At 44.4% G+C, this 288,358-nt stretch overlaps 2 protein-coding genes across 2 annotated transcripts; one reads left to right on the top strand and one right to left on the bottom strand.

Moving 5' to 3' along the window:
- Positions 1 to 22,302: 22,302 nt before the first annotated feature.
- LOC137380905 (protein phosphatase Mn(2+)-dependent 1K-like) lies at positions 22,303 to 35,922 on the top strand. Its single transcript, XM_068053311.1, has 6 exons — positions 22,303 to 22,712; positions 22,794 to 22,894; positions 26,614 to 26,776; positions 35,216 to 35,360; positions 35,446 to 35,580; positions 35,791 to 35,922. Exons 1-6 carry the CDS (start codon positions 22,303 to 22,305, stop codon positions 35,920 to 35,922), a joined length of 1,086 nt encoding a protein of 361 aa, XP_067909412.1.
- A 26,203-nt stretch (positions 35,923 to 62,125) lies between these two features.
- On the bottom strand, positions 62,126 to 190,867 carry LOC137380847 (polycystin-2-like protein 1). Its single transcript, XM_068053259.1, has 13 exons — positions 190,729 to 190,867; positions 182,619 to 182,732; positions 160,679 to 160,806; positions 118,726 to 118,973; positions 112,974 to 113,198; positions 109,890 to 110,118; positions 104,847 to 105,017; positions 100,515 to 100,696; positions 85,303 to 85,423; positions 82,659 to 82,757; positions 73,442 to 73,563; positions 71,678 to 71,795; positions 62,126 to 62,311 (listed from the first exon to the last, which is right to left on the bottom strand). Exons 1-13 carry the CDS (start codon positions 190,865 to 190,867, stop codon positions 62,126 to 62,128), a joined length of 2,082 nt encoding a protein of 693 aa, XP_067909360.1.
- Between the last annotated feature and the right edge of the window lie 97,491 nt (positions 190,868 to 288,358).

Genomic DNA, 288,358 nt, shown 5'->3' with positions numbered 1-288,358 from the left:
AGCTTGTGATTGCATCCACAACAATAGAGGCATACCAGAGGGATCTTTTAGTGAAGACCAAGGGGTATACAGTGGATGCCTTGGTCAAAGATGGTCAAACATTTGAGGCCATCATTGCAGGCCAACAGAGTTTACAAGCCCTATGTGAATACCATTGCTGCATTGAGTAAGGATTCTAAGTACAGGAACCATGTAAAAGGTGCGGACTTTTACATATGCCTAAGGGTTGCCCAGCATTCAACAACATCTGCAAAGCATGTAGTGTCAAGGGTCACTGAAAATGTCAGTATCAGAAAGCCAAGACAGATGCTGCTGGTAAGAGTCCTGACCACAGTCAGACAGACTCTAAGAAGGTTTCAAGCCCTGGCATGCCTCTCAGTCGTACTTCACATCACAACTGATACAACCACGATATTACAGGTGACGTCAACACTAGTGATGATGTTGGTGAGAGTCCAAGTTCAAGTGGGCGAGAGGAACAGTTGTTTCATGCTGTCAATGTCACTGAAGACATTTAGTCGATTACTCCATTGGATCTATTGTATCTATTTCTGTTCTATGTCTGAAAAGGGAGGGCACACATGTGCTCTGGGCGAAGGTGGACATGGGCGCCAGTGCAAATATTTTACCTCTACGCATCTTAAAAGGGACGTATCTGCGTAAATGGCGACCCATGGTGACACCAGTGATGCCCAATTAAACACATACAATGTGTCCCTGATCCTGTGTTTAGGATCCATCAAGAGTAAATGAAAATACAATGATTCAGATTGGAAATCCCAACTCTTTTTTTTTTGCATTGACCAAATGGCTGGACCTGCTATCATTGGGATATAGGGTGCAAGGATTTCAGCCTGGTAACAATGCATGGCATTGGGCAGCGCTAAGCACCACCTCCCTCCAGGCCTCAGACACCAACTCGAAAACGCCCTGAAGCAAGTGAATGCAAGGAAGGCCGTGGTCTCAGAATGATCTTTAAATTTTGACATATTGTGGCCAGAAGATAGAAGCTGCTTTCAACTTTTGCCCACCTTGTGGCTTCAAGATACCCAAATAGACTGAGGAAGATGTACAGCCTGTTACTGCCTAGACTACAGCTCAGACTGTGCCCAGTGCAGAGGCACCCTAAACAAATAAACCCAAATAATCTACCCCGACATTAGGGACACTCTTCTGGAGCAATGGTGAAAGATGAAAGAGATGCACGATAGTCATGCTGGGAGTGAGCTTTCAAAATTAGTGGTAGGACAGCAGGTCACGATACAGAATCCTGTAACAGGTACATGGAGTACTGCACAGGTCTTCAGGGTTCGACCAGAACTGCGTTCATACGAGGTTACTACTTCTACTGGTGCTACATTGCATTGGAATCGAGGTCAGATCAGAACAGTCCATGATCCCAGATCCATGGAATAATCTATCACAAATCAGATGAGATTGAGGATGACACCCTTTGCATTCCACTTCCATTGAGCTGAATCCACACACATCTGCTCTGGATTCCAAGAACTGTTACCCTTCTCCTTAATCAGGCCATTTGATCAAACTACCCTTACATTACCGTGACTGATGTACTCCCATGTTTCTATTATTGTTTTGTACCATGTATGTTTACCTCCTTTTACTGTCATTGAATTGTATATAGTTACTATTACTGTTGTTGGATTGTATATAGTTAGCTTCTACATATTTGAAGGGGATATGGTTCTTTTTGGGAAAGGGGGGGATGTGGTTATTGTTGTATATTGGTTTGGTATGTTGCCACCTTACTTAGTCTAGCTATTAGAGATACTTCAGTTTGGAGTAGTTAGAACATTGATGTTTATTATATTAGAACTATATACATCTTCACAGTAGTCTGTGTGACTCTACCAAAGCCATGCTGCATCTAGCTTCGTCCCTCTCACATATGATCCCTTACATCATCATGGTAGAAGGCATTCTTTACACGCTCTCAAGATTAACCCTTTTAGACCCTTACACTACATCTCCCCCTCGCCAAGTCTTTATCCAAACATATATTTACATACATTCACTTTTTAGTTACATTCTACCGCATCTCCCCCAAGTCTCTGACTTCATAGATTCATTTTGTCAGGAGGCTTCACAAATCTCCCTGATCTTGTTGGGAAGATTGATAGTCTTTCTCTGAACTCTTGTCTCTTGGCTTGGATGGCCTTCATTGAGGTTTGTAGTATTGTGGGTTTTCTGAATTTCTGGTTCACCATCTGATTTGTCCAAATGTATGACCAGTGGATTCTTTGATATAAAGCAATAGGATTCCTTCTATTTCTTCATATAGTACCTTCTAAAGTTCTTAGTAAATAAGATCACTGTTGTTTATCCTCTGTCTGGAGAATATTTCCTTCTCTGTTTTGGTCTCGTACCCATACCTTTTGCCCTTCTGACAACTTTGGTAGATTCTTGGTACAGTATTTCATGTTATAATTATGGGTTTGTTTCTTCCAGTAAGACTTTTCTCTGTCCTGAACTCTCTGATATTCCTGAATTTGTATCCCTGTTAATAATTTCTTAGGTAAAATTGGAAATTACGTCCTACGTTTTCTCCCATTAACATCTCGGATGGTGCTAATCCGCTTAACAACAGAGTTGTTCTGTAATTCAGAAGTGCTGATTGGAATTCTTGATTCCTCTTTAACAGTGCTTTAATAGTTCTGAGGGCTCACTCAGCTTCTCCATTGGATTATGGATACCAGGGAAACTTGTTAATGCACAAATCCATTCTTTTCCGTAAAGTTTTTGAAGTACTCATTTGCAAATTGTGGTCCATTGTCGGACAGTATATGATCAGGTATACCACATGTTGCAAAGATTCCTTGTAACACTTGAATGACTACTTCAGTGTTGTGTACATATGTTTAACCTCAATCCATCTTGAAAAGTAATTGGACAAGATTTTCCATCAAAGATGGATAGATCCATCGCCAAACATCCTCACGTTCTTGTTGGGAATTGGGTCGAGATAAAAGGTTCTCTGATCCTGTTTGTGAATTGCACAGAAGTGACAGTTTGAGACCATTTCTTCAATAATCCTTTGATATTCTTGGCCACCACACGGACACCTGAACCTGTGCTCTACATTTAGTTATGCCTATATGACCCTGGTGTATTTTCTCCAAGAAATCTACACTCTGGAATCACCAGTGTCTCGTCATATACCAGCAAATCATCCACTATGGTAAAGTGTTCAAAGAAGCTTTTCATCCTCTTACCACAAGGACTCTGTTGTGGTCAACTTTGCTTGCAATATTGGTGGACATCGATGCACTCTTCATCTTGACTCTGTGCCTGACAAATTTGTTGGACTGAAGTAGGAAGTAGAAATTCACTAAAGGCTCTCGTCTTTTGTGGGTCTGCCATTATAACACTACTGCTGACAATGTGTCCTAAAAAACGAATGGATATTGTTGAAAACTCACACTTCTCATTGAGTGTTAGGCCTTTGTCATGCAGAAGGTTCAAAACTGCTTTAACTCTTATGTTCTGTTCCCCAATGGACTTTCCATGAACTAAAAGGTCATCCATATGGCATTATTTTTATTCATTCCTGGGATGTGGGCATCGCTGGCTAGGACAGTATTTATTGCCCATCCCTAATTGCCCTTGAGAAGGTGGTGGTGAGCTGTCTTCTTGAACCACTGCAGTCCATGTAGTGTAGGTACACCTGCAGTGCTGTTAGGAAGGGAGTTCCAGGATTTTGACCCAGCGACAGTGAAGGAACAGCGATATATTTCCAAGTCAGGATGGTGTGTGGCATGGACGGGAACTTGCAGGTGATGGTGTTTCCGTGCATGTGCCGCCCTTGTCCTTCTGGATGGTAGAGGTCGCGAGTTTGGAAGGTGCTGTCTAAGGAGCCTTGGTGCGTTGCTGCAGTGCATTTTGTAGATGGTATACACTGCTGCCACTGTGCATCGGTGGTGGAGGGAGTGAATGTTTGTAGATGGTGTGCCAATCAAGCGGGCTGCTTTGTCCTGGATGGAGTCGAGCTTCTTGAGTGTTGTTGGAGCTGCACCCATCCAGGCAAGTGGAGAGTATTCTATCACACTCCTGACTTGTGCCTTGTAGATGGTGGACAGGCTTTGGGGAGTCAGGAATATTACACCTTCAAGGCCCTGTAGAATATTCAACATCGTTCTCTGGAATATTTCCAGTGCTGACATGATACCAACGGTAGACGGTTAAAACAAAATCTTCCAAATGGAGTAATGAAGATTGTCAATAACCTTGACTTCTTATCTAATGGAACCTGCCAAAAGCCACTATTTGCATCAAGTTTCGTGAAGACAGTGCTTCTGGATAGGTTTACCAAGCTTTCGTCCACTGAGGACATTGGATGGACTTCTTGTGCCTCAGCTTTATTAAGTCAAGTTAAGTCTACACAAATGCGAAGATCACTGTTAGGTTTAGCAACTGGAACCATTCCTGAACACCACCCTGTAGGTTCATTAGCAGGAGAAATGACTCCCATCCCGGTCATGTCTTCTAGTTGATGTTGGACTTGCTTCATTAGTGGGTGTGGAATCTACCTAGGCGTGAAAAGACAAACTGGTTTAGCATCTTTCTACAATGTAATACATTATTCGGTCTTCAGTTTGCCTAGACCAGTAAACAATTTTGGACTAGTCACTGGACGAGTAACCCAGAGACCCAGGGTATTTCTCTGGGAACATGGGTTCGAATCCCACCATAGCAGAAGGTAGAATTTGAATTCAATTAATAAATCTGGAATTAAAAGCTAGTCTAATGATGGCCATGAAACCATTGTCGATTGTTATAAAAACCCATCTGGTTCACTAATGCCCTTCAGGGAAGGAAATCTGCTGTCCTAACCTGGTCTTGACTACATGTGACTCCAGACCACAGCAATGTGGTTGACTCTTAAATGCCCTCTGAAATGGCCTAGCAAGCCACTCAGTTGTATTCAACCGCTACGAAGTCAATAAAACAGAATGTAACTGGACGGACCATCCGGCATCGACCTCGGCACCGGAAATGACAATAGCAAACCCAACCCTGGCGACCTTGCAAAGTCCTCCTTACCAACATCTGGAGGCTTGTGCCAAAGTTGGGAGAGCTGTCCCACAGATGAGTCAAGCAACAGCCTGACATAGTCATACTCACAGAATCATATCTTACAGACAATGTCCCAGACACTGCCATCACCATCCCCAGGTATGTCTGTCCCACCAGGGAGGGAGTTACCCTGGGAGTCCCCAACATCAACTCCAGACCCCATGAAGTCTCATGGCATCCGGTCAAACATGGGCAAGGAAACCTCCTGTCGATTACCACCTACCACCCTCCCTCAGCTGATGAATCAGTACTCCTCCATGTTGATCACCACTTGGAGGAAGCACTGAGGGTGGCAAGGGTGTAGAATATACTCTGGGTGGGGGACTTCAATGTCCATCACCAAGAGTGGCTCACTAGCACCACTACTGACCGAGCTGGCCTAGCCTTAAAGGACATAGTTGCTAGACTGGGTATGCGACAGGTGGTGAAGGAACCAACAAGAGGGAAAAACATACTTGACCGCTTCCTCACCAATCTGCCTGCCGCAGATGCATCTGTCCATGACAATATTGGTAGGAGTGAGCACCGCACAGTCCTTATGGAGATGAAGTCCCGCCTTCACATTGAGGATACCCTCCATCGTGTTGTGTGGCACTACCACCATGCTAAATGGGATAGATTTCAAACAGATCTAGCAATGCAAAACTGGGCATCCATGAGGCGCTGTGGGCCATCAGCAGCAGCAGAATTGTACTCAACCACAATCAGTAACCTCATGGCCCAGCATATTCCCCACTCTACTGTTACCATCAAGCTAGGAGACCAACCTTGGTTCAATGAAGACTGCAGGAGGGCATGCCAGGAGCATTACCAGGCATACCTCAAAATGGAGTGTCAACCTGGTGAAGCTGCAACACAGGACTACTTGCGTGCCAAACTGCATAAACAGCATGCAATAGACAGAGCTAAGCAATCCCAGAACCTACTGATCAGATCTAAGCTCTGAAGTCCTGCCACATCCAGCCATGAATGGTGGCAGACAATTGAACAACTAACTGGAGGACGTGGCTCCACAAATATCTCCATCCTCAATGATGGGGGAGCCCAGCACATCAGTGCGAAAGATAAGGCTGAAGCATTTGCAACAATCTTCAGCCAGAAGTTCCAAGTGGATGATCTATCTCGGCCTCCTCCTGAAGTCCCCAGCATCACAGATGCCAGACTTCAGCCAATTCAATTCACTCCGCGTGATATCAAGTCACGACTGAAGGCACTGGATACTGCAAAGGCTATGGGCCCTGACAATATTCTGGCAATAATACTGTAGACCTGTGCTCCAGAATTTGCCACGCCCCTAGCCAAGCCCCTAGTACAGCTACAATACTGCCATTGACCCAGCAATGTGGAAAATTGCCCAGGTATGTCCTGTACACAAAAAGCAGGACAAATCCAGCCCGGCCAATTACCGCCCCATCAGTCTACTCTCAATCATCAGTAAAGTGATGGAAGGGGTCATCGACAGTGCTATCGAGTGGCACTTGCTTAGCAATAACCTGCTCAGTGATGCGCAGTTTGTGTTCTGTCAGGGCCATTCAGCTCCTGACCTCATTACAGCCTTGGTTCAAACATGGGCAAAGGAGCTGAACTCACGAAGTGAGGTGAGAGTGACTGCCCTTGACATCAAGGCAGCATTTGACTAAGTATGGCATCACGAAGCCCTAGCAAAATTGAAGTCAATGGGAATCAGGGGAAAACTCTCTGCTGGTTGGAGTCATACCTAGTGCAAAGGAAGATGGTTGTGGTTGTTGGAGGTCAATCATCTGAGCTCCAGGACATCACTGCAGGAGTTCCTCAGGGTAGTGTCCTAGGCCCAACCATCTTCAGCTGCTTCATCAATGACCTTCCTTCAATCATAAAGTCAGGAGTAGAGATGTTCGCTGATGATTGCACAATGTTCAGCACCATTCGTGACTCCTCAGATACTGAAGTAGTCCGTGTAGAAATGCAACAAGACCCGGACAACATTCAGGCTTGGGCTGATAAGTGGCAAGTAACATTCGCGTCACACAAGTGCCAGGCAATGACTATCTCCAACAAGAGAGAATCTAACCATCTGCCCTTGATGTTCAATGGCATTACCATCACTGAATCCCCCACTATCAACATCCTGGGGTTACCATTAACCGGAAACTGAACTGGACCAGCCACATTAATGCTGTGGCTACAAGAGCAGGTCAGGGGCTGGAAATTCTGTGGTGAGTAACTCACCTCCTGGGCTGGATTTTAAGGATCCCTCAATGTCGGGATCTGTGGCAGGGGTGGGAGCCTGAAGATGGCCCTGGATAAGGCCCGCCACAGACCTCAATGCTGGCAGGGCCCGGCCTAATCTTCCCGGCGGTGGTGGGACACTGTGGCAGCCTTCTCGCTGCTTGGCAATGGGAGCACAATCACCATATGCAAATAAAGTAAATTAATAGATTTGCATATACTTACCATTAATCTTGATGTCCTGTTGCGATTTTTGGCCCGGCGGCCAGCACTCCCACCCCTTTGGATCCCCATCCAGGGAAACAAGGCACCACACCGGTGTGGAGTGGGGAGGAGGTAGGTTTATCAATGCAGGAGGAGCAAGGGACAAGGTCAAATAAACATCACGGGTGTAGGGGATGGTGGGAAGGGTTGTAGTTTAAAGTTTGTGCAGTTGGCGGGGGGAGAAGGTTAGATAGTAAAGTGTTTTGGCAGGAAGGGCAAGTGATTAATTTAATTGTTATGTGGGTGTGAGAGAGGGGCAAAAGAAATGTATTTATTGAATTTCATACAAATTCTCTTTAAATATTTAAATTAGCTGGTATGGCAGACAGCCCTTTAAAAATGGCGTCAGCGCCTGCGCAAAGGCAGCTGACGCCATTGCCGGGAATGCGAGCCCGTCCCTTCCACATGATAGGGGAGAGGGGCGGCCTGCCCCGGCTATTTAAATGAGCCACTGCACTTGAGATTGCGGCCACTCTTTGGTGTATAAAATTCAGCCCCCTGTCTCCCCAAAGCCTGTCCACCATCTACAAGGCGCAAGTCATGAGTGTGATGGAATACTCACCACTTCCCTGGATGAGTGCAGCTCCAACAACACTCATGAAGCTCAACACCATCTAGGACAAAGTAGCCCGCTTGATTGGCACCCCATCCATCACCCACAACATTAGGAACGCTAATGGTATGTTAGCCTTCATCGCAAGAGGATTTGAGTACAGAACTAGTGAAGTCTTGCTTCAATTGTATAGAACCTTAGTTAGACCACACCTGGAGTACTGTGTGCAGTTTTGGTCCCTTTACCTTAGGAGGAATATTATTGCCATAGAGGGAGTGCAACGAAGGTTCACCAGACTTGTTCCCAGGATGGTGGGACTGTCCTATAAAGAGAAATTGGGGAAACTGGGCCTGTATTCTCTAGAGTTTCAAAGAGTGATAGGTGATCTCATTGAAACCTACAAAATACTTAAAGAGATAGATCGGGTAGATGCAGCTAAGATGTTTCCCCTGGTTGGAGAGTCTAGAACCAGGAGCACAATTTCAAAATAAGGAGGAAGCCACTTAGGACAGAGATGAGGAGAAATTTCCTTACTTGGAGGGTTGTGAATCTTTGGAATTCTCTACCGCAGAGGGCTGTGGAAGCTCAGTCATTGAGTATGTTTAAAGCAGAGATTGACAGATTTCTAAATACAAATGACATAAGGGGGTGTGGGAATAGTGCGGGAAAAAGGCATTGAAGTGGATGATCAGCCATGATTGTATTGAATGGCGGAGCAGGCTTTATGGGCTGAATGGCCTACTCCTGTGCCTATGTTCACTCCCTCTACCCCCAATGCACAGTGGCAGCAGTGTGTACCATCTACAAGATGCACTGCAGCAACCACCAAGCTCCTTCGACAGCGCCTTCCAAATCCATGACCTCTACCACTTAGAAGATCAAGGGCAGCAGATGCATGGGAACATCACCACCTGCAGATTCCCCTCCAAGCCACACACCATCCTACTTGGAACTATATCGCAGTTCCTTCACTGTCGCTGGGTCAAAATCCTGGAACTCTCTTCCTAACAACACTTTGAGTGTACCTACACCACAAGGACTGCAGCAGTTCAGGAAGGCAGCTCACCACCACCTTCTCACAGGCAATTAGGGATGGGCAATAAAAGCTGGCCCAGCCAGCGACACCCACATCCCATTAACGAATAAAAAAAAAAATCGCAGGCTGGGTTTAATGGTGTCTTTCGCTTTCCCCTTCCAGTGTCCCTTTTATCCTAGCACTTGGTTAAGGAACTGTACAATTGCTGGAGGTTTCCTGAACCAAGGTCTTTCTTCACCTTTTGGGATTGATCTGTTGATTATCCAGTCCTCGGCTTGTCTCACTAGCTATATAGCTTTGTCCAGGGTGAGGTCTTCTTAGACTGCAATAGATCTGATAGGGACTCATCAACAATGTCTACAGCAATGCAGTCTCTTATCAGTTCTGCTTTAATGTCATATTCTCATCCCTCTGCTGGAGCTAAGAATCAACTGTTTTGCCTAGTTTCTGGACCCTTCTGTTGAACCTTGCTCTTTCTACAATCTTATTGCTCCGCAAATTAAAATAAGAATCAAAAGCTTATAAAACTTCTTCGAATTTGGCAGATGTTTCATTAATACCTTGTCTTGCAATAACATCATCTGCTATAGCACCAATTGAATATAATAAAGTGTTAACATGTTATGCCTCAGACTGGCTGTCCAATTTAGAAGCCATTCTGTATCTGAGGAACCTTTTCATCAGAGTGACCAATTTTGGGTTTGATTTGGTCCTTCTATGTCTCCAAATCTCTCTCGAATTGATAATCTAATCTCCATTGCTTCAATTAGTTTTGCTTTCACTTTTGTGTTCTTCCCTCCAGTATCAGAAGTTTCCCGCACCTTTTTAGCTCTGCGTTGATTCCCACTATGGCTGTTTCAGCCTTCAAATTTCACCGCTAGACAAAGGATTATTTCTTTCCTTATATTAAACTCCATTTTATAGCATTACTACTATCTCTTTTAACTTTCTTCTCGTAGAGAGTCTAATATTTGCAGCCTTGTTGCTTGTTATTTTCTCTCTAGATGCCTTGTGTAATGGTGCCGATCTCGGATCAGCCCTCACTACGACTTTCCTGGTGCTGCCTGCCTAGTACCATTATGGATGGATTTTTAAAATCCTCTTTCAGGGTTGCTCACCAGCTCCTCAAACTTTGCTTGGTTCTACGACTCAAGCCTGTGCTTGCCGGACTAGATTTCTGCAGCCAATTCCCCACCTTATTGTGTCTGGAGCTCCGGAGCTTTTCAACATCCTCCTTTCAAGTCCTGCAGTTTTGGCTCTTCTTCTTTTCTCAGGTCAGCTTCTTTAACTTCTTCCAAATTCTTTTTCAGAGTGTAGCCTGGAAGGAACTCTCGTTGGTCTCGATCCTACTGCTGATCACCATATTGTATGTTCGTTTGGTGCGCTGCCACCTTACATAGCCTAGCTGAGAGTCTGGGGCAGTTGGAACATTGATATTTATTATATTAGAACTTTATACAACTTCACACTCGTCTGTGTGACTCTACCAAAGCCATGTTGCATCTAGCTTCAAGCCTCTCTCACATGTGATCCCTTACATCATCATGGTAGGAGGCATTCTTTACACACTCTCATACCTTATACTACAGCTTTATTATCTTGCCAGCAGTGTAAGAGCTGTGATGTAACACACTATGTAATTTCTGGGTTGGGGGCAGTCTTAAGTAAGTATCTGCACAGTGAAGAACGTGCCTGCATAACCATCCTTAAATAACCTGCTTTACTGATCCTGTCTTGAATGGTCAGTGCTTCGTGTACAATAGCAGCTAACACAGAGATTAGGTCAACACACAAGTGGCACTCAATGGCCTGCAATACACCGCCAAACCATTCGAAGACATCTGTAAGAAAAGGGCTATGAGCCATGTTACATCATTACCGCATTACCTTAGGTCAAATGGCCTAGCAGAAAGAATGGTGCGTAAAGTCAAGTCACTGATTGTGAAGTGTCGAGACACTAAACAAGATCGGCATGTAGCCATATTGCACTTGAGGGCCACACCAATCGGCACAGGATTACCATCACCTGCGGAAATTATATTTGGAAGGCAAGTAAAGACAACTCTTCCAAATCATCATTTCATGAAATCTTTGTCAATCCAGGGCCAACTGTTGGCGAAACAAGAAAAGATGAAAGCTGCACATGTTAAGCATGTAGGCGTGGAACAACCACTGTTACAGATTGAACAAAAGGTCAGAGTGATCCATCCACAAGGAAAAACATTGTTCCCTGCAGAGGTATCCAAAATCTGCAATGCGCCAAGGTCATATGAAATAACCACCCCTAATGAAGCAGTATTGAGAAAAAACAGATATCAGCCGAGGGAACTAGCTAACAACATTGTGCCTGACAACCCTATTGTTTCGAGAACGCATTCACATTTGAATGTACAGAACATAGTGAAGAAAAGTGACGAGTAAAGCTCAAGCACAGGATGACTGTTAGAACACACACACAGCTCAAGAGAAAAAAGTTGACAAATCTAATTTTCAGCCAAGCTACACAGAGACAAGATCAGGTCGAATCAGTAGACCACCTGTACGTTTCAGAGACACTTGATTAAAGGACATAAGAGACAATGTATATGTAAATATTGTTTATATCTGTTCTGTTTCATTATGTACATAGTTTATCTCTTGTGTATTTCCATTTAAAGAAAGGGGGATGTTGCGATATCACTTTAACAGTTTGAGTACTTCACACATCATCAGAGGAAGCGATATCAACCAAAATGTAATAGAGAAGTTTGAGTCGTGTTAGTCACCTATTTACATGTGTATGATAGAGCTCTCCTGTAAATTTGATATTTCACAATAAAGAACCCACTATTTAACTACCATTCAGCTCAACATTGTTTGGTATCTTATTGCTGAAGAAAGCAATAACACAACAGTCTCTGTATCACTCTATGGGGCTGTTTACCGGGGCTTGGTTCTGCATCACTCCGCATGGACTGTTTTACTGGGGCTGGGCTCTGCATCACTCCGCATGGACTGTTTTACTGAGGCTGGGCTCTGCATCACTCCGCATGGACTGTTTTACTGGGGCTGGGCTCTGTAGGACTCCGCATGGACTGTTTTACCGGGGTGGGCTCTGTATCACTCCGCATGGACTGTTTTACCGGGGCTGGGCTCTGTATCACTCCGCATGGACTGTTTTACTGGGGCTGGGCTCTGTATCACTCCTGTTATGACCGGGTGAGGAAGGGGTGATCTCAGGCTCCCCCTTTCACCCCCTTTCTGGTTTGACCACAACAAGATTTATCCTTTTTAACACAGTGATTGAACTTACCACCTCAGTGAGCACTTGCTCCTGTTCCTCTAATGTAATTGCAAAAGAACCAGACAGATTTTCTTGAGTTTAAACAAGAAAGATGTAAGTTTATTACTCTTAACACTCTAAACCGGTTAAAATTACTAAAAATATGCTACACATTCACGCACACATTCACACAAGAGTCACACACACACACACAAATAGATTACAGAGCGAAAAACAGATTTGGTGGTTGGATTAAAGTCTAGAATAAATGGAATTTAAATACAATATCTTAGTCCCATACTCCTCAGTTGAAATTGTGGTCCTGAAATCCTCGCTTGGCTATGTGCACAGTTGTGGGCTTGCTTCTCACAGGGCTCCCAAAGGCAGAAAAGGGGTTTGATTCTTGTCCCCTGGTTGCTGTTTGTGGCAGTATGTAGGCTTGAGGGGCTTTCTCAGTTGCAGCCGGGTCTTTTCTTGATCTTTAATGGGGAGAGAGGGAGAAAGAGAGATACCTGCTTCGTTGATGGCTTTCCTGTCTGCTTTCTGTGTGACAAAGCTTATAGCCTCTCCAGAGCTGCGCAGGCAGTCACATGACACTATCAAGCCCCTTTGTTGTTTTAATGAGTCTTCCCTGGAATCTTGTCTGAGATTCAAGGTGCTACACCTCAAGCTGTCCAGTCACACTTGGAGGGCGGTTGGCTCTTTCAAAGTCAATGGGTGTAGATGACCCTGACAACCATACTGATAAGGCCATTCCAGGTAATTTAATTACTGAGGGCACCACATTGTTCCGGCTATGTTGAATCAGACTTCTTGTCTGCAGTCTGATCTTTTTGTGTTTCAAATGTAAATTGCAGTGGCCATCTTGGCTGCCAGTTTACTTTAAAAAAATGTTACTTGTAAGAATTTCCAGTAAAAGTCTAATGCAAGGTTCCAACCGATGAAATTAGTATTTCCCATTTGGCATATAGGGTCTCCATGACACTCCACAGGAATTGTTTACCAGGGCTGGGCACTATATCACTCTGCGTGGACTGTTTATAGGGGCTGGGCTCTGTATCACTCCGTCAGGACACTTCATCAGGCCTGGACTCTATATCTGTCTCCCTCAATGGGGATTGTTTACTAGGGCTGGGCTCTGTATCACTCCATGGGGACTTTTTACTGGGGCTGGTCTCTGTATCACAATGCAGGGACTGTTTACCAGGACTGGGCTCTCTATCACTCCACTGCAACTGTTTACTGGGACTGGGCACTATATCGCTCCACAGGGACTGTTTGATGGGACTGGGCTCTGTATCACTCCATGCAACGGTTTCCCAGGGCTGGACTCTGTATCACTCCATAGGGACTGGTTACGGGGCTGGGCTCTGTATCACTCCATAGGGACTGGTTACGGAGCTGGGCTCTGTATCACTCTGTGTAGACTGATTACTGGACTGGACTCTCTATCACTCCACGATGACTGTTTACTGGGCCTGGGCTCTGTATCACTCCACAGTGACTGTTTACGGAGGCTGGGCTCTGTATCACTCTACAGTGACTGTTTACCAAGGCTTGGCTCTGTATCACTCCACGGTGACTGTTGCTTGGCTCTGTATCACTCCACGGTGACTTTACCGGGGCTGGACTCTGTATCACTCCATGGTGGCTGTTTACCGGGCCTGGGCTCTGTATCACTCCAAGTTACTGTTTACCAAGGCTTGGCTCTGTATCACTCCACGGTGACTGTTTACCGGGGCTGGACTCTGTATCACTCCACGGTGACTGTTTACCGAGGCTGGACTATGTATTATTCCGCGGGTGAGTATTTACAGAGCGGATTGGGTGCTTGTGCTTTGGCGGAGTTCTGATGGTCCACTTTAGTCTGTAATGTGTTGCTAGTGCTGTACATAAATTGACAATAAATAGTGAAATGCTGCAAAAAAATGTGTCGCCAGTAGGAACGCAAAATAAAATAAATCAACCGCTTCGGGTGAGTTTGGGATTTTTTTGTAGCGATTCCGTGAACAAAATATAAAGTCTTTTCTGGGACGAGCGCTTCATGGTGTCAATTGATCGGGGAGGGGGTGAGTTTCTGTAAATATCTAATACTGAGTGATCATTAATAATACTGATTTGATTCCTGAGCTTTCGGTGTTTGTGCGAAACGGATGGAGATGGACCGCGATCCGGGGTGGGGGAGAATTGTACTCAGGTGGTACCGCCAGTGTGTCCACTGCCCGCTGTCTGTCATCTGCACAGGGAGATCCCACTGGCACCGGTGGACAGGGAGTGGGAAGCAGGCAGTCTACTGGGTGATTCTATGATGGCCCGTTTGTGTTCCTCCACCAATCACCCCACTGAAATAATTTACCAAAGCTGCCCAGACTGATGAAAATTAGAGTGAGATAGATGACTGGTCAAAAATGAATGTGAATCAAAGCAGTTTAATGTTTCCAGTGCAGATCCCTCTGAGTTCTCCTGCTGCTGGAATGTAAATTGTTTCTTGTTTTACAGATTTCTGAAAGAGATAGTGAGAAATCTTTAAACTGTAAAAGCCTACTGTGTGTATATATATATATATATATATATATATGAAGTGTGTTGTTTATCAGACCTTGGAGATCTGTCAATTGAGTTTGAAGATGTTCAGAACAACAACCGGTTGTTTGGCAGCAGACATTGTTTTGGACTGTTTTTCTGAATGTGATGTTCATCTGCTTGACTTTGCTGAACATATCCACCTATTGTGAATAATTCTTTTAACCACACCTGGCTGGGCTCTTTTTTTAAAAAAATACTAATTTTAATAGAGCTTCTGTGCCATAGGTAATCTGGAGTGTGGTTATGTTTAGCTATGAGCCTGGCATGTCTATTTTTAGAAGACTGCTCAGTTACTCCCAGGAAACCTGGGTGCATTTAAATTCTTCAAGTCAACTCAGATGTCAGTAAATTACTTGCATGTTTCAGGGTCCAGGATGAAATGCCTGCATTTAGAGTGATCAGAGTCAGTGACGAGTGTTACATGTAGAATAGAGTGGCTACAGGGTAAACTTTTTTTTTTTCTGTCTGTTGCACTTCATAGTGTCCTGTCGCTGTCATTCTTAAACTGATCTACTCATTTTACACATTTTGAATCCAGCAAGGTCTGGAAGCTCAGTATGGTTGCTACTTCTCAGACTTCCAAGGAACTTGTTTGCAGTGGTGCATAGCATCAGCTGTCCTGGAGCAGCTTAAGACCAAGTCTGTAGTGTGATGTTGCCTGCCTACCTGATCATGCTCTTGCAGCTGTCATGATTGGACCCAAGTGCATTGATTCCTGCTAACACATTGATACTGAGAGTGCTGAAGAACTTCTCTGGTTTCAGTGACAGCCAAAAATGTGGCTGTTGGCATTATGGGGCAGAAGGGGGCTTGGGGACTGCATTTTTAGGTCAAATTCTGATGAAGGGGGAATTTGTTGGAAGAGAAACCTGCATTTATTTTTTTAAAAAGGCTTATTTGTTTGTTTTTAAATAGCAGTTTCCTAGTCTGGACTACACTCTGGACCTTGACACCTGTCCATGAAGCCAGCTTGGGGTTTGGTTGTAAGAGTGGGAGAAATGAGAAGGATCCAGTTGTGGATAGAAGAGTTTCTTCAACTTTGATGTAATGAAACCGGATTTAAATTTATTGCTTTTCTGTATTTGAAATACAAATTTCCCCAAGTCACTGAATCAAATAAATAAGTTTTTTTTTAGATATGGCAGGGTAGGTGTTGTGTTGTAACTGCAGCATGTGGGAGTTTGTGGAGAGCTTTGTGATCTTGAACAACCATATCTGTAGCTTGAGGAGCTTCAGCTCAGAGTTGTTGATCTGGAGTCTGAGCTGACACTTGTGGGGTATCTGGAGGAGGAGAGTTACTTTATTCCAGGAGGCTGTCATACCCCCTTGGGTTAAGTGGAACTTCAGAGTTGATCAGGGACAAGAGGGCATGACTGTGAGTCAGGCAGGTATGGGGATCCAGGATGTAGTGATAGCCAAAGTCAAAGGCCAAGGCTCCTCCAACAGTTACGAGGTGCTTGCTACCTGTGCGGATAAGAACAAGGACTGTGAGGTGGACTGGAGAAGAACTTGGAGAGGGCAGATCCAGTTGTTGTTGTCTATGTGGTAACCAATCCCAAAAGTAGAACTAAAAATGAAGTTCTGTGAGAGTTGACAATTAAAAAGTGGAACCTCTGAGGTGATCATCTCTGGATTGTTACCTGAACCACATGCCAATTGGAATAGGGTCACTCAGAGTAGAGAGTAAATCTGTGTGGCAAAGACTAGTTTAAGAGGCAGGAGTTTCGCTTCATGGGCCACTGGGACCAGTACTGGGGAAAGAGGGAGCTGTTCTGTTGGGATGAACTCCACTTAAACTGGACTGGGATCATTGTCCTGGTGAATCAGATAACTAGGGCAGTAGGCTGGGCTTTAAACTAACAAGGGGGTGAGGGGTGTGGTGGGAGGATTCAGGAAAGGGTAAATTCAAAATCAGCAAGGGAAATGTCAAGGCTTTAGAGCAGCATTTTGGGTAAAAATAAGTAGTGGGTCAGGAAGGGACTGAGAGTAACAAAGGTAATAGTGCATTAGTGACTGTGTCTGAATGCCTGAAACACTCATAACAAATTAAATGTATTAGCACAGATAGAAATTAATACATTTGATCATTATGGAGAAATGGTTGCAAAGTGACCAGGGTTGGGAACTAAGTATTCCAGGATACTTTGAGATAGGCAAAATGGAAAAGGAGGAAGGATAGTGCTGATGAAGGATGGGGTAAAGACAGTGGAGAGAAAGGATCTTGGCTCAGAAAATCAGCAAGTAGGATCATTTTGGGTAGAGCTAAAATAGCAAATTGTTTATCAGCCTCCTAACAGTAGTTGTAGTGCAGGGCAGAGTATAAATCAGGAAATATGAGTGGCATGTAATGAGGATAATACAGTAATGGGGATTTTAATCTTCATTTGGACTGGGCAAACCAAATTTGCTATAATAATGTGGAGGATGAGTTCATGGAATGTACACAATGTAGCTTTCTAGATCAGTATATTGAGGAACCAACTAGGGAACAGGCTATTTTAGATCTAGTATTGTGCAGTGAGGAAAGGATTACTTAATAATTTTGTAGTAAAGGAGCCTCTAGCTAGGGAAGAGTGACCACAATATGATAGAATTTTATATTGATTTGGAGTGATTTTAGTTAAGTCTGGAACTAGGGTTCTTAAATCTAAATAAAGCAAACTGTGTAGTAAAGGAAGATTGGGGAAACTACATTAAAAGATATGACTAGCCTTAGAATAACTAGCAGTTATATTAATGCATGATCTGCAACAAGTATACATTCCTTTTAAGTAGGGGTTTAATTTTAGAGTTTTCAGGGTTCTCTTTCTTGTCCATTTGGCCTCACTACTGTTGTCTTGCTCTACTGTTTTTCACTGCCTGGCACACATTTGCTGTCTGGTTCCAGACTGGTATCTTTTTAACATGACACAGTCTTCCCCCCCCCCCCGCCCCCCCCCCCCCCCCCCCTCATATCCAGTGTAATAAATAGTTTACTTTGTTCAGCCTTTTTCCTACACTATATGGGCCACTAAACCTGGCCCTGGCTTTGAGGTTCACCCTGCAAGGGTAACAGCACCAGAACTTGGTTTCCGGCTTTAAACTTACAGACTGCAGCTTTCTTGTCGGTCTGCCTTTTCATTTTTTTCCCCTGAGGTTTTGAGGTGTTCCTTTGTTACTATACAGGCTGGTAAAGCCTTTCCTGGAAGGTGGACACATAATTTAGTAATGTGGTTTTCTCCTTTTTGATCTAGGAGCTTCTCTTTGATTAATTTTAAGGGGCCTTTCACCTCGCGTCCAAAAATCAATTTGAAGGTAGCAAACAGCAAGAAAATAATTTCCTTGCCCTAGTCACAGGGGTATCCACAACAATATGCTCAGAGTATAGTTTTTAGAGTCTGATTGTACAGTTTCAGGGCTCCTTGTGATTTCAGATGGTCAATACCAAGGCCTTTGTACGACCTCTGGAACATTCGGAGCATGAAATTGGTGTTTCTCTGGGGAGTCCGTATCTGGTGAAAAACTCGGTTAACCTCTCAACTATGGCTTTGGCAGTAATTTTTCTCAAGGGTATGGCTTTTGGGAATTGGGTGACCATATACATGATGGTTAAAAGATATTGGTAACCTGTCCTGGTTTTGGGTAGGGGTCCCAAGCAATTGATTAGAACTCGACTGAAAGGTTCCTCAAAAGCGGGAATAGGGGTTAGTGGAGCAGGTTTGATTGTTTGTTGTGCTTTCCCAACAACCTGGCAGATCTGACACAATTTAACAATATCTTTGTGAATTTGTGGCTAGTAAAAGTGTCGGCTAATCCGGGCCTGGGTCCTTTTTGATATCCACCTGCCCAGCCATAGGGATTTCATGTGCAATTCACACAATCTCCCTGCAGTATTTAGGGGGAACTACAATTTGGTGAACCTGGGTGCCTGTGGGGTTCTCCACTTCAGAAGAAACTTCTTCTGACAACAGAGAAAAAGCTTTGAGCCCTACCCACCAATTTGCCTTGCAGGAGGACAGTCCAGTGTTTGTTTGGCCATTTTAGTCTATTAGCTATTTTCTCAAAGGAGATGAAATAAGACTCAACCTCCTCCTCATTTAAATTTTGGCACTAGTCTTGAGTGTCTCATAATGTCAGTTTTGCTCTGAATTAGGGATAAGGTTTGAGTGGCTGATGGCCTTCTCACCTTGTGCTTGCAGCCTTTCTAACTCAAACTTTCTTGCTGCTTTCTCTCTTTGCATCTCTCTTTAGGCTGCCTCTTGTTTCATTCATAACTCAAACTCTAATTCCAATTTTTGCATAGCCTGGTCCCTTTCCACTTAAATTACACTAGCTAAGATTCATCAGTTTCAGGTTCCATGCCTGTTTCTTCTGACTCAGGGGCAAGATTACAATGGCTAGCTAAATTCTCAAAGATTTCAGGTTTCTTTGTTTTTTGTTAGAATGTGACTCCCACCTGGGCAACTAGGCTTTGTAAACATTTATTGCTTTAACTTATGGGCTATGCCTCCCTGCTCTACAAACTCTTCTGCATTAAATGTGGCCATGTCTTTTTGTTTCTAGCAATGTAGAAAAGAAAATATCAGAAAACCTGTTTGCTTAATTTTCGTGTGTTTTGCACCGAGGGTTATTACACGCCGCAGGGGCTCACAGTATAGGGGGTAACATTAGCATGGACAGAGAATCGGCGGGCTAACAGGAAGCGGAATTAGGGATGAATGGGGCGATTCCAGGTTGGCGAGATGTAACTCGTGGATGCCACAGGGATCAGTGCTGGGGCTTCAACTATTTACAGTTTATATCTGATTTGGATGAAGTGATCAAAGGTATGGTTGCTAAATTTGCTAGTGACATAAAGATAGGGGGCAGGAGAGTAAGTTGTGAAGAGGTCGTAGAGTTTGCAAAGCGATTTATAGATGGGTTGAGTGGGCAGAAATTTGGCAGATGGAGTACAATGTGGGAAGATGTGAACTTGTCCACTCTGCAGGAAGAATAGAAAAGCAGTATATTTAAATGGACAGAGGTTAGCAGAACTTGGTGTACAGAGGAATCTGGGTGTCCTGTTAATGATTCTCAAAAGAAGTTAGTATGCAGGTACAGCAAGTAATTTGGAAGGCAAATGGAATGTTGTTTGTTGCAGGGGGGATGGAATATAAAAGTAGGGAAGTTTTGCTACAGTTGTACAAGCTGTTGGTGAAACCACATCTGGAGTACTGTGTACAGTTATGGTCTCCTTAGTTATGAAAGGATTATAATTGCATTGGAAGCAGTTTAGAGAAAGTTCATTCGAATGATTCCTGGAATGAGGGGGTTATTTTGTGAGTAAATGTTGGGCCTGTATCCATTGTAGTTTAGAAGAATGAGGTGATCTTATTGAAACATGAGATCCTGTGGAGACTTGAGAGGGTGGATGCTAAGAGGATGTTTCTCCCTCATGAGAATTTTTTTTCCCCCCAAGGATTGTTAGTCTGTGGAATTCTCTTCCCCAGTGATCAGTGAAGGCTGGGTCATTGAATATTTTTAAGGCTGAGTTAGAGTCTTGATTGACAAGGGAGTCAAAGGGTCTAGGGATAGACAGGAAAGTAGAGCTGAGGCCATGCAAATAGCAGAGCAGGCTTGAGGGGCCGAATGGCCTACTCCTGCCCTGAATGCATATGTTCATGTGTTCTCCAAAAAGGTTACCTTTTAAAGGTAAATTCATAGTGTTAGTTTAGTCCATCTGACTTTAGGCTTTTGGTTCTTGAGGGATGATACAATGGCTTCTGATCTCAGCCCATTTTGATAAGATGAGGGATGCCCACACCTTATTGTAGTAAGTGTAGCTGGAGATGTTGGGCTGGATTTTGTTGTCCTGCCACAGGGAGCGGTGGTGGGCACAGAAAATGGCAGCCACCCTGCATGGGACTTGCGCCGCCAGAAATATGCCATGGGCGACCACTTAACATACTGATGGCGGCTGCACCCCCTCCCCCAGATTGTGTGGTGGAGGCGGCATTGGTGACCCCATTCATGGTATCACATTTTAAAAAGGTTGCCAGCCCTGCAAGCAATTCCACACAATGCGGAGTTGACCCCCTGTTTCTCCCCCGCACCCCCATGCAAATCATGCAGAGTTGACCCCTTCCCCACCTAAGTGGCGGCAACGTCTCATGGACAGGAAAGTGAATGTGCAGCACTCACGCACCATGAGCTCAGAATTGGGAACTGAAGATCTTGGGCAATTAAATTAAAACTTATGCAAAGAGGTATTTTAAATATTTAAAGTAGGGTTCCATTGCAGAGCGGGGAGGTGCTGCCAAGAAAGTCGAGCTCCATGGCAGCCACTGCTGCTCAATTCTCTGGCTCTCCCCATCCCCACGATGAAATCTGATGTCTGGCTGAGAGCAAAATCCAGCCTGTAGAGTCTGAGTGTGTCTGTTTCAGCTCGTTTTGTGGATCGCTCACATCCATGTACGATGAGCTCTCTCATTTCAATGCAGATGGGGTTAATGAGTTTTAGTTCTTAGACATGGTGTTTAGTGCAGGAGATTGGTATTTGTCATGCTCCATCTTGTTAAAGGTAAAAATGTACCAGTCTTTTTCAAATTGTTCTAATTTTTTTATAACTCCAGTTTATTTTTGTATTTTCATCGCTGCGCTTGAGGGTGACAATATATTAACCCCACCATTGTTAATCGATAACTGGAAATTGTGATTTTTAATTGGTTTCCCTTTTGTGCTACATGCTGTTTCCTGACTGCTCATTTTTGATGGTTTTCATACCCATTTGCTAATTAGAATGATAAGGACCTGATCAGTTGTGATTTTGTTGATCTGTGGCTCAGATATCCTGTTTGCAAACCCAGTATAAGTCTGCAGCCTGCTTTGCTTATTCTGTCATCTGGGGTATGATGGCTGTAAGTGTGTACACACCTTGGTCATAATACAAGATTTATCTGATCAATTTCGTTGAAATAGTTGGTCATTTGGAGGGTTGAATTCTGAATTTCATTCATAAGCCTGCAGTGTATCCTTAAACTATACATTGTTGCTGCTGATGTGTGATATTTGGTCTGTATGTTTACTGTTACACTGCATTTTTGGATTAGTGCACTAGTAATTACAATTTCTAGGTAATTTTTGTTTTAATCTTAATTGTTGAATCTATTATGGTTTGGTATGGACTTTACTTTTTTTAAAGTAACCAGTACTAAGCCATAGTCTAATTACATTCACATTACAGTTTAGATTTTACATTGCTCAGATCAGGATGTCAAACAAATAACATTTTCATTTTGTTTCTCTAGGTTTCTGTGAAGAGTTCTGTAATTGTCTTTCATTATGGCTACGCTTGCAATATCTCTTGTTTGTCGACATGGTAGGTTTGTGGCTGATAAAACAGTTAAGTTTGTATGTCTCCAGCAGAAGACTTGCTGTTGTCCATTTTCCACCATTAGCACTAAAATGAACTGGGCAGCAGTTGAAAAAAGTATGCAGTTGCCAACTTGGGACAGCTTTGGCATTTGGTTAGATGACCCAATTGTTCTACCACCTAGAATATCAGCTCGACAGTGTAAACTGAAGATTGCCAATATTGGCTGTGTAAACCAGATTGGAAAAAGAAAGGAGAATGAAGATCGTTTCAGTATAGCTGAACTTTCTGATGGTTTATTCTGCTTTGCTGTTTTTGATGGGCATGGAGGGACTGATGCTGCTGAGGTTTGTTCCCAATACATTGGACACTATATTCAGTGAGTATTTGTCTATTTCCTAATTAGTTGAATTTTAAACCCAACTTGAGTGCAACAAGTAAAAGTTATTTTTATTTTTAGGCAAAATCTACCAACTGAAGCAGATTTGGAAAATGTCTTGTTTAATTCTTTTCTGCAAATAGATAGTGACTTCATGCAAAATGTTTATGGCTTGAGGGAAGGTGAATTGCATGTTCTAGTACTTTTATTTTGGCAGTTACTAAAACCTGGAATGTGCCATAAGTTGCAATAAATACACAATGGCATGTATTTTGTGAGTGAATATTTAGAATGCTATTACATTTCTAACATGCTGTCACTTGTTTGCTGGGGATTTCCAAAGCCAACTTTTTAAAATAAAAAAAAACCTTGGCGTGTATTGGCACTCCAGTTTGAGCCTCAGATTAGACTTTTTTTTAAAAGTTTCTTTCCAAGTCTGTGCTCCTGTTCACAACATTGGAGAGATACCAAGCAGAGAACCGATGTCTCTCTGAAAAAGGAAGCTCCCCATGCCTGCTTTTGTATTCCTTTATTTTTCCTATTGCCCTTTGACCCCTGTAATTTTCTATTAATAGTGTATATACCGCTTTTCACTCTTCAGTGCTGACTGTTGAAAACCCATTTTTATAAATCTTGTCTTTGCTGTATATTGTTTCAAAGTGATCATTGGAGCAAAAGAAGCATTGGACATTGATTGAACCATGATCCTTATTTTATACCCCCACCTCCACACCCAAGCAGAAACCAGACAAAGGGCTAGTTAAAATGGAGCAGGAGACTTGCTCTCCAATCTCTTTGCAGGTTCTAGTGAGCAAATACAAACCATGTCTCACATCGTTGAATCATACCCACAAACTAAACTATCTGGCCTATGCACTTTGCATGCTGGTGATTGCAATGCCCTAAAGTTGCTAGCATTACATGCCAACTTTCCACATACTTAATAACTCCAGCTATTGATTGTTAACAGTACCATTAGAATTCAGTTCAAACTTTGAGAATGAAAGCACTTTTTATAAGAATTATTTGTTCTGAAGAGAATTGTGGGTCAAGGTACACAGTTTTAGACTGGATTAAGAATTTAGATGTGAATCTCTTGCAATTTGGTTTGGAGGTTCAGTCCCAGTTTATATGGTAGCATGACACCCAGGCCAGCAAGTTGCAACTGTCACTGCATGTCAGTTTGATGGCATGATTGATTTTTAATATGCTTATAAGAATAATATAGTAAATATGAAGGTTGTGAGCAATGAAATCTGGATCTTCCTTTGGTTGCTGCCATTAATCTACAATGAGGCTAAAACTGGGAACAGGGACTGGTGCCACTTAGAACTGTGGTAGAGTTCTGGAACAAGAATTCAATGGGCAGATGAGGAGAATTAGTGAACAAAGGAGCTTTTACGTCGGACAGTAATTCTGGGTAAGTTGCTTGTTGGGACAAAAATGATCTACTGACAGCGATCATGCATTTGAAATGGAGGAAATTGTGAAATCCAGCTAGGGTAACAATAACTGGAGAAATGCAGAGTTATCACCAGTCTCTCAGACCTGGTGTCATATTTGATCCCAAAATGAGCTTCTGACCACATGCACTCTACCATTACAACCATCTGTTTCCACCTCCATAACGTCGCTCGACTCTGACCCTGCCTTAGCTTATCTGCTGCTGAAGCCTTCGTCCATGCCTTTGTCACCTAGACTAGACTATTCCAATACTGCTGGCCAGTCTTCCATCTTGCACCCTCCATAAACTTAAGGTCTTCCAAAAATCTGCTGCCTGTATCCTAACTCTCATCTCTTATTCATCCTTCACCCCTGTGCTCACTGACTGACATTAGTTCTTGATTTGACAATGCCTCTTTTTTAAAAAAAAAAAATCCAAATCTCACAATAGCCTCACCCCTCCCTATCTCCTGTCACCTCCTTAAGCCCTACAAACTGAGATCTCTGCTTCTCGAACTCTGGCCTCTTGCATATCCCTGATTTTCATAGGATAGCCACCAATGCTACACCATTCAGCTGCTTAGGCCCTAAGATCTGGTGAGATGCTATTCTCAAAGTTTTTGTGTAAGAGTTCAGAAAGGATGATTTAGAACATAAAAATTTAAGAGCAGGAGTAGGCCATATGGCCCCTTGAGCCTCATTTTGGCATTCAGTAGATTATGGCTGAACTTCTACATCATTGGCACTTTGGAGGTGAGGAAGCTAATGTGGAGAGTTGAAGGGACATGGGCATACACCTGTTCTTTTAATTCTCAATTTTTCACTTTCCACCATGTTGGAAGGTTTTTGTCCTGTTATGTTTGATGCCTTTCCTTCACCTTTTTTTAATGCATTTTGCAGTTTTCAGGAAAATTGCTTGAAGTCCATTTAACACTGATAGCACCTCTGACAAGCATCAGCATTCCTGACTCTTGTCTCCAACCTGTCCTTTTCACTATCCTTTTGATTTTGGGGTTTTATTAAATGGCACTGTTAATCTTCCAGTTTTGAAAGTCTCTTTTCAGATGTTGATGAACCTGCGATGTTTTTGTTGATGGAACACAGTGACCACTGGTAATATAGGAAAAATTTCAATACAAGAACTCTGTTAAAAGGGAAAGAAAAATCACTGGCTTGGACAGTGCTTCTCGTCTTTCCATCATTCAAGCAGTTGTGATATTAGCATATGTCCTTCTGTGACTAGTTTTGGCCTTGATCTGTTATCCAATTTTCAAAAAAAAAGCTCTTGCAGTAAAAGTTAACTTGCTAATCAGGATTGCTTATGCCTACTGTACTGGTAGATACCTTGGTCTGGTTTGTAATGCGCCAACAACAAAATCATTCATATCCACTTTCATAAGAAATATAATGCTCTAATAAGTTGCATGGAACATCAAGGCAGACAAATCGTTTTTGTTTTAAAGTGAGCTTTGCCTAGCTTTTGGTTTTGTTACTACTTTTATATTTTAATCTAGGTTGAAGGTGTCTAGCCGTTCCTTGTCTGGGCTACTGAAGACTGCGAATGTTTATAAACATTACCATGTAAACTCTTTGTGAGTTTATCCTTCTTTCTTTGAGCATTTCTGTTCAGATTGCCTTGTATTTATTTTTACAAGTGGGGACAATCACATTTTAGTAAGTTGTTTCAAAACTATTACTGTTGGCTTAATCATGCACATGAATGGGATCCACTGTATAACCATATGGATGGGCAATGACATTAACAAAAGTTTTGTTTCAGGTAGTTAGCTTTGAAAAATGAAGAATTGCAAAACAAATCACCACTACAAACAAAATGCATTAATTATTTAAAAACTCCATCAGTTGAGCTGTAGTTGTGGAAGGAAAATTTTGATAAAGAACTAATCTCGGAATGGTGAAACTAATAGCACATGGACTGTTTTGCGGATGTGTCAATTTTGAATGCATGCTCACATAAATCAAAATAAAAATCTGGTTTCTAAGTTGAGCGCTTTTTTTTCTCGTGCCTTTTAGTGGTTGTACTTGAGTATTAAATGTGGCATGACCCTAATGCAGATTGTAAGCTTTCTGTAATATACTTTCTTAAATATAAGGAAGTCTCTTCTGTATTAAAGATGATTTAATAGAGAGGGGTTTAGCACTAACTTAATTTAACTGAAAATTTTCCTTATTACTGTTGTACCACTTAGCTTAATTTAAATACAAGTTGGAATAATTAGCCTAAAAGCTATGTGAAAAGACATTTAATTACCCTGTTACTTCGCCAATGATCGTTTTGAATTTTGAAGGCTTTAATTTATACTTTAATTTAAAGTCTATCCTCTTATGATGAGATATATCTTGTGATATGAGACATTTATTTTTGTCATTTTAAACATCATTGGTCAATAGTAAACTAATTAACTGGTTTTGTTCACATCCTTTTTAATCCTTCCAGGTGCACTGCTATCATCAGGAACAACTGCAACTGTAGTTTTGTTGAATGAAACTCAGCTTGTAGTTGCGAGTGTTGGAGATAGTCCAGCTATCCTTTGTCGTGAAGGAAAAGCTGTTCAGTTAACTGAAGATCATACCCCAAGAAGAAGAGATGAAAAGAAAAGGTGATTATACCCCAAGTACATTTTTCAAAATAAAACTGATCTCACAAGTAGCCCCTTCTTTAAAAAAGGCATTAATGAAATCTACACTGCAGCTTCATCAGGGCAATAGAATCACAAGGCTAGATTTTGTAGTCCCACTGCTAGGAGCAGAGGCGGGCACGGAACATGGTGACTGACCCCACAGGACCCGTGCCACTGCAATTATGTGGCAGGCGGGCACTTTACATATTCATGGTAGCTGCCCCCCTCCCCCACCCCATCCTGTGGTAGGGATGGCCTTGAACAGTGTCATCTGATGCAGGTGCTGGTGCCACCTTTAAAAGGCTGCTAGCCTTGCATTCAGTCTATCCCTACATTGCAGTGAGAATCATTGCAGCAGCATTGTAGAAGTGTTAGAGTCTTCAATGAAGAGTGCAGGAAGGGCAGGCCAGGAGCAGCACCACCCATAACTCAAAATGAGGTGTCAGCCTGGTGAAGCTGCAACCCAGGACTACTTGCATGCCAAACAACGAAAGCAGCATGCGATAGACGGAGCTAAGTGGTCCCACAGCCAGCTGATCAGATCTAAGCTCTGCAGTCCTGCCACAGCCAGTTGTGAATGGAAGTGGGCAAATAAACAACTAACAGGAGGAGAAGGATCCACAAATATCCCCATCCCCAATGATTGGGGAGGCCAGGACGTCTGTGCAAAAGAGAATGCCGAAGCATTTGCAACAATCTTCAGCCAAAAGTGCCAAGTGGATGATACATCTCGGCCTCCTCCTGAAGTCCCCAGCATCACAGTTGCCAGCCTTCAGCCAACTCAGTTCACTCCACGTAATATCAAGAAACGACAGAAGGCACTGGATACTGCAAAGGCTATGGGCCCTGACAACATTCTGACATTAGGGTTGAAAACTTGTGCTCCAGAACTTGCTGCGCCCCGAGCCAAGCTGTTCCAGTAAAGCTACAACACTGGCATCTACCCGGCAATGTAGAAAATTGCCCAGGTATGTCCTGTACACAAAGCAGGACAAATCCAACCTGACCAATTACTGGCCCATCAGTCTACTCTCAATCAGTGAAAATGATAGCACAGTCAACAACACCTTCTATCAAGCAGCACTTGCTTAGCAATAATCTGCTCACTGATGCTCAGTTTGGGTTCCGCCAGGGCCACTCCACTCCTGACCTCATTACAGCCTTTGTTCAAACATGGACAAGAGAGCTGAACTCTAGGTGAGGTGAGAGCAAAGGCCTGCTTGGGTACGCAATTGAAACCTGACCTGGTCCCGACAGAACCACATCCAACCCAAACCCGACCTGGCTCAAGCCCTTTGGTTTTTTTTTTCTTGCGCCCGACCCGACCTGACTACCAGAATTAAGTTGATGATATCAAAAAGGTTATGCTCTACCTTGGATGGAATGGAGACGTTCACTCGCTCACTGCAGACTAGTGCGGAGTCTGGATGCACATTCCCTGCCTTGACGTCCTGGCTGATCAAATTTTGAAGCTTTTCTCTCCCTGAGCAAAAGGCAGCACTGTGTCCGACCTGTGCCCGAATGCTGGACCATGTCATCTGGTCTGGTCGGGTAGCCATGCTCTAGGCGAGTGTGACAGCCCTTGACATCAAGGCAGCATATGACTGAGTATGGCATCAAGGAGCCCTAGCAAAACTGGAGTCAGTGGGAATCAGGGTGAGGGGAAGGGGGTGGAAACTCTCCACTGGTTGGATTCATACCTAGTGCAAAGGAAGATGGTTGTGGTTGTTCACTCATCTCAGTTCCAGGACATCACTGCAGGAGTTCCTCAGGGTAGTGTCCGAGGCCCAACTATCTTCAGCTGCTTAATCAATGACCTTCCTTCAATCATAAGGTCAGAAGTGGGGATGTTCACAGATAACAGCACAATGTTCAGCACCATTTGTGACTCCTCATACTGACGCAGTCCATGTGCAAATGCAGCAAGACCTGGACAATATGCAGGTTTGGGTTAATAAGTGACAAGTTATATTTGTACCACACAAGTGCCAGGCAATGACTATCTCAAACAAGAGATCCATCTTTAACCATCACCCTTGACATTCAATGACATTACAGTTGCTGAATTCCGCCCCCCCCCCCCCCTGCCCCACTATCAACATCCTGGGGATTATCCTTGACCCGAAACTGAACTGGCATGACCATATAAATACCATGGCTACAAGAGCAGGTCATAGACTAGGAATCCTGTGGTGAGTAACTCATCTGATTTCCTCAAAGCCTGTCCACCATCTACAAGACACAAGTCAGGAGTGTGATGGAATACTCTCCACTTGCCTGGATGAGTGCAGCTCCAACAACACTCAAGAAGCTCAACACCATCCAGGACAAAGCAGCCCGCTTGATTGGCACCTCATCTACAAACATTCACTCCCTCCATCACTGACGCACAGTGGCAGCAGTGCGTACCATCTACAAGATGCACTGCAGCACCGCACCAAGGCTCCTTAGACAGCATCTTCCATATGTGTGACCTCTACCACCTAGAAGGACAAGGGCAGCAGATGCACGGAAACAGCATGACCTGCAATTTCCCCTCCAAGTCACACACCATCCTGACTTGGAACTATATCACTGTTTCTTCAATGTCGCTGGGTCAAAATCCTGGAACTCCCTTCCTAACAGCACTGTGGGTGTATCTACCCCACATGGACTGCAGCAGTTCAATAAGACAGCTTGCCACCTCTTCAAGGACAATTGGGGATGGGTAATAAATGCTGTCCTAGCCAACATCACCCACATCCCATGAAAGCATTTATTTAAAAAAAAGATCCCAACCTCTGCAAGCAGCCCCACTGAGCAACCTTTGTGGCTGAGGTGCCAGCAAGGGTGGCCCCATGAATCAGTGATGCCTCCCTGCTTATTCTCCTCCAGACTGCAAGGGAATGGCGGGAGGTTCTTTTCCCCAGTTATGACAAGAAGAGATCCTCCCACCTGACCAAGCAAGCCTGGCTGGAGATTGAAGAGGTGAACAGCTCTGGGGTCACCTGACAAGACTGGGTGCTATGCAGCAAGAGGGTCAAAGATAAATGGCACGTTTCCATATTGCACGGTGTAAATTGGAAGACACTATGTGGGTGCCATTTCCATTTTAGAGACAGGGAGGATCGTTGGTCTGTGACTTGCTCCATATATGAATCAAGTCTCCCTTGTTGGTACCTCAGAGCATGTCAGACCCATGACAGGGTGAGTCTGTATACCAGACCAAGCATCCCCCAGGTGTTGAAGTGCCCATGTTGGTACAACTGTGCTTGACGTTTGCTAATGTTCAATATTTGCATCCTTCCTCTTTCGGAAGAGGCCCACAACAGCAGGGAGTTGGCCAGGACCGGAGGTGAGGTGCCTGACTTGAGGCCACTATCACATACCGAAGAGAAGATGCTGGAACTAGCTGGGAGACCAGGAGCATGTGCAGTTTTGGAGGTGGAGCTCATGGTGCCAGTTGATGAGAGTGATTATTGCCAAACACAGTGATTCAAAATTACATCTTCTATGCTGTCATGACATCCTTTTGAGGATGAGCAACACTTAGAGGATGCACCATCCCATGGCTCTCCTTGCACCTTCCACCAGCGCAGGTACTCTCCCCTTGATGGGTATCCGATCGGCAGTAGAATCCGGGTCGCAAGCTGATGAGAGCACCACACACGTGCCTAAGCAGTTGGCTGAGACATTCCAGGCCTCTGACAGAGCCCCAGGCTGATGATGGGCCTCTGCTGCCGGCAGTGCAAGGCATGTTGGAGTTGGAGAGGTAAGGCAGCATCTTGAGCAGACAGTGGAGGAGCCCATCCATGCCATGAGTGCTGCTGTGTCTCAGGCATTTGAGGGCATGGCCTCCTCCATTGAGAGGTTGGCGACCCTCAGAGCCGCATTCCACAGATGCTCAATCACCTGCAAATCCTCAACTCGGGCATGACTGCAATGCAGCAGTGGCTGGGTGAGAGAAGGACCTGGAGCATGGAGAGTGTTCCCACTCCTGGTCCTTCTCTGGAGAGCAGTGAGGTTCCAATGAGCCTTGAGGAGGAGAGGCTGCATTCCACATCTGGGGTCTCCCCTCAGGGTGATCAAAGTGGACACCAGCAGCTCAGCCCCTCTGCCAGTGAGTGCAGCTCCAGCAGCCATGACACCTGAGGACAGACCTGCACTGGCACAGGAGGCCCTCAGGCAGCCAGGGCCCTCCAGGCTTCAGGTGCACAGAAGACAGCTGCCAACGTCATCCCAGGTCAAAGGGCATCCTGATTAGTCAGCCTCCAGTCCAGCTGCCAGTGCAGGGGTTACACTGAAAGAACACCTGCAAATGTTTTAAAAATGCCTTGATGCGTATGGATATTCACAGGTGAGACGAATATGTCATGTCTAGTTTTATTAATTGCATTGTCCTGACAATCATCAGCCTTTATTATCTGACTAACACATGCTGCCGTGGATTGATTGTCTTTCCATTACATTATAAGCCTGACAGTACTGCCAATGTAAGCAGTAACGTCGTTGCCATGCCAATAATCACGATGTGACACTGCACTGATTAAGTCACATGGGCAATGGCTCAGCTGTTGGCAGTCATGCTGGAGAGACAGATGATGGAGACAGAGCCACACTAGATGCAGGATGTTGCTTTGTTTTCTGAAGAACATGTGTTGAACTTCAGGGATTGTGGAACCAGTCATTGCCTTGCTTCCCTTGCTCGCTGCTTGCCATGTCAGCCCTCCATCACTGCTCTCTGTGCTCCCATGTGTGGTTGTTCTTGGTTGCCCTTTGTGTCCACATCATTGGAGGATGTGTGCTGCTCCCATACCTGTTCATCCTGCCAGGCCTTCCCCCTCTGGTCCATGATGTTGTGCAGAACGCAGCAGGCTAACCTGTCCAACCCTGTCCGGTGTGTACTGTAAGCCTCCACTGAATCTGTTGAGGCAGGGGAAACGCATCTTCAGCATACAGATGGCCTGTTCAATGGTAGCTCAGGCGGAGCAGTGGCAGACATTGTAATGCTGTTCATCATTGCTGGGGTTCCTCACCAACGTCAGAAGCCATGTTATTATCCCCAAGGAGCCACCCCTGAAGTTGAGCGGGGGGCGTGAACAGCAGCTGCAGCTGGGACTAGCGCAGTATGAACAAGTCATGGCAGTTGCTTGGGAAACAGGCACACTTGCAGGTAGTGCTTCCTATGGTCGCACACAAGTTGGAAATTGATGGAGTGAAAGTTCTTTTATGAAGGCTGCTAGTTTTTCCATGGGAATCTTGATGGCTTCATACATGTAGTCGATGATGCCCTGCACCTGTGGGAATCCTTCAGTGGCTCCAATCCAGTGGCCATCTCTGCCTGTCTCTTGGGGTCTGTCCTGAAGTGGACATGGCCACCAGCTGTCCTGTACAAAGCATCACTGACCTCCCTTTTATGCAATGATGTATTGTGGATTGAGACCCCACACATGTCGCCAGTTGATCCTGGAATGATCCACAGGCATAGATGTTGAAGGCCACATTCGCTTGGAGGCCCGCAGGCATAGGCTGACCACCAAAGCTAATTGGTTACAGGTCATTATTCAGCAGTGTGCATAGCTGTGTAATGGTCCCTCTGGTCATCTGCAGTCGTTTCTGACACTCCGACATCTGAAGGTATGTCATGTGAGTTCTGTAGGCTTCCTGGCGTGTGTGGGCTACTTTGAGAGTTTGTGGCTGCTGCTGCTGCTCATGTCTGGGAAATTCCTTGTGGGCTGCACCTGCCTCTTGGGCCTGCCTCCAGCAGAAATACCTCCTGACAGCTAGGGGATCCAGGAACACGGTGGATCATACCCATCTTTATGCTCCTAGTCACCTTTTGAGTTCCTTCAAAAGGTCACTCTCTCCTATCTGGGCACAGATTTGTGTTTAATTCCTTCAGCAGTGTTCCAGCATGAGCTGTATGTTGTGGCATGACGCTTCACAAAAACTTTGGCTCGTACTTATTTAATCATTTCATTTGCTTGCACTGGACCATGAACAGCAACCTATACAGTTTCCCAGTTTTTTTTCCACCCCCTTCCTTGCCAATGCATGAAAAACAGATGCAGAGTTCCAACTCTCCTCACTTTTGGTGATTTAACTTCATTGCAAATGTCAGAGTTCACTGCAGAAACTGAAGAGCAAGGCATTACTTACCAACCTTTTGCAGGCACCAAGGACTCTCTTTCCTCGGTGCCAGCTCATCAAAGATGGGAAAGTGAAGGCACATCGCGCTCCAGATTGGAAAAGGCTGGTAGGATTGCAGCAAATTCTATTTAATTGAATGCAGAAATGTAATTCTATTATGCAAAATTGGGTCCCATTGCAGAGCAGCAAAGGGGCTGCCACAGAGCTTCCCCACCGCTGGGAAGACTTGGCCTGGCAGTCCCAGCTTCTGGTTCAGTGATGGCCACTGCTTCTCCAATTTTCTAGCCCCACCCCCTTTCCACAGAGCCAGACATCAGATTGGGAACAAAATCCCGCCCATGGAAGGTTTCAGCACAGAAGGAGGCTGTTCGGCTCATCCTGTCCATGCCAGCTGTTTGCAAGAGCAGCTCATCTAGTCCCATAGCCCTATAAAAGTTTTCTCTGCAGATAATTATCCAGTGTGTTATTTTTTTGTGAAGGCCTCAATTGAATTTGCCTCCATCACACTCTCGGGTAGTGCATTCCAGATCCTAACCACTGTTTTTCTTTAAAAAAAGGTTTTTCTCGTCACCATTGCTTTTTTTCCCAATTATCTTAAATTGGTGTTCTCTGCCCTTCCGCCAATGGGAACAGTTTCTCCCTATCTACTCTGTCCAGATCCCTCATGATTTCTATCAAATCTCCCCTTTTAAATCTTCACTTAAGAGAACAACACTAGCTTCTCCAATCTATCAACACAACTGAAGTAACTCATTCTGCAACCGTTCTTGTAAATCTTTTCTGTACTCTCTAATGCCTTTTATATCCTTCCTAAAAGCATGGTCCCCAGAACTGCACACAATACTCCAGTTGAGGCAGAGCCAGTGTTTTGGGTTTATCCTTATAATATCCTTGCTTTTGTACTCCATGCATACTAGGGATAGGGAACTAGCTGAAGTAGTTGATTCTAGGAATGTTTCCACCGGAGCAGAGGAGGCTACAGAAATGTACTAAATGTATCATGGAGTCTGCGGGACCGTAGGGAGCATATGTGAGCTGCCCACTGAACAAATGACTTGTCAAGTATTCCGTTGGTATACTGACCCAGATGCAAAGATAGTGTTTTTTTTTGGAACAGACTGTCCTAACAGAAATTGAACCCAAAAACTTAAGGTTTCAGGGGGAACTGAAACTGGTTGGAACCAGATAAAAAGGAGACGGAGCCATCTAAGCTTAGATGGCTCAGGAAGGGTTTTTCTTCAACCTGCTTGTCTTAAAAAAAAAAAAGTGAAAACTGGCTCTAGGATTAGTTAGTTATTTAGAGAAACTGATTAACCAGCCCCGGCCATACAGTGCACAGGATTGTCACTGAAGGGCATTGATAAAGGCAATACTGGTGGATCCACACCATCAAGCCTGTTGTGAGCAGATCTGAGAAGGTTCTGGAGAAGTACACTGTTTTTTGGTGAAGACTGTACCTGTGGAGTTTGGGATTAAAGGGGAACTACTGTCAGTTGGGAATTGGTAGCTGCATCTTGGAAGAAGGGATCTGGAGATCTACTTGAACTTCAGAGTTTTGAAGAACTCTGACCATAATGTAGTGCTGAGTGGACTGACTGGTAAATCGGAGATCCATCTTTGTAGCTGATGGTGAATGTGTAATTTGTAATATCTTGACTGATTGATTTTTGTCTGGTAATTCATGTCTAACTTTTGGTTTGATAAAGTGAAATCTTGTCCATTTTGTTTTTTAGTGGGGTCGTTCGGTAAATTTGATTCTTCGTTTGTTGGTCTCCACGGGGAATCAGAAGTGTTTTTGAAATTAAGTTTTTAATGTAGTACAGCCTCTGGTTGGGAGTCCATGACATGGGTCAATTAAATTCATCAGTGAGGAGAAAGGTTGGAAGGCATTCTAGTGTTGGAGCAGAGTGGTTGAAATGGAAACTATTGTATCCTTTAAAGAGAAAATTGGATGCTTATCTGAAGCAAATGTTACAGGACTATGGGGAAAACGCAGAGTAGTCGAGCTAGTTTTCAATTGCTGTAGAAAAAGCTGGCACAGACACAATAGGATGAATTGTCTGCATTGTAAATTTCTATTCTAAATCTGGCAGTAGTCATAAATGTTACCTGCAGGATGTGAAGGATCAGAAAAAATGCATGACTAGCCCATTTGAAGTCAGTGTGTATGTATGAATATTGTTTTTTTTAATAAAGTGCTGTATATTTAAGTAATTTTTACTATTTTTGAAATTATGTTGCTTGAAAAATTGTATAACTTGAAATTAAGATTGAGTTTTTTATATAAAGGATTAAGGAGTGTGGTGGTTTCATAAATTGGAATAGTGCTGGAGATCCATATGTGAATGGTCGATTGGCCATGACCCGTAGCATTGGGGATGTGGATCTCAAACAGTTTGGAGTAACTGCTCAACCAGAAGTTCACACAGTGAAGGTGAGCTTTATTTGTGGTCTGTTGCATATTTCTTATCCACAGCATTTTGAGTCTTAGCTATTATGTTCTTAACATCTTTAACTAGTTGGAACATGCAAAAGACTGTTTCCTGATCCTGACTACTGATGGAGTTAGTGGAATTATGGAGGCACAAGAGTTGTGTGATATTGTGAAAAAATGCCAGGATCCATCAGAAGCTGCTGCTGTTGTAAATGAACAGGCAAGAAAATATATCTGATAAAAATCTTAATTCTGCATGCACAATCTGACTTCCTGTTCTGTTGCTGCCAACTTTTAACATTATAAATTCCACTACCTATATTTATTGTGACCGGTTTCAGTTTCTGAAGTTTTTGTGCCAGTGCGGATCAATTAATACTCTTCACTTCTGTAGCCTATTTTTAATTATTTTTAAAAATGTAATTTTCAGGCATTGCAGTATGGAACACAAGATAATGTAACCACCATGGTTGTGCCATTTGGTGCATGGGGAAAATACAATATCTCACTTGCTCATACAAGTTTTCAAAGAATGATGGTCGCAAGCTCCAGGTGGAGCTGAGTGCTGCACTGAAGTTGGAAAACACCTGTAAGCTCATCTGGATCTCCATTTGTAAGCTGTGTAGTTGTATTTATTTATAACCACTATTGTGGTTTTAGATTTTATTAAACCTGTTGCTATAAACTACAAGTTGAAGTTCTAGTTACTGAGAATGTAATGTATTGTGTTCATCTATCTGAATTGCTTGTCATCTTGCAAATAACAGTATTACATGATGCACATCAATTATTTCTCTTTATACTGGACATCAGATCATTCTATTTAAGTCCTGATGACTATCCTTTCAATCAACTAGTGAGAATTACCTTTGCCAAAGTTAATTTGTAACTATAGCTCAGCATCCATCTAATAATGAGCTAGTGACCCAGATTTTCCTGTCAAAATAACAATGGTGTTTGCTCTTGTTTATGAGCAGTTGGTACAGCAGCTTCAGGTGAGGGGCAAATGTGCAGTTACATAGGCTATAGAGCACAGAAATGGGCCATTTGGCCCAATCAGTCCTCTTATCTACCTCATTTAACAGTCAACATAACCCTGTATTCCCTTCCTCGTGCTTATCTAGCCTCCTCTCAAGTGCATGTCTAAACTATTCACTTCAACTACTCCCTGTGGTAGCAAGTTCCACATTCGTACCACTCTCTCTGGGTAAAGAAGCTTTCCCCGAATTCCGTATTTGATTTCTTTGGTGACTATCTTATGTCGGTGATGACTTGTGGGTAAGAGCAAAACTGGAGGAAACATTCTTTCCTGTATCCACTCATCAAAACTTTTCGTAATTTTAAAGTCCTCCATTAAGCCACCTCAAGAGAAAAGAGCTCCTGCCTGTTCATTCTTTCCTGGTAGCTATAACTTCACAGTTCTGGTATTTATTCTTGTAATTATTTAAACACCCCTCCCCAATGCTTCTATATCTCTTTATTTTATGATTAGGTGACTGGAATTGTACATAGTACTCCAGGCATGGTCTAACCAAGCTTTGATACAATAAAAGCAAAATACTGCGGATGGTGGAAATCTGAAATTACAAACAAGAAATGCTGGAAATACTCAGCAGGTCTGGCAGCATCTGTCTGGAGAGAGAAGCAGAGTTAACGTTTCAGATCAATGACCTTCTTCAGAATTCCTTTGACTCCAGAAAAGCTTTGATGCAAGTTTAGCATAACTTTACTTTTCAATTCTATCCCTCTAGAAATAAACATTGGTGGGGTTTTTATGGCCTTTTTTTATTCCATGGGCATTAACTTTTCTGACATGCCTGTTATGTGTCACTTTATCTAATGTCTTTTGAAGTCCATGTGCACCACATTACCTTGAGAAAACCTCTCTATTACCTCATCAAAAACTCAAATCAAGTTAGTTAGACATTATTTTTCCTTTTCTAATGTTACATCTTGGTTCCCATTTCCCCACCGCAACACCAAGTTTGTTTAAACCCTCAATAGAACCAGCAAACCACCCTGCAAGGACTTTGGTCCTAGCTCTGAGGTGCAACCCGTTTGTCTTGTATAGGTCCCACCTTCCCCAGAACTTGGCCCAAGAATCTAGCCCTACCATTTGAGTGAGATGCACTCAATGGACTCCTGCAAGACCTTCCTGATTCTCCTTGACTGCCTAATGGTCACTCTCTTTAAAACCTTTTTTTTTAGTTGGGATTTCATTATTTTTCCTACCACTGGTGTTAAGCTGAATAGTCTGTAGTTTTATCTCCCTATACTTTTACTCTATTCTAACAAGTTACTAAAAATGTGTAGAAATGCCTCTGCTATCACTTCTCTAGATTCTTTTAAAATGCACAGATGGAATCCATTTGGACCAGGGCTTTTATCATTCAGATTGATTTATTTGATATCTCACCTTTTTTATTTTAAATGCAATTATCTCTTTTTTTTATCTCCTCTGATGACCTGTCCATCTGTTTCCCTGGTAAATACTGAAGCAAAGTAATCATTTAATATTTCTACCATTTCTCTATCATTGCCTGTGATATTTTCCTGTATCATTTTACGTAGACTAACTCCTATCACTACTTCCCTATTTTTTATTTGTGCCAGTTAATATTTTTAATTTAATTTGTTCAGAATTTAATATCCATTTCTCTCTGCAGTCCATTTTTTTTTTTTAAACTTCTCTTATCTCTACCTAATCTTGCTCTTGCCTGCCTTGTACTCGGTGTGTGTCACATCCCTTACCCTCTCTTTTTCCTTGACATTATTTATCCATGGTGAGTCATTAGTGTTTAGTTTTTTTTTTTGTGGAATATATTTTTCCTGCACTCAGCATAGTTTTATGTTTCTTATTGCTGTTCTACATCATTGTTCACCAATATTATTACCCATTTTATTTCTTCATTCTATTCTCTGTCCCTCAATTGGCTTTTCCCCAATCTATTGCCCTGGTCTTCATAATACTTATGTCCTTCTCAATTATTGTCTTAAAGCATTCTTATATTATGATCACTATTGCCTAGATGTTTCTCTACTATTTTTATCTGCTCCCCATTACTAGATCCACTAGCAACTCTTCCCTTGTTTTTTTTTACGTATTGGGTTAGAAAGGAATCTTGTACACATTATAGGAACTCCATTCCCTTATCCCCATTGTACAAGAACACAAGAAGTAGAAGCAGAGTAGGCCATTCAGCCCTTTGAGCCCACTCCACCATTTAAAGAGACCATAGCTGGTCATCTACCTCAACACCATTTTTCTGCACTATTCCCCCTTGACCCTTGATGTTTTAATATGTAGAAATATATCTATCTCAGTCTTGAACAACTGATTGTCCACAGTCCTCTAGAATAGAGAATTCCAAAGATTACCACCCTCTGAAGAAATTCCTCCTCATCTTAGTCCTAAAATGGCATGCCCCTTTTATTCTGAGACTGTGAACCCTGGTTCTGGGCTCCCCAGTCAGGGGAAACCTTCCTGCATCAACCCTGTCGAGCCCTGTAAGAATCATGTATGTTTAAATGAGATCACCTCTCATTCTTAATACCAGACAATAATGGCCCAATCTATTTAATCTTTCTTCATAGGACAATCCCTCCAACCCAGGAATTAGTTTGGTGAACCTTTGTTGCACTTCCTCTATGGCAAGTATATCTTTCCTTGGGTAAGGAGACCAAAACTGCATACAATACTCCAGATGCAGTCTTACCAAGGCAGTCTATAATTGCAGTAAGACATCTTTGTTCCTGTACTCCAATCCTCTGTAATGAAGGCCTTAGTTGCTTGCTGGCTTTCAGTGACTCCGTTACTACCTCTTCTGGCTAATTTAATACCAGGGTAGTTGAAAACCATGATTTTTCTATTAATTTTATAATTTGCATATTTCTTACACCTCCCTTCCACTATTAGATGGCCTGTCGACTACCCCGATTATGTTTTTTAAAATCTCTATCTTTATCCATGTAGATTTTACTTTTTCTTTTGCTGATGACTGCAGCACTTTGTTGCCATTATGTTTTCCCTAATAAGTATGGCTACTCCATCTCCCCTTTTCTGTCACTTTTAAATGCGTTGTACCTTGCAATGTTTAATTCCTACTCCTGATTTTTCTCTAGTCATGTCTCAATTTCTGATATCTCGGTTCCTTGTAATGTATTACTTCCAGTTCCCCAATTTATTATGTACACTGTATTGCTGTACAGTTTAACTTATTTTAATAGTTCCTCTTCATTTTTAACCATCTCTTTTTACACCTGTTTCATAATTCTTTTTATCACCAGCCATCTAAGTTCTTGCTAAGTTTTTTTTTATATACGATACTCCAATCTTTTTAAATTTGGCTGATTTTTCATTTTCCTGTACATCCCTCCCCAGTCTTACTAGTTTAAAACTAAGTGTGTGCCTCTCCATTCTTAGTGCAGTCGAACCAAGTGACAGAATTACTTTTGAAGGAAATCTATGTGGAAATCCTATTTGTGCATAAATGGACTTTTGACTGAAGTTGCAGCTTTGGAGCAGAAGCCTGAGGAAATTTACCCCACTGTCTGTCTGAGGGTTTGCCCACTTTTTAAGGGATTACCTGGCTTCCTAAAGCCCCAAAATAGCTGGCAGGAAGTAGACCACCCACCCCTATTATGTAAGGACAAATAATAGGGGCCCTTTGTCATTTGTAGCTGGCCTTATCCCTTTCCATATGCAAATAAAGAGATTAATATCTACTTCAGGTCTCCATTGCAATATTGGTTGCTAATCGGCCACCAATCTCCGCCGTCCCTGCTCACTGAAAGCTGATTCTTCTGCATCCTATAATCTCCTGAGATCCATGATTCCCTCCCCATCAGGCCCTGTAATCCCACCTGAAACCTGCAATCCCACCCCTGTCCTGTTGCCTCCCATGCTACCACTAGCTACCAGTCATTTGCCTGTGGATCTATGCAGTTCATGTCACATTGAGTTTTGATGTGTAGAAATTCTACTCATTGCTTGGGGAATTAAATATCTACGTTAATGGCAGAGCAATGAATATTCGTGGATGTAAAGATCAGTGCTCATTGCATTCACATGTTCAAAACATGATTATGCAGCTTTGTTTATCAATGAATCAACAAGTTATTGCTTGTACACATTTATTAAAATTTGTTTTAAATATCAATGCTACTCAGTACACAATAGAATACACATCAAATCTATATCACAAGCATAACAAAGGGCATTAGATTTTCTGCAAATATCCAAGTGCTTTATAGTCAACAGTACTCACAAATGCACAGTTCATTAGGATTGTAACAAGGGCAGCTAATTAAGACAGTGCATTTAAACACGTCAGCTATGGGCTACTGGAAAAAGACAGGACTGTGGGGAAGCGTGTCAACCTAAAGTACCTCACACTTTTGGATTAATATAAATTTTCTCACAGCTGAGCTTCCCTGGTTCTGGTTGGCAGTTGGTCACTCCAGTACTGCTTCACCTGTACTTCAAAAACAACAACATAAAGCACTGGGAATGTTCTTTAGGTATGGCAGTGACTGTAGAGAAAAGAAAAATGTCATTGATCTGGTTATGTGCCTTTCAGACCTGTTCAGGATCTATACCTGAACGTTAACCTGTCTTTTTTCTTCTTTCAGAAGCTGATTGATTTTTTTTCTGTGTTTTTGCAGTATTTTCTATTTTTTGTTTTGTTTCAGCAGTCGTGGTTATTTTTTACTTTTGTTTCTGCTGCCTAGAGTATGAATTATATTGTACCATAGGAATCCACTGTCATAGCAATGAGAAACCAGGACCCTGTGAATTCACAGCTACCACAATTCGTAGTAATAGGAAATCGGGACCATAGGGATACTGGGCCATCTGATTCCAGGATTAGGGAATTCACAGCCAGTAAATTCCAGGGCCACCAACAACATTCCCTCCAAGCTGCGTGGGTGTGCAGCTGCACAAAAGCATTGGTCGCTTTAAGATGCACAGCAATCGTAAAGGGATCATACAGTGCAAGAAACAGGCCATCGAGCGAAGGGAAAGTAGAGGGAACATTGACCACCAAAATTCAGGACAATTAGGAATCCAGGTCTACCAGAATTAGGGAGTCTGGGACAGTGGGAACCTAAGGCCATGCGAATCCAGCACAACCAGGATCTAGGATTATGAGAATTCAGGACCACCTGAATCCAAGAACATGGGAATCCAGGACGATGAGCATCCAGGAGCATGAAGATTGAAGACTAAAAGAAGGAACTTGCATTTTATATAGTATCTTCCATGATCTCCAGGTTTCCCAAAGCACTTTACATTTCATTTTATTGACTGTAAATGTAAACAGGACCATGGAGCAGTTTCAGCCTGCCTCAACATAACAGGCTGCCATATGAGTCAACTGAGTGGGTCTTTTTCACAATATGTATTGAAAGCGGGAAAGAGTACATTCAGGCAAGGGAGTTCCCCATACTATTGTTTTCCTTATGCCCCTATTGCAATAGAAAATGAAATGCCCACATTCCTCAGTCTAAGTGATTTCAGCTTAGTGAACAGACCTAATCACACAATAGAATTAGTGAATTACATGAGCCTACAGCATTATAAGCAATCTCAAGTAATGTATGTACAAAAATGCTACTCTTTATGTCATTCTGTCGATAGCTGTCACAACTTCAATACAAAGATTTCACATACAGTATACCAGCATGTAACTGTACACCTGTTTTAAATAATTAGATTTCATGCAGCTGGTTTTATTCTCTCTATTTTAAACGCAAGTATTTTGCCATCAGTAAGTATCACAATCAACAAAAACATTACCAAGAGGACTTTTAAGAAATAACCATTGATACATGATTTCAAAGGCAACATTCAAAGATTTTTATGAGTTAGAAACAGAAAACATGTATTACTTGTATTTATACAGCACCTTTCACATTCTCAGGCAGTCCCAAAGTGCTTCACAACCAATAATTGTCTCTAGTATCGGTAGGGGAATGTGGGGGATGTGGTAGGAATGTAGGATTAGTATAAATGGGTGGTTGATGGTTGGCACAGACTTGGTGGGCTGAAGGGCCTGTTTCAGTGCTGTATCTCTAAATAAAATAAAGTACTCCCCATGCAAAGTCTTGCATGACAGAAATGTATTCAGAATTTGGATAGAGAGATTAGCACTTACAATTTATGTCTTGCAGGATTTTCCATCTATACTGGGCCCCATAGTTTATACTCTAGTTGTGTAAAACTCCGTACTCAAAGCTCTGACTCAAAATTTACTTCATTGTGTTCAGGAGCTGGAAATAAAGTGCAGATTTGACTTACTGTTTAAAAACTGTGGGTGCATTATTACTTTTCCTGCCAGGTGGTAGCTTATCCATTGTTCATTTTGCATGCCACACGATATTCAGCTTCAAGGGAAGCAAGAGTTGGGCAGCGGGTAAATCAGGCAGCGGATCTGTTAACGTTCGTCCTTCACACAGTGGTAAAAGTATGGCTGAGCAGGTGTGATTTTTTTTAAAACACTTATACTTAAACTCTTAATCCTGCTTTCATTAATATTTCCTTAACTAACTGCCTGGGCGTTGTGGGGGGGATGAATTACAAAATTAATTTGGTGTCAAAATATGAGTTGGGTCACTATAAAGACTTGGTTGGCAGCGAAAGGATCATACACATTCATAGGCAGATTACAATTTGGATTATAAGGTATAAATATATGGCAAAACTCTCAACAACACAACCTATAAGAAATAAAAGCTGAAGATCCCACTCTGTTGGAGTCTCGATCTGTCACTGAGCTACGTTTTTGACCCTGTCGCAGTATCCCAGGGTAGGGAGGGGGTCACCTTATTTAAATAAATTCAGGCTGCCACTGTGAAGCCTGTTGAGATCCAGGAGTGATTTGCATGCAGTGACGAGCTATGTGTGCCATACTGGTACTTCCAAGGCAGTTGGGGAAAGTCGGAAATCGGCTGGCCAACATTCAGTGTGGGGTGGGAAGTAAGCTAGGGAGAAGGGGTGCCATGCCCAGGCTGATAGTTGACTGAAGTATGTTTGTGGGGCCAGGAACAGCATTCCTTTTAAAGACCACTGTATGGCTGCTCGACACCAGTATAAATGAGCGAAGCATGGAGAGCACAAAATTGTAATTGTAACATCTGTATGACCAAAAACCCCAATTTTCATGTTACAAGTCGTTATGTGACTGAAACGGACAAGTGATCTCGCTGCCCTTCTCAAGACCCTAGCCAGAATGGCACCAGCTGGATCACTAAGTAATTGACCCAATATCATTTCCAGACTCTTAGCACACCGCACATGTACATACAATATCACTCTCCATTATTGCACCTTCCCAAACTATATACCTATGTAACACTAACTCACACTGTAGGGCTAATTTCAACTGTAATTTTCAATTTCATCTGTCTATAAATGTATATGATGGGTAACTAACTTAGCAATTTACTGCCATATTTGGCTGGACCACATAAAACAGTATTGGATGCTACTCTCATTTGTCAAAATTGCTCACGATTCCAGTATCATAGTGGACTACAAAAATGACCCCCGGCTTCTTTTCCCTGCTGCAGACTATTTTCTTAAATCCCTGTCCCCTGTCTTCTCCACCCTCACCTCTAACGAGAGGTGTGAGGAGCTCATGTGCTTTTTGGCACTAATGTTGAGACCATCCCAATCAGCTGCCTCTGCCACTTCCCTCCTTTCTGCTAGACCACCAGGCAAAACTTCATCTAAGGTTCCCCTAGCTCTGAACTCATTCTCTAGTTTCTCTACTATCTCAGCTCATGCCTTCGCCAAGCTTATCTTGACCATGATATCTACCTCCTACTCCCTCGGCCTTATTCCCAATAAACTGATAACCATCCAATTTCCCTTCCTGTCTCCCATGTTAGCCAATATTGTTAATGGTTCTCTCTCTTCAGGTGCTGCCGCTTGCTCTTTCTATATGCCCTACAGGACATCACTTCAGGAGTTTCTCAAGGCAGTGTCCTAGGCCCAATCATCTACAGCTATTTCCTCAATGGCTTTCCCTCCATCATAAGGTCAGAAGGTAATTACAGGCCGGTGAGTCTAACATCAGTGGTAGGGAAACTATTGGAAAAAATTCTGAGGGACAGGATTAATCTCCACTTGGAGAGGCAGAGATTAATCAGGGATAGTCAGCATGGCTTTGTCAGGAGGAGATTGTGTCTGACTAACTTGATTGAATTTTTCGAGGAGGTGACTAGATGTGTAGATGAGGGTAAAGCAGAGTATGTAGTCTACATGGATTTCAGTAAGGCTTTTGATAAGGTCCCACATGGGAGATTGGTTAACAAGGTAAGAGCCCATGGGATCCAGGGCAATTTGGCAAATTGAATCCAAAATTGGCATAGTGGCAGGAGGCAGAGAGTGATGGTCGAAGGTTGTTTTTGCGAGTGGAAGCCTGTGACCCTTGGTGTACCACAAGGATCGGTGCTGGGACCCTTGCTGTTTGTAGTGTACATTAATGATTTAGACGTCAATATCGGAGGTATGATAAGTACATTCGCAGAAAACACGAAAATTGGTGGTGTAAATAGTGAGGAGGGAAGTCTTAGATTACAGGACAATATAGATGCGATGGTAAGATAGGCGGAGCAGTGGCAAATGGAATTTAATCCTGAGAAGTGTGAGGTGATGCATTTTGGGAGGACTAATAAGGCAATGGATGGTAGGACCTTAGGAAGTACAGAGGGACCTGGGTGTACTTGTCCATAGATCACTGAAGGCAGCAGCACAGGTAGATAAGGTGGTTAGGAAGGCACATGGGATACTTACCTTTATTAGCCGAGGCATAGAATATAAGAGCAGGGAGGTTATGATGGAGCTATATAAAACGCTAGTTAGGCCACAGCTGGAGTACTGTCTACAGTTCTGGTCACCACACTATAGGAAGGATGTGATTGAATTGAGAGGGCGCAGAGTAGATTCACCAGGATGTTGCCTGGGCTGAAGCATTTCAGCTATGAAGAGAGACTGGATAGGCTAGGGTTGTTTTCCTTAGAGCAGAGAAGGCTGAAGGGGGACCTGATTGAGGTATACAAAATTATGAGGGGCATTGATAGGTTAGATAGGAAGAAACATTTTCCCTTATCGGAGGGGTCAATAACCAGGGGGCATTGATTTAAGATACGGAGCAGAAGGTTTAGAGGGGATTTGAGGAAAAAAAATTTCACTCAGAGGGTGGTTGGAATCTGGAATGCACTGCCTGAAGGGGTGCTAGAGGCAGGAACTCTCACAACATTTAAGAAGTACTTAGATGAGCACTTGAAATGCCATAGCATACAAGGCTATGGGCCAGTACTGAAAAATGGGATTAGAATAGTTAGGTGCTTGATGGCTGGCACAGACACGATGGGCCGAAGGGCCTGTTTCTGTGCTGTATAACTCTTTGACTCTATGAGAAGTGGGGTGTTCCCTGGTGATTGCACACTGTTCAGTACTATTTGCAACTCTTGAGATACTGAAGCAGTCTGTGCCAGCATGTAAGATATGGACAACATACAGGCTTGGGTTGATGAGTAGCAAGTAACAGTCATACGACACAAGTGCCCGGCAATGACCATCCTCAACAAGAGAGAATCTAACCATCTACCCTTGACATTCAACGACATTACCATCGCTGAATCTCCCACTATCAACCCCCACGCCCCACACCCCAGATTGTTACCATTGATTAGAAATTTAACTGGACCAGCCAAATAAACACAGTGGCTACAACAACAGGTCAGATAATGGGAATTCTGTGGCATGTAACTCATCTCCTGACTTCCCAAAGCCTGTCCACCATCTACAAGGCACAAGTCAGGATTGTGATGGAATACTGTCCACTTGCCTGGATGAGTACAGCTCCAACACTCAAGAAGCTCGACACCATCCAGGAAAAAGCAGCCTGCTTGATTGACACCCCATCCACCATCTTAAACATTCACTCCCTCCACCATCTGTGCACAGTGGCAGCAGTGTGTACCATCTACAAGATGTACAGCAGCAACTCACCAAGGCTTCTTTGACAACACCTTCCAAACCTGTGACCTCTACCACCTAGAAGAACAAGGGCAGCAGATGCATGGGAACCACCATGTGAAAGTTCCTCTCCAAGCCACACACCATCCTGACTTGGAACTATATCACCATTCCTTCACCGTCACTGGGTCAAAATCCTGGAACTCCCTAACGAACAGTATTCTGGGTGTACCTACACCACACGGTTCAAGAAGGTGGCTCACCACCACCTTCCTAAGAGCAATTTATCAAGGGCAATAAAAGCTTTGCTGTAGTTGCCCACATCTCATGAACAAATAAAAAACCTTCTGAGATATCTGCGCTCCTCTAATTTTGACCTCTTGAGCATCACCGATTTTAATCACTCCATCATTGGCACCATGCCTTCAGCTGGCAAGCTCCTAAGCTCTGGAATTCCATCCCTAAATCTCTCTATCTCTCCATCTCTGTCTCCTCCTTTAAGCCACTCCTTAAAACCTACCTCTTTGATCAAACGTTTGATCATCTGTCCTAATTGCACCTTTTGTGGTTCGGTGTCAAACTTTGCTCCTGTGAAGCACCTTTGGTTATATTATTACATTAAAGATGCTATACAGATACAAGTTATTGTGGTTGTTGTACTTGTAAATTCCTGGCTGTTCCCCTTGAGAGAGAGAGAGCCGAGGTCACTGTGATCAGAAAAACTAGCAGGAAATGACTCGCTTTCTAACCCTTTCTTTAGATAAATGTGTTACTTGCTCATTGATAAGTTCCCTATTTATTCAGTTGTGATTTGTTGGTATTTTATGAGCAGGATATTTAAGGCAGCTTTAAAAATTCTATTTTCACTTTTATTTAGTAAAATCAATCAATCGATAGTATCTTTGTCTGAATGTGCTATGTTCTTCTTTGGCTTCCTTATCTCGAGAGACAATGGATAAGCGCCTGGAGGTGGTCAGTGGTTTGTGAAGCAGCGCCTGGAGTGGCTATAAAGGCCAATTCTAGAGTGACAGGCTCTTCCACAGGTGCTGCAGAGAAATTTGTTTGTCAGGGCTATTGCACAGTTGGCTCTCCCCTTGCGCCTCTGTCTTTTTTCCTGCCAACTACTAAGTCTCTTCGACTCGCCATACTTTAGCCCTGTCTTTATGGCTGCCCGCCAGCTCTGGCGGACGCTGGCAACTGACTCCCACGACTTGTGATCAATGTCACATGTCGCGTTTGCAGACGTCGTTAAAGCGGAGACATGGATGGCCGGTGGGTCTGATACCAGTGGCGAGCTTGCTGTACAATGTGTCTTTGGGGATTCTGCCATCTTCCATGCGGCTCACATGGCCAAGCCATCTCAAGCGCCGCTGACTCAGTAGTGTGTATAAACTGGGGATGTTGGCCGCCTCAAGGACTTCTGAGTTGGAGATACGGTCCTGCCACCTGATGCCAAGTATTCTCCGGAGGCAGCGAAGATGGAATGAATTGAGACGTCGCTCTTGGCTGACATACGTTGTCCAGGCCTCGCTGCCATAGAGCAAGGTACTGAGGACACAGGCCTGATACACTCGGACTTCTGTGTACAACACAAGATTTAGGTTCCATCTTGTGACATGCCGAAAACAGCTGACTTTACAATGATGGAGTGTCTTGTAACTCAATTGGATCAAACACATATCAAGTAAGTAATGTAAGAGAAGTAGGCAACAGAAACCTGCTTTTGGTTTGTCACTGAGGATGCATTTCCAATATGTTTAACATCAGTGGCTGGGCACAAACGTTAAACTTGTGGAATGGACATGTGAGTTAAGGTTTGGACTGAATTGGAAGAAAGCTGAGTGTTCTTCCCCTTTACTTTGCTATCAAGTTGGACACTGACTCCAGATTTAAATTGCACTTGCACTAGGGAGTAAACTTTACAATTTAGCACTGTGAGTGCAGAACTTCACAGAGCAGCCGCACATTTTGGGAATTCAAGGGTGGAGCTCAGTTCACCCTTTTCATGATCTATATTATTTCCTGTCCATTAAACTCAATTATCTCCCTGCCCAAATTTCCAATTTTTCTCTGGTGCTGAGGGCACTAAATTGTAACAGTTAGCCCCTATAGGCAGGGTCAGGGCTTAGCGAGAATGCTTTGCATGGACACTATAGTCATAGTGTAATTACATTCTAAGATAATTTTATCATCAAGTGATACCTGCCTGAGAACTCAAACAGGCCCTTCGGCCCATTGTGTCTGTGCTGGCCATCAAGCACCTAACTATTCTAATCCCATTTTCCAGCACTTGGCCTTGTATGGCATTTCAAGTGCTCATCTAAATACTTCTTAAATGTTGTGAGGGTTCCTGCCTCTACCACCTCTTCAGGCAGTGCGTTCCAGATTCCAACCACCCTCTGGGTGAAATAAATTTTCCTCAAACTCCTTCTAAACCTCCTGCCCCTCACCTTAAATCTATGCCCCTGGTTATTGACCCCTCTGCTAAGGGAAAAAAGCTTCTTCCTATCTAACCTATCAATGCCCCTCATAATTTTGTATACAAGGTAGATGACGTAAAGGCCCAAATAGAGGTTAATGGGTATGATCTAATGCCATAACGGAAACATGGCTACAGGGTGACCAAGACTGGGAACTGAATATTTAAGGATGTTCGACATTTCGGAAGGACAGGCAAAAAGGAAAAGGAGGTGGTGTTGCACTGATAATAAGGGATGGGATCAGTACATTAGTATGGGAGGATCTCAGATCAGAAGAACAAAATATGGAATCTGGGTGGAGCTAAGAATCCACAAGGGGCAGCAAACATTGGTAGGAGTTGTTTATAGGCCACCAAACAGTAGTGGTAGTGTGGGGCATGGCATTAATCAGGAGATTAGAGAAGCATGTAGCATGGCTAATACAGTAATCATGTATGACGTCAATCTGCATATGGACTGGGTAAACCTAATGAGCAGTAATGCTGTGGACAATGAGTTTCTGGAGTGTGTTAGGGATGGTTTTCTAGAGCAGTATGTTGAGGAACCGACTAGACAACAGGCTATTTTAGATCTAGTATTATGTAATGAGAAAGGGCTAATTAATAATCTTTTTGTAAGAGAACCTTTAGGGTTGAATGACCATATAAAATAGAATTTTACATTATGTTTGAAAGTGAGGTAGTTCAATCTGAAGCCAAGGTGTTAAATTTGAACAAAGGAAATTATGAAGGTATGAGGGGCAAATTGGCTGAGGTGGATTGGGAAAATACTTTAAAAGGTATGACAGTACATAGGCAATGGATAGTCTTTAAATAAATATGACATAATTTACAGCAACTATACATTCTTTCAAGGCACAAAAACCCCAAAAGTAAAGGCAGTCAACAGTGGATAACAAAGGAAGTTAAGGATTGTATAAGGTTAAAAGAAAAGGCCTATAAAGTTGCCAGAAATAGTAGTAAACCTGAGGATTGGGAGGATTTTAGAATACAGCAAAGGAGGACGAATAAACTGATAAAGGGAGAATAAAATATGAATGTAAGCTAGGAAATATAAAAATGGACTATAAAAGCTATAAAAGGTATGTAAAAAGGAAACGTTTGGCTGAGACAAATGTGGGTCCATTACAGGCAGAGTCAGGAGAGTTTATAATGGGGAATAGAGAAATGGCAGAGAAGCTAAATGATTACTTAGTGTCTGTCTTCACTGAGGAATATACAAGAAATCTCTCAGAATTAGAGATCCAAGGGGTGAGGGGGAATGAGGAATTGAAGGAAATTAGTATTAGTAAGAAGGCTGTATTGGAGAAATTAATGGGGCTGAAGGTTGATAAGTCCCCAGGCCCTGATATTCTACATCCCAGAGTGTTGAAAGAGGCAGCTCTGGAGATAGTGGATGCACTGGTGATCGTCTTCTAAAATTCTATAGATTGTGGAGCGGTTCCTGCAGATTGGAAGGTAGCAAATATCACCCCACTATTTAAGAAGGGAGGGAGAGAGAAAACAGGGAATTAGAGACCTGTTAGCCTTACATCAGTCATTGGGAAAATGCTAGAATCTATTCTAAAGGATGTGATAAATGGACACTTGGATAATAATGATCTGATTGGGCATAGTCAACATGGATTTATGAATGGGAAATCATGTTTGATGAACCTGTTGGAGTTTTTTGAGGATGTTACAGAATTGATAAAGGGGAGTCGGTGCACGTGGTATACTTGGATTTTCAAAAGGCCTTTGATAAAGTCCCCCACAGAAGGTTGGTTAGCAAAATTAAAGCACATAGGATAGGAGGTAATATACTGACATGGATTAAGGATTGGTTAACAGGCAGAAAACAAAGAGTAGGAATAAACGGGACATTCTCGTGTTGGCAAGCTGTGACTTGTGGGGTACCACAGGGATCAGTACTTGGGTCCCAGCTGTTCACAATATCTATCAATGATTTGGATGTGGGGACCAAAGGTAGTATTTCCAAATTCGCAGATGACACACAACTAGGTGGGAATGTGTGTTGTGAGGAAGATGCAAAGTGGCTCCAAGGGGATTTGGAAAGACTTAATGAGGGGGCAAGAACGAGGCAGATGGAATATAATGTGGAAAAATGTGAGGTTATCCACTTTGGTAAGAAGAATAGATGTGCAGAGTATTTCTTAAATGATAAGAGATTAGAAAGTGTAGATGTACAAAGGGACCTGGGTGTCCTTGTCAATAAGTCACTGAAAGCTAACATGCAGGTGCAGCAAGCAATTAGGAAGGCTAATGGTATGTTAGTCTTTATCGCAAGAAGATTTAAGTACAGGACTAGTGAAGTCTTGCTTCAATTGTGTAGAACCTTGGTTAGACCGCACCTGGAGTACTGTGTGCAGTTTTGGTCCCCTTACCTCAGGAAGGATATTATTGCCATAGAGGGAGTGCAACGAAAGTTCACCAGATTTGTTCCCAGGATGGCGGGACTGTCCTATGAAGAGAGAGTGGGGAAACTGAGCCTGTATTCTCTAGTGTTTCGAAGAATGAGAGGTGATCTCATTGAAACCTACAAAATACTTAAAGGGATAGACAGGGTAGATGCAGGTAAGATGTTTCCACTAGTTGGGGAGTCCAGAACCAGGGACACAATTTCAAAATAAGTGGGAAGCCACCTAGGACAGAGATGAGGAGAAATGTCTTTACTCAGAGGGTTGTGAATCTTGGGAATTCTCTACCCCAGAGGGCTGAGAAAGCTCAGTCATTAGTATGTTTAAAGCAGAGATTGACAGATTTCTAAGTAGAAATGACGTAAGGGGATATGAGGATAGTGTGGGAAAAGGCATTGAAGTGGAAGATCAGCCATGATCATATTGAATGTCGGGGCAGGCCCGATGGGCTGAATGGCCTGCTCCTATGTTCCTAAGTTTATGAAAGTTTAATAAATGTAATTGCGTGCAATCTGTGGCAACATTGTAGCTTGGAAGTATTACATTACTTGTGACATTTTGTGCTGCTTTGTACTTGTTCACTTGTAATATGAAATATTCTGACATACTGCTCCACCTATGGTGCCTTGCATGCAGCTTATTGGAAGGTTGTGGGTGCAGTGTCTGGCTTTTCATCGACTGAAATCAATGCACAGAAAATTGTGTGTAAGTCACACGTGGTTTTCCAATAAACCATCCGGTACTAGTCTGACCCTGCCAGCATTGCACTTAGTTTCAGGGATGAGAAGTGGTCCATATCAATTTAGGCTTGTCCAAGGAAAAGAAGAGGATAATGATAAAAGAAAAATACTGCAGATGCTGGAAATCTGAAATAAAAACAAAAAGTGCTGGAAATACTCAGCAGGTCTGGCAGCATCTGTGGAGAGAGAAGCAGAGTTAACGTTTCAGGTCAGTGACCTTTCATCAGAACTCTGAGGAGAACGATACCTAGTTGATCTCCTGCTGTGTGCCTTCCCCGATATGCTGTGTTTGCACTTTGCCCATCTAAATATTATTCTAATAAAATGAAAATATGCTAATATTTTACTGAGCACAGAAATAATTTACGCTTGCCTTTGTTTATCTAGATTGTTACACATGTACAAACAAAAGGCTATGGGGAATCAAACAATCAAAGACCAACTCTGGTATTTAGAGGCATCTATAATCTGCACGATAAATTGTTACAAGAATCCAACTGAATCTTTAGGGAAGTTTCTATCTCTAAAAGTGTGTGTTAGAATGGGGCCTTTTGCTTATTCATTCAGATGACGAGTTCACAGAGCCTGGCCTGGGCAAATTCAGCTGGTATCCGGGGGAAGTTTTCTCTGTGCTGAGCCACAGTCCCAGCCTTACTGCTTTTCCTTTCCTGAACATTACAGGTGATCCATCAGACCATGGTTATCCCCCTGAAAAAGCAAGTCAAAGCAAAGTGTTATTCTTAATGAGCAAATATTATAAGGTCAGCCAAATCCGGGATAAATATTTGAAAGTAAATGACTCCGAAATCAGAGCTATAAAGATGTACACATATTCCAATAAATAACTACTGTTCAGACAATGGCTGTGGCCTCACAAGAAATGTGATGCCATGTTCTCTCAGGAATCTTTTCCATCCCCTGACCCCACCATATTCTTCTTTGCTCTCCTGAAGATGCTGACATTTACTGGGTATGACTCACCCTGCTTGTCCAGGCTTCGTGTATGACTGTGAGTACCATGGAGAACATTGTGGCCGAGCTGAATTCTGTTGTTACCTTATATCCACATTTAAGCAGAGATCATTGCATAGCAATTAAGATCAGGAACCCTTGCTGACTTTTTTTCTCCCTGACCAAATGGTAAACTTGAGCTCTTCGGGTCTTTATGATCTGACATTACAGCAGGCCTTTACCCACACGGCTATCAGACAGATCCAGTGGAACTACGTTTGCAGTTGTGGGTCATTCCATGTCAAATATTGCACTGCTGCTATTACGATTAAAATACTGACAGAATCAAAGATATCATCCCTGTACATTCCCAGTGTGAATAACCAAGGGACAAGACTCCCACCATTAGGAGGCATTCATAGAATTGGCCCCTTAAACGACTAAAGTATAATAAACCACACTGCCAACTCTAACTTTACTTGCTGGTATATAAGGACAACTAATTATATAGAATATACAGCACAGAAACAGGCCATTCAGCCCAGCTAGTCTGTGCTGGTGTTTATTTCTCACAAGATTTTTTTTTCCCATTCCATCTGCCTCACTTCAGCCTTTCAGCATATCTTTCTATTCCCCTTTCTCTCATGTACGCGTCTAGTTTCCTTTTGAAAGCATCTAAGTTATTTGCCTCAAACATTTGCTGTATTAACGAGTTTCACATTCTAACTATTCTCTGATTTATTAGTAACTATCCTGTATTTATGGCCCTACTTTTGGATTTTCCCACAAGTGGAAGCATTCTCTCCACATCTACTCTTTATCTTTCAGTGATGGGTCTGACCAGCTGTAGCGCTGCTGGAAGCAAAGCAACAGATGGGAGGCAAGTGGAATTTTTGAGTCAGCTACTTTATTACAAGGGTACATTACTCCCGTATTCTGCAGATAGCGCCGTGGGTATCTCTTGAGTTCCTGCTGATTCCAGCCATTGGCTATTTGCACACTCGGGGCTGGGATTTTATGGACCCCCCCCCCCCCCCCCGAGGAGGGATCAGAGGTGGGGGGGGGGGGGGGCACGGAGAATCACGGCAGGGAAGGTGGCGGGGTGGAAGGTCTGTCACCTCCCCATCGCCCAGTGATCTTCCCGGGGGCAGGATAGGCAGATGATGGCCTTCCTGCCCAGAGGCAAATTGAGGCGCTTAAGTGGCCTATTCAAGGATGGGGGAGAAAAAATGCACAGGCCTGCCTGCAGCTCAAAATCCAGCTTCCAGTGGCCACAAGCTGGCCTACTTTTGCATGCTGTGGGCTGAAACTGTTTTTCCTTTAGCGGTAACAATGTCTTTGAGCTGCTCAAATAACACAATACAGTTATAACCTTTCACTAAACCATGTTGTGAAATCTCAGTGCTGTCTTTTAAGACTATTCTCCCAGTACTTTGGAGCCCTGTTTATAGTTGTTGTTCTGTAAATGCTTACATAGTAACAAATATTTTTGGTCAAAACTAAATCCACAAAAGAAACATTCAAGAATCAGATTGGCTTTTCATAATAGTACCTAGATAAGTTAAGTGAAAGAGAATTTCATCGATAAACTTTGCACAAATTTGCAAACCTTAAGCATTGCTAGTTTGAGTTTAAGGTCAAATCAATAATTTAAAGTGACCGCAGATTGCGGTTCTGTTTCTAAGTTTATACAAGAAGGAAGGTAAAGGTCAGTTTTACCTCTTGTAAACTGTCAAACAGCTTTCCCATCCTGTCTTTGTTATTTCCCATCATCTCAAGTTTAACAGTGATTGCATCAGTTTTGGACACAATGTTGCTAATTGAATGTTCCAGCTGAACAACACGGCGCCCCAACCTGGAATAAGATTACATTGTAATAGCACCAGTCCATTGAACGTTAACAAGAACTTTATTAAGAAAATACTTCACCAACATTATGTAACAATTTTAGTGAAACTATGGGGGGAATTTTATGCTCTCTCCCACAGTGGGTTTGGAGGCGGGGAGAGTGTAAGATTGGGTGGGATGGCAGGGGGACGGGTTCCTGCCACCATCCTGCCTCCAACAAAATTTAGTCTGGGGTGGGAAAGCCTATGAACGGCCTTCCCACTTACTGCTAATTGAGGCCCTGAACTGGGTAATTAACCCACAATTAAGGGCCTCTTCCTGCTGCAGCTGCAATTCGCCGTGGCGCGCATGGCCCTGTCATCACACGGGAAGCACGGCATGAAAAACCGTGTGGGCTGCTTCCCAGCTCTGGGTGGGGCAAGGGGTTCCCTCATTAAAAGGCACTTAGTGCCTGAACGAGGGACCCAGCATCGGGAAGGGGGGGGGGGGGGGGGGTCACTGTGAGCCATCCCCCTGCCATTGCTGCCGAGCCCCTCCCCCCCACGACCCCCACATTGCGAGCCCCCTCCTGCCCTGACCTACCTAAGGCCCGGGTTCAGCAACGCTACTCGGCCTCCAGTATGTGCTCCTCCAGCAGCAGCCACCACCTCTGATTGGCCAGCAGCCCTCCAAGGGTGGGACTTCTGGCAACAGGGTCCTTGATTCTGTGATAGGCCTGCCACTGTCCCCTTAAATGCCTGATTCGCTCTCGATTCGGCGTGCCATCCAAAGAACTGGTGATGCGGGGATCTCAGCATCGCTTTTTCCGCACGTCGAGACCCCCGCTACCAGGATAAAATTCCCCCCATGTTTGTTAGGTCCCTCTGCCTTTTGTTTTTAAATTTTTAATTTGGTTGATGTGGCCTCTATGGACTTCTGAAAAGCATTTGATAAAGTGCCACATAATAAGCTTGTCAGCAAAGTTGAAGCCCATGGAATAAAAGGGACAGTGGCAGCATGGACATAAAGTTGGCTGAGTGACAGGAAACGGAGAGTAGTGGTGAACAGTTGTTCTTCAGACTGGAAGAAGATATACAGTGGGGTACCTCAGAGCTCGATACGAGGACCACTGCTTCCTTCATATTTATTAATGACTTAGACTTGGTGTACAGGGCACAATTTCAAAATTTACAGATGACTCAAAACTTGTAAATATAGTAAACTGTGAGGAGGATAGTGATCGACTTCAAGAGGACATAGAGAGGCTGGTGGAATGGGCAGACAGACACGTGGCAGATGAAATTTAAGACGGAGAAGTGCAAAGTGATATATTTTGATAGGAAGAATGAGGAAAGACAATATAAACTAGTGGTACAGTTCTGAAGTGGGGTACAGGAAGAGAGATTCGGTTATATGTGCACAAATAGTTGAAGATGGTGGGGTAGGTTGAGAAAGTGGTTACAAAGGCAAATGGGATCCTGGGCTTTATAATAGAGATATAGGGCTGAATTGTAAGAGTGCTTTTGAGACCAGAATGAAGGCAAGGGGTCATAAAATAGGGACGGAAGAAACGGACAGGAAGTCCGATGTTGTGACGTCTCTTCTGGATTTTACTGTCGGCGGCCGACACGGATGGCAAGCTTTGCATATTCACGAGGCGGGAATGCAATTAAGGTGCTTAACATCCCAATGCACTGCAATTTTATTCTCTGTTTTGAATTTTTCTGATAGCACATGAGAACCACGGGGCTTCAGGGCCTTGCCTGAAGCAAGGAGGCAATGAGGAGGTGGGAGCTCAGTGTCGGTTTTGCTGAGAAGCCATTGGGTGAGGCAGTGTCACTTGGCAGGAAGGGTAGAGGAGGGGGTCATCAGGAAACACTGTTAGGAGTGGGGACCAAGGTGCCTGCACTGTAGGAGAATAAATACCAGGATGCCATTGGAGCAGTGCCACCTCATCAGAGGTCACAAGTGAGGGGAGAGGGAGGGTCTGATTGGCGGGAAGGCCTTGTGCTTAGGGAGAGGGGACCTCTCTCAGGTCTCATTCATCCTAGTTTCGAGGCCCGAATTGAGGAGGAGGAGCAGCAGAGAGAAAGGGAGGATCATGAAAGGCAGGGGCACCACCGCCATCTGGAGGCACACCACAGGGCCAGCCTCAGGCACGGGAGTTGTAGAAGGATGCAATACAACACGCCAGCTGGCTCCTTTGAGCAGAAGAAGCTATCCTGAGAGGGTCTACTGGCTGAGGCTCAATTACCGACAGATGTCCGAACGGCAGTGTCTCCAAAGACTGCAGCTCTACAGGGAGGCTGTCAATCATTTATGTGCCATGATGCAGGATGAACTGAACCCTATGAGACTTGATGGGCAACTGATGTCAGTGACACTGAAGGTTACCGTGGTACTAAACGTTTATGCCACCGGATCATTCGAAAGATCCACTGGAGACGTGTGGAATCTCCCAGTCTGTGGCACATTACTGTATCAAGGAAGTCACCAGTGCCCTGTTCAGGAGGTGGACGACTATGTGCGCTTCCACACCAATCCAAACAATCAAGCTGAGAGGGCTATAGGATTCAGGCCATCACTGGGTTCCCCCAGGTGCAGGGGTTCATCAATTGCTTGCATGTAGCCATCAAGGCTCCCACTCGCCAGCCTTCTGCCTTCATCAACTGGAAGGGCTTCCACTCCCTCAATGTGCAACTGGTCTGCGACCACCGCAAATGAATCTTACAGGTGTGTGCATGATTTCCAGGAAGCAGCCATGATGCCTATATATGAAGGCAGTCCCAGGTGCCAGAACATTTCCTTGCTCTCGCATGTCTTCAGGGATGGGTCCTTGGAGGCAAGGGCTACACACTGGGAACATGGCTACTGAAGCCTGTGAGGAACCCACACACGGATGCAGAGGAGAGGCACAACACTTGCCACGGGTCAACCTGAGGGACCAGGTCATTGGTCAACTCAAGATGAGCTTTAGGGGCCTAGATCGATCTGGCAGAGCCCTTCAGTATGCCCTGGTGAGGGTCTCATGTATTGTGGCACAGAGGAGTGAAGTATTGACCAGTAAGGATATTGTGAAGCGCGTTGCCTCCTCCAATGACGAGGATGCTACCGAGGCAGTGCCAGATGAAGGACCTCAGGCACAGCAGGAAAGACGCCATGAGATATGCACTAGGGAGGCATGAGACACCCTTATACATTCACCTTTCCTTTGAGCCTTACCACCTTGTGGAACCGCAACAATAAAACCTTACCTTTCAGCAGCCCTGTTGTCCCTTCCTTCTGTACTGCAACACCTAGGTGCACTTTGCACAGTGGCAAGGCTGAAGCATTGAGCGCTCGGGACTTGGTCCCTCACTTCCAGCCCCTTGGGAAGAAGGGTTCAAATGAATTCCCAAAGGGTATCAGCAACAAAAAGGAGACATCGTGAGTGAATATCATTATTTTATTCCACGTTACACCAAACGCATGATTGCTCACTTCTACTGCATCTTCACCCATGATTCCCTAAGTCCATCTAAGTGCTCTTTTTAAATCTTTTCTGGGTGCTCTACCTGCACTGTCAGCTGTGGTGGAAGCAGGTTGCTGACCTTGCTGCCCCCGGCTTGGGATAACCTTGGTGGCAATCCTCTGGCTGCCTGAGACCTGGAGGGCCAACCACCTCTGTTGGCAGGGATGATGGAGGCGCTGGTGTCACTGGCAGTGGGGCTTTGGAGCTACTGTTCACACCAGGAGCACCCTGAGAGGAGCCCACAGTTGCACAAGGCAGCTGCTCCTTCCTCCCTTATAAGGCACACTTATACCTCCCTGCTGACCTGAGAGGGACGTGGCTCTGGTGGAGACATTTTTTTATTCTTTCATGGGATGTGGGTGTCACTGGCAAGGCCAGCATTTGTTGCCCATCCCCAATTGCCCTTGACAACGGAGTGGCTTGCTAGGCCATTTCAGAGGGCAGTTAAGAGTCAACCACATTGCTGTGGGTTTGGAGTCACATGTAGGGCAGACCAGGTAAGATGGTAGATTTCCTTCCCTAAAGGACATTAGTGAACCAGATGGGTTTTTATGACAATTGATGATAGTTTCATGGCACCATTACTGAGACTAGCTTTCAATTCCAGATTTTTTTATATCAATTAATTGAACTTATTAATTAATTGAATTTAAATTCCACCAGCTGTCGTGGTGGGATTTGAACCCATAACCCCAGGCATTGGCCTGGGCCTCTGGATTACTAGTCCAGTGACATTACCACAATGCCACCGTCTCCCCTCCAGGTGCCTCGTCCCCCTCTCGTCACCGCCGCACGGATATCATGGCCAAAGTGATAGAATGCAAGTCTGCACGCATCTCCGGCAGCCACTGATCGGTCTGCTGGCTCCCCATGAGAGTCACCAATCTCTCAATGGAGGAAGACAGATGTGCAATCGGCAGAGACAGCGCAGCACCTAAAACCTGGATGGACTTCTCCATCTTCTGCACTTGTATATGCTTCGCCTCTGGCATCTCTGCCAGATGTTGCCTTACCTCTCGCTGCAGCTGCAGCATTTTCCGGTTGCCGGTGAAACCAGAGGCACGTCATTAGCCTGCGGCTCAGCATGGGCCTGATCTCCCACTGTCCTCCGATTGTCAGCGGCCTGGGCCATCACAGCCTCCGTCAACTGCCCTGGCGTGTCTGTGCTGTGCTCACAAGGTTGTGTGCCCGAATCTAAATGTGTGCAACCACCCACCAATGTAACAGTATCTGTGCTGGTGGAGGGTGTAGGGGAATGATGTGACGATGCACCCTCTGCGGCTCCCTCCTCCTCCTCAGAGGTGGTCAGCTGACCTCCAGCCTCTTCAGCTCCTCTCTCTTGTCATTCATCTTGACCTGCCTGAGAAATTATAGACATTGAAGGATTAGGGTCTGCCCATTGTGACATTCCAACCACCAACTGTGCAGCTTCATTGATGCAGTGGTGATCACATGCACAGCATGGTTCTTTAGTACTAGATACACCCTTGTGCCTCAGGAGATGTTCACTCATTCTCTTGGGTAGGCTCCTCTGCCTCACCACCAGCTATGGTGCCATTGCCCTGCCAGTTCCATGGCCTCCTCCTCCTTCATTGAGCTGAGGATATGTAGATAAGGCACTCCACTGCCAGCCTTGGCACACTCCTTCCTATAGTGGACCATCTTCTCCTGCAGACACAATGATGTCTCCCAGCGGGAAAAAGCCCCAGAGCTCTGATGGTGATAACTCAGTGGGCCATGATGGGGGCACACATATGCCTCCTGCATGTGGGCCCTCTCGAGGAACCGTGTATGATCTAGAAATGACTAATGTGTGCCCCTTACCAAGATGCAGCCCAGCCACAGGCATCATGTCCTAATGCCCTTCCCCAATGAATATGACTGCGCAACCACTGCCTTAAAAACCCTCTTACTGTGCCACATGCAATGTCCAAGGAGTCCAAGGTATTTGGAATTCTCACCTTAGCAGTCTGGATGAGATCTTTGACCCGCTTCCTGCACTCGATTCATATCCTGGGGGTGACACCATGGCTGCTCACCTTCTCCTCAATCTCTGTCCAGGCTTGCTTGGTCAGGCAACAGGTCTCCTCCTCCCATCCCTGCGGAAGAGGACTTGCCCTTACAGTTTGGAGAAGAATGTGCAGGGAGGCATCGCTAAATTGTGGGCCTCCAAGGGCCTTCATTCAGCCAGGGCCAGTGAAGGCTTGTGATCGGCACCTTGCCTAATATGCAGCAAAGGCAGTAGACAAGGTCCAGGGGCTGTGAGGGCAGCAGATATGGTCCAGGGGCTGTACAGGCAGCAGACAAAGTCCATGGGCTGTACAGGCAGCAGACAAGGTCCAGGGGCTGTGCAGGCAGCAGACACAGTCCAGGGGCTGTACAGGCAGCAGACAAAGTCCAGGGGCTGTACAGGCAGCAGACAAAGTCCAGGGGCTGTACAGGCAGCAGACAAAGTCCATGGGCTGTACAGGCAGCAAACAGAGTCCAGGGGCTGTGCAGGCAACAGACAAGGTCCAAGGGCTGTACAGGCAGCAGACAGGGTCCAAGGGCTGTACAGGTAGCAGACAAGGTCCAGAGACTGTACAAGCAGCAGACACGGTCCAGGGGCTGTACAGGCAGCAGACACGGTCCAGGGGCTGTACAGGCAGCAGACGAGATCCAGGGGAAAGAGATTCACTCTCTTTTTCTTTCCTATCCAAGTAGAATTGAATGCAGGACTGGCAGCCTACTAAATTTGGCACCGGCACCTGCCATTGCGTGAGATGACAGCTCCATCGGCCTCCCCTTCCCTGCCTCAGGCCCTTGATTCCACAGGCCCCATATCTCCCCGTCCTTAATTGGCCGGCTGCCACATGATGACGGTTGGCCGACCGCATTTACCTCATGTGGTGATAGCATCAGCCTCTGATGCCGCTGCTGAGAGCCTCACCTTCAATTTAAAATCCAGCCCATAGAGTTTAACAACAAGGAAGTTATTATGAACCTTTATAAACACTGTTTTGGCCTCACCTGGAGTATTGTGTCCAATTGTAAAACGCACTTTAGGAAGGATGTGGAGGCTTTAGAGAGGGTGCAAAAAGATTTATGAGAATGGTTCCTGGGTGAGGGACTTCACATGCATGGATAGATTGGAGAAGCTGGAGTTCTTTTCCTTAGAGAAGAGAAGATTAAGAGGAGGTTTGAAAGAGGTGTTCAAAGTCATGAGGAGTGTGTACAGAGTAGATAGAGAAAAACCATTCCCATTGGCAGAAGGGTTGAGAACCTTAGGACATAGATTTAAGGTGAATGGCAAAAGAACCAAAGGCAACATGAGGAAAAACATTTTAATGCAGTGAGTAGTTACAATTTGGGATGCATTGCTTTAAAGGGTAGTGGAGGGAGATTCAATATGGGGATGAATCCAGGAGTGGGACTAGGTAAATTGCTCTTGCAAAGAGCCAGCACAGGCTCAATGGGCCGAATGGCCTTTTTCTGCACTATAAACATTCTGTGATGCTATGATTCATTCCTGGGTTGTTGGCATCGCTGGCAAGGCCAGTATTTATTGCCTGTCTCTAATTGTTCTTGAGAAGGTAGTGGTGAGCTGCCTAACAATTTGTGTTAGGTGGCTTGTTAGGCCATTTCAGAGGGCAGGTAAGACTCAGCCACACTGTTGTGGGTCTGAACTCACACCAGGGGCCAGACCAGGTAAGGATGGCAGATTTCCTTCCCTAAAGGACATTAATGGAGCAGATGGGTTTTTACAACAATCCAGGAGTTACATTCCAGAGCTTTTGAACTCATGTCTCTGGGTCATTAGTCCAGGCCTCTGGTTACTAGCCCTGTAATATAACCACTGCCATTCACCTTTTATTTAACATCTTAGCAGCTCAAACCATGATACATACATTTGGAATTCCTCATTTGTTACACCGCTGTTTAATTTGTTGTTGCTGTTGTTTTTCACATAATCAAAATCCACTGACTGGTTAAAAGTCTTTGAGCTGTCTGAACAACCAAAGCTCCTTCCCAAGTTCTCTATTTCAGCATTTAGAGCAACCTGTAAAACAATGGTAGATATTAAAATGATCATTTAAAACTATAATAATAGCTTGATCTGATATAAACTGAAAGGATTATCAGAAATCTCACTCTCCAGGCAGCCAGAGGATGGATTCACTCAGCGAACCATTGCAAACTCTGCAGTTCCATCACTGCAGATCTCATCTCTTTCAGATTCAGAAAACATAGAAGACAGCAAGTGACACCCTCCAGTCTCAGAGCAGCTACTCATTTACACAGGAAGGATGCTACTATTACACCAGTGTGAAAGCCATGACTGTACCAGTCAGCTTTCATACTTGTAAGGGGAGTTTGCAGCCCTGTGTGGACTCTGTGATGGCCCTTATCAGATCCACCTCGATATGAATTTGACAGTCTAACTTAAGTAGCAAGTATAGCAAGTCAAATTTTACACTGGAGCTATTGTCCTTGTTTATTTATTTTAATGGGCTTTAAGTGGTTAGTGTGGTTGGAATTTTTAATTCACATGCATCAGCGAGAACACAAAAGAAAGAACAAAGAAAGGGTTAACTTAAAGGAGAGAAATCCTGGAAAGACTCTTATATTGTTCAAGTAAAGGGCACTATGGACTAAAAAGACAAGTTACATAAGCCGATCTCTTTGGTAATACTATGTTGTCGTTTGGCAAAAAAGAAAAGAAAGATCAAAGTTTGTTTTGGGTTTTTGGTGCTCACTATAAAACCAAATTCTCTTTCCTGATTTAACAGTCTGCTTATTTACTACCTGCAGAATTGACTTAATCTAGATCAAGGCACTTATGTGGTGAATAAAAGTTGTTCTTTTTCACTGCAGCTGACTGATTGTTATGTGTAAAATCAGAGAAAGGTACCAGTACATCAAAAAAGTAATAAAACAACTGCAGGAACCCAACACACAATACTTGTGTTGAAACAGTAGTTTTTGTACTGCAATCTCCATGTGACTCAACCAAAGAACAGGTTGGTAACTATAACTGAAACCAGCAAGGTCTGTTAAGATAGTATTCTCGATGTATGGGATGTATCATCAATGAATAAGCCAGGAATATTGTATTCATGCGACTGTGAATTTATTATTGCAGGATGCTGAACATTTTGTGGCAGTTAGGTGACCAGGAACAAAAACTAATGGAAGTCCAGCCCTGCTAGATCTCTGGCCACTGCCCATCTAGATGCATGTTTTCAATGGGTGGGACCAGCAATGGAAGATTCTCTGCCTCAAGCAGGTGGGAACATAATTTAAATATTCATTTCAGAGCACGTTGGTCCTGCATGACATTTCTTGCCTCATACATTAAGCCACACACATGACATACAGGCTGTTAAGCAGCGTTAAGTATTCTGGAGGTCATGGAAAGGATGCATTAATGTGAAGGTAAATGCATTTAAAACTATTCCTTATTGGTTTTTCTTGGCTCTTTCTTGATGGCACTGAGAGTATCAGCATTTGTGCCAAATATTGCATAATTTTTTTTTATCCCCAGGACTGGTTTAATTACTGGTACATTACTGGAATCCTTCTGTTAGATGTTTGAAGAAGAGGGTATACATAGGGATATCAGCCAGGTCAGACGATGTGAATGGTTCTTTGTGCCTACCTGCTGGTACCTGAATAGCTACCTCAGCAGACAGGGATGAATATAACAATGAGGGGGAAAAAATAGTCACCAATTTGCGTACCTTGGTGGTTATTCAGGCACTCCCCAAAACAGCAACCCTAATGGCTCTATTGAAATTTGCAAATGCATGACCACCCATAAGAGTTCCTCAGAAGTACCCCAATCACAGTATGTCAAGCTTTAGGTGTAAAAAAAGGAAGTATTCGAGGGTGATTAACAACCAGTCCAATCTGATGGGCCACAACTACCAAGATGCCACTAACAGCACATTGCCATTTCAGTCTGCCTGGAACCAAATAAAAGCCATTTGGGTTTAAATCATGCCAGGACACAGAAAAGTGAGACTATTCCAATGCTCTCCTGACTGGCCCCCACCTTGCACCCTCTTGAGTTCATCCAGAGCTCTGTCATCCGTATCCTAACACTACATTCCATTCTTTCCTCACTCCCAGTCTGACAATATCTCAATTTTAAAATCCTCATCCTTCTTTTCAAATCATCCCCAACCTCCTCCAGCCCTACAACCCTCCGGGAACTCTGTGCTCCTCCATTCTCGGCCTCTTGTACATACACGATTTTCATTGCCCCACTATTGACGACCATGCCTTCAGATCTCTGAACTCTAAGCTCTAGAATTCCCTCCCTAAGCCTCTCTACCTCTCATAATAATATAAGAAATAGGAGTATGAGTAGACTATTCAGCCCCTTGACCCTGCTCTGCCATTCAAAACGATCATGGCTGATCCTCTACCTCAACTCCGCTCCCAAATTCCCTTGATTCCCTGAAAGATCAACAATCTGTTGATCTCAGTCTTGAATATATTCAATGATGGAGCATCCACAACCCTCTGGTGTAGACAATTCCAAAGATTCACAACCCTCTGTGTGAAGAAATTTCTCCTTGTTGCAGTCTTTGATGATTGATTCCTTATCCTGTGCCCCCGTGTTCTAGATTCCCCAGCCAGGGAAAACAACCTCTCAGTGTCCACCCTGTCAAGCCCCTTCAGAATTTTGCATGTTTTTTCTAAACTCTAGATGGAATGGGCCCACTTTACTCAGCCTCTCATCATATGACAACCCTCTCAACCCAGGAACCAATCTAGTGAATCGTGGCTGAACCACCTCCAAGGTAAGTATATCCTTCCTTAAATATGGAGACCAAAACTGCATACAGTACTTCAGGATCTGGATTTTGTATAGGAGGTGGGGCTCCTGGTGCCAGGCCAAAAAGGCGGTGGGATCCCCGCCTCAGCTTTTTGCTGTGCCCCTGGAGTGATCTTTCTCCCCCCGAAAGGGTCTTTTTACATCAACGTTTCAAGAGCCCACGTCCCCGTCCCTTTAAAGACGAGGATCCCACCTCCATGAGCTGCCGGCCAATCAGAGGGCTGCAGGGCAGCTCAGCAGTATTGGCAGTGTCGACGGGAGTGGTGGCCACTGCCAATACTACAGAAGCCTAGGACCCAGGGCCAGCGTTGGAACCCCAGACCAGAGGTAGGTGAGGCGGGTCAATAGGGCCAGTCCAGAAGGCCCTGGCGATGTGCTGGGGTGGTGGAGGGGGGGGTGGGAGTTGTGCAGTCCAGGTGGAGAGGGGCCCTGGTAGGTGAAGTAGTTCACAGTGGGAGTCCTCCATGGACCACAGATTGCCCACGGAGGAGGGACCCCCCCCCCGAGTCTGCAGGGAGGGCTCCTTGTTTTACAAGGCGCCCTCCCCGCATGGCGGAGGCATACCCACCACTCAGCAATAGCAGGAAGAGGCCCTTAATTGGCCATTAATAGACCACTTAAGAACCTCAATTGGCCTCTGGGCAGAAAGTTTTCTATGCTTACTACCAAAGTCAATAACCTCACACTTTCCCCCCATTATACTCCATCTGCCACTTTGATGCCCACTCCCTTAACATGTCTATATCTCTTTGCAGCCTCATTGTGTCCTCCTCATAGCTTACTTTCCCACCTAACTTTGTATTGTCATCAATCTTAGATAGATTACTCTTGGTCTCTAAATCGTTCATATAGCCTGTAAATAGCTGAGGCTCCAGCATTGATCCTTGCGGCACTCCACTAGTTACTGCCTGCCAACTTGAAAATGCCCATATAGCCTTACTCTCTGCTTCCTGTCCATTAATTAATCCTCAATTCATGCTCATATATTATCCCAAACTCCATGAGCCGTTATCTTGCATTTTAACCTTTTCTGTGGCATCTTATCGAATGCCTTTTGGAAATCCAAGTGTACCACGTCAACTGCCTCCCCTTTACCCTACTAGTTACATCCTCAAAAAACTCTATTAAATTTGTCAAACACTATTGCCCTTTCGCAAAATCATGTTGACTTTGCCTGATCATACTATGATTTTCCAAGTGCATTGTTAAGACTTCCTTAATAATAAATTCCAGCATTTTCCTGATGACTGATGTCAAGCTAACTGATCTGTAGTTCCCTATTTTCTCTCTCCCTCCTTTCTTGAATAGCGGTGTTACATTTGCTAATTTCCAATCTGTCGGGACCATTCTAGAATTAGGGAATTTTGGAAAATGATAATCAGCACATCCACCATCTCTGCAGCTACGTCTTTTGGAACCCTAGGATGTAGGCCATCAATTCCTGGGGATTTGTCAGCTTTTAGTCCCTTAAGTTTCTCCAATACCTTTTCATTGCTGAAATTAATTACCTCGTTGCTCACTCTTATTACCCTCTTGGTTACCCTGTATTTCTGCTATGTAATTTGTGTCTTCTACAGTGAAGACAGACACAAAATATTTCTTCAATGCCTCTGCTGTTTCCTCATTCTCCATGATAATTTCTTCTGTCTCTATCTCTAAGGGACAAATGCTTAACTTTAACTACTTTCTCCTTTTTATATACTTATAAGAACTCTTAAAACCTGTTTTTATATTCTTGGATAGTTTACTCTCATATTCCATCTTTTCCCTTTTTATCAACTTTTTGGTTGCCCTTCGCTGGTTTCTAAAACTCTCCCAATCCTCAGGCTAATCTTTGAACATTATAAGCCTCATCTTTTAATCTAATACTATCCTTAATTTCCACAGATGGATCTTTCTTGCTGAGTTTTTGTTTTTTAATGGAATGTATTTTTGTTGAACATTTTTAATGTTTTCTTTAAAAGTTTCCCACTGTTTATTTACTGCCATACCTTTTAGCCTATTTAGCCAATCAATCCTGGCCACCTCACAAATTGCGTACCTATGCAATTGGCTTTGTTTAAATTCAAGATTCTAGTTTGGGATTGGAGTATATCACTTTCAAACTTAATATGGAATTCAACTGCATTGTGTTCAGTTTTTCCCCAGAGGATCTTTTACTGAGATTACTAATTAAACCTGCCTCATTACACAATATTAGATCTAAAATAGCTTTATCCCTAATTGGTTCCACAACATATTGTTCCAGGAAACTGTCACAAAAGCATTCTACAAACTTATCTTCCAGACTACCTTGCCAAGTTGATTTGTCTAGTCTAAATGAAGATTAAAGTCCCCCACAATTATGATATTGCCTCTGTTACAAGCTCCAATTATTTCTTGCTTAATGCTCTCTCCAATGGTATAACTTACTTTTAAGGGACATATAAACTACTCCCCTTAGCATTTTCTGACCCTTGTTATTCCTAATTATTCCCCATACTGATTCTACTTCCTGATTCTCCTCCTTTAAGGCACTCCTTAAAACCTACCACTTTGATGAAGCTTTTGGTCACTTCTCCAAATATCTCCTTTTGTGGCTCGGTGTCAATTTTTTGGTTTAATCGTTCATAGGGTGTGGGCATTGCTGACAATGCCAGCCTTTATTGCCCATCTTTAACTGCCCTTCAGAAGGTGCTGGTGAGCCATCTTGTTGAACGGCTGCAGTCCTTGTGGTGTAGGTACACCCACACTGCTTTGGTAACACTCCTGTGAAGTGCCTTGGAACCTTTATTGTGATAAAGACACTATACAAATGCAAGTTGTTGTTATGAAGCATCTTTCAATGTTTTTATGAAGGGTAAATCGTGCTTGACTAATTCGCTAGAGTTCTTCGAAGATGTAACAAGCAAAGTGGAAAATGGGGATCCTGTAGATGTAGTATATCTGGACTTCCAGAAGGCATTTGATACGGTGCCGCACAAAATGTTAATACACAAGGTAATATCGCATGGGGTTAGGGGCAATTTATTATCTTGGATAGAGGATTGGATAACCAACAGAAAACAGACAGTCGGGATAAATTGGTCTTTTTCTTGTTGGCAAGATGTAACTAGTGGGGTGCCACAGGGTTCGGTCCTCGGGCCCCAACTATTTACAATCTATATAAATGACTTGGATGCAGGGATAGAAGGTACTATAGCCAAATTTGCAGATGACACTAAAGTAGGTGGGATAGTAAGTTGCAATAAAGAAATAAGAAATCTACAAATGGATATGGATAGATTAGATAAATGGGCCAAAATTTGGCAGATGAATTTTAACGTGGATAAGTGTGAGGTTATCCATTTTGGTCAGAAGAATAGAAAGGCAAATTACTATCTAAATGGAGACAAACTTCAGAGTGCTTCAGTGCAGTGGGATCTGGGTGTCCTCATGTATGAATCGCAGAAAACTAGCTTGCAGGTACAGCAGGTGATAAGGAAGGCAAATGGAATTTTGGCATTTATTGCTAAAAGAATAGAGTATAAAAGTAGGGAAGTGTTACTGCAACTGTACAAGGCATTGGTGAGACCGCACCTGGAGTATTGCATACAGTTTTGGTCCCCTTACTTGAGAAAGGATGTAGTTGCATTGGAGGCAGTTCAGAGGAGGTTCACTAGATTGATTCCAGAGATGAGGGGCTTGTCTTATGAAGAGAGATTGAGCAGTTTAGGCCTTTACTCTCTGGAGTTTAGAAGAATGAGAGGAGATCTAATTGAGGTATATAAAAAGGGGATTGATAAAGTAGACATGGAGAGGATGTTTCCTCTTGTGGGGCAATCTAGAATGAGAGGTCATAGTTTTAGGATAAAGGGTAGCAGATTTAAAACAGAGATGAGGGGAAATCACTTCTCTCAAAGGGTCGTGAATCTGTGGAATTCACTACCCCAGAGTGCGATGGATGCCGGGACATTGGGTAAATTTAATGAGGAGATAGACAGATTTTTAATTAGTAACGGGTTGAAGGGTTATGAAGAACGGGTAGGAAAGTGGAGTTGAGGCCAAGATGAGATCAGCCATGATCGTATTGAATGGCGAAGCAGGCTCGAGGGGCTGAATTGTTTACTCTTACTCTTAGTTCTTATGTTCTTATGTTTCAAATGGGAACATGCAGCATTGAAATGGTGCATCTGTGGTGTAGGGAGGAGCTGCCTTTCAGATGAGACATTTGGGGAATTTGAACTTATGGCAAAACCATAAAAAGGTTGATATGGATCAGCATTCCATTTGAGAAGGAATGGACATGAAAATGGGGCACGTGTATAGTGGGCAGCTAACTCGATATCATCCATTTTACGCTATTGTCAGCAGTTAAAATTACCCCCATTAAATGAAGGCCCTGTCTGCCCTCAATGTAGCTTATTAGTCTGCACTGTCATAAGGTCATTAATATTGAGATTTGACGAATAGTTTGAATGTTCTTTGATGCAGAATCAAGGGATGGGGAAGGGGTAAACAGGAATTGTTAACACAGAAGGGCTTTTTGGCATTTTTCTTGTTGTTGTCGCCTCCAAGTCCTATCCACTTTACATTGCTGGGTAGTGCAGAAGGCAAACTACACTGATGCAACCCACTCTGTCTGGGCCATATTGTTGAGAGCCTCCAGTACAATCAATGCATCTGAACCTTTGCTTCGAACTGCCAATGATGTGCTCTATGATGTTCCTGGTAGTCGTATGCTCTGACTGTATGTGCACTGTTCAATCATGGTGGAATTGCAGAAGTCATCAGCTATGTCTATAGTAGGTATCCATTGCAACTAGCATTCATCCTTGATGTTTCTGGATGGGTAGGAAGGTGGAGTGGATGGATGAATGTCACAGAATGAAGGTGTCAAGGCAGCTGTCAGTAAAATTGGCACAGACTTGCATAATCTATTTATCCACAAATGCCTTATTCTGTCTTATCCCAAACTAACTCTAACAACACAACACAGTTTCTGATAATCCAAATTTTGTTCCCTCTAACAACGTGCGGTGCATATGGGCTTTGCCAGGTGCTTCATTTTTTAAAAATTCATTCATGGGATGTGAGCGTCACTGGCCAGGCCAGCATTTATTGCCCATCCCTAATTGCCCTTGAAAAGGTGGTGGTGAGCTGCCTTCTTGAACCGCTGCAGTCCATTTGGGGTAGGTATACCCACACTGCTGTTAGGAAGGGAGTTCCAGGATTTTGACCCAGCGACAGTGAAGGAACGGCGATATAGTTCTAAGTCAGGATGGTGTGTGACTTGGAGGGGAACTTGCAGGTGGTGGTGTTCCCATGTATTTGCTGCCCTTGTCCTTCTAGTTGGTAGAGGTCGCGGGTTTGGAAGGTGCTGTCTAAGGAGCCTTGGTGCATTGCTGCAGTGCATCTTGTAGATGGTACACACTGCGGCCACTGTGCGTCGGTGGTGGAGGGAGTGAGTGTTTGCAGATGGGGTGCCAATCAAGCGGGTTGCTTTGTCCTGGATGGTGTCGAACTTCTTGAGTGTTGTTGGAGCTGCACCCATCCAGGCAAGTGGAGAGTATTCCATCACACTCCTGACTTGTGCCTTGTAGATGGTGGACAGGCGTTGGGGAGTCAGGAGGTGAGTTACTCGCCTCAGGATTCCTAGCCTCTGACCTGCTCTTGTAGCTACGGTATTTATATGGCTACTCCAGTTCAGTTTCTGGTCAATGGTAGCCCCTAGGATGTTGATAGTGGGGGATTCAGCGATAGTAATGCCGTTGAATGTCAAGGGGAGATGGTTAGATTCTCTCTTGTTGGAGATGGTCATTGCCTGGCACTTGTGTGGTGCGACTGTTACTTGCCACTTATCAGCCCAAGCCTGGATATTGTGCAGGTCTTGCTGCATTTCTACATCTTAATGAAAATTAATGTTATGTATTTTCTACTTCCTAATAATGTGCTCCTTCTATGTGAGATTGATGGCTGCTAGGTGTTAGTATCTTATGCCATAGATAGCAATCAATCAGTATTCAACATCTCGGCTGCTCTGGCACCCATGACTGGAGGGTATCCTCTGCTTCAGAGGATCTGACCTGTGTAGCATTCCCAAAGCAACATCTTGGAATGCTGCCTTTCTGCCTCTCCATTTTTCTTCTGCCTTTTAAAAAATAAAATGCTGCCATTTCCCCTTTAGGGGTGAGCAGCGTTCCTTTAAGTACGGCATATTCTGTGCTATACCCTCGGGCTGCCAACAGATCATTTAAATAGACTGACCTTGTTTTCTAGTGCACGGTCAGCTTTGTGCTGTACAGATGTACACATTGCCCAAGAGCAGCAGTGCAGCACATCTGTACTGGGATCGCAGTATAGGTTCCATAAGGTTACAGTTAAGGTAGACAGTAGTATTACAAGTAAACTACTGACACAGTTCCGGTTACTATCACTTTCTTCCATTTTCCCTGTAAACATGTAAATAGGAAATGTAATTTGTTTACAATTCAGTCAAGGCTCCACATCTGGTTTGAATCAAATATCCAAGCAAATCCTGAATTGGTAATGATGATGATTGGATGGGTTCAAGGTCATTTCTCACTCCGAGTGCATACATGTTCTTGTGGCTCATTTCCTTACCTTCTTTTCTTCTAATTCATTCCTCATCCTCATTTGTTCTTCCTCATCCAGTATCTTATTGTCATCACAGTCAAATCTTAAAAAGGTGTCGTTGATCTCTTGGTCAGAGTGACCCAAACTGAAAAACAATTGATCTTTTTCACAAAACCTTCAAGCATGTTCTAGCTAAAAAAGCATGAAGGGTGACTCCATGATCAGATGTTCTCAATGGAGAATGTATATCACAAAATTGTAGGTTTGCTTTCCTGAGATACACTCTCAGAATCATGCCAAGACATTCAAAGATCCAAAATAGAGTGATCCCAACTTGTATTATTTTCACAGGGAAATTATTTCAATATATTGAGATAAATTTGTGCCATTAGCAGCCCCCGTAACAGAAACTGGAATGCTATCAGGCATTTAAGGTGTGGGCTCACAGTTTCCTGCCCATGAATACTCCGCAGCAGCAGAGCTAAAGATGAAAATTTACCTCAAGGTTTTAAGAGTGATGGTCACTCGAAGCGCCAAATGAAATAACAGTAATGGTTTACATGAATTGTTTACTTTTAGAATTTTGAAAATGATGAAATAATATCTGGAATAATACATATTTCAGAATTTCTGATCATGTGACAGCTTACCAAAATTAGGCAGGAGCACAGCAGAATATGTTGGAAAATTCAGGTGAAGAGGACTATCACTGGCCAGAATTTCCCTCCCCCAACTCTGCTGGTACTACCAGTGAATACTGCTTTCCCATTCACTACATGCAAATAGTGATGGGACACAGGTCCTGGTTAATCTTCCTCCCATCCACTGCTTCCTGGAGCCTCCATGGTGTGCTGTTAGGTGCAGGAATTGGGTGGTTAGGCCTCAAGTTCTCAGTAAAATGGATGTAGCAGCCTCTTCTCCCTCCTGTCGGTCCTAAACACTTAACTCTTGAAGGCCTCTCTCAGCCACGAATCTCTTTGGGAGCCTTCATTCTGATCTTTGGGGCACATCTGCCCCTTAAGGGTCCCTCACCACTCCAGGTGCTGCAGCAGAGTTTCTTCATTTTTACTGAAAGGCAGGAATCTCACTTGGAGCTTTCCATCCTCCATGCATAGGCAATCAGCCCCGAAAGAAGAGATCCTAGGAGAAACAGAGGGTGGACAGAGGTCCGGCCTCTAGAAAACTCCGCCACAGAAAAGAAAATTCTCCCCAAAATCTCTGTCAGATTGGTCTACTCTAGTGTGACCACCAAACACCTAGAACAAATTTTCAGTTCTCTAAATTGTTTCTCTAAATTGTGATTAGAGTTCTGACAAAGGGGTCCTGATTTTAACTCTGGGCAATTCTTGAGTGAGTGGGTGGTGAGGTTAGTTGGAAGCTCACGCATTGCTGCAGGAATCAGGCCCAGGCTACTTTAACTCCTGGGGCCTCATTATCATGCCACTAGCCTACCTCCATCCCCGATTGGGTAGGAAGTGGCTGCCGGTCCATGATAAATCGGGCAATCCATGGCCACCTGTTGAAGTAAGATGGAAGAGGCGTATCATGTTCATTGGTTTGTTTCTATTTATACTTCTAGTATCTGCAATGCTTTTCTTTTTATTTACAATGGCTAATTTTAAGAAACCCTGCTCACAGGCTCTTCCACTGGATATACATATCAGGAATTCATCTATGTACTTCCCACCCATCCAGAAAAATGAACTATTCTGGCTTAAACACTTTCTGTAACCAGTGATGAATTTTTTTAGCCACCACAATTTAAAAGTTATATTGCAATTAAGTTCATACTCCTTAAGATTGCTTCTGAAATCCTCAAAACCCAGTTTCTTGGATCCATTTTGAAGCGTTTTCTGCACATCAGATATTCGCTCCTTTTTCAGCTTCATTTTCATCAAAGCCTTATTATAACCCTGTAAATTCAAACAGCACAAAGTATTAGGCAATGATAATGACTTATAAAGACATACAAATCTAGAACTTAATGTTGTGATTCCAATGCATGCTCATGTGAAATTTTTCTGTCCTTTATTTTAACACGGAATTTAAAGAAATTGTTAAAAAAGCACAGAGGAATGTCATATGTTGGTGTGAATCTTTGAAGGCTCATATCACAAACAGGATTTTCTATGCTCTTGTGACAAGTAACCATAAATACTCAAAAGCTACCTGTAAAAAATATTGTTACAGAATTTTTTTCCATACAATTGCAGCTGATAATTAGCAGCCAGTTTTACAAATGAGATGAGGTGATTTTTGGATTGGAAATCTTTGGAGTGTGCCCTGAACTAGTTGTTTGTACTTTAAAAAGTAGCATCTACCTAAAATTCTGATTTATTTTGAACAGATACTGGACAAAAGACAGACCTAGTCAGAATTGTGCAGTGAATAGTCCACCACTACTGATGGCACCAACTGGTAGCAGGACTTGCAAAAAGTGCAAAGCAGAGATTCAAGGCTGAATGTTGCACCCTTACCTACAACCCCTGCTCCCCTTTTTGCTGGGAGTATGGGATGTAATGACTCATGACCCACACATTGGATTTACGCAATGTGGATGGTCCAGACTAAACTACAAGTAGAGGTGGTTTTTAAAAAAATTTTGTTCATGAGATGCAAGTGTGGCTGGCAAGGCCAGCATTTGTTACCCATCCCTAATGGCCCTTGAGAAGGTGGTGGTGAGCCGCCACCTTGAACCAGTGCAGTTCATGTGGGGTAGGTGCACCCACAGTGCCTTTAGGGAGGGAGATTCAAGATTTTGACTCAGTAACAGTGAAGGAATGGTGATATAGTTCCAAGTCAGGATGGTGTGTAGCTTGGAAGGGAACCTGCAGGTGGTGGTGTTCCCATGTGTCTGCTGCCCTTGTCCTCTAGGTGGTAAAGGTTGTGAGTTTGGAAGGTGCTGTGAAAATAGCCTTAGCAATTGCTGCAGTGCCTCTTGTAGTTGGTAAACACTGCTGCCACTGTGCGCTGGTGGTGGAGGGAGTGAACATTTAATGTGGTGGATAGGGTGCCGATCAAGCATGCTACTTTGTCCTGGTTAGTGTTGAATTTCTTGAATGTTGTTGGAGCTGCACTCAGCCAGGCAAGTGGGGTGTATTCGATCACACCCCTGACTTGTGCCTTGTTGTTGGTGGACAGGCTTTGGGGAGTCAGGAGGTGAGTTACTCGCTACAGAATTCCTAGCCTCTGACCTGCTCTTGTAGCCACAGTATTTACTCAGCTGGTCCATGGTTCAGTTTCTGGTCAATGGTAACCTCCAGGATATTGATGGTAGGAGATTCAGTGATGGTAATTCCATTGAACATCAAGGGGGAATGATTAAATTCTTTCTTGTTGGAGATAGTCATTGCCTGGCACTTGTGTGGCATGATTGTTACTTGCCACTTATCAGTGCCTGAATATTGTCCAGGTCTTGCTGCATACAGGCATGGACTGCTTCAGTATCTGATGGGTTACGGAGGGTACTGAACACGATGCAATCATCAGCAAATATTCCCACTTCTGAACGTATGTTTGAGGGAAAGCCATTGATGAAGCAGCTGAAGATGATTGGACCTAGGACACTACCCTGAGGAACTCCTGCAGCGATATCGTGGGGCTGAGATGATTGGTCTTCAACAACCACAACCATCTTGCTTTGTGCTAGGTATGATTCCAACCAGTGGAGTTTATCCCCAATTCCCATTGTCTTAAGTTTTGCTGTGGCTCGGTTAAAAACTGCCTTGCTATCAAGGTTTGTTATCGTTGGCTCAACTCTTGAATTCAGCTTTTTTACCATGTTTGGACCAAGACTGTAATGAGGTCTGGAGCTGAGTGGCCTGGCAGAACCCTAACTGAGCATCGGTGAGCAGGTTATTACTGAGTAGGTGCTGCTTGATAGCACTGTCGACAACACATTCCATCACTTTGCTGATAATTGAGAGTAGACCGATGGGGCAGTAATTGGCCAGATTGGATTTATCCTGTTTTTTGTGGACAGGACATACCTGGGAAATTTACCACATTGTTGGGGAGATATCAGTGTTGTCGCTGTACAGGAACAGCTTGGCCAGGGGTGTGGCTAGTTCTGGAGCACAAGTCTTTAGCACTACTGCCTGGTACGTTGTCAGGACCCATAGCCTTTGCTATATCCAGTACCTTTGGCCGTTTCTTGATATTACATAGTGTGAATCTAATTGGCTGAAGACTGGCATCTGTGATGCTGGGTTCTCAGGAGGAGGCCAAGATGCATCATCCAGTTGGCACTTCTAGCTGAAGATTGTTATAAATGCTTCAGCCTTGTCTTTTGCACTAATGTGCTGGGCTTCCCTTCTCCTCTGGTTAGCTGTTTAATTGTCCCCCATAATTCTTGACTGGATGTGGCAGGACTGTAGTGCTTTGATCTGATCCATTGGTTGTGAAATCACTTAGCGCTGACTATGGCATGCTGCTTCCTCTGTTTATCATGTATGCAGTCTTGTGTTGTAGCTTCACATGTTTGCACCTCATTTTTAGGTATGCCCGGTGCTGCTCCAACCATGCTCTCCTGCACTCCTCATTGAATCAGGGGTAATCCCCTGGCTTGATGGTAATGGTAGAGGAAGGGATACTGCAGGCCACGAGGTTATAGATAGTGGTTGAATACAATTCTGCTGCTGCTGATGGCTCACAACATCTCAGGGATGCCCAATGTTGAGCTGTTGAAACCATCCTGTATCTATCCCATTTAGTACAGTGTTAGTGCCACGATGAAGGGTATCCTCAGTGTGAAAACAGAACTTCATCTCCACAAGGACTGTGCAGTGGTCACTGCTATCATGGACAGATGTATCTGCGGCAGGCAGGTCGGTGAGGGCGAGGTCAGGTAAGTTTTTCCCTCATGTTCGTTCCCTCACCACCTGCCGCAGGCCAAGTCTGGCAGATATGTTCTTTAGGATTCAGCCAGTTTAGTCAGTTTAGGGGTGCTACCGAGCCACTCCTGGTGATAGACATTGAAGTCCCTCATCCAGAGTACATTGTGTGCCCTCAGTGCTTCTTTCAAGTTGTGGAGGAGTACTGATTCATCAGGTGATGGAGGGCAGTAGTGGTAATCAGCAGGAAGTTTGCTTGCCTGTCTTTGACCTGATGCCATGAAACTTCATGGAGTCCGGAGTCACTGTTGAGGACTCCCATGGCCATTCTCTTCAGACTGTATACCACTGTGCTGCCACCTCTGGTGAGTCTGTCCTGCCAGTGGGACGGGACATACCTAGGAATGGTGATGGAGGAATCTGGGACATTGGCTATCAGGTATGATTCAGTGAGTATGACTATGTCAGGCACTGCTTGACTAGTCTGTTGGACAGCATTCCCAATTTTGGCACAAGTCCCCAGATGTTAGTGAAGAGGACTTTGCAGGACTGATTGGACTGGGTGTGCCTTTGTTGTGTCCGGTTCTTAGCTCGATGCCAAGTGGTCCATCTGGTTTTATTCTCTTTCAACTTTCCTGTAGTGGTTTGATACAGCTGTAGACTAGACTGGGTAAGGACAGCAGATTTCCTTCCCTAAAGAACATTAGTGGGCCAGATGGGTTTTACGACAGTCTGGTAGTTTCATGGTTATTATTACTGAGACTAGCTTCCAAATTTATTAATCAATTGAATTTAAATTACACCAGCTGCTGTGGTGGCATTTGAACTCATGTCTCTATAACATTTATCCAGGCCTCTGGATTACTGGTCCAGTAACTTTACCATTATATTACCACTTCCTGTACTGGCGACTTCTGATTAGTTCAATACTACAGTTCTCAAAAACATCAAGACATCTATTTCAGTTATAAAATTAATTTCTGCATAGCCGGAACCATGGGATAGTCATAGAACTAATCAAAAAACCCCACCACCCCTCAGTGATCTCTCCCTCCCTCTTCGCTGCGCTCCACTCCCAGCTGCAGCCTTGTGGCACAGGTTTTACCACCCTTCACTGACAGGAAACCAGCCTGTCAACCAGGCTGGCTGCCGGGCAGGAAGCTTGCTGAAAAAATTTAAAAGACGTCCTGCTATTAATTTCAGCAGGACATCCAGGAAACCCATCCAGAAATATGCCCCTTACTGTCTTCATGACCTGAGTAAAAATCGGGGCCATAATTTCCTGATGTAAGATTTAGAACCTTACTTATACTTCGTCTGAAATGTGTTACACAAAGGCTTGCCCGTCGAGGCTAAATGCTTAATGAAATTACCCTATTAGGATAAATGTGATTAATTGTGAGGAACAATGCTATGTCGCATTTCATCCTCAAGGTGAGGACTTGTGGAAAATGTGGACTTTCTATATCTTTTTGCAATATAAATTTTATGTACTTTCATATATGCTTTGTATAAGCTTTTGGTAAATGAAGAATTAATTTTAGATGTATACCTTACTGAAAAATAAATGCTACCTGTACAATTTGAATCAACCGGAATCATACTGTTGTGTAGACTAATAACATGAACAGATAAGGGAAAGAAAAAAACGGATATCAAAAATTATGTAACAAGTTGTGATTAAAATGTAACAGAAAAGCAGGATGAGTCTTGCCGGAATTGTATGAACAAAGAACAAAGAACAGTACAGCACAGGAACAGGCCATTCGGCCCTCCAAGCCTGCGCCGATCTTGATGCCTGCCTCAGCTAAAACCTTCTGCACTTCCGGGGACCATATCCCTCTATTCCCATCCTATTCATGTATTTGTCAAGATGCCTCTTAAACGTCGCTATCGTACCTGCTTCCACCACCTCCCCCGGCAGCAAGTTCCAGGCACTCACCACCCTCTGTGTAAAGAACTTGACTCGCACATCCCCTCGAAACTTTTCCCCTCGCACCTTAAACCTATGTACCCTAGTAACTGACTCTTGCACCCTGGGAAAAAGCTTCTGACTATCCACTCTGTCCATGCCGCTCATAACTTTGTAAACCTCTATCATGTCGCCCCTCCACCTCCGTCGTTCCAGTGAAAACAATCCGGATTTATCCAACCTCTCCTCATACTAATGCCCTCCAGACCAGGCAACATCCTGGTAAACCTCTTCTGTACCTTCTCCAAAGCCTCCATGTCCTTCTGGTATTCTGGAGACCAGAATTCCGCGCAATATTCTAATGTGACCTAACTAAGATTCTGTACAGCTGCAGCATGACATGCCAATTTTTATACTCTATGCCCCGACCGATGAAGGCAAGCATGCCATATGCCTTCTTGACTACCTTATCCATCTGCGTTGCCACTTTCAGTGACCTGTGGACCTGTACGCCCAGATCTCTCTGCCTGTCAATACGCCTAAGGGTTCTGCCATTTACTGTATACTTCCCATCTGCATTAGACCTTCCAAAATGCATTACCTCACATTTGTCTGGATTAAACTCCATCTGCCATTTCTCCGCCCAAGTCTCCAACCGATCTATATCCTGCTGTATCCTCTGACAATCCTCATCACTATCCACAACTCCACCAACCTTTGTGTCGTCCGCAAACTTACTAATCAGACCAGCTACATTTTCCTCCAAATCATTTATATATACTACAAACAGCAAAGGTCCCAGCACTGATCCCTGCGGAACACCACTAGTCACATCTCTCCATTCAGAAAAGCACCCTTCCACTGCTACCCTCTGTCTTCTATGACAGAGCCAGTTCTGTATCCATCTTGCCAGCTAACCTCTGATCCCGGGTGACTTCACCTTTTGTACCAGTCTGCCATGAGGGACCTTGTCAAAGGCTTTACTGAAGTCCATATAGATAACATCCACAGCCCTTCCTTCATCAATCATCTTCGTCACTTCCTCAAAAAACTCAATCAAATTAGTGAGACACGACCTCCCCTTCACAAAACCATGCTGCCTCTCGCTAATAAGTTTGTTTGTTTCCAAATAGGAGTAAATCCTGTCCCGAAGAATCCTCTCTAATAATTTCCCTACCACTGACGTAAGGCTCACCGGCCTATAATTTCCTGGATTATCCTTGCCACCCTTCTTAAACAAAGGAACAACATTGGCTATTCTCCAGTCCTCTGGGACCTCACCTGTAGCCAATGAGGATGCAAAGATTTCTGTCAAGGCCCCAGCAATTTCTTCCCTTGCCTCCCTCAGTATTCTGGGGTAGATCCCATCAGGCCCTGGGGACTTATCTACCTTAATGCTTTGCAAGACACCCAACACCTCCTTTTTGATAATGAGATGACTGAGACTATGTACACTCCCTTCCCTAGCCTCATCATCCACCAAGTCCTTCTCTTTGGTGAATACTGATGCAAAGTACTCATTTAGTACCTCGCCCATTTCCTCTGGCTCCACACATGGATTGCCTTCTCTGTCCCTGAGCCAACCCTTTCCCTAGTCACCCTCTTGCTCTTTATATACGTATAAAAAGCCTTGGGATTTTCCTTAATCCTGTTTGCCAATGACTTTTCATGACCCCTTTTAGCCCACCTGACTCCTTGCTTAAGTTCCTTCCTACTGTCTTTATATTCCTCAAGGGATTCGTCTGTTCCTAGCCTTCCAGTCCTTACGAATGCTTCCTTTTTCTTTTTGACTAGGCTCACAATATCCTGCGTTATCCAAGGTTCCCGAAACTTGCCAAACTTATCCTCCTTCCTCACAGGAACATGCCGGTCCTGGATTCTAATCAACTGACGTTTGAAAGACTCCCACATGTCAGATGTTGATTTACCCTCAAACAGCCGCCCCCAAACTAAATTCTTCAGTTCCTGCCTAATATTGTTATAATTAGCCTTCCCCCAATTTAGCACCTTCACCGAGGACTACTCTTATCCTTATCCACAAGTACCTTAAAACTTATGGAATTATGGTCACTGTTCCCGAAATGCTCCCCCACTGAAACTTTGACCATCTGGCCGGGCTCATTCCACAATACCAGGTCCAGTATGGCCCCATCCCTAGTTGGACTATCTACATATTGTTTCAAGAAGCTCTCCTGGATGCTCCTTACAAATTCTGCCCCATCCAAGTCCCTAGCACTAAGTGAGTCCCAGTCAATATAGGGGAAGTTAAAATCACCCACCGCTACAACCCTGTTACCTTTACACCTTTCCAAAATCTGTCTACATATCTGCTCCTCTATCTCCCGTTGGCTGTTGGGAGGCCTGTAGAAAACCCCCAACATCGTGACTGCACCCTTCCTATTCCTGAGCTCCACCCATATTGCCTTGCTGCATGACCCCTCTGAGGTGTCCTCCCGCAGTACAGCTGTGATATTCTCTTTAACCAGTAATACAACTCCCCCACCCCTTTTGCATCCCCCTCTATCCCGCCTGAAGCTTCTAAATCCTGGAACATTTAGCTGCCAATCCTGTCCTTCCCTCAACCAAGTCTCTGTAATAGCAACAACATCATAGTTCCAAGTACTAATCCAAGCTCTAAGTTCATCTGCCTTACCTGTTATACTTCTCGCATTGAAACAAATGCACTTCAGACCATCAGTCCCTCTGTGCTCTGCAACATCTCCCTGCCTGCTCTTCCTCTTAGTCTTACTGGCCTTATTTACTAGTTCCCCCTCATTTATTTCACTTGCTGTCCTACTGCTCTGGTTCCCACCCCCCCTGCCACACTAGTTTAAACCCTCCCGAGTGACGCTAGCAAACCTCGCAGCCAGGATATTTGTGTCCATCCAGTTTAGATGCAACCCGTCCTTCTTGTACAGGTCCCATCTGTCCCTGAAGAGATCCCAATGGTCCAGATATCTGAAACCCTCCCTTCTACACCAGCTGTTCAGCCACGTGTTTAGCTGCACTGTCTTCCTATTTCTAGCCTCACTGGCATGTGGCACAGGGAGTAATCCCGAGATTACAACCCTGGAGCTCCTGTCTTTTCACTTTCTACCTAACTCCCTAAACTCCCCCTGCAGGACCTTGTCACTCTTCCTGCCTGAACTAATGAACCTCAAGGTTATAATGGACTGTTTGTGCACCAATGAAAATTGTTTTGCACATGCGATCATGATCAATGCATAAACGGAAGTACAAACAATTTAAATGGCAGGACAAATCAAAACAGCGATATGTATAAACCAACCAATCAATGCCCAGGAGGAGCCACTGACTACAAAGAATAAAGGAACAGACCTGGAGAGGTTTGGCACACAGATTTGAAGATGACAAAGGGAGAGACAGAAGAAAAGTCACAAGCCGTCTGTGCCACTAGAGCCGGAGGACAGTATAGGCCACCTGGACTAGGATATCGACTGCCTTGGATTTATTAATTATTGTTTTTATCCTTAATAAATAATCGTGATATTACTACTTCAGATGTTTCCTTGTTTGAATTCTTATTGTCTAGTCCAAGAACAAATTATAAGTAAGGTTCTATATCTTTTACAAAGGAGTAGATTTCACTGCATTGTAGTGGACCTTTACAGCTTTAGGGAAGGGAAAACATCAAAATAGGTGAATGAATGTAAGTTGAAATGTACTATAATTTTAATGACCATTAGATGCAGGTCATTTTCCTGCCTCTTACATTACAGAATGTTTATATTTTTTGAGTGCTGAGTACAGTAGCTTAGTGATAATTGTACCACAAGATTATGAAAGGTTGTGAGTTCAAATCCCATGATATAAATTGTGAAATGGATTCAATTTAAACTGGTAAATTATGATTGGTTCCAGAATTGAAAAAGCGAAGAAAGCTGCATGATTGTTGTAAAAACCCAACTGGTCCACTAATGTCCTTCCAGGAAGGGCCTGCTACCTCTAGCCAGTCAGGACTACATGTGACTCTGGTTTCACAGTACATGATTGGATCTTAGTGCCCTCAGAACAACTATAATTGGATCAGAAAAACTGGCATGTCAATATCACCCGCATCCTAAGAATAAGTAACAACTAAGTTAATGTCTCTTTGTTATGAACATGGTGAAACAGATTTGACGTGTGAAATATCCAACATAAACCAACCTGATATCTGCTAATCCTTAACCAATGGAACTCGTAACTACTTTTACCGGTGTATTATTACGTAAAATATCAGTATTGTCACACACAAACATACCTGTTTAATGATGTCTGTAATCTGGAGTTCATTTTTCTGAATTGAGAGATCTGCTTTCACCTCTGAGTACGTATCATTTATAATAGCCAGGAACATATTCTGAAAGAGAGATTTGTTAAAAATAATATTAACTTAATTTTTATAAATGAATGACCATTAAACTAGGTCTCAAATTTCTGGTTGCACATTGATTAATTTATAGAAATATATAGAATTTACATCACAGAAAGAGGCTATTAGGCCCAACTCGTTTGCTTTCCAGTTTATATGAGCATATAGTTCTAGTCACATTTGCCTGCAATGTTCTAACATCCTTTCAACCCATTTCCAACACTCTGATATCGTTGGTATTATTTCTCCTGCAACCACCCAGGAGTAAATTCCATGACCTCATAACTCCTGCACTCTGCCCCTCATTCCAGATCCATTAATTACTAGAAGCAGTCTACTTCTATCTACTCTGTCCCATCTTTGCATAATCCCAAACACTTCTGTCATGTAACTCCATAATCTGTGCTGTTCTAATGAAAAAAGCCCAATTTTCCAAGTCTTTCTTTGCATTTGTATTTCCTTGTACCAGGCAACTATCCTAGTGGATTAGTACAGTAACTTTTCTAACCCTCAATATCCTTCCTAAAGAACACACATTGCTCTAACTGAAGTCTTCTTAAGCTTTTATAAAGGCTCTTCATTATCTCTGCTTTTACATTCTATACCTCTTGTGATAAAATTTATAATTTCATTAGGTTTTTTTAAGGTCTTTAATATCTTGTGGACCTGTAATCCAATATGCTTATGCTCTTCCACAGCACTGGGCATACTTCCATTCACAGTATAATTACTGCTGTTAGTTTTTTTCAACTTTAAAAGCAACACTTCACACCTACCAACATTGCCACTTTTTAGCCCATTCCCCCTTCTAATCCATATCAATTTGCGGCTTCCTTTGGAATTCATAATTCCTTCTAAATCACTAAGAAATCAAATAAGGAATTCAAAAGAAGCATCTTTAACAAGAGAGTGGTGAGAATATGGAACTCGCTGCCAAAGGGTATAGTTGAGACAATTAGTATAAACAAATTTAAGAGGAAGCTAGATAAACATATGAAGGAGATGGAAATAGAGGGTTAAACTGATAGAGCCAGACCTGGAAGGATGGATGGAGGCTCAGGTACAGCATAAACACCCCATAAACTGGTTAGGCTGAATGGCCCATTCTGTGCTGTATATTCTATGTAATTCTAAGAAAAGATTTAACTATACGTCATGTTTTGTTATCAACTGCAATTTCTGATGTATCTCCCAGTTGGACCATATCCAGATCATTGATATACACAGTGAACAAGTTTGGCTCTAGAACTGAACCTTGTGGGACCACACTTCCCACTTCTAATCACTCTGAAAAGCCTCCCTTAAGTTCTACTCTCTGCTTTCTGCCACCCGCACCCCAACCCCACCCCGCCGCAATTCCTTACCTCTCAATCTTGTCTCGTAATCTTATGTGTGGTCCCTTGTCAAAGACTTTTCTAAAGTCCATATTCACTATATCCACTGCATGTTCCCCATCTACCATGTCTGTTATCTCCTCAAAGAATTCTGAGGTTTGCCAAGAATAATTTTGAAATCCATGCTGGTCAATTATAACTATGTTTTCTTTATCTAAACATTTGTCAATTTCATCCTTAGCTAAAAAACTCTAAAATTTTCCCTACCACCAAATCTTAAGCTAACTCATCTGAAATTACATCGTTTTTAACAGTAGTCCAGGAAAACTGCATGTGAGCCTGTAAGTGAGAGTGATGTTGAGACCCAGCAGTTAAAAGTTGCCTCATTCGTATGCAGCTTGTTGACTTCCTGATCAAAACAGTGAGAAGCTATTAAAATTGTCAGTTGGAGGCAGCCATCGGGGACTAGAAGCAACAGTCCCCTGCGGTCAGGTGGGTCCAGAGACGATCACAATTGAAAGGGAGGTGGGGGGTGGGGGTGGTGGCCTGAGGCAAATGAGGCCCAAGGATTCCTTGTGGACCTCAGAAGAGCACTTCTGTTCTTCTTGACCCACAAGGAAACTTTAACAATTTAAAAACTTATCTTCCTGGCATCATAAGGCCCTTGATCCAGTCACTGGCAGAATTTGCTTGGTGGAGAAGCTACCACTGAATCTCCACTGAAGCCTCAGATAGGGTCCCCCATTGTCATCATTGAAGTCCAACCTGCATACTTAAAGAGGACTTCATCAGCTTTGGGCAGGTACCCTTGCCCCCTACAATTTAATACTGCAGTCAGCCAAAGAGTGGTTAGGTGCCTCACTTCATTTTAATGCACAAATGAATCAACAGCTTGGCAAAGCCATAATTTCTAAAGCCTCTGCATTTTCCTTGCTCATCTACCCAGGACCTAAGAATGTATCTCATGAGGCCCTGGTATTTTGTCTTTCATTAGTTCAACTAGATTATCTAAAAAAAAATTAATTCATCATAATGTCACTCAACTCGCTCTTAGCCACTTTAGGATTCACACATTCTTGGATAGTCCTCTCTTCAATAAAGACTTCTGCCATTTTTTGACTATCATTGGAAATTGACAATTTTATCCTCTCAGGGCTTCCATGTCATTTGTTGTAGGCTCAAAACAAGGTGCAACTTACAAGCAGAACGAAGAAGACAAAGAAAACATAGGTGACAAAATAAATTGGACCCAAGATTCTGTTGGCGTTGTCTATTTCATCAAAGTTGAAGTCACCAAGGATTATTCGAAACTGAGTGAAGCTGGAAAGAAATTAAAGCAGAGTTAGATGTTGAAAACCAAATAAAGATCTACTTGTCCTCGTGGACAGTGCGCTCACAGGGAGTAAACCATGGCAGCATGCAGCACACAAAGTTGTGTTGCCTGTGAATACCACTCTGCTGAACCATTCCTAAAATATTAGCTTTGGTGAGATATAAAAATAAGATTATTTCTTGTTTGCCTAACAGTAATTAGCTGATTTCATCATGCAGATCAATGGCCAGTCATTCCGAAATCAGAGTCTTAATTGAGAACTAAAAATATAATGGTTCTGACAATACAAGATGTAATAATCATAACAATCACTGTTTTGAGTCCAGTGCTTTATTTTAATGGTAGTTTTTAATTTTATGTAGTGTATTAAATTTAAGATTTTTTCTGTTTTACAAAAATCTGTATTATTGTATAAAAGATTTTTACATTAATTGGTTCCACATGTAAATACACCTGCTTAGTAACGGCTGTCTGCAGTGTAGAATGCAGAAAGATTTCAACCAATCACTGAATATCTACCTATAAAGATTTGTGCAAGCCAAGGACTCCATGTCCACATAAACTTCCTCCCTATGCTATGAAATTTCAGTCACGCACATTGTGTAAGCATTTATAATGGATAAATTCTATGTCAAGTTTCATATCATGGAAAGTTCCTATGTCAACAATATCGCCTGTCACAATGTAATTGCAAGCGTCCTGCCAGCATGTGATGCTATTACATCTCCCAGGTCTTGTCCCCACATAACAAGGAAGTAAATTTTCAATGTACTGCCTAGTTGTTAAACTGGGAGTGAAGATCATCTTCCCATCATAGAATCTGCTCGATTTTTAAATCTATGGACAGTTTCTACAATGGACAGCAAATCAGCAACATCAGTTTTATTCTCGAGCATTAAGTTGAAAATCTTATATATATTTATATAATATATCAATATATTTATATATAGTTTATTTAAATTTATATATTTTTTTATTCTTTCATGGGATGTGGGCGTCGCTGGCCAGGCCAGCATTTATTGCCCATCCCTAATTGTCCTTGAACTGAGTGGCTTGCTAAGCCATTTCAAGGGCATGTAAGAGTCAACCACATTGCTGTGGATCTTGAGTCACATGTAGGCCAGACCAGGTAAGGACAGCAGATTTTCCTTCCCTAAAGGACATTAGTGAACCAGATGGGTTTTTACAACAATCGACAATAGTTTCATGACCATCATTAGACTAGCTTTAAATTCCAGATTTATTAATTGAATTCAAATTCCACCTTCTGCTGTGGTGGGATTCGAACCCATGTCCCCAGAACAATACCTGGGACTCTGGGTTACTAGTCCAGTGGCAATACCAGTACGCCACCGCCTCCCCTGTTTAAATTGGTACTATTGATAACTATTTTAAAAAAATGTTCTGTTCATTTTTGCTCCACATGCTGTTTATTCTGCAACGTACTTGTCCATGGACTGCACCACTTCCACTCCCAGGCCTCTGGCTGTTATGGTCTACCTTGGACTTTCTTTTCACATTCTGACTTGAGCTGCCCTTCCTGCCTCCTTGGCTTATCTCCTCAGTTTCTGGTCAGCCACACTCTGGGGTCAACTCTTCCTTGGCTGCACTTCCCCTCCTCTCTGGGGTCTCTGGCTCAGCTACTATCCTCATCACCCTGCTAGTATGGCTTATTTCTTCAGCTGCCCTTTCTGAGTTCCCGCAGTGATCTGGGTAAACAGTGTTTTTACTTTAAATAGTACTTACAACATACCCATTATGGCATCCACGGTGACGATAGTACCATTCAATTAGATCATAGCTGATCTGTACCTCAATCCAATTTACCTGTCTTTGCTGCACATCCCTTAATACCTTTACCTAACAAAAATCAATCTCAATTTTGATTGTTGATATTCTGGCAGAGGCCCAAGAGATAGTGGACGGTGGGAAAAGTAAGTTGAGAAGGAAATTGACATGGTTAGCCCTCAGCAGACCAGCTGAATGGGAAGGTCTGAGAGAGAGAAGCTTGGGACAGTTTGGGTTGCTGCTTATAAGAAGGTAGTGATGGGTGTCACAATAATCATTTCAGAGAATGCAAAGAGGCACAGAGGATAGTGTGGGCTTATCCAAGAGGAATTCAAGCTTGGAATTGCAGCAGGCATGTACGAAGGCAAAGGAATAGCGATGGGTTTGGGTAGAGGTGGGATGGAGCGTGGGCAAGGAGCTTGAAAAAGGCAGCAAAACTGAGATGACAGAAAGGGGAGGAGAAAGGAGAGAATTGTCCAGGCAGGTCCAGGATTTAAAAAAAGGGAGACTGAAGTAATGGATAGAAGTCGAGAAACTAGAATGCCCAAGTGAATGGACACTAGGGCCTGGAAATTTGGTCATGCAGAAAATTGCCTGGTGACAATAGTGGAACGGCCAGGCCCCTAAGTTCTCAGAGATGACTGTGGATACCTTTCTGGATGAGAAGAAGGAGAACCATTCTTTCCCTTGAATGGTTATATCTCAAAGCAAGTTGGAAAAAAGCATTGGTAGCAAGTTTCAGGCATGCCAATGCTAACAGTTTGTGTAATAGGACCTCACCAGGAATTGTCTTTCCCTCCCCCACCAGAAGCCTACATTGTCACATCTAAATGCAGTCAAAGGGGCGTGAGTAACCCCCCCCCCCCCCCCCCCCCCACCCACAACCAACTCAATTTCTCCAACTTCTGCTCCAAATCTATACCAAATAATTACCCCGACTATACAAGTGGCAACAGGAACTCCGGTAAGATATCTCTGAGGTGGATACTGCTTTGAGGAGGCCATTTTGTACACTTTGACTGAAGGTTAAAGCACCACTTTGCAGGCAGGAAGGAAATTCTTCAACTCCAATTGTAACTCAGCAAGTAAGTCCTGTAGCGACAGGAAAGGGGCGAAAACAGTAGGTGCAAGATGGCACTGGCAGCTGCAGTTCCAATCCTGCATGAAGGCGGCTCAGGATATTGTTTGTTTTGAAGATGGCCTAGAGATGACATCATCATCAGGTAGCACCCTGAGAAATCCAGCAGCCTTTGTGAAGGACAGCACTGCTTGCTCTGAAATTGGAGAGGGGCCTAGATAAGGTGGCCTAAACAAATGGTCATCTCCCTACCACCCAGTTGGCTTGCTGTGGTCAGCGGGCATCTCTTAATGCAGTCAAACTATGACAGAGAAGGAAAGGCGAACTCCTAACCTCACTTCAAAAGGTAGGAAAAGAAGAAAAATTCTGAAACTCACCTGCTGGAACGTGAGAACAATGCTCAACTCTGGTAACAATAGCCCCCCCACAATGACCCTCAGCCCTGGTGGCCATGAGCTAGCCAGACTAGACATTGATATAGTGGTCCTGAGTGAGGTCCACTTCTCAGAGCAAGGCAGCCTAACAGAACACAATTCTGGCTACACCCTCTATTGGTCAGGTAGACCTCAAGGTGAACAAACGCCTCGTTGGTGTCAGCTTCATGGTGAAGAAGACTATTGTCACTAAACTTTTAAGCCTGCCAACTGGGCACTCCGAACGCATCATGTCCCTGCGCCTGCCCCTCCAAGACCAGCAGCATGCAACCCCCATCAGTGTTTATGCTCCAACCCTGAAGACTAACCCAGCTGACAAAGAGAAGTTCTAAACAGATCTCCGTGAACTCATCCAGAATGCCCCTCCCAAGGACAAAATTGTCGTCCTTGGCGATTTCAACGCCAGAGTGGGCCGTGACAGCCTGGCATGGAAGGGAGTGCTCAGAAACCATGGAGTTGGAAACTGTAATGCAAAGGGACGTTTACTCTTGGAACTCTTGCAGAAAAGCAGCTGTCCATAACCAACACCTTCTTTCAACAAAAAGATAACTTCAAGACCACATGAATGCATCCCCACTCTAAACACTGGCACCAGATAGATTACATCTTGGTGCGCCAGTATGACCTAAAGGACATCGTGCATACTAGAGTCATGCCCAGTGCTGACTGTCATACAGACCACCGGCTCGTTCATTCAAAGCTGAACTTCCACTTCAAGCCTAAGCCCAAGAACAGGCCCAGAGACAACAGAGACAAAGAAATTTTGAGTCAGCAACCTGCAAACCTCATCTTGCAGAGATAGATATCAAGCAACCTTACAGACTAGACTGGAACATCCTGATCTCACTGCTGATTCCACTCCAGAAGAACTCTGGGAACACATCAAAGCTGCAGTACTGGATACTTCCAACGAAGTCATCGGACCCAGCACCAAGAAGAATAGGGACTGGTTTGATAAAAATGACAAGGAAACTCAAGTTCTGCTAAAAATAAAAAGGTCAGCTCATCAGGCTCACCTGGCTCAGCCAGCCAGTAAAGAGAAAAAGACAGCCTATCATCAAGCATGCAGCACCCTTCAATGTAAACTGAGGAACATCCAAAATGACTGGTGAATTGTACTGGTGGAAAAGAACTCAAGTGTGTGCTGATAGTGGTGACATAAGAAGTTTCTATGAAGCACTAAAATATGGATCAGCATATCAAACCCAAAACCCCCCGAGCAGCGTCAATGGTAAGACCCTACACACCGACAAGGAGTCAGTTCTGGATCACTGGTCGGAGCACTTTGAAACTCTCTTCAATGCCAAGTGCATGATACAGAGCAAACAGAGGCACTTTCTTCTTCTTTGGCCTCCTTGTCTCAGGAGACAATGGGTAAGCGCCTGGAGGTGGTCAGTGGTTTGTCGAGCAGCGCCTGGAGTGGCTATAAAGGCCAATTCTAGAGTGACAGACTCTTCCACAGGTGCTGCAGATAAAATTGGTTGTCGGGGCTGTTACACAGTTGGCTCTCCCCTTGCGCTTCTGTCTTTTTTCCTGCCAACTGCTAAGTCTCTTCGACTCGCCACACTTTAGCCCCGCCTTTATGGCTGCCCGCCAGCTCTGGCAATCGCTGGCAACTGACTCCCACGACTTGTGATCAATGTTACAGGACTTCATGTCACGTTTGCAGTCGTCTTTAAAGCGGAGACATGGACGGCCGGTGGGTCTGATACCAGTGGCGTGCTCGCTGTACAATGTGTCCTTGGGAATCCTGCCATCTTCCATGCGGCTCACATGGCCAAGCCATCTCAAGCGCCGCTGGCTCAGTAGAGTGTATAAGCTGGGGATGTTGGCCGCCTCGAGGACCTCTGTGTTGGAGATACGGTCCTGCCACCTGATGCCAAGGATTCTCCGGAAGCAGCGAAGATGGAATGAATTGAGACGTCGCTCTTGGCTGACATATGTTGTCAAGGCCTCGCTGCTGTAGAGCAAGGTACTGAGGACACAGGCTTGATACACACGGGCTTTTGTGTTCCGTGTCAGTGCGCCATTTTCCCACACTCTCTTGGCCAGTCTGGACATAGCAGTGGAAGCCTTTCCCATGCGCTTGTTGACTTCTGCATTGAGAGACAGGTTACTGGTGATAGTTGAGCCTAGGTAGGTGAGCTCTTGAACCACTTCCAGAGCATGGTCGCCGATATTGATGGATGGAGCATTTCTGACGTCCTGTCCCATGATGTCGTTTTCCTGAGGCTGATGGTTAGGCCAAATTCGTTGCAGGCAGCCGCAAACCTGTCGATGAGATTCTGCAGACACTCTTCAGTGTGAGATGTTAATGCAGCTTCGTCAGCAAAGAGGAGTTCCCTGATGAGGACTTTCCGTACTTTGGTCTTCGCTCTTAGACAGGCAAGATTGAACAACCTGCCACCTGATCTTGCGTGGAGGAAAATTTCTTCTTCTGAAGACTTGAACGCATGTGAGAGCAGCAGGGAGAAGAAGATCCCAAACAGTGTAGGTGCGAGAACACAGCCCTGTTTCATGCCACTCAGGATAGGAAAGGGGTCTGATGAGGTGCCGCTATGCTGAATTGTGCCTTTCATATTGTCATGGAATGAGGTGATGATACTTAGTAGCTTTGGTGGACATCCAATCTTTTCTAGTAGTCTGAAGAGACCACGTCTGCTGACGAGGTCAAAGGCTTTGGTGAGATCAATGAAAGCAACGTAGAGGGGCATCTGTTGTTCGCGGCATTTCTCCTGTAGCTGACGAAGGGGGAACAGCATGTCAATGATGGATCTCTTTGCTCAAAAGCCACACTGTGCCTCAGGTTAGACATGCTCGGCCAGCTTCTGAAGCCTGTTTAAAGCGACTCGAGCGAAGACTTTCCCCACTATGCTGAGCAGGGAGATTCCACAGTAGTTGTTGCAGTCACCGCGGTCATCTTTGTTTTTATAGAGGGTGTTGATATTGGCATTGCGCATGTCCTGTGGTACTGCTCCCTCGTCCCAGCACAGGCAAAGCAGTTCATAGAGCGCTGAGAGTATAGCAGGCTTAGCACTCTTGATGATTTCAGGGATAATGCTTCTGTGAGAAGCCTTAAGTTGCCCATGGCTATCATCCTATTTGCTGAAGAGATTCAAGAAGCTATTTCCCAGTGCATCTGTCCCTCGAGCTGGCAGTTGTTGATTAACAGAAAGTCTGTCCATTCATAATATGTCAAGACTTTCAGTATTTAATCCCTGCCCATTCACCCCCAAATCCCTGCTGGAGTAGCACTGACAGAAATAAAAGGAATAAATTTCGTGAAGTAGAAATGTTAACTGGATGGCATTTTTTACAAAACAAATTGACAGAACAAGCATTTTGGTATTGCTTAATGTTTTTACTTTATAAAATATTCTAAATGCTTACCCTAGCTACATTTCTGTCAGACCATAAAAAATAAAAAAGAATAATGCATGACTGACATAAACAGCAGAATTTCTAGAAGGACTGCACCATGATTCAAGTTTGGAGAAAGGTACTGAATACAAGTCCTAATTTTATTTTAAAATCTGTAATAATAATAATAATATAGTTTGTATCTGCATGTTTGGCCTGAATGGTGGTTTGCCTTGGTGGGTGAAGCCTGGTGTCACTGGTCACCGGCCCTTGCCGCTCCCCGGCCTGGATTACTGGCCCCACCTCCCTGCCCCCTCCACTCCCTGGTCTCTGTTACTGGCCCCAGCCCCCTCCACTCCCTTCCTTGGTTACTGGCCTGGCCCCCTCTGCTCCCCAGCCCCGCTTACTGGCCTCCAGCCCTCGCGGCTCCCTGGGCTTTGTTACTGGCTTCTGGCCCTCACCGCATCCTGGGTTTGGTTACTGGCCACCGGACCTTGTAGTTCCCTGGCCCCGGTTACTGGGTCCCAGCCCTCACCACTCCCTGGCCTCGGTTAGTGGCATCTGGCCCTTGTGGTTCCCCAGCCTCACTTACTCGCCCCCAGCCATCACCGCTCCCCGGCCTTAGTTACTTGCCTGCAGCCCTCGCCGCTCCCTGGCCTCGGTTATTAGCCCCCAGCCCCTGCCGTTTCCCGGCACCGGTAACTGGCTCCCGCCACTTGCTGGCCACGATTACTCGCCCCTGCCTCTGTTACTGGCCCCCGGCCCTTGCCGTACCCTGGCCTCGGTTACTGGGGCCCGGCTCTCTCTGGTCCCCTCCTTCGGTTATGGGGTCCCAGCCCTCGCCACTCCCTGGCCTCACTCACTGGCCCCTGGCCCCGGCCACTTGCCGGCCTCACTTACTGGTCCCTGGCCCTCGCCACTCCCTGGCCTGGGTTACTGGCCCCCAGCTCTCACTGCTTCCTGGCCCTGATTATTGGCCCCCGGCTTCTGCTGCTCCCCGGACCCGGTTACTGGCTCCTGACTTCTGCCAGTACCCAGCCCGCGTTACTGTCACCCGGACCTCACCACTCCCTGGCCTCACTTACTGACCCTCAGCTCTTGTCGCTCTCCGGTATTGGTTACTTGCCCGCTACCCTTGCCGCTGCCTGGCCTCGCTTACTTGACTCTTGACAATGGGGAGTGGGTGAAACGACATTGGGTGGGAAGGGGAGATGGCTTGGATGGGGGAAATGGCGTGGAAGGGTGGCATGGGAGGGGGAGGCGGGCTGCATGGGAGGAAGGGGGCACACCATGGGAGGGAGGCGGCACGGCATGGGAGGAAAGGGCATAAGTGGTGGAGGGAGACAACATGGGAAGGTATTGGGGGTATGGCATGGGGGCGTATGGTGGGGGTGCGGGGGACAGAGAGCATGGGAAGGAGGGATGGCATAGGAGGAAGGGAGGGGGTACAGCATGAGAGGTGTGGAATGGGGTGGCATGGCAAGGATGGAATGGGGGATGGGGATGGCATAGGAAGAAGGGGTGGATGAGAGATGGGATGGGGTGATATGAGAGGGATGAAAGCAATGGAATGGGTATGGCATGAGAGGGATGGCAACAAAGGATGGAATGGCATGGGATGGGGATATAAAGAAGTACTGTTGCAATAAAGACACTAATTTCACTGCAAATGTTTTGCGGGTCTCTGCTAGTATAGAAATATTAAATACTTGGAAACATGGAAGATGTAAATCAGTTTGTTGGAACATTTTACTATGGTAAAGAAGCTATATAAATACACATTTTTGTTGTAATCAATTCTTATCTTTTATACATTTTGTGGCTTTTGCTAGAAAAACAGACACTCTAAACAGAGAGACAGCAAAGGTATAGAACAGCTGTCCTATACGGCATACAGAAATGTATCTATGTATGATATGTAATAGGACAAAGTTACTGAACTACCAGAAACGGTAAAGAAAAGACTATTTATTTTCTGGGACTGATGAAAAGGCATTGGCAGGAATTTTACGCCCTGCCCAAAGAGCAGGCTGGTGGCAGGGGGGCAGGGGTTTGTAAGATGGAGTGGGAGGCTTGGGGGACCCTTCCCAACCCGCTCCCGCCTCCATAGCCATTTTACGCAGGGTGGCGGCGGTGCGAAATGGCCCGCCCACACCAGGCCAATCAAGGCCCTTAAGTGGCCAATTAACATCAACTTAAGGGCCTCTACCCGCCACCACATTGATTTTACGATTGGCAGGCGGGTGATCCAGGCCTGAGAAAAGCCACCTGATAGAAGTAGGCAGCCTTCTGATGACCAGGGAAGGGCTCTCCTGATCAGATACCCTGTGGCCAATGGAGGGCCGCCTCCTGACACTCCAACCATCCCTATCTTCCAACACGCCCCCCCTGCCTCCCAGTGGACTCTCCTTGCCTTGCTGGGGCCCAACCGATTACTCCTGTTGAGGCCCCAAAAACTCACCTCTTTTCCGGGGCTGTCCTTCCTCTTCATCTTAAAGCTGGATGTAGTCCCAGCAGTGGCCACTGCTCCCGGTGGTGCTGCTGGGACTAAGAGGCAGCTCCATGAGGTGGGACTTCCTGCCTCAATGAAGTGGAAGTCCCACCCAAGACCAATTAAGAACCTGGGGACTGTAAAATCTGGTCTGGATCCCCAACGGAGGCGGGATTGCCAATGATGTTTTGGTTGGTGGACGGCTCCCGTCCAGCAAAGGTAAAATTCCGTCCATTAAATTTGTTGTCTCTGGGAAAGTTTATAACAAAAAAAGTTCTATTTTTTCCAGTTAACAATTAAACCATCCTCTGCCTTCACACTCTAGTACCATCCCTTTGCAACAGTATAATCCCTAACTCAATCTGAATAATGCCACAGGAGATCTAGTAGTATTATTTAATAATTGGATTGGCCATACACAATTATATCAAATGAAAAATTATTTTTACATTTGATATCATATGTCCATTGCTGTGCATTGCAAACCATCTATTCAGCTGTACAATCCCATTCCCTGCAAGATATAAACCACTTCTAACACATTTCCACCCCGTATAATATCCATCAAGTATTACTATGATTAGAGCTTGAAAAAGTAAAGACCAGGACATTCAATCAAATGCAATACTGGACTCAGTGGTAGCCTTTCTGTCTCTGAGTCAGATTATTCTCCATTTAAGCTACACTTCAGTACTGATGGAATGTAGAGGGTCTTGCCTATCAGTTAATTTCAAACCAAGACTCTGTCCAACCCTTTCAGGAAGACATAAAACATTCTGCAACATTACTTGAAGAAAAGTAGGTGAGTTTTCCTTTTGCTTTTGCCAACATTCATCCCTCAAGCAATATCACTGAACAGTCTCTTTGGTTATTGATTCATTGCTATTTGTGTGACTTTGCTGTGTGTAAATTGGCTACTACATTTACCTAAATCACAACAATGACAACTGCGAAGCGCTTTGTAATGTCCTGAGGTTGTGAAAGGTGCTATCTTAGTGCAGGTTTTATCTTTATTAATCCTGAAATGATGTCAACTATTGTTTTGCAAAAGGAAGTTAATAATTTACCTTGTGCATATACAAAATAATGGATGGGTAGTGGCTGGAGAGGCACAGAGACAAGTCCTTCATTGATTTTGGGTTTATGCTTTAAAATTAACTTGGGCTCTCAAACATTTGTTGTTAATGTAGCTTGTGATATGAGGAATAATGTTTTGAGACTGCTGCTGGCACAGAACTTCATTAGCAATGATGTGGAATGCAATGTTGTAACCTCATCTCTGATCTCGGCTTTATCTAGTGAGGCTTCCTGCCAGCAGTTGAGTCTCATGAAATTACCCCTGTAATATATTTCTAGCTCACCATCCATATGCACTAACCATGTTCCTCTCATTGTTGTCCTACGCTGCCAACCACATTGTTCTAAGAAATCTAAACAATAATTGTGACAATTTCTATTTTCCAGAACAATAGTAAAGATGTAATCACCTACAGTATTAAATATAACTTTTCTAACATCTAACAGAAATCTAGCAATTAGCTATGTGTTTTGAGTTAACAGATTTATTACTTCCTTACCAGTTTGCTCTAATTTACTGATTGTGTTTTGGCTCTCACTATGAAGAACATAAGAAATAGGAGCAGGAGTAGGCCATCCAACCCTTGAGTCTCCTATGCCTTCAAAAAAACTATGGCTGATCTTCGACCTCAACTCTAGTTTCCCGCCCAATCCCCATATCCCTTCATTCCCTTAGATTCCATGAATTTATCAATCTCAGTCTTGAATATACTCAATGATTGAGTATTTACAGCTCTCTGTGGTAGAGAATTCCAAAGATTCACAACAATGAATGAAGAAATGTATCCTCATCTTAGTCCTAGATGGTTGACCCCTTATCCTGAGTCTATATCCACTAGTTCTAAGCTCTCCAGCGAGGGGAAACAACCTTTCAGCATCCAGCCTGTCAATCCCTCAGAATCTCATGTGTTTCAATGAGATCATCTCTCATTTTTCTAAACCCCAGAGAGTATAGGCCATTCTATTCAATCTATCCTCAAAGGACAAGCCTTTTGTCTCAGGAATCAATCTAGTGAATCTTCATTGTGCTCCATCCAATGCATGTATATCCTTCCTTGTACACAGTACTCCAGGTCTGGTCTCGCCAAAGTCCTGTTCAATTGCAGCAAGACTTCCTTATTCCTATACTCCAGCCCCCTTGCAATAAAGCCTAGCATATCATTTACCTTCCTACTAGCTTGCTGTGTCTGCATGTTAACTTTATGTGATTCATGTACAAGACGACACAAATCCCTCGAAATGCCAACACTGACTAGTCTCACATTTTAAAAAATGGTCAGGTGCTCTATTCTCCCTACCAAAGTGAATAATTTCACATTTCCCCATATTATGCTCAGCTGCCACCTTTTTGCCCAATCTCTTCCCTATATCCATTGGCAGACTTCTTGTGTCCCCTCACAACTTACTTTCCCACCTAGCTTTGTATCATCAGTAAACATAGATACATTACACTCGATCCCTTATTCTAAGTCATTAATATAGATTATAGAAAACAGACTCCAGCACTGTTCCTTATGGCACTAGTAACAGCCTGCCAACCTGAAAATGGCTCAGTATTCCTACTCTCTATTTTCTGTACTTTACCCAATCGTCTATCCATGTTAATTGATATTACCCCAGTCCCATGCGCCCTTATGTTGTGCCTCAACCTTTTGTGTGACACCTTATCAAATGCCTTTTGAAAATCCAAACATCCATTGGTTCCACTTTATCCCCAATTTTTCTAACAACACTGAAAGAAGAGCAGAGGGAGCGACTGAGGATGGATCTTTTCCCTCAGCACATGATGCCTGAACACTAGCAACAGGCAGAACAAGAAGGCTAGGGTGCCACGACTGACAACATCCAGGAATGGAATGATCGAAGATGGGCACTGGCATGCCATTGCATCCTCAGGACAAGGACAAATCACCTCCAAATGTCAATGAGGCAATGGCAGAGACATTTAAAGATGCCAGGTGAAATGGTCACAGAAATTTGTATGATCCTGCAACATGACCTGCAACTTCTTGGATTTAGAGGGAAACCCCCATGGCACTTGCCCTCAAGGTGACTGCTGCACTCAATTTTTTGGCTACCAGCATCATCCTGGGATCAACGGGCGACATATGCAACATGTCACAGTCTACGACCCATAGGTGTATCAAAGAGGTGACCAATGCTCTCTTTCGTCATGCCGATGAGTTTATCTACTTACCTATAGATTAGGACAGCCGTGCAGCAAGGTCTGCAGCCTTCGTCGCTATTGCTGGGTTCCCTAGAGTGCAATGGGTGATCGACTGTACCCATGTGGCCATTAGAGCTCCCTAGGAGCAGCCTGCTGCATTTGTGATTCACAAAGTATTCCAATCTTTGAACGTACAACTGGTTTGTGACCACAGGAGAAAAATGATACTGGTTTGCAAAGATTTCCAAGGGAGCTGCCTTGACTCTGTTATGACAGAGGTGGGAGGAGTGCACGGTTTTTCTAGTTCCACTTCTCCACAGGTCACAACATATGTTTAAATTTTTTCCCAGCTACGGTCAATCATAAACTCTTAAAATACACCAACCAGGTTTCTTTAATAAACAACAAAATTATCAGTTTATTATAAAACAGGTCATAACCAGTAATGAAGCAAAGCATTAGCACACAGATTGAAATATGAAAGTTCCCTTTTTACCTTAGCCCCTCACACACACACACACACACACACACGCACATACATCGGTTAACCGGAAAAAATAGATTTTCTCTTTAGAGCTCTTTAGAGAAGATATGGAAAGACATCAGCTGTTCATTTTATGATTTGGCATGCCAAATACGTGTAGATGGCTGTCACTGGGACCTTCCTAGACTAGTTCTTTTTAGGCGATGTTGAAGATCAGTTTGGGTAGGCTTTCCAGGAGAAATGCAGCAACAGGGGTTTCAAGCAGGACTTGCAGGAGGAATGCAGCATCAATTTCTTACTCTCACCTCTAAGAGCTTCTCAAAGAGATGGAAAAACTGGCAGGCTTCAGGCCTGGAACAGGTTGAATTGGGGTTTGTCCTTGGCAGGTTGGTTCGCTAACTCCTTTTCAAAACTCTGTTCATACCCCAACTGCCTGTCCAAAGCGAAACCAAAAACATCTCAGGAGTCAAGCCTCCCGATCCCTATAAATCTTGACCTGTCACTTCTCTGTAAACATTTTCCCCAAGGCAAAAAGCCCCCTGCTGGGTATTTATCTGAAAACAGATGCCTTCCAGTAACTGTTGTTTACAAGACAAGTCCAAAAGACCTTCTGATGTTCTCTTAAAAAAAAAATACAAAATCCAGCATCTATGGAATATCTTTTCAGTTTTAAAACACAAATCTTCACAATTTAGCAAAAAAAAAAGGAAGTACTCATAACAACTCATTCATTTTGAGGAAGTCACAGCTGCCAGGAGTTTTTGAAGAACAAGCTAAAGAGGATAGCTGGATCCTGGGTGGCAAGGGTTACCCCTTTTGAACATGGTTGATGACACCAGTGCGGCATCCCCAAAGTGCAGATGAAGAGAGATACAAAGCTGCTCAAGCATTCACCAAGGCCATCATCTGAAACACTATTGGCATGCTGAAAATGCGCCTATTCTGCCTTGACTGGTCTGGAGGAGCACTTCATGACATACTAGAGAGTGCCTCATAAATCATCATTGTCTGCTCTGCATTACACAACCTGGCATTTAGACATAGCTATTTTGTTCAGGCAGAAGAACAGGAGGAACACCAGTCCTTTGCAGATGAGGATAACTATGATGAGGGTGAGGAGGAGAACAGCAATGCAAACAATGCCATTATAGATATAAGGGCCATGGAAAGACATGCAAGGGACATCAGGGAAAACCTCATATTTGCACATTTTATAAACTTGAGGTCATTCAAGATTCTGCTGCCCAAGTCCTTACTTGCACCAAGTTCCATTCGCCTATCACCCCGTGCTCGCTATGATACATTGGTTCCCAGTCAAGCAATGTCTTGATTTTAAAATCCTTATCCTTATTTTCAAATACCTCCATGGCCTCTCCCCTCACTATCTCTGTAATTTCCTCCAACCCCACAACCCTCTGAGATATCTGTACTCATCTTATTCTGGCCCAATTGAGCACCCTCAATTTTGATCGATCCACTATTTGTGGCTGTGCTTTTAGTTGCCTAGGCCCTCAGCTCTGGAATACCTTTCCTACCTCACTTTGCTCCTTTAAGACACTCATACAACCTACCTCTTTGACCAAGCATTTGGTCATCTGACCTAATATTTCCTTATATGGCTTGGTATCATCCAAAGTGCCTTGGAATGTTTTATTAAAGGTGCTATATAAATATAAGCTGCTGTTATAGCATGTGGCTCGATGTCTAATTTTGTGCCTTGGGACATGTTATTGCATTAGAGGTGCTATCTAAATATAGGTTGTTGTTGCATAGGCTACCTTCCAATGTACTGGGACCATTCCAGAGGCTAGGAAATTTGGAACGTCTGAACCAATGCATCCATTAGCTCTGCAGCCACCTCTTTTAGAACCCTAGGATGTAGGCCATCCTGTCAAGGGGATTTGTCAGCTTTTAGACCCATTAATTGTTGCAGTACTTATCAATATTAATTACTTTAAGTCCCTCACTTTTATTAGACCCTCGGTATGGAGACTATTTCTGGTACGTTTTTTGTGTCTTCCACAGTAGAGTGCAGGACCAGCAGCCGAGAGTAGCGGGGATAAAAGGTGTGGTGGCCCAAGAGCATAGCAAGATCAGAAAGAATAAACTGTCTTAATAGATTTATGATTTCTGCAGTTATAATTGTATAATTTTTCTTTCTTTTATTATACAAATGACCTGAAGTTGAAAAATACTCACATGCATTTGAGGAAAGTGCTGAAGTTTGCCACTTGGGTTCCAAACAGAAGATATCCCAGCTGAGCATAGGCGAAGAAAACAATGAAAAACATAATTGCGAACCCAAGAATATCTTTAGCACATCGTGCCAGGGTTGAGGATAATTGGGTCATCGTCTTATTAAAACTAATATATTTGAAGATCTGAGTAAAAAAAGAGAAATATTAATAGAGTAATCATTATGAAAATTTGCACAAGTGAAGTCATAAGTCAATTGCAAGGACCATCCTTGGACCATACTAACCCCTGTAAATATTTTAAATTAGTGAATGCACACTGTCGGAAGAAGTAAAACTTGGACTAGAGCAGAGAGGAGAATTTCTCAAGAAATATTATTGAACAAAAAGACCAACATGGATGCAAGTCAATCTAACTGCTTAGGGGAGATGGTGGCACAGTGGTAATGTAATTGAACTAGCAATCCAGACATCCAGGTTAATGCCCAATGACATGGAGGGGATGGGCTGACCAACGCCATAAATGGCGCCAGCTGACAAGTCAGCAGGTGCTGGCGCCATATTTAAATGGCAGCCAGCCCTGCATTCATTCCCAATCCATTTGAAAACCTTGGTACTGGAGCTGACCAGCCAGCACAGAAGCTGTTTATCCACATCTGGAAACCAATACCCCTGAAAGGCACGGGAGATGGCAGAGGTGCAAGGAAGGGTGGCCCCGTGGTTCAGTGATGCCTCCCTGCTCACTCTCCTCCAGGCTGCAGGGCAAAGGCAGGAGGTCCTTTTACCCAGCGATGGTAAGAAGAGGCCCTCCCGCCTGAACAAGCAAGCCTGGATGGAGATTGCAGAAGAGGTAAGCTGCTGTGGGGTCACCCACCGAGACTGGGTCCAGTACTGCAAGAGGATGAACGATCTCATGCACACAGCAAAAATAAGTGGCGCTATTGTTTGCGGCTCCATCTGACTTGGGTTTGCCCACACAGAGTGGCACATGGATGCCACAGCTATGTCAAAGACAGGGACGTCAGGCAGGGAGGATTGATGCCACATGGGTGGCTGCATGTGTGAAACAGCTCACCTCGTTTGCACCCTAGTGCATGGCACCTACATGACAGGCCGAGTCCGTATTACACACTGATTCTCCCCCACCTTTTGTTGTAGCGCCCCTGTTGTGAAAAGCATCATGTTGTTGTTTGGCAATGTTATACATCTGCATCCTTGCTCTTCCAGGAAAAGCGGGCCCACAATGCAAGGGAGTCCCCTAGGATTGGTGGAGAGGTGCCAGAGATTAGACCACTATCCCAGGCTGAGGAGGAGGCCCTCAAACGATGTGGCAGCCAGGGAGGACGTGCCATTTCAGATGTAGAGCTTGGGGTCCCCGGGAGAACATACATCTCATTGACAAACGCAATGATTAGTCGAAACATTTCCTTTGTGGACACAATGCTGTCATATCAGTGACATGTACACCAGTGAACCAAAAACTGTGCTTTTCACATGGTATCTTGCAGGGCGACGCTCTTGCGTCATCAGAGGCCCTGGAGAGTGCTGGCACCTCTGAGGAGGAGACAGGCTCAGATGACGCAGCATCCCATGACACTCCCACACCTTCCAACAGCGCAGAGACACTCACCTCGGTGGGAATCTGATCGGCTTTAGAATCTGGGTCACAAGCTGGTGAGAGCACCATACACCCACCCGAGCAGCTGACAGAGGCTGTGACAGCCGAGGTCTCTGACAGTCGGAGGACTGTGGGTGGCCAGGCCCATGCTGAGCCCGAGGTTGATGATGACCCTCTGGTGTCGACAGCAAAGGGCATGCTGGAGTTGCAGGGAGAGGTAAGGTAACATCAGGCGGAGATGCCACAGGCCATGCGCAGCCATGAGCAGATGATGGGGGAGTCCATTCAGGCCAGGACAGCTGCCATGTCCCATGCATATGAGCACATGGCTTCCTCCATAGAGAGGATGGTGGCCTTCATGGACAGCCGCATCCCACAGATGCGCGTTGACCTGCAAACCCTCGCCTTGGCCATGAGCTGGATGCAGTAGTGGCGAGGCAAGAGAGGGATCAGGGACCTGGAGAGTGTCTCTGTTCCTGGTCCTTCTCGGGAGAGCAGCGAGGTTCCCATGAGCCTTGAGAGGGAGGAGGAGAGCCGGCCACCCATACCTGGGGTCTTCCCTCAGGGTGATTCCAATATGGACACCAGCTCCTTGGCTCCTCTGCCGGTGAGTCCAGCTCTAGCAGCCACGATGTCTGAGGAGATCCCTGCAGTGGTGCAGGAGGCTCTCAAGCAGCCAGGGCCCTCCAGGCGTCAGGAGCCCACAGGATGACCACCCAAGTCATCCAAAGCCAAAGGCCGTCCTGATCAGCAGCCTGCCTCCAGTCAAGCTGCTAGCACACAGGTTGCACTGTGAAGGAGCACCCCTACAAGTGTTTAAAATAACACCATGACACATGTGGAATATCACGGGTGACATGTCTATGTATTAATTCCTTCTCACTAAATGTGCTTTTCAAACACATGTCTCCTTTTTACTGTGTGAATGATGCATGCCAGCATGTGCCGATTATGTGTCCCCCAATACATCATTGCTATGCCAGTATGCATGATGATTACACTGCATGGGTGCAGTCACATAGGCAATGGCTCAGTTATCGGCTGCCAGTAATGGTGGAGACACAGATGTCACAGATGCAGAAGACTGCCTACCAGATGAAGCACGGTGATGTGTCACATGGGGAGCATATTGTGCACCTCAGGGATAGTGGAAAAGCTCAGCAGTAAAGCATTGCTGAGCATCCCTTGCTCTTTGCTCAGCCTGTCTGCGCTGCATCCATGATCTTCGTCCTCCCATGTGCATATGCTGCTGCACCTCCTCTGTGTCCTCATCATCTGAGCATGTCTCCTGTTCCTGTCTCTCATCATCCTGCAAGACTTCCGCCCTCTGTATTGCAAAGTTGTGCAGAGCACAGCAAACAGCAACAATGCACGCATCACTTTCTGGTGATTACTGCAGGGCCCCACCTGATCTATCCAGGCAGTGGAAGTGCACCTTCAGCAGGCCGATGGCCTGCTCAATGGTAGATCATGTCGAGCCACGGCAGGCATTGTATCTCTCCTCTACATTGCTGGTGGGGTTTCTTTCACTGGTGCGGGAGCCATGTCTGCAAGGAGTAACCCTTGTCCCCAAGAAGCCACCCCTGGATCTGAGTCAGTGCAGTGAAGAGCATTGGCACCTGGGACTGGTGCAGGATGAATGAGTCATGGCAGCTGTCTGGAAAGCGGCCATTCACTTGCATGAAGCGTTTCTTGCGGTCACAGCTCCCTGAGACCCCAAGGTAGCTGACTGGCCATTGCAAAGGTACGTTGTCTGCTCCTCCACTGATGGTCTCTGTGCTCCCAAGTTATCAACACCTCCTGTTTCTCAAGTATTTAATTGATGCTGATGCTGATTGCTGCCACCATGGTGACCTGATCAAGAAGGACAAGATGTAACTAAATGCGACATGCTGCTGAGGCATCCATAGCATCTCTAGCCACAACCTACAGATACCATATGCTGTCAACTTTTATATAGCGAGAAACACGGAATAAATGTGACCAGCTTCTGAATTTAACTAGATTTCTTCTCAACTCACATCTCGCAAACAGTTAATAAGGAGAACAGGACTTCTGCTTGAACAAGACATTATTTTACACATCCGCAGGAATACCACTTCATCAATTTCAATACCGGCTAATTTCATCAATCTAATTCTCAGATGCAGCACAGCATTACAGCACCAATTTTCCAATCTATTCTCCAATCCATAGTGGGGCTTGAGCCCCTTAACTATCCAAGAGTGCCACCAACTAAAACAAACCAATACCTTCTTTGCTAAACTGTACACTTGGTATTATTAAGTGTCTAAGTCAGAAGGTTGTGGATTCTAGCACCACTCTAAGACTTGAGCAGGTAATCCAGGCTGGCATGACTGATAAGGTGCTGTTTTGTTGAAGGCACGGTCTTTCAGATAAGATGTTAAATTAAGGTCTTATCTGCCTGCTAAAATGCTATCTGTGAAAGCTAGCAATGTACTATTTGAAGAAGAGCAATGAGTTTTCCTATGTTCATTACTTTGCTCTCCACCAAAAAATTAACTATCTGGTCATTCATTTCATGTTTGTGAGAATTTGCTGTGTGCAAATTAGTTGCATAATTTACCTATATAAATGATTAGACCTTAAAAGAAATCCATTAAATGTAAAGTCCTTTATGAATTCCAGAGGAAATGAAAGATGCTATGTAAAGGAGAGTTTTCATTTTCTTACTAATTATGAATAAAACCTATTTACCTTGATCCAAGCAAAAAATAAGTTGACAGCATTCATGTTATTGTATTGGGTCTGCCAAAAAGCCAAAAACTCAAAGTCAGCATAGGATTCAGGATCTGTCAGCAATGCTCCCATCAGTATGTTCACCTTAATAGTGCGGAAAACGTGGAAACCTATAGAAAGCAGGGAGAGCTGCAACAGAAAACCAGAAAATTGGCTTTTTGTTCATGACAATTAAAATGTCTAGAAATCAAACTTTAATAGAAAATAATATTTGGTATTGTTATGGATCTGTAATCTAGTCTAACAAGTGGCTAATAATATAACATTTTGTTCATGTTACAGTGACAAGCAGGACCTTTACTTCAACTGATTAATACACATTTTACATCTGTATATGTATTTGCCTGTTGTATTGTAAATTGCTAAATCTGCTTTATGGATTTGAGTATACATACTGATACAGCTGCTATCTGTAACTTCATGCATTTATAAATCGGTATATCTGTTACATTTATAAATTATATATCAGTTATATTTATCAATTGATATATCAGTTACTTCTGCAAATTGCATGATTCTTCATTATAAGAAAAATACTTGTAACTCAACGATACATTTTCCGACTGTGTGCTCCCAACATTGTGCTTGCTGACTGGGAGCATGTATCAATAAATGGTGCTCAGATACAAATCTTCATGTCAGGAATACACAATCAGAAAATTTGTCCTTTAAAAATCGAAAGATTACCTCAAGCAGTTGACTGCTTGATTCTCAATCAGTAGCTCATAAGCTTGAGTCCGAAGAATATTGGCTCGGATTTTGCTCTCAGCAGTGAAGGAACGGCTTTCGCTGTTCACCTCCCTGACAGCTGCCCACAGGTTTTTTGCAGGTTTGTCAGTGGAGATTTCCACTAATCCAGGGCCTTTTCCAATGTGCCCTTCACAGGGAATCTGTGATGCCTGTGAACAGGGCAAGCAACAGTGAGGATCTCCAACCAATCAAATTGAAGTTTCCTCACTGAGGCATGTCGGGGTTAATTTTATGAGCGCCACAAATAGCGACGCGCTCTCATCTCGGCGGTCTTCAGGCGTGGACACGCCATCGCTGAGCCCCCGCAATATTTTGTGTGGGGGCTCATTTAAATGAATGGGGACGGAGTGGCCATCCCTGATGACGTAGAGAGGGGCGGCAGCTCTGTCCCTGGCAATGGCGTCCGGCACCACCTCGCAGGCGCCAGCACCATTTTTAAAGGGCTTCAAGCCCTTCAGGTACATTCAAATTTTTAAAGGTGCCAGCACCAGAAATTACAAATAAAATTTCAGAAATGCTTTCAATCCCCTTTCCAACCCCCTCCCACTACTGAGTTATCAATTAATAAAATAACCCACACCCCCGGAAAACCAATATGTAAAATGACAAACTTTCATCTTCCCCCCAAACTTCAGCACATTTGATCCTTAACCTCTTCCCACCATCCCCACACCCATTCAGAGTGGTTTTCCCTGCTCCCCACCTCTCGCCCTGAAATTTTCACTCCTCCCCCCTCCCCACTAGTGTCACGCCTTGGAACTCTGAAGGCACAAGCCAACGGCCGGAATATTGGCGCAGGAGGACCTTCGGGACAAGGTAAGTTAATTTACATTTATTTTACTTAATTTTAATATTTAAATGAAGGCCCCGCCGCCGAGCGGTATCATGCAGCGGGGCCTTCTCAGTATCGGAGGTTGTGGCGGGCCTCTGCTGGAAGAATTTTCTGGGGCCCCCGCCACGACCCCTTTGCCAGAGGGCTCATAAAATTCAACCCGTAGATTTCAATCCAGGAAGTATAAAGAGGAAGTATATATTAGATTTAAATCACGTATAGAAGGTAAAATTAAGATTGGAAAATACAGATGGGATTAAGGGAGAGTGCTAAAGGAGATAGAAAATCTAAAAAAAAGTATTTTAATTTCTTTTAAAATCTCCAACATTAATTTTCACCTGATGGAATGAGACACCACACTTGTAAAATTAATTTAACCCGATCAGGAGGTTGTTTAGCAGTAATTATCACTTACTGCACAATTAAAACCTTGTTTCGTTCTGAATGCAACAGCCTAAACTTTTTCAGCTGTCTTTAGTGCGGGACTAGTGGGCAAGTGCCGCAGGTTCACCCATTGCACTGAATTCAGTGCTGGGTCTATCAGCAAAGACTACAACAATGCACCCTGTGAAGGAGCAGGATAGCTCTGACAGCAACTTTAGATTTCCATGTTTAACTGCACATTTGTGGATGCTAGAAGTTTCTATCAGATCCCCCCTGTAATAACAGTAAATGTTGACAGTCGTGCTATTACAGCAAAATCTGGGCTCATGTACCACTCAAACTGGTTTGATTTTTGGGGCAAACTGTGTCTAATCTGAGTCAGAACCCAGCGAGGCATTGCATATAATGTGGATGTTTCATTTTGGAGGGGAGAAGTGACAAGACATGCCTTTACATAGGATTACATAGGATATACAGCACAGAAACAGGCCATTCAGCCCAACCAGTCCACGAGGACATTTTTGCTCCACTCGAGCCTCCTCCCATCTTTCCTCATCTAAATCTAACACCATAACCCTCTATTTGCTTCTCCCTCATATGTTTTTCTAGCTTCTCCTTAAATGCATCTATGCTATTCACTTCAACAACTCCCTGTGGTTGCAAGTTTCACATTCTCACCACTTTTTGGATAAAGAAGTTTCTTCTCAATCCCCTATTGGATTTCTTGGTGACTATCTTATATTGATGGCCTCTATTTATGCTTTTCCCCACAAGAGGAAGCATTGTCTCTGTATCCTCTCTATCATAACCCCTCACAATTTTAAAAACCTCCACCAGGTCACCCCTCAGCCTCCTTTTCTCAAGTGAAAAGAGACTCAACCTGTCAATCCTTTCCTGATATGTATACACACATATTTCTGGTATCATCCTTGTAAATCCTCTCTACACCCTCTCTAGTCTCTCTATATCCTTTTTATAATATGGTGACCAGAACTGCGCGCGGTACTCTAAGTGTGGGCTAACCAAGGTTTGACACAGGTTTAGCAAAACTTCCCTACTTTTCAATTCTGTCCCTCTAGAAATAAAACCTTTTGCTTGGTTTGCTTTTTATGGCCTTGCTAACCTGCGGCGCAACTTTTAATGATTGATGTATTTGTACTCCGAGATCCCTTTGTTTCTCTACGCCAGCTAGACTTGAACCTTCAAAGTAATATTCTTCTTACCAAAATATACTACCTCACATTTATCCATGTTGAACTTCATTTACCAATTATTTGCCCATTCTGCAAGTTTATTAATGTTCTCCTGTAATTTTTTGCAGTCAGTATCGACTGACCCCCCAATTTGGTATCATCCGCAAATTTAGAAATAGTGTTTTTGATTCCAAAGTCCAAATCGTTGATGTAAATTGTGAACAGTAGTGATCCCAGCACTGATCCTTGTGGAACACCACTTCCCACCTTCTCCCACTCTGAATAACTACCCTTTACTCCCACTGTCTGCATTCAATCTTGAAGCCAGTTAGCAATCCATTCTGCTATTTGTCCACTGACTCCACATTCTTTGACCTTATTCATTAGTCTATTATGAGGGACATTATAAAGGCCTTTTGAAAATCCAGATAAATTACAATAACTGTATTACCATTGCCTACTCTACCTGTTATCTCCTCAAAAATTCAATAAGGTTGATCAAGCAAGATTTTCCCTTTTGAAATCCATGCCGAGTATTCATTATTATATTTTTCATTTCTAGATGTTCTTCTCCTTAGTAGGAATTCCATTGCCTTTTCCAATTTCAAACACAGTCCCTGACAAACACCTCATAGGGTGTCAACATAAGAACATAAGAAATTGGAGCAGGAGTAGGCCATTCAGCCCCTCAAGCCTGCCCCGGCTGATCTGTCGCAGTCCTCAACTCCTCTTTCGGGCCTGCTCTGCCTAACCCTCGACTTCCCGAGATTTCAAAAATCTATCTACCTCCTCCTTAAATACATTTAGTGACCTAGCCTCCACAACTCTCTGAGGTAGAGAATTCCAGAGATTTACCACCCTCTGAGAGAAGAGATTCCTTCGCATCTCAGTTTTAAATGTGTGCCCCTTATTCTGTAACTATGTCTCCTAATTTGAGATTCCCCCACTAGTGGAAACATCTTCTCAACATCTACCCTGTCGAGCCCCCTTAAAATCTTATATGTTTCAATAAGATCACCTCTCATTTTTCTAAACTGCAATGAATAAAGGCCTAAGCCATTCTTGATAAGACAACCCCTTCATCCCAGGAATCAGCCTAGTGAACCTTTTCTGAACTGCCTCCAATGCTAGTATATCCTTCTTTAAATACAGGGACCAAAACTATACGCAGTACTCCAGGTGTGGCCTCACCAACACCCTGTACAGTTGTAACAGGACTTCCCTATTTTTAAACTGTAACTCCCTGGCAATAAAAGCCAAAATTCCATTTGCCTTCCTAATTACTTGCTGCACCTGCATGCTAACCTTTTGTGTTTCATGTAGAAGAACACCCAGATCCCTCTGTACTGCAGTTTTTTGTAGTCTTTCTCCATCTTAATAATAATCTGCCTTTTTATTCTTCCTACCAAAGTGGATGATCTCACACTTTCCCACATTGAACTCCATCTGCCAAGTTTTTGCCCACTCACTTAACCTATCTATATCCCTTTGCAGATGCTTTGTGTCCTCATCACATGCCTTCCCATCTATTTTTGTATTGTCAGCAAATTTGGATACACTACACTCTGTCCCTTCCTCCAAGTCATTGGTATAGATAGTAAATAGCTGAGGCCCTAGGACCGATCCTTGTGGCACCCAACTAGTTACGGCTTTCCAACCTGAAAAAGACCCATTTATCCCGACTCTATGCCTTCTGTGTGTTAGCCAATCCTCAATCCATGCCAACACATTTGCCAACATGTCAATGAGGACAATCAACTACAATGTTTGCCTAATGGAAGATGAATGCATGGGGAAGTGTAAAAAATATGGGTGAAAATGCAATGAAAAATAGTAACATACCAGAATTACCACCAGGTCCAAGCAATTCCAGATACATTTGATGTATTGCAGTTTATGAATTCTGAGTTCTAATATTTCTTCCACAATGTAGTAAAGGATGAAGACACAGAAGACTATTTCACAGCCTATGATAAAATAATCCCAGCTGTTGACATAACGGATGAGCTTCACTGTACGGAATTGTGAGGAAGGTATTGCACCACCTGTTGCAGGGAATTCCACTACAAGCCTTTAAAAATAAATAAAATAATAAAACTGAAAGATTATAGAAAAATATTAATCTTTAGTAATCCCACCATGAGGCTTTGAACACTGGGAGGCCATATCAGGAATTTCAGCACAAATGATATGACACTAGGCAGACGAAAGGCGGAAGTTTATGTCTGGACTACAAGGCTGTTAAACATTTAAAAGCCCTGAAATTGTTATATGCTCCCATCATGTAAACATTTATATTTCGCCATACTTTCACAAAGCAAGAATGATTCTGGCACAAAAGCAAAATACTGCAGAGGCTGGAAATCTCAAATAAAAATAGAAAATGCTGGAAATATTCAACAGGTCAGACAGCATTTGTGGAGAGAGCAACAGAGTTAATGTTTCAAGCCAATAACTTTTCACCAGAACTCTGATGCAGTTTGTTTTGTGAATGAAACCAATGACTGGTCGATGAATCCACAAATTAACCAGCTAAAGATTTCATATAAGAACCTAAGAAATAGAAGCAGGAGTAGGCCATATGACTCGTTGAGCCTGCTGCACCATTCAATAAAATCATGACTAATCTTTCCAACAGCTCCATTTTTCCACCCTATCCCTTGTTTCCCTTTGTGTCCAAAAATTCAGTGATCTCAGACCTGAATATACTCAACGATTGAGCATCCACAGCCTTCTGGGGTAAGGAATTACAAAGATTCAAAACCCTCTAAGTGAAGAAATTTCTTCTCATCTCATTCCTAAATGGCTGTCCCCTTATCCTGCAAATATGACCCCTAGTTCTAGACTCTCCACCCAGGGGAAATGATCTCCCAGCATCTACCCTGTTAAGCCCTCTAAGAATTTTATATGTTTCAATGAGATCACTTCTCATTCTTCTAAACTCCAGACCATATAGGTCCATTCTATTTAATTGCTCCCCTTAGGATAACCACCTCATCCCAGCAATTAATCTAGTGAACCTTCATTGCACCCCCTCTATGGCCCATTTTTTTCCTTCTTTAGGTAAGGAGACCAATATGGTACACAATACTCCAGGTATGGTCTCACCAAAGCCCTGTACAATTGCAGCAAGAGGACTTACTATTATACTCCAACCTCATGCAATAAACACTAATATGCCATTTGACTTCCTAATTGCTTGGTGCACCTGCATGTTAATTTTGTGTGATTTGTGTACAAGACCGCACAAATCCCTCTGAATAGCAACACTGACTAGTCTCTCACTTTTTAAAAAAACATTCAGCTGCTCTATTCTCCCTATCAAAGTGAATAATTTCGCATTTCCCCACATTATACTCCATCTGCCACCTTATTGCCCACTCACTTAACTGGTCTAAATCACTTTTCAGCCTCTTTTTGTCTTCTCACAGATTACTTAATCACCTTGCTTTATGTCGTCAGTAAACTGGAATATATTATGCTCAGTCCAGTCATCTAAGTAATTGATATAGATTGTAAATAGCTGAGGCCCCAGCATTGATCCTTGTGGCACTCCACTAGTTACAACCTGCCAGCCCAAAGATTACCTATTTATTCCTAGTCTCTGTTTTCTATCCATTAACCAATCTTCAATCCATGTTAATATATTACCCAATCCCATGAGCCCTAATCTTGTGTAACAACTTTTCTTGTAGTACCTAATTGAATGCCTTCTGAGAATCCAAATATTCTACATCCACTGGTTCCCTCTTATCAACCCTGTCAGTTACACACTCAAAAAGCTCTAATAGATCTACCAAACATAACTTTCCTCTCAAAAAATGGTGTTGGCTCTGCCTAATCATAATATGATTTCCTACATACCCTATCACCACGTCCCTAATAGTAGATCCTAGCATTTCCCTATTGCTGACTACTAACTGGTCTATATTTCCCTGTTTTCTTTCTTCCTCCTTTCTTGAACAGCAGGATTACTTGACATATTTGATGCTTCTTGCCCAAAAATAAAGTTAAAAATATTCACTGAAATAATTTCCCACCATATATTGTTTGACCAAATATGAATGAAGTGCATGAACAGACATGGTTCCTGATAAAATTCAGTCCGAAATCTCTGGATGTTTTTGTTGAGGTGATATCTAATGCAATTTAGCCAAGCTCCACCCCTAACATGGAGCCTCACTAGATGAAAGCACAAGGCACAGAATTGACCCTCCAGTGTTATAGTCCTATCTGAGAAATGTGCTCCAATCTAGCAAGGTTCAACACTGAGATCCTTCCACTGCAAAATTGTCCCTTTATTCTCCAACTATGCATACATTGTAAGTTTTCACTTCAGGATTAATCTTTCATCTCTGTCACTGAAGGTAGGAAGCTTATTTCCAAACCAGACCAGACAGGCATATAATAATGATCCAGTAATAAAACCCACAGCTGATTTTCCATTCTGCAACCTCCCTGTTTAATATTGTCCATTGTTGAATTAAATAGTGTGACTGGTGAGAGAGATTCAAACCAGTGTCCTTCCACTTAATGATGCCAAATGTTACTGTTTCAACATGTAGCTTGACTCCACAGACTGGATTTAACATGCTAACATTTTTTTTTAATGTTGAAAACAGAAGCCTGTGCACAAGAAGCCACATAAAAATAAATTCATGCTACTGTTACAAGCCAAAATGTTATCTATCTATCTATACATATATATATATATATATATCTGTGTGTACATATAATATCCTGACATGAATACTATTTGTATATAGCAGTCATTGGCTTACAAGACAATCATTCCACTTTTGAACTTAAGTAAAAAAGACTGAGTAACTGAAATAAACTTCACACTTTTCAACATATTCAAGTAACTAAATCTAAAATATAACATGATTTCCATTCGCAGGGGAAATTGGTTTCTGTATGACCTACCTTATAACACAGAAGAGATTAATGTTGGCATTGTACACTGAGAAATCAATGAAAACTGCACGAGTGCCCCTATCCAGCCACAGGCTATCCTTCAGGTCTTGTAGAATTACAGCACTTTCATCCATATTTGTCTTGAGATCTTGATAATAACCACCACCACTGTAGACAGTTAGTTTACCCCAGTGGGAGGAACCTCCAAGTTCTGCCTCAGAATAATAAGTCCACCTACACAAAGACCATATTCATGATTAACAACAACAGACTTGCATTTATATAGTGCCTTTAACACAGAAATCTTTTCCAGGAACTTCACAGAGGTAAGAAAAATGGACAGCAAACATAAGTAGGAGAGTTATGTGAAATGATAAAAGGCCTGGCTGAGTAGGTAGGCTTTCAGAAAGTTCTTAAGGTAGGACAGAAGGATGAAATGGGAGGAGGTTAGGGAGGGGGGTCCAAAGAATAGGATCTATACAGAACCACAGATGTTTACAACACAGAAGAAGGCCATTTGTCCCATCATGTCTGTGCAAAATCTTTGCTCAAACAACCCAAACTAATCCTATTGCCTACTCTCCCCACTCCACCCCCCCCCCCCACCCACAGCCCTGCATTTTCTCTGCTTCAAATATTTATCCAATTTTTTTCTCAAAAGATGCAACAATCTCTGCCACAACCACTCCCTCTGACAAAATACTCCATGCTCCAACAATCCTTGTGTAAATAAATTTCTTCTCACCTCTTTCCTCACTCTCTTAGTGCCTATTTTAAATTGATGACCCTTCATCATTGACATGCCAAATAGAGGTAATAGTATTTCCCTACTCACCCTATCAGAACCTTACATCATTTTCAAAATCTTCTCAGCCTACTCTGCTGCAGTGTAAATAGTGCTAGTATCTCAAGTCCCTCATCGTAACAAGTCCCTGACATTATCATGGCAAATCTCCCTTCTAGCATGGGGCCCTTAAAACTGCAAACAGTGATCTAAATATGACCTATTATCTTGTACAACTTTATCATTGCTTCTTTGCTCTTCTAATCTGAATCTCTTTATAAAATCCAGAATATTATTAGCCTGTTTTATGGCTTATCTGCCTGCACTTTCAAGGAATTATGTAGTGAATCTCTAAGTTTCTCTGTTTATCCACTGTCGGTGCCTTTCCATTGAATGTATACTATTCCATGTTTTCCTGAGTGTATACTCTTACCCTTTATTTTTCTTCTGACTGTATACTCCTAGTCCTTCTTTATCTCTTGAGTATATACTCCTATTATTAGTTTTCTTCTGTGTTTTCCTGAAGTGTATACTGAAGTTGTTTTTTTCTCTTTACCTTATACTTGTCCACATTAAATTATATCTGTCATCTGTCATCCACTAACCTATCTCCACCTTCCTGAAATCTTTTGAATTCTTCGTCACTGAATATCAAATTCCCTACTTTTGTCTTATTAATATTATTCAATATTAGGTTCCCTATCCCCAAATCCAAAATGTCTTATACAAAATATTATACAAAGCAAGAGCAAAAGTTTACACAGTGCTGGCCTTTGGGTACACCAATATCAACTCTTCAGTCCGACCAACACCCATCAACCCTAATCCTCTGTTTCCTGTCTGTCAAACAACATTCTAACCATGTTCCTACATTTTCTCTTATACAACTGGAAGCACTGCTACCAATGGTGGAACTGAGGCCGGAGTCAAAGAAACCAAAAGCTAAGGATGGTCCATGAAGTTAGACGAGGTTATAGAGGTTAATTAAAAACTGTGGAGGAATTTGTAGATGAGAGCAAATCAGCCCCTGCTGGGGCCAGGAATGGAGGTAGGTGGACATGGAATTTTGAGCCGCCGGCCTGCATGCTGGTTCCCCAGCTCTGTCCCACCCCAGTGGAATGGGGGTGGTGGGTGGGGGGGGGGGTGCGGCAGGGCTGCCCACCTGCATGCAACGGGTAGCCAATTATGCCAATTAAAGGCCTATTAAGGCCTGTTAGCAAAGGCCAACTTGGATTTTCCAGTCGGCCTCCAGGCTCCCGGAGCTGGCAGGCTGCCTGGAGGTGGCCTTCCAGTGGCAGAGCAGGCGGCCAGCACTCCAGGCAGGTTTTGAGGCCCTCCCTTTCTGCATGGGTGCAGCAGCAGCTAGAGGCCACCCTGTGGAGGGCCCTCCTTAACTCCCCCCAATCCTCCCCCCCACTCCACAATGGCGGCCTGGCTGCAAATGCCATTTTTTATTAAAGCTTTGAAAAAGTTGGAGAAAGGCGCTTCCATTTTGAAGCACCCTCTGTCTCACTTACCTGCCAGGCCATCGTGCTGCTGCCATCAAGCTGGTAGGCCTCTGATTGGCCCTCCAGCTTCGAGAGCCCACCTGCTATTCTTACTTGAGCAACTCCCCCTGCCCCTGCCCCTGACCATTAATTGGTTGCTCTGGGGAAAATCACAATGAGGGCTGAATTTTATTGTGCTATCCCTGCTCCTAGCACTGGGCCGAAAAAGGCGGGGGGAGCCCTGCCTCAGTCTTTCACAGTCCACCCCGCATGTTCTCATGGCCTTCAGGCACTTAAATGCCTGCCACCTGGATCCCCGGCCCTTTAAAAATGGGGATCCCGCCTCCAAGAGCTGCCGGCCAATTACAGGGCCGTCAGCTTAGCAGTATCAGCAGCACCACTTGGAGCAGTGGCCACTGCTGGTACTGTAAGAGGCCTTGTACCCAGGCCCAGCGCTGGAGACAGGGACAATAAATAAGAGAGGCTGGGTTGCCGGGGTCAGACTGCCAAGCCCTGGTGAGGGAGGGTGGCCATTTAATGCAGTGGGAGGGAGATTACCATATGTGGGGTTTTTCCTGGTGGGGGCCCTTCGTGGGCCACAGATTGTCCATGGAGGAGGGTCCCCCTCCACAAGCTTGCAGGGAGGTCATCTCGTTTTACCAGGTGACCTCCCCACATGGCGGAGACAACCCGCCACTGATTAAATCCCAGCAGCGACAGGAAGAGGCCCTTAAGTGGCCAGTAATAATCCCTCCGCCCTCGCCTCGCATCGAAATTCTATGGGCCCCTCTGAACCTGTCTTGCAGGGGCTGCTAAAATTCAGCCTGGGTGACTGTTTCCCACACATTGCGGTCATCTGACCCCTATTTGAGCATGATGGCGGAATTCAGAAGCCTGAGGAAAAATTCCTGCCCCAAGAATTTCGAAATCAATAAATAGATTAAAAAATCAACAAGATAGGAACATAGGAACCTAGGAACAGGAGTAGGCCATTCAGCCCATCGAGCCTGCTCCGCCATTCAATACCATCATGGCTGATCATCCACTTCAATGCCTTTTTCCCACACTATCCTCACATCCCTTTTTATCATTGGTATTTAGAAATCTGTCAATCTCTGCTGTAAACATACTCAATGACTGAGCTTCCACAGCCCTCTGGAGTAGAGAATTCCAAAGATTCACAACCCTCTGAGTAAAGAAATTTCTCCTCATCTCTGTCCGAGGTGGCTTCCCCCTTATTTTGAAATTGTGTCCCCTGGTTCTAGACTCCTCAACCAGGGAAGGAAACATCTTACCTGCATCTACCCTGTCTATCTCTTTAAGTATTTTGTAGGTTTCAATGAGATCATCTCTCATTCTTTGCAACTCTAGAGAATACAGGTCCAGTTTCCCAAATCTCTCTTCATAGGACAGTCCCGCCATCCTGGGAACAAGTCAGGTGAACTTTCGTTGCACTCCCTCTATGGCAATAATATCCTTCCGAAGGTAAGGGGACCAAAACTGCACACAGTACTCCAGGTGTGGTCTGACCAAGGTTCTATACAATTAAAGCAAGACTTCACTACTCCTGTACTCAAATCCTCTTGCAATAAATGCTAACATACCATTAGCCTTCCTAATTGCTTGCTGCACCTGCATGTTAGCTTTCAGTGACTTATTGACAAGGACACCCAGGTCCCTTTGTGCATCTACACTTTCTAATCTCTTACCATTTAAGAAATACTCTGCACATCTGTTCCTCCTGCTAAAGTAGATAACCTCACATTTTTCCACATTATATTCCATCTGCCATATTCTTGCCCACTCACTAAGTCTGCACAAATCCCCTTGAAGCTGCTTTGCATCTTCCTCACAACACACATTCCCACTTAGCTTTGTGTCACCTACAAACTTGGAAATATTATATTTGGTCCCCACATCCAAATCATTGATATATATTGTGAACAGCTGGGGCCCAAGCACTGATCCCTGCGGTTCCCCACTAGTTACAGCCTGCCAACGCGAGAATGACCCGTTTATTCCTACTCTCTGTTTTCTGCCTGTTAACCAATCCGTAATTCATGTCAGTATATTACCTCCTATTCCACATGCTTTAATTCTGCTAACTGACCTCCCGTGGAGGACTTTATCAAACATCTCTCATTTACATAGCTCCTTTAAAGTCGTAAAATGTCCCTAGGCATTTCATAGGAGCTTGATCAGATAAAAATTGACACTGAACCAAAGAAGGAGACATGAGGACAGGTGACCAAAAGCTTGTCAAAGAGATATGCTTTAACAAGCTTCTTAAAGGAGGAGGGAGAGGAAGAGAGGCTTAGGGAGGGCATTCTAGAGCTTCAGGTCTGGACAGCTAAAGGCATGGTCATCATGGTGAGCAAAGGAAATTGACGATGCACAGAAGGCCAGACTTGGAGCAATGCTCACGAAAACAAAATTCTAACTGTGGACAAAATGAAAATCAACTGTAGTCAGGGAGACCTATCTGGCTTCTCCATAATTTACTGATAATTTGCTCATATTAAAGGCCTGGTGCTAACAATTATATGATTTATTTTATTTTATTTTAAATCTAAAATTGAACCTTGACAAACCAAATGCAGTCTGCTTTGTCAACAGTTTTCGATGCTTGCTGACTCAATTCATTTATCAAGATAAATTTGATATAGCATGTCTTCTTTATCAGCAAATTTGTGAGACATTAATAGATTTAGGTATAGGTTATTTTTAGCACCATGGCTGACTTAGACTGTTTCGTGTTTTAACTTCACTGATAACCTGCAGGGATAATTTTGTGAGGTGAGGCTCCTGGTGTGGGGACTTCTTAGATGGGAGTGCAGGTCACGGAATTAGCCCTATCGGTGTTCAAGTGAGGCTCTACACTACAAGTCTCACAATAAACCCATTTCTCCACAGCCAACACCACCACCGCCTCCACCCCCCCACCCCCCGCCCCCCATCCCCCACACCTCCACCACATTAAGGAAGTGATGTAATGTTCATTTATTGGAGCGCATCCTTAAAATGGGAATATGTGCTCTTCTCATGACTTAGCAAGTATATTGAATGTTGACGCGTACAGACTGGGAAGATCGTAGGTTCGAGCCCTGAACTGTACTCACTTAACTGGAGTGATAGTACAAGCATTTCGATTAATCTTAGTGCCCCATGTAAGGGAGGGAATAATCAGCTAGAGTTCCAGCTTTGATCAAAATCCAACAGCCCTTGCTGCATTTTTATGTGCATATACTTTGGGTGGAGAAACATCAGGCTTTCCACTATGATGCAGTCCTGTAGTTAAATATCCTGCCTGCACAGGATAAGGCTAAAACATGAGTAATGACCATTTAACACTAGAGGGTGACAAATGCTTGTGTACCCTAGCAAGGAGTAAATATCGTCATGAGGGGAGGGGAGAAAATATAACAATCTATAGTATAGCTATTAATCAAGATGATGCCTGCAACCCTTAAATTAAAAAGACCACACTCACGCAGTTCCATTGTTGATTGGGGATTTCTTTTCATTGTCTGCTGTATAGATATTGTAACATCCACTGATGTCTTTTCGAAAGTCCTTGTGAACCACACAGGAATTATTCATTACTTTGGTCTGTCGGATGCGGGGAACGCCCAGAAGCATATTTTCATAGTAAATAAATGAATACGGACCATGTGAAAATGAATCACCGTTGTACCACTTGGTCCAATACAGTCCATTCAGCAATGGGCCCTGTGCATACTGAATGTAAAATATAACATTTGTTATATTAACCAAGCTGTTGCAAAGTACAAAAATGAGCATCACAAAATTTTGATATTTCACAACCTTATTTATATTACAAAATTAGAACTGTATAATAGTAACACAGATTAATACTTTAATGTTCTTAGCTGAGTTTTTGTGTTATAACTTAGAGTAATTCATAATGTCATGTAGGAGACAAAATAGAAACCAAGACATATAGGGTGATTTTCTTTCCCATTTTTAGGTGAAAATAGAATGATAGTATGAGAAAATGGGGGTGCAGAACTTCCTGCTGCTGTTCTGCCCCTTGACATCTTGATCAGGGCCTAGACATAGGCAGCCAGACTTCCTGCCTGAAATAGAAGAAGCCTGAATGAAGTATGTAGATCAGGGTCCAATGACATTGATAGGACCCTGATGCCATTTTCATTAACTTTAGCATGCTGAATGCTCAGTGCTGGACCCACCCAGGAGTATAGGGCCATACAGGCCAGAAATGGCCAATTCCAGGGGCACTTACCTACAAGTACTCAGACCATTCGTATTTGTCTGGAGATTTGGAGGAGCTTTGCTGAGAATGTTCTTTTTTTGCTGCAATTCTGTTTCTTTTTGTATTTTCTTACATTTCAACCATTCTATTAGCACAGAGAGGAGCTTGCTTCATTGAAGGATGGGAGTGATATTTGCCACCATTCACTGGCTGCAAGAAGCAGAGGAACAGAAGCTGCAGCAGGAGCTAAGGGACCCTTGGGATGCAGCCTTTGGCCCAACAAGGAGTCCAGGAAGAAGGAGAGCTGTTGCAAGGTGCCCTTACTCTGCTCATAAGGTCTACAGGCCCAGACTGAGCTACCTGAACATCAGTGAGTTGGAGATAATGTTTCTTGTGGAAGGCCATAGCAGAACTCTGCAGATTGTCCCAACAGGAGCTGCAGTCCATTACACTAACTGCAACACATCAGAGTTATTTCAGGCTGCAATGGATGGTAGGATCCTAGGAAGTACAGAGGGTCAGAGGGACCTTGGTGTACTTGTCCATAGATCACTAAAGGCAGGTAGATAAGGTGGTTAGGAAGGCATATGGGATACTTGCCTTTAATAGTCGAGGCATAGAATATAAGAGCAGGGAGGTTATGATGGAGCTGTGTAAAATGCTAGTTCGGCCACAGCTGGAGTACTGTGTACAGTTCTGTGCATCACACTATAGGAGGGATGTGATTGCAATGGAGGAGGTGCAGAGGAAATTCACCAGGATGTTGCCTGGGCTGGAGCATTTCAGCTATGAAGAGAGACTGGATAGGCTAGGGTTGTTTTCCTTAGAGCAGAGAAGGCTGAAGGGGGACCTGATTGAGGTATACAAAAGTGAGGGGCATAGATAGGGTAGATGGGAAGAAACTTTTTCCCTTAGCGGTGGTGTCAATAACCAGGGGGCATAGATTTAAGGTAAGGCGCAGGAGATTTTAGGGGATTTGAGGAAAAAATTTTTCACCCAGAGTGTGGTTGAAATCTGGAATACACTGTCTGAAGGGGTGGTAGAGGCAGGAACCCTCATCATATTTAAGAAGTATTTAGATGAACACTTGAAACGCCATAGCAGACAAGACTATGGGCCAAGTGCTGGAAAATGGGATTAGAATAGATAGGCTTGATGGCCGGTGAGGACATGGTGGGCTGAAGGGCCTGTTTCTGTGCTGGATAACTCTATGACTCTATGAATTGTAGATACATACAATATAAGGGCTAATGAATTCACCTCGTTCTCCATGGATCACTAGAGCCAGCAGGAAAGGACGGTGGGTTTTGAAGCCATTTCAGGATTCCCACAATTACAGGGCAGCATGGACTGCACACATAGGGGCCCATTAGGGCTCCTGCCAATGAGCCTGGCATCTGCATAAATTGTAGAGGGTTTCACTCTCTTGATTTGCAGCTAGTATCACATTACTGGCAGGGGTTTCTGCAGGTGCATGCCTGCGTTTCAGGAAGCTCTCCCAAGCCCTACATCCTGCGGCAGTCCAAAATTCCTCTTCTCTTTAACAAGGAGCAACATGTCAGAAGTTGGTTGCTAGGAGACAAGGAGTATCCCTCTGAACATCAACCAGAGCTGTACACCAGCAACTGAATGAACAACACTTCTTTTAAGCTGCTCCTTCTCCCAACCGTCACCCTCCCATATGTCTATCTCAACCAGTTCATCCACCCTCCAGTAAAGAACTAAAGTGTGTATCTCATCCTTACCAATCTAATATATGTTTGATCAGGGTGTTAAGCATATAATCTGATCCCTGTCAGTCTTCAGTGCTGCATATCGTTCAATGAGTCAGTTAATGTGCACGTTGCTTGCCAATGTAGTGCCAATGTGTTTGGCTGTGCAGTTCGCCCTTTGTGACCTGGTTCCAAAAGGACTGCAGTAGTTCCCCAGGGAAGTGTCCTTGGCCCAACCATCTTCAGTTGCTTCATCAATGACCTTCTATTTGCTGAAAATTCTAATGTTCAGCTCCATTCATAACTGCCCCTATAAAGAAGGAGCCTATGCTGGCCTAAAGCATGACCTGGATAACATCCAGGACTGGGTGGGCATGTGGCAGGTATATGCACACTAAGTGCTAAGTAATGCCCAACACAAACAACACAGTCCAGCCATCTCCACACGACCTCCAACAGCACCACCATTGCTAACTATGCCATCATCAATATCTTGGGGTTCACGATTAAGCACATGTTTAATTTAGGGCAGCCATGCCAACACTGTCCTGACTTGGAACTATATCACTGTTCCTTCACTGTTGTTGGGTCAAAATCCTGGAACTCCTTCCGAACAGCACTGTGGGTGTACCTACACCCCATGGACTTCAGCGGTTCATGAAGGCAGCTCATCACCACCTTCTCAAGAGCAATTAAGGATGGGCAATAAATGCTGTCCTAGCCAGCGATGCCCACATCCCAAGAATGAATAACAAACAACTGTGGCTACAAGATGAAGGCATAGGCTCTGTGATAAGGGCTCACCTACTGACCCTTCACCATCTGCACAGCTCAAGTCAAGAGTGTGATGGAATGAGCTAATGCAACGGTTTGCCTGCTGGGAGAATATATTGGGAATTCGAGCAGATATCAACGGACCTCCCAGCAGGCCAGTTGATCTCTACGCTTAAATCCTTGACATGCACCAATTGCTAAATCCTGGCTGAAACTCTGCACCAGAAGTCAAAATTCAAAAATCTACCCTGAAATATTTTGCTTTGGTCCACTTGTCTGATGTTAAGGCAAATTTCTTTGCTGAACCTTGGCTCTGTAATTGTCTTGATTATACTCACAAAATTAATAATTGCAGTTTTAGAACACCCTTAGTTTCTAGTTCTAGAATCATGGGGTAGAAATTTGTAATTCCCTCTGGCGCAAAATGGGCAGTATCAGATCAGCTGCCCATTATATGCAGTCCCTGATATTCACTTACACTGCAGTCAACTGGGAGTAAATATCTGGCACTGCGCATAGTGGGCAGCTGATCCAATAATGTCCCTTTTGAGCCATAGGGCGAGACAAATTTCCATCTCATAGACTGTTACACTACAGAAGCAGACCAAGTCTATGCTAGTGGTTTTCTCCTCGTGACTAGGCTAATCCCACACTCCTCATAGCCTTTATATTCCTTTTTATCGACTACTATCTCAGGGCCAAATATCTGCGACTGTGTAATCCTGGTGTAAGTAGCAGGAGGTGCCTGCCCGTGATCCTTCCAAAATTCATGGGGTTGGTGTTGGGGTGGGAGGAGAAGGTCAGCCAATTTAAATATCTCTATTTACCCTTTATCCTGAGGACCTTTATCAGGTCATCCCTCTATCTTTTCAGTTCTACTAAAAACGACTCTAACTTCTCAGATCTCCCTACATAATTGTAACTCTTCAATCCTGGTAACATCCCAGTAAATATACACTGCAATTTTTCCACTGCTTTTATATCCTTCCTATAATGGGGTGCCAAAAGATTGCACATTAAGCTGTAAGGAACCACCATGTTTAAGAAACCTGATAGAATTCTTTGAGCAGACAACAGATAAGATGAATGGGGGAAAATGCAGTTAATGTCGAGTGCATGGGCTTTCAGAAAGCCTTTAACAAGGTATTATCCAAGAGACTACTGGTGAACATCGAGGGGAATGGAATTTGGGGAAGTGTAGCAAATCAGATTAAAAACTAAGTAGAAGAGAGGCAGAGTAGGAGTTTTGGGCAGTTTCTCAGTGTTTGGAAATAGGTAGATTCTGTTCTGGAACTATTTCTGTGCACTGTATACATCAATGGTTTAGATCTTGGGAAAGAGGGAGTGGTGTCCAAAGTTTCAGATGATATTAAAATGAAGCATAGCAAATAATTCTGAAGGCCAAAGGAAACTGCAAAGGGATATTGATAAAGAAAGAAAAAGACTAGCATTTATATAGCGCTTTTCACGACCATCGGACATCTCAAAGCGCTTTACGGCCAATGACGTATTTTTGAAGTGTAGTCACTGTTATCATGCAGGAAAGATCTTGAGATGGACAAAAAGTGGCAGATGGAATTCAATGTCAACAAATGTGAAATGGCACATTATCTACAGAATGCAAAAAACTGGATGGTGTGGAACATCAGAGGGATTTGGTAGCTCAACTTCCCAACATTAAAAGTACCAACTCAAGTGGATAAGGCCACAAAAAAGGTTAACATGATGATAGATGTTATTAGAATATAAAAGTGAACATGCAGTGATGAACCTATATAAAACCTTAATAAGACCACAGTTAGAGTTCTGTGTACTCTTGGGCTCCATACTACACAGAACCTGATGATGTCATGATCACTATTTTCCAGGTTTTCCTCTATCTACTAATTCTGCTTCATTACCTCGAACCAGATCAAGTAGCACTTCCTTCCTGATTGTAGTAGCAATGTATCGAAGGAAATAACAATCCTGAATACACTACAAAAAAAATCCTCTTCGTCACCGCGAAGGATGTGGAAGCTTTGGAAAGGGTGTAGAGGAGATTTACTAGGATGTTGCCTGGTATGGAGGGAAGGTCTTACGAGGAAAGGCTGAGGGACTTGAGGTTGTTTTCGTTGGAGAGAAGGAGGTGGAGAGGTGACTTAATAGAGACATATAAGATAATCAGAGGGTTAGATAGGGTGGATAGTGAGAGTCTTTTTCCTCGGATGGTGATGACAAACACGAGGGGACATAGCTTTAAGTTGAGGGGTGATAGATATAGGACGGATGTTAGAGGTAGCTTCTTTACTCAGACAGTAGTAGGGGCGTGGAACGCCCTGCCTGCAACAGTAGTAGACTCGCCAACTTTAAGGGCATTTAAGTGGTCATTGGATAGATATATGGATGAAAATGGAATAGTGTAGGTCAGATGGTTTCACAGGTCGGCGCAACATCGAGGGCCGAAGGGCCTGTACTGCGCTGTAATGTTCTAATTCTAAAAAAAAAAATATTTTCCCCATTCCAGTCTATTTTTAGATTATTGCATTCTCCTAAAATGACAACAATTATTAATACACACCTGTCTAATTCTCTCTCATCCAATTTCCTCCTGCACTTCCTTTCCACTGTTGAGCAGTCTATAATATATTCGCAGTAATATGACTGATCCCTTGCTATTTCTCAGCTCTTTTTACATCCTTAGAATCTTGTGCTTTGATATTCTGTAGTTTTGTCAGGACAGCTTCCTGTTGTGTCTATTCGTTTCTGATAAACAGTTTACCAAATTGCCGTAAATTAAAATTATGGCCGGAATTTTATGCCCCCCCCCCCCACAACGAGTGGGATGGTGGTGGGGGAGTGGCGTAAAATGGAGCGAGAGGCCACTTAAGGGCCTTCGCCTGCCTCTACGTGGATTTTACATGTGGCAAGCGGACGTCCTGGAGCCGGGAAAAGCCGCCTGGGAAAACTAGGCAACTGCTGATCGTCCTGGGGTGGTGGTGGTGGGGGGGGCCCTGCTCATCTGGCACAGGGTGCCCGATGGAGGGCCCCCGCTACCCCAACCGCACCCAACACGCCCCCCTTCCCCCCATCCAACCACCCTTGCCTCGCTGGGGCTCGACTGATTACCCCTGGCAAGGCAACCAAAACTTACCCTATCTCCCGGCTCCATGTCTTCCTCTGCGGTCGGCTGGGCTGCAGTCCCAGCAGTGGCAACTGCTCCCGGTGGTGCTGTTGGGACTAAGAGTTGCTGGCCCGCTGATTGGCCGGCAGCTCAATGAGGAGGGATTTCATCCCTCAAAGGTGTGGAAGTCTCACCTCAGAACAATTATAGCCTGGGGACCCGTAAAATATGGAACGGATTCCCTGGCGAGGCGGAAGCGGGTTCGCCACTGACTTTTCAGTCGGTGACCAGGTCCCGTTCACCCAACGTAAAATCCCGGCCAATGAGTCAATTTAGGTTTCTTAATTAAAGATTTCACCTAAAATACAGTTGAAGCTTACATTTGCTAAGGCAACACTTCTCATTCACAAGTTATAAAATGACTTTGCTTTGCAGAAGATTTTCATTTCATTCCAGACATTAAATGGATCAGAATTTCTATCTGACCACTTGGTAACATCAAGTTCAAGTTCATTTCCGCTCTTGTATTCACCAAACAAATGTCTCACTTATGCTGGCTGATATCCAAATGGTGGAATTTCAATGTGACAATGGGTCATTTTTAATGATTGCAGTTTCCATAGAAATTAAAATAAAAGCTTTAAACTTCTTCATACGAAATATGCGGGACGAGAAACTGGGCTCAGTAGCACCTGCTGTTTGAGCACTATGAGAGCCATTGGGGATCTGCCACCTGATGCAGCCGCAAACGCAACTCAGAGCAGAGCAAGGATGGCATTGCCAGTGGCTGTGAAGGTGATGAACTTTTATGTGTCTGGCTCCTTCCAGGCTGGAACTGGAGATATTTGCAACATTTCGCAGTTTCCCATCCATTGTTGCGTGAAGGGAGGTCACTGAGGCTCTCTATTCATTGAGAGATAACTACATTTCATTCTCTCTTGCCAAGGAGAAGCAGATGGAGCAAACATGTGGCTTCGCTAGGAATACAGGCTTCCCCACATCACTTTGCAGGCATCACATGTCAACTCTGCCTTTTACCAGACCCAAAAGTGATTCCACTCTCTCAACATCCAGCTGGTGTGTGTCCATAGAAAGAGAATCATGCAGGTCAATACCTGGCATCCTGACAGCAGTCATGATGCCTTCACTCTGCAGCAGTCTGCTGTGCCATCTGCATTTGAGCCACCATGGCAAACCAAAGGGTGGCTAATAGGCATTAAGGGCTACTTACTGGCGGCATAGCTCATAACTCCGGTCTGCAACCCACCGTGTATGTGTGTGAACAACATGCATACAATGAGAACCACGCTGCCACACAAAACATGATAGAGCAGAGCATTGGCATGCTAAAACAGTGCTTCCATTACCTGGACATCTCTGGAGGCACCCTGCTGTATTTAGCAGCATGGGTGTCAAGATTCATGGTGGTCTGCTGCATGCTGGACAACCTCAACATCATGTGGGGACAGCTATTGCCACCAACTATACGGCAAGCAGATGAGGAGGAGGAGCATGAGGAGGAAGAGAGGAGTCATCCTGGATATTCCATATCTGACCAGCTCTCCATGAAGAACTCATCCAAATACAATACCATGCAATACCATGAACTGCAACCCCAATTCCCCATTAAGCAATGGTCCCACACTTTCCCTTCCCTCTGCCGCTTGGCCACAATGTAAAAATAAAAGCACCACAAAATAAACATTCCAAACCAAATGTATAAATGAAAACATGTCATATTGCATATAAAAGTCAATTAATCACCTTGTGCATTTTCTTGGTGCATCTGTATACCTTTATTTTCATGTACTTTTACCTGGTCTAATGCTCCTATGCAGTGCGACTCCAGTGGCTGCAGCATGCCATGGGGAGGTCTGCTGACTTTCAGTGGGGGGAGACTGCAGATGGTATTAGAGGATGACCTTGAGCAGCTCTGGGTCTAGAAGGCCCTGCTTCGGACTGCACCACCTCAGCATGAGTGGCAGCAGTCTGGGCACACTGGCTGGCAACAGCAAGGCCACTGGCGGAGTGCCAGTGGTCAAAGTATGAATGCTACCTTCCTGAGAGAGGACAGCAGGTTTGTCCTCAATGGAGTCATTGCCACTCCCTGGGGCAGGACCTCAGCAATCCTAGTAATCTATTGGAGGACAGGTTGCTGGACTTCTGAGACACCCTGGAAGCCCCTTGCACACTGTAGTCCACAACCAGCAGTCTGCGCTTGCATGGCAGCAAGCTGACCTTCCATGCTAGCAATCTGAGTTTCAGCTGCAGCACTCAGAAGTGATTGCTGTTTACACTGCAATGGAAGCTGCAACATTGGCCATCAGATGTTGCATCAGGGTTGGGTCCACAAGTTTGCAAGCAGAGTTGGCCACCACTTCTCTGCTGCAGGTGATGGGCAAAACCCAGTGACAAGTTGGTGTTGGACTTCTCCATGCTCCTCGACATTGACTGCAGACTTTCTAACAGGCTTCCCAATGCACCAAGCATTTCATTGTGCATACTCATCAGCTTTCTTGTGTAGGCTGTCCCATCGAAGAGCTCATCTGAGTCTTCTGCAGGAGAACTCATATGTGACCCCGCAATCCAGCAAGCTGGCACCTGTGCTACCCTTGCCCTGGCTGCAGGCTACTTGTGCCCAGTGCCTCACCATGCACAGATCCCACCTCTAAGCTAGCCTCTAAAGTACTCATTGTGTCATCTGAGCTGGTGGCTGCAAGTATGAAATTGAGTGATGGGGTGTCTTTATTATCACTGTCTTCTTTCTGTTCTTCCACTGTCTGACCAGATTGGACTTATTGGGTGTCCAAAAGGAAAAAAGGAATAAAAGTAAGGTTGTGGTGAGATGAGGGGGGAAAAGTAAGAGGTGCATCCTTACATCATCTGTAACTTGTAAGTCAGAAGAGAGTGTTATCAACTAAGTCAAACTGATACTGAATAATTGAATAAACAATTTAATAGAATAGCTGTTCAAGACCTCCCAGCAAATAATGCATCAGGTGTCCAAGTTTCTTATTTCACATTCATTAACCCTTAGTCAAAGCTCACTTTGAATTTTCACACCATAATCTCCCAAGATTTAATCTTTAAAATAACAGACTATAGTCTGATGTGTCATTTATCCACAATGCCTAGCATTGATGTCCTGCTTTTTCAAATAAATTGGAGAACTCCTCTACAATTATTCTAAATTCCAGTGCCACAGATGGGAGCACCTCGATTGAATTCAGATAGACAGGAAAAAAGAAGCCATATTGAATAGCCCTCTAACCTGGAATCTATAGTGAGACTGGCCTTCTGCAGGTTGCATGACATGTCAGGGAAGACATGTCTTCGAATGATTGTCTCCTAGCCCTAAGTCACCTTTCTTCCTCACTGCCTCAAGAAGATAAGCACATATGGTCCCTCCTGTGGGAGTTGGACAACAAGCCAACTTCCAGTTATTGAGATTTTTCAAAATCCAGAATATCTGCTCAAGACCCTTCGGCAGACCTATTAAATGGAGATTGGTCCTCTCTAATTGACTTTCTATATCATAAAGCTCCTTATCAGATCCCACTGCATTTTTCTTTTGGGCCTCCTTATCTCGAGAGACAATGGATACGCGCCTGGAGGTGGTCAGTGGTTTGTGAAGCAGCGCCTGGAGTGGCTATAAAGGCCAATTCTGGAGTGACAGGCTCTTCCACAGGTGCTGCAGAGAAATTTGTTTGTTGGGGCTGTTGCACAGTTGGCTCTCCCCTTGCACCTCTGTCTTTTTTCCTGCCAACTACTAAGTCTCTTCGACTCGCCACAATTTAGCCCTGTCTTTATGGCTGCCCGCCAGCTCTGGCGAATGCTGGCAACTGACTCCCACGACTTGTGATCAATGTCACACGATTTCATGTCGCGTTTGCAGACGTCTTTATAACGGAGACATGGACGGCCGGTGGGTCTGATACCAGTGGCGAGCTCGCTGTACAATGTGTCTTTGGGGATCCTGCCATCTTCCATGCGGCTCACATGGCCAAGCCATCTCAAGCGCCGCTGACTCAGTAGTGTGTATAAGCTGGGGGTGTTGGCCGCTTCAAGGACTTCTGTGTTGGAGATATAGTCCTGCCACCTGATGCCAAGTATTCTCCGAAGGCAGCGAAGATGGAATGAATTGAGACGTCGCTCTTGGCTGGCATACGTTGTCCAGGCCTCGCTGCCGTAGAGCAAGGTACTGAGGACACAGGCCTGATACACTCGGACTTTTGTGTTCCGTGTCAGTGCGCCATTTTCCCACACTCTCTTGGCCAGTCTGGACATAGCAGTGGAAGCCTTACCCATGCGCTTGTTGATTTCTGCATCTAGAGACAGGTTACTGGTGATAGTTGAGCCTAGGTAGGTGAACTCTTGAACCACTTCCAGAGCGTGGTCGCCAATATTGATGGATGGAGCATTTCTGACATCCTGCCCCATGATGTTCGTTTTCTTGAGGCTGATGGTTAGGCCAAATTCATTGCAGGCAGACGCAAACCTGTCGATGAGACTCTGCAGGCATTCTTCAGTGTGAGATGTTAAAGCAGCATCGTCAGCAAAGAGGAGTTCTCTGATGAGGACTTTCCGTACTTTGGACTTCGCTCTTAGACGGGCAAGGTTGAACAACCTGCCCCCTGATCTTGTGTGGAGGAAAATTCCTTCTTCAGAGGATTTGAACGCATGTGAAAGCAGCAGGGAGAAGAAAATCCCAAAAAGTGTGGGTGCGAGAACACAGCCCTGTTTCACACCACTCAGGATAGGAAAGGGCTCTGATGAGGAGCCACCATGTTGAATTGTGCCTTTCATATTGTCATGGAATGAGGTGATGATACTTAGTAGCTTTGGTGGACATCCGATCTTTTCTAGTAGTCTGAAGAGACCACGTCTGCTGACGAGGTCAAAGGCTTTGGTGAGATCAATGAAAGCAATGTAGAGGGGCATCTGTTGTTCACGGCATTTCTCCTGTATCTGACGAAGGGAGAACAGCATGTCAATAGTCGATCTCTCTGCACGAAAGCCACACTGTGCCTCAGGGTAGACGCGCTCGGCCAGCTTCTGGAGCCTGTTCAGAGCGACTCGAGCAAAGACTTTCCCCACTATGCTGAGCAGGGAGATTCCACGGTAGTTGTTGCAGTCACCGCGGTCACCTTTGTTTTTATAGAGGGTGATGATGTTGGCATCGCGCATGTCCTGGGGTACTGCTCCCTCGTCCCAGCACAGGCATAGCAGTTCATGTAGTGCTGAGAGTATAGCAGGCTTGGCACTCTTGATTATTTCAGGGGTAATGCTGTCCTTCCCAGGGGCTTTTCCGCTGGCTAGGGAATCAATGGCATCACTGAGTTCCGATTTGGTTGGCTGTATGTCCAGCTCATCCATGACTGGTAGAGGCTGGGCTGCATTTAGGGCAGTCTCAGTGACATCATTCTCCCTGGAGTACAGTTCTAGGTAGTGCTCAACCCAGCGGTCCATCTGTTTGCGTTGGTCAGTGATTATGTCCCCCGATTTAGATTTGAGGGGGGTGATCTTCTTGATGGTTGGCCCAAGAGCTCTCTTCATGCCATCATACATTCCTCTGATGTTTCCGGTGTCTGAGGCCAGCTGAATATGACTGCATAGGTGTTGCCAGTAGTCGTTTGCGCAACGCCTAGCTGTTCTTTGTGCAGTACTTCTGGCTGCTTTAAGTGCTGCGGATGTTAAATCGCTGGGGGCTTTCTTGTAGTTCAAAAGTGCAATGCGCTTAGCGGCTATGACAGGTTCCAGCTCTTCATTATGAGATTGAAACCAGTCTGCATTTCTCTTCGTACTTTTGCCGTAGGTGGTCAAAGCTGACTCATAGATGGCGTCTCTGATGTGGGCCCACTTGGTCTCAGCATCCCCTGTGGGAGTGTTTTGAAGGGCTGTTACAAGTGAATTTAGAAATTTTGGTAACAGCTGTGGGTGAGAAATTCTGCTCGTGTTGATGCGCGGGTGGCCCTTCTGCTTGGAATGATGCAACTTCTTTGGTGTTCGGTGTTGGGGATGCTGCTAATGATGTTATGGAGTTGTTCATAGAACTGGTCTTTAGCTTCAGGTGCGGAGCAGAGTGTTGGAGCATAGATGCTGAGTAGGTGTACTGGACCAGAGGTGGTGAGCAGTCGGATGGACAGTATGCGTTCCGAGCCATTTGAGGGAGGCTCTATCATGCTGAGCAAGGAGTTTCTGATGGAGAAGCCCACTCCATGCTGTCTTGGTTCTTCAGGATCCCTGCCCTGCCAGAAGAAGGTGTAGTCTTGCTCTGCTAGAGAGCCGCTCGCGGGGAGGCGAGTCTCCTGAAGTGCTGCAATGTCCACATTGAATCTACTGAGCTCGTTGTTAATGATGGCGGTCTTCCGAGAATCGTTGATTTGTGTAAGGTCTTCCGACAGGCCAGGACACATAGTTCTGACGTTCCAGCTTGCAAAGCGAAGGGCTGGTACCTTCTTTCCTTTTTTCATGTTGTTTGGTGCGGTGTATCAGTCCACCTTTCGGGCAATGACCCTGAGCTCCAAGCACCCATTGAAGCAGGCAGACTGTGGCGGGACAGAACCTTATTGACCGGGGGCTGCCCGGTTTGAGGCGGGCGGTAGCTGTCCAGTGAGGTGCAATGACCTCTCCCACCGACAAAGGCAACCCGTGGCGCCCAGTTTCTACGCCAATTTATCTGGACTTATAACCCGTAACTGCTGCCTTCCGTGTTGTTTTAGTCGCTGTGAGGCAACTATGGAGTGACCTCTCCATGGCGCATGCCTGGGCAAATTTATGGAGGTTGAGAGTTGCCCAGTCGTCAAAACCCCCCTCTCGGCCTTTCTGGTGGGGTCCAAAGGAGTGCAGGACACGACGTTTGGCACCAGTATGGCTGCAGGAACTGCCGGAAACATGCCAAAGGTGACACATGACCGCCTACGGGGTTCCGCTCCGGATTTTCTGTTAGGGTTTACTCCCTTAGCCTTGGTCTCTCCCGAGACGCCCACAAGGCAGTGGGGTTGTTGGGGCCCCTACACAGGTGTAGGATGGTGCCGGTGGGAGGAGGGGATGCAAGGGGGAGGGGTAGAGGGAGGGGGTGGGGGGGGTGCAGGGGAAGGGGGTGCGGGGTGAAGATGGTGCGAGGGGGGCGCGGGCTGGGACGGGGTTGTGAGAGGGTGAGCTGAGAGGGTGGAGCAGGGAAGGGGACGGAGGTGGGGGGGGGGGGGTGGAAGGGGGGTAAAGGGGGGGGGAGGGGGGGTGGAATCTGGTGCAGGTAATAAGCCATTTCCTCAGTGCCCACCATCGACGTCCGGAAAGCTCATCCACGTCCTTCGGGAGGTGAAGCATCATTTGGCAGACTTAGAGGTGATTACATTTGCTAAGGGTTTTTTTTTTTGCAGTGGTTTAAATAAAGGCATGCAGCATTGCCGACAGTGCGCTGCAGATGCTCTCCGAGCGCATCTGCAGCGCACTGTCGGCAATGCTGCATGCCTTTATTTAAACCACTGCAAAAAAAAAACCCTTAGCAAATGTAACCACTGCATTATATTTCAACAGATCAGGCTCATTCAAGGCAGACAATAACAAATTTGAATTGGTCAAACCTCAATTTATTTCTTTTTGTGCTTCCTGGTTACTTTGGCTAATTTTCAGAAAGTGTAGGACGACTTAGCAGGGCGTATTAGAGAATTTGGATAGCTGCAGTAGAGAACCAACAGAAACCTCAATGACCTGTTAACATTTTACCAGCATGATTTTTGTACAACTTGTCTCTTATTTAAAGCAAGAACAGAAAATATTGCAAGTACTCAGCCGGTCAGGCAGTATCTGTGGAGAGAAAAATAGAGATAACGTTTCAGGTCTTAAACGTTAACTCTGTTTCTTAATCCACAGATGCTGCCTAACCTGCTGAGTATTTCCAGCATTTTATGTTTTTGTTTCAGATGTCCAGCATCTGCAGTATTTTGCTTGGCTGCATTTGCTGACAACGCAACCACTAGGTGGTGCAATACTGGCACATGTACAAATGCAGCCTCGTTGACAGAAACATCACTGTCTGCGACATCTCAGGCAGCTGCCAGGATTAAAGATGGAACTGCTCAATCTGACACAAAAAACAAATTAAACCCAAACCTCCTCAATGTCTGCCATCACCGCCTCCATCTCCCCAACAGTACCCTTTTCCCTCCTGCGATCGCCGCCTGAATTGTCGTTTTCTCCTCCACTCCTTCCCACGATCGCCACTTCTCTTTGACGCTCGCCACTCGCTCTCCTCTCACCACTCACCCACCTCACCGCTTCCTCCCCTTGCTGCTCGTTTCTCCCCCTCCCGCTTCCCTGCCTTGCTGCTCACTCCCCCCATCCTCACCACTCCCCCTCTCGACACTTCTCCCTCCCCAGTTGGCTGCTCGCCCGCTCAGTGCCTAGTTGTGTCATAACGTGTGGAAGACATTACGTGTGACTTCATTACGTGGTGACGTCTGCTGCAAGGATTCATGCTGGCATGCGTTTGGACACACTGATGGTGTCAGCGATCACTCTGCACATGCTCTGCATTGTCAGGAGACATTTCAGAATTTGCTTTTGCCTCTTATTAGAGTCATAGAGTAATTTATGTCACAGAAGGAGGCCATTCAGCCCATCGAGTCCATGCTGGCTCTCCATGGAGCTATGCAGTCAGTCCCACTCCCTGACCCAATCCCCGTAGCCTTCAAGTCTATATCTCTCAGGTGGCCATCCAACTTCCTCTTGAAATCATTGATCATCTCCGCTTCCACCATCCTTGTGGGCAGCGAGTTCCAGGGCATCACCACTCGCTGTATAAAAAAGTGCTTCCTCACATTCCCCCTGCATCTTTTACCCAAAACTTCCAATCTGTGTCCCCTCGTCCTTGTACCAGGCACAGATTTTCCTTGTCTAACTTGCTTAAGCCTGTTAAAATCTTGTACATTTCGATTAAATATCCCCTCAATCTCCTTTGTTCTAAGGAGAACAAATCCAACTTTCCCAATTTCTTTCTGCTGGGCTCCTCCCCTCCCTCTTTTTATTTGTCCTTTTTTCAACATTTTTGCTTTCTCCTCCTCCACTTTGCTGTCCTGCAACTCTTTAGTGTTTCTCTGCTATGAGTCTTTTTCTTTCCAACTTCTTTCTGTCTTTCTTTAATACGGTTGTTCTTTTTTCTGCTGCAGTTTTTTTTTCTTGCTTTCTCTCTGCTGGTAATTAACTTCTTTATTCCTTTTACATCAACTGTTTATTTCCTTTCCTGTTTTTAGCTCCTCACAATGATGCTGCTACCTCAGTGAAGGGGAGAAAATAGGGCAAATGAGAACAAGCAGGAGGAAGCAGTTTAACCAGTTTAAGATTCAGGCCACTAGTTAGGTCTGAGAAGACCCCAACAAAAAGGGGGAACTGAGGAATTGCTGATCACTGGACCAAAAGGTCTTTGTTGTTTCTTTTCTCTAAATGACCTAACTCAAGTGAAACCGGCACCAGAGAAGGGAAAGACTTTCATCTGCCCAAGGTAAGCCTTCCTGGCAAAGAAAAAGTGCAGAACCATGATGTTTTCTGATGAAACAGCAGCTGAGCCCAACAGAGATGGCCTTCAGCAGCTCAGACAGATATGCAAAAGACGCATTGAGCTGTTTTTTTTAATGAAAATACCGAAGAATTACCAAAAGACATCCAAAGCTCAGGTTCCATTTGTCCTCTTACTAATGGAGGTGTTAACCTGTTTTCCATTTGGTGCAATTTCTTAAGGTTTATCGTAGTTTCTAGCATGTTCCAGCACGCTGCAATAGCCAACCCAGCATTTAGATTTCTGTACTGCGGAGTGGAGGAGCTGGAGTTGTTCACCTTATAGGAGAGAGGTTTGAGAGGAGATTTGATTGAGGTGTTCAAAATCACGAGGGGTTGAGACAGAGTAGATAGAGAGAAACTGTTCCCATCGGCAGAAGGGTCGAGAACCAGAGGTCACTGATTTAACGTGAATGGCAAAAGAACCAAAGGAAACATGAGGAAAAACTTGTTTACACAGTGAGTGGTTAGGATCTGGAATGGACTGCCTGAGAGTGTGGTGGAGGCAGGTTCAGTGAGTGGTTAGGATCTGGAATGGACTGCCTGAGAGTGTGGTGGAGGCAGGTTCAGTGAGTGGTTAGGATCTGGAATGGACTGCCTGAGAGTGTGGTGGAGGCAGGTTCAGTGAGTGTTTAGGATCTGGAATGGACTGCCTGAGAGTGTGGTGGAGGCAGGTTCAGTCATGGCCTTCAAAAGGGAATTGGATAATTATCAAGATAGAAAAAAAATTGCAAGGCTATGGGGAAAAGGCGGGGGAGTGGGAATAGCTGAGTGGCTCTTGCAGGGAGCCAGTATGGACACATTGGGCTGAACAGTCTCCTTCTGTGCTGTAACTATTCTATGATTCTGTGTATACAAAGAATAGGGTTCCATGGACTAACACTGTCTGGCAGAGGGAGCAATGTGTGAAAATATGCCTCAGGTGCCCCGTGTGAACTTTATGAGATTGATAAAGAACATTGATGTACAGGTGGGGCAGGTTTTGCGTGTTAATGGTTAACCACTGCCTCTTATAGTGCTACTCCAATTTCAGTGTTGTACATTAGAAGCTGTCTGGTCACATCATTTTAATGTTTGCAGTAGGAACCTCTTTGTTATTATATATACAGGTGCAGGAAGTACTTCTAAATAACAAATGGGCATGTAAGAATAGTTATGTGCTTCAAGAAAATTAATCCCAGCACAGAAAGGACAACACCTTCCTCCAGATCTGGATTCAGTCATGGGTTGGAACATGGTTATGCTATGGTGGTGTGTTATAGAGACAGCAAGCCCAGTGAGGAAAGGGAAAACACTTGCGATGCCTTGACTCACCTGGATGCAGTATTCTTAAAAAAAGGGGGGAAACAAAAAGATCTATCTGCTGCTTTCAAACGCCCTGGGAAGCAGGGAAAATGGCTGTAGTTAATTTCATCAAGTTAACCCACTGTCCTTGACAATAATTGGAACATTTTTGTTAGAACCACAATTCACGATCATTATTTTTCAGAAATGCGTTTTATTCAACAACTTCAGAAAAATAAAAATTCAAGAGAGGGGTGGGTACAGGGTGGTTTGGAGAGTGAGACAATGATGGCACGGGTCAGCAAGACATTGGGGGTAGTAACTGCAGGGGGAGGGGGTGGAGTCCAATCTCGGGGAACAGGAAACAGTTGTTTGGCATGCTTAGTATTTCTCGCATTTTTTGTTTTTATTTCAGCGCTTCAGCATCCACGGTGTTGTATATTCAATTCAATTCTTCTTTGCAGGAACTTGCTGTGTACAGTCTGACTGCTCAGTTTGCTGGCATAATGGGTGGAACCGGTTCAGCTTTAAAAGTTCTCAGGTGTCGAGACCCTGAGGTCCCAACCCTGCTCACTCCCCCTGCGACGCAATCTTACAGGAGGCATCCATCCAGCGGGTTCCCGAGGCAGGAGGCTCAATGAGAGGGCCCACAGCTCTGGACAGCCGGCAACTGCACTGGGAAACCCGCCTGAGCTAGGACGGTGTCATGGAGCTGAGCCGACATGCAGCTCTCTGAATTTTCCCCGCCCCTCGCCTCCAAAGCTGCTTCTGCGGGGCTGCTAAGATCCCACTTACACTTCAAGAGTCACTCTTGCACTGAGAAGCAATTTTGGATGTCCCAAATATGTAATGAGATGTTATATATATGCAAGTTCATTCTTTAACATTCGGTTAGTACGTAGACTTCTAACTGTTCAATGTGAAATTGCCACTGGTAAACAGCACAATTCGTCAAAGTACAAGAATAACTTGAAGAATTCAGCAGTTGACACTTGCATGCATCATGATTTTCCATCTGTTTTGGATGGGACATTTTGGGGCCTTGCACAATTTCCTGACATGTACTCCTGTCAGCCAAGGCTGCATTCTGGGAACATGCATTTAGAAAATCTGCCCATCTAATTAAACTTCGGTGGCTTCTATTGTTAGTGTGATAATTCATCATTTTGTTCCTGCAGTTGGCTGACACTTTGCCATATTAGTGGACTATCCTGTGTGTTCAATATGGCAGCTTTTCATTTTCTTTAGCAAAGTATAAATTGCAGAAGCTATTACTGCTAAGTTTAACACAGTGTCATTCTGCCAAGAGAATGATTATCTGTTATTGGGACATGACTGCCACCGAGAGCTGAGTGTTTAGTACAGCATAACTTAACTCTGCTCTCACTTTCTCAATAGGCACCAAGGTGCCATTGAAGCTGCCAACAAACTGTGGGGCGGGGAGGAGAATAACTGGGACTGGTCATGGAATAATTTTTGTGGCAGGACTATCCTTATTCTGACAGCTCACGTATTGTATTCAATCATTCTGCAATTGATTGCATTAGTTTAGTGTTCCCTTTAAATTTCCTTCTGCTGTTTTAGAAACTCAGGCTGCCAGGAATTCAGTATTCAGTAATTTTCATATCATCCAGCACTGCTAATGTGTTATGTCATATATCAGATAACATATTTTTAGTATTACTTAATAACTTAAAGCTCAGAAATTCCAGGTTCCACCGCCCACCCCCACACACCTAATTCAGGATTCTCTAAATGAAATTGCTTGGGCACAGCTGTGGCTGCAGTGATATTGTTTTAAGCACATGCAGTAGTTTTAGTTGAAAGCACCTTACATAGGCTCACGCAATACAGGTAAATGTACTTCAAATGTACATGTTTACTTAACAAATATCGCTCATCATTCAGTGACCATGGAAGTACAGGTCTCACAACAATCAAAAACCACTCACACACTATGCTATTTGTCTCACCGTTTTATTAATAAATGTGCAGAAAGTTTCAAGAACACATTCACACACTGTGCAAATATGTGTATTGGGATGTATGCTCAATGACATGTCAATTACACAATTGTTATGTACTAATCAGTAAAGCAAATAGACACGTTTGAATTTCCAATTAGTTACATGTGCCTAGTAGCAAATGTACTGAACAACATTAAAAAGAAATTACATTTATATAGCACCTTTCATTTCCCTCAGGGCATCCCAAAGCACTTTAAAGCCAATGAAATACATTTAATAACATGTAGTCACTATGGTAATGTAGGGAAATGTGGCAACCAATTTGCACAGAGCAAAGTCTCACAAACAACAATGAAATAAATGACCAGATAATAACCTAGGAATTTGTGCATGCCCATTTTAGGTACTGTCCCAACACAGGGTGCTTACCCTGCACCAGAATGATAGGTCTGAAGAGCTCTACAGATCTTTGGGCTTCCGCCCTCATTCCCATGCTGAGGGAGGAGGCCACATAGGTGATGGATATTTGGGCCACTGCTAGCCACTGCAATAGTCCACAGGTAAGTGATCAGTGACTGGTGGGGGATATCAGGGAATGATCGATGGTTGGGAGTGGCATGGGGAGAGATACTGGGGAGCCTGGAAGTCTGGGCCAGAGAACAGGGATAATAAAAGCAAAATACTGCAGATGCTGGAAATCTGAAATAAAAACAAGAAATGCTCGAAATACTCAGCAGGTCTGGCAGCATCTGTGGAGAGAGAAGCAGAGTTAATGTTTCAGGTCAGTGACCCTTCATCAGAACCCCTGGCTGGACCCAGAGGACAGGGAGTTTGGAGGTCGGGGAACCTGGAGGTAGGGATCACAGGATTGATTTGTGGGGAAGTGGGGGTTGGGAGTGGTTGTGATGCTCTCATGCCTGCTAGTTTTATGTTCGGGTAAATAACGCACCCTTTTTATTGCAGACATTCCCTAAGTGCAAGAAGCTACAACAGTTGTGCAGTGGGGACCTGAAGCAGACTTTACGTGCCTGATTTGCATATGCAAAGGGCCTAAAGTCTTCTTCAGCCATGGGTAAAGGACACCTCTCTTTTCTCCCTACCTAAGATAGCGAACAATGCACTTCCTAGCAGAAGTGTGCTTGCCCACCATGTTGGGGGCTTAGGAGGCTACATAATGCCTGCAAAAAAGGGCACTACAAAACCAAATTCTAGGCCAATCTATTTCAGTGACATTGGCCAAGACTACTGGAGACATTCCCTGTTCTTCTTCATGATAGGCAAACAGGACCCGGGTTTAATGTATCATCTGAAAGATGGTACCTCCGATAGTGCAGTACTCCTTCAGTATCAATGACAGCAGTACACAGGACCTCCCTGGATCAAAGAAGTGATGAGTCAGGGTGCAGAGGAGATTTACCAGAATGGTTCCAGGAATGGAGGATTTTAGTTACAAGGTTAGGTTGAAAAAACTGTGTTTGTTCTCCTTAGAACAAAGGAGATTGAGGGAGATTTAATAGAGATGCACAAGATTATAACAGGCTTAGATAAGTTAGACAAGGAAAAACTCCCCATTAACAAATGGTACAAGGACTAGGGGACACAGATAGAAAGTTTTGGGCAAGAGATGCAGGGGCACTTTTTTACATAGAGGGTGGTAATGACCTGGAACTTGCTGCCTACAAGGAACATAGGAACAGGAGTAGGCCATTCAGCCCGTTGAGCCTGCCCCACCATTCAATTAGATCATGGCTGATCATCTACCTTGATGTCACTTTCCCGCGCTATCTCCATATCCCTTGATGTCATTAGTCTCCAGAAATCTATCAATTTCTGTCTTGAACATGCTCAATGACTGAGCCTCCACAGCCCTCTGGGGTAGAGAATTCCAAAGATTCACCACCCTCTGAGTGAAGAAATGCCTCCTCATCTCAGTCTTAAATGGCCTGCCCCTTACTCTGAGAATATGCCCCCTGGTTCTAGACTCACCAGCCAGGGGAAACATCCTATCTACATCTACCCTGTCCTGTAAGAAATCCTGTAAGAATTTTGTAAGTTTCAATGAGATCACCTCTCATTCTTTGAAACTCTAGAGAATACAGGCCCAGTTTCCTCAATCTCTCCTCATAAGACAATCATGCCATCCCAGGGATTAGTCTGGTGAACCTCCACTGCACTCCCTCTATGGCATCTATATCCTTCCTTAGATGATGAGACCAAAACTGCACACAATACTCCAGGTGAGGTCTCACCAAGGCTCTATACAATTGCAGCAAGACTTCTTTACTCCTGTACTCAAAAACCCTTGTGATAAAGACCAACATACCATTTGTCTTCCTTATTGATTGCTGCACCTGCATACTAGCTTTTAATGACTCATGAACAAGGACACCCAAGTCCCTTTGGACATCAACACTTCCCAACCTCTCACCATTTAAGAAATAGTCTGTCTTTCTGCTTTTCCCACCAAAGTGGACAACTTCACACTTATTCACATTATATTCCATCTGCCACGTTCTTGTCCATTCACTTAGCCTGTCCAAGTCCCCTTGAAGCCTCCTTGCATCATCCTTGCAACTTACATTCCCACCTAGTTTTGTGTCGTCAGCAAATCTGGAAATAATACATTTGGTCCCCACATCCAAATCATCGATATATGAACAGCTGTGGCCCCAGCACTGATCTTTGCGGTTACCCCACTAGTAACAGGCTGCCATCCTGAGAATGACCCATTTATTCCTACTCTCTGTTTTCTGTCTGTTAATCAATTCTCAATCCATTGCAGTATATTCCCCCCAATCCCATGTGCTCTGATTTTGTTTACTAACCTCCTCTGTGGGACCTTATCTAAAGCCTTCTGAAAATCCAAGTCCACCACGTTCACTGGTTCTTCTTTATCTATGCTAACATCCTCAAAAAACGCCAACAGGTTCGTCAAACACGATTTTCCTTTCATAAATCCATGTTGACTCTGCCCAATTTTACCCCATTATTTTCTCAGTGAGTATTTATCGCATCCTTTATAATAGATTCTAACATTTTCTCTGCTACTGATGTCAAACTAACAGGTCTGTAGTTCTCCTTTCTCCCTCTCCCTCCCTTCTTAAATAATGGGGTTACCTTTGCTACATTCCAGGCTACAGGAACCACTCCAGAAACTATAGACGTTTGAAAGATAACCACCAATGCATCCACTATCTTTATAACCACCTCCTTCAATAGTCTAGGATGTTGCTCAACTGGTCCAGGGGATTTAGCAATCTTCAGTTGATCAATCCAGTTAACTTTTCAAGTACTACTTCTTTATTAATACTAATTTCTTTCAGTTCCTGATTTTCACAAGTCCCTTGGTTGCCTGGTATTTCTGGGAGACTTTCTGTATCTTCTTCTGTGAAGACAGACACAAAGGGCTGGAATTTAAGCAGCCCTCAACATTGTGATCCGTGGCATGGGGACCTGAAGATGGCTCTGATGAGGCCCACCATGGACCTCAACGCTGATAGAGCCGCCCCATCCCTCGCTGCTGGGAAACAGGACTACAATTTTAATACCTAAATCAATAAAATTAATTAATTTAAATATACTCAGCGACGATCTTGCGGGCCCGCCGCAATCTTTGGCGTGGCAGCCAACACTCTTCCGTTCCCCATCCGGGGAAACGAGGCGCGACACTGGTGGGGAGGGGGTTGGAGGTAAGTTTATCAGTGCCGGTGGGGTAGGGGGGGACGGGGTCAAATAAACGTTATGGATGTAGGGGATGGTGGGAAGGGGTGTCCTTTCAACTTTGTGCAGTTTGTGGGGGGAAAGGTCAGATGTTAAAAGTAAGTGTTTTTGATAATGCAAATAGTTAATGTAATTGCTATTGGGGGAATGGGAAAGGGATTGGAACTTTATTTATGTAATTCTGGGAGGATATCTCTTTAAAAATTTAAATATCCCGGTTGGGCTGACTGCCCCTTTAAAAATGGCGTCAGCACCTGCGCACAGGCAGCTGATGCCGTTGCCGGGGACGGACAGCCCACCCCCTCCACGTGTCTGGGGGTGGGGGGGAGAGCTGCCACAGCTATTAAAATGAGCCACTTCGCTTAAGATCGCAGGGGCTCTTTGGTGTGCGGCCCGCCATTTTTTATAGGATCCTGCCCAAAGTAATTGTTTAGTTTCTCTGCCATTTCCCTATTCTCTATTATAAATTCTCCTGTCTCCACCTGTAATGGATCCACATTTGCCCTTGCTAATCTTTTCCTTTTCACATACCTAAAGAAGTTTTTACAGTCTGCCTTTACGTTTCTCATTAGCTTGCATTCATATTCTCTTTTCACTTTCTTTCTCAGTTTCTTGGTCATCCTTTGCTGGATTCTAAATTGCTCCCAATCCTCAGGCTTACCACTTTTTCTGAAAAACGTATAAGCCACTTCCTTTGATCTAATGCAATCTTTAACTTCTTTTGTTAGCCCCGGCTGATTCACCTTTCCCATTGGGTGTTTGTGCCTGAGAGGAATGTATAATCATTGTAGACCATGTAATACCTCTTTAAATACTAGCCATTGTCTGTCTACCGTCAAATCTTCGAGTGTATTTTCCCAATCCACCATCGCCAACTTGCCCTTCATAATTTCCTTTATTCAGATTTAAGACCCTAGTTTCAGAATGAATGATATCACTTTCAATCTGAATGTAAAATTCTATCATCTAATGGTCACTACTTCCCAAAGGCTCATTTGCAGCAAGATTATTAATTAGCCCTTTATCATTACATAATACCAAATCTAAAATAGCCTGATCCCGAGTTTGGTTCTTCAAAGTACTGCCCCAGAAACCCATCTTGTACACCTTCCAGGAATTCATCCTCCACAGCATTAGTGCTGATTAGGTTTACCCAGTTTATATGTAAATTGAAGTTGCCCATTATTACTGTAGCACCAATGTTACATGCATCTCTAATTTCCTGATTTATACCATGCCCAACATTACTGTTTGCTGCCCCTGCTGTTTCTTAGCTCCACCCAAACGGATTCTACGGGCTGAATCTTATGAGCGTGCCGCAAATTGTGGCGGTGTGCCCACACACATCGGCCGCCGCTGAGCCCTCGCTATATTACGTGCAGGGGCTCATTAACATAGCCATGACACGCAGCCCCCCCATATTACGTGGCGGGGGGAGGGGTGTCGGGGGTGTAAAGGGCAGCCAGCACATCAGCTATGTTTGCACACGACAGAGGAGATAGAAGCAAGCAGCAGTTGGACTGCAGAGACCAATCCACCAGTGAAAAGAGAAATTTACCTGCATGGAGACAGAGGGGCATGCCAGGTGGCCCCATGGTTCAGTGATGCCTCCCTGCTCACTCTCCTCCAGGCTGTGCGGACAAGGAAATGGCAAGAAGAGGCCCTTTCGCCAGACCGAGGCAGCCTGACTGGACGTGGCAGAGGAGGTCAGTAGCCAAGGGACCAACCGCTGAGACTGGGTCCAGTGTCGTAAACGGATAAATGACATGCAGCAAACCACAAAAGTAAATGCAACTTCACTGAAACTGGGTGTGCCCACACAGAGTGGCACATGTGTGCCATGTAGATGAAAGGGAGGTTGGGCAGGGAGGAACTGTGCGACATGAATGGAGAAATGTATGATAGAACATACCCCTGTCTGCTGCTCAGAGAAGGGCACCTGCATGAGTGGCTCACTCAGTCGTGCATACTGAGCATCCCCCAGCTTTGTGACCAGGAGCCCTCTTGTGACATGTGTCATGCTGATGAAATGCCATCCATAATATCTGCCTCCTTGGTCCTCCAGGTGAAGAGGGCCCACAATGCCAGGGAGGCCGCCCATACCGATGGAGGTGCAGCTGACATAAGATGGCTGACTGATGCTGAGGAGGAGGCCCTGGAGATATCAGGAGCTGCGTTGTCATGCTCATTTGGTGAAGTAGACGTTGGGGTCCATGGTGAACATACTCCTGATAAATCTAAACACTGATCAATGGTGAATTGCATTTCTGTGATGCAATACTGTTATAATTGTGAAATGTGCTACAACAGGACTGAGAGTGTGCTCTTCCCATTGTGTCTTCCAGCCGGACACTCTGAGCTGACCCCAGTCGTGCAGGACCCCCTCCCACACCTCAGAGGAGCAGTCACCCTCCGAGGAAGCAGTGTCCCATGACACTAACGCACCTTCCATCAGCGCAGATACAGCCACCGAGGTGGGTATCCGTTCAGCCTTAGAGTGTGGGTCACAATCTGGTAGAGAACTGCACACGCGCCCCAGCAGCTGACTGAGGCTGAGACAGGCAAGGCCACTGACAGTCAGAGGGCTGTGAGTGGCCAGTCCCAAGCTGAGACCCAGGCTACTAATGACCCTCTGCTGTCGGCAGCACAGGGCATGCTGAAGCTGGCAACAGCAGTCATGGCAACTGCAGGCAGAGATGCCACAGGCCATGGTCATCCGTGAGCGGATGGTGGGGGAGTCCATCCAGGCCATGACAGCTGCCATGTCCCAGGCAAATGAGTGCATGGCATCATCCATTGAGGCGGCAGCGGCCCTCTTGGTGAACCAGAATCAATTAATACGTGCTGACCTGCAATCCCTCGCCACGGCCAAGACATCCATTCAGCAGTGCCAAGGTGAGAGAGGAACCAGGGGCATGGAGATTATCCCTGCCCCTGGTTCTTCCTGGGAGAGCGGAGGGGTTCCAAGGAACCCTGAGATGGAGGAGGTGAGCCAGTACAACATATCTGGGGTCCCCCCTCAAGGTGTTCCCAATGTGGATGCTGGCCCCTCTGCCTGTGAGGCAAGCTCCAGCATCTGCGACAGCTGAGGAGGGTTCTGCGCTGACATAGGATTCCCCAGGCCTTGTGTGCACAGAGGACAACCGCCGAAGTATTTCCACAGCCAAAGGGCAATCAGATCAGCAGCCTTCCTCCAGTCAGGCTGTTAACACTGAGGTTGCAATGAAAAGGGGTGCTCACAAGCTTTTAAAGAAAACACACTGACTCAAAACGGAATGCACGGGTGTCATTGCAATGTAAATATGTTATTCACTAAATGTTCCTCACTAACATGTGTGTCTTTTTCCTGTGTGAATGATGTGTGCCAGCATTTACTGTTAATGTGTTATCCCTTTTCATCATTGGCCTTTCAGGAATGCCAATGTATGCAATAACATCATTGCCATGCTGGCATTACTCATGTGCGTCTCCACGGATGCAGTGACATGGACAGGAGCCGCTGTCACTATGAGGGCCACAGGCATCGGATGTCCATCGACTCCCAAGGGCTGCAGGTTATTGCAGAGCAGGGCACAGAGATATGTCCACCTCCCTCGACATCTGCAGTCTCCTCTGTCACTGGCGCTCTGACATCCACTGGTATGTCATGTGGGACCTGTAGATGCATGGCGTTCTATAGCGGCAAGCTCCCCTCGAGGGCTGCTGCTCACGACCGGGGGCCTCTACGTGGTCTGCACCTGGCTGTTGGTTCAGCCTGTGGCGCATGTGGATGCTCAGGAGAAACAGATCAGACAATCTAGGATGAGCCAAACCCATCTCCACATGCCAGATAATTTGTGTCCTTTGCTTTTTCGGAGGTTCCTAACAGGGCAGGCATTGTTGCTGACAGGTACATCAGGTGCTTTCATGGATCAACTATGTGGCATGGCATGGCATTACCCATCTTAGCTCCCACTAAGAGAGGCACAGAATGACCACAGTAAGATTCCACCAGCTGCATCGATTGCCCCACCAGCCAGATAACCTTTACGTACCTACCGTCTCTGGCACCCTTCCCAAGCATGGGGTGACTGGAGTGCCGTGGCTCCTTCACACACACGCACAAAGAGAAAATGGAGCAGTACCTCCCTTCATGCCTGCAGAATGGAGACCCCAGTAATAACATTCTCCCTCCCACCTCTCTTCCAGTATGCAGAGTGGAGACCCTGATATACAGAGACTTACCTGCACTGTGTCCGATTGCTGCCTCTTCTGCTGTCCCGCCTGCTCCTCTCATTCGTGAATGGGACGACATGTGACAGCTGGCCGTTCAATGAAAAATGAGGAACTGAGGAGCGGCGAGCAGCGGGATGTATAAACAGGCAGGGTAAGTTAGCATATGTAAATTTGGGTTCCGCTGCTGAGCGGCAGGAGGGCCGCACCAAGGTACCACCGCCACCGGTAATATGCTTCGGGGACTTCCATGTGTCGGGGGTTGTGGCGGGCTTCTCCCAGAAGAATTTTCCAGGCCCTCCTGCCATGATACCCGATGTCAGAGGGCTAGTAAAATTCAGCCCTACATCTTGATCCTTTGATCTAAGATCCTCTGTCATTAATGTTCTGATCTGATCCCTTATGAAGAGCACTACCAAACCTCCTTCTCCTTTTTGCCTATCCTTCCTAAATGATGAATATCCTTGGACATTCAGTTCCCAATCGTGGTCACTCTATAGCCAGCAGTGGGGTGAACCCATTGAAGATGATAGAATCCTCATTCCAAATGCTCTTTTTCACATCTCACTTTCCCTTCATCCCACACTCTGTTCTGTTTTACAAGCTGCTGATGGTGTAATGATGCTCCTCTTATTCCCCCACTTCCCTCGCACAAAATTACCCTTGTGCTTTTTCCATCTCAGATATCCAAGAAGTGCCATGTGGCCAGGCAATGGAGGAACACGAAGAAGACAGTAATGATGAAGACACATCACCCATCACTAAATTTGACACACGCAGCCACCAGCTCAGATACTGCGCGTACCTTACCGGATAGGTTAGAGTTAGGATCTGCATGTGGTGAGACACCGGGCACGAGTTGGTCTGCAGTCAGAGCAGTGGGCAAGGATAGCGCAGGTGCCAGCATACTGGGTGTGCGAGCTTATACATGGGTTCTGTTGTAGAGGACTCAATGAAAGCTTCGATGGGGCAGTCGACAGAACAATGCTGATGGACATGCACACTGAAATGCTTGGTGCATTGGGATACTGCCAGAAAGTCTGCAGTCAATGTCAAGGAGCAAGGGGAAGTCCAGCACCAACTTGACACAGGGCTTTGCGCAGAGCTGGGAGCCCATCATCTCCAGCATTGAAGTGATGGCCAACTCCATCAGCACACTTGTGGACTCAACCACCATGCAGCATCTGATGGCCAAAGTCTCAGCTTCCATTGCAACACAAGTAGCAACCACACAACATCTGAGTGCTGCAGTGGAAACTCAGCCTGCTGTTAATTATAATATGCAAAGGGGCTTGCAGGATGTTACAGCAATCCAGCAATCTGCCTCCAACAGATTACCAGGCTTGCTGAGGCGTCACTCTGGGGGAGAGGAATACAAACCTGCTGTCCTTTCTCAGGAAGACAGCAGTCGTCCTCTCACCACTGCCACTCCATCAATGCCCTTGCTGTTGCCTGTCAGGCAGCCGGCCCAGAGTACAGGCACCCATACTGAGAGGCACAGTCTAAAGCCGGGCCCTCAAAGCAGCTGCTCAAGGGCCTCCTGCAAGGTCATCTGCAGTTCCCCCCATTGATAGTTGTGATGTCCTCGGGACTTGAGTGAGGTTTAGCTGAGTTTGGTATAGAACATGAGGCAAAGACAGAGAGACAAAAACTGCAGCAGCTGAACACAAAGGCTTCTCCTTTTATTCTCCCTGTCTTAGTTCCACTTTCTCTTTGCTAGCATGTGTGTTCTACAGCAGCTCTAGAGTACACAATGCACAATGCAATTTCAAAACACTATAACACCACATTCCTCCCCTTCTTAGTAAATGAAAAACGTAGCATGTTTTAATGGTTTGTTTCCAGAACTATAAATGATAAACTTAAACATAAATAGTTCATTTTGTAACATAGTCACTTAAGTGGCTGTTTTTTCTCATGATAGGATATCGTCTGACATCAGATGCAGTTTCATTTGACTCATGTTCTTCATCTGAGGTGTTGATGTCAGAATAGGAGTCAATGCTTGCGAGTGGTGATTTCAGTGCTTTGAAGAATGACATTTCTTGTGATGATTTGTGAACCGTGCTTAGCAGTGATCATTCATCCTTTTGTGTTGGTCACAACAAATGGTTGGATGTCATAAGGAGTTGTTTGCTTTCCAACGTGACCATCACGTTTCACAAGCACTTTATCTCCTGACTTTAGCGGTGTAACTCTAAGTTTCATGTTTCACTCCGCATTTACTTTCATTCGATCCTTCTGTTCTCGATCGCGTTCATGTACATGTTGATCATTAGCTCTGCAGGGTAGCTCAGGAGGATGTGATGATCATTGTACATAGGATGTGCAAAGATGAGTATAGCTGGAGGTTTTCCAGTAGTCGAGTGAGATGTCCTCTGTAATTATGAAGAAATTGATATAGCTCTTGCTTCCATGACTTGTTCTCAGCTGCAGCTCTATGTATCACTTTTTTTCAAGGTTCACAAAAGTTTCTTAACTTCACCATTAGCTCTTGGCCAACGGGGTGTGATTTTCCTATGAGTGAATCCTGGGTAGTTTGTGAATTTACTGAATTCATCGCTGTTGAATGGGGTCCATTGTCACTCCTTACTGTTTGAGGGATTCCAAACATGGCAAAGATCTGGTCAAGCTTTGGGATGACTGCTTTCATTGAAATTGACATAACTAATTCCACGATTGGGAATCTGCCGTAGCTGTCAATGACAACAAGTGGGCAAATCTGTGAAAACAATGTTAACTTCAATCCATGGTCCTGGAGGTAGTTCAGACATCTTGAGAGGATCATGATGACTTGAGATTCTGGTTACTTGACATGGAAAACACTGATTGATTTTTGTGCTCTACCATACGGTCAATTCCTGGGAACCATACCTTTTCCCTAAGGAATTGTTTGGTTTTGACAATTCCTTGGTGTCCTTCATGTGCTAGATCGGTAACACATTCCTTCAATGAGCTGGAATGATAATACAGTTTGTTGGATCCCATCGATTACAATGAAAGACGAAGTCCGATTGTAGCTTTCAAAACTTTACTGAGGTAAGTAATTGTTACAGCTTGACTTCCTCTCCTTGATGTAGGTTTTCTTCACTACAGCAAACAGCTCAGCCATGTTATTAAACTTCTCCCATTCCGTGGCATTCTTGTACAGCTTGGGGAAAAACGGACCGAACTTTGCGCGCCAAATCCAGCCTCCTTTATACTTATCCGGTAACACCACCCCCCACCCCTTGTTCCTAATTGGTCTGCAGACTTCTGCAATTTTTGTGGTGTCAGAGCCTGATTGGTCTGCTCATACCAGCAAGTTTCACATTCCCCCCTCCCCCCACCCCGAACTGTTATCTGCAGCTGTCCTGTCAGTTTCTGCCTGTTAGTTTTCTTTATAAACTGTGTCTGTTAGTTGATTAGTCAGCCGGTTAGATTATCTTTAATCTGTTCCCACACAGTTGTTGCATAATATGAAATCAGATGTCGTTGTAGTGGTGAGCTCATTTCGAACATTGTGAAGACCTTGTGGTGTGTGAGCGATTTCGCTTGCACACACTTTCTCGATCGCATCTGTCCAGTTTTGAGATTCTGTAGCTTTCATACATAGTCACAAAGCCTCATCTTGTTTTGTTGCTGCTTTGATGTCAGACAATTTTAGCTACTTTGGCACCACATTTAGGCTCAGGTAGTGAAGATGTTGTTCGGCAACCTTTTCATCACGACTATTAGCACTGCCTGTTGGCAGTGGATATTGCGAAAGGTAATCTGCTGGCCTGAGCTTGCCTGACTGATACTCAACATGGAACTCGTACTCTTGCAGTTTGAGTATCCAACATTCTATTTGAGTGGGGGTTTGCTATGTGAATTGTTGAATAAGCTCACTAGTGGTCTATGATTGGTTATTACTTTAAATTAGTTTCCATACAGGTAAAGATGAAAGTGTAAGAGGCCCCTGTGATTGAGAGTGCCTCTCTGTTTGTAAATAATGTTGCTCTACAGGTGTTAATGATCTGCTTGCCATCACAATGACTGATGGGTTACCTGGCTTGCGTCCATGACTAGCTGGATGGTTTACTCAGGGTCGAAATAGGCATTTGTGCAATTTGCTGACAAACATTGTTTGATCTGGTGTACTGCCTGCTTGTTTGATTTAGTCCATTCCCAATTGGCGGTCTCTTTTGTCAGATTGTGTAGGGGGCAGATAGTGTAGTGAGGTCAGGAAGGGAACGACTACAGTACGTGACGAGTTCTAGCAGACTCTGGACTTCTTCCACATTTGTAGGATCTGCAGCATTTGCAATGGCTTCAACTTTCCATAGATCTTGTGATACTCCTTCACCACTGAACACATGACCGAATAATTCAATTCTGCTTTTCAATGCGGCCATAGATGAGAATATCATCACTGAAGTTCAGCATGCCTTCAAATCCTTGAAATGCAGATTGAATCAAGGTGCTGATATACCTCAGCTGCTGAGTTGACGCCAAAGTTCAGCGTCTTGTATCATATTGTGAGCAGAGAATACAGTAAGATATCTCAATTCTTCTGCAAGCTCGATTTGATGATATCCTGCATTGAGGTCAAGTTTAGCGAAGTGTTTAGCACCATTCACTTTCTCTATGACATCATCGATTATTGGAGCTAAGAAACAGCAAGGGGCAGCAAACATTGGTGGGAGTTGCTTATAGGCCACCAAACAGTAGTGGTAATGTTGGACATGGTATAAATCAGGAAATTGGAGGTGCATGTAACATGGATAATGTAATAATGGGCAATCTCAATTTACATATAGACTGGGTAAACCTATTCCGCACTAATGTTGTGGAGGATGAATTCCTGAAGTGTGCGCAAGATGGGTTTTTGGAGCAGTACGTTGAATACCAAACTAGGGATTGGGCTGTTTTAGATTTAGTATTATGTAATGAGAAAGGACTAATTAATAACCTTGCAGTAAAGGAACCTTTGAGAAATACTGACCATAATATGAAAGAATTTTACATTACGTTTGAATGTGATATAGTTCATTCTGAAACTAGGAGCTTAAATCTGAATAAAGGAAACTATGAAGGTATGAGGGACAAGTTGGCTATGATGGATTGGGAAAATACAATAAAATATTTTACTGTATACAAGCAATGCTAGTATTTAAAGAAGTATTACGTGGTCTACAATAAATATACATTTCTCTAAGGCACAAAACCCTACAGGAAAGATGAATCAACCAGGGCTAACAAAAGAAGTTAAAGATTGCATTAAATCAAAGGAAGTGGCTTTAAGGTTGCCAGAAAAAGTCCGAGGATTTGGAGCAATTTAGAATCCAGCAAAGGATGACCAAGAAACTGATAAAGAAAGGAAAAAGAGAATATGAATGCAAGCTAGCGAGAAACATAAAGGCAGACTGTAAAAGCTTCTTTAGGTATGTGAAAAGGAAAAGATTAGTAAGGACAAATACAGGTGGAGGCAGGAGAATTTCTAATGGAGAATAGAGAAATGGCAGAGAAACTAAACAATTACTTTGTTCTATATACATGGAGGAAGATACAGAAAATCTTCCAGCAATACTAGAGAACCAAGGGACTTGTGAAAAATGAGGAACTGAAAGAAATTAGTATTAATAAAGAAGTAGTATTTGAAAAGTTAACTGGATTGATCAACTGAAGGTTGCTAAATCCCCTGGACCAGATGAGCTACATCCCGAAGTGTTGAAGGAGGTTGCTATAGAGATAGTGGATGCATTGGTGGTTATCTTTCAAACGTCTATAGTTTCTGGAGTGGTTCCTGTAGACTGGAATGTAGCAAATGTAACCCCATTATTTAAGAAGGGAGGGAAAGGGAGAAAGGAGAACTACAGACCTGTTAGTTTGACATCAGTAGCAGAGAAAATGTTAGAATCTATTATAAAGGATGTGATAAATAGACATAGAGAAAATAATGGGGTAAAATTGGGCAGAGTCAACGTGGATTTATGAAAGGAAAATCGTGTTTGACAAACCTGTTGGCGTTTTTTGAGGATGTTAGCATAGATAAAGAAGAACCAGTGAATGTGGTGGACTTGGATTTTCAGAAGGCTTTAGATAAGGTCCCACACAGGAGGTTAGTAAACAAAATCAGAGCACATGGGATTGGGGGGAATATACTGCAATAGATTGAGAATTGATTAACAGACAGAAAACAGAGAGTAGGAATAATTAGGTCATTCTCAGGATGGCAGTCTGTTACTAGTGGGGTAACCACAAGGATCAGTGCTGGGGCCACAGCTGTTCACAATCTATATAAATGATTTGGATGTGGGGACCAAATATAATATTTACAAATTTGCTGCTGACACAAAACTCGGTGGGAATGTAAGTTGTGAGGAGGATGCATGGAGGCTTCAAGGGGACTTGGACAGGTTAAGTGAATGGGCAAGAACCTGGCAGATGGAATATAATGTGACTAAGTGTGAAGTTATCCACTTTGGTGGGAAAAACAGAAAGACAAAATATTTCTTAAATGCTAAGAGGTTGGGAAGTAGTGATGGTCAAAGAGTGGTCTTTATCACTAGGGGTTTTGAACACAGGAGTAAAGAAGTCTTGCTGCAATTGTATAGAGCCCCCTTGGTGAGACCTCACCTGGAGTATTGTTTACAGTTTTGGTCTCCTCACCTAGGAAGAATATACATGCCATAGATGGAGTGCAACTGAGGTTCACCAGACTAATCCCTGGGATGGCAGGATTGTCTTATGAAGAAGGATTGAGAAAACTGGGCCTGTATTCTCTAGAGTTTTGAAGAATGAGAGGTGATGTCATTGAAACTTACAAAATTCTTACAGAGTGTGACAGGGTGGATCTCGATAGGATGCTTCCCCTGGCTGGTGAGTCTAGAACCAGGGAACATAGTCTCAGACTAAGGGGTAGGTCATTTAAGACTGAGATGAGGAGGAATGTATTCACTCAGAGAGTGGTTACTCTAGCTAGCAGAGATTACTGAGTCTTCAGTAATTTTAACATTAACTCTTTTATTACATTTTAACTATATACAGCTTTACATAAGTTTGTAGGACTCCTTTGAAGGCATATAGCATCTCCCTCCAGTCCCTCTCACATCTGATCTCTTATATCATCATGGTGGGAGGTATTCCTTACACTGTCTCAAACATTAACCCTTTCACTACCTCTTCCCCTAAGTCTTTATCCATATATACATTTATACATTCCTTTTTCAATTTTTACATACTACCCCATCTCCCCCCAAGACTCTGACATCACAGATTCTATCTGTCAGGAGGCTTCACAACTCTCCCTGATGGTGTTGTTGTCAGATGTGGGAGATCAGTAAACTTTCTCTGAACTCTTGTTTCTTGATTTGGACGGCCTTCACTGAGGTTTGTAGAATCTGGTCCTTTCTGAATTTCAGGTTCAACATCTAGTTCATCCAAATGTATGACTGATTGACATTTTGTTGAATAGGGATAAGATTTCTCCTGTCTGATAGTACCTGCTGAAGTATGCACTAAATAAGATCTCTGTTGATTCTCATCCCTCTGGATGATTACTCCTTCTCTGTCTTGGTCTCGTACCCATATCTTTTCTCCTACCCTCAACTTAGGTAGGTTCCTGGTGAGGCATTTCCTATTATAGTTATAAATTTGTTGCTTTCGGTGAGACTTTTCTCTGTCTTGAACTCTCCGATAATCCTGGACTTCTCGCCATGGAAGTAATTTTTTGGGAAGGATGCAAAGTTGTGTTTTAAGTTTCCTTCCCATCAACAGTTCTGTTGGTGCTAATCCACATAGCAATGGTGTAGATCTGTAGTTTAGGAGTGCTGTTTGAGAATCTTCATTCTTCTTTAACATTGCTTTGATAGTTCTGACTCCTCTCTCAGCTTCACCATTAGATTGAGGATATCTAGGGGAACTGATGTACAAATCCAGTTTTTCTGCAAAGTGCATGAAATAGTAATTTGCAAATTGTGGTCCATTATCAGAAACTATCTGCTCAGGTATTCTTAGTGTTGCAAAGATCTCCTGTAACACTCGAATGGCTGCCTCAGTTGTTGCTGTGTACCTCAATCCACCTTGAAAAATAATCAATGACAATCGATTAAACGTGAATAGATCCATCCCCAGACATTCCCATGGTCTGGTTGGGAATTGGGTGGAGATAAGGGGTTCCCTCTGATTCTGTCTGTGCCTCCACGTACCTGGCAATTAGAAATCATATAGATATAGATCTCTCGATATTCCCAGCCACCACACGGACGACTGAGCCCATGCTCTACATTTCGTATACTCATGTGGCCCTGGTGTATTTTCTCCAAGATGTTTACCCGCAGTGAGTCCGGAATCACCAGCCTCTCATCATATACCAGCAAATCATCCACAATAGTAAAGTACCTTCCGTGTTCAAAGAAGATTTTCATCTTCTCCTTACCACTGGGATGTTACTGTGACCAACCATGCCTGCAATATTGACGGAGATACATACATTCCTCATCTTGCATCTGAACATGACGAATTTCTTGGAACCTTTTTGAACTTGCTGGCCATTGTGATGCATTGAACTGAGAATATGACACAATTTCATTAATAAAGTTAACATCCTGTTGTGTAGGATGGTCAACAGTAGCTCGGAACAATGTATCTGCTGTTGTTTGTTGCTTGCCCTGCACTTATACCATTTCGTATGTGAATATCATTGGCCTCAACCGGAATCTCTGGATTCTCGGAGGCATCTTAGTGAGTTCCTTTACATCAAGCAAGGAAATTAGGGGTTTGTGGTCCATCTCTATGCCAACCTTTAAGCCAATAATATAATCTGAGAACTTTTCACAAGCCCATGTGACTGTGAGAGCTTCTTTCTCGATGATGGCGTACCTCGTCTCAGTTTCAGACAATGCTCGTGCCACATAGTAAACCAGTTATTGACATCCATATGTCTGTTCTTGAAAACGGACTGCCCCTATCCCTGTAGATGAGGTGTCTGCTGCAATTGTGGTTGGTAATGAGGGGTTATAATGTGCTAAGATATCCAGCGAAATCAGCATCTCCTTGACCCTTTGAAATGCTTGCTCCTGATGTGCATTCCAACACCATCTTTGAGCTTTCCTTAGCAGATGTTGTAAGGGTTCAGTAACCTGCGTTAGATTGGGTAAAAGTTTTGCCTACTGATTAACTATTCCAGGGAATTGTTGAAGATCTTGGACAGGCGTAGGAAGTGGGAATTCACTTATGGCTGTCATCTTTTGTGGGTCTCCCATTATGCTGTTGCTCCTGACAATGTGCCCTAGGAAATGAATAGACATTTTTGAGAATTCACACTTTTCATTAAGTGTCAGGCCTTCTTGTAGACGATTCAAAACTGCTCTAACCCTCAGGTCATGTTTTTCAATGGATTCACTGTAGACTAAGATCTCATCCATATGGCATACTACTCCTTTAAAGTCCTATAGAACATTTGACATAGTCCTTTGGAATGTTTCCTGTGCTGATGTTATACCAAATGGTAAATGATTAAAATAAAATCTTCCGAACGGAGTAATGAGGGTTGTCAATAACCTTGACTTCTGGTCCAATGGAACTTGCCAAAAGCCACTATTCGCATCAAGCTTTGTGAACATGGTACTTCTGCATAACATTGTCAAGCTTTCGTCTACTGGACCTTGGATGAACTTCTCTTGCCACAGCCTTGTTAAGTTAAGTCTACACAAATGCGAAGATTACCATTAGGTTTAGGAACTGGAACCATTCCCAAACACCATTCTGTAAGATCAGTGACAGGAGAAATGACTCCCATCCTGGTCATCTCTTCCAGCTGATGTTGGACTTGCTTCATTCGTGGGTGTGGTATCTTCCTAGGCATGAAAAGACATACTGGTTTAGCATCTTTCCTCAATGTAATGCTGTATTTGGTCTTCCTAGACCAGTAAATAATTTTGCAAAGTCTTTTTTGGAAGCGATTGCTGGATTCATGTTGCTTAACTTCTTCCACGTTTCTTATACGATGAAGGTCAATACAAGCTCTTCTACTTAAGAGAGAGAATTCCTAATTCCATAGAACAAACAGTGCTTCCAACTATCTGCTTTCCCTTGCACTGGAGTATTGCCTGTACCTTTCCCTTGACTTTCAGTTCAATCACTCCTGGGCCATGTAACTGAGTTTCTGTTGGTTGCAAGTAATGCATTGATAACCACGGTTTGTTATTTGATAAGACCATTACACTTGCTCCAGTGTCTAGTTTAAAGTTGCTGATATGTCCATTGACATTTTTATCTGCAGACCAAATGCCTGATTAGGATCATTGATCTCACCAAGGAAGTTTTCTGATTACTCTCCTGATGGAAATTATTCAACTTCATCAACAGCTTTATGCTTGAAGACTTTTTCTTTCAAACCTATGGGAGTAGACATTTTACTTTAGCACATCTTCCCAAAATGGCCTACTTTCTTACAGTGGAAGCATCCTGCTTTGTTTGCAAGACACTGTTCACGCCTGTGGGTCTTTTTGACACCACAGCACTGGCAGAGTTTTATGCTGTTTTGCAGTTTACAGTGTATTTTCGTTTCTTGTGCCTCTTTCACTGGCCTGTGATTAAGGAACTGTTGATCACTAGAGGTTTCCTGACCCAAGGTCTTTCTTCACCTCTCAGGACTGGTCTGTTCTTCTTCCAGTCCTCTGCTTGTCTCACCAGCTGAATTGCTTTGCCTAGGGTGAGGTCTTCCTTAGACTGCAATAAATCTGAGAGGAATTCATCAGCAATACCTACCACAATGTGGTCTCTTATTAATTCTGCTTTTAGTTCTCCATATTCACATCCTTCAGCTAGTCTATAAAGTCGTTAACAAAGGTATCGACTGTTTCAACCTGGTTTCTGGACCCTTCTGTTAAATTTTGCCCTTTTCAGAATCTTATTGCCCCTTCAGTTGAAATAGCTATCAAAGACTTTTAAAACTTCATCAAATTTGTCTGATGTCTCATTAATGCCTTGTCTTGCAATAATGTTGTCTGCTATTGCTCCAATGGAATACAGCAATTGTTAACTTGCTGTGCTTCAGACTGACTGTCTAATTTGGAAGCAATTCTGTATTTCAAAAATCTTTTTCACCAGAGTTTCCAACTTTGAGTTTGATTTGATCCTTCCATGTGTCCAAACCCCCCTGGTATTGTGAATTTAAGATCCATGGTTTTCTATTCAATTTACATTCTTTTTAAAATTTTCCCTCCAGTATTGGAAGTTTCCCGTGCTTTTCAGCCTCGCGCTGTCTCCCGCTTTGGTCGTCGTTTCTTCCTGTGAAATCTCACCACTAGACTATATTTATTTCTTTATTTCATTAAATGCAGCTTTGTAGCATTTTGCTATACTCTCTTTATTCCCTTCACTTAGGGTATTGAGTATTTGCAGCCTCTTTGTTTTTCTTCACTCACGTTCGCCATGTGTAATGGCACTGACCTTGGATCCACCTTCACTAAGGACTTTTGGTTTTCCCAGTACTGCCTGCATAGTGCCGTAAGGAGCAAATTTTTTACCCTCTTTAACAGTTGCTCAGCAGATCCCGACCACTGATTTGTTCTCCGACTCGAAACCTGTGATTGCTGGACCAGAATTTTTTCACAGATTACCCGCCTCTGTGGTGCAGCCTGTATGCCTCTACAAACCGATTCCCCAACTCTCTGTCCCTCCTTCATCCATGGAGCAGCTCTGGAGCTTTTTCACAGCCTTTTGAGTTCTGCAGTTTTGGTGCTTTTTTCAGGTCAGCTTTCTTCAGAGTATTTCTTCAAATTCTTCTAGGTGTTGTATAGTAAGAACCACTGCTGTTCACCATATTGTATGTCTGGTTAGTCTGCTGCCACCTATGTATATTTGGTTAGTCTAGCTAGGAGAGATTACTGAGTCTTCACTAATTTTAATTTAACTCTTATTACATTTTAACTATATATAGCTTTACTTAACTCTGTAGGACTCCTCTTAAGGCATATTGCATCTCTCTCCAGTCTCTCTCACATGCGATCTCTTACATCATCATTTTGGTAGGTATTTCTCACACTGTCTCAAATATTAACCCTTTCAAACCCTTATACTACAACATGCAGCTTGCATGTAACACATTTCAGCTTGCCAATACCAGTGAAGCAATCAGCATAGAGTTCAAGAATGTTTTTGTTATGCAAAGGAATCGCGCATGTGACTGCAATCATGAGATCTGTGGAAACTGATAAGCGTGTCACATTCTCCCGATATGACATAGAATACAGCTTTCGTTCTTCTGTCTATGAATGAGACTGGTGTTTCAAAAGTTCTGAGAATTTTCAGCAGTTTGTCACTGTTGTCAGGGAAAATTTTCGAATTCCCTTTTTTGCAGAGATTGGGGCAATCCTGAATTTGGTTGAATGTTTTGTCTCCCGTGACATTGACATTCCTGTGTCTATGAGAGCATCTATGTCCGAGCAACCAATATCACTGTCACACGTGGCTGTTTGCTGTGTCTGAGAGAGAGGACAAAAGTATGTTCGGGGTCATCTGCCTCTACTTTAGCTACATCCCCTAGTCTGTTTGATGTTGTGACATGACACCCTTCTGTTGGTATTGGTCTTAGCAGTTGATTTTGTTGATGAGTGACAAATACAAACAAAGTGGTTGGGATTCCCACAGTCCTAAACAGCCTACCTCTTATTCTGAGATTGTGTTCACTGGTTCTAGACTCCCTAACCAGGGGAAACATCCTTCCTGCATCTACCCTGTCGAGCCCTGTAAGAATTTTATAAGCCTCAATGAGATCATAGCTCATTCTTCTAAACTCTAGAGAATACAGGCCCAGTCTCCTCAATCTCTCCTCATAGGACAATCCCGCCATCCCAGGACTCAGTCTGGTGAACCTCTATAGCAAGTATATCCTTCCTTAGGTAAGGAGACCAAAACTGTACACAATACTCCAGGTGGGGTCTCACCAAGGCTCTATACAACTGTAGCAAGACTTCTTTACTCCTAGAGAGTCTCAGTGATTTCCCTTATACAACAGTGGACAGTAAACTGCAAGATCTTGCAAATATCACCAGTTCCAGCTTGGAAGCAGCCAGACACATAAAAATTCATCGCCTCAGCCACTTTCACAGCCACTGGCAATGTGGTTCTTGCCCTACTCTGAGACTGCAGTTGTAGTTGCAGCAGATAGCAGATTTCGAGAAAACATTCATAGTGAAATGCAATCATCTCTGAGGATCAGATAGGAGAATTGCTCTCTGAGCATCGTGGACAAATTTGGCATCCTGCTGAAAGCCCTTCTCCCCCTCCTTTTCCTCCTTCTTCCAGCAGCTTATCCTGCTCTGCGTTCCCTCTGTTCTTTCTCTAAGTCATGCTGTATTCCAAGGGGAATGGCTAGTAGTGCAATCATGTGTATGAGAAACTGGTTTGTGCAGAAGCCTTAAAGTCAGCAAAAATTCCTTCACCACCTGCCACACCACGTCCTGTAGACTTTAGCAACTTTAAACATCTATAGAAAACACCAAACACTTGTAGGATTGCAGCAACAGACAGAAGAAATCAACCAGCAACTAGCCTGTAAATAGCTGATGATCCCTTTAAATAGCGCTGTGGGGGCGAGGGGGGGGGGTGGGGGGGGAGGTTTTCCTGCTGCTGAATGCATGTTTAGCCATGTAAGGTTAAGAGGGGGCATTGGCTACAGTGTGGTGCTCCAAAATGGCTAATTGGCATCATGCTCTGCTTGCTCTGCACACTACTGGTAGACACCACATTGGTGAAGATGTTAGCATGCATACACATCACGGATGCTATTTTGGTTATGGTATTCTACATAATAAATTATGCCATCTTCTGGTCAATTTGAATGCAATGATAGCTGTAGAAGTATATCTTCCTGGAATAATACAAAGTGTTTGAAGCATTTCAACTCATGAGTAATGCCTACAACTGACTATTTCTCAGATTTACTAAGTCCTTTCAGAGTATTTTCATGCACACCAAAAGTGCAATGATACAACAATCATGGACTAACTGAAGGGTCTTTAAAAAATGAATCCTTATTTTTAAAAGTGAACAATGGTCCAAAATGGCCACCGAAGAAAAGGGGATTGGCCTTTTGTGTATTCAAACAGTCTGACAAAGACAAAGGACAAAACTTCAAAGCCAGTGGTGTTAATGAAGCCCATCTTACACCTATCCTAAAACGTTCCAGAATTGAATGTCTTCTTCTGAAACAAAGGAGGTATGAAGTAGCCACATCCTGGGCCATTGTGCAATCACCATGGGTAAGAGATGTGAATACCTCCTAATAGGAAGTGAGAGGTCACACATTTTTACCTTAAAAAAGACAGCCAGAGAGAGAGAGAGACTGACTCAGAAGGTGAAGCTGCTTATAACAGCTTGAATTCCAGCCAAGCCAGGAAGCACAGTGCTCTGCTGAAAAAATCTGACATCTACAGTATACAGCAGTGAGAGCTAGAAGTAACCCACCATCTTCAACAGAACCTTCAATCAAGAGAGAATGGATGCAGTTGCAACAATTTCGGGATGTCGCTGTCTGGTTATTTGAAAAATAAAACACAAAGGGGCTAAACTCTAATACAAATACACTTGCTGCAGTCAGGTAGGGAGTTGAATAGTGGGAATCACCCACATCACACCATGTGACCGTAACAGTATATACAGATTTTTTTTGTTCAATACAAAGAACTCAGACAGTTATGTGTATTTTGTTAAAATCTTATGTTAAAACTGTCAGCTTAGTCATTCATTTCTGGTGACCTTATGACTGAAACAAACTCACCAAATGTCAATTCTGAATACTTTGGTGCATTAGACTTGACTAAAGAACATTTTCTGGCATAATATACGAGGTATCACAGATTGCAATGTTGTCATAGAAATGTATTGTGCTGGATTCATTGAGTTCTACTTACACTCCAGAAGTCAGCCATGCTGTGGATTGTTTGAAAGGTGACCCCTGTATCTGCTGCAGTAGAGAGGAAGAGGTTTGACATCACCTTGGTGTAGTAATAGGCATTTGAACTGGTCATTCCATAGGTCACTAGGAAAAAAAGAGTACAGAAGATTACTAATATCAAATGCAAGCAATTACTATTGAATTCTTATCTATGTTCTCTAGTAGAAAGTGAAGGTTTTTATTTCTCAAGGAATCAAGTGCTAAAAGAGCTGTATATGGAATATATTTCCCTTCTTATCAAGCATATCTATATCGGCTAATCTCTGATCCCCACTCACATACATCAGTTAACATAACAACAGAGAAATTGGACAGGATAAAAATAGAGAGGAGATATTTAAACGATTAGAAGTGCTCAGGGTAGAAAAGTCACCCAGTCCAGATGGAATGTATCCTAGGTTGCTCAGGGAAGTAAGGATGGAAATTGCTGAGGCTCTGACCACCATCTTCCAATCCTCTTTAGATATGGGAGAGGTGCCAGAGGACTGGAGAATTGCAAATGTTGCACCCCTGTTCTAAAAAGGAGAGAAGGATACACCTGGCAGCTACAGGCCAGTCAGCCTAACATTGGTGGTGGGGAAACATTTAGAGACAGTTATCTGGGACAAAACTAATTTGCACTTGGAAAAATGTGGGTTAATAAATGAAAGCCAGCATGGATTAGTTAAAGGCAAGTCATGTTTGACTAATATGACTGAGTTCTTTGATTGAAATAATGGAGAGGGTTGATGACGTTAGTACAGTTGGTGTTTTGTATGTCAGCTTTCAAAAGGTATTTGATAAAGAACCACATAGTAGACTTGTTAGCAAAATTGTGGTCTGTGGGGATTAAAGGGGCAGTGACTTTGTTGATACGAAATTGGCTAAGAGGCAGAAGGCAATTTTGTAGACTGCAGAGCAGTATACAGTGATGTCCCCAGAAGTCAGAAAGTAGGGATCACTACATTTTGTGATACATAATCACAAACTGGTCTTGGGTACACCAGGTATAATTTCAAGGTTTGAAGATGACATGAAACTTGGAAATGTAATAAATAGTGAGTGGAATAGTAACAGACCTCAGGAGGATGTAGACAGGCTTGTGAAATGGGCAAACAGATAAAACTGAACACAAAGAAATGAAAAGTGATTCATTTTGGTATGAAGAATGAGAGGCACTATAAATTAAATAGTACAATATTAAAGGGAGTTCAGGAATAGAGAGACCTGGGGATGCATGTACACAAATCTTTGAAGGTGGCAGGACACAATTTTAGGACTTCACAGTTAATATCATAATATAGTAGTTCCTGTTAACATCACAGCAGCTTTGTTTTTGTAATGATAAGACTTGTTTCGATACCCAGATGGGAATTGAAAACTTAACAAGTTAGCTAGCTCAGGCAACCCTAGGTTCCCATTAGCTGATGGCAGGCTACGGGCTAATACATAATTCATAAACTGCAGAAACTAAGCCAATAGCAAGTTATTATTGAAGACCACATTGAAACCTACTTCACAAGTAGCAAGGCAATATTGGAAAGTTGCGCTGTAACAGCAACAAAACTGAATTGAACCTTTTAGACCCTAACTATTATCTAGTTGGTGAATTTAAGCTGCTTTTGGAGTGGCAGCATGGGTCAGTGGTAGCACTTTCATCTTTGAATCTAAAGAATATAGGTGTAAGTCCCCATCAGGACTTGAGCACATAAGCTAAGCTGACATTTCAGTGCAATAGTAAGGGGGTTGCTGCTCTATCAGAGTTGCTGTCCTCTGAATGGGATGCAAAAAATCCCTTGATACTTTCAAAGTAGGCCAGGAAGTCCTCCTGGTGTCCTGGCAAACTGTCTTCCAACAGCTGCAATAAAACTGATTAACTAGTCAGTTATCTCTATGTTGTTTGTGGGATCTTGCTGTGTGCAAATTGGCTGAAATGCTTGCCAACAGAACAGTTACTGCATTTCAAAAGTAATTTGTGTGATGCGCTTTTAGATGTTTCTGAGATCTAATGAGATGCTACATAAATGGAAGTCTTTTTAACTGGCAAGTTTAATCAGTATTCAGTTTTGCTAACTGTCAATCGCCATTAGTCTTCTATCCTGCCCAATAATCAATTGTCAATTCTGTGTTAAAGGAATTAAATTTGCTGATTTCTGATACTGAAAGTCAGCAGATACTACTTTAAATATGCAAATCCAGCTCCGATTACATCGTCAGGACCCAAATTCAATCCTAACCCCAGGGACTGTACAGGGGATCAATTACCTTTTCCAGCAGGCAGCCAGGAGACCTTCTCTGTTGCATTTCTGTTAGGAAAGTCAGAATACCTTTTCCTTTGCTATCAACTTAGAGTTGTGATTTTATGTAAATAAAATCCTTTCTGAATAGCATGGACCTACTTTTTAACTCAGCTGTTTGTGACTGTTTCAGATAATGTTCTTTTCCCGTTTGTGATTATAAGGAAGGTGTTAGTGTGATGAGGACTATAGAAAATCCCTGAAAATGAGACAGATGATCCTGTTAATTTGGTGGTGGATCTCTGAAACCAGGATTAAGGAAAACATGTGTTAAACAAGGAACCTTTCACAGCTAGATAGAGATTCCGAAAGCAACAAGCAAAATAAATAAAAATCAAGAAAGGCTCACAGTAATCAATTATCAGAAAGAGAGAAACATCACACAATGACACCTTACATTTCTTCATTCATCTGCTTAGAAAATGTCAGCCGTAAAAAAACTGCAGTTCTTTTCAGAAAGAACGATCTCTTTATCAGACACAACTTCTGCTCTAATGAGTCAGATATTCATCACTTTTGTTTTTGTTCAAACCAATGAAAGTGCTTCAGTGACACTGAGCACACAATTCTCAAATATTTGTTAGTGCATTTGATGCATGAATCACAGGTTCATTCCCTTTTTATTAAAATACAGATGTTTAGCAGTAAGTGTTAAAACATTACAGGTGTCTGTCAGAGATAGCAAATTAATAGTACTGCAGAGCGGCCAATGTACAAATGTACCATTTAGTGCATTTTATGATCAAACAGCATACATCACCATCATCATTAATTTTTCTCATAAATAAAAGATGTTTTAAAACATGATCACAAAGTGTGCACACATATCACCTTCTTGCAGATAGACATTAATTCAATAGCAGATTACAACAGACATTATGCTTGGAAAAAAAACACAAACACAATTCTACTGCTTCTATTGCTAAGGTAAAACAGCCATTCATGACCTCAATGCTAGTTGTGTATAAAATTGAAAATGCAATCTGAAGCCAAGATTAATTACAGTGAATGGATCAAGTTTAGTTTAGCATATAGACAAATTCAAAAGAGATGAACAGATGTTGTGTACATGTAGAAGCTGAACAAACATGAAAAACAATAATACGCCTCTTACTAGCTGACAAAAGCAGAGTATAAGGGCATTTTTAAAAAAAATCCTGAATCTATATAATACAACCTTATCCATGCAGGTCAACTAATTGTTGTTTTTAGGGTGAGACTCCTTTGTTTATAAATATTTTCTCCTCTTTTTCTTGAATCTTGCTAAGCTAAGGAGACATGTAATTGATCCCCAAGCTTCACCTATGTCACACTTAAACTGCAGTAGATGTGCAAGAGTTTCTATAATTGTTGGAACTACATAATAGCCTTGTAGAGATAACATCAGGTTTCTTTTCTCCACTACCCTGATACTAAGATTGAGATCATCTATCAGCAGCTTCTGCTATGTTCTTCCATTGCTTAGCCCACGAAACCAAGCTTTCCCCAAGTCTCCCAACTGCCCTAGTGCTGAACTCGCATCTTTCTCTAGTTTCTCTCCTATCTCCCCTCTCTGAACACCTCTTGTCCATGGGATCTACCTTCTGTTATCTTGACCCTATTCTGATTAAAGTGCTGACCTTGCAGCTTCCCTTCCTGACCCCATGCTAGCTGATTTTGTAAATGGTTTCTATGGTCATGTATTGTCCCCCTCTCTTTCAAATCTGCCATCATTACCCCTACTCAAAAAACCCACCCTTTGATTCCTCTGCTCTAATACCCCATCTCAAACACTCATTTCCTCTACAAGTCCTTAAATGTGTTGCCACTTCCCAAATCCATGCCTATCTTGCCTGCAACTCTCTGTTTGGCCCCGTCCAATCAGATTTTCCCTCCTGCCACAAATCCGATGCAGCCCCAATCAAAGTCACAAATTACATGCGTTGTTTGCATGCCTATGTTGCACCATCCCTTCTTATCCTCCTTGACCTGTCTGTAGCCTTTGACATGGTTGGCAATACCATCCCCTTCCAATGCTTATCCGCCATTGTCCAGCTGGGTGGGACTGCACTCACCTGGTTCAATTCTTATCTGTCCTGTTGTAGCCAGAGAATCCCCTGCAATGGCTTGTCTTCCTACTTCCATTATCTCTGGAGTCTCTCAAAGATTTATCCTTAGCCTTCTCTTATTTTTCATTTACATGCTGGACCTCAGTGACATCATCTGAAGACATGACATCTGGTTACATATGTATGCTAATGATGCCCAGCTCTACCTCGCCACCACCTCTTTTGACCCCCTCCACTGTCTCTAAATTGTTCGATGGTTTGCCTGACATCTAGTCCTGGATGAGCTTCAATTTCCTCCAATTAATCACTGGAAATACCACACTTTGATCCCCACCACAAACTCTATTCCCTCCCGTCCAATTCCAGCCCCTCTCTGCCCATTGTCTCAGGCTGAAACAGACTATTTGCAACCTCAGCATCTTGTTTGACCCTGAGTTGAGCTTTCAAACTTATATCCCCTCCATCACAAAGACCATTGACTTCAAGCTCCATAACATCATCGTCTCCACCTCTGCCTCAGCTTATTTTCTGCTAAAACCCTCAACCCTGTTTTGTTCCCTCCAGACTCTCCTGGCCATCCTCCCATCTACCAGGTTCCATAAACTTGAGCTCATCGAAAGCTCTGCGGATCTATCCTAATCAGCACCAAGTTGTGCTTAGTCTGACCTGCATTGGCTCCATGTCCACTAACACAATTTTAAAATTCTAATCCTTGTGTTTAAATCTTTCCACGATCTTCCCCTGCCTATCTGTGTAACTTCATCCTGCCCTGCAACTGTCCGAGAACTCTGCATTCCTCCAAATCTTATGCATCCCCCAATCCCTTCACCCCACCAATGGTGGCTGTGCCTTCAGCCGTCTAGGTCATAAGCTCTGGAATTTCCTCCCTAAAATTCTCTGCCTCTCTATCTCTTCCTTTAGGATACTTTTGTAACCTACGTCTTTGACCAAACTTTTAGTCACCCATCCTAATATCTCCTTCTTTGGATCGGTGTCAATTTTTGTCTGATTACACTCAAATGAAGCACCACAGAACATTTTCCGACATTAAAGGCACTAAAGAAATGCAAGCTGTTATTATGTGACACTGAGTGGAACTTGGGGCTAATAGTATCTCATCATTGGTGCTCTTATCCTTCTCAGTAGTAGAGGTCAAAGAAGTGAAGTAACCTTGGTCAGATGCTGCACTGCATCCTGGAAACCATAGATACTGCACCCACAGTACATTGATGATGGAGGAGGTGGATATTAAGATGCATTGATCAAGCAAACTGTTCTTTCCTGGATATTGCTGAGCTTCTTGGGCGTTGGTATAGCTTTACCCATTCAGGTGAGTGGTGATAATTCCATCAGCCCCTGATTTGAGCCTTGGAGATAGTGGAAAGGAGTCAGGAGGGGAGCCACTCAAAACAGAGTGCCCAGCCTCTGATTTGCTATTGTAGCTACAATGTTGATATGACTGTAACAGTTAAGCATCTGGTCAGTGGTGACCCCAAGATGTTAATGGTGGGGTCTTGATGCTGGTGGTTCTATTGAAAGTCACAGGAGATGTCTAAGCTTTCTCTTATCTAATAACCTATCTACATTTTCCTTTAGTTGCTTGTAGCCTATTCACAATTAGCAATGCTCCCTATTTTTGTGTTGTCTGCAAATTTTGTAATTGTGCTGCCTAGCCTCAAATCCAAATCAATTGTTTACAAAAAAGAGCAATAGCCCCAATACTGATCCCTGGATGACACCCCAGTTTACATCACCTCAGTCTGAAAAAAATCCATTAACTAATACTCTATGTTATGTCCTTTAGCCAACCTCCTATCCATGTTGCAATATTTTCATTAATACTCTGTGCTTTATTTTTATCAACAAGCATCCTATGCAGTATCTTATCAAATGCCTTTTGAAAATCCATATATACATCTATAGCATTTCCTTTATCAATATTGCCATATTATTTCCACAAAGAACACTTCAATTTGTCAGACACAGCAGAGGTGAAATTGATCTTGGGTAGCAGTCCAAAATGGGCAATAACGGTTCAGCAGCTAGTTTTACATTGGAAAAGAATCTCAGATGGTGTATAATTTGGCATTACTTTTATTGTGCTACCATCCAAAAACAAGTTTACCGCCTGTTTGTCTTTTACAAATCCAGGCTGGTTGTTCTTAATTAAACTATGCCTTTCGAGGTGAGTATTAACTTTATAGTGTATTACAATTTCTGGAAGCATCCTCCTACAGATGTTACATTGACTTTTTTACAGTTACCTGGTTTATCTTTTTGAGCAGACAGATTACATTGATGTTCTTTCAGTCCTCTGGAAAATATCTATCCAAGGATGTCTGAGTGCACTCTAGGATCTATGATTTCCTCTCTTACTTCCCTCAGCATTTTGAGACATTTAGTATTGGGTGCTGTTGGCTTTTCTACTTTTAAGTTCCACCATTTTAAGTACTACTTCCTTTTTATAGTTATCTTACATAATTTCACCACCTCTTTCCCTTTTTACCCTTCATTTCCCACTACCATTTTGAAAACTGTACTTGTTTCGTATGTTGCAAATGCTTCAGACTTATCTTTTGCACTGATGTGCTGGGCTCCCCCATCATTGAGGATGGGGATATTTGTGCAGCCACCTCCTCCAGTTAGTTGTTTAATTGTCCACCACTACTCATGACAGGATGTGGCAGGACTGCAGAGCTTAGATCTGATCCGTTGGTTGTGGGATCGCACAGCTCTACCTATCGCATGCTGCTTACGCTGTTTAGCATGCAAGTAGTCCTGGGGTGTAGCTTCACCAGGTTTACACCTCATTTTGAGATATGCCTGGTGCTGCTCCTGGCATGCCCCCCTGCACTCTTCATTGAACCAGGTTTGATCCCCCGGCTTGAGTGGGGGGATATGCCGGGCCATGAGGTTACAGATTGTGGTTGAGTACAATGCTGCTGCTGCTGATGGCCCACAGTGCCTCAGTTTTGCATTGCTAGATCTGTTCAAAATCTATCCCATTTAGCACAGTGGTAGTGACACACAACACGATGGACGGTATCCTCAATGTGAAGACGGGACTTTGTCTCCACAAGAGTGTGCGGTGGTCACTCCTACCAATACCTCCATGGATAGATGCATCTGTGGCAGGCAGACTGGTGAGGATGACCTCAAGTATGTTTTTCCCTCTTGTTCGTTCCCTCACCACCTGCTGCAGACCCAGTCTAGCAGCTATGTCCTTTAGGACTAGGCCAGCTCGGTCAGTAGTGGTGCTACTGAGCCACTCTTGATGATAGACATACGAACATATGAATTAGGAGCAGGAGTAGGCCACTCAGCCCCTCGAGCCTGCTCTGCCATTCAATAAGTTCATGGCTGAACTGATTACTCCACATTTCCACCTACCTCCGATAACCTTTCACCTCCTTGCTTATCAAGAATCTATCTACCTCGACCTTAAAAATATTCATAGACTCTGCTTCCACTGCCTTTTGAGGAAGAGAATTCCAAAGACGCACAACCCTCAGAGAAAAAAGTTCCCCTCATCTCTGTCCTAAATGGGTGACCCCTTATTTTTAAATAGTGACCCCTAGTTTTAGACTCACCCACAAGAGGAAACATTTTTTCCACATCCACCCTGTCAAGACCCCTTAGGATCTTATATGTTTCAATCAAGTTGCCTCTTACTCTTCTAAATTCCAATGGATACAAACGTAGCCTTTCCAATCTTTCCTCATAAGACAGTCCGCCCACTTCAGGTATTAGTTTAGCAAACCTTCTCTGTACTGCCTCCAACGCATTTGCATCCTTCCTTAAATAAGGAGACCAGTACTGTATACAATACTCCAGATGTGGTCTCACCAATGCCCTGTGTAGCTGAAGCATAACCTCCCTACTTTTGTATTCAATTCCCCTCGTGATAAACGATAACATTCTATTAGCTTTCCTAATTACGTGCTATACCTGTATACTAACCTTTTGCGATTCATGCACTAGGACACCCAGATCCCTCTGCATCTCAGAGCTCTGCAATCTCTCACCATTTAGATAATATGCTTCTGTTTTATTTTTCCTGCCAAAATGGACACTTTCGCATTTTTCCACATTATACTCCATTTGCCAGGACTTTGCCCACTCACTTAACCTATCCATATCCTTTTGTAGCCGCCTTATGGTCTCTTCACAAGTAAATTTCCTACCTATCTTTGTGTCATCAGCAAATTTAGCAACCATACCTTCGGTCTCTTCATCTAAGTCATTTATATAAATTGTAAAAAGTTGAGACCCCAGCACTGATCCCTGCGGCACACCACTCATAAATCTTGCCAACCAGAAAAATGACCCATTTATGCCTACTCTGTGTTTCCTGTTAGTTAGCCAATCTTCTATCCATGCCAATATGTTACCCCCTACACCATGAGCTTTTATTTTCTGCAATAACCTTTGATGTGACACCTTATCACCTTCTGGAAATCTAAGTACAATACATCCACCGGTTCCCCTTTACCCACAGCACATGTAACTCCCTCAAAGAACTCCAATAAATTGGTTAAACATGATTTTCCTTTCACAAAACCATGTTGACTCTGCCTGATCACCTTGAATTTTTCTAAATGCCCTGCTATAACATCTTTAATAATAGCTTCTAACATTTTCCCTCAGGCAGATGTTAAGCTAACTGACCTGTAGTTTCCTGCTTTCTGTCTCCCTCCCTTTTTGAATAAAGGAGTTACATTCACTATTTTCCAATTTAACGGAACCTTCTCCGAATCTAGGGGATGATGACACGAAAATTGGTGCTGTTGTAAATAGTGAGGAGGAAATCCTTAGATTACAGGACGATATGGATGGGCTGGTAAGATGGGCGGAGCTGTGGCAAATGGAATTTAATCCTGAGAAGTGTGAGGTGATGCATTTTGGGAGGACCAGCAAGGCAAGGGAATATACAATGCATGGTAGGACCCTAGGAAGTACAGAGGGTCAGAGGGACCTTGGTGTACTTGTCCATAGATCACTGAAGGCAGCAGTACAGGTAGATAAGGTGGTTAGGAAAGCATATGGGATACTTGCCTTTATTAGCTGAGGCATCGAGTATAAGAGCAAGGAGGTTATGATGGAGCTGTATAAAATGTTAGTTAGGCCACCGCTGGAGTACTGTGTACAGTTCTGGTCACCACACTATAGGAAGGATGTGATTGCCCTGGAGAAGGTGCAGAGGAGATTCACCAGGATGTTGCCTGGGCTGAAGCATTTCAGCTATGAAGAGAGACTGGATAGGCTAGGGTTGTTTTCCTTAGAGCAGAGAAGGCTGAGGGGAGATATCATTGAGGTATACAAAATTATGAGGGGCATTGATAGGTTAGATAGGAAGAAACATTTTCCCTTAGCGGAGGTGTCAATAACCAGGGGGCATTGATTTAAGGTAAGGTGCAGAAGGTTTAGAGGGGATTTGAGGAAAATGTTTTCACCCAGAGGGTGGTTGGAATCTGGAACACATTGCCTGAAGAGGTGGTAGAGGCAGGAACCCTCACAACATTTAAGAAGTATTTAGATGAACACTTGAAATGCCATAGCATGCAAGGCGATGGGCCAAGTGCTGGAAAATGGGATTAGAATAGTTAGGTGTTTGATGGCCCGCACAGACACGATGGGCCGAAGGGCCTGTTTCTGTGCTGTTTAACTCTGACTCTAATTAGTGACTGTTGGTTTATTTCAACCTTATGGTGTGTTCATACACAAACTGACTGAATCATTCACAAGCTAATATCAGGAAGTTCTACTGTACACATGGAATAGAGTCCAGATAGAGTAATGGAGGTGATGGGTGAACTTTTAGGTTATTCTGGATTGATGAGCTAAGATGGGCTAAATGATCTTTCGCATCTCCAATTATCTTGTGATCCTAGAACTCAGAAATGATCCTTACATAGTTATTAACTGAATTATCCCATATTTTTTCCTGTTTGTGATTCCGGCTCCATTCAGTGCCATTTTCTAACTTTTCTGAGAGACAATATAAGTGCCCATAGATGTGGTATGAATTGAAGAGTTCTGAGAAACTCTGCTTGTACTTTGGGTGTGGTATGTGCTCAACAACTGAGATTTTCATCTTGGTAAACTTTGGGTTGTCCTGCGGTTGTGAAAGGTTCTGTGTAAAGACAAGTCTTTCTTTCTTTTGATGTTTCACAAGTCATGATTTCACCAACAAATTGTCAGCTTCGTGATTCGAAATTCTCTTTTGCTTTTATTAAGTCTTAGGCTGACTCTTCTGGTGACTTCAAACATTTTCCAAAATTTCGTATCGCATTTCTACTTGGACTAAATCTTATTATGACTATTATGTTATCTTTTGATGTATCCAGGCCTTCAGTCCATTCGCATAGGATGTGGATGTCTTTATGACATATTTCGTGGGAGTGTGCTCACCATTTCTCGATATGCATTCCTAGTGAGGGAAATGACACACCAGGAGCATGCATTGTGAAAACCCCCGTTACCTGTACCCTAAACCTAGAGATCAATGATGTCACTGACCATTTTGGACATAATACAACAGTGGATTAATATCTGAACATTGAACTTGACTATTCAACCAGCATGCTTCTACAAAATTGGTTAAAATATATGTAGTCTGTTTTAATGTATTGATCTACTTCATATGTTTAAATGGATATATGTTCTCTACCACTCTTCCTAATTATTAATCTCACTCCTAACGTTTCCCTCATGTTGGTGGCTCCAGTCTAGAAGATGTAAATAGACTTATTGTGGACGTTTCAAACTCGGCAAAGCCCAGCTCCACTCACAGGCATATGTCTATGAGATGCAACTTAATTGATCCAAGCTTTGAAACGTTACTGCGACACAAACCCATTGTGAAGCCATGAATCTACCTCTGTTATACAGATCATATATAGTAAAGGAGTGTTACATGATTTCCATAGCAACATTTAAAAAGTACTCACTGAATAAAAGTAAAATGTCATAACAATATTTTATAATTTCCTACTATAGCAGTAAACTGTTCCAGAATCACTTCAGGGTAGTAAATCCAAGCTGATGTTGCTTAGTTCAATTTCTAACTATCTTGTCCAAAATGAGTCTTGAGATCAATTGAAAATGCTTCCGTGATAAATGCAATTGATAGGTGTGATGAAATGTTTGATGAAAAATGCTTTAAAATCACAATCTGCTAGACTTGAATTCACATTTTTTCTCCCTGTCTGTTTACACTTTTGGGTTCATTAAAATGAAGAATGACAATACTGTAAAATAGAAAACTGCTTTATTTTCAAAGTCTATGCAACCTAGCATGACAATAATCAGAGCATTACATAAAGCATTAATTAACTGTACCAACAGTACATGCTAAATCTCAAACTTAGTGAAGCTTCTCTACCACATCATCATGTCACTCCCATTTCCAACATTGTATATTCATCTGGTATCTTGCACACATACACTGATACTACTGCTTTCCCCAATATACAGCCAATACAGTTGCCCCTGCATGACTGCTCAGACAGGATGGAGAGCAGCTAGTAGGTATGTTAACAGCCTTGGCAGAGCTAGTTGTCAGTTTTGATTTAATGATAGAACCACTGCCTCTAAGTCATAAGATCATGGGTTAAAAGTCCACTCCAGGACCTGAGCATAATTCAGACTAACCCTTCAGTACAGTAACGAGGGACTGTTGGAGCTTATGTGTTTCGGATGAAATGTTAAACAGTGTACCTTCTTTATTGAACATAAAAGATCCCATGGCACTCTTTGAAAGAAGAGCAGGGTATTCTCTTAGAGGTCTGGGGCAATATTTATTCCCTCAACCAACACCACTAATTGCTCTCTCTGCAATTAACTCTCGGTCAAAATGAGCAATTGTTTCCTAAAACATAGACGAAATTTTGCGGGGCTGTGTGCCAGTAATGGAGCTTTCATTTTTGTTCATGGGATGCAGGCATTGCTGCATCTGTCAGCATTTATTGCCTGGCCCTAATTTTTTTAATTCTTTCATGGGATGTGGGCGTCACTGGCAAGGCCAGCATTTGTTGCCCAACCCTAATTGCACTTGAGAAGATGATACTGAGCTGCCTTCTTGAACCGTTGAAGTCCATGTGGCGTAGGTACATCGACAGTTAATCTTAACCTGGGCAATTTTAGGGTGTTACTGTTAACCTAAGCATCCTTTGGCTGGAGAAAGAGAAAAATCAGAAAGGCTTCCTGATGATCGGATTCAGTTCTGGTCCGATTACTGCATTTCCCACAACGCACCACCTCCCCCCCCGCCCCCACCGCCCCTCTCACTACCTCCCCTGCCACAAATCAATATTCAGATCTCAGATCACACAGGAAAAAGGCCCACCTAAAGTAATGCAGGACTGCTGGCCCTGCTTACTTCAGGTTAAAGAAAGCACAAGGATAGGTGTTTTACCCATTCACCCTGAGATAGGGACAACCGTGTATTCAATTTAATAATCAGTGATTATTGCAAAAACATTTACACTGCAAAGACTACAGTTGTTGTGCTAGATTATCAAAAATTCAGGCATTTAACTAAAGCATGTAGCTAATCAGAAGAGGTCAAGCATTTCAAATAAGTGTAGTAAACAACCCACCACATCACATACAAATTTGGATGACATGCTGGGGGAAGATTTCACCTAACTTCTATTTGCTAGTCCCATTGTAAACACATGAGGCTAGATTTTGGCTATTGGGCAGCAGGGCTAATCACCAGGCTCCTCCCTTCCTCCTGGTGGGCTGTGGGCAGAAAACGGATGCACTGGAGAAACATCATAGGACCCTGATTTGCACACTAAAATGACCAACACCCAAAACAGACAGCATTTTGGCCACCCAAAGGGCCCTTTGAAGGTGGTGGCAGCTGGTGCGCCGGTGTAGACAAGGTGGTAAATCAATTTTGGCTACTGTTTGATTTACACCGGACAGCCCAAGTTAAAATCTAAGCTATAGAGATTGTAATGGAAGGACAGTAGATTTATAAAGGTCATCGAACTGAAACATTAACTCTGCTTTTCTCTCCACAGATGCTGCCTGATCTGCTAAGTGTTTCCAGCATTTTCTGTTTTTGTTTATTTACTTATGGATATCAGTGAGATGGCTGTGCCTGGTTCTCGCTGTAGGGTCTGTCTATCCTTGGCAGGAGAGTGGAGAGAGCAGGAGCTCGGAGACAGCACAAGCCCAGGGAGAACATGGTGAAAGTACTAGGGGAGCAAGGGCAGAGCAGGAGCAATGGGAAAAACACATTAAGTTGAGAGTTGAAACACGCGGAGAGCAGAGCATGGAGAAAACAGAAGCCCAGACTGAGCAGGAACCCAGAGAGAGCAGGAGATGGAGAAAGCAGGAACACAGAGAAAGCAGGAAACCTGCAAGAGCAGGAGCAGGGGAAGAGCAGGAGCAGGAGGAGAAAAGGAGCACAGAGAGCAGGAGCAAAGTGGGGGAGCATGCTTCTGGCTGCCAATCACTCACTTATTCTTGACCACAGCACCCTGGGAGTGTGGCTTATAGATGACTCCAGACCCACAGCAATGTGGTTGACATTTAACCGCCCTCTAAAATGGCCTGGCAACCCACTCAATTGTATTCAAGAAAATAGCTCACCACCATCTTCTCAGAACAATTAGGGATGGGCAATAAATACTGGCTTTATCAGTGATGTCCACATCCTATGACTAAATAATAAAAAAAGATGCACTGCAACAAACTGCCAAGGTTTTTTCAGCAGCACCTCCCAAATCTGTGATGTCCACCTCTCAGAAAGACAAAGGCAGCAGTTGCATGTGAATACCATCACCTTCAAGCTCTCTAGTAAGTCACACGCCAGCCTGATTTGGATGTACATCACCATTCTTTCATGATCGCTCGGTCAAAATCCTACTATACCCAACCTAAAAGCATACAAGTGAGTACCTTCACCACTTGGATTGCAGCGATTCAAGAAGAAAACGTACCACCACCTTCCTAAGGCAATAAATCTTGGCTTTCTCAGCACCATCCACAATGTGAAAACAATGAAACAAATTCCCTTTCATTCTTTATATATTGGAGTTTTTGTGCTGATCAAGCTGAGGGATATCGGTTCTGGGGAGCAAACTCCTTCTCAATGCAGTGAGAACAACAATCATTTGAATTTATATCACATTTTTAATATCAAGTACATTGCAAGGCACTACATAGAGGGGAAACAAGCACTGGGCAATGAAAGAGTCAGGAAAGGTGACAGAAAGCATGGGGGGAGAGATTGGTTTTGAGGAGGTTTTGAGGTGAGGAGGGAAGTAGCAAGGAAAGAGGCTTTATGGAGGGTGTTTCAGAGAGTTGAACTGCTAGGGCCACAGGTGGAGAGGAAGACGGAATGTCTGTTCACTTGTGAACAAGGCCTTTGCAAACCATGGGTTTATTGTGGATGATTACATCATGGCTTTGATGAAAACCTGGCTGAGAGGTGATGACATCTTCCCCCTAAATGAAACCTCCCTTCCTAGCTATACCTTCCACCACTGGCCCTGCCCAGACTGTCAAGTTGGCGGTGTAACTCATCGCCAAATCCAGGGGTCGGTAACGTGTCCGTGGTAAAGGTTTTGAGGTCCGTGACTGGTAATTTCTTTTGCCAGACCAGTTCGACTTTAAAAAAACTCACAGCCGCCAGTTCCACAGCTGGTAGGTGCTTAGAGCAGAAACAGCAACTTCCGAACTCAGGACAAGTTTGGTTTTTCGGTCGGTTCCAATTTTTTTTTTTAAATCTTGCCAAAAATCACGACATTGTCCTGAGTCCAGAAGCTGTTGTTTCTGCTCTAAACACCCGTCAGATGTGAAATTGACAGCTGTGCACCTTTCAAAAAAACTGACCAATCAGAAAGCAGCTCTGGAAGAGTTCACGCATTTTGCAACTGTCACAGAGAGAGCGAGGGAGAAGAGAGGGGGGAGAGAGAGGGGCGGGGAAGAAAGAGAGAGTAGGGGACAGTGAAAGAGGTGGGAGAGAGGGAGGGGGAGGGAGAAAGGGAGAATGAAAGGGTGGGAGAGAGGGAGGGGGGTAAGGGGGGAGAGGGAGAGAGAGAGAATGAGAGAGAAGGGGGGAGAGGGGAGAGAGAGAGGGGGTGGGAGAGAGAGAGAGACGGGGAGAGAGAGAGAGAGGTGGGGAGAGAGGGGGAGCAAAAGGAGGGAGAGAGAGAGGGGGAGAGTGGGGAGAGAAAGAGGTGGAGAGGGAGTGAGGGAGACAGAGAGGAGGGAGAGAAAAAGAGAGAGAGGGGGGAGAGAGAGAGGAGCGAGAGATGGACACAAAGAGGTGATAGGGATTGACAAAGAGAGGGAGAGAGTGAGTGAGAAGGGAGAGAAAGAGATCAAGATCACACCTGACAGATGGCCATCAATCCGGATTCTCAGCATCGCTACATCAAGTATACAGGAAGACATTGACTACTTGTGCAAGCAAAAACAATGCCAGGTATCTCACTAAATAGGGAGAAATGCATTTTAAATCGGACTGTGTTTTGATGGCATTATGTCGTCTATACACTTTATATACAAATTAATTGCCCCCATGTTCGTGGCTCTCTCATAGGCCCATGTTGGTGCCTATCCCTGCCCGAATCACACCTTGGTCTGTCTCTTTACTCTCCTGACATTTTCTCCTACTTTGAGCATCTCACCTTGTTCCACCCTTCTCACCTCTCTTTTAAAATACTCATTCTCTGTTGCCCTCCCAAGTAGCATAAAAATGTTCTCATTGAGATATCTTCACTGCTTTCCTCCTTCAGCCTCTGCATCCAGTGATTTCTCATCCTTGGTGATTTCAACCTTCATCTCAATTCAGAATGCTTTCTCTCCTCTGAGATCACTGCCCTCCTATCCTTCCTTAATCTCTCCCTCCATGTAAACTCCCCAACCCACATTTACAGCTATCCCCGTGACTTTGTCATCTCATGTATCAATCACAGATAAGGTCATCTCTGATCACTTCCTTGTCTTGCTCTCCACCCACATCCGCCTTCCACGCCCCAATCCTTCTGTGTCCGCCCCTGGAAAAAAATATCTCCCAATTCACATTCAACTGCACTTCAAAATCCAGCCTTTTGCCCTCCATTCACAACAATATTTCTGCAGCTACTGATCTGCTCAACCACACCCTCACCTCAAACTTTGATCCCTTAGTCCCCATTAAAACCATTATTCTCTCTCACCCTGGCCATTCCCCTGGTTCCTACTTCCTCATCCTTAGATCCAAGGGACAAGGGACACAGACTTGGCAGGATATAGGTTTAGCCATTCATTGCCAGATCAGGATAGGCCACATAAAGCACTATTGGGGTCCTGCTCTCATCTGCCAAAACTGCTCACTATTTTAGGGTCATCCTGGATAACCCCTTATTTATTTTCCCTACTGCAAAGTGTCTTCTTAAATCTCTCGATCCTGCCTCCTCCACCTTCACCTCCAACGACAAGTACAAGGAGCTCATGAACTTGTTTGTCATTAACAGTAAGCCCATCTGATCAGCTGCCTCTGCCACTTCCCTCATTTCACCTAGCCCACCAGGTCAAACCTCCTGTAAGGATCCCCCTTTGCTCTAGCCCTGAACTTGCATCTTTCTCTAGTTTCTCTCCAAACACCCCTCATGCCCTCTTTAGCTCATCTTGTTCATAAGACCCACCTCCTTCTCCCTCGACTGTATTCCCACTAAAATGCTGACCACCAAACTTCCCTTCCTGGCCCCTATGTTAGCTCATATTGTTAATGGTTCTCTTTCCTCAGATATTGTCCCCCTCACTTTCAAATCTGCCATTATCACCTCTCTCCTCAAAAAAATCACTTGACTCTTCCTTGCAAACTATCACCCATCTCCAACCACCCTTTCCTCTCCAAAGTCCTTAAATGTGTTATTTCCTCCTAAATCTGGGCCGTATTTCCAGGAACTCCTTGTTTGAATCCCTCAAATTAAGGTTCCACCCCGCCAAAGTACTGAAACAGCTCTTATCAAGTCACAAATGACATCCTATGTGACTATTTCAAAGGTAAACTATCCCTCCTTATCTTTTTGACCCTGTCTATAGCCTTAGATACAGTTGATCACACCATCCTCGTCCAATGCCTGTCCACGATCTACCAGCTGGGTGGGATTTCACTCACCTGGTTCCATATTTATCTATCCAATCATAGCCAGACAATCATCTGCAGTGGCTTCTCTTCCCACTCCCACACCATGACCTATGGTGTTCCTAAGGATCTATCTTTGGCTCTCTCCTATTTCTCATCTGCATGCTGCCCTTTGGTGACGTCATCTGAAACCACCGTGACAGTTTCCACATGTACACTGACGACACCCCAGCTCTACCTCACCAACACCTCTTTTGTCCCCTCCACTGTCTCTAAACTGTCAGACTGCTTCTTCAACATCTGCTGAATAAGCAGAAGTTTTGTCCAATTAAATATGGGCAACGCTGAAGCCATTGTCATCAGTCCCCACAATGAACTCCGTTCCCTTGCCTCTGACTCCATTCCTCTCCCTGGCAACTGTCTGAGGCTGAACCAGACTGTTTGTCAGCTTGGTGCCATATTTGACCCCAAGATGAGCTTCCAACCACATATCCACGCCATCACTAATAACACCTATTTCCACCTCTTTAAATGTGCTGCTGAAAACTTCACCCATGCCTTTGTTACATAATAACATAAGAAATGAGAAATAAGAAAACATAAGGCCCTTTGAATCTTCTCCACCATGCAGTAAGATCATGGCTGATCTTCCATCTCAGCTCCAACTTCCTGCACTCTCCCCATAGCCCTTTATTGCCTTAGTATCCAAAAATCTAGCAATCTCTGTCTAGAATTCACTCAATGACTGAGCATCCACAGCCCTGATGTCGAGAATGCCAAAGATTCACAACCCTTTCAGTGATGAGATTTCTCCTCATCTCAGTCCTGAATGGCTGATCCCTTATGCTAAAAGACTGTAACCCCATGTTCTAGACTCCCCAGCCAGAGGAAATATCCTCCCAGCATCTACTCTGCCAAGCCCATTAAGGATTTTATATGTTTCAATTAGATCACTTCTCATTCTTCTAAATTCAAGGGAATATAGGCCTAGTCTACTCAATCTCTCCTCATAGGATAATCCTCTCATCCTAGGAATCAGTCTATTGAATCATTATTGCACTTACTTAAAGGCAAGTATGTCCTTCCTTAGGTAAGGAGGCCAAACCTGCATACTTTATTCCAGGTGTGGTCTCACCAAGGCCTTATATAATTGTAGTAAGACTTTGTTACTCTAATACACCAGTCCCTTTGTAATAAAGGTTAACATACCACTTGCCTTCGTAATTGCTTGCTGTATCTGCATGTTAACTTTATGTGATTCGTGTACAAGGACACCCAGGCCCTCTGAATAGCAACATTTCCCAGTCTCTATTTAACAAATATTCTGCTTTTCTATTTTTCCACCACAGTGGATAGCTTTACATTTCTCCACATTGTATTCCAAATGCCACATTCTTGCCCACTCATTTAACCTGTCGAAATCTTTTTGCAGCCTTTTTGCATCCTCCTCAGAGCTTATTTTCCCACCTAATTTTGTATCATCAGAAACCTTGGATATATTACATTCAGTTCACTAGGTTGATTCCTGTCATGAAGGGTTATCTAATCAGGAAAGGTTATATTCTCTAGAGTTTCCAAAAATGAGAGGTGATCTCATTGAAACTTACAAAATTTTTACAGGGCATGACAGGGTAGATGTAGATAGGATGTTTCCCCTGGCTGGTGAGTCTAGAACCAGAGGACATAGTCTCAAAATAAGAGGTAGGCCATTTAAGACTGAGATGAGGAGGAATTTCTTCACTCAGAGGGAGGTGAATCTTTGGAATTCTCGACCCAACAGTGCTGTGGAAGCTCAATCATTGAGCATGTTCAAGTCAGAAATCAATAGCTTTCTGGATACTAATGACATCAAGGGATACAGAGATAGTGCAGAATAGTGGTGTTGAGGTAGATGATCAGCCATGATTGAATTGACTGGTGGAGCAGGCTCAATGGGCTGAATGGCCTACTCCTGTTCCTATGAGTAGGTTGAGCCTATACTCATTGTAGTTTAGAAGAATGAGAGGTGATCTTATTGAAATATAGAAGATTCTGAGGTGGCTTGCCAGGGTAGATACTGAGAGGATGTTTCCCCTTGTGGGAAAGCATAGTTTCAGAATAAGGGGCAGCCCATTTAAGATGGAAATGAGGAGGAATTTCTTCTCTCAGAGGGTCATTAATCTTTGGAATTCTTTACCCCGGCGAGCTGTAGAGGTTGAATTTTTGAATATGTTCAAGGCTGAGATAGACAGATTTTTGAACTATTGTGGAGTCAAGGGTTATGAGGAACAGGAAGGAAAGTGGAGTGGAGGCCAAGATCAGATCAGCTATAATCTTATTGAATGGCCGAGCAGGCTCAAGGGGCTGTATGGCCTACTCCTGCTCTTATTTCTTATGTTATTATGTCCCCTCACATAAGTCACTGATATAGGTTGTAAACAGATGATTCCTGTAGTACCTAGCTAGATACAGTCTGCCAACCCGAAAATGAGCCGTTTATTCCTACTCTCTGTTTTTTGTCCATTAATCAATCTGCAATCCAGGTGCCATGAGCCCTAATCTTGTGTAATAACGTATTGTGTGGCACCTTATCAAATGCTTTTTGAAAGTCCAAATACACTACATCCATTGGTCCCCCCTTATCTATCCTACTAGTTACAATCTCCAAAAACTCTTAACAGACTTGTCAAACACGTTTTCCCTTTCATTTATCTATATTGACTCTGCCTAATCATACTATGATTTTCTAAGTGTCCTCTTACCACATTCTAATAATAAATTCTAGCATTTTCCCGATGACTGATGTCAGGCTAACTGGCCTATAGTTCTCTGTTTTCCCTCTCCCTCCTTTCTTGAATAGCAGTTTACATTTGTCATTTTTTTATCTTTAGTCTTGACTACCTCAAGCATTCCTGGTTGGACTCCCATGTTCTACCCTCTGTAAACTGCCCATGCAATAACTCACAACAGGTCGGGTTCACGCATCACGCCTGTGCTCGCTGACCTTCATTGGCTCCCAGTTAAGCAATGTCTTGATTTTCAAATTCTCATCCTAGTTTTTAAATCCCTCCATGGCCTTACCCCTTCCTACCTCTGTAATTTCCTCCAGTCCCACAACCCTGCAAGATATCTGTGCTCCTCTAATTCTGTCTCTTGAGCATCCCCGATTTTAATCGCCCCACCATTTGTGGCTGTGCCTGCAGCTGCCAAGGCCCTAAGCTCTGGTATTCCCTCCCTAAACCTCTTCACCTGCCTACTTCTCTTTCCTTATTTAAGACACTCTTTAAGACCTACCTCTTTGACTAAGCTTTTGGTCATCTGCCTCAATATCTCCTTATGTGATTCATTGTCAAATTTTGCTTTATAATCCTCCTGACATTTTGTTATGCCAAAGGTGCTGTATGAATACAAGTTGATGTTGACTAAAGAGCATGGGATAGGTTATAGAACTACAGGGTTTGCAGCAACTGGGTAGAATGAAGGGACTCGTAAATGAGGAATAGGACTTTCAGTTCAATGTGTTGGGGGTAGGAAGCCAGGGAAGGTCAGTGAGCACAGGGTTGAAGGATGAATAGGAATTTGGGTGGGACAGGATGTGGGTGGCAGAGTTTTGGATCTGTTGATATTTCTGTAATGTGGAACTTAAAATAGTGATGAGGAAGGGATTGGAAGAACGGAAAATGTGGGGAAAGACTTCAGTGGTACAGGGGTATGGGAAATCTGGAAGCAGACAACACTGTGAATGTGGAGGTAAGTGATCTTGGTGATGGAGAGGATATGAGTTTTGTAGTTCAGCTCCAAGCCAAACAATCCATCCAAGTTGTTTATAGATTATAATATAATGAACAATTAACTTATTTTAATATGAAATTGATCGCAGATACAAACACAATTGCACTGACAAAATTCACTGACAGGGTGTCAGTAAACTTATCAGTTTCAAGAAATATTTTGGATGATTTTAGCATTTATTTTGCTGTCTTGAGAATTTTGTACCTCACAGATCTGGCAAGTTAAAAATTATTTTGGAAATATATATCCAAACTAATGGATTGTATTTAATGCAAATGCAGCAAATCAGTTTGGTAAAAAAAACTATGATTTTGAATGTTAAAATATGTTATTAGCAGTTTCCACATTTTCTCAAATATATTATGTGGGACTGATGTGCAGAAAGCTGCTCTCTATTGATTGGCATAAAAATACCAATGAAATATCAAAAAACTATATAAGCTAACAATCTATCACTGCTTTTGTTCTAGAAATGGCATTGGGAATAATACTGAAAATTATCTGTAAACTATGCATGTGTTACCATTGGTAGAGTTGCTTTAAGGTAAATGGACAATTGGTCAACACTGCATCTGGGATAAAAAAAATGTTTTTCTCTTGAAAAAATAAAAACTTTTAAATCAAAAATACATTTGATGACAAAAAAAATCAGTAAAGGAACTAGTGAATGGAATGTGGTTGCCATATAGCTAAAAGCTGGTTACTTACACAAACAAATGTCCACTAGAAAAACTATGTAAACTAATAGTTCACGCAAAGTCCTCCTGATGTGTAGCTCTGGGTTGTTGGCCAGGTTCTCGGTCAGTTTTGTGCCCCATAAACCTGCAGACATGGCAAGAAATAAAGGCATAGTCATTGTAAGATTTAAAAAGTCCAACAGTAACAAATACCACAATTTTAGACAGTAATCCTCGGAGATGTCTGCCTTTTAAAAACCAGATCAAAAGATTTCTATTGCTATCTACAGCAATTTGTCCCTCAATAGATATTTTAGATTCATTTTTATGATACCTTTCTACTACAGCTGATCCTCTAAAGTGCCATTATTATTTTAAAATAGGTTTTAGGATAAATTCAGCCACTCCGTAAGCCCACAATCAAAAGGAATACGGCTGAGAGAATTACTGTTACGGCTACCGTTTAAGGACAACACAATACTTGGTGCGTGAGTGCTGAAATTATTTTATAAATCCAAAGATACTTTAAACATTTAAAGCACATAAAACATTCTTCCTTCTGTCCCGAAATATTATTGAAATGTGTTTGGTTATAGTAATATAAGTGATTACATTTACTACTCAGCCACTAGGGATCCTCCCAAATAGTCCTAGTGCTACTTACAATCTTACCCGCATTGACAACCACAGCATCAATGATAATTCTGCCACTGGCAATCTGACTGCTTTTGACAATTCCACTGTTATTGACAGTGCTAACACATGACTGTTTCTGGATTGGCACAGCAAAATGACTTCGATTACGGCTGCATTTACACTGCACTAACTGGTCTGAGACGTTTAGCCAGAATCGGCATTTCGCAGATATACTTGGGGCTGCGCTGAGCTATAAATCACACTCCTGCCGTGAAGACAAGGAAAAGTGTGCATGGCCGCAAGTGATAGGTGTGAACTACTGTCATTTCCGCGGGGGTGCTCCCGATCATTCACCGTAACTTTGGTGGAAACTCTGGAGAAACAACGCAAATGGCGGGAACCTCCATGAAAAGTCTACCTTTGAATATTTGGAGAGTTTAGGAAGGTGATGCCACATTATCATTATACAGCACAGAAACAGGCCCTTCAGCCCATCGTGTCTGTGCAGGCCATCAAGCAAAGAACAAAGAACTGTACAGCACAGGAACAGGCCATTCGGCCCTCCAAGCCTACACTGGTCTTGATGCCTGTCTAAACTAAAACCTTCTGCACTTCCGGGGACCGTATCCCTCTATTCCCATCCTATTCATGTATTTTTCAAGATGCCTATTAAACGTCGCTATCGTATCTGCTTCCACCACCTCCCCTGACAGCAGGTTCCAGGCACTCACCACCCTCTGTGTAAAGAACTTGCCTCGCACATCCCCTCTAAACTTTGCCCCTCGCACCTTAAACCTATGTCCCCTAGTAACTTCCACCCTGGGAAAAAGCTTCTGACTATCCACTCTGTCCATGCCGCTCATAACTTTGTAAACCTCTATCATGTCGCCCCTCCACCTGCGTCGTTCCAGTGAAAACAATCCTAGTTTATCCAACCTCTCCTCATAGCTAATGCCCTCCAGACCAGGCAACATCCTGGTAAACCTCCTCTGTACCCTCTCCAAAGCCTCCACATCCTTCTGATAGTGTGGCGACCAGAATTGTACGCAATATTCCAAGTGTGGCCTAACTAAGCACCTATCTATTCTAAACCCATTTTCCAGCACTTGCCCATAGCCTTGTATGCTATGGCATTTCAAGTGCTCATCTAAATACTTCTTAAATGTTGTGAGGGTTCCTGCCTCTACCACCTCTTCAGGCAATGTGTTCCAGATTCCAACGACCCTCTGAGTGATTTTTTTCCCCTCAAATCCTCTCTAAACCTCCTGCCCTTTACCTTAAATCTATGCCCCCTGGTTATTGACCCCTCTGCTAAGGGAAAATGTTTCTTGCTATCTAATCTATCAATGCCCCTCATAATTTTGTATACCTCAATCAGGTCCTCCCTCAGCCTTCTCTGCTCTAAGGAAAACACCCCTAGCCTTTTCATTCTCTCTTCATAGCTGAAATGCTCCAGCCCAGGCAACATCCTGGTGAATCTCCTCTGCGCCCTCTCCAGGGCAATCACATCCTTCTTATAGTGTGGTGACCAGAACTGTACGCAGTACTCCAGCTGTGGCCTAACTAGTGTTTTATGCAGCTCCATCATAACCTCCCTGCTCTTATATTCCATGCCTCAGCAAAAGACAGTGGAGTTGCCTTGCTGGTTAAAGCGGAAAGTAACGCAATAGTGAGGAAGGATATTAGCTCTGACGATGTGGAATATGGGTAGAGCTGAGAAACACTAAGGGACAAAAAACGTTAGTGGGTGTTGCATATAGACCCCAAATCAAAACATGAAAAGTACCCTTTTGTTTCTAAAATACCCGAGCGGTCCAACAGTTCACTTTCTAAAATGGTTTGATGAAGTTCACTAAAGTTACACTCCATGTACTGTCAAGTGAAATTGGCGGAAGGAGCTAGAACTCAAATGATATGGTCATTTTAGTCAGACCTGACTGTGAAGTTACAATGTCAGAAGAGTGACCGTTTCTTTGCGGTGTCACATAGGTTGGAAACATGTTGGTGCTATTGTAGGTTCCCTGACTGCGGATGGCACGGTTCCTGCTGAGAGATTCCCAGGAAAAGCTTTCCCCAGCTACACTTCTTTCCCCTTCTGGTTTCCACCTTATAAAAACCTCATCCAAACTTTGCCATATTCTTTGAGAATGTTCTTGACAAAACCCCGTGATTCTTGGAACTATTGTATTTGATCCCAGCAGTACTGTAGAACCTATATTTATCCCAAGTTTTTAAGGAAAATACAAGAAAAAAATTAAGCATGTATAAACATATTCTAGTATTTTCAGGATACGGCTCAAACTTAAATTGAAAATGATCGGAAATTAGAAGCAACATTCATAAAATTAGCATCATCAATATCTAATTATTTAGAAAAACGAAATGTACTGATTTTGTTAAAGAAATCCCCCCAATTCTTTAAGGGCCGAATCCTTCAACTTACTGCGAATTCCTTTAACGAAGGTCGTGCAGCATCCCGATGAAGGTTTGCTCTTGTCCCGATACAGCGGGGGCTCCTCACATCCATAGGGATTGGTTGGGAAGGAGCTGGGATTGTAGATAGTTTGTACTTTGAAAGGAGAACTGGGAGGCGAGCCTTCGTACGCTGCGTTATCCCAGGCTTTCTTATTAGATAAACTTTCCATTTCATGCACCTCTTGGATTGGTAACTTCAAGCTGTTATCCCGAGCTGAGCTCATTTTGATGAGACCAGTCTTTCACAAAAGCACGGCTCTTCTTTGGACACAGCAGTGGGTAACTGTGGTGAGCAATCTGCACAGTCTCAGCGTAAAGGGCTGGCAGCTGGTAGGCACTGCCTGGGTCACACACCACTAGAATTTTATTAACGCCCCCTTTGCCAGCTTGTGTTCTAGATGACGCCAGGCAAAGGGAGGACCCGCGTCCTGGGAGAATTAGAGTCCCCAGTGGCAAACCTGGGAACTGGGAGAGCCATGGGAACAGGCGACAAGAAGACCTCAGTTAAAGAATTATTCCCCAAGGCGGAGGTTACTTTATGCTAATCGGCTGGCGGATAGCAACAGGATTCATTTGCAGTTGGCAACGGATAAAAACAGAAAATGTTGGAAATCCTCAGCAGGTTTGGCAGTATCTGGGGGGGCGAAAAACGTTTCCCCCCTCTCCACAGATGCTGCCAGACCTGCTGGGAATTTCCAGCACTTTTTTTTGTTTTAGATTGGATTTCCAGCATCGTTCTCTGATTTACACTGCTTGGCTGGAAAAGCATTCAGGTGCTAATGAGAAAGCTCCGGATCAGTAAAGGTTCAATGCTTTGTTTGTTTAAAGAATTCAGAAGGCCCATCATATTGGCAGAACCCTGGTGTTATATCCCATGCAGAGACCCATAAATTCTGAAGCCAGGTGAGCTTTAACTTCGAAGTTACATCAGCCTACACTTCGCTCTAAGGCAATGTCGTGTTTATAAATTTTGACATGTATTGTACCTCTGTCAGACCGAGAGAAAATGAAAGATTAAAGCAAAATACTGCAGATGCTGGGAATCTGAAATAAAAACAAGAAATGCTGGAAATACTCGGCAGGTCTGGCAGCATCTGTGGAGAGAGAAGCAGAGTTAATGTTTCAGGTCACTGACCTGATGTTCTGATGAAGGGTCACTGACCTGAAGCGTTAACTCTGCTTCTCTCTCCACAGATGTTGCCACACCTGCTGAGAAAATGAAAGATGTTCTGTTTATCTAAATACTTACTGAAAGAATCGAACTATCTGATAGTACCGCAGACTTTAAACAAACCATATAAAATAACTAAAGTGAGTACTAGTGATTGCTTATTTTAATTGTATTTCTGCCTTAAGATGAAAGATAGGCACAGTCGAAAACTTTAAGTTTTATGGTTAAATTATGTTAGATGAAGAGGAAAGCTGATTGTGAATTGTAGTAGGATTTGCGCCCTTTTATTTAGGTAATGATTATAGTTCCGAAAAAGAGAAACACGTTGTATTGTATACGGTAACTTGGGGACTGAGTGAAGTGATGAGAAAGCAATGGTTACTTTGGAAAGAGAAGGGAGATATTATTTAAATATTCATAATCCTTAAATGAATAGATAAACCGAACAATCCGTCTGAGATTACCACGAATCAGAATTGGGAAACATTAGGAAAATCATCTATATCACGAGGAAAAAGTAACTCGCTTATTATTTTAAAACAGATTACTGCAAGCATTACAGTAAATGCCCTCAGAAAATCTAACCCACGGAGCTGTGCTTACTTTTTGAGAATGAGTCTGCAAAAATAGGTGATATTTTAAAACCGAAATTTGTGAGTCTTTAAGACTTAATTGTTCCGAAATGATAATTGCTAGGTTACTGGTTAGGAACAGGAGATGCACTAGCCTGAGTTTAGCAAAAAATAGTTTAATTTAGGATTAGAGAAACTGTTTGCTTCTTTTACCACATTTTCTCACAATGTGCTGAATTGTCATTTAGAATGCATTGAAGTGAATGATGTTTATCCCTTATCATCATTTTACTATCTTAAAATAATCAAAGGTGAAATTTTGTCAAATTAAATGTTTGTTGTTTTATGTTAGTGTTTATGTTGTTATTGTCTTCAGTCCCCGCCACAAATTCCATTCCCTAGCAACTGACTCCATTCCCTCTTCCTGGCAACTGTCTGAGGCTGAACCAGACCATTTTATATTGACATCCTACATGATTGGAAGTTGAGTTTCTGACCTCTTATCCTCTCCATCACCAAGACTGTGCATTTGCACCTCAGTAACATTGCCCATCTCTGGCTCATCTGCTGCTGAAACTATCATCCAAGCCTTTGTTACCTCTAGACTGAACTATTTCAATGCTTTTCTAGCCCACCTTGCATCCTTCATGCTGCCATATCTCAACTCGCACCAAGTGCTCCTCACCAATAACCCCTGTGCTCGCTGACCTATATTGGCTCCTGGCCTGGAATGCCTCAATTATAAAATTCTCACCCTTGTTTTCAGATAGTCCCATTATCTTGAGCCTCCCTATCTCTGGAACCTCCTCCAGCCCGGCAATGCTGCAAATCTCTGCACTCCTCCAATTCTGGCCTCTTGTGATTTTTAGTGATCCTCCAATTTTCATCCTTCCACTATTGACGGCTATGTCTTTAGTTATCTAGGCCCTAAGCTCTCGTGCTCTGGTAAACATCTCTGCCTCTCTCGCTTTGTCTTGTTTTAAGATACTCCTTAAAACCTATTCCTTTAATCAAAATTTTGCCTACTTGTCCGAATATCTCCTGATGTGGCTTGGCCATTTTACAAAACAGTTCAAATTGGGGACTGAGAAGGAATGAGAGTATCAGAAACAGCAGGTAGGAAGGGAATATGTCATTTTGACAATTTCCAGTTTCCTGGTCCCAACCGCCTCCTCTTCACTATGGACGTCCAATCGCTCTACACCTCCATCCCCCACCAGGATGGTTTGAGGGCTCTCCGCTTCTTCCTGGAACAGAGGCCCAACCAGTCCCCATCCACCAACACCCTCCTCCGCCTGGCTGAACTTGTTCTCATATTGAACAACTTCTCCTTCAACTCCATGCATTTCCTTCAAGTAAAAGGTGTCGCTATGGGTACCCGCATGGGTCCTAGTTATGCCTGTCTTTTTGTGGGATATGTCGAGCATTCTTTGTTCCAGTCCTACTCAGGCCCCCTCCCCCAACTCTTTTTCCGGTACATTGATGACTGTATCGGTGCCGTTTCCTGCTCCCGCCCCGAACTAGAAAACTTTATCAACTTTGCTTCCAATTTCCACCCTTCTCTCACCTTTACATGGTCCATCTCTGACACTTCCCTTCCCTTCCTCGACTTCTCTGTCTCCATCTCTGGGGATAGGTTGTCTACCAATATCCATTATAAGCCCACTGACTCCCACAGCTACCTCGACTACACTTCTTCACACCCTACCTCCTGTAAGGACTCCATTCCATTCTCCCAGTTTCTCCGTCTCCGACGCATCTGCTCTGATGATGCTACCTTCCATGACGGTGCTTCTGATATGACCTCCTTTTTCCTCAACCGAGGATTTCCCCCCACTGTGGTTGACAGGGCCCTCAACCGTGTCCGACCCATTCCCCGCACCTCTACCCTCACCCCTTCCCCTCCCTCCCAGAACCGTGACAGGGTTCCCCTCGTCCTCACTTTTCATCCCACCAGCCTCCATATCCAAAGGATCATCCTCCGCCATTTTCGCCACCTCCAGCGTGATGCCACTACCAGTCGCATCTTCCCCTCCCTTCCCCTGTCAGCATTCCGAAGGGATCGTTCCCTCCGCGACACCCTGGTCCACTCCTCCATTACCCCCACCACCTCGCCCCCGTCCCAGGGCACCTTCCCTTGCAATCGCAGGAGGTGTAATACCTGCCCATTTACCTCCTCTCTCCTCACTATCCCAGGCCCCAAACACTCCTTTCAGGTGAAGCAGCGATTTACTTGTACTTCTTTCAATGTAGTATACTGTATTCGCTGCTCACAGTGTGGTCTCCTCTACATTGGGGAGACCAAGCGCAGACTGGGTGACCGCTTTGCGGAACATCTCCGCTCAGTCCGCAAGCAGGACCCTGAGCTTCCGGTTGCTTGCCATTTCAACACTCCCCCCTGCTCTCATGCTCACATCTCTGTCCTGGGATTGCTGCAGTGTTCCAGTGAACATCAACGCAAGCTCGAGGAACAGCATCTCATCTACCGATTAGGCACACTACAGCCTGCCGGACTGAACATTGAGTTCAATAATTTCAGAGCATGACAGCCCCCCACTTCACTTTCATTTTTAGTCATTTTTAGTTATTTTTTCTTCCTTTTTTTTTTGCATTCCTTTTTACATTTTTTACAATCTTTTTTTGCATTTATTTCATTTCATCTTAGTTTGTTCAGTTTGCTTACCCACTGTTTTTTTCAGGTTGTTTTTCTTCAGGTTTGCACTTGCTGATGTTCAATATTCAGTATATTCACACCTAATCTGTACTGATGCTTTGTCTTTCAACACACCATTAACATATTGTTTGCCTTTGCTCCGTGACCTTTTGGTCAGCTATGTGGCCTGGTCCAATCTGCACCTTCTCCTTTGTTATCTCTTGCCCAACCCCCACCTCACTTGTTTATAATCTGTGACTTTTCTAATATTTGTCAGTTCCGAAGAAGGGTCACTGACCCGAAACGTTAACTCTGCTTCTCTTTCCACAGATGCTGCCAGACCTGCTGAGTGAATCCAGCATTTCTTGTTTTTGTTTCAGATTTCCAGCATCCGCAGTATTTTGCTTTTTTTATAGGAAGGGAATATGGGTTGAAAGCTCAGCTCAGTGCCAGATAAGATGCTAAGGTTGGAAACAGTCCAGTTCAGCCTGAGATAGTGAGCAGGGAGGGGAATGGAATAGGCAGCGAGGTTACAGGGTTTTTGGTGGGGACTAAATTGTCAGTTTTCCTTAAGTTTAGTTGAACAAAATTTCAGTTTATTTAAGATTAGATGGAGGACAGACAGTCTTACTGCTCAGAGGCAGTGGAAGGGTTGAACTGGGTGCCTTAATTGTACATGTTGAAACATCCCATGGGCCAGATTTTGTGCTGGAGGCGGGGCTCCCGATGCTGGGTGGAAATGTTGGGGGGAATCCCACTTCTGTCCCTCCCATGCCCCACTCCTGGAGAGATCCTCCGGTCTTTTTAAATCAAAGTTTCACGAGCCGGGATCACTGTCCCTTTAAAGACGGGGGATCCCGCCTCCAAGTGCTGCCAGCCAATCAGAGGTCTGGCAGCTCAGCTGTATCGACTGCGCTACCAGGAGCGGTAGCCACTGCTGTACTGCAGCAGCCTCCGACCCAGGCCCAGTGCTGGAAACCTGGACCAGAGGCAGGTGAGGCAGGGCTGCCGGGGCCAGTTCAGATGGTCCCAGCAATGGGGGTTGAGGAGGTGGGTATGCAATTCAGTGGGAGGGAGGTCCCGGGGCATAAAGTGGTTCCTGGTGGCGGTCCTCCATGGACCACAAATTGCTCACAAAGGAGGGACCCCCCAAGCCCACAGGGAGGGCACCTCTTGTTGCAAGGCATCCTCCCCACGGTGGAGGCACCCTGCTGCTGGTAAGATCCCAGTGGCAGCGGGAAGAGGCCCTTAATTGACCATTAATAGGGCACTTAAGGGCCCCAATTGGCCTCTGGTGTCATTGGCCTATCCTGCCCCCGGGAAGATCGGTTGGCAGCGGGCAAGCGATGGGCCCTCCAAACCACTGCCCGTCTTCCCCCCCCCCCTCACAATCCCGCCATCCATCATGGTACTCCATTTTTGGCCACCTCTGACCCTGCCTTAGGGACCACACATAATTCCGGCCCATGTGTACAGATTATGTCACCAAGGGGCAGAATATCAATGTGGAAGAGCCAAGGCCAAGGATAGATTGTAGGGAACTCCAAAGGCAATGGTTTAGGGGAAGAAGAGAAGGCATTGCTTGAGAAGCTTTGAATATCAATGGTTAGAAAAATGTGGAACCAGGTAAGGGCAGTCCCACAGAGCTAGACAATGGCAAGACGCATTGCATGAATTGAACATGTCAAAAAAGATTGATAAGGTGATGGTAATAGACACACTCACAGAGAATGTCATTTGTGACTTTGGTTTGGGCTGTTGCAGGGACAGGAAGCAGATTGGAGAAGTTCAAACATGGAGTTGCTGGCAAGATGAGCAGAAATTTGGCAAAGAACCACACACGGCAGAAGGGATAGGTAGAGGCAATAGAGGCTTGATGGCACAGTTCCAGAGAATGTGCAGGGACAGAGGGACCTGGGGGATCATGTGCAATGATTGTTGAAGATGGCAGGACATACTGAGAGAGTAAGTTAGCAAAGCATATGGGATCATGGGCTTCATAAATAGAGTTATTGAATATAAAAGCAGCCAAGTTAACCTTTATAAAGCTCTGGTTAGGCCACAACTAGAATATTGCATCCAGTTCTGGTCACCAGATGTTAGGAAGGATGTGAAGGTGCAGAGATTTACCAGAATGGTTCCAGGGATGTGGGATATTAGCTACAAGGTTAGGTTGGAGAAGCTGGAGCTGTTCTCCTTTGAGCAAAAGAGATTGAGGGGAGAGTTGATAGAGGTGATAGAGACCAGTTTAGATAAGGTAGACAAAGAAAAGCTGTTCCCGTTTGCTGTTGGTATAAGGACTAGGTTTTGGGAAAGAGATGCAGGAGGGGTGCGAGGAAGAACATTTTTTTACGAAGATTGGAGAGGAGGCAGTTGTTTGCAAGGGCAGAGGAGTCAAGTGTGTTTTTTTGAGGAGTGATGACATCTGTTTTAAAAAGGAGGGGGAACAGTACATGAGGAGAGGGAGCAATTAAGACTGTTGACCTGCTGAAAGTTGGGTGGTCAGCAGTTTGATGGGAATGTGGTCAAGAGAGCAGTTCAGAGAGGACAAGAGGGGAGATGAAAGCCCAATATCTTCACGTCACTGCCGGATATTCCTGATGGCGGCCAGCATGGCAGGAGGACATCGTGCATGAAGGCAGCAGGAAGGTACCAATTGAGAACACTTTTAAGGTTTTGTTTCGTTTTACTAATGGTGTATGGGAACCATGGACTTCAGCGCCTCACCCAGTGAAAGGAGGTGGCAACCAAGCGGGAGCTCAGGGCTGGTTTCATCTAGCAGTCATCGAGAGAGCCGGTGTGGCATGTCAGGAATGGTGAAGGAGCCTGGACACTGGTAAACGAAGGGAGGATTGGAGGAAAGGTATCAGCAATGCGGGAACATGCTGCCAAAGTCCCAGAGGCACAGAGCAGCACATGTCCAGCCTCCTGTGCTCAGAAAAGGCTACATTTCAGAGAGGGTCTACCATCAAATGCTCAGCTAGGTATAAATGTCTGAGAGGCAGTGTCTTCGAAGACTGAGCCTCACCAGGGAGACCATCACTGATCTGTGTGCCATGCTAGGGGGCCCCATATGAGGTGGTAGCCATCCAATGCCTGAGGCACTGAAGGTCACCGTGGCATTGAACTTCTGTGCCTCCGGATCTTTCCAGGGATCTGCTGTGTGATTACCTTTAAAAGTAATGTAGCTTTAAGATCTTAGTTTGCTAATGAGCTTCGTGTCAGGACGTGGTCATGTGACTATGTATCAGTCTCACTTTGTAACTGTAACCCTAAGAGACAAGTGCTGTAAGTAGTAGCTCTGTACTGTATATAGTTGTTAGATGTTTAATAAACCTGTTTGCAATCTTCAATCAACTGAACTCCATGCATCAGACAACATAAAACAGCTACTCATTGCAGGAGCCACTGGAGATATATCTGGGATCTCGCAGTCCGCGGCGCAGCAATGCAACATGACTGATGCTCTGTTCAAGAAGGCCAGTGAGTATATATGCTTCTGCACCGATCAGAACAGTCAGGCGCTGTATTCCCCCAAATGCATGGTGTGATCGACTGCACACATGTGGGCTGTTAGGGCTCCCACTGACCAGTCAGCGGTCTTCATCAACAGGAAGGACTTCCATTCCATCAATGTCCAATTGGTCTGTGACCAGTGCAAACGGATTCGTCAGGAGTGTGTATGGTTCCTCGGAAGCAGCCATGACACATATATACTTCAGCAGTGCCAGGTGCCACAGCTTTTATGGCCCCCGACACACTTTCAGAGATGGATACTCGGAGACTGAAGCCATGGCTCCTAATGTCTACGAGAAACCCATGCACGGATGCAGAGAACAGGCGTAACATTTGCCACAGGGCAACCAGAGCGACCATCGAGCAGATCATCGGTCTCCTCAAGATGCGATTCAGGTGCCTGGATTGATCCGGTGGAGCCATTCAGTATGCCCCAGCGATGGTCTCGTCTTTCATGGTGATCTGCTGTGCACTGCATAACCTGGCACTGCAGAGGAGGGAGGTGGTGAGCAATGAGGATCTCGTAGATAGCGATGCCTCCTCCGGCGATGAGGATGTGGAAGAGGCTGCTGACCAGGCAATGCATGATGAAGGACCCAGGGATCACGGCAATGAGCAATGAGATATACGAGGCTCAGGACGTGCTAATAGACAGACGCTTCATATGACCCTCGCTACCTGTTGGTGCCATACCAACAAAGCCTTACCTTTCTGCAGCCCTGCTCTTACCTCCTTTACCATTCCAACGCCCTGCGCCCATTTGCACATCGCGCAACAGCAAGGGTGAAGTGACGACCACACGCTGCATGGTCCCTTGCAACCAGTCCCTTCAGGGAGACAGGGTATAACTAAATCCCAAAGGGCAGCAAAAAATGGAAAGAGATGTGCCAATACAGTAATCCTTTAGTAAACGGCACATGAGGCTTCACAGTTTGATACTCTATTCACTTGTGAACCCCAAGTGCCACTAGGTGCTCTTCTTAAATTTCTAAGTGGTTCTCCCCCTGCGCTTGCAGCTGAGTTGGAGGCCTTGCTGCCCTTGTGTTGACCTTGGCGATCGTCCTTTGGCTGCCTGAGGCTTGGAGGATGGTTACTTGAGGCGCTGTTATCAATGGCAGAGGGGCTGTGGAGCTGCTGTCAACACCAGCAGCGTCCTGAAAGGAGCCCCCAGATGTAGGAGGCAGCTGCTCCTCCTCCATTGCAAGGCACACGTGTACCCCCTGCTGACCTGAGAAGTGTGAGGATCTGGCGGAGACTCCAGGCGCTGCGATCCCCTCTCACCCAGCCATTGCTGCACAGAATTCATGGACCAGACGATAGCATCCAGTTCTGCATGCCTCTCCAGCATTAACTGAGTGTTTCGATGGATTTGGCTCTCCGTGAGAGTCGCCAATCTCTCGATGGAGGAAGCCAAGCATGAACCTGTCATATATATGGCAGCACTCAAGGCCTGGATAGGCTCCTCCATTGTGCTCATAGCATCTGGAAGATCTGCCAGATGTTCCCTTACCTCATGCTGCAGCTCCAGGAATTGCCGTGTTGCTGACGACTCCAGAGGCACATCATCAGCCTGGGGCTCAGCACAGCCCTCGCATCTGGCAGTCCTCTGACTGTCAGTGGCCTCAGCTGTCACAGACTCTGTCAGCTGCTTGGGCACATCTGTTGTTCTCACCAGCTTGTGTCTCCGAATCTAAGTCACCTACTGACATGACAGTAACTGCACTGGTGGAGGGTGTGGGTAAGTGATGTGATGGTGCACCCTCTGAGGCTTCCTCCTGCTACTTAGAGGCAGGCAGCTGTCCCCAGTCACTCCAGCTCTCTGTTCTTTGGCCTGAACTGAATAAGAGAACAGATAGATTAAAAGGTTATGGGCTTCCCATTGCATCTATCCAACTATTCCTCATGTGGAAATCCATGTGTCCAGTGGTCACAGTGTTAATTTATACAGAGATCACACTCTGAGGCTGCAGTGCAGATGGTCTGTGCCCCCACAAACACCCCCACCAATCCCCGGATCACATGCAGTTTTTCCTGGAGCTAAAATGTTCAGGTAAGGGGGACCACTGGTCATGGGACTAATCAGCGATGGCTGATGCCAGGCCATATGGATGTCCTGGGAACTGGATCAGAGCATGCCCATGGCCTCAAGTGGTGTGGGTGAGTATCCGGCTGTGTGTCCCGGTTTCGGATCATAAATCCTCAGTGAAAATTGAGTCTCTGGCATAAAACTTGCGCTTGAGCATCAATTGGCCACACTCTACAGCATCAGGGAAGATCAGGAGTTTCTGGATCATACTCTCCACAATATGGTTACCAAGAGACACTGTTAGAAGTTCAGGATAGAGGAATAACATACAAAGAAAGAATTGGGAGATCATTCACCGAGGAATGAGAAAGACACAAGACTAGCAACTGCAAAAACCCCTAAGTTACTGGTTTGATACTAATGGAACAGTTATCAATCAGATGGACTAGTCAAATGAATGAGAAGCAGGTGCAATATCAGAATAGGAGAGTTTTAATAGTGGAAGATTCTAGAGTCAGAGTATAGAAACCTTTTTTTGCAATAGGGAGTGGGAGTTCTGAATGGTATTTTGCCTTCCTGGGGCTAGGGTAATTGATATCACAAAACAGAGGGAGAAGCACCTGGAAAGGGACAGAAAGCAAACCAAAATTATGGTTCATATTGGAACTAATGACGTAGGAAGAATTACATTTGAGGTCTTGTCAAAGGAGTTTAAGGAGTTAGGTACTCAATTAAAAAAACAAGAACCCAATGGTGGTAATCCCGCTCCTGCTTCTCACTCATTTGGCTAGTCCATTGCTCCACATTGTTGCACTATTCCTCAGAATGATACTTCTTTGAATTGCTTTCACTGTCCATCTTACTTGTTCTTTCCCTGTAGACCTGCAAATTTTTGCAGTTCAGGTATTTATCCAATTCCCTTTTGTAAGTTATTACTGAATCAGCTTCCACCACCCTTTCAGACAGTGCATTTCCTGATCATAACAACTTGCTGCCGAAATTAATTTCCTCATGTTGTCTCGGGTTCTTTTGCCAATTACCTTAAATCTGTACCTTATGGTTACTCACCTTTCTGCCACTCGAAACAGTTTTTCCTAATTTACTCTATCAAATCCCTTCATGATTTTGAACAACTCGATCAAATCACCCTTAACTTTAATAGAAAAGCAAGATTTTGCTTTCCGGTTGCATTTCTGTCAGTTTGGCTGCCAGTGGGGTTTGAAAACAACCGATATCTTTGAGGCTGGTTATCACCTTGTCTGGTGCCTGGGACATAAAATTAGTCATCTTTCCTTTGTGTAAAAAGTTCTGATATGTGCTCTGCTCTTGGGTGATATCAGAACTCAGGCTTATCACCTTCAAAGCCACACAGGCTTGACTGCAGCGCCTCCAGCTGGTTTTTTGGCATAACAACAATTGGCCTGGACATGCCCAGATTTGACACACTGGAAACATATTGGGTGTATCCCTATTGGTTTACCCCCTGGGTTCCTTCTTTTAAAAGTTGGAGACTGATTGGGTTTTCCTTCCCTGCTCTCCTTTTCTCTCAAGCCTATTTTTGCTTCCTCTGCATCCCTGTTATCTATCCCTAGCTTGTTATTAGAGTTACTAGATTCAAATTTATTTGGAGTAAGGGATTTGTGTATTAATTCATAATTGTTGGCCATTTTAGCTCAAACTTTCTGGCAGAGTCCTCTATTTCCTTCTGAAACTGTGGCCAGAATTTTAAGGCCCCTCATATGAGAGGGCTGGTGGTGGTGAGGGCCATAAAATTGAGTGGGAAGCAGGGGATGCCATACCCCTGACGCCTCCCCCCCCACAACGCTGTAATCTTATGCGGGGCGGCAGCGTGAAATGGCCTGCCAGCCCCAGGCCAATAAAGGCCCTTCAGTGGCCAATTAACTGCCATTTAAGGATCTCCTCCCGCCTCCAGTGGTATTTTACCAGCGGCGGCCTGGTGGCAGAGGCCCCCAAAAACCTGGCAGCCACTCTGTGCCCCATGGTGGGCCCTCTGCCAGGCTCAACTGCCCCCACTGGATAACACCTCCACCCCCACCCCACCCAAGTGACCCCCCACCTTTGCTTTGCCAGGGCCTGGCCGATTGTCCCCGGCGAGGCCCCAAAAACTTACCTTAGTTCCTGGACCGTCCTTCCTCTTGTGTCCATTGGCTGTGTGTAGTCCCAGAAACGGCCACCACTTCCAGTGGCACGGCTGGGACTAAGAGTTGCTGGCCCGCTGATTGACTGGCAGCTCCATCAGGCGGGACTTCCTGCCTCAAGGAGGTGGAAGTCCCACCCGAGGCCAATTAAGGGCCTGGGGAATGAAAAATCCCAGCGTGGCTCCCCAGGCCTGGCGCAGGCAGGCTCGCCCCCCAACTTTTCAGCTGGTGGGCAGGGCCTTCCGCCCAACGTAAAATTCCGGCTTGCATCTCTTCCCTTTTCAACTGCAGTTCCATTTCCTCTTTCTCCTTCTGAAACTGCATCTCATCCTTTTTCATCTATAACTGGATTCTAGCTAGAATTATTTTTTCAGACTCTGATTTTAGGCTTTCTCCTTCTGGTTCAGTGATAAGTTTAAAATGGTTGGCTAGACTTTTCAGCAGTTCAAGTTTTTTTGCTTTTTGTCTGGAAGTGATTCCCACTTCTATAGCTCAGCTTTTTAAATCTTCAACAATTAATTTGTTTATCTTATCATGGGATATCTCTCCCTGCTCTACAAACTCCTCAGTATTAAATGTGACCATCTCTTTTGTTTCCAGCACCGTAGAGAAAAAAAAACAGAAGAATACACAAAAACTGTTTGTTTATTTTTCCACAATTTTAGAGGTCAATTTTCCTCCCATTTTCCAAATCTCTCGTTTATCTGGGGGTTCAGATCATTGCTTCAAGCCCCCAGTTCGTTACGAACATGTGGTGTGATGTGGGTGGTTCCCAATGTTTAATTCCCCACCTGACCATAGCACGTGTACTTGTATTAAAGTCTAGATATTTGGTAATATATTTTTCAAATAAACAGACAGTGACAGGTTTTCTTGAAGGTTTTAAAAACAGAAAGTCACCTGTTTATTCATCAATACATCTCATCACAAAAATTGTCACAGCCACATCTGCTCACACATTTGCTTGCACACACATACACACAAGAGACTAATAAAGAAGGGAGAAAGGAAGGTGGCTTTTAGTAGGGGGAAATGTTATGATAAACCTGTTGAATTCTCTTGGAACTCAAGTTCTAGATTGATGTAGGCCTGAGATGATTGTAGATTTCTCTCTTGATTGAAGGTACTGTTGAAGATGGTGGGTTACTTCTAGCTCTCACTGCTGTATAATGTAGATGTCGGATTTTCAGCAGGGCATGTGCTTTCTGGCTGGCAGGAATGCAAACTGTTAGATGTTGCTTCTCTTCTGGGTGTATCTCTCTCCCTGGCTGTCTTTCTTTTAAGGAAAGCTGTTGCCTCTCACCTCCTGTTAGGAGATGCTCTGGTTTCTTCCTCAGGATGATCACACAATGGCCCAGGATGTGGCTACTTCACATTTCCTTTGTTTCAGAAGCAGATATTCAATTCTGGAATGTTTTAGGATAGGTAAAAGATGGGTTCCATTAACACCTTTTTAGCTTTGAAGATTTGTCTTTTGCCTTTGTCAGACAGTTTGAATACACAAACGGCCAATTCCTTTTTCTTCAGTGGCCATTTTGCACCATTGTTCACTTTTTAAAATAAAGGTTCTTTTTTTTTAAAGACAAAGTCCATTTTTCATAACTCTTCAGAATTAGTCCATGATTGTTGTATCATTGCACTTCCTGCGCATGAAAATTGTTTCAAGACAGAAAGGCCAATCTGTAAACTTTTCTCAATCACACATTTTTGTAGAATGTACATTATCCCACAAGACATGATTATCCATATACCATTCAGAATTACTTCGCCTCTTCTTTAGATAAAACAGCATCTTTCTGTAATGGCTCAGTGTGGTTAATTGGAATGGAAGTAACACTCACCAAATAAGATTGTTGATTTAAATTCTTTTCCTACCTACTTTGCTTGATATATAATCCAAAACATTTCAATGCCCCACAAGCCTGAGTTCTGACTTTTAAATTCCACCCTTATGTTATGAATAACAAATTTCTCAAATTCTGCTGTACTACCCCATAAGAAATCACCAACATACATCATAAAGGTGCCTGAAAGTTTCTCTTCATGATAAAAATATAATATTATTGGATTTGCTTTTACTTGAACACCTCCTACTTTCAGCAAATAATATCTTATTGAAATCTACCATACCCTGGAGACATCATTCAGGCCACTGAAACATTTGTTTAGTTTCCAAACTACAAACTACTACTCTTTGGGCAGTTTCAGAAACATTTCCCTTTGAAAAGTATCACCCAGCTGAAATGGGGCTTTTATGTTAATTGACCTAGACTCCCATATGTGGCCATAACACCTAAAACATTTTTTAAGATTACTTTTCCACCTGTGGGAAAATCCAGACTAATTTATGAATTAGAGATTAGGAGAGAATCCAAAAAAAAAATTAGAAAGGCAAAGAGGAGCTAGGAAATTAAATTATCAATGAATTTTAATCAACATGATTCTGGAAAGGTCCCATTAGATTGAAAAATTGCAAATGTAATTCTGCTATTCAAAAAAGGAGGAAGACAGAAAGCCAGAACCTACAGACCAGCTTAACATCTGTCGTAGGAAAAATGCATGAATATATTATTAAGGAGGTTATACCAAGTCATTTAGAAAATCTCAACGCAATCAGGCAGAGTCAAATGGTTTTGTGAAAGGGAAATCGTGTTTGACTAATTTATTAGAGTTCTTTGAGGAAGTAACAAGCAAATTGGATAAAGGGGAATGGGTGGATGTGGTGTACTTGGATTTCCAGAAGGCATTTGACAAGGTGCCACATCAGAGGTTACAAAACAAAGTAAGAGCCCATGGTTTGGGGGGGGGGGGGCAGTGGTGGGGGTGGTAACATATCAGCATGGATAGAGGATTGGTTAGCTCACAGGAAACAGAGAGTAGGCATAAATGGGTCATTTTCAGATTGACAGTTGTAACTAGTGGCGTGCTACAGGGATCAGTGCTGGGGCCGCAACTATTTACAATCTATATCAATGGCTTGGATGAAGAAACAGAATATATGGTTGCTTAATTCGCTGATGACACAAAGTTAGGTAGGAAAAGTAAGTTGTGAAGAGGACATAAGGAGTCTGCAAAGGGATATAATAGGTGAAGTGAGTGGGCAAAAATTTGGCAGATGGAGTATAATGTGGGAAAGTGTGAACTTGTCCACTTTGGCCTGAAAAATGGAAAAGCAACATATTATTTAAATGAAGAGAGATTGCAGATCATATGAACATACCAATTAGGAGCAGGAGTAGTCCACTCAACCCTTTGAGCCTGCTCTCCCATTCAATAAGTTCATAGCTGAAATTATTATTTCACATTCCCGCCTACCCTGATAACGTTTCACTCCTTTGCTTATCAAGAATCTATCGACCTTGGCCTTAAAAATATTCAAAGTCTCTGCTTCCACCGCCTTTTGAGGAAAAGTTCCAAAGACTCATGACCCTCTGAGAGAAAAATTTTCTCCTCATCTCTGTCTTGAATGGGCAGTGCCTTATTTTTAAATAGTGACCCCAGTTCTAGATTCTACCACGAGAGGAAACATCCTTTCCACATCCACCCTGTCAAGATCCCTTCAGATCTTATATGATTCAATTAGGTCGCCTCTTACTCTTCTACACTCCAGAGGATACAAGCCTAGCCTGTCAACCTTTCTTCATAAGACAGACGCCCATTCCAGCTATTAGTCTAGTAAACCTTATCTGAACTGCTTCCAATGCATTTAGATCTTTCCTTAAATAAGGAGACCAATACTGTACACAGTATTCCAGATGTGGTCTCACCAATGCCCTGTATAACTGAAGCATAACCTCCCTACTTTTGTATTCAATTCCCCTCACAATAAACGATAACATTCTATTAACTTTCTTAATTACTTGCTGAACCTGCATACTAACATTTTTTGATTCATGCACTAGGACACTCAGATCCCTCTGCATCTCAGAACTCTGCAATCTCTCACCATTTAGATAATATGTTTCTTTTTTATTCTTCCTGCCAAAATGGACAATTTCACACTTTCCCACATTATGGGTTGGATTTTACGTCGGGCGGACGGCAGCTGGCCACCGACGTAAGGCACCCTGTGGCCGTTTGTCTGGGCACCCCACCCCTAGCGCGCTGAGAGGCTACCAGGTTTTACTGGGTGGCCTTTCACGTCTCCCAGACGCCTGCTTGCCACGGGTAAAATCCCAGTGGAGGCGGAGGCCCTTAAGTGGCGGGAGTGGGTCAGGAAGGCCTCCTGGAGCCTCCCAACTAATTTTACGCCATTTTCCCCCCCACCCCGCACTCCCCTCCCCCCCCCTCCACCCCCCACAACATCCAGCTCGCTGGGATGGAGTAAAATTCCGGCCTATATTCAATTTGCCAGATCTTTGTCCACTCACAACTTATCGATAACTCTTTGCTTTCTTTTTTATTTGTTCATGGGATGTGGGTGTTGCTAGCTAGGACAGCATTTGTTGCCCATCCCTAATTGCCCTTGAGAAGGTGGTGGTGGTGAGCTGCCTTCTTGAACCGCTGCAGTCCATATGAGTTAGGTACACCCACAGTGCTGTTAGGAAGGGAGTTCCAGGAATTTGACCCAGCAACAGTGAAGGAACGGCAATGTAGTTCCAAGTCAGGATGGTATATGGCTTGGAGGGGAACTTCCAGGTGGTGGTGTTCCCATGCATCTGCTGCCCTTGTCCTTCTAGGTGGTAGAGGTCTCAGGTTTGGAAGGTGCTGTCTAAGGATATATTACTGCAGTACGTCTTGTAGATGGTACACACTGCTGCCACTGTGCGTCGGTGATGGAGGGAGTGAATGTTTGTAGATGGGGTGCCAATCAAGTGGGCGGCTTTGTCCTGGATGGTGTCGAACTTCTTGTGTGTTATTGGAGCCGCACCCATCCAGGCAAGTCGAGGCAGTGTAGCTACATTATCTCCTCTTCAAAACCTACTTTACTACCTATCTTTGTGCCATCAGCAAATTTAGCAACTTTGCCATAGGTCCCTTCATCCAAGTTAAATAAATTGTAAAAAAATTGAGGCCCCAACATTGGTCCCTGCGGCACACCATTCATTACATCTTGCCAACCAGAAAATGACCCATTTATGCCGACTCTGTTTCCTGTTAGCTAGCCATGCCAATATGTTACCCTCTACACCATGAGCTTTTATTTTCCACAATAACCTTTGATGTGGTACCTTATCAAATGCCTTCTGGAAATCTAAGTACATTACATCCACCGATTCCCCTTTATCCACAGTACTTGTTACTTCCTCAGAGAACTCCAATAAATCAGTTCGACATGGTTTCCCTTTCACAAAACCATGTTAACTCTGCCTGATTACCTTGAACTTTTCTAAGTGCCCTGCTATAATGTCTTTAATAATAGCTTCTAACATTTTCCTTATGGCCTGTAGTTTCCTGCTTTCTTTTTTGAATAAAGGAGTTCCATTCGCTATTTTCCAATTTAATGGAACATTCCCCGAATCTAGGGAATTTTGGAAAATCAAAACCAATGCATCAACTATCTCACTAGCCACTTCTTTTAAGACCCTAGGAGGAAGTCCATCAGGACTTGGGGACTTGTCAGCTCACAGCTCCAACAATTTGCTCAATGCCATTTTCCTGGTGATTGCAATTTTCTTGAGTTCCTCCCTCCCTTCCATTTTCTGACTTACAGCTATTTCTGGGGTGTTACTTGTATCCTCTATAGTAAAGACCAATGCAAAATACCTGTTCAGTTCATCCGCCATGTCCTTAATTTCCCTTATTAATTCCTCAGACTCACTTTCTATAGGACCAACACTCACTTTGTTAACTTTTCTTTTTTAAATATCTATAGAAACTTTTACTATCTGTTTTTATATTTCTAGCTAGCTTTCTCTTGTACTGTAAATTTTCCCTCCTTATTAGTCTTTTAGTTATTCTTTACTGTTTTTATATTCTGTCCAATCTTCTGACTTGCCACCCATCTTTGTGCAATTAACGTTTTTTTCTTTAGGTTTGATACTATCTTTAACTTTTATGTTAACCACGGACAGTGGGCCCTCCCCTTGGACATTTTCTTTCTTGTTGGAATGTATCTATTCTGTGTATTCTCAAATTTCTCCTTAAATGTCTGCCACTACATCTCTGTTGACCTATCCCTTAACTTAATTTGCCAGTTTAGCTAGCTCTGCTTTCATGCTCTCATAATTGCCTTTATTTAAGTTTAAAATACTAGTCTTGAACCCACTCTTCCTTCCCTCAAACTGAATGTAAAATTCAATCATATTATGGTCACTGCTACCTAGGGGCGCCTTCACTCTGTGGTCATTAATTAATCCCATCTTGTTACATAATACCAGGTTGAGTATAGCCAGCTCTCTGGTTGGCTCCAGAACGTACTGAAAACATTCTATGAACTCCTCATCTGGGCTACCTTTTCCCATCTGTTTTTTTCAGTCTATATGTAGATTAAAATCCCCCATGATTATTGTCGTACCTTTTTGACACGCTCCAATTATTTCTCCCTTTATGCTCCATCCTACCATGTGGTTACTGTTAGGGGACCTGTATACGACTCTCACAAGTGACTTCTTGCCTTTATCACCTTTATCTCCACCCAAACCACTTCTGCATCCTGGTTTCCTGAACTTAGGTCATCCCTCTCTATTGCGCCAATACCATAATCAATTAACAGAGCCACCACTCCACCTTTTCCTAGCTTCCTGTCCTTGCAAAGTGTCGTGCTCCCTTCAATATTCAGATCCCCATCTATGTCATCCTGTAGCCATGCCTCTGTAATGGTATCAGAGCGTACTTATTTATTTCTATTTGCATTATCAGTTCATCTGTTTTGTTTCAAATGCTATGTGCATTCAGATACAGAGCCTTTAGTTTTATCTTTTTATTATTTTTGTAACCTCTAGCCTTATCTGTTGATTTACTCTTAAATTTGTCCTCTCTATCCCTTCCGATCATGGTCTGTTCATCATTTCCCATATTAATACATTTCTGTCTTGTCTCTACTCTTTGATTTACCACATCTTCCCAAATTTGATCCCTTGCCCCACTATTTAGGTTAAAACCCTCTCTACTTCCCTAGTTTTGTGGCTCACTAGAACACTGGCCCAAGCATGGTTCAGGTGTAGACTGTTCCAACTGTACAGCCCCTGCTTTCCCCAGTACTGATGCCAGTGTCCCATGAACTGGAACCCACTTCTACCACACCAGTCTTTGAGCCATGCATTCATTGCTTCAATCTTATTTTCCCTATGATAATTTGCACGTGTTTTAGGTGATAATCTAGAGATTATTGCCTTTGAGGTTCTACTTCTTAATTTGGTGCCTAGCTGCTCACACTGACTATGCAGAATTTAGGTTAAAACCCTCTCTACTTCCCTAATTATGCGGCTTGCTAGAACATTGGCCCCAGCATGGTTCAGGCATATACAGTCCCAACTGTACAGCCTCTGCTTTCCCCAGTACTGCTGTCAGTGTCCCACGAACCAGAACCCACTTCTACCACACCAGTCTTTGAGCCATGCATTCATTTCTCAAATCTTATTTGCCCTATGCCAATTGGCACATGGCTCAGGTAATAATCCAGAGATTGCTGCCTTTGATGTTCTGCTTCTTAAATTGGTGCCTAGCTGCTCACACTGACTGTGCAGAATCTCCTTCCTTGTCCTGCCTGTGTTGTTGGTACCTACATGGACCGCGACGACTGAATCCTCCCCCTCCTACTGTAAGTTCCTCTTCAGCCTTGAGCAGATGTCCCAAACCCTGGTACCGTGCAGACAACCAACCATCTGGATGCTCTCTCTTTGCTGTAGAGAACAGTATCAATCCCCCTCACCATACTATCCTCCACTACCACTACATTCCTTTCTGCTCCCCCAACTTGAATGGCTTCCTATACCATGGTGCCATGGTCAGTTAACACATCCACTCTGCAGCTCCCCCTCTCATCCAAATTAGCTGAAAGTACCTCAAACCTGTTGGATAATCACAAAGGCTGAGGCTCCTGAACTCCTGCCCTCTGGGTCCCCTTACCTGCCTCAGCTGCAGCCATGCTGTCCTGTCACTGACCACTGAACAAATCAGAAGACCCTAGCCTAAGAGGTGTGATCACCTGCTGGTACAAACTGTCCAGATAACTTTCCCCCTCCCTGATAAGAGAACTGGAAAAGGCAGAACCGACAACCAGTTCTGATGAAAGGTCACTGAAACATTAACTCTGTTTCTGTCTCCACAGATGCTGCCAGACCTGCTGAGTATTTCCAGCACTTTCTGTTTTCATTTAAGATTTCCAGCATCCACAGTATTTAAAAGTTGAGATGTTTTGCTGCAGTTGTACAGGACATTGGTGAGACCACATCTAGAGTATTGTGTACAGTTTTGGTCTTCTTACTTAAGAAACTCTTGAACTACTTCCAGAGTGTGGTCGCCGATATTGATGGATGGAGCATTTCTGACGTCCTGTCCCATGATGTTCGTTTTCTTGAGGCTGATGGTTAGGCCAAATTCATTGCAGGCAGCCGCAATCCTGTCGATGAGTCTCTGCAGAAACTCTTCCGTGTGAGATGTTAATGCAGCATCGTCAGCAAAGAGGAGTTCTCTGATGAGGACTTTCCGTACTTTGGTCTTCGCTCTTAGACGGGCAAGGTTGAACAACCTGCCACCTGATCTTATGTGGAGGAAAATTCCTTCTTCTGAAGACTTGAATGCATGTGAGTGCAGCAGGGAGAAGAAGATCCCAAACAGTGTGGATGCGAGAACACAGCCCTGTTTCACGCCACTCAGGATAGGAAAGGGGTCTGATGAGGCGTGGCTATGCTGAATTGTGCCTTTTACATTGTCATGGAATGAGGTGATTATTCGTCGATCTCTCTGCTCGAAAGTCACACTGTGCCTCAGGGTAGACACGCTCAGCCAGCTTCTGGAGCCTGTTTAAAGCGACTCAAGCGAAGACTTTCTCCACTATGCTGAGCAGGGAGATTCCACAGTAGTTGTTGCAGTCACCGCGGTCACCCTTGTTCTTATAGAGGGTGATGCTATTGGCATTGCGCATGTCCTCTGGTACTGCTCCCTCGTCCCAGCACAGGCAAAGCAGCTCGTACAGTGCTGAAAGTATAGCAGGCTTAGCACTCTTAATTATTTCAGGGGTAATGCCGTCCTTCCCAGGGGCTTTTCCGCTGGCTAGAGAATCAATGGCATCAGAAATGCTCCATCCATCAATATCGGCGACCACGCTCTGGAAGTGGTTCAAGAGTTCACCTACCTAGGCTCAACTATCACCAGTAACCAGTCTCGATGCAGAAATCAACAAGCTCATGGGAAAGGCTTCCACTGTTATGTCCAGACTCGTCAAGAGAGTGTGGGAAAATGACGTACTGACACGGAACACAAAAGTCTGAGCATATCAAGCCTGTGTCCTCAGTACCTTGCTCTACGGCAGCGAGGCCTGGACAACTATGTCAGCCAAGAGCGACGTCTCAATTCATTCCATCTTCGCTGCCTCCGGAGAATACTTGGCATCAGGAGGCAGGACCATGTCTCCAACACAGAAGTCCTCAAGGCAGCCAACATCCCAAGCATATACACCCTACTGAGCCAGCGGCGCTTGAGATGGCTTGGCCATGTAAGCCGCATGGAAGATGGTAGGATCCCCAAGGACACATTGTACAGCGAGCTCGCCACTGGTATCAGACCCACCGGCCGTCCATGTCTCCGCTTTAAAGATCTCTGCAAACGCGACATGAAGTCCTGTGACATTGATCACAAGTCATGGGAGTCAGTTGCCAGTGATCGCCAGAGATGGCGGGCAGCCATAAAGGCAGGGCTAAAGTGTGGCAATTCAAAGAGACTTAGCAGTTGGCAGGAAAAAAGACAGAAGCGCAAGGGGTGAACCAACTGTGTAACAGCCCCGACAACCAATTCTATCTGCAGCACCTGTGGAAGAGTCTGTCATTCTAGAATTGGCGTTTATAACCACTCCAGGCGCTACTCGACAAACCACTGACCACCTCCAGGCGCTTACCCATTGTCTCTCGAGACAAGGAGGCCAAAGAAGACTTAAGAAAGGATATAATTGCATTGGAAGCAGTTCAGAGAAGGTTCACTTGACTGATTCTTGAGATGAGAGGGTTATCTTATGAGGATGAGTTTAACAGGTTGGGTCTGTATTCATTGGAGTTTAGAAGGATGAGAGATGCTCTTGTTGAAACATATAAGATCCTGAGGGGACTTAACAGGGTAGCTGTTGAAAGGATGTTTCCCCTTGTGGGAGAGACTAAAACTAGGGGACAGTTTAAAAATAAGGGGTCTCCCATTTAAGACGGAGATACGGAGAATTTTTTTTTCTCTCAGTGCATCGTGAGTCTGTGAAACTCTCTTCCCTGGAGATTGGTGGAGGCAGGGTTATTGAATGTTTTTAAGGTAGAGGTAGACAGATTCTTGACAAACAAAGGCCTCTAAGGATATTGGGGGTAGGCAGGAAAGTGGAGTTGAGTCCATAAGCAGATCAGCCATGATCTTATAGAATGATGGAGGAGGCTCAAAGGGCCGAATAGGCTACTCCTGATCTGTGTTCGGATGTAACATACTAAAATAATTTAAAGGCAACTCTATCAAAAAGGAATTCTGGGATGGGGATATGATCATTAAGAGTTAGACAGGATAATATCACAGGTAACGATAGTGAGATGGCAGAAATATTACTTAATCATTTCACTTGGTTGTATACCTGGGAGATAGAACAAGTAGACATGGCATTGAATGATGATCTAAATAATGATATAAGTGCACTTAAAATGAAAAGGGAATTTATTGAATAGACTGATCAAACTCAAAGACGATAAAATCCCTGGACCAGATGGATTGCATCCATGCATTTTCAAAGAATCTAGCAAAGAGATGGAAGAGGCATTACAGCAAATATTTAATATTTTGTTAGAAAATGGAGAAGTGCCAGAGGACTAGCGTATAGTTAGTGTAATTCCTGTGTATAAGATGGGGGATAGGCATGTCCAGGGAATTATTGAGTCAGCTTAACATCGGTGGTAGGAAAAATAATGGAATCCCTATGAAAGGAAAGAATAGAAGTACATCTACCAATGAAAAATAAATAATAAATAGTTCTGCGTGGACTTCAAAAGGGAAAATCTTGCCTTAAAACCTTACTGAATTTATGAACATGGCAACAGAGAGAGTATGCAATGATAATGCAGTAGGTGTAATTTATCTGGATTTTCAAAAGGCCTTCGATAAGGTTTCCCATAATAGACTAATGAATAAGGCCAGAGAATGTGGAATCAGGGGACAAGTGGTAGAATGGATTGCTGGCTGACTTCAAGACAGAAAGCAGAGAGTGGGGGTAAGGGGCAGTAATCAAAATGGCAGAAGGTGGGAGGTGGTGTTCCACAAGGATTAGTGCCGTTCACAAGTTACCTTATCAATTTGGACTTTGGACTCAAAAATACAATTTCTAGATTTGTGGATGACACCAAATTGGTTTGGAAAGTCAATTCTGAGGAGGACGGCAACAAATTGCTGGAGGACATTAATAAATTTGCAGGATGGGCAAATAATTGGCAAATGAAGTTCAACAGAGAAAAATGTGAGGTGGTTTATAATGCTGGGAAGAATAGGGAGATTATTTATTACTTGGAAGATATGAGTCTAGGTTGGGTAGAGGAACAAAGGGATCTCAGAGTACAAATTTAACAATCACTAAAAGTTGTGCCACAGGTTGGAAAAACCATAAAAAAGCAAACCAAGCTCTAGGCTTTATTTCCAGAGGGGTAGAATTGAAAAGTAGGGATGCTATGCTGAATCAGTATCAAACACTGGTTAAACCAATAATATAAAAGTAAACTACTGCAGATGCTGGAAATCTGAAATAAAAACAAAAAATGCTGGAAATGCTTAGCAGGTCTGGCAGTATCTGTGGAGAGAGAAGCAGAGCTAACGTTTCAGGTCAGTGACCTTTTAAACCATGTGCAGTTGTGGTCACCCTAATAAAATAATATAGAGGCAATGTAGAGGATGCATAGAAGCCTGATACCAGAAATGCATAAGTGTACATATCAGGAAAGGATGAACAAGCTGGATCTTTTTTCTCTTGAAAAACAAAGGAGGAGGGGTGACCTCATAGAGGTCTGTAAAATTATGGAATGTTTTGATAGAGTGGATACAGATAATAATGTTTCTACTTGAGAAGAGCATAACTAGAGGCCATCAATATAATATAATTACCAAGAAATCCAATAGGGATTTCAGAAGAATCTTCTTTACCCAAAGAGTGGTGAGAATGGGAAACTTGCTACCACAGGGTGTGGTTGAAGTGAATATTATAGATGCAGCGAAAGGGATGTTAGACAAACACATGAGGGAGATGGGAATAAAGGATGATGAATTTAGATGAAGAAAAATGAGAGGATGCTTGAGTGGAGCAGAAACACCGGCATGGACTGATTGGTTTGAATAGCCTGTTTCTGTGTCACATATCCTATGTAATCCTATGTACTCACTCGGTCACTCTTCAAAACCCCTAACAACCTGCCTGGCCTTAACCTTATAAGTTCTTTCTCCAAGGGCTTTTTCAGTATAAATCCACCTATGTGACACAGCTGGTTGAAACTTATCTGGTCCCTCAGAATAAACTCCAGATTTTTTTATTTTTTTTTATATTCGTTCGTGGGATGCAGGCGTCGCTGACTAGGCCAGCATTTATTGCTCATCCCTAATTGCCCTTGAACTGAGTGGCTTGTTAGGCCATTTCAGAGGGCATTTAAGAGTCAACCACATTGCTGTGGGTCTGGAGTCACATGTAGGCCAGACCAGGTAAGGATGGCAGACTTCCTTCCCTAAAGTGAACCAGATGGGTTTTTACAACAATCGACAATGATTTCATGGTCGCCATTAGACTAGCTTTTTAAATTCCAGATTTATTAATTGAATTCAAATTTCACCATCTGCCATGGTGAGATTCGAACCCATGTCCTCAGAGCACTAGCCTGGGCCTCTGGATTACTTGTCCAGTGATATTACCACTACGCCACCATCTAGCCTCTAGCTATCTAAGTCCCTTTGTTTTGCCTCTCTTATTAGCTTCTCCTCATGTTTATTGGCAGCCACCAAAACCTTATGATCATGAAGACTTCTGTTTCAAATTCTGTAGCGATTATTTCATTGACTGATCTACTAAATCTATGGCCTTTATTTTCACTGATATGTTTCTTGGGACTACGACTGTGAGATCTCGCTCTTGCACTAATGGAGGGTCTTTCTCTGGTACATGATCGTTTTCTGGCACAAGAGTCACTTCTGGACTCTGTTGGTGTTTGTTTTGCACTTTCTTACTCTCCACTCTTTCACTTGATTCTGCCAGTCCATGGACCTCATTTCTTGGCCATCATCCTGAACATTCAATCAATATTTAAACTTGTCATTGGCTTTTCCTACACACCCTGCAATTGTTGTATCCCTCATTTCACTAGACCATTCTGGAATATATATCACCCCAGTACCCACTCTAGGTAATTAGACTTTGCATGTGGTAGCTGTTCATCTGTGTCATAATCACTCCCATTACCATAATCCAAACCTTGAGGTAGTGCATTCTGTTCCTCAGGACCTTTGGGCGGCACAGTGGCGCAGTGGTTAGCACCGCAGCCTCACAGCTCCAGTGACCCGGGTTCAATTCCGGGTACTGCCTGTGTGGAGTTTGAAAGTTCTCCCTGTGTCTGCGTGGGTTTCCTCCGAGTGCTCCGGTTTCCTCCCACATGCCAAAGACTTGCAGGTTGATAGGTAAATTGGCCATTATAAATTACCCCTAGGATAGGTAGGTGGTAGGGAAATATAGGGACAGGTGGGGATGTGGTAGGAATATGGGATTAGTATAGGATTAGTATAAATGGGTGGTTGATGGTCGGCACAGACTCGGTGGGCCGAAGGGCCTGTTTCAGTGCTGTATCTCGAAAAAAAAAAACCTTCATCAGAGAAAATACACGAGCATTTGAGGTACAAGATGGCTCATTTACTTTTATCAGCTGCTCAGAGTCCGAGATTCTGCAATTAATTTCAAGCAATCGTGATGAATGAAACTGAATAGTTCCATAGAGTCATAGGGTCATAGAATTAAACAGCACAGAAACAGGCCCTTCGGCCCATTGTGTCTGTGCCGGCCATATAGCACCCAACTATTCTAATCCCATATTCCTGCACTTGGCCCGTAGCCCTGTATGCTATGACGTTTCAAGTGGCCATCTAAATACTTCTTAAATGTTGTGAGGGTTCCTGCCTCCACCACCTCTTCAGGCAGCGCATTCCAGATTCCAACCACCCTCTGGTTTGATTGCCATGTTTCATTAGTACTGTCTTACCATCACAACCCGGGCCTTTCCATAACCTATGACCTTCTCTCTTACAGCGTACTAAATCTCCTGAATTGAAGTCACTAATTGTGTTATATTCTAGCACTGGAGGACTATTGTACAGAACAGAATACATTTTGGAATTTTGCCCATGGATTAATTGACAGGGACTACAGACGTTTTTGTTAATTCATGAGATGCGGGCATTATTGGTTAGGCCAGCATTCATTGCCCCATCCCTAATTGCCCTTGAGAAGGTGATGGTGAGCTGCCAAACATCTGGAGTGAATTCTTCACAACAAACACCCATGCATGGGCAGTTGCCATCTTGCAGTGTGGTTGATCAGCTAAAATATTATGCATAGAGTCATTTACGGCATAGAAGGAGGCCATTCAGCCCAATTATTCCATGCCGGCTCCACTGTGGAGCACTCCAGTCGGTCCCCACTCTGCCTCTCGATGCCCATAGCCCTGCAATTTTATTTTCCTCAAGTTCCCAGCCAATTTCTTTTTGCAATAATTGTCTCTGCTTATACCATGCTCATGGGAATCCGGTTCCAAGTCATTATCACTCACTGCTATTGCATGCCAAATGGGAAATATTAATTTCATTGATTAGAACTTTGCCTAAGACTTTTCCTGGAAATTCGCACAAATAACTTCTTTTAAACAGAGTAACCTGGCAGCCAAGGTGGCCACAGCAATTTGCATATGAAACAGCAACAGAGTAGACCGGAGACAACATGACTGAGGCAACCTAGCTGGAACAATGGGGTGCTCTCTGATTAAATTACCTGAGATGGCTTTCTTAACACTGTCATAAACAACCATTGACTTTGAAAGAGCCAAACCCCACCGAGTGTGACTGGACAACCTGAGGGGGGGTAAAGCCTTGAATCTCAGAGAAAGTTCCTGAAGGACCCCATTAAAACACAAAGACGTAGTATTATCATGTGACTGTTTGTGCACCCTGGAGAGATTGTGAGATGTGACTCAGACAGAGATCAGTAAGTGTAAGCCAGCAAGGGATCAGCACTCTCTCTCTCCCTCTCTCCAGTACAGATCCAGAGAAGGCCCGGCTGCAGCTGGTAAAGCTAAGTCTACAGCCCACCACAACCGACAACTAGGATACAAGGGTCAAAACCCCCTTCTCTGCCTTCCTCTGAGAAGCAAGCCCGAACGTGCACGTTGTTACAACTGCTCAGGACAAAGCCTCCAATCAAAATATTCTGATTGTGGTGGGAACAATGCACTGTCAATTCAGTCCTGTTGCTCCATTATATTTATATTTAAGCTTTCTAAATCGGAGAAAGAAACAGCCGAATTGAATCAATCCAGTAACCCCTGAATGAAGTGAACCAAACCAGGTATCTTTAGATGGCAACAAATTAACTGTTTATTAAAAAAAACTAAAAATCTTAAACACTACTAAGATAAACCAATATCTAAAGACCTTATAACTTCTTATTTAAAAATCTAAATCCTGCATTTGCATACATATACTCCAACTAACAGTAATTTGGTTTTTAATTAGCTTCCCGAAAAAATAGAAAAAACAATAAAGTCTTTGCAGATTATGATTCAGGTGAACGATCTTCTTTTACAACACAGTCAAAGTTCACTTGCAGTCTACCAAGGTCCGATGACAAAAGGGTCCTTCTAGAGATAAGGGATCAACAGTTTAGCTCGACAGTTGTAATATTAAACTCTTCATTTTTCCAGCGATGAACACAGCAGATCAACAATTTGTTATTTCTTTAAGAAATTAATTTGGCTTGAAGCTTTTAGAAGTTTGGGAGAGAATAATAAATCCGCTTCTCTTTCTTCAGTTTAAATTGCCTCTCAGAGAGCTCTCCTTTCTTCACATGCTGGAACAGTTTGTCAACAGTGTGTCTCTGCTAGCCAGTTTCAAAGTCAAAATGGATACATTGAAGCCCTGTTCTCCCTCTCTGTATGGTTGTTGCCAGGCAACCAGAATGCACTTTGGCTTACAGTTTCCGGAGCTTGCTGCCTTAAAGAAGTACTGATCTTTTACAGCCTTAAAGGTGCACCACAATATTTCCTGAGGAGAAGAAAAAACACAGGATAGTGACACCTCCACCCCTGGTGAAATGAAACACCATTCCCAAAATGCATTCAATTACAATATAAAAAATAGACATTGAAAAAACACAAAAGTTTTTTTCTTTGCATTTACGCACCGTTCACTTTACTAATATTTTACAGCATTCTCTTTATACCATCGCCATCTACATAAGTTAACATGATTAAATCTGTGACAAAGCGTCGGTGATACTATTATTTTTCCCCGAAATACGTACAACTTTTAGGTGATAAGTATGTAAGAACAGACTCCCTCTCAAGATTATAGCATCTTGTTTTTTAAACTTTTCCATAAACGTTAATGGGTTATGATCAGTGTCTATTAATATTTCTTTACAGTCCTGGCGGACATATACCTCAAAATGTTTGAGAGCCAGTAAAAGTCCCAATGTTTCTTTTTCCGATTCGTCGTCTTGCAAAAGGACTGCACCAACCCCCAAGTCGCTAGCATCAATCGCTATTCTAAAGGGTTTAGTGAAATTTGGAGCAGCCAACACTGGTTCATTAGTTAAAATTACCTTTAGCTTTTCAAAAGCTGCCTGGCATTCATCTGACTGTTAGCGGGAATGAATCTAGAAGAATCACTTGACACTCAGGTCTGCTTCAATGTCAAACAGTTTATTTAGTTACGCCAGCGGGGAGCAGGTCACTGGGCTGTCCAGATACCTCTCCACCGAACAAAGGAAAATCATCCATACTTATACATTTTTCAAACAGTTACTCAGCCCATCCCGGCTGGACATGATCCAATCATAACGGTTATTGATTACATACATTACACATATTACCAATTAGATTACTCATTAGGCATCATGTGGCTACGTGATCAGCTCATAGCAAGCCCCCTGATCATCTTGTGATGTTTCCCAGACCCCCTTCTCAACTATCCTTGAGTCTTCACAATGAATCCTTCTACCTTTATCAAGCTTGCATTCCTGATTGCTTTGTGCAGTCTGCAGTTACACAAAGCAGCTGTCTTATACACTGATATGAGGGGTCCTGCTTGGTCAGCCTAACTGTCTGTGTCTCACAGTACCATTCTCAGGGATATCACTTAGCCAATCTTGTTCCCACAGTGCCTTGGGTAAATACTCCATTTTGTAACAATATGTGGCTATACTTTTAACTTGTATATGAGTATATATATATATATATATATATATATATATTCACTAGGATTATATGAATCTACTTACTCAAATAACATTTAAACATTATAATGTTTGCTGTAGATGCATCTGCGCTTGGGAGTGTCCTTCAACATGACCATACCACTTTGTTTTTCTTCTTTGTAGCACGTTATTTAATGGAGCAGCCACAGTACTAAAGTTTCGTACAAATTTCTGGTAAAAACCGCACATCCCTAAAAACCTCACTATTTCCTGTTTAGATTTAGGGATAGGGAACTCCATTAAGGCTTGTTCCTTTGCCATTTTTGGCAATACCTGTCCTTGCCCCACTATGTGTCTGAGGTAAGTTACTTTTGCCTTTCAGAATTTGCTTTTTTCCAAATTTATCACTAAGTCCACGGCTTGTAACTTTTTAAACAGAATTTTTAGCTGGTTTAAGTGGTCTTGCCGAGTGTTACTATATATTTTATACTATATATCATCGAGATATACTACACAGTTGGGAACACTGGCTACCACCTGATTCATTAGTCTTTGAAAAATGGTTGGGGCATTTTTTAGCCCGAATGGCATCACCTGGCACTGATAAAGACCATCAGGTGTTACAAAAGCTGATATCTCTTTGGCTCGAGGAGTCAAAGGAACTTGCCAATATCCCTTTAACAAGTTGATCTTGATAAGAAACCTAGCAATGCCCACTCTGTAGATACAGTCTTCTAAACACGGAATTGGGTAGGAGTCTGCCTTTTTTTTTAGAGATACAGCACTGAAACAGGCCCTTCGGCCCACCGAGTCTATGCCAACCATCAACCACCCATTTATACTAATCCTACACTAATTCCATATTCCTACCACATCCCCACCTGTCCCTATATTTCCCTACCACCTACCTATACTAGGGGCAATTTATAATGGTCAATTAACCTATCAACCGCATTGACTTTTCTATAATCTATACAAAATCGGGTTGACCAATCTGATTTAGGTACTAGAACTACTGGTGAACACCAGCTACTTTGAATAGGTTTGATTAAAAATGTTTTCCAGCATCTATTAGATTTCTGCTTTCACTTGGGCCTGTTTGTCTGGACTCAAGCGGTAAGGATGTTGTTTTAAAGGAACAGTTCCTCCTATATCCACATCATGTGTGGCTAAGGTTGTACATCCCAGCTTATTCCTACAAACTCTTTTAAATGTTGTGAAAAGCCTGTTTAGGTCTTCTGCCTCTAAGTGCAAAAGCATGTGGTCTAATTTTCCTAGCCATTCTGTATTTGCTAATCTGATATTCTGAGAATTTCCTCGGCCTGCTTCTGCCTCATCCTCACTATCCTTTTCCTTCTCAACAGTCCCTATTACCTGACACACCTGCACTGGCTTATCCTCCTCTCTGCGGCAATATTGTTTGAGCATATTAATGTGACACAACCAGTTCTTGTTCCGGCGATCAGGGGTGTCAATCAAGTAATCTACCTTATCCACACTTTTGATCACTGTATGTGGGCCACTGAACCGTGCTTTTAATAGTTTTCCCAGTAATAGTAACAACACTACATTGCTTTCATTGATCTCACCAAAGCCTTTGACCTCGTCAGCAGACGTGGTCTCTTCAGACTACTAGAAAAGATCGGATGTCCACCAAAGCTACTAAGTATCATCACCTCATTCCATGACAATATGAAAGGCACAATTCAACATGGTGGCTCCTCATCAGAGCCCTTTCCTATCCTGAGTGGTGTGAAACAGGGCTGTGTTCTCGCACCCACACTTTTTGGGATTTTCTTCTCCCTGCTGCTTTCACATGCGTTCAAATCCTCTGAAGAAGGAATTTTCCTCCACACAAGATCAGGGGGCAGGTTGTTCAACCTTGCCCGTCTAAGAGCGAAGTCCAAAGTACGGAAAGTCCTCATCAGAGAACTCCTCTTTGCTGACGATGCTGCTTTAACATCTCACACTGAAGAATGCCTGCAGAGTCTCATCGACAGGTTTGCGTCTGCCTGCAATGAATTTGGCCTAACCATCAGCCTCAAGAAAACGAACATCATGGGGCAGGATGTCAGAAATGCTCCATCCATCAATATTGGCGACCACGCTCTGGAAGTGGTTCAAGAGTTCACCTACCTAGGCTCAACTATCACCAGTAACCTGTCTCTAGATGCAGAAATCAACAAGCGCATGGGTAAGGCTTCCACTGCTATGTTCAGACTGGCCAAGAGAGTGTGGGAAAATGGCGCACTGACACGGAACACAAAAGTCCGAGTGTATCAGGCCTGTGTCCTCAGTACCTTGCTCTACGGCAGCGAGGCCTGGACAACGTATGCCAGCCAAGAGCGACGTCTCAATTCATTCCATCTTCGCTGCCTTCGGAGAATACTTGGCATCAGGTGGCAGGACTATATCTCCAACACAGAAGTCCTTGAAGCGGCCAACATCCCCAGCTTATACACACTACTGAGTCAGCGGCGCTTGAGATGGCTTGGCCATGTGAGCCGCATGGAAGATGGCAGGATCCCCAAAGACACATTGTACAGCGAGCTCGCCACTGGTATCAGACCCACCGGCCGTCCATGTCTCCGTTATAAAGACGTCTGCAAACGCGACATGAAATCGTGTGACATTGATCACAAGTCGTGGGAGTCAGTTGCCAGCATTCGCCAGAGCTGGCGGGCAGCCATAAAGACTTGGCTAAATTGTGGCGAGTCGAAGAGACTTAGTAGTTGGCAGGAAAAAAGACAGAGGCGCAAGGGGAGAGCCAACTGTGCAACAGCCCCAACAAACAAATTTCTCTGCAGCACCTGTGGAAGAGCCTGTTACTCCAGAATTGGCCTTTATAGCCACTCCAGGCGCTGCTTCACAAACCACTGACCACCTCCAGGCGCGTATCCATTGTCTCTCGAGATAAGGAGGCCCAAAAGAAGTAACAACACTAATACTTCATCACCTGGTTGCTTTTGCATTCTTGTCTGCCCATTTTTTCATCTTGGCTTGGGATGCTATAAGGTGTTTCTGAGCTACACCGCAATTTCATGAGCTTTTCCCAGAACACAGATACATTGTCTAGGATCAAAGATTCATTTTTTTGTTCCAAGAATCTGTCTTTTATAAGTTTTAGAGGACCTCTTACTTCATGTCTGTAAAGCAATTCAAAAGGACTGATGCCTATAGACTCATTCAGTGAGTCTCTGGTGGCAAATAAAAGCAAGTCTAGTTCTTTATCCCAGTCAGGTGGATATTCATGACAGTATGTTCTAATCATTGTTTTGAGAGTTTGGTGAAATCTCCCTAAAGCTCCCTGTGACTGTGGGTGATATGCTGAAGATTTTAACTGTCTAATGCCCAAATTGCCCGTGATTTCTTGAAATATCCTAGACATTAAATTAGAACCTTGATCTGATTGAACTTCAAGTGGTCACCCATATCTCGTAAAGAATTGGGTTAACTTTTCTACTACTATCCTAGCTGTAATTGTCCTCAAAGGAATGGTCTCTGGAAATTGACTAGCCATATCCATGATATATATTGATGACCCGCTTTTGTTTTTGGCAAGGGTCCTACACAGTCCACTAATACCCTGCTAAATGCTTCCTCAATCACTGGTATGGGAACTAGTGGTGCCAGCTTTATGGTAGGTTGTGGTTTTATCACCATTTGACAGGTATGTCATGTCTTACAAAATTGTCTCACATCCTTTGTAAGACCTGGCCAGTAATAATTTTGGCTTATATGTGATTTGGTCTTCTGAATTGCCCTATGTCCTGCAAAAGGAATGTCATGTGCGAACCTGAATAATCCTTGGCGATATTTAGGTGGTACCACTATCTATTCAACATCTGTCCAAGCTTCATCTGCAGGTCTATGAGGCAGTCTCCATTTCCTCCTCAGAACCCCATTTGCCATAGAATAGCCTTCCAGAATTCCTTTCACCTCAGCTTCCGTCAGAGTCATCTGTGCTAATTGGTATATCTCTGGATCAGCTTGCTGTGCTGTAATTATAGAAGATCTGTTAAACATCTCATTTGGATTATCTAAATCCCCAAATAAGGTTGCAGATACTTGGCTATCTGTTTGAGGTGCCCCTTTTGCCTCTGACAATGGATTCTGTTTAGCCATTGCTCAGGTGACTACATATGCAGGAAATATTCCTGGAACTTGTTCTTGTAATTGCTCAGTTTCCTAAATTTCATTTGGTTCCTCTGTAATTACAGGAGAAACTGATACTTTTGATCCTGTCAAATCATTTCCTAGGAGTAGATCAATTCCCTCTACTGACGAACTGTGGACAACTCCTACAGTTACTATCCCAGATATTAAGTCACTCTCTAGGTGTACTTTATATAAAGAACAAAGAACAGTACAGCACAGGAACAGGCCATTCGGTCCTCCAAGCCTGCACTGATCTTGATTCCTGCCAAAACTAACACCTTCTGCACTTCTGGGGCCCATATCCCTCTATTCCCTTCCTATTCATATATTTGTCAAGATGAAAAGCGCGCCAAGAAATCGGAAGCCACAGAGAGAGAGAGAGAGAGAGAGAACAGGGGGAGCAGAGCTTTGAAAAGCACGCCAAGAAATCGGAAGCCACAGAGAGAGAGAGAGAGAACAGCGGGAGCAGAGCTTTGAAAAGCACGCCAAGAAATTGGAAGCCATTTCTCGTGTATAGGCGGAGCGCACGCGGGACTGCTGGGTAAGTGAGGTTACATATTTGGGCGGTTGCTTTATCCGAAACACTACTCGGGTAATGTCTCCCACCCATCCTCCTCCTCGAACCAAAAAAATAGTTCTGTCCGTCGGATTGCTAAGCTAACAAGTTTTTGACTTTTTCTTTTGGTTTTCAGTAGATTTGTTGGGAATTTAGAATAGTGGGAATGGAGGTTAAGGCAGTTGAATGTTCCTCCTGCAGAATGTGGGAGGTAAGGGTCGCCAAGAGTGTCCCTGCTGACTGCATCTGCGGGAAGTGCACCCAACTCCAGCTCCTCGAGAACCGCGTTAGGGAACTGGAGCTGGAGCTGGATGAACTTCGGATCATTCGGGAGGCGGAGGGGGTTATTGAGAGGAGTTACAGGGAGGTAGTCACACCTCAGGTAAAAGAAGTAGGTAGATGGGTTACTGTCAGGGGAAGGAGAGGGAACCAGCAGGCAGTGCAGGGATCCCCTGTGGCCGTTTCCCTCAACAACAGGTATACCATTTTGGATACTGTTGGGGGTGACGACTTACCAGGGGTAAGCAATGGGGTACAGGTCTCTGGCACAGAGTCTGTCCCTGTTGCTCAGAAGGGAAGGGGGAAGAGCAGCAGAGCATTAGTCATTGGGGACTCCATAGTTAGGGGAACAGATAGGAGGTTCTGTGGGAACGAGAGAGACTCACGGTTGGTGTGTTGCCTCCCAGGTGCCAGGGTTCGTGATGTCTCGGATCGTGTTTTTGGGATCCTTAAGGGGGAGGGGGAGCAGCCTCAAGGCGTGGTCCACATAGGCACCAACGACATAGGTAGGAAGAGAGATGGGGATTTAAGGCAGAAATTCAGGGAGCTAGGGTGGAAGCTTAGAGCGAGAACAAACAGAGTTGTTATCTCTGGGTTGTTGCCCGTGCCACGTGCTAGCGAAGCGAGGAATAGGGAGAGAGAGGAGTTGAACATGTGGCTGCAGGGATGGTGTAGGAGGGAGGGTTTTGGTTTCCTGGATAATTGGGGCTCTTTCTGGGGTAGGTGGGACCTCTACAAACAGGATGGTCTTCAGCTGAACCAGAGGGCTACCAATATCCTGGGGGGGAGATTTGCTAGTGCTCTTCGGGGGGGTTTAAACTAATTCAGCAGGGGTATGGGAACCTAAATTGTAGTTCCAGTGTACAGGATGTTGAGAGTAGTGACGTCAGGGATAAGGTTACAAGGACGCAAGAGGGCACTGGCAAGCAAGAACTTGGTTTAAAGTGTGTCCACTTCAATGCCAGGAGCATCCGGAATAAGGTGGGTGAGCTTGCAGCATGGGTTGGTACCTGGGATCTCGATGTTGTGGCCATTTCGGAGACATGGGTAGAGCAGGGACAGGAATGGATGTTGCAGGTTCCGGGATTTAGATGTTTCAGTAAGAACAGAGAAGATGGTAAAAGAGGGGGGGGTGTGGCATTGTTAATCAAGGAGGGTATTACGGCGGCAGAAAGGACGTTTGAGGACTCGTCTACTGAGGTAGTATGGGCCGAAGTTAGAAACAGGAGAGGAGAGGTCACCCTGTTGGGAGTTTTCCATAGACCTCCGAATAGTTCCAGAGATGTAGAGGAAAGGATAGCGAAGATGATTCTCGACAGGAGCGAGAGTAACAGGGTAGTTGTTATGGTGGACTTTAACTTTCCAAATATTGACTGGAAATACTATAGTTCGAGCACTTTAGATGGGTCAGTTTTTGTCCAGTGTGTGCAGGAGGGTTTTCTGACACAGTATGTAGACAGGCCAATCAGGGGCGATGCCACATTGGATTTGGAACTAGGTAATGAACCCGGCCAGGTGTTAGATTTAGATGTAGGTGAGCACTTTGGTGATAGTGATCGCAATTCGGTTAGGTTTACCTTAGTGATGGGCAGGGACAGGTATATACCACAGGGCAAGAATTATAGCTGGGGGAAAGGAAATTATGATGCGATTAGGCAAGATTTAGGATGCGTAGGATGGGGAAGGAAATTTCAGGGGATGGGCACAATCGAAATGTGGAGCTTATTCAAGGAGCAGCTACTGCGTGTCCTTGATAAGTATGTACCTGTCAGGCAGGGAGGAAGTTGTCGAGCGAAGGAGCCGTGGTTTACTAAAGAAGTTGAAGCACTTGTCAAGAGGAAGAAGAAGGCTTATGTTAGGATGAGACGTGAAGGCTCAGTTAGGGCGCTTGAGAGTTACAAGCTAGCCAGGAAGGATCTAAAGGGAGAGCTAAGAAGAGCGAGGAGAGGACACGAGAAGTCATTGGCGGATAGGATCAAGGAAAACCCTAAGGCTTTCTGTAGGTATATCAGGAATAAAAGAATGACCAGAGTTAGATTAGGGCCAATCAAGGATAGTAGTGGGAAGTTGTGTGTGGAATCAGAGGAGATAGGGGAAGCGTTAAATGAATATTTTTCGTCAGTATTTACAGTAGAGAAAGAAAATGTTGTCGAGGAGAATACTGAGATACAGACTACTAGGCTAGATGGGATTGAGGTTCACAAGGAGGAGGTGTTAGCAATTTTGGAAAGTGTGAAAATAGATAGGTCCCCTGGGCCAGATGGGATTTATCCTAGGATTCTCTGGGAAGCCAGGGAGGAGATTGCAGAGCCTTTGTCCTTGATCTTTATGTCGTTATTGTCGACAGGAATAGTGCTGGAAGACTGGAGGATAGCAAATGTTGTCCCCTTGTTCAAGAAGGGGAGTAGAGACAGCCCTGGTAATTATAGACCTGTGAGCCTTACTTCGGTTGTGGGTAAAATGTTGGAAAAGGTTATAAGAGATAGGATTTATAATCATCTTGAAAAGAATAAGTTCATTAGCGATAGTCAGCACGGTTTTGTGAAGGGTAGGTCGTGCCTCACAAACCTTATTGAGTTTTTTGAGAAGGTGACCAAACAGGTGGATGAGGGTAAAGCCGTGGATGTGGTGTATATGGATTTCAGTAAGGCGTTTGATAAGGTTCCCCACGGTAGGCTATTGCAGAAAATACGGAAGTATGGGGTTGAAGGTGATTTAGTGCTTTGGATCAGAAATTGGCTAGCGGAAAGAAGACAGAGGGTGGTGGTTGATGGCAAATGTTCATCCTGGAGTTTAGTTACTAGTGGTGTACCGCAAGGATCTGTTTTGGGGCCACTGCTGTTTGTCATTTTTATAAATGACCTGGATGAGGGTGTAGAAGGGTGGGTTAGTAAATTTGCGGATGACACGAAGGTCGGTGGAGTTGTGGATAGTGCCGAAGGATGTTGTAGGTTACAGAGGGACATAGATAGGCTGCAGAGCTGGACTGAGAGATGGCAAATGGAGTTTAATGCGGAAAAGTGTGAGGTGATTCACTTTGGAAGGAGTAACAGAAATGCAGAGTACTGGGCTAATGGGAAGATTCTTGGTAGTGTAGATGAGCAGAGAGATCTTGGTGTCCAGGTACATAAATCCCTGAAAGTTGCCACCCAGGTTAATAGGGCTGTTAAGAAGGCATATGGTGTGTTAGCTTTTATTAGTAGGGGGATCGAGTTTCGGAGCCACGAGGTCATGCTGCAGCTGTACAAAACTCTGGTGCGGCCGCACCTGGAGTATTGCGTGCAGTTCTGGTCACCGCATTATAGGAAGGATGTGGAAGCTTTGGAAAGGGTGCAGAGGAGATTTACTAGGATGTTGCCTGGTATGGAGGGAAGGTCTTATGAGGAAAGGCTGAGGGTCTTGAGGTTGTTTTCGTTAGAGAGAAGGAGGAGGAGAGGTGACTTAATAGAGACATATAAGATAATCAGGGGGTTAGATAGGGTGGATAGTGAGAGTCTTTTTCCTCGGATGGTGATGGCAAACACGAGGGGACATAGCTTTAAGTTGAGGGGTGATAGATATAGGACAGATGTGAGAGGTAGTTTCTTTACTCAGAGAGTAGTTGGGGCGTGGAACGCCCTGCCTGCAACAGTGGTAGACTCGCCAACTTTAAGGGCATTTAAGTGGTCATTGGATAGACATATGGATGAAAATGGAATAGTGTAGGTCAGATGGTTTCACAGGTCGGCGCAACATCGAGGGCCGAAGGGCCTGTACTGCGCTGTAATGTTCTATGTTCTATGTTCTATGTTCTATGTCTCTTAAACATCGCTATCGTATCTGCTTCCACCACCTCCCCTGGCAGCAAGTTCCAGGCACTCACCACCCTCTGTGTAAAAAAATTGCCTCGCACATCCCCTCTAAACTTTGCCCCTCGCACCTTAAACCTATGTCCCCTAGTAACTGACTCTTCCACCCTGGGAAAAAGCTTCTGACTATCCACTCTGTCCATGCCGCTCATAACTTTGTAAATCTCTATCATGTCGCCCCTCCACCTCCGTCGTTCCAGTGAAAACAATCCGAGTTTTTCCAACCTCTCCTCATAGCTAATGCCCTCCAGACCAGGCAACATCCTGGTAAACCTCTTCTGTACCCTCTCCAAAGCCTCCACGTCCTTCTGGTAGTGTGGTGATCAGAATTGCACGCAATATTCTAAGTGTGGCCTAACTAAGGTTCTGTGCAGCTGCAACATGGCTTGCCAATTTTTATACTCTATGCCCCGACCGATGAAGGCAAGCATGCCGAATGCCTTCTTGACTACCTTATCCACCTGCGATGCCACTTTGAGTGACCTGTGGACCTGTACGCCCAGATCTCTCTGCCTGTCAATACTCCTAAGGGTTCTGTCATTTACTGTATGCCTCCCACCTGCATTAGACCTTCCAAAATGCATTACCTCACATTTGTCCGAATTAAACTCCATCCGCCATTTCTCCGCCCAAGTCTCCAACCGATCTATATCCTGCTGTATCCTCTGACAATCCTCATCATTATCCGCAAATCCACCAACCTTTGTGTCGTCCGCAAACTTACTGATCAGACCAGCTACATTTTCCTCCAAATCATTTATATATACTACAAACAGCAAAGGTACCAGCACTGATCCCTGCGGAACACCACTAGTCACATCCCTCCATTCAGAAAAACACCCATCCACTGTTACCCTCTATCTTCTGTGACCGAGCCAGTTCTGTATCCATCTTGCCAGCTCACCTCTGATCCCGTGTGACTTCACCTTTTGCACCAGTCTGCCATGCGGGACCTTGTCAAAGGCTTTACTAAAGACCATATAGACAACATCCACCGCCCTTCCCTCATCAATCATCTTCGTCACTTCCTCAAAAAACTCAATCAAATTAGTAAGACACGACCTCCCCTTCACAAAACCATGCTGTCTCTCGCTAATTAGTTTGTTTGTTTCCAAATGGGAGTAAATCCTGTCCCGAAGAATCCTCTCTAATAGTTTCCCTACCACTGACGTAAGGCTCACCAGCCTATAATTTCCTGGATTATCCTTGCCACCCTTCTTAAACAAAGGAACAAGATTGGCTATTCTCCAGTCCTCTGGGACCTCACCTGTAGCCAATGAGGATGCAAAGATTTCTGTCAAGGCCCCAGCAATTTCTTCCCTTGCCTCCCGCAGTATTCTAGGGTAGATCCCATCAGGCCCTGGGGACTTATCTACCATAATGCTTTGCAAGACACCCAACACCTCCTCCTTTTTGATAATGAGATGACTGAGACTATCCGCACTCCCTTCCCTAGGCTCATCATCCACCAAGTCCTTCTCCTTGGTGAATACTGATGCAAAGTACTCATTTAGCACCTCGCCCATTTCCTCTGGCTCCACGCATAGATTCCCATCTCTGTCCTTGAGTGGGCCAACTCTTTCCCTGGTTACCCTCTTGCTCTTTATATATGTATAAAAAGCCTTGGGATTTTCCTTAATCCTGTTTGCCAATGACTTTTCATGACCCCTTTTAGCCCTCCTAACTCCTTGCTTAAGTTCCTTCCTACAGTCTTTATATTCCTCAAGTGCTTCATCTGTTCCTAGCCTTCCAGCCCTTACAAATGCTTCCTTTTTCTTTTTGACTAGGCTCACAATTTCCCGTGTTATCCAAGCTTCCCGAAACTTGCCAAACTTGTCTTTCTTCCTCACAGGAACTTGCTGGTCCTGGATTCTAATCAGCTGACGTTTGAAAGACTCCCACATGTCAGATGTTGATTTACCCTCAAACAGCCGCCCCAATCTAAATTGTTCAGTTCCTGCCTAATATTGTTATAATTAGCCTTCCCCCAATTTAGCACCTTCACCCGAGGACTACTCTTATCCTTATCCACAAGTACCTTAAAACTTATGGAATTATGGTCACTGCTCCCTAAATGCTCCCCCATTGAAACTTCGACCACCTTGCTGGGCTCATTCCCCAATACCAGGTCCAGAATGGCCCCATCTCTAGTTGGACTATCTACATACTGTTTCAAGAAGCCCTCCTGGATGCTCCTCACAAATTCTGCCCCATCCAAGCCCCTAGCACTAAGTGAGTCCCAGTCAATATAGGGGAAGTTAAAATCACCCACCACTACAACCCTGTTACCTTTACATCTTTCCAAAATCTGTCTACATATCTGCTCCTCTACCTCCCACTGGCTGTTGGGAGGCCTGTAGTAAACCCCCAACATTGTGACTGTACCCTTCCTATTCCTGAGCTCCACCCATATTGCCTCGCTGCATGACCCCTCTGAGGTGTCCTCCCGCAGTACAGCTGTAATGCAACTACCCCACCCCTTTTACATCCCCCTCTATCCCGCCTGAAGCTTCTAAAGCCTGGAACATTTAGCTGCCAATCCTGCCCTTCCCTCAACCAAGTCTCTGTAATAGCAACAACATCATATTTCCAAGTACTAATCCAAGCTCTAAGTTCATCTGCCTTACCTGTTATACTTCTCGCATTGAAACAAATGCACTTCAGACCACCAGTCCCACTATGCTCAGCAACATCTCCCTGCCTGCTCTTCCTCTTAGTCCGACTGGCGTTATTTACTCTGCCCTCCTCATTTACTTCACTAGCTGCCCTACTGCTCTGGTTCCCACCCCCTGCCACACTAGTTTAAAACCTCCCGAGTGACGCTAGCAAACCTTGCAGCCAGGATATTAGTGCCCTTCCAGTTTAGATGCAACCCGTCCTTCTTGTACAGGTCCCATCTGTCCCTGAAGAGAGCCCAATGGTCCAGATATCTGAAACCCTCCCTTCTACACCAGCTGCTCAGCCACGTGTTTAGCTGCACTATCTTCCTATTTCTAGCCTCACTGGCACGTGGCACAGGGAGTAATCCAGAAATTACAACCCAAGAGGTCCTGTTTTTTAACTTACTACCTAACTCCCTAAGCTCCCCCTGCAGGACCTCATCACTCTTCCTGCCGATGTCATTGGTACCAATGTGTACCACAACCTCTGGCTGTTCACCCTCCCCCTTCAGAATGCCCTCTGGCGTTCAGAGACATCCTTGACCCTGGCACCAGGGAGGCAACATACCATCCTGGAGTCTCTTTCACGTCCACAGAAGCACCTATCTGTGCCCCTGACTATAGAGTCCCCTATAACTATTGCTCTTCTGCACTTTGTCCCTCCCTGCTGAACAACAGTGCCAATCGTGGTGCCACTGCTCTGGCTGCTGCTGTTTTCCCCTGATAGGCCATCCCCCCCAACAGTATCCAAAACGGTATACTTGTTCGAGAGGGGGATAGCCACAGGGGATTCCTGCACTGACTGCCTGCCCCTTCTAGCGGTCACCCATCTATCTGCCTGCACTTTGGGTGTAGTTGGGTTTTAGTTTCTCTAAAACTCCTGTCTATGATGCTTTCCGCCACCTGCATGCTCCTAAGTGCATCCAGTTGCCGCTCCAACTGATCCATGCAGTCTGTGAGGTATGGGTATATACTCCCCGCCAATTCCATTAACTAAAACTTCAGCGTTCAAAGCGCTCTCTGGTGGAAACCTTATATCTTTCCCCATCAAGAGTGTTTGCATTGCTCCTTTATCCCTGAGTATAATGATAGGTTTTCCTGCCTCACTTACAGCATATGGAGTTACTCTGCCCTTTAACAAAAATTCATTATAACTATCAGGTATTTTATTCTTAACCTTTACACTCCTTTTGGTTTTAGTATCTGGTTTTACAGCTGTCATTAAAGCTATAGCCTGATCTGCTATACTGTCAGTCAGTGTCTTTTCCTCTGCACTAGCTTTGTGCACACCAACAAGTCCTAGGGGCTTACCTCGCAGTTTCCAGCACTCTGAATGAAGATGACCCGTTTTATGGCAATGATAACACTTTGGCTTGCGAACCTCATTTCTACACTCAGCACCTTCCTTTATGACCTGAGCAGGTGATCCTGGTGTATTCCCAACTGTTCCTTCTTGTCCCCAGCTGCTTGCCTTCCTTTCACTCTCCCACTTTCTATTCTTCTCGGGGTTTATGGGGGTGACAGACAAAATAGATTAGCTTATTCAGAAGCTCAAAATCATCAGCAATTTCCGCTGCTTGCCTAGCTTTCAAAACTTTCAGGTAATCCACATGAGTTCTCACTACTGAAGGAATGGAGTTTTTAAACTCTTCTAAGAGAATCAATTCTCGAAGGTTTTCTTTTGTGGTTTCCATCTTTAATGCCCGTATCCAACAGTCAAAATTCATTTGCTTCACCCTCTCAAATTCTACATCTGTCTGCCCAGCCAATCTCTAAGTTCTGAAACGTCTGACGGTAAGCTTCAGAGACTAACTCATATGCAGCAAGAATAGACTTTATTGCCATCTCATAATCTGCAGAAGCCTCTTCAGGAAGCATGGCATAAACTTCATGAGCTCTGCCTACCAGCCTGCTATGTATAAGCAGTGTCCAACTTTCCTTTGGCCATTTCATCTGTTTGGCTATTTTTTCAAAAGATATGAAAAATGCCTCTACAACCCTCTCCTCGAACTTTGGAAGAGCTTGAATAAATGTAAGCAACTTTTTGCTGGGTCCTGAGATAAATTCAAATTCTTCCCTATCTGACTTTTCCCTGGATTTGAGACCACCCCTTTGTCTTTGTTCCATATCTTTTACCCTAAATTCATTTTCTTCTCTTTCACTTTCTCTCTAAAGTTCAAGTTTTCTTATTGCTATTGCTTTTCATTTCTAACTGAATCCTTGCCAATACCACTGCATCATTCTCTAACCTACTACTTTCTTGTGCCTCGTATTCCCCTTCTTCTAATTGCAGATGTTGGGCTATTATGTCAATTATCTTTGCTTTTTTGGCACCTAATTTCAATTCTATCCCCAAATTTGCCACCAATTCTTTTAATTCGTTCCGAGTTAAAGTTATCAAGTCACTGAAGGAAACACCCTGCTTTCCCCAAAACTCTGATGCAACCACTAATGCCATTACAATGGTATAGACTGTACCTTATTATACAAGAGACCTGGTTCCTTTTATTTCCTCATAATTGGTGTTAGATTTAGATCCTGACAATTGAGTTTCCAATTGATCTGATCCCAGATGCGAGAGCAATTAATATGTTTAGTTTAGAGATACAGCACTGAAACAGGCCCTTCGGCCCACCGAGTCTGTGCAGACCATCAACCACCCATTTATACTAATCCTACACTAATCCCTACACTAATCCCACACCTGTCCCTATATTCCCCTACCACCTACCTATACTAGTGGCAATTTATAATGGCCAATTTACCTACCAACCTGCAAGTCTTTTGGCTTGTGGGAGGAAACCGGAGCACCCGGAGAAAACCCACGCAGACACAAGGAGAACTTGCAAACTCCACACAGGCAGTACCCAGAATTGAACCCGGGTCACTGGAGCTGTGAGGCTGCGGTGCTAACCACTGCGCCACTGTGCTGCCCCAATATGATGCCAGACGCAAGACCCCAATTTGTATGTTATCCCAGAAACAAGCAATTAATATGATTCCAAACATGAGCCCTCCAAATTAGTCTGATTCTGATCCCAGCTGTGAGCCATCTAATTAAAATATGATTTGTCCGTGGAGGAGCCCCCCAACTAATATATATATGTTATGACCACTGAGGCCAAAGCCCCTAATCAAAATATATGATTCTGATTGTGGTGGGAGCGACACACTGTCGATTCAGTCCCATCGCTCTACAGGTCACATTATATATCTTTAAGTTTTCCAAATCAAAGAAAGTTGCAGCCGAATTGAATCAATCTAGCAACCCCCAAATGAAGCGAACCAATCCAGGTATCTTTAGATAGCAATAAGTTAACTGTTTCTTAAAAAAAACTAAAAATCTTAAACACTACTAAGATAAACCAATATCTAAAGACCTTATAACTTCTTATTTAAAAATTTAACTCCCGCATTCGCATACATATACTCAAACTAACAGTAATTTGGTTTTAAATTAGCTGCCTGATAAAATAGAAAAAAACAATAAAGTCTTTGCAGATTACGTTACTGGCGAACAGTCTTCTGATACAACACAGTCAAAGTTCACTTGCAGTCTTCCAAGGTCCGATGACAAAAGGGTCCTTCCAGAGATAGGGGTTCAACAGTTCAGTTTGGCAGTTGTAATATTAAACTCTTCTTTTTTCCAGCAATGAACACAGCAGATCAACAATTTGTTATTTCATTCAGGAATTAATTTGGCTTGAAGCTTTTAGAAGTTTGAGAGAGAATAATAAGTCAGCTTCTCTTTCTTCAGTTTAAATTTTCTCTCAGAGAGCTCACTTTTCTTCACATGCTGGAACAGTTTGTCAATAGTGTATCTCTGCTAGCCAGTTTCAAAGTCAAAATGGATACATTGAAGCTCTGTTCTCCCTCTCTGTATGACTTTTGCTGGGCAACCAGAATGCACTTTGGCTTACAGTCTCCGGAGCTTGCTGCCTTAAAGAAGTACTGATCTTTTACAGCCTTAAAGGCGCACCGCAATATTTCCTGAGGAGAAAAAAAAACACAGGATAGTGACAACGTGGCCCAGCGAGGACTTCAGGTCTACAATTCCAATTAAGGATTCTGGGACTGCTGAACTGTATTTAAATTCCATTTATTTCAAACTCTACTCCAATCTCCCAACTCTGTTTTCCCTCTGTAATCTATTTGTGTATGTGTGTGTGTCTCTTGTGTGAATGTGAGCGTGGATACATAGTATTTTAGTAATTTTAACTGGTTTAGAGTGATATGGTAATAAACTTACATCTTTCTTGTTTAAACTCAAGAAAACCTGTCTGATTAGTTCATTTGCAATTATATTATATTATGTTAGAGGAACAGGAGCAAGTGCTTACTGAGTTCAATCACTGTTGCGGTTAAACCAGAGAAGGGGCGAAACGGGAGTCTGAGACCGCTTCCTCACTTGGCTGTAACACAGTGTAAAAATGTTCTTCCTCACATTCCTCCTGCATCTGTTGCCCAAACCCTTCAATCAGTGTCCCCTAGTCCTTGTACCATTAGTGAATGGGAACAGTTTTTCCTCGTCTAACTTATCTAAGCCTGTCATTATCTTGTACACCTTTATCAAATCTCCCCTCAATCTCCTTTGTTCCAGGAAGAACAAGCCCAGCTTTTCTAACCTGCCCTTGTGACTAAAATACCCCATCCCTGGTCCCTTTCTAGTAAATCTCCACTGCATCCTTTCAAGGACCCTCACATCCTTCCCAAAGTGTGGTGACCAATACTCTAAACAGAGCTTTATAAAGGTTCAGCATAACTTCACTGCATTTGTACTCAATGCCTCTATTTATGAAGCCCAAGATCCCATATGCTTTACTAGCCACTCTTTCAATATGTCCCACCACCTTCAAAGATCGACGCACATGCATCCTCAGGGCCCTCTGATCCTGCACATTCTTTAGAACTTTGCCATTAAGTCTATATTACCTCACCCTATTCCTTCTGCCAAAATGCATCACCTTAGACTTGTATTAAATTCCATCTGCCATTTGTCTGCACATTCTCCTCGCCTATCTATGGCCTATTGCAGGTGGTTCGTATCATCCTCACTGTTTGCCACTCCTCCAAGTTTGTTATCTTCAGCTAATTTTGAAATTCTACTCTGTATTCCAATATCCAAGTCATTTATTTATCGCAAAAAAAGCAGTGATCCTACTGTCTATCATCCTCCATTCTGAAAAACAACCATTTACCATGACTTGCTATTTTCTGTTCTAAAGCTGATTTGTTTGGATCCAATTGGACACTGAACCTCCTACTCCATAAGCCTCAGTTATGTTAACATGACTTTTATTTTACTGTACTTTATCAAACACTTACTTAAAATCCATATGGACAACATATACCACATTGAAGGCACACAGCATTCACAACCAGCACAAAGAGAAGTAAACAGGTATGATTGAATTGCCATTATGGAGACATCACTGGAGGGTGACCAAGGCTGGGAAATGAATGTTCAAGTGTATTTGACATTTAGGAAAGACAGGCAAAAAGGAAAAGGAGGTGGGGTAGCGCAGTTAATAAAGGATGAAATCAGTACATTAGTGAGAGAGGATCTTAGATTGAAGGATCAAGATGTAGAATCAGTTTGGGTAGAGCTAAGAAACAGCAAGGGGCAGAAAACATTGGTAGGAGTTGTTTATAGGCCACCAAACAGTAGTGGTAATGTAGGGCACGGTATAACTCAAGAAATTAGAGGTGCATGTAACAAAGGTAATGTAGTAATCATGGGGGATTCATTCTACTTATAGACGGGCTAAAGCTAATTAGCACTAATGCTGTGGAGGACAAATTCTTGAAATGTATACAAGATGCTTTTCTAGAAAAGTATGTTGAGGAATCAACTGGACAACAGGCTGTTTTAGATTTGGTATTGTGCAATGAGAAAGGGCTAACTAATAATCTTGTTGTAAAGAAGCCACAAGGGAAAAATGCCCATAATATGATAGAATTTTACATTAAATTTGAAAGTTGTGTAGTTCAATCTGAAACTAGGATCTTAAATTTAAAAAAAGGAAATTACAAAGGTATGAGGGGCAACTTGGCTGTGGTAGATTGGGAAACAACATTAAAAGGTATGAAGGTAGGCAGGCAATGGCTAGCATTTAAATAATTAATATGTGGTTTACAAAAATTTTACATTCCTTTGAGGCACAAAAACACAACAGGAAAGGTATTCCAACTATGGCTAACAAGAAAAGTTAGATTATATTAGATCAAAGGAAGAGGCTTATAAAATTGCCAAAATAAAGTAAGCCTCAGGATTGGGAGCATTTTAGAATTCAGCAAAGGAGGATCAAGAAACTGATAAAGAAAGTGAAAATAGAATATGAAAGTAAACTAGCGACAAACATAAAAACAGTCAAAGCCTCGATAAGCATGCAAAAGGGAAAAAAAATTAGCAAAGACAAATGTGGCCCAATGCAGGCAGAGACAGGGAAATTTATAATGATGAGTAAGGAAACAGCAGAGAAACTAAAAAAAAACTTTGTGGCTGTCTTCACAGAGGAAGATACAAAAAACCTCCCAGAAATACAAAAGAACCAAGGAACTAGTGAGAATGAGGAACTGAAAGAAATTAGTATCACTACAAAAGTAGTAGTGGAGAAATTAAATGGACTGAAAGTTAATAAATCCCCTGGACCTGATGATTTACATCCCAGAGTGTTGAAAGAGGTGGCTGTAGAGATAATGGATGCGTTTGTGATCATCTCCAAAATTCTGTAGATTCTGAAACAGTTCCTGAAGATTGGAAGGTGTATATTGGAATAGTGTACCCCACTATTTAAGAATGAGGGAGAGAGAAAACAGGGAACTACAGACCTGCTAGCCTGACATCAATAGTAAGAAAAATGCTAGACTCTATTATAAAGGATGTTATAATGGGACACTTAAAAAATAATGATCGGATTATGAAAGAGAAACCATGTTTGCCAAACCTGTTGGAACTTTTGAGGATGTAACTAGCAGAATAGAAAAGGGGGAAACCAGTGAATGTGGTGTATTTGGATTTTCAGAAGGCTTTCAATAAGGCCCCACACAAAAGGTTAGTAAGCAAAATTATAACATATGGGATTGGAGGTAATATACTGGCATGGATTGAGAATTGGTTAGTGGGCAGAAGTCCGAGAGTAGGAAGACATGGGTCATTCTCAGGTTGGCAGACTGTGACTAGTGGCATATCGCAAGGATCAGTGCTTCAGCCCCAGATATTCACAATCAATATCAATGATTTTGATGTGGGGACTTAATGTATTATTTCCAAGTTTGCTGATGACACAAAACTAGGTGGGAATGTAAGTTGTGAGGAGGATGCAAAGAGGCTTCAAGGAGATTTAGACAGGCTAAGTGAGTGGGCAAGAACATGGCAGATGGAATATAATGTGGAAAAATGTGAAGTTATCCACTTTGGTAGGAAAAACAGAAATGCAGAGTATTTATTAAATAGTGAGAGATTGGGAAGTGTTGATGTATAAAGGGACCTGTGTGTCCTTGTTCATAATTCACTGAAAGATAACATGCAGGTGCAGCAAGCAATTTGGAAGGCAAATGGCATGCTGGTCTTTATTGCAAGAGGACCTGAATGCAGAAGTAAAGAAGTCATGCTGCAACTGGATAAAGCCTTGGTGAGACCACACCCTGGAGTATTGTGTACAGCTTTGGTCTCCTTATCTATGGAAGGATATACTTGCCATAGAGGGAGTGCAATGAAGGTTCACCAGACTGATTACTGAGATGGTGGGATTGTCCTATGAGGAGAGATTGAGGAGACTGGGCCTGTATTCTCTGGAGCTTAGAAGAATGAGAGGTGATTTCATTGAAACATACAACATTTTTTCAAGGCTCAATAGGGTAGATGCAGGAAGGATGTTTCCCCTGGTTGGGTATCTAGAACCAGTGGATACAGTCTCAGAATAAGAGGTAAGCCATTTAGGACTGATACGAGGAGGAATTTCTTCACTCAGAGAGTGGTGAATCTTTGGAATTCTCTACTCCTGAGGGTTGTGGAGGCTCAGTCATTGAGTATGTTCAAGACAGAGATTGATAGATTTCTAGATATTAAAGATTTCAAGGTATAATGGGAATAGTGCGGGTAAGTGCCATTGAGGTAGAGGATCGGCCATGATCTAGTTGAATGGCAGAGCAGCCTTGAGAAACCAAATGGTCTACTCCTGCTCCTATTTCCTATGTGCCGATGTTCCATTCATCAACCTTCATGTTACTTCATCAAAAAATTTAATTAGATTAGTCAAGCATGATCTGCCTTTTACAAATCCATGCTGGTGTTTTTTTGTGAATGCATGATGTGCTGGTAACATGGTGGACAAATTGACAGCACAAATAGACATAAAATGGTTCAATCTATTCATCATTACAGAGACACAGTTACAGAGAGGTGGTTGCACGGTGACCAAGGCTGGGAACTAAATATTCCAAGGTACTTGATTTTTCAAAATGATGGTAAATTGGAGCGATAGGTGGGAGGGCTTAGCAATGTAAATAAAGTATTGCATTTCATCACTCAACTGTTAGTGTATCTTTGGAATTTTCTACCCCAGAGGGCTGTGGATGCTCAGTTGTTGAGTGTATTCAAATGATCAGATTAATAGATTTTTGGACTTTTTGGGAATCTAGGGATATGGAAATCATGCATAAAAGTGGAGTTGAGTTCAAAGATCAGCTATGATCCTGTTCACTGCTGGAGCAGGCTTGTGGGGTTGCATGCATTACTCCTACTCCTATTTGTTATGATCTTATGATAAGTAACATTTGACTCTGTTTAATCATGTCATCCCTGTGCCTTTTCAGAAAGATTCTGAAAAGGTGTCACACAAGACGTTAGTAAACAAAATTAGAGCTCATGGGATTGGGTGGTGGGAGAATATACTGGCATGGATTGAGAACTGGTTAACAGACCGGAAACAGAGAGTAGAAATAAAAGAGTCCTTTTTGGATAGGCAAGCTGTGACTAGTAGGGTACCGCAAGTATCAGTGCTTATGCCCCAGCTTTTCACAATCGAGACTAATAATTTGGATGTGGGGCTTAAATGTAATATTTCCAAGTTTGCAGATGACATAAAACTGGGTGAAAGTGTGAGTTGTGAGGAGGATGCAAAGATGCTTCAAGGGGACTTAGAGTGGGCAAAAATTTGTCAGGTAGAATACAATGTAGAGAAATGTGAGATTATCCACATTGGTAGAAAAAACAGAAATACAGAGTATTTCTTAAATGGTGAGAGGCTGGGAAGTGTTGAATTTCAAAGGGATCTGGGTGTTCTTGTTTATGAGTCACTGAAAGCTAACATTCAGGTACAGCAAGCAATTAGGAAGGCAAATGGTACGTTGGCCTTTGTTACAAGAGGATTTGAGTACAGGAGTAAAGAAGTCTTGCTGCAATTGTATATAGCCTTGGTGAGACTGCACCTGGAGTATTGTGTGCAGTTTTGGTCTCCTTACCTAAGGAAAGATATACTTGCCATACAGGGAGTGCAACAAAGGTTCACCAAACCTTCCTGGGATGGTGGGATTTTCCTATGAGGAAATATTAAATAGACGGGGCCTTTATTCTCTGGAGTTTATAAGAATGAAAGGTGATCTCATTCAAACAAACAAAATTCTTACAGGACTCGACAGGGTTGATGCAGGAAGGATGTTTCCCTTGGCTGGAGAGTCCAGAAACTGGGGATGCAGTCTCAGAATAAGGGCAGACTATTTGAGGACTGAAATAAGGAGGAATTTCTTCACTCAAGAGGATGATGAATCTTTGGAATTCTCTGCCCCAGAGGGCTGTGGATGCTCAATCATTGAGTATGTTCAAGACTGAGATCAATTGCTACATATTAAAAATATCAAGGGATACGGATGGTGCAGGAGAATGGTGTTGAAGTAGAAGATCAGCCATGATCTCATTGAATGGCAGAGTGGGCTCGAAAGGCTGAATGCCTTACTCCTGCTTCTATTTCTTGTGTTCCTGTGAGTGCACTCTCTATATTCTACAGGCCACACCCCAACAGGGTGAGAGTGCATCTCCATGTTGTACAGACCATAACCCGACATAGTGAGAGTGCGTTCTCCATGTTGTACAGACTATAACCCAACAGGGCAAGAGTGTATTCTCCATGTTATACAGACCATAACCCAACAGGGTGAGAGTGCGCTCTCCATGTTGTACAGACTATAACCCAACAGGGCAAGAGTGTATTCTCCATGTTATACAGACCATAACTCGACATAGTGAGAGTGCGCTCTCCATGTTGTACAGACTATAACCCAACAGGGCAAGAGTGTATTCTCCATGTTATACAGACCATAACCCGACATAGTGAGAGTGCGCTCTCCATGTTGTACAGACTATAACCCAACAGGGCAAGAGTGTATTCTCCATGTTGTACAGACTAGAACCCAACAGGGCAAGAGTGTATTCTCCATGTTGTACAGACTAGAACCCAACAGGGCAAGAGTGTATTCTCCATGTTGTACAGACTAGAACCCAACAGGGCAAGAGTGTATTCTCCATGTTGTACAGACTATAACCCAACAGGGCAAGAGTGTATTCTCCATGTTGTACAGACTAGAACCCAACAGGGCAAGAGTGTATTCTCCATGTTATACAGACCATAACTCGACATAGTGAGAGTGTGCTCTCCATGTTGTACAGACTAGAACCCAACAGGGCAAGATTGCAATCTCCATGTTGTACAGACTATAACCCAACAGGTTGGAGCTGATCTGCAGTTATTTACTTTTGGCGATTCTGTGTTTTGGGTAACAGAATTCTCCAAAAAACTTAAGCTTTTTTTTCTTCAGCATATTTTTCTCTATCTGTGGTCAAAAAAATCTTTTGCATTTTAATTTTCCAGTACCTTTTTTGCCACAGATTTCCCTGCTACAAATAAGCAGTTCTTTAAATTAACAATTACATTTAATTTGGAACTGGAAATCTCATATTTCAATACCATCTTCTTCAACTTTAAATGATTCTTCAAAAATTGTTTTGGGACAGTGTTGAGGTAAATTTCATGTTTTCGGTTTCTTACAGTTAACTTGGTGGCGATTGTGATTTCGCCTCGAGGCAAGTGTGGTCTCTACAAATGTATCACTCGTTATCTGGTGGCCATGGCAACGGCGAATCGAATGATGGTTATCATCCATGTGATATTACACCGGATTAATATCATGCACTTTCTAATTAGCTACCTGTTTGTAACTCCTGTCTGTATGGTAAATCTTGCCACGTATATTGGGCTGAATGTAATTGTGGAACGCTTGTCGCGGAGTCGCCGCGATATTAAACATGGCAGCTCAGTTAAATGGCCGGGGCAGACTGCTCCCCGCCCCCCCCCCCCCCCACCGCCCGATGATGTGGAGGGGGCCGGCGGACCATTTCCGGCAACGGCATCCAGCACCATTGCACATTTTTAAAGGGCCCAGCCCTTCCATTCCATTTAAATATTTAAAGGAATAGGCATTTCATATTTAATTAAAAAAATTAAATATATATTTCTCGCCCCTCTCCCACACCCCCAATAACCACATTGTTCATTCCTTGCCCTGTTCCCCCCCAAATACTCACCTTGTGTACCTGACCTTCCCCCCCCCCCACCACAAAGTTCACAAACGTTTATCTTTAACCCTTCCCACCATCTCCTACATGAATCAAATCAGTTTGACCCCGCTCCCCGCTCCCGCCCTGAAATATTTACCTGCTCCCCCCACTCCGCCAGTGTCCTGCATCGGATCTCCGAACAGAGATCCAAAGGCATGGCAGTGCTGGCCGCTGCCTCCAATCTGGCACAGGAGTGGTTGGCGGGAGCAGGAAGGTATTTAATTCATTAATTTTAATTTTTTTCTTTATGTAAACGCCGCTCCTGTTGCTGACTGGGGGTGGGGGAGGGGATCCACCACGAGGCCTCACCGCCGTCGACAATATGGGGCTGGGCCTTCTCGTGTCGAGGCCTGTGGCTGACCTCTCCTGGAGCCATTTTCTGGGCCTTCCCGCCACAACCCCCAAAGTCAGGCAGCCTGAAAAATCCAGCCTATTGTAGCTGTAGAACGTTCTGTCTGGTTTACTGTTGTAAGCTTTGATAAAATATAGGTGGTTTATGCCCTCTTCTAAGGTGGGAACAGACTTGGCAGCACACAGCTTGATATGAACGGACTTTATTGAGATAAAGGTAAGGACAAGTTTATTAAGTTTTCAGATAAACTATTCGTCACAAACTCAGGCAGTAATAAACAGTCTAGCACAGATATTACCTGTATTAGAAACTAGACGGCAGAGTGCATGACTCTTTCTCTTGCGGATTTTGGTCTTCAAGTGTTTTTGGTCGGTCTTTCTCTCTCTTGTCTCTTGTTGTTCTTCGAAAATTCTCTGCCATATAGTGTCAAAGACAAGACTTCTTTTATCCCGGCAGCTTTCCAATTAACCTTCCCTTCTCCCAATCAATGATTATTCTTGTATTAAAGAATGCCTTTCTTAACTAACCAAGGATCATTTTGTGATGGTTGCTAACCTTTCAGATTTGGGCAAGTAGTACCCCTTTGTGTTCACAACTTTATCTCAGTACTTTTACGTTCTGAGGTTTCTATCTCATCATGAGACAAATCTACACAGAAGCTGTTTTCACTGTCTGTTCTCAAGGTCTCAATGTTTTGCTGGAAGGAAACATTTTAAAATTTGACATAATCTCCCAGAATCCCTCTATCTTTGACAGCTTGTCCATACTGTGCCCTATTTCCTAAGTTTTTTCCACTTTATTATAAAAAAGGGTTCTAATAAAGCTAAATGTTAGCTGATGATAATAAGTTAGTTGTTAGTCAATAATAGCTAGATTTTAACAATTAGTGCTTTGGTTAGTAACGTTTAGTAACCTAATAATCTTACAATTTCCACAGTTGAGGGGAAAATATCGTTATCGACCCCTCATTAATTATTTTACTATTTTCAAGAAAAGCCGCGAGCTCTAAACTTTGTGATTGTAACGCGCTTGTCATACAAGTAAAAAATAGCAAAGCATTAAGAGTCCTGCTACTAATATTATGGCCTGGGTTAGTATCATAAACATAGACAGAGTCCGGAGCCATGGGCATTGGCCTACATTAATATATAGTCTCCCACGGTTGGTGGTCACCTAGCCGTTGTATTTCCTGCATTCTACGGTCATTGCTCGGCATCATTTTTACTAAATGTTTCTGTGAGGTGGTGGTCCTTTCTATTATGGACCATAGGCTAAGGGACAAGGGAGGTATGGGGTGCCCAAAATTCATGACAGCTCGAAGGGTTTCTGCCTGCATGGAGAAATTAATTCTAAGTTTAGTGGGTCGCTACAGGAAACAGGGCATGGCCGCCTATAGTAGTTATCTGGGTGGGTTAAAAACAAAAGGTGCTGCCTGTGTGGAGTTTGCAAGTTCTCCCTGTGTCTGCGTGGGTTTTCTCCGGGTTCTCCGGTTTCCTCCCACAAGCCAAAAGACTTGCAGGTTGATAGGTAAATTGGCCATTATAAATTGTCACTAGTATAGGTAGGTGGTAGGGAAATATAGGGACAGGTGGGGATGTTTGGTAGGAATATGGGATTAGTGTAGGATTAGTATAAATGGGTGGTTGATGTTCGGCACAGACTCGGTGGGCCGAAGGGCCTGTTTCAGTGCTGTATCTCTAATCTAATCTAATCTAATCTAATCTAATCTAAAATGGGGCATTCTCTCCTTCCATGGATCGTTGTCTGAGCATTAGTTGTAATGCAGTACGTGCATATCCTAAGGTAAGCGTAGTTAGCGCTATTCCCACCCCTCCTGTGGATGCCTATGTTGCATGTTGGCGATTCTTGGTCCAAGGTAAACCCACACGCAGGCTTTCCTGGATTTTTGATGTCACACTGGCATATGAATGCCCCTCTCCTTTCTGATAACACTCGATATTTGGACTGTCCCATGTTAGATTTCTTTTGATTAACAGGGATGGATGGGATTCATAAGAGGTATGGACATCTTGGTCCATAGTCTCGATTGACTCTACATTAAAAACCTCCCACTCATCTTCTACCCATAGGCGGAACAACCACAATACCACTGGAACTATGGCTTCTTTCCCATAATTCCTATCTCCTTTAATCAAGTATGACAACCCGTGCTGTCTGGCCCCTGAAGCGTAATCATGGTCTGCGAGCCATCCATTAAGCATACTATCATTTATAAAAGAGGGGATGCGGTTGTTCCCAATATTCTCAAGTCCAGCCACTATCTGATCTAACATGTAACTCCCATACGTTGAACACATGATGGCCCAATCACAAAAACGTCATTTACATTCATTATAACATCACAATCCTTCCATCATGCACGGACTTAAAAGACTCTCCAGCTCTCTCTTTACCTGTATCCATCTTGTGGATAGTTCTTGCTAAATATTATTTTTCTTAGTCCTTCAACTGTCCCTCTGAACTTCAATTTTACTCCCTCTGACCATTACCAGTATGTTTAATTTATCCTCATTATTGTAAAGTAATTTCCTCCATGGAATATGTATCAATGCCGTGATAATTTAAAATGTTGTTTCACTCTGCTGGCCACATTAACCATTTCATGCCATGCTGTTTGTCAAGTTGGTGAACATGTCTGAGCCCTGCTCTTAAATGCATTTCACTATTCATTTTGTATGTTAGTTGCTTCACTTGTAACAAATCACACCTGCACACTTACACCAGTATCCCAATGTCATGCCACACATTCTCAACTCTCAGGCGATCTTCTCAAAAGATCAGGAAAGAGGGGGGAGGGTGATGTCTGTGTGAGATTTTTGCTTATCTTCCCCTGCAAATTTAAACCAAGCTGCTTGACTCTGATTGGTCAAGGCATTGCCCTGAGGAATAAACCAGCAAATGGCTGTCACTTATTTTGTTTAGCTGAAACAGGCGCAATGTGTGTACATGTTCTTTCTGTTCTTCATGCCTGGTTTAAATTTCAAACAAAGCTTGGAAGTTAACTGTCAGTCATCATAAACTGGTACATTCTCCATGGCAACGCTTCTACCAATCACGAGGCATGGAGAACAGAAAGAGCATGTACACACATTGCGCCTGTTTCAGCTAAACAAAATAAGTGACAGCCATTTGCTGGTTCATTCCTCAAGGCACTGCCTTGACCAATTAGAGTCAAGCAGCTGGGTTTAAATTTCAAACAAAACATGGCAGTAACTGTCAATCACCATAAACTGGTGCATTCTCCATGGCAACGCCTCTACCAATCAGAGTCCACTTGCCAACCAATCAGCACTCTCTTCTCATACAGTACAAATTTTTTGCTTTCCCTTACATTGGTATTCTTGCTAATTGTCCTGATGAGTGCAAGACGAAAAGCTTCGTCAAAATGTCTCTGTTTTCAGCAATACTCAAATTGTAATTCTATTTCATTCATGAGCACTGGAGACACTTTACAGTACCATATTCGTAATATCTTTAAAACAAAAATCAAACATTTCAATTTGATTCCTGGCATTACCACTTTTGTTTATGTTAGATGACATTTTAGTTTCTTAAACGTAACTTGCTAAATTACGTTGGACTTTTACAATCTCAAAATTATCCCAAATTCAAATAACAGTGTTTCTGGGGTTGCAGGTTTTGTTAATATTCCATTGATTTCTCCCCAAAAGAAACTTAAATTTTTTTTTTAAATTCTCAGGAACCACCTAGACTGCTTTTTCATCATTTTTTTGTTGAATAGAAATTTGATTATCCCCTTAAACTTCAAATAAATTCCCCTTTGAGTGCTTGAAATAACCACTCATATCAAATTATTTGATCTAATTCAAATCTCAGAAATAATTATGCCCAGGCTTGGTGCTATTGCATTAAAGACGGAAGTGCTTTCAACTATCTTTCCTTCTCAATCACATTGGATCGGAAGAGAAGAAAGAACAAAAGTTTTTGAAAAGGCAAAGCCTTTAGTCCAAATTGTGACTATGCTGTGACATTTGGGGCTGAATTTTACCAGCCCTTCGAAGTTGGGTGTTGTGGTGGGAGAGCCCGTAAAATACTTGTGGGAGTGGCCCGCCATGACCCCTGATGCAGAGAAGGCCCTGCCGCATTTTACCGGTGGCGGCGATGCCTTGGTGCGGGCCGCCTGCCCCCAAGCGGCAGGGCCTACATTTAAATAGTAAAATCAATGCTAATAAATTTACATCGACTTACCTTGTCCCGGCAGCCATCTCATGCTGATATTATGGCCGCCGGCTGCAACTCTCACGCCTTTGGAACTCTGTACAGAGTATTTGCTTTTATTATAGAAATTATTAGTAACATTATGAACTTCAAAGGAAAACATTTCCATTGGGGAAGACAGCATTTTAGATTAAACTCCAATTGTTTCCAAACTTTGTAACAACTTTTGTAAGAGGCTTCTAAACCAGGTATTTTTCTCGCAACAAGCAGTATGATTCCAAATTCCATTTCACGGCAATAAACATTTAAAAGAAAAACAGAAAATGCTGGAAATACTCAGCAGGTCAGGCAGCACCTTTGGGGAGAGAAGCAGAGTTAACGGGCTGTAGTTTTTGGTGCTGCTGCTGTAATTGGCAGCAGACGTAAACAACGGCAGGCCAACCATGCGGACCACACGTCGTGGAGCCGCCATGACATTTAGAGCAGCAGCTCATTTAAATGGCTGGGGTGGACTCCCCACCCCCTTGACGTGGAGGGGGTGGGCTGTCTGTCCCCGGCAATGGCATCAGCAGCCATTGAGCAGGCACTGACGCTATCTTTAAAGGGCTTTGAGCTCTTCCATTTAATTTAAATATTTGAAGAAAGAGGTTACAAAACATTTTAATAACATTTAATTTGCCTCTCTCCCCCATGACCATGCAATGCATTACTTGCCCTCTCCCCCCCAAAACACTTCCCTTGCCCAACTGACCTTCCCCCCCACCAAAGTTCATAATCTGTTCACTGTTACCCATTCCACCATCCCCTACACCAATCCAATGAGTTTGACCCCGCTGCCCCCCTCCCTTGCACTGGAAAACTTACCTGCTCCCTCCTCCCCACCAGTGTTCCGCCTTGGATCCCCCGACTGGAATCCAAAAGCATGGGAGTGCCAGCCACCGGCACCAATATCGCTCTGGGACGGACAGCGGAAGTGCGACGGTCATTAATTCAGGTATTTACATTATTTTACATATTGAAATTGGGCTCCCATCACCAAGTGGCCGGGGTGGGGGGGAGGGGGGCACCACAAGGCCTTATCGCCGCCAGCAATATGGGGCCGGGCCTTCCCGCCATCGAGGTCTGTGTTGGGCCTCTTCTAAAGGCATTTTCTGGCCTCCCCACCATGACCCCCGACGTCAAGGGGCTCTGTAATATTCAGGGTGATTAAAGATCACAGACCTGAAACGGTAGCTCTGCTTGTGTCTCCACAAATGCTGCCTGACCTGCTGAGTATTTCTAGCACTTTCTGTTTTTATTTCAGATTTCTAGTATTTGCAGTATGCCTGTCTTTTTGTGGGATATGTCGAACATTCCTTGTTCCAGTCCAACTCAGGCCCCCTCCCCCAACTCTTTTTCCAGTACATTGATGACTGTATTGGTGCCGTTTCCCGCTCCCGCCCTGAATTGGAAAACTTTATCAACTTTGCTTCTAATTTCCACCCTTCTCTCACCTTCACACGGTCCATCTCTGACATTTCTCTTCCCTTCCTCAACTTCCCTGTCTCCATCTCTGGGGATAGGTTGTCTACTAATATCCATTATAAGCTCACCGACTCTCACAGCTACCTGGACTACACTTCTTCACACCCTAGCTCCTGTAAGGACTCCATTCCATTCTCCCAGTTTCTCCGTCTCCGATTCATCTGCTCTGATAATACTACCTTCCACGACAGTGCTTTTGATATGTCTTTGTCCCCAACTAAGGATCCCCTCCACCCACCCCCCCGCCCCACAACTGTGATTGACAGGGCCCTCAACCATGTCCGGCCCATTTCCTGTACCTCTACCCTCACCCCTTCCTCTCCCTGCCAGAATGACGACAGGGTTCTCCTCGTCCTCACTTTCCACCCCACCAGCCTCTACATCCAAAGGATCATCCTCCGCCATTTCCACCACCTCTAGCGTGATGCCACTACCAAATGCATCTTCCCCTCCCTTCCCCTGTCAGCATTCCAAAGGGATTATTCCCTCTGCGACACCCTAGTCCACTCCTCCATTACCCCACCACCTCGTTCCCTTCCCACAGCACCTTCCCCTGCAATCGCAGGAGGTGTAATACCTGCCCATTTACCTCCTCTCTCCTCACTATCCAAGGCCCCAAGCACTCCTTTCAGGTGAATCAGCGATTTACTTGTACTTCTTTCAATTTAGTATACCGTATTCGCTGCTCACAATGTGGTCTCCTCTACATTGGGGAGACCAAACGGAGACTGGGTGACCGCTTTGCGGAACACCTCTGCTCAGTCCAAAAGCATGACCCCGAGCTTCCGATTGCTGGCCATTTCAACACTCCCCCCTGCTCTCATGCTCACATCTCTGTCCTGGGATTGCTGCAGTGGTCCAGTGAACATCAACGCAAGCTCGAGGAACAGCACCTCATTCACCGATTAGGCATGCTACAGCCTACCGGACTGAACATTAAGCTCAGTAATTTCAGAGCATGATGGGCCCCCCATTTTACTTTTATCTTTAGTTATTTTTTCTTCTTTGTTTTATATTTTGTGTTTATTTTATTTTAGTTTGTTCAGTTTGTTTCTACTGTGCCTACCCACTGTCTTTTTTCATGTTTGTGCTTGTGGTTGTTCAGTTTTCAGTCCATTAACACCCTATCTGTACGAATACTTTGTCTTTCAGCACACCATTAACATATTATTTGCCTTTGCTCTATGACCTTCTGGTCAGCTATTCTGTGACCTTGTCCTATCAACACCTTCTCTTTTGTTATCTTTTGCCCCACCCCCGCTTTACTTGCTTAAAATCTTTTACATTTCTTATATTTGCCAGTTCTGAAGAAGGGTCACTGACCTGAAACGTTAACTCTGCTTCTCTCCCCACAGATGCTGCCAGACCTGCTGAGTTTTTCCAGCACTTTCTGTTTTTATTTCAGATTTCCAGCATCCACAGTATTTTGCTTTTAATTCAATCTTAATCATTGACTGTTTAAATTTAATTTAAACGTCTATTACTTTTTAAAAATTTTAATTAGCTGTCAGGGCTTGAAGCCCTTTAAAAATGGCACTGGCGCCTGCGCAGTGGCGCTGGGTGCCATTGCTGGGGATGAAGTGCCCGCCCCCTCAATGTCATTGAGCATGGGCGCTCCACAACCCCCCATGTTAATGAGCTACCACGCGAAATATCACAGCGGCTCCATGGCGCACGACTTGTGCATGCACCGCGGACTTTTTGAAGCTCACCACCATTAAAATTGAGTCCACAGTGTCAAAGACAAGACTTCTTTTATCCTGGCAGCTTTCCAATTAACCCTCCCTTCTCCCAATCAACTATTCGTCTTGTATTAAAGAATGCCTTTCTTAACCAACTGAGGATCATTTTGTGATGGTTGCTAACCTTTCAGATTTGGGTAAGTAGTATCCCTTTTTGTTGACTACTTTAACTCAATGCTTTTACATTCCGAGGTTCCTATCTCATTATGAGACAAATCCACACAGAAGCTGTTTTCACTGTCTGCTCCCAAGGGGCTGAAATTTATACTTGGAGGTCGAAGAAAACAATGGCGGCCCGCCCATGGGGGCCGCACACAGAGGAGCCCACGTGATCCTAAGCGCAGTGGCTCATTTAAATAGCCGGGGTGGGCCGCCCCCCCACCCCCACTCCCCCCGCACCCGTTGACTTGGAGTCCATCCCCAGCAATGGCGTCAGCTGCCTGTGCTGAGGCACTGCCACCACTTTTAAAGGGCTTCGAGCCCTACTGTTCAATTTAAGTATTTAAGGAAACAGTTAATTCAAAAAAATACATTCATTTTGCCCCTGTCCCACCCCCAATAACCATAAAATTAATTACTTGCTCTCTCCCCCCACAAAATACTTACCTTGAGCACCTGACCTTACCCCCCCAAAAAAGTGCATAAACTTTAACCTAAATCCCCTACACCAATGATGTTTCTTTGACCCCGTTCCACCCCCACACTGAAAAACATACCTCCTCCCCCCCCCCCCCAACCAGTGTTCTGCCTTGTTTCCCTGGACGGGGATCCAAAGGTGCGGGAGCACCAGCCAGCGGCACGTAGATCACACAGGGACAGACGACTGGAATCTAAATATAATTAATTCATTGGTTTGAACTTATTTAAATCTTTAAATGCCGTTTCTGTCGCTGAGTGGCTGGGGTGGGGGGGGGTGGGGGGGCGTCACCAAGAGGCTCGCCACTGCCGACAATATTGGGCTGGGCCCTCCTGGTGGCGGGGTGCATGGCGGCCCTCTCCCGGAGGCACAAACCCCGACGTCGGGGGGGCGGGGGGGTCTGTAAAATTCAGCCCAAAGTCTCACCCTTTTGCTGCAAGTAAGCATTTTAAAACTTGACATTGTTTCCCAGAATCCCTCTACCTTGACATCTTGTTTATACTGTGCCCTATTTCCTAAGCTTTCCCACATTACCATCCTACAAAGAAGTCTTCTAATAAAACTAAATGTTAGTTTACAATAATAAGTTAGTTGTTAATCTATAATAGCTAAATTCTAACAATTAGGACTCCCGTTTGTAACTTTTAGTAACTTAATAATCTTACACTGTCGCCTTCACTTTGACTGCTTTGTAAAAATTTGCTGTCAGAAGCTACAATCAAAATATAGTACCCAGGAAACAGCGACAGTGGTTATTGTCACTGTGTCTGTGGTGAACTGCCTCAAGAGTTTGCCCTGTTACTATGCACTGGAGCCTGCATTTATAATTGACAACGTGTCTTGGTATTGTGTTCCCACAGCTGATTATCTCACCTCCCCCTTGTGGAGGGCATATGAGTATATCAACATCATCATAACCCCTCTATTACCAATCATTTTAATTCGGTTGTTCAATACTTTGGCCATAAGGCACATTATAGTGGCAAATAGAATCTGTAGGGGGCTCCGGAGCAACAGTGAGAATCAGAATGATCCGGAGGTGAGGAATCAGAGGAAATCCATGATTTCGCTTTTTACTATTTTTTCTGCCAATTTCATACTATTGTGGATGATGCATGTTTTGTATTCAGTAATCTGGCCAATGGAAAATTATTATTACACAGACAAATATTAACAGTAACCTGATATATATTACCCAACAAGTTGGGTTTATGCTGAAGCTTCTCAGTTCCTGCACAAACACTTGTATCTATGGACTGACACAGAGGGAATTCAAAGAGGAGCTGAAGAATGGGGTAAAATATTTGATTACACTGAATGGGAAATTGTGTCAATAACAAGTAGATGAACATTGATCTGGTGCAGGTCTTATGGGTTTATAAGTCACTTGCCTTTATATTCCTGAGATGCTTGTGTGCAGGTGAAGGACACTGAGAAGACTGATTATCTTTAACAAGATTTTGAATAGTGATGTATAATTCCAGAATATTAAAGATGAATATTAATGTAGGTAAATAAAACAGTATAACATGAAATATCCCAATGTTAATTTAACTGCTGGGTAGGTGGAGTTACAGCAACCCACACCATCAAAAGACCAGAAATTAATTCCCCGTAAAGAAGTAGTAACACTAAATTGCATATTCTGCACCCTTAGAACAACCTCAGGCAAGGATGTTCTGATGCTCATTACAATTCACTGTTGGATCAATGCATGACAACTATCTTTTTTTCAAGAATAAACCCACATGGCTAGAAAAGGCACAATTGCGGAAAAAAAGTTCCTCAAGAAAGAGCCCAAAATGGATTCAAATGTTAGCAAAACATCTAACCTTTGCTTGTACCTTGCCTGTCTCCTTCACTCATATTTGCTGTCCCTAGACCATGGGATACACTCTTGAGAGTTTCTACTCCACAACTGGTTTGTGTTGGACCACATGAAGTGGTCCTCTATGTGGTCATTTCTCCAGGGGCATCCTGGAATACATAGATATCCCCTGTGCCTCTTCTTCACTACCAACAGCCTTTATAAACCCCTCTCCCTTGCCTCCTCTTTTCTTACCTCCAACCACATATGTGAGAAACTCAGTGATTCCTTGCCTCAACTATTCACCTGCTCCTGTTGAAATCAGTCTTCGATTACCCACCAAGCCAACCCTTTCTGTCCTGAACCAACTGCTTTCACCAACCTCTCTCCTATTTCCCCTCAATCTCTATGCAAGTTTGTCGAGTCCATGAAAGCCACCTCCTGCAGCCTTCAGCTTATTTCCACTCAAATAATAACCGCTTCTGTTCCTGCTCCCCACATTAGTTGATATTTCATGTGTCCCTCTTCTCACCTTCTTCCCCGTCCCTTTCAAAACCACTCTTGTCACCCCTTCCTCAAAAGTCAAAACCGAAAACCTCTGTTCTTAAAAAAGCTACAGTCCCATTTCCTTTCCAAATTGCTTCAACATGTTGTTGCCTCCCAAATCCGTGTACATCCTTTTGACAATATTATATTTGTATCTCTTCAATCAAGTTTACACCCCTGCCACAATACTCAAATGGTCCCAAACAAAGTGAAACATTGCACTTTCTGAGACTGCTACTGTGGTGCACAATCCCTCCACAGGACCTCCTCAGTCTTTCGGCAATCTTTGCCTCGGTTGACCGTGCAATTCTCCTTCAATGCCTCTGATCCATTTGCCAGATAACTGGTGCTGTCCTCGTGTGGTTCTATTTATAGGCCATGCAATAGTAGCCTCACATTTTTCCTTGGAGCCTATAAGGATCTACTCTAGCCCTCCAGCTGTTCTTTCTCATCTCAATGCTGCCCTTTGTAGATATTATCAGAACACATAGGGTCATCTTCCACAAGTACGCTGATGACACCTACTTCTACCTCTCCATTACCACACCCAACCCTTACATTGCCACTGGGTTTCAGATTGCTTTAATGACGTGCAGTATTGATGATTCACAGTTTCCTCCAGTTAAAAATTGGGAGGACAGGAGCCACCATCTTCAAGTCCCCAGCACAAACTCTGTACCTTCCACTCTCTATTACTACTCCTTAGCCATTGTCTTAGCTGGACCAATAATATTTGCAGCCTTGGCTTTCTGTTCGACCCCACGATGAGCTTTGGGAACTCATACTCTCATCACAAAGACCACCTACTTACTCAAAGTCCTCCATTCACTCCGCAGTCGACGTGCTGCTGAAACTGTCATCCATGCTCTTGTTATCTTGAGACTCACTTTATCCAATGTCCTCCTGGTCGACATCCCATTTATTTTTATTTTTTATTTTAGAGAGACAGCACTGAAACAGGCCCTTCGGCCCACCGAGTCTGTGCTGACCAACAACCACCCATTTATACTAACCCTACAGTAATCCCATATTCCCTACCACCTACCTACACTCGGGGCAATTTACAAGAGTCAATTTACCTATCACCTGCAAGTCTTTGGCTGTGGGATGAAACCGGAGCACCTGACGAAAACCCACACGGTCACAGGGAGAACTTGCAAACTCCGCACAGGCAGTACCCAGAACTGAACCCAGGTCCCTGGAGCTGTGAGGCTGCGGTGCTAACCACTGCGCCGCTCATTCATGACTAACAAACCTCAGCTCCGCTAAAACCCTGCTGCACATATCTGGTCCCATCCAAGTGCCTCTGATCTGACAAGCATATTCTTGTTGAACCTCATTTGGTCCTAAGCCTCCAAAACCTCAAATTAAGTTCTGATCTTTGTAGATCTTTCTATATCAACAACATTCTCCAGTCCGACTAAACCCACCCTCCACTCACAAATCTCTTTTGCTCTGACACCCATATTAATGTTCCATCCCTTTGCCCTACCATTCGTGGTGATGCCTTCAGCCATCAAGGCTCTATCTGGGGATCTAAATGGCGATTAGATCTGAAGAATTAATCTTTATTTGTGCCACTAGTTCATCTATTTTATTATGAAGGCTTCACATTTTCAGAGAAAGAGCCTTTAATGTTATTATTATACTACTATTCTTTGCATGAATGTTATTCCAATGCGCTATTAGTGTTGAACTCTGTCCCTTTCTGTCCCACTCTGCTGTCTGTAGCTGAGTTGCTACACTGCTCTGTTGCCTCGACTTTTCTCTTTCGATTTCTAAATCTCCCTTCATCTGACGACTCCCCCACCCTTTTCCATTAAAACCCTGCCCAGATCCCTAGTTATACCATTCACCAGCCAGTGATCCCAGTCTGGTTTAAGTGGTGACCCATACCAGCTCCTTCTTTGCCCAGTAATGGTGCCAGTACCCATGAATTGAAGCCCCTCTTTTCCACACCATTCATTGAGCCACACGTTTAATTTTCTAATCTTCTTGATAATTGGTGTGTGGCTCAGGTAACATCAGAGATTATTACCTTTGAGGTTCTGCATTTTAATTTGGACCCTAAATTCTCAAACTCACTCCGTACAACATCATTCCTATTTCTACATATGTCATTTGCTCTTATGTGGACCATGACAACTGGATCCTCCCCCTCCCACTCCAGGATCCCCCCCAGCCACGAGGAGGTATCTTTCCAACATTTGGAACTCCAGGTCGCGGCTGCAGAGAAAAGTATCTATCCCCTGACTATACTGTCCCCTATCATTGTCACATTTTTCACCTCCCCCCCCACTTGAATGGCTTCCTGTACCATGGTGCTTTGCTCAGTTTGCTTGCAGTCCTTGTTCTCATCCACACAGTAGCAAGTACCTCACACCTGTTGCTCAAAGTCAAGGGCCAAAGCTGCTCCATCATTAAATACTGGATCCCCATACCTGTCTGACTCACAGTCACATCCTCCTTTCCTTGACGATTGACTAACTCCGAAGTGTAACTTAACCTAAGGGGTGTGACTGCCTCTTGGAACAATGTGTCCAGGTGACTCTCCCCCTCTCTGAGGGCGCACAATGTATGCAACTCAGACTCCACCTCAACAACTCGGAGACAAAGTTATTCGAGCTGCAGACACTTACTGCAGATCTGCTTGCCCAGAATTGCAATGCGGTCCACAATCTCCCACATGTTGCAGTTTCGGCACAACATCTGCACTGCCATGTCTGTCTAACCTTATTTATTTATTTGATTAGTTAACTACTCACAAATGTAGTCAAGTAATAGCAAGTTATGGTTTTGGACAGTTACAGATTTGGCACACCAGCAAAGTCTCTGATGGATAATGGAGGGGAATTTACCAATTACAAGTTCAGAGACATATGTGAAAATATGAACATCATGAGCATGAATACCGCAGCTGCAAGTCCTTTCAGCAATGGACACTGTGAAAGGAATCAGGTGATGGTCACTGAAATGCTGCAAGATGTTTTAGCTGATCAATCACACTGCAAGTTAACAACCACCCTGCCATGGGTGGTTCACACTAAGAATTCTCTTCGGATAGTTGGAGGCTATAGTCCTTATTAATTAGTCTATGGGTTGTTACGACTGAGGTGAGAGGAGTGCACTGTTAATTCAGTCCCACTTCTCCACAGGTCACAACATATATTTAAATGTTCCCATTTACCGATACAATCGATCATAGACTCTATTTTTATTCCAGAATAAGACACACCAACCAGGTTTCTTTAATGAACAACAAAATTATCAGTTTATTATAAAACAAGTCTTAACCAATAATAAAGTAAAACTTACACACACAAATTGAAAAATTAAAGCCCGTTATTTATCTTAGCCACACACACACACACACACACACACACATATCCCGGTTAACCTGAAAAATAAAAGGGATTTTTGTTTATAGTGCCGTTGCAAAGAAAACAAAAAGAAAACACTGAGGCGGAATACTTGTCCTTGTTTTGGTTTGGTGCCCCAAGTGCGTATAGATGGCTGTCACTGGGATTTTCCTGGAACAGTTCTTTCTCGGTGATGATGAAGATCAATTTGGGTGGGCTTTTGCATGCGCAACAAGGCAGATGATTTGAAGGCACAAATAGAGGTAAATGGGTATAATTTAATTGCCATTACAGAGACGTGGTGACAGGGTGACCAAGAAATGCAGCTACAAAGGCTTCAGATAGGTTTTACAGTAGAAATGCAGCAACAAGGTTTCAGTTCCCACAAATTCGATATACGGGGTTTCTTCAAATACAGTTGGAAATAGGAAACTGACACACTTTATGCAGGGTTTCTTTTCAAGAGAGAGAATTGGGTCTTCTTTGACAGGCAGAAACCAACTGTCTGTCTTAACAGTTCAAATTGAAACTAAAACATTCCAGAAATCAAGCCTCCTGACCTCTATAAATCTTGACCCGTCACTTCAAGTCAAAAAAACCCCTGCTGGGTGATTATCCACAGACAGGTCCCTCCCAGTAAAACTTGTTTACAAGCCAGGTCCAGGAACCTTCTGGTGACTTCTTTTGAAAAAAACACAAAGTTCAGCATTTCTTCAAGATTCCAGAAGATACTACAATTAGTTCCATTTTGCTTAATAATTGAAAATTCAAAGAGCATTGAGGCATTGTTTATGACCATCTGAGACAGACTTCAATTCAGGAGATTTAGTATCCAATAAAGGAGAGGGTCATTGGTAATGAAAGGATCCTGGGAATGTAATGGCTGGTGTTGGTAAGTCAATACTTATCAAACAGGGCAATCAAACCCTTAAGGTTCATTCATCAAAATAAATGTGAAATCTCGAACCCTGAGCAGCCAATAGAAGCAACCATGGCAACTTGTACCACAGATGCTCATGTGTTTTGTGATGAAGGTCCTGAGGAATTGTTAATCTGAGTGTTGCAGGAAGGGAAGAATGGAGGGAAGTAAAATTGGTAACAGAAAGTAGAAAAGTAGTAAGCGAAATTAGAAGACAGACAAAGCAAAGGCAAGCATCAAATAGGATCAGAATGCGGAATAATATCAAAAAGTCAAAGTTAACTGCACTCTATCTGAATGCACACTGCACGCACAACAAGGCAGATGATTTGAAAGCACAAATAGAGGTAAATGTGTATAATTTAATTGCCATTGCAGAGACGTGGTTATAGGGTGACCAAGACTGAAACACAGAATCACAGAATTGTTACAGCACAGAAGGTGGCCATTCGGCCCATTGTGTCTGTACTGGCTATCCTAACGAGCATTTCACTTAGTGCCACGCCTTCCCTGTAACCCTGCACATTCTTCCTTTTCATATAATTGTCTAATTCCCTTTTGAATGTCTTTATTGCACCTGCCTCCAGTGCATTCCAGATCTTAACCACTCGCTGTGTGAAAAAGTTTTTCCTCATGCCGCTTTTGTTTCTTTTATCAATTGCTTTAAATCTGTGCCCTCTCATTCTTGATCCTTTCACCAGTAGGATCAGTTTCTCCCTATCTACTCTGTCCAGACCCCTCATGATTTTGAATACTTTGATGCATCTACTCTCAGCCTTCTCATCTCCAAGGAAAACAGTCCTAACTTCTCCAATCTATCTTCATAACTGAAGTTCCTCAACCCTGGAATAATTCTTGCAAACCTTTTCTGCACCTTCTCGAAACGCTTTCACATCCTTTCTAAAATGCGGTGCCCAGAACTGGATGCAATACTCCAGCTGAGGCCAAACTACTACCTTATACAAGTTCAACATAACCTCCTTGCTCTTGTACTCTATGCCTCTAAAAATAAAGCCTGGGATACGGTATGCTTTATTAGCCACTCTCTCTACCTGTCCTACCACCTTCAATGACCTGTGCACATATACACCGAGGTCCCTCTGCTCTTGTACCCCCTTTAGAATTATACCCTTTATTTTACATTGTCTCTCCATGTTCTTTCTACCAAAATGAATCACTTCACATTTCTCTGCATTGAACTTTATCAACCACCTGTCCACCAACTTGTCTATGTCCTTTTGAAGTTCTACACTATCCTCCTCACAGTCCACAATTCCTCCAAGTTTCGTATCGTTTGAAGTTTTTCCCTGTACACCAAGGTCTAGGCCATTAATGTATATCAGGAAAAGCAAGAGTCCCAAGACTAAACTCTGGGGAACTCCACTACAAACCCTTCTCCAGCCCAAAAAACATCCATTAGCAACTTCTCTTGCTTCCTGTCACTCAGCCAATTCCATATCCATGTTGCTACTGTCCCACTTATTCCATGAGCTATAACTTTGCTCACATGTCTGTTGTATGGCACTGTATCAAACGCCTTTTGGAAGCCCATGTACTACACATCAACTGCATTAACCTCATCAACCCTCTCTGTTATCTCTTCAAAAAACTCCAGCAAGTTAGTTAAACATGATTTTCCCTTAAGAAATCCATGCTGGCTTTCTTTAATTAACCCACATTTGTCCATGTGACTATTAATCCTGTCCTGAATTATTTTTTCTAGTATTTTCCCCACCACCAACGTTAAACTGACTGGCCTGTGGTTGCTGGCCTTATCTTTGCACCCTTTTATGAACAAGGGTGTAACATTTTCAATTCTCCAGTCCTCTGGCACCACACCCAAGTATAAGTAAGACTGAAATATTATGGCCAGTACCTCCACAATTTCCATCCTCACTTCCCTCAGTATCCTTGGATGCATCTCATCTGGACCTGGAGCCTTAACCACTTTAAGTACAGACATCCTATCCAGCACATCCTCCTTATCAATTTTAAAGCCTTCCAGCATCTTCATCCTTAGTAAAGACAGGTGCAAGCTATTCATTTAATACCTCAGCTATGACCTCTGCCTCTATGCGCAAATCCCCTTTTTGGTTCCTAATCATCCCGACTCCTCCTTTTACCACCCTTTTACTATTTATATGTCTATAGAAAACTTTGGGATTCCCTTTTATGTTAACTGCCAGTCTCTTTTCATACTTTCTTTTTACTTCTCTTATTTGCTTTTCACTTCCCCTCTGAACCTTTTACATTCATCCTGGTTCTCAATAATATTTTCTACCTGGCATCTGTCGTAAGCACACTTTTCCTTCTTTTCTTAATCTTTATCTCTTTTGTCATTCAGTGAGCTCTGGATTTGTTTACCCTATGTTTCCCTTTCGAGGGAACATTCCTTGACTGTGCCCGAACTATCTTTTCTTTGAAGGTAGCCCATTGTTCAGCTACCATTTCTCCTGCCAATCTTCGACTCCAATTTATTCATCCCAGATCTGTTCTAACCCCATTGAACTTGGCTTTCTCCCAGTTAATTATTCTTACTCTGGATCGTTCTTTGTCCTTTTCCATAGTCAGCCTATACCTTATGGTACAATGATCACCATCCCCTAAATGTTCTCCTACTGATACTTGATCCACTTTTCCCACCTCATTCCTAAGAACCAGGTCTAGCAGTGCCTCCTTTCTCATTGGATTAGAAACATACTGCTGAATACACTCTAGGAACTCTTGGTCCTTACTGCCCTTTACACTACTAGTATCCCAGTCTATGTTTGCATAAGTAAAGTCTCCCATTATAACTACCCAATAATTTTTGCACCTCTCTGTAATTTCCTTGCAAATGTGTTCCTCTACATCCTTCCCACTAGTTGGTGGCCTATAGACAACACCGAGAAATGTAACTGCACCATTTTTGTTCCTTAGCTCTAGCCAAATAGATTCTGTCCTCGACTCCTCTGGGGCATCCTTCTTCTTCAGCACTACAATGCTCTCCTTAATCAATACCACCACCCTTTTTCCCCTTTCCTATCTTTCCTGAACACCTTGTATCCAGGAATATTTAACACCCAGTCCTTCCCTTCTTTTAGTCAAGTCTTCCGTGATAGCCACAGCATCATATTTCCACATGACAATCTGCGCCTGTAACTCACCAATCTTATTAGCAACACTCCCTGCATTCACATACATACACGTTAACCCTGATTTAGACTTTATTACTTTCTCCCTTACTCTGGCCCCACCTACTCTAGTGCTATCTAACTCTCCCAATATTCTGTGCACCTTGGTATTCCTCTCTGATATTTCCTCCTGGTTCCCACACCTCTGCCAAGTTAGTTTAAACCATCCCTAATAGCACTAGCAAATCATCCCACAAGGAAATTTATCCCAGCTCTGTTCAGCTGCAACCCATCTGGCCTGTACAGGCCCCACCTTCTGATGGTCCCAGCATCCGAGGAATCTACAGCCTTCCCTCCTGCACCATCTTTTCAGCCAGGCATTCATCTGCACGATCCTATTTCTATACTCATTTGCACGTGGTACTGGGAGTAATCCATAGATTACTACTTTCTTACCTAGCTCACTAAACTTTCTGCCAGATCACATTCCTCTTTGTATCTATGTTATTGATACCAATGTGGACCACCACTACAAGCAGTTCACCCTCCCCCCTCAGAGTGCTCTGCAGCTATTCAGTGACAGCCTTGACTCTGGCACCAGGGAGGCAACACAACATTCTGGATTCACATCTGCAGCCACAGAAATGCCTGTCTGTTCCCCTGACTATCAAATCTCCTATCACTATCGCTCTTACAGTATTCTTTGTGCCCACCTGTGCAGCTGAACCACCCCTGGTGCCATGGCTACACTCCCCAGATGAACCATCAGTTTTCACAGTATTCACAACTGAATATCAGTTGGAGAGTGAGATGCATTCAGGGGTTTCCTGCACTACCTGCCTGTTTCGTCTTGACTGTCTGGTGGTCACTCATTCCCTCTCGTCCTGTATACTTTTAAGCTGTGGAGTGACCACATATATAAATGTGTTATCCACAAAACTCTCAACCTCATGTATGCATCGCAGTGACACCAGCTGTTGCTCAAGTTCCGAAACCCAGAGCTCAAGCTACAGCAACGGACGACACTTCCTGCATATATGGCTATCCAGGATACGAGAAGCATCCTGGAGGTCCCAAGTAGCACAGGGTGTGCACTATAGAGGTTGAAGTAGCCCAGCCATTCCTTTATCTGCTAGTTAATAACCTTGCTCCAGCTAATAAACCTTTCCCAATACTAATAAACCTTACTACTATCAATACACCTTACTAATGCTCTTAAACCTCATTAACACTGATAAACCCTATTAATACTTAATACACCTTACTAGTAGTAATAAACCTTACTTTTAAAAAGAAAGATAAGACACACCAGTTTATTCCCCAGTTTAGATAAAAAGAACTAGGAAATACTCACCAGTCAATCACCTACCTACTTTCCTGTGATGTCACACCTCGATTTTTCTTACCGACCGTGGGTTCTGAAGCTACAGACTGGCAACGGCAGCAGCAGCAGCGGAGGCAACAGCAGTGGCTAGCCCTGCTCTGCTACTGTTATTTCCTGCCACTCTCTCAGTGATCTCTCTCTCTCTCACTCTCTCTCTCCTGGACTCTTTATGTCGTGCTCTGCCCCTGCTGCTTCCCACCGCTCTCAGGGAACTCTGTCTCTGTCTCCTGGGATCTTTATGCCCTGCTCTGCTCTCACAGTTTCTCGCTGCTCTCAGTGACCTCTCTGACTGGGAATTGAATATTCAAGGATATAAATCGTTTAGGAAGAACAGTCAAAAAGGAAAAGGAGGTGGGGTAGCATCTTAATAAGGGATGATATAAGAACATTAGTGAGAGAGAATCTTATATCAAAGGAACAAGATGTAGAAACAATTTGGGTGGAACAAAGTAATAGCAAGGGACAGCAAACATTGGTGGGAGTTGTTTATCGGCCACCTAACAGCAGTGGTAATGTTGGACATGGTATAAATCAGGAAATTAGAGGTGCATGTAACATGGGTAATACAGTAATAATGGGCAACTTCATTATACATATAGACTGGATAAACCCAATTAGCACTAATGCTGTGGAGGATGAATTCCTGAAGTGTGTACGAGATGGGTTTCTGGAGCAGTATGTTGAAGAACCAAACTAGGGATTGGACTATTTTAAATTTAGTATTACGTAATGAGAAAGGGCTAAATAATAACCTTGCTGTAAATGAGCTTTTGGGAAATACTGACTATAATATGATAGAATTTTACATTAAGTTTGAAAGTGCTTTCATTCATTTAGAAACTAGGATTTTAAGTCTGAGCAAAGGAAACTATGAAGGTATGAGAGGCGAGTTGGCAATGATGGATTGGGAAAATACATTAAAAGATTTGACAGTAGACAGGCAATGGCTAGTATTTAAAGAAGCATTGCATGGTCTACAAGCAATATACATTCCTCTAAGGCATAAACACCCAACAGGAAAGATGAACCAACCGTGGCTAACAAAAGAAGTTAAAGATTGCATTCGATCAAAGGAAGTGGCTTATAAGTTTGCCAGAAAAAGTGGTAAGCCCAAGGATTAGGAGCAATTTAGAATCCAGCAAAGGATGACCAAGAAACTGATAAAGAAAGGGAAAAGAGAATATGATTGCAAGCTATCGAGAAACATAAAGGTGAACTGTAAAAGATTCTTTCAGTATGTGAAAAGGAAAAGATTAGCATGGACAAATGTGGGTCCATTACACGTGGAGACAGGAGAATTTATAATAGAGAATAGGGAAATGGCGGAGAAAGATGATACAGAAAATCTCCCTGAAATACAAGGCAACCAAAGGACTTGTGAAATTGAGGAACTGAAAGAAATTAGTATTAATAAAGAGGTAGTACTCAGAAAATTAACTGGATTGAAGGTTGATAGATAGATGAGTTACATCCCAGAGTGTTGAAGGAGGTGATCTCACCAATGCCCTATACAACTGGAGCAAAACATCCCTACTTTTATATTCCATTACCCTTGCAATAAACGATAACATTCCATTTGCATCTTTATCACTTACTGTATCTGCATACAAACCTTTAGGGATTTATGTACCAGAACACCCAGATCCCTCTGTACCTCAGAGTTCTGCAATCTCTCTCCATTTAAATAATACGCTGCTTTACTATTCTTCCTGCCAAAGTGGATAACTTCACATTTTTCCACATTATACTCTATTTGCCAAATTTTTACCCACTCACTTAACCTATCTATAAAAGAAGTGGCTGCTGAGATAGTAGATGCAGACTCCTTGGGCTGAACTCTATAAGCCCGCTGCCAATTTAATGGCGGCCCACCCGCACGGGCTGCACACCACAGAGCTGCTGCGATTCCAAGTGTGGCAACTCATTTAAATAGCTGGGGTGGGCCCCTACCCCAGATCATGTGGAGGGGGCGGGCTGTCCATGCCCGGTAGTGGCATCAGCTGCCTGTGCGCAGGCGCTGATGCCATTTTTATCTACCTATATTTGTGTCATCAGTAAATTTAGCAACCATACATTGGTCTCTTCATCCAAGTCATTTATATAAATTGTAAATAGTTGAGGCTCCAGCACTGATCCCTGTGGCACTCCCCTTGCTAACCCTACTGTCTGCTTCTTGTTAGCCAACCAGTCATTTATCCATGCTGACATGTCACCCCCTACACCATGAGCTCTTATTTTGTTTATTAACCTTTGCTGGGGGAACCTTGTCAAATGCCTTCTGGAAATCTAAGTATAGCACATCAACAGGTTACCCTTTATCCATGTCGTTTGTTACTTCCTCAAAGAACTCCAATCAATTAGTTAAACACGATTTCCCTTTCATAAAACCATGTTGAATCTGCCTGATTACATTGAAATTTGCTAAGTGCCCCACTATAACCTCCTTAATAATAGATTCCAGCATTTTCCCTATAACAGATGTTAAGCTAACTGGCCTGTAGTTTCCTGCTTTCTGTCTTCCTCCTTTCTTGAATAGAGGAGTCACATTCGCTGTTTTCCAATCTGCTGGGACCTTTCCAGAATCTAGGGAATTTTGGAAAATTAAAATCACTGCATCTACTATCTCAGCAGCCACTTCTTTTAAGATCCTAGGATGAAGTCCATCAGAACCTGGGGAATTGTCAGCTTTCAGTTCTAATAATTTTTTCAGTACCCTTTCCCTGGTGATTGTAATTGTTTTAAGTTCCTCCCTGCCTTTCGCCTCCTGATTCACAATTATTTCTGGGATGTTATTTGTATCCTCTACAGTGAAGACAGATGCAAAAAATCTGTTCAATTCATCCACCCTCTCCTTATTTTTCATTATTAATTCCCCAGAGTCACTCTCGAGAGGACCAACACTCACTTTACTTGCTCTTTTCCTTTTTAAATACCTGGTAGAAACTCTTTCCATCTGTTTTTATATTTCTAGCTAGCTTTCTCTCGTATTCTAATTTCTCCTTCCTTGCTAATCTTTATATTCTGCCCAATCTTCTGACCTGCCACTCATCTTTGCAGAATTATATGCTTCTTTTAATTTGATATTATCTTTAACTTCCTTAGTTAGCCATGGATGGAGTGTCCTTCCTTTAGAGTCTTTCTTTCTCACTGGAATGTATCTTTTATGAGTATTCTGAAACATCTCCTTAAATGTCTGTCACTGCATCTCTACTGACCTATCCCTTAACCTAATTTGTCAGTTTACTTTAGCCAGCTCTGCCCTTCGTGCCCTCATAATGACCCTTATTTAAGTTTAAAACACGAGTCTTAGATTTGCACTTCTCGCCCTCAAATTGAATGTTATGATCACTGCTACTTAGGGGCCCCTTCACTATGAGGTCATTAATTAATCCTGTCTCATTGCACTGTACCAGATCTAGTATGGCCTGCTCTCTGGTTGGCTCTCGAATGTGCTGCTCCAAGAAACGGTCCTGAAAACACTCTATGAACTCATCATCCAGGCTACCTTTGCCACTTTGGTTCATCCAATCTATATGTAGATTAAAATCCCCCATGATTATCTTCATGCCCTTCGCACAAGTCCCCATTATTTCATCCTTTATACCCCATCCTACAGTGTGGTTACTGTTAGGGGGCCTATAAACCACTCCCTTACTTCTTACCTTTACTATTTCTCATCTCTACCCAAACTGATTCTATATCTTGATCTCCAGAACTAAGGTCATTTCTCTCTATTGTACCAATGCCATCCTTAATTAACAGAGCTACCCCTCTGCCTTTTCCTAGCTTCCTGTCCTTCCTAAATGTCATGTACCCTTGAATATTCAGGTCCCAGTCTTTGTCATCTTGCAGCCATGTCTCTGGAATGGCTATCAGATCACATGTATTTATTACTATTTGCACTGTCAAGTCATCTGCTGTGTCATGAATGCTACGTGCATTCAGATACAGAGCCTTTAGTTCTGTCTTTTTACTATGTTTGTAACCTCTAGTCTTACCTGCTGGTGTGCTCTTAGGTTTGTATATTCTGTCCCTTCCTGCCAAACTCTGATCATCATTTCTCTTGTTGCTACCTTGCTGTCTTGCCTTACTCTCACTACTTAATTTATCACATCTTCTCAATCCTGATCCCTTGCCCTACTACTTAGTTTTAAGGCTTCTCTACCACCCTAGTAATGCAACCTACGAAACACTGATACCAGCGTGGTTCAGGTTGAGACCGTCCCGACGGTACGGCTTCCACTTTCCCCAGTATTGGTGCCAGTGCTCCACAAATCAAAACCCACTTCTCCCATGTCAATCTTTGAGCCATGCGTTTAACTCTCTAATCTTATTTAGTTTAGTTTAGTTTAGAGATACAGCACTGAAACAGGCCCTTCAGCCCACCGGGTCAGTGCCGACCATTAACCACCCATTTATACTAATCCTACACTAATCCCATATTCCTACCACATCCCCACCTGTCCCTATATTTCCCTACCACCTACCTATACTAGGGGCAATTTCTAATGGCCAATTAACCTATCAACCTGCAAGTCTTTGGCATGTGGGAGGAAACTGGAGCACCCGGAGGAAACCCACGCAGACACAGGGAGAACTTGCAAACTCCACACAGGCAGTACCCAGAATTGAACCCGGGTCACTGGAGCTGTGAGGTTGCAGTGCTAACCACAGCGCCACCCCTATGACAATTTACCCTATGACAATTTTCTTGTGGCTCAGGTAATAATCCAGTTTATTAACTTTGAGGTTCTGCTTTTTAATGTAGTCCCTAGCTGCTCATACTCCATCAGAAGAAGCTCATTCCTAGTTCTACTTATGTCGCTGGCACCTACATGGACTACAACTACTGGATCCTCCCCCTCCCACTGAAAGTTCCTCTCCAGCCCAGAGCAGATGTCCTAAACCCTGGCACTGGGCATGCAACACAGCCATCTGGACTCTTGCTGTCAGCTGCAGAGAACTGTGTCTATTCCCCTGACTATGCTATCCCCTACTACCAGTACATTACAATTAACTCCTCCTGCACTCCACATGAATGGCTTCAAGATACCATAGTCAGTTCACTCAGTCACCTTGCATCCCCCACTTTCATCCATACAGGTTGCAAGAACTTTGAACCTGTTAGACAATTGCAAAGGCTGAGGCCCCTCCACTTCTGTACTGTGTGTTCCCAAACCTTCCTCACTTCCAGTCACACCCTCCTGTCCCTGACCATGGGCCAAATCAGAAGACCCCATTGTAAGGGGTGTGACCACCCTCTGGTGCAAAGAGTCCAGGTAGCATTCCCCCACCCTGATGTGTCACAGTGCCTGGAGCTTGGCCTTCAGCTCACAAACTCTGAGCCGAGGTTCCTGCAGCTGCAGACACTTACTGCAGACGTGTTTGCCTTGGATCACACTGACATCCAGGAGTTCCCAAATCATGCAGTCACAACCACCTGCCCTGCTAAGTTTATTATGAGATAATCAATTATTTTACTTAATTAACTTATAATATATAAATCCTACAACTCCCAATAAGCTTTAATACTGCTAGTAAACGTTACCGAGACTAATAAAACCTTACAATTACTGATTAATTACCTAGGTATTGAAAGATAAATGAGCAGAATAGTAAAATACTCACCAGCCAATCAATTTATGACTTTCCTGTGATGTCACACCTCGAGTTCCTGTGCTGCTTGTAAACTCTTTCTCTCAATGTGCTCTTTATACTACCACCTCCTAGTGTTCCCGCTCTTTATACTACCACCTCCTAGTGTTCCCGCTCTTTATACTACCACCAACTAGTGTTCCCGCTCTTTATACTACCACATCCTAGTTTTCCCGCTCTTTATACCACCACCAACTAGTGTTCCTGCTCTGTAAACTACCACTGCTCTGTGTTCCCACTCTTTATACTACCACATCCTAGTGTTCCCGCTCTTTATACCACCACCAACTACTGTTCCCGCTCTGTAAACTACCACTGCTCTATGTTCCCACTCTTGATACTACCACCGCCTAGTGTTCCCGCTCTTTCAACTACCATCGCTCTGTGTTCCCGCTCTTTATACCACCACCGCCTAGTATTCCTGCTCTTTATACTACCACTGCCTAGTGTTCCTGCTCTTTATACTGCCACTGCCTAGTGTTCCCGCACTATCTACCACCACCGCCTAGTGTTCCTGCTCTTTATACTACCACGGCCCAGTGTTCCCGCTTATTTGCCACCACTGCCTAGTGTTCCTGCTCTTTATTCCACCACCACCTAGTGTTCCCGCTCTTTATACCACCACTGCCTAGTGTTCCCGCTCTTTAAAACACCACTGCCTAGTGTTCCCGCTCATTATACCACCACCTCCTAGTGTTCCTGCTCTTTATACTACCACCAACTAGTGTTCCCGCTCTTTATACTACCACCTCATAGTGTTCCCGCTCTTTATACTACCACCAACTAGTGTTCCCGCTCTTTATACTACCACCGCTCTATGTTCCCGCTCTTTATACTACCACCAACTAGTGTTCCCGCTCTTTATACTACCACCAACTAGTGTTCCCGCTCTTTATACTAACACCTCCTAGTGTTCCCGCTCTTTATACTACCACCAACTAGTGTTCCCGCTCTGTAAACTACCACCGCTCTATGTTCCCACTCTTTATACTACCACATCCTAGTATTCCCGCTCTTTATACGACCACCAACTAGTGTTCCCGCTCTGTAAACTACCACCGCTCTATGTTCCCACTCTTTATACTACCACATCCTAGTGTTCCCATTCTTTATACTACCACCTCCTAGTGTTCCCGCTCTTTAAACTACCACCAACTACTGTTCCCGCTCTGTAAACTACCACCGCTCTATGTTCCCACTCTTTATACCAGCACATCCTAGTGTTCCCGCTCTTTATACTACCACCAACTAGTGTTCCCGCTCTGTAAACTACCATCGCTCTATCTTACCACTCTTAATACTACCACATCCTAGTGTTCCCGCTCTTTATACCACCACCAACTAGTGTTCCTGCTCTGTAAACTACCACTGCTCTGTGTTGCCACTCTTTATACTACCACATCCTAGTGTTCCCGCTCTTTATACCCCCACCAACTACTGTTCCCGCTCTGTAAACTACCACTGCTCTATGTTCCCACTTTTTATACTACCACCGCCTAGTGTCCCCGCTCTTTATACTACCACCGCCTAGTATTCCCGCTCTTTAAACTACCGCCGCTCTGTGTTCCCACTCTTTGTACCACCACCGTCTAGTGTTCCCGCTCTTTATACGACCACCGTCTAGTATTCCCGCTCTTTAAACTACCGCCGCTCTGTGTTCCCACTCTTTATACCACCACCGTCTAGTGTTCCCGCTCTTTAAACTACCACCAACTAGTGTTCCCGCACTTTATACTACCACCGCTCTATGTTCCCGCTCTTTATACTACCACCAACTAGTGTTCCCGCTCTTTATACTACCACCTCATAGTGTTCCCGCTCTTTATACTACCACCAACTAGTGTTCCCGCTCTTTATACTACCACCAACTAGTGTTCCCGCTCTTTATACTACCACCAACTAGTGTTCCCGCTCTTTATACTAACACCTCCTAGTGTTCCCGCTCTTTATACTACCACTGCCTAGTGGTCCCGCTCTACCTACCACCACCGCCTAGTGTTCCCGCTCTTTATACTACCACGGCCTAGTGTTCCCGCTCATTATACCACCACTGCCTAGTGTTCCCGCTCATTATACCACCACTGCCTAGTGTTCCTGCTCTTTATACCACCACCGACTAGTGTTCCCGCTCTTTATACTACCACGGGCTAGTGTTCCCGCTCATTATACCACCACTGACTAGTGTTCCTGTTCTTTATACTGCCACCGCCTAGTGTTCCTGCTCGTTAAACTACCACCGCTTAGTGTTCCCGCTCTTTAAACTACCACCGCCTAGTGTTCCCGCTCTGTAAACCACCACCCCCTCGTGCTCCCGCTCGTTAAACTACCACCGCGTAGTGTTCCCGCTCTTTAAACCACCACCGCCTCGTGTTCCCGCTCATTATACCACCACCGCCTAGTGTTCCCGCTCTCTAAACTACCACCGCCTAGTTTTCCCGCTCTCTATACCACCACCGCCTAGTGTTCCCGCTCTCTAAATTACCACCGCCTAGTGTTCCTGCTCTTTAAACCACCACAGCCTAGTTTTCCCACTCTTTCTACCACCACCGCCTAGTATTCCCGCTCTTTATACTACCGCCCCCTAGTGTTCCCGCTCGTTAAACCACCACCGCCTAGTGTTCCCGCTCATTATACCACCACCGCCTAGTGTTCCCGCTCTTTCTGCCACCACCGCCTAGTGTTCCCGCTCTTTATAATGCCGCCACTCAGCGTTCCCGCCCTTTATACTGCCACTGGTCTGTGTTCCCACTCTTTATACTGCCAGTACTGTGTTCCTGTTCATTAGATTGCCGCTGCACTGTGTTCCATCGATGCTACTACCGCTCTGTGTTCTCGCTCTTAATACTGCCATCGCTCTGTGTTCCCGCTCTTTACACTGCCGCTGCTCTGTGTTCCCGCTCTTTATACATCCATCGCTCTGTGTTCCCGTTCTTTACACTGCCGCTGCTCTGTGTTCCCGCTCTTTATACTGCCATCGCACTCTGTTCTCGCCCCTTATACTGCCACTGCTCTGTTCCCGATCTTTGTACTGCCACTGCTCTGTGTACCCGCTCTTTATACTGCCACTGCTCTGTGTTCACCGCTCTTTATACTGCCATCGCTCTGTGTTCCCGTTCTTTACACAGCCGCTGCTCTGTGTTCCCGCCCTTTATACTGCCATCGCTCTGTGTTCCCGCTCTTTACACTGCCACTGCTCTGTGTTCCCGCTCTTTATACTGCCATCGTTCTGTGTTCCCGCTCTTTATACTACCATCGCTCTGTGTTCCTGCTCTTTATACTACCATCGCTCTGTGTTCCTGCTGTTTACGCTGTCATCACTCTCTGTTCCCGCTCTTTATACTGCCGTCGCTCAGTGTTCCCGCTCTTTATACTGCCACTGCTCTGTGTTCCCGCACTTTACACTGCCTCTGCTCTGTGTTCCCGCTCTTTATACTGCCACTGCTCTGTGTTCCCGCTCTTTATACTACCATCGCTCTGTGTTCCTGCTCTTTATACTACCATCGCTCTGTGTTCCTGCTCTTTACACTGCCATCGCTCTCTGTTCCCGCTCTTTATACTGCCACTGCTCTGTACTCCCGCTCTTTATACTGCCACTGCTCTGTGTTCCCGCTCTTTATACTACCATCGCTCTGTGTTCCTGCTCTTTATACTGCCATCGCTCTCTGTTCCCGCTCTTTATACTGCCATCGCTCTCTGTTCCCACTCTTTATACTGCCACTGCTCTCTGTTCCCGCTCTTTATACTACCATCGCTCTGTGTTCCCGCTCTTTATACTGCCACTGCTCTGTGTTCCCGCACTTTACACTGCCTCTGCTCTGTGTTCCCGCTCTTTATACTGCCACTGCTCTGTGTTCCCGCTCTTTATACTACCATCGCTCTGTGTTCCTGCTCTTTATACTACCATCGCTCTGTGTTCCTGCTCTTTACACTGCCATCGCTCTCTGTTCCCGCTCTTTATACTGCCACTGCTCTGTACTCCCGCTCTTTATACTGCCACTGCTCTGTGTTCCCGCTCTTTATACTACCATCGCTCTGTGTTCCCGCTCTTTATACTGCCATCGCTCTCTGTTCCCGCTCTTTATACTGCCACTGCTCTCTGTTCCCGCTCTTTATACTACCATCGCTCTGTGTTCCCGCTCTTTATACTGCCACTGCTCTCTGTTCCCGCTCTTTATACTACCATCGCTCTGTGTTCCCGCTCTTTATACTGCCATCGCTCTCTGTTCCCGCTCTTTATACTGCCACTGCTCTCTGTTCCCGCTCTTTATACTACCATCGCTCTGTGTTCCCGCTCTTTATACTGCCATCGCTGTCTGTTCCCGCTCTTTATACTGCCACTGCTCTCTGTTCCCGCTCTTTATACTGCCACTGCTCTGTGTTCCCGCTCTTTATACTACCATCGCTCTGTGTTCCCGCTCTTTATACTGCCATCGCTCTCTGTTCCCGCTCTTTATACTGCCATCGCTCTCTGTTCCCGCTCTTTATACTGCCACTGCTCTCTGTTCCCGCTCTTTATACTGCCACTGCTCCCTGTTCCCGCTCTTTATACTGCCAACGCTCTCTGTTCCCGCTCTTTATACTGCCACTGCTCTCTGTTCCCGCTCTTTACACTGCCATCGCTCTCTGTTCCCGCTCTTTATACTGCCACTGCTCTGTGTTCCCGCTCTTTATACTGCCATCGCTCTGTGTTTCCGTTCTTTATACTACCATCGCTCTGTGTTCCTGCTCTTTATACTGCCATCGCTCTGTGTTCCCGTTCGTTATACTGCCACCACTCTGTGTTTCCACTCTTTTCTACCACCGCCTCACTCTGTTCCCGCTCTTTATACTGCCATCACTCTGTGTTCCCGTTCTTTAGACAGCCTCTGCTCTGTGTTCCCGTTCTTTACACTGCCGCGGTTATGTGTTCCCGCTCGTTATACTACCACCACTCTGTGTTCCCGCTCTTTACACTGCCATCACTCAGTGTTCCCGCTCTTTACACTGCCACTGCTCTGTGTTCCCGCTCTTTATACTGCCATCGCTCTGTGTTCCCGCTCTTTATACTGCCATTGCTCTGTATTCCCGTTCTTTATACTACCACCGCCTAGTGTTCCCGCTCATTATACCACCACCTCCTAGTTTTCCCGCTCTCTAAACTACCACCGCCTAGTGTTCCCGCTCTTTATACTACCACCGCCTAGTGTTCCCGCTCTTTCTACCACCACCGTCCAGTATTCCCGCTCTTTGTACTGCCACCACTCTGCGTTCCCGCTCTTTATACTGCCACCGGTCTGAGTTCCCACTCTTTATACTGCCGCTGCTCTGTGTTCCCGCTCTTTATACTGCTGCTGCTCTCTGTTCCCGCTCTTTATACCACCACCGACTAGTGTTCCCGCTCTTTATACTACCACGGCCTAGTGTTCCCGCTCATTATACCACCACTGACTAGTGTTCCTGCTCTTTATACCGCCACTGCCTAGTGTTACTGCTCGTTAAACTACCACCGCTTAGTGTTCCCGCTCTTTAAACTACCACCGCCTAGTGTTCCCGCTCTTTAAACCACCACCCCCTCGTGTTCCCGCTCGTTAAACTACCACCACGTAGTGTTTCCGCTCTTTAAACCACCACCGCCTAGTGTTCCCGCTCATTATACCACCACCGCCTAGTGTTCCCGCTCTCTAAACTACCACCGCCTAGTGTTCCCGCTCTCTAAACTACCACCGCCTAGTGTTCCTGCTCTTTAAACCACCACCGCCTAGTTTTCCCGCTCTCTATACCACCACCGCCTAGTGTTCCCGCTCTCTAAATTACCACCGCCTAGTGTTCCTGCTCTTTAAACCACCACAGCCTAGTTTTCCCACTCTTTCTACCACCACCGCCTAGTATTCCCGCTCTTTATACTACCGCCCCCTAGTGTTCCCGCTCATTAAACCACCACCGCCTAGTGTTCCCGCTCATTATACCACCACCGCCTAGTGTTCCCGCTCTTTCTGCCACCACCGCCTAGTGTTCCCGCTCTTTATAATGCCACCACTCAGCGTTCCCGCCCTTTATACTGCCACTGGTCTGTGTTCCCACTCTTTATACTGCCAGTACTGTGTTCCTGTTCATTAGATTGCCGCTGCACTGTATTCCATCGATGCTACTACCGCTCTGTGTTCTCGCTCTTAATACTGCCATCGCTCTGTGTTCCCGCTCTTTACACTACCGCTGCTCTGTGTTCCCGCTCTTTATACTGCCATCGCTCTGTGTTCCCGTTCTTTACACTGCCGCTGCTCTGTGTTCCCGCTCTTTATACTGCCATCGCACTCTGTTCTCGCTCTTTACACTGCCACTGCTCTGTGTTCCTGCTCTTTACACTGCCACTGCTAAGTGTTCCCGCTCTTTATACTGCCATCATTCTGTGTTCCCGCTCTTTACACTGCCATTGCTCTGTGTTCCCGCTCTTTATACTGCCATCTCTCTGTGTTCTCGCTCTTTATACTGCCACTGCTCTGTGTTCCCGCTCTTTATACTACCATCGCTCTGTGTTCCAGCTCTTTATACTGCCATCATTCTGTGTTCCCGCTCTTTACACTGCCACTGCTCTGTGTTCCCGCTCTTTATACTGCCATCTCTCTGTGTTCTCGCTCTTTATACTGCCACTGCTCTGTGTTCCCGCTCTTTATACTGCCACTGTCTGTGTTCCCGCACTTTACACTGCCACTGCTCTGTGTTCCCGCTCTTGATACTGCCACTGCTCTGTGTTCCCGCTCTTTATACTACCATCGTTCTGTGTTCCTGCTCTTTATACTACCATCGCTCTGTGTTCCTGCTCTTTACACTGCCATCGTTCTCTGTTCCCGCTCTTTATACTGCCACTGCTCTGTGTTCCCGCTCTTTATACTACCATCGCTCTGTGTTGCCGCTCTTTACACTGCCAACGCTCTCTGTTCCCGCTCTTTATACTGCCACTGCTCTGTATTCCCGCTCTTTGTACTGCCACTGCTCTGTGTTCCCGCTCTTTATACTACCATCGCTCTGTGTTCCCGCTCTTTATACTGCCATCGGTCTCTGTTTCCGCTCTTTCTACTGCCAATGCTCTCTGTTCCCGCTCTTTATACTGCCACTGCTCTCTGTTCCCGCTCTTGATACTACCATCGCTCTGTGTTCCTGCTCTTTATACTGCCATCGCTCTCTGTTCCCGCTCTTTATACTGCCACTACTCTCTGTTCCCGCTCTTTATACTGCCACTGCTCTGTGTTCCCGCTCTTTATAATACCATCGCTCTGTGTTCCCGCTGTTTGTACTGCCATCGCTCTCTGTTCCCGCTCTTTATACTGCCAACGCTCTCTGTTGCTGCTCTTTATACTGCCACTGCTCTCTGTTCCCGCTCTTTACACTGCCATCGCTCTCTGTTCCCGCTCTTTATACTGCCACTGCTCTGTGTTCCAGCTCTTTATACTGCCATCGCTCTGTGTTCCCGTTCTTTATACTACCATCGCTCTGTGTTCCTGCTCTTTATACTGCCATCGCTCTGTGTTCCCGTTCCTTACACTGCCATCGCTCTGTGTTCCCGTTCTTTACACTGCCGCGGTTATGTGTTCCCGCTCGTTATACTACCACCACTCTGTGTTTCCACTCTTTTCCACCACCACCTCACTCTGTTCCCGCTCTTTATACTGCCATCACTCTGTGTTCCCGCTCTTTACACTGCCACTGCTCTGTGTTCCCGCTCTTTATACTGCCACTGCTCCCTGTTCCCGCTCTTTATACTGCCAACGCTCTCTGTGCCTGCTCTTTATACTGCCACTGCTCTCTGTTCCCGCTCTTTATACTGCCACTGCTCTGTGTTCCCGCTCTTTATACTGCCATCGCTCTGTGTTCCCGTTCTTTATACTACCATCGCTCTGTGTTCCTGCTCTTTATACTGCCATCGCTCTGTGTTCCCGTTCCTTACACTGCCATCGCTCTGTGTTCCCGTTCTTTATACTACCATCGCTCTGTGTTCCTGCTCTTTATACTGCCATCGCTCTGTGTTCCCGTTCTTTTCACTGCCGCGGTTATGTGTTCCCGCTCGTTATACTGCCACCACTCTGTGTTTCCACTCTTTTCCACGACCACCTCACTCTGTTCCCGCTCTTTTTACTGCCATCACTCTGTGTTCCCGTTCTTTATACAGCCTCTGCTGTGTGTTCCCGTTCTTTACACTGCCGCGGTTATGTGTTCCCGCTCGTTATACTACCACCACTCTGTGTTTCCACTCGTTTCCACCACCACCTCACTCTGTTCCCGCTCTTTTTACTGCCATCACTCTGTGTTCCCGCTCTTTACACTGCCACTGCTCTGTGTTCCCGCTCTTTATACTGCCAACGCTCTGTGTTCCCGCTCTTTATACTACCATTGCTCTGTATTCCCGTTCTTTATACTACCACCGCCTAGTGTTCCCGCTCATTATACCACCACCTCCTAGTTTTCCCGTTCTCTAAACTACCACCGCCTAGTGTTCCCACTCTTTATACCACCACCGCCTAGTGTTCCCGCTCTTTCTACCACCACCGCCCAGTGTTCCCGATCTTTGTACTGCCACCACTCTGCGTTCCCGCTCTTGATACTGCCACCGGTCTGTGTTCCCACTCTTTATACTGCCACCGCTCTGTGTTCCCGCTCTTTATACTGCCACCGCTCTGTGTTCCCGTTCTTTATACTGCCGCTGCTCTGTGTTCCCGCTCTTTATACTGCCGCTGCACTCTGTTCACTCTCTTTATACTGCCGCTGCTCTGTGTTACCGCTCTTTATACTGCTGCTGCTCTCTGTTCCCGCTCTTTATACTGCCGCTATTCTGTGTTCCCGCTATTTATACTGCCGCTGCTCTGTGTTCCCGTTCTTTATACTACCATCGCTCTGTGTTCCCGCTCTTTATACTGCCACTGCTCTGTGTTCCCGCTCTTTATACTGCCATCGCTCTGTGTTCCCGTTCTTTATACTGCCACCTTCTAGTGTTCCCGCTCGTTAAACTACCACCGCCTAGTGTTCCCGCTCTTTAAAAAACCACTGCCTAGTTTTCCCGTTCTTTATACCACCACTGCCTAGTGTTCCCGCTCTTTCTACCACCACCGCCTAGTGATCCGACTCATTATACCAGCACCGCCTAGTGTTCCCGCTCTCTAAACTACCACCGCCTAGTGTTCCCGCTCTTTAAACCACCACCGACGAGTTTTCCCGCTCTTTATACCACCACTGCACAGTGTTCCCGCTATTTCTGCCACCACCGCCTCGTGTTCCCGCTCTTTATACTTCCACCACTCTGCGTTCCCGCCCTTTCTACTGCCACTGGTCTGTGTTCCCACTCTTTATACTGCCAGTACTGTGTTCCTGCTCATTAGATTGCCGCTGCACTGTGTTCCATCGATGCTGCTACCGCTCTGTGTTCTCGCTCTTAATACTGCCCACGTTCTGTGCTCCTGCTCTTTATACTGCCACCGCTCTGTGTTCCCGTTCTTTATACTACCATTGCTCTGTGTTCCTGCTCTTTATACTGCCATCGCTCTGTGTTCCCGTTCTTTTCACTGCCGCGGTTATGTGTTCCCGCTCGTTATACTGCCACCACTCTGTGTTTCCACTCTTTTCCACGACCACCTCACTCTGTACCCGCTCTTTTTACTGCCATCACTCTGTGTTCCCGTTCTTTATACAGCCTCTGCTCTGTGTTCCCGTTCTTTACACTGCCGCGGTTATGTGTTCCCGCTCGTTATACTACCACCACTCTGTGTTTCCACTCTTTTCCACCACCACTTCACTCTGTTCCCGCTCTTTTTACTGCCATCACTCTGTGTTCCCGCTCTTTACACTGCCACTGCTCTGTGTTCCCGCTCTTTATACTGCCATCGCTCTGTGTTCCCGCTCTTTATACTACCATTGCTCTGTATTCCCGTTCTTTATACTACCACCGCCTAGTGTTCCCGCTCATTATACCACCACCTCCTAGTTTTCCCGCTCTCTAAACTACCACCGCCTAGTGTTCCCGCTCTTTATACCACCACCGCCTAGTGTTCCCGCTCTTTCTACCACCACCGCCCAGTGTTCCCGCTCTTTGTACTGCCACCACTCTGCGTTCCCGCTCTTGATACTGCCACCGGTCTGTGTTCCCACTCTTTATATTGCCACCGCTCTGTGTTCCCGCTCTTTATACTGCCACCGCTCTGTGTTCCCGTTCTTTATACTGCCGCTGCTCTGTGTTCCCGCTCTTTATACTGCCGCTGCACTCTGTTCACGCTCTCTATACTGCCGCTGCTCTGTGTTACCGCTCTTTATGCTGCTGCTGCTCTCTGTTCCCGCTCTTTATACTGCCGCTATTCTGTGTTCCCGCTATTTATACTGCCGCTGCTCTGTGTTCCCGTTCTTTATACTACCATCGCTCTGTGTTCCCGCTCTTTATACTGCCACTGCTCTGTGTTCCCGCTCTTTATACTGCCATCGCTCTGTGTTCCCGTTCTTTATACTGCCACCCTCTAGTGTTCCCGCTCGTTAAACTACCACCGCCTAGTGTTCCCGCTCTTTAAAAAACCACTGCCTAGTTTTCCCGTTCTTTATACCACCACTGCCTAGTGTTCCCGATCTTTCTACCACCACCGCCTAGTGATCCGACTCATTATACCAGCACCGCCTAGTGTTCCCGCTCTCTAAACTACCACCGCCTAGTGTTCCCGCTCTTTAAACCACCACCGCCGAGTTTTCCCGCTCTTTATACCACCACTGCCTAGTGTTCCCGCTCTTTCTGCCACCACCGCCTCGTGTTCCCGCTCTTTATACTTCCACCACTCTGCGTTCCCGCCCTTTATACTGCCACTGGTCTGTGTTCCCACTCTTTATACTGCCAGTACTGTGTTCCTGCTCATTAGATTGCCGCTGCACTGTGTTCCATCGATGCTGCTACCGCTCTGTGTTCTCGCTCTTAATACTGCCCACGTTCTGTGCTCCTGCTCTTTATACTGCCACCGCTCTGTGTTCACGCGCTTTATATTGCTGCCGCTCTCTGTTGCCGCTCTTTATACTGCCACCATTCTGTGTTTCCGCTCTTTTCTACCACCACCTCTCTATGTTCCGGCTCTTTATACTGCCACCATTCTGTGTTTCCGCTCTTTTCTACCACCTCTCTCTGTTCCCACTCTTTATACTGCCACAGCTCTGTGTTCCCGTTCTTTACACTGCCGCGGTTATGTGTTCCCGCTCGTTATACTACCACTACTCTGTGTTTCCACTCTTTTCTACCACCACTCTGTGTTTCCACTCTTTTCTACCACCACCTCACTCTGTTCCCGCTCTTTATTCTGCCATCACTCTGTGTTCCCGTTCTTTATACTGCCGCTGCTCTGTGTTCGCGCTCTTTACACTGCCACTGCTCTGTGTTCCCGCTCTTTATACTGCCACCCCCTAGTGTTCCCGCTCTTTAAAGCACCACTGCCTAGTGTTCCCGCTCATTATACCACCACCTCCCAGTTTTCCCGCTCTCTAAACTACCACCGCCTAGTGTTCCCGCTCTTTATACTGCCATTGCTCTGTGTTCCCGTTCTTTATACTGCCACCCCCTAGTGTTCCCGCTCTTTAAAGCACCACCGCCTAGTGTTCCCGCTCTTTCTCCCACCACCGCCTAGTGTTCCCGCTCTTTGTACTGCCACCACTCTGCGTTCCCGCTCTTGATACTGCCACCGCTCTGTGTTCCCGTTCTTTATAATGCTGCTGCTCTGTGTTCCCGCTCTTTATACTGCCACTGCTCTGTGTTCCTGCTCGTTATACTACCACCACTCTGTGTTTCCACTCTTTTCTACCACCACCTCATTCTGTTGCCGTTCTTTATACTGCCACTGCTCTCTGTTCCCGCTCTTTATACTGCCACTGCTCTCTGTTCCCGCTCTTTATACTGCCATCGCTCTGTGTTCCCACTCTTTATACTGCCACTGCTCTGTGTTCCCGTTCTTTATACTGCCATCGCTCTGTGTTCCCGCTCTTTATACTGCCACCGCTCTGTGTTCCCTTCTTTATACTGCCATCGCTCTGTGTTCCCGCTCTTTGTACTGCCATCGCTCTGTGTTGCCGTTCTTTATGCTGCCACTGCTCTCTGTTCCCGCTCTTTATACTGCCGCTGCTCTGTGTTCCCGCTCTTTATACTGCCACTGCTCTGTGTTCCCGCTCTTTTTACTGCCATCGCTCTGTGTTCCCACTCTTTATACTGCCACTGCTCTGTGTTCCCGCTCTTTATACTGCCACTGCTCTGTGTTCCCGCTCTTTATACTGCCACCCCCTAGTGTTCCCGCTCATTAAACTACCTCCGCCTAGTGTTCCCGCTCTTTAAAAAACCACTGCCTTGTTTTCCCGTTCTTTATACCACCACCGCCTAGTGTTCCCGCTCTTTCTACCACCACCGCCTAGTGTTCCCTCTCATTATACCACCACCGCCTCGTGTTCCCGCTCTCTAAACTACCACCTCCTCGTGTTTCCGCTCTCTAAACTACCACCGCCTAGTGTTCCCGCTCTTTATACCACCACCGCCTAGTGTTCCCGCTCCTTCTACCACCACCGCCTAGTGTTCCTGCTCTTTTTACTGCCAGCACTCTGCGTTCCCCCTCTTTATACCACCACCGCCTAGTGTTCCTGCTCTTTATACTGCCACTGCTCTCTGTTCCCGCTCTTTATGCTGCCGCTGCTCTGTGTTCCCGCTCTTTATACTGCCACTGCTCTCTGTTCCCGCTCTTTATACTGCCATTGCTCTGTGTTCCCACTCTTTATACTGCCGCTGCTCTGTGTTCCCGCTCTTTATACTGCCACTGCTCTCTGTTCCCGCTATTTATACTGCCACTGCTCTCTGTTCCCGCTCTTTATACTGCCGCTGCTCTGTGTTCCCGTTCTTTACACTGCCACTGCTCTCTGTTCCCGCTCTTTATACTGCCGCTGCTCTGTGTTCCCACTCTTTATACTGGTACTGCTCTCTGTTCCCGCTCTTTATACTGCCATCACTCTGTGTTCCCGTTCTTCATACAGCCTCTGCTCTGTGTTCCCGTTCTTTACACTGCCGCGGTTATGTGTTCCCGCTCGTTATACTACCACCACTCTGTGTTTCCACTCTTTACCACCACCACCTCACTCTGTTCCCGCTCTTTATACTGCCATCACTCTGTGTTCCCGCTCTTTACACTGCCACTGCTCTGTGTTCCCACTCTTTATACTGGTACTGCTCTCTGTTCCCGCTCTTTATACTGCCATCACTCTGTGTTCCCGTTCTTTATACAGCCTCTGCTCTGTGTTCCCGTTCTTTACACTGCCGCGGTTATGTGTTCCCGCTCGTTATACTACCACCACTCTGTGTTTCCACTCTTTACCACCACCACCTCACTCTGTTCCCGCTCTTTATACTGCCATCACTCTGTGTTCCCGCTCTTTACACTGCCACTGCTCTGTGTTCCCGCTCTTTATACTGCCACTGCTCCCTGTTCCCGCTCTTTATACTGCCAACGCTCTCTGTGCCCGCTCTTTATACTGCCACTGCTCTCTGTTCCCGCTCTTTACACTGCCATCGCTCTCTGTTCCCGCTCTTTATACTGCCACTGCTCTGTGTTCCCGCTCTTTATACTGCCATCGCTCTGTGTTCCCGTTCTTTATACTACCATCGCTCTGTGTTCCTGCTCTTTATACTGCCATCGCTCTGTGTTCCCGTTCCTTACACTGCCATCGCTCTGTGTTCCCGTTCTTTATACTGCCATCACTCTGTGTTCCTGCTCTTTATACTGCCATCGCTCTGTGTTCCCGTTCTTTTCACTGCCGCGGTTATGTGTTCCCGCTCGTTATACTGCCACCACTCTGTGTTTCCACTCTTTTCCACGACCACCTCACTCTGTTCCCGCTCTTTATACTGCCATCACTCTGTGTTCCCGTTCTTTATACAGCCTCTGCTCTGTGTTCCCGTTCTTTACACTGCCGCGGTTATGTGTTCCCACTCGTTATACTACCACCACTCTGTGTTTCCACTCTTTTCCACCACCACCTCACTGTGTTCCCGCTCTTTATACTGCCATCACTCTGTGTTCCCGCTCTTTACACTGCCACTGCTCTGTGTTCCCGCTCTTTATACTGCCATCGCTCTGTCCTCCCGCTCGTTATACTGCCATTGCTCTGTATTCTCGTTCTTGATAATACCACCGCCTAGTGTTCCCGCTCATTATACCACCACCTCCTAGTTTTCCCGCTCTCTAAACTACCACCGCCTAGTGTTCCCGCTCTTTATACCACCACCGCCTAGTGTTCCCGCTCTTTCTACCACCACCGCCCAGTGTTCCCGCTCTTTGTACTGCCACCACTCTGCGTTCCCGCTCTTGATACTGCCACCGGTCTGTGTTCCCACTCTTTATACTGCCACCGCTCTGTGTTCCCGCTCTTTATACTGCCACCATTCTGTGTTTCCGCTCTTTTCTACCACCTCTCTCTGTTCCCACTCTTTATACTGCCACAGCTCTGTGTTCCCGTTCTTTACACTGCCGCGGTTATGTGTTCCCGCTCGTTATACTACCACTACTCTGTGTTTCCACTCTTTTCTACCACCACTCTGTGTTTCCACTCTTTTCTACCACCACCTCACTCTGTTCCCGCTCTTTATTCTGCCATCACTCTGTGTTCCCGTTCTTTATACTGCCGCTGCTCTGTGTTCGCGCTCTTTACACTGCCACTGCTCTGTGTTCCCGCTCTTTATACTGCCACCCCCTAGTGTTCCCGCTCTTTAAAGCACCACTGCCTAGTGTTCCCGTTCATTATAACACCACCTCCCAGTTTTCCCGCTCTCTAAACTACCACCGCCTAGTGTTCCCGCTCTTTATACTGCCATTGCTCTGTGTTCCCGTTCTTTATACTGCCACCCCCTAGTGTTCCCGCTCTTTAAAGCACCACCGCCTAGTGTTCCCGCTCTTTCTCCCACCACCGCCTAGTGTTCCCGCTCTTTGTACTGCCACCACTCTGCGTTCCCGCTCTTGATACTGCCACCGCTCTGTGTTCCCGTTCTTTATAATGCTGCTGCTCTGTGTTCCCGCTCTTTATACTGCCACTGCTCTGTGTTCCTGCTCGTTATACTACCACCACTCTGTGTTTCCACTCTTTTCTACCACCACCTCATTCTGTTGCCGTTCTTTATACTGCCACTGCTCTCTGTTCCCGCTCTTTATACTGCCACTGCTCTCTGTTCCCGCTCTTTATACTGCCATCGCTCTGTGTTCCCACTCTTTATACTGCCACTGCTCTGTGTTCCCGTTCTTTATACTGCCATCGCTCTGTGTTCCCGCTCTTTATACTGCCACCGCTCTGTGTTCCCTTCTTTATACTGCCATCGCTCTGTGTTCCCGCTCTTTGTACTGCCATCGCTCTGTGTTGCCGTTCTTTATGCTGCCACTGCTCTCTGTTCCCGCTCTTTATACTGCCGCTGCTCTGTGTTCCCGCTCTTTATACTGCCACTGCTCTGTGTTCCCGCTCTTTTTACTGCCATCGCTCTGTGTTCCCACTCTTTATACTGCCACTGCTCTGTGTTCCCGCTCTTTATACTGCCACTGCTCTGTGTTCCCGCTCTTTATACTGCCACCCCCTAGTGTTCCCGCTCGTTAAACTACCTCCACCTAGTGTTCCCGCTCTTTAAAAAACCACTGCCTTGTTTTCCCGTTCTTTATACCACCACCGCCTAGTGTTCCCGCTCTTTCTACCACCACCGCCTAGTGTTCCCTCTCATTATACCACCACCGCCTCGTGTTCCCGCTCTCTAAACTACCACCTCCTCGTGTTCCCGCTCTCTAAACTACCACCGCCTAGTGTTCCCGCTCTTTATACCACCACCGCCTAGTGTTCCCGCTCCTTCTACCACCACCGCCTAGTGTTCCTGCTCTTTATACTGCCACCACTCTGCGTTCCCCCTCTTTATACCACCACCGCCTAGTGTTCCCGCTCTTTATACTGCCACTGCTCTCTGTTCCCGCTCTTTATGCTGCCGCTGCTCTGTGTTCCCGCTCTTTATACTGCCACTGCTCTCTGTTCCCGCTCTTTATACTGCCATTGCTCTGTGTTCCCACTCTTTATACTGCCGCTGCTCTGTGTTCCCGCTCTTTATACTGCCACTGCTCTCTGTTCCCGCTATTTATACTGCCACTGCTCTCTGTTCCCGCTCTTTATACTGCCGCTGCTCTGTGTTCCCGTTCTTTACACTGCCACTGCTCTCTGTTCCCGCTCTTTATACTGCCGCTGCTCTGTGTTCCCACTCTTTATACTGGTACTGCTCTCTGTTCCCGCTCTTTATACTGCCATCACTCTGTGTTCCCGTTCTTTATACAGCCTCTGCTCTGTGTTCCCGTTCTTTACACTGCCGCGGTTATGTGTTCCCGCTCGTTATACTACCACCACTCTGTGTTTCCACTCTTTTCCACCACCACCTCACTCTGTTCCCGCTCTTTATACTGCCATCACTCTGTGTTCCCGCTCTTTATGCTGCCGCTGCTCTGTGTTCCCGCTCTTTATACTGCCACTGCTCTCTGTTCCCGCTCTTTATACTGCCATTGCTCTGTGTTCCCGCTCTTTATGCTGCCGCTGCTCTGTGTTCCCGCTCTTTATACTGCCACTGCTCTGTGTTCCCGCTCTTTATACTGCCACTGCTCCCTGTTCCCGCTCTTTATACTGCCAACGCTCTCTGTGCCCGCTCTTTATACTGCCACTGCTCTCTGTTCCCGCTCTTTACACTGCCACTGCTCTGTGTTCCCGCTCTTTATACTGCCATCGCTCTGTGTTCCCGTTCTTTATACTACCATCGCTCTGTGTTCCTGCTCTTTATACTGCCATCGCTCTGTGTTCCCGTTCCTTACACTGCCATCGCTCTGTGTTCCCGTTCTTTATACTGCCATCACTCTGTGTTCCTGCTCTTTATACTGCCATCGCTCTGTGTTCCCGTTCTTTTCACTGCCGCGGTTATGTGTTCCCGCTCGTTATACTGCCACCACTCTGTGTTTCCACTCTTTTCCACGACCACCTCACTCTGTTCCCGCTCTTTATACTGCCATCACTCTGTGTTCCCGTTCTTTATACAGCCTCTGCTCTGTGTTCCCGTTCTTTACACTGCCGCGGTTATGTGTTCCCGCTCGTTATACTACCACCACTCTGTGTTTCCACTCTTTTCCACCACCACCTCACTCTGTTTCCGCTCTTTATACTGCCATCACTCTGTGTTCCCGCTCTTTACACTGCCACTGCTCTGTGTTCCCGCTCTTTATACTGCCATCGCTCTGTCCTCCCGCTCGTTATACTGCCATTGCTCTGTATTCTCGTTCTTGATAATACCACCGCCTAGTGTTCCCGCTCATTATACCACCACCTCCTAGTTTTCCCGCTCTCTAAACTACCACCGCCTCGTGTTCCCGCTCTTTATACCACCACCGCCTAGTGTTCCCGCTCTTTCTACCACCACCGCCCAGTGTTCCCGCTCTTTGTACTGCCACCACTCTGCGTTCCCGCTCTTGATACTGCCACCGGTCTGTGTTCCCACTCTTTATACTGCCACCGCTCTGTGTTCCCGCTCTTTATACTGCCACCGCTCTGTGTTCCCGTTCTTTATACTGCCGCTGCTCTGTGTTCCCGCTCTTTATACTGCCGCTGCACTCTGTTCACGCTCTTTATACTGCCGCTGCTCTGTGTTACCGCTCTTTGTACTGCCGCTGCTCTGTGTTTCCGCTCTTTATACTGCCGCTGCTCTGTGTTCCCGCTCTTTATACTGCTGCTGCTCTCTGTTCCCGCTCTTTATACTGCCGCTATGCTGTGTTCCTGCTATTTATACTGCCGCTGCTCTGTGTTCCCGTTCTTTATACTACCATCGCTCTGTGTTCCCGCTCTTTATACTGCCACTGCTCTGTGTTCCCGCTCTTTATACTGCCATCGCTCAGTGTTCCCGTTCTTTATACTGCCACCCTCTCGTGTTCCCGCTCGTTAAACCACCACCGCCTAGTGTTCCCGCTCTTTAAAAAAATACTGCCTAGTTTTCCCGTTCTTTATACCACCACTGCCAAGTGTTCCCGCTCTTTCTACCACCACCGCCTAGTGATCCGACTCATTATACCAGCACCGCCTAGTGTTCCCGCTCTCTAAACTACCACCGCCTAGTGTTCCCGCTCTTTATACTGCCATTGCTCTGTGTTCCCGTTCTTTATACTGCCACCCCCTCGTGTTCCCGCTCTTTAAAGCACCACCGCCTAGTGTTCCCGCTCTTTCTCCCACCACCGCCTAGTGTTCCCGCTCTTTGTACTGCCACCACTCTGCGTTCCCGCTCTTGATACTGCCACCGGTCTGTGTTCCCACTCTTTATATTGCCACCGCTCTGTGTTCCCGCTCTTTATACTGCCGCCGCTCTGTGTTCCCGTTCTTTATACTGCTGCTGCTCTGTGTTCCCGATCTTTATACTGCCACTGCTCTGTGTTCCTGCTCGTTATACTACCACCATTCTGTGTTTCCACTCTTTTCTACCACCACCTCACTCTGTTGCCGTTCTTTATACTGCCACTGCTCTCTGTTCCCGCTCTTTATACCGCCGCTGCTCTGTGTTCCCGCTCTTTATACTGCCACTGCTCTGTGTTCCCGCTCTTTATACTGCCATCGCTCTGTGTTCCCACTCTTTATACTGCCACTGCTCTGTGTTCCCGCTCTTTATACTGCCACTGCTTTGTGTTCCCGCTCTTTATACTGCCACTGCTTTGTGTTCCCGCTCTTTATACTGCCACTGCTCTGTGTTCCCGCTCTTTATACTGCCACTGCTCTGTGTTCCCGCTCTTTATACTGCCGCTGCTCTGTGTTCCCGTTCTTTATACTGCTGCTGCTCTGTGTTCCCGATCTTTATACTGCCACTGCTCTGTGTTCCTGCTCGTTATACTACCACCACTCTGTGTTTCCACTCTTTTCTACCACCACCTCACTCTGTTGCCGTTCTTTATACTGCCACTGCTCTCTGTTCCCGCTGTTTATACCGCCGCTGCTCTGTGTTCCCGCTCTTTATACTGCCACTGCTCTGTGTTCCCGCTCTTTATACTGCCATCGCTCTGTGTTCCCACTCTTTATACTGCCACTGCTCTGTGTTCCCGCTCTTTATACTGCCACTGCTCTGTGTTCCCGCTCTTTATACTGCCACTGCTCTCTGTTCCCGCTCTTTATACTGCCATCGCTCTGTGTTCCCACTCTTTATACTGCCACTGCTCTGTGTTCCCGCTCTTTATACTGCCATCGCTCTGTGTTCCCGTTCTTTATACTGCTGCTGCTCTGTGTTCCCGCTCTTTATACTGCCACTGCTCTGTGTTCCTGCTCGTTATACTACCACCACTCTGTGTTTCCACTCTTTTCTACCACCACCTCACTCTGTTGCCGTTCTTTATACTGCCACTGCTCTCTGTTCCCGCTCATTATACTGCCGCTGCTCTGTGTTCCCGCTCTTTATACTGCCACTGCTTTGTGTTCCCGCTCTTTATACTGCCACTGCTCTGTGTTCCCGCTCTTTATACTGCCACTGCTCTGTGTTCCCGCTCTTTATACTGCCGCTGCTCTGTGTTCCCGCTCCTTATACTGCCACTGCTCTCTGTTCCCGCTCTTTATACTGCCATCGCTCTGTGTTCCCACTCTTTATACTGCCACTGCTCTGTGTTCCCATTCTTTATACTGCCATCGCTCTGTGTTCCCGCTCTTTATACTGCCATCGCTCTGTGTTGCCGTTCCTTATACTGCCACTGCTCTCTGTTCCCGCTCTTTATACTGCTACCCCCTAGTGTTCCCGCTCGTTAAACTACCCCCGCCTAGTGTTCCCGCTCTTTAAAAAACCACTGCCTTGTTTTCCCATTCTTTATACCACCACCGCCTAGTGTTCCCGTTCTTTCTACCACCACCGCCTAGTGTTCCCGCTCATTATACCACCACCGCCTCGTGTTCCCGCTCTCTAAACTACCACCTCCTCGTGTTCCCGCTCTCTAAACTACCACCGCCTAGTGTTCCCGCTCTTTATACCACCACCGCCTAGTGTTCCCGCTCCTTCTTCCACCACCGCCTAGTGTTCCCGGTCTTTATACTGCCACCCCCTAGTGTTCCCGCTCTTTAAAGCACCACCGCCTAGTGTTCCCGCTCATTATACCACCACCTCCTAGTTTTCCCGCTCTCGAAACTACCACCGCCTAGTGTTCCCGCTCTTTATACTGCCATTGCTCTGTGTTCCCGTTCTTTATACTGCCACCCCCTAGTATTCCCGCTCTTTAAAGCACCACCGCCTAGTGTTCCCGCTCTTTTTCCCACCACCGCCTAGTGTTCCCGCTCTTTGTACTGCCACCACTCTGCGTTCCCGCTCTTGATACTGCCACCGGTCTGTGTTCCCACTCTTTATATTGCCACCGCTCTGTGTTCCCGCTCTTTATACTGCCGCCGCTCTGTGTTCCCGTTCTTTATACTGCTGCTGCTCTGTGTTCCCGCTCTTTATACTGCCACTGCTCTGTGTTCCTGCTCGTTATACTACCACCACTCTGTGTTTCCACTCTTTTCTACCACCACCTCACTCTGTTGCCGTTCTTTATACTGCCACTGCTCTCTGTTCCCGCTCTTTATACTGCCGCTGCTCTGTGTTCCCGCTCTTTATACTGCCACTGCTCTGTGTTCCCGCTCTTTATACTGCCATCGCTCTGTGTTCCCACTCTTTATACTGCCACTGCTCTGTGTTCCCGCTCTTTATACTGCCGCTGCTCTGTGTTTCCGCTCTTTATACTGCCACTGCTCTCTGTTCCCGCTCTTTATACTGCCATCGCTCTGTGTTCCCGTTCTTTATACTGCTGCTGCTCTGTGTTCCCGCTCTTTATACTGCCACCGCTCTGTGTTCCTGCTCGTTATACTACCACCACTCTGTGTTTCCACTGTTTTCTAACACCACCTCACTCTGTTGCCGTTCTTTATACTGCCACTGCTCTCTGTTCCCGCTCATTATACTGCCGCTGCTCTGTGTTCCCGCTCTTTATACTGCCACTGCTCTGTGTTCCCGCTCTTTATACTGCCACTGCTCTGTGTTCCCGCTCTTTATACTGCCACTGCTCTGTGTTCCCGCTCTTTATACTGCCGCTGCTCTGTGTTCCCGCTCTTTATTCTGCCACTGCTCTCTGTTCCCACTCTTTATACTGCCACTGCTCTGTGTTCCCGCTCTTTATACTGCCACTGCTCTGTGTTCCCGCTCTTTATACTGCCACCCCCTAGTGTTCCCGCTCGTTAAACTACCTCCGCCTAGTGTTCCCGCTCTTTAAAAAACCACTGCCTTGTTTTCCCGTTCTTTATACCACCACCGCCTAGTGTTCCCGCTCTTTCTACCACCACCGCCCAGTGTTCCCGCTCATTATACCACCACCGCCTAGTGTTCCCGCTCTCTAAACTACCACCTCCTCGTGTTCCCGCTCTCTAAACTACCACCGCCTAGTGTTCCCGCTCTTTATACCACCACCGCCGAGTGTTCCCGCTCCTTCTACCACCACCGCCTAGTGTTCCCGCTCTTTATACTGCCACCACTCTGCGTTCCCGCTCTTTATACCACCACAGTCTAGTGTTCCCGCTCTTTATACTGCCAGTACTGTGTTCCTGCTCATTAGATTGCCCCTGCACTGTGTTCCATCGATGCTGCTACCGCTCTGTGTTCTCGCTCTTAATACTGCCCACCTTCTGTGCTCCTGCTCTTTATATTGCCACCACTCTGCGTTCACGCGCTTTATATTTCTGCCGCTCTCTGTTGCCGCTCTTTATATTGCCACCACTCTGTGTTCTCGCTCTTTTCTACCACCACCTCTCTATGTTCCGGCTCTTTATACTGCCACCATTCTGTGTTTCCGCTCTTTTCTACCACCTCTCTCTGTTCCCACTCTTTATACTGCCATCGCTCTGTGTTCCCGCTCTTTATACTGCCACCGCTCTTTGTTCCCGTTCTTTATACTGCCACTGCTCTCTGTTCCCGCTCTTTATGCTGCCGCTGCTCTGTGTTCCCGCTCTTTATACTGCCACTGCTCTCTGTTCCCGCTCTTTATACTGCCATTGCTCTGTGTTCCCACTCTTTATACTGCCGCTGCTCTGTGTTCCCGCTCTTTATACTGCCACTGCTCTGTGTTCCCGCTCTTTATACTGCCGCTGCTCTGTGTTCCCGCTCCTTATACTGCCACTGCTCTCTGTTCCCGCTCTTTATACTGCCATCGCTCTGTGTTCCCACTCTTTATACTGCCACTGCTCTGTGTTCCCATTCTTTATACTGCCATCGCTCTGTGTTCCCGCTCTTTATACTGCCATCGCTCTGTGTTGCCGTTCCTTATACTGCCACTGCTCTCTGTTCCCGCTCTTTATACTGCTACCCCCTAGTGTTCCCGCTCGTTAAACTACCCCCGCCTAGTGTTCCCGCTCTTTAAAAAACCACTGCCTTGTTTTCCCATTCTTTATACCACCACCGCCTAGTGTTCCCGTTCTTTCTACCACCACCGCCTAGTGTTCCCGCTCATTATACCACCACCGCCTCGTGTTCCCGCTCTCTAAACTACCACCTCCTCGTGTTCCCGCTCTCTAAACTACCACCGCCTAGTGTTCCCGCTCTTTATACCACCACCGCCTAGTGTTCCCGCTCCTTCTTCCACCACCGCCTAGTGTTCCCGGTCTTTATACTGCCACCCCCTAGTGTTCCCGCTCTTTAAAGCACCACCGCCTAGTGTTCCCGCTCATTATACCACCACCTCCTAGTTTTCCCGCTCTCGAAACTACCACCGCCTAGTGTTCCCGCTCTTTATACTGCCATTGCTCTGTGTTCCCGTTCTTTATACTGCCACCCCCTAGTATTCCCGCTCTTTAAAGCACCACCGCCTAGTGTTCCCGCTCTTTTTCCCACCACCGCCTAGTGTTCCCGCTCTTTGTACTGCCACCACTCTGCGTTCCCGCTCTTGATACTGCCACCGGTCTGTGTTCCCACTCTTTATACTGCCACTGCTCTGTGTTCCCGCTCTTTATACTGCCACTGCTCTGTGTTCCCGCTCTTTATACTGCCACCCCCTAGTGTTCCCGCTCGTTAAACTACCTCCGCCTAGTGTTCCCGCTCTTTAAAAAACCACTGCCTTGTTTTCCCGTTCTTTATACCACCACCGCCTAGTGTTCCCGCTCTTTCTACCACCACCGCCCAGTGTTCCCGCTCATTATACCACCACCGCCTAGTGTTCCCGCTCTCTAAACTACCACCTCCTCGTGTTCCCGCTCTCTAAACTACCACCGCCTAGTGTTCCCGCTCTTTATACCACCACCGCCGAGTGTTCCCGCTCCTTCTACCACCACCGCCTAGTGTTCCCGCTCTTTATACTGCCACCACTCTGCGTTCCCGCTCTTTATACCACCACAGTCTAGTGTTCCCGCTCTTTATACTGCCAGTACTGTGTTCCTGCTCATTAGATTGCCCCTGCACTGTGTTCCATCGATGCTGCTACCGCTCTGTGTTCTCGCTCTTAATACTGCCCACCTTCTGTGCTCCTGCTCTTTATATTGCCACCACTCTGCGTTCACGCGCTTTATATTTCTGCCGCTCTCTGTTGCCGCTCTTTATATTGCCACCACTCTGTGTTCTCGCTCTTTTCTACCACCACCTCTCTATGTTCCGGCTCTTTATACTGCCACCATTCTGTGTTTCCGCTCTTTTCTACCACCTCTCTCTGTTCCCACTCTTTATACTGCCATCGCTCTGTGTTCCCGCTCTTTATACTGCCACCGCTCTTTGTTCCCGTTCTTTATACTGCCACTGCTCTCTGTTCCCGCTCTTTATGCTGCCGCTGCTCTGTGTTCCCGCTCTTTATACTGCCACTGCTCTCTGTTCCCGCTCTTTATACTGCCATTGCTCTGTGTTCCCACTCTTTATACTGCCGCTGCTCTGTGTTCCCGCTCTTTGTACTGCCACTGCTCTCTGTTCCCGCTCTTTATACTGCCACTGCTCTCTGTTCCCGCTCTTCATACTGCCGCTGCTCTGTGTTCCCGTTCTTTACACTGCCACTGCTCTCTGTTCCCGCTCTTTATACTGCCGCTGCTCTGTGTTCCCACTCTTTATACTGGTACTGCTCTCTGTTCCCGCTCTTTATACTGCCATCGCTCTGTGTTCCCACTCTTTGCACTGCCACTGCTCTGTGTTCCCGCTCTTTATACTGCCACTGCTCTTTGTTCCCGCTCTTTATACTGCCACTGCTCTCTGTTCCCGCTCTTTATACTGCCACTGCTCTGTGTTCCCGCTCTTTATACTGCCACTGCTTTCTGTTCCCGCTCTTTATACTGCCACTGCTCTGTGTTCCCGCTCTTTATACTGCCACTGCTCTGTGTTCCCGTTCTTTATACTGCCGCTGCTCTGTGTTCCCGCTCTTTGTACTGGTACTGCTCTGTGTTCCCGCTCTTTATACTGGTACTGCTCTCTGTTCCCGCTCTTTATACTGCCACTGCTCTGTGTTCCCGCTCTTTATACTGCCACTGTTCTGTGTTCCCGCTCTTTATACTGCCATCGCTCTGTGTTCCTGCTGTTTATACTGCCGCTGCTCTGTGTTCCTGCTGTTTATACTGCCATCGCTCTGTGTTCCCGCTCTTTATACAGCCACTGCTCTGTGTTCCTGCTCGTTATACTACCACCACTCTGT

Source organism: Heterodontus francisci, chromosome 20 (assembly GCF_036365525.1).
Source record: "Heterodontus francisci isolate sHetFra1 chromosome 20, sHetFra1.hap1, whole genome shotgun sequence".
Classification (NCBI taxonomy): domain Eukaryota; kingdom Metazoa; phylum Chordata; class Chondrichthyes; order Heterodontiformes; family Heterodontidae; genus Heterodontus; species Heterodontus francisci.
The sequence above is the reverse complement of the archived record's forward strand: the minus strand, read 5'-3'. Positions and strand labels throughout refer to the sequence as shown.

Excerpts from the sequence above, each read along its gene's own strand:
- LOC137380905 (XM_068053311.1), top strand. The coding sequence starts at position 22,303 with ATGGCTACGCTTGCAATATCTCTTGTTTGTCGACATGGTAGGTTTGTG. Across the intron at positions 22,895-26,613 it reads TGTTTATGGCTTGAGGGAAG|GTGCACTGCTATCATCAGGA; the intron begins GTGAATTGCATG and ends TAATCCTTCCAG. Across the intron at positions 26,777-35,215 it reads AGAAGAGATGAAAAGAAAAG|GATTAAGGAGTGTGGTGGTT; the intron begins GTGATTATACCC and ends TTTTATATAAAG.
- LOC137380847 (XM_068053259.1), bottom strand. The coding sequence starts at position 190,867 with ATGGGAGGGACAGAAGTGGGATTCCCCCCAACATTTCCACCCAGCATC. Across the intron at positions 113,199-118,725 it reads CCAATCAACAATGGAACTGC|GTGGACTTATTATTCTGAGG; the intron begins GTGAGTGTGGTC and ends GTCTTTGTGTAG. Across the intron at positions 73,564-82,658 it reads TTACAGACATCATTAAACAG|GGTTATAATAAGGCTTTGAT; the intron begins GTATGTTTGTGT and ends TTGAATTTACAG.